At 39.1% G+C, this 243793-nt stretch overlaps 3 protein-coding genes across 3 annotated transcripts; 1 reads left to right on the forward strand and 2 right to left on the reverse strand.

The window, feature by feature from the left end:
* Positions 1 to 25342: 25342 nt before the first annotated feature.
* On the forward strand, positions 25343 to 75717 carry AGPS (alkylglycerone phosphate synthase; the record flags this gene model as incomplete). Its single annotated transcript, XM_079539416.1, has 20 exons — positions 25343 to 25536; positions 36973 to 37062; positions 39977 to 40067; positions 43132 to 43252; positions 43330 to 43404; positions 45016 to 45087; positions 46572 to 46651; positions 48077 to 48157; positions 53476 to 53601; positions 55610 to 55718; positions 56155 to 56282; positions 58786 to 58837; positions 61455 to 61531; positions 63068 to 63180; positions 64814 to 64883; positions 65901 to 65962; positions 67491 to 67580; positions 68041 to 68140; positions 68922 to 68979; positions 75596 to 75717. 20 exons carry the CDS (start codon positions 25343 to 25345, stop codon positions 75715 to 75717), a joined length of 1911 nt encoding a protein of 636 aa, XP_079395542.1.
* A 36995-nt stretch (positions 75718 to 112712) lies between these two features.
* LOC306949425 (intraflagellar transport protein 70B-like) lies at positions 112713 to 114707 on the reverse strand (the record flags this gene model as incomplete). The annotated part of the gene is made up of 1 exon (XM_079539298.1): positions 112713 to 114707. The coding sequence occupies one exon, from the start codon at positions 114705 to 114707 to the stop codon at positions 112713 to 112715; it is 1995 nt and encodes a 664-aa protein (XP_079395424.1).
* Positions 114708 to 121571: 6864 nt separating this feature from the next.
* On the reverse strand, positions 121572 to 243120 carry PDE11A (phosphodiesterase 11A; the record flags this gene model as incomplete). Its single annotated transcript, XM_079538828.1, has 20 exons — positions 121572 to 121733; positions 132956 to 133039; positions 134950 to 135024; positions 138042 to 138105; positions 139460 to 139537; positions 143688 to 143788; positions 146476 to 146566; positions 149253 to 149362; positions 154659 to 154766; positions 154872 to 155018; positions 173916 to 173966; positions 177037 to 177129; positions 177451 to 177518; positions 178948 to 179023; positions 180303 to 180438; positions 185071 to 185135; positions 187442 to 187582; positions 190177 to 190266; positions 227206 to 227364; positions 242359 to 243120. 20 exons carry the CDS (start codon positions 243118 to 243120, stop codon positions 121572 to 121574), a joined length of 2661 nt encoding a protein of 886 aa, XP_079394954.1.
* Between the last annotated feature and the right edge of the window lie 673 nt (positions 243121 to 243793).

Raw genomic sequence — 243793 nt, forward strand, 5'->3', positions numbered from 1 at the left:
CTCTGCCGGCACCGCCTGAGCTCTCGTTCCGACGCTGTTTGGAGACGGGGACGGCCCGGGTCGGGCCGAGCCAGCGGCGACCGCCGCGCTCCGCCCCGCCTCGGTGCAGCCACTCAGCGGTGCCCGCGGAGGCGGCTCCTTTCCCGGCGGCGGCGGAGGTGCTGGGAACGCGGCCCTCCCCCGACGCCGGGCCCGGGCGGCGGGATTTTGTGTGAGGAGAGCGCGCGGCGCTCCGGCCAGCCCCGTCCGTGCCTCAGCCCGGGCGCAGCGGCGGTGCGTTCCCCAGGTGTGTGGTTTCCCCTTCTTTTCTTGTTCTGCCTAACGAGCCCGTCCCAAACCACGGCTGCGAGCCGTGGGCAGTCTGCTACGTTGACAGACACCTTTCCGGACTGTTTCTGATCGTGCCCTCCGCACGTGCTTTCCTAATACGTCATGGTCTCATCCCAAAGTACTGTAATTCCCTGGTATCTGTGGTTTCTTGTACTGTAATCCCCGCTCATACTACGGGTGTTGAAATACCGTTGGCGTGCATGGCTCAGCCGGCTGACTTACAGACCCCAGTCTCCCACGTGATGCTTTCTAGAGAGATGCGGTGGAAATGCCCATCCTATCGGATGTCAGCGTTCCTCCGTCAGATGTTCCACTGGCCCGGCACCGGGTTAGAAGAAAACTCGATCCCTAGGGGCTTTCCAGCACTTAAAGCGAACTCAAAAGCATGAGAGGGACCGACCTTTAACATGATCTGATAGCGATAAAAACAAGAGGGAATGTCTTTAAATTAGGAAAGAAGAGATTTCGGTTAGCTGTTAGGAGGAAATTTCTTTACTCAGAAGGCAGTGAGGCATTGGCACAGCTGCCCAGGGAGCTGTAGGTGCCCTCTCCCCTGGAGGCATTCACTGCCAGGTTGGATGGGGCCCTGGGCCCTGATCTGGTGGTTGGCAACCCAACCCATGGCAGGGGGTTGGAGCAGGGTGATTTGGAAGAAACTTTCCAACCTAAGGCATTATATGGCTGCATGATTCTCTTCAGTCTTACATTCCCTGGTTCTTGCCTGTGATTTAGCACAGCTGCCTATCTGAATATCATCCAGATGTATTTCATGCAGTGTTTGCTGGGTGTCATCTACATCTAGTCAAACAATGAATTCAGCCCTGACACAAAAAAAGATGGAAATCACAAGAAAACCGTGTGGAATCTGGACACAACATACTGTACAGACATTTAGTGGTGTGGAGATGTATCACAAATAGCAGGAAGGTGGAACAACACTGTCACAGCATTACAGACCTGTGTGTTTGTCAGCTTTCTTCTTCAGGACAGAGGAACACCATTGTATGGGAACTGCTGAACTCTGATTGATCACCTGAGGCGAGCCGTGAGTCAGCCAGAGGAGCACAGGTGAAGGCGATTCACCTGTGCTGCCGGAAGGGGTGGAGCCTGGCTGCACCCTTCCTACACCTATTTAAGAGCTGGCTACGAGTGGGGAAGGATCTTGTCTGGAGATCTTCTGGTTTTTTTTTTGTTGGTGATCCTAGCATAGGGGTAAGCCTTCCATTTATTCTCTCGTATTATCTTAGTCTACTTTGCCTAACTCTCTTGTTCTTTTTGTGATTATAACATCTTAATATCCATTGGTTATGCATCTTTAATATCCATTGATTGTACAAGTCATTACCTGAAACACTGATTGATCATCTGGGGAAAGGACCCAGTCAGCTCTGGGAGCACAGGTGAAGGCGATTCAGCTGTGTGACCAGAAGGTTGGAGCCTGGCTGCACCTCTCTGAGATCTCATTTAAGGGCTGACTGCTATTAGGGAAGGATGTTTTTCTGGAGATTTTTCCTTGGTGATGCTTTTCTTTGTAAACCTAGAATCTTCTGAAATGGGTGAGCAATCTTTTTCTTTATAGCTCCTTTCTATCGTGTTGATTCATCCATCAGTGTGCTTTTGTTGTAACACTTTCATATTGTATTGATCTGTTTCTTTATTGTAGCTGTGTAAGTGACCAATGTTTCAAAATAGGTGAGGAGCTTGATGCGCACAAATTGTTTTGGATATAGTTCTTTAGGCTTTGTCTGTTCAGTGATGTCTTGATAATACCCCTGCTAAATAAGTAATGACAAAGATTTGATTTTATAGCTGTTTAGTATGCGCTTAATAATATATTGTGTTCCTTAGGAGTAACAGCTAACACATAACACACTGAGAAGTTGGACAGTGCTTTCAGAGCTGATGGGCCAAAGGCCTATATTCCTGCTATGTCACAGTTATCAAATTATTGTAATGTCTTAATTCACTTATAGTTATTCAATAAATTACTTGTATCAGAAAGTAAACTGGGTTCCACTTGCAATTCAAGTAGCAGAAAAATATTTGATCACTTCAGTGTGCTGAATATAGGTCTGAAAAGATATTGCTGCTGTCATTCTGTCTATAAGCTGCCTGGCAGTGTGTTTCAGCCACAGAATGGTTGAAGTGGGAAGGACCTCTGGAGGTTATCTGAGCCAACCCCTTGCTCAGGTAGGGACATCCTGAGCCGATTGCCTAGGGGGTATTTTCTAAGGAAGCATTAACGTGGGAGTGATGTGATAAGTATTAGGAATTCTTCGTTCTAAAAGTGTTTTTTGGAATGAAGCATGTTCTTAATAAAGTTTCACACTTCAAAGTTTTGATTGATCCTTTGGTTACCCTTTGTGCCCGTTTTTAAAGCTCGTTTTTAAAGCTCCTTTGTAATATAACCAAGTAATGTGAGGTTAAGACACTTATTGTTTGAAGTTTTCCATTGTAGGCAATTGTTTAGCTCGTGTGGTTTGAGGCTGAGGTGTTGCTGTAGATTCTCTCCAGAGTGATGTAGTATGCCTGCATGGAGTGTTCACAGTGCTTGTGCTGTGCTAGTTCAACTTGCCAATGTACAGCAGTGGTTGTTTTGCTTTTCACAATTGCCTCACAAGGTGCAAGGCCATGACTGATTTATTTGCATCCACCTGTTGCAAGTGGGTGTCTACCCAAAAATGTAGAATGTGCTTGCTTTAGTTATGTGAAATCCATTTGAAGAAAGAACCTGTAATCTAAGTAGGCTTATAATATGCATGTTTAGTAACCCTATGAGGTATGGTGAAAGCACTTGCAGTGGAAGTTAAAATGCATCCATGGAGCCACTAAATATACTGAGGGCATCTAAGCAGAACACATACTGCATGTGTGAATGAACAAGCTGTTTTGAAGTAGCTCTCACAATACCATGTCTGCAGTTCAAGGGAGGGGTAACACAAGGTGATGATTAACAATCTCCAGTGGAAAACCAGAGTCAAAGCTGTATTTTGGTGTGCTTTGTAGTACTTCAGTTGTATCTTGCGGTCTCTGGAGGATCTGAGCTATACAGCAGAAATTGGTGTCACAGTTTAAAACTCTCTTGAGTAGAGCTGCTCCCAGCTCAAGACCCCATGCTAGTGATGTTTTTTTGATTTATTTTTTTCTTCAATACTATAAAAGAAATAGAAAGCGAAAGATAGAACACATTAGCACAAAATGAGTAATGCACAATGTCAGTCCCTGAAAAATTGCCCTGAAACTATGAAGGTGTATTTTCTTTATGTTTTATTTAATAGAAAGGAAAATAAAAGCACACGGGAATCTTAGGTATTGGTGTAGATTGTATCACAGAGCAGAAATTCTGTGTAAAGCTAACCAGCTTGATTAGAGCCTGGGGTGAAAAAAGAAAAAGGACACTTTCTGGCCAGGCTAGATAAAGAGTGTTGACTGTATATTTCATTTGTGTTCCTTACTTAATTTCTTTTCTCCTTATCTTCACACCTTGAGCTCAGGCAGACCAGTGTTTTTATGCTCCTTTTGAAATGATAGGGAAAAGGAGAGATTAGGCTATGTTTTTAGTTAATGGTCTATTAACATTTTGATGAAGTTATTTCTAATGTCTCTGCATAACATTTTATATTATCTTGCATTAGAATAATTATGAAGCCAGAAACTTCACAGTGCCACCTACTGCTGAAAATATGTATTTTAAGACCTGACTAATTGGAGCAACAAAGAAAAATAGTGTTGGCACGTAATGTTTCAAACATCTGAAAAATGTTGGAAATGCATCCTGATTTGCTGAGTGAATTTAAGTAACGCTGAACTTCTAAGTTTAGAATCAACTCATCTGTTTTTACTGAGGTTATAATGAGAAGTGACTCTCAGGATCTGGGGTTTTGTGCTATATAGAACTTTTGTTTGTGTTATGTTTTTTAACAAAGCCTTATTTTAAAATGAGTCCCTCTGATAATATTAGAAAACACTGATGAAAGATTCAATGAAACAGAATTCATTTTTAACTTAATAACAAGGAAATGTCCTCTGTTTTACAGAGAGGCCTTAAGGAGATATAAATGAAGAGCCCTGGAATCAGCATATGTGGCACACACTCCATTCCCTTCTTACTTTGTGAAGCTGTATGATGGACCACGGATTGCCGCTTGGTTGTTGGAGAAGTTGGTATGTCCTCAGCCATGGTGGCTGGAATTCATCTTCCCTAACTCTTACAATATAAATGTTAGATGAAGTTAATGTACAGCTTAAAGTGCTGTAGTTGGCTCTTTCTTCACTTCTTAAAGAAAATCCTATCTCAATAATACTGCTGGAATAGCATCCAAATACCTTTTACATTTTTCTGTGTCCCAATCTTTAAGTATTGATTACGATCTCATTCCCTGGAACTATGGTAATAAGAGAAGTGATAGGATTTTGTTCATAAATATGAATAACTAGGGTGTAGACCTTTATTTGTTCTTCCTGAGGAAAGCTCAACATTAAATTTGGCTCCAAGGAGTCAGAAATGTTTAACTTCTACTGGTACTTGTCTCAGCCTGTAGAATAAACTGATGCTTTGAATGCGTGATTGTCAGAGTTTGTCCTATTGTATAGCATGAACAATTAAACATTCTTAAATGTAGAAACTAATTTCCTTTCAAGTTGAGAAATTCTTGAAAACAATGTGTTTAAAACAGGTAAAAGAGCTTGTAAAGACAATTTAGCCACTTTGTGGTAGTATTTTGGAAGCCTTTAAGGGGAACTCTGTAGAACTCCTTTTTTCCTTTCACAGCAGAGATGGACTGCTTTTGTGATGGTATTAACCCACTGTGTAGGGTTATAGAATCATTAAGTTGTAGAAGACCACTAGTCCAAGTGTTGTACTTAGTTTTGCAGCAGTAGGCTGATCTAATCATCAGATAAAAATTCAGAATTTTTTGTAACACTGATGAACATGTAGTTCTGAGTGCCCACTTCACTGATGTTTGACAGTAACTAAGTTAGCTTGGTTTTTGTTGTTGTTGTTTTTTTTTGTTTTTTTTTGTTTTTTTTTAAGAAAAAGAACATTTTGTAGTTGTTGAACTTGTCATGCCTTTCATGCACTTAATACGCTGACTTTTTGGAAAGATCAATTAAACAATTTTTTTTCTAGTGTACTTTCTATGATAATTCTGTATTCCTTGTCAGGCTGAAAGTTGTTTAGTTGTCTGTGCTAACAACTGTCTTACATTGCAAAGTCCCCTGCAGACTGGGGAAAATTCAGAGCCACATGGCCTTCTTAATCTGGAACGGAACATTGTATTATTAAGGGAAGAAAAACAAAGTATTGATGATATCCTACAAGGTCCAGTGTGGCAGAGTGCATAGTCTGTGGCCCTTCTTTCTATAACCTTTCAAAACTGTGTCTTTCCAAAAGAAGTAACAAGCAGCAAACAGGGTCGTTCCTCTGAATGGAGTAGGGGAGCTCAATCATGATACTAAAGCTTTGTGTTGTCTTCCTCAAATTCCTGTTTTCTTGAAATGCTGTTGGTGCCCACTCCTCTTCCTTGGTCAATTATAATTCATCTGGTTCTTCTTGCTTGGTTCTCTCACTGTGGACTCTGAACTTCTAGTGTTTATTTGTGTCAGTCTAAATAATTAGAAGCAATAGGGTATCTCAGAAACTTGGAAAGGTTGAAAACGTTCTGCTTCTTTCCCGAAGAAAGGTATAGACTCAAATCATGGAGCAGTTGTTTTTTCTTTTAGCTTTTGTTTAATTTAAGTTGCGTATTTTTGTCTTGTTCAAAACATACCATTATGTACACAGTGTGCCCACCCATGAGCCTCATTCCTAATCTTGCCTGTTAGTGTGCCGTATGGTGAGTGTAACAAATGGATCTGGGTATGAATGAAGGATGTTTTGGTAACTAATACTGAGTAGTCAGTGTGGTCCTCAGCAGTTCGCGCGTGTGTGTGTGCATCCCTACCTTTTACTTAAGTATATGGTAGAGATAGGGAGGTTAACATTTAAAAGAGTTTCTGAGGAAATGAGAACCAAGCTTGACTCTTAGAATGTAAATGCAACTCTTACTTTAATGCGTTATTTTGGGATTTGTTACAAGGGTGATTTGGTGGCTGCAGAAGGATCTCTGGTAGCCTGTGACCTGCTGTTTTTTTTTTTTCCCACTTGCAATAAGTATTCTCTTCCAGAAGTTGTCCATTATGAGTGCCCCTTAATCACCCTTAAGGTTTGAACAAGTTAAATGTGTGTATTTCTGAATAAATGTGGCCCTCCAGCCACTGATTATTTTCCTGGATTTTTTCAGAACTTTCTCATTTATCTTTGTCTTTTTGATAGTGCTGTGGGTGGAAATGAATATTTAAGGCTGAAATCATAAAGCAAATGACTTAACCTCCTGCTGTTCCAGATTCTTGTACAGAACTCAAAATTACACTGTTCTTTTGCTTTGCCATATCCTGTGCAAACTCATTTCTAGTGGCTGGGGAGAGGTAGGAGAGTTTCCCATCACTTTATTTTCCAATTACTGCAGGCTGTCTCTCTCACTGAAAAGCTACTTGTATTACTCATGCAATCTTTATCAATTTGCTTGATTCTAGATCAAAACCACTACTTTTGGGGTGCTTCACTTTTTTATACATCTTTAATTCTCTCTTCACTGCTATTAGAAGGTTTTTGCAAAGTACAATTGTACATGTCAGGAGTATGCTGAAGTTTACTTATTTTCCCAATGAATACATTAAAAATGAGTCTGAACAACTATACCTATACCTGTCGTACCCTAAACATCTATCATATCCTCACAGTTCAATGTGTGACATGTCTTTGCAACACAGCATTGATATTCCCAATATATGACAATGTACAGTGAGCCATGTTCTGGAGAACCCTATAGGAGAACAGGAGCAGCAGTTTGGTAGTTGGCAGGATGAGGCAGCTGGCCTGTGAGCAGCCTGGGAGCTTCACAGGCAAATAGCTTGCTGCTGGCAGGATGTCATTAGCGGCAGCAGGATGACATAAGGAGGCAGGAGACGCAACAAAACTGCATATGTGACTGGCAGAAGAGTAGTGTCTAAGAGTCCCAAGGCCCACTTGATTCCATCATAATCCTCATTTGAGTTTCAGCTGCAGGGCTGGTGACTTTGACACTGTTAAGAGTTAATTGTGGTTAATTGCACTTAAGGGAGTTGCCCTACTTGTTCCCAGAAAGCCATAAAGCGGTCGCACTACTTTTGCAGCCCCTATGTGTTAAACGAGGACACCCTGCTAACAGAAGCCTGTGGAGTCTCATGTTTGGCACTGCTGGCTGAGAGAGGTGGCTGCCTGCATTCAGGGGACAGGTGGTCCATAAAGCAAGAGAAGTTATGGCTTGCTTATCAAAGCCAGTCTGAGTTTTTAGGTAAGATTTTCATGAAAAATGGAACATGTAAAAAGAAAATCTACTTCATGATTACATCTGCTGTTTCTCTTCAGCCATTCCTTTTCACAATTTGTCTGAACAGATCACTCAAGTTTGCACAGCATAAGCAGTCAAAATATTTGTTGCTTGTGGTCCTGAATCTTCCAGATGCTGAGTGGTTGCTATGCAAATCTCTAGTATTATTCACTCGGAACAGAAATCATACTTAAGAGAGATTGATGCCACAGATATGCTTTGTTTTTTCTTTTGAAAGCTGGCAAGGTGCTTTTTTAACAAATGTTCCTGAGTTCTGCGCATGTCATCACACATCTTGTGATGATAATTTGTGCTATAATTACAATAAGTGTATCAACATAATTCTTAAAAACTATGGCAGAATGCAACCATTACTCCTTGACCCTGCATTGATCGTAGATGATTTCTTGTATTCATTTATAGATATTCAATCCAACCATTTTCAGTCAAATGACTTGTTTTCAAGCTCGCAAAGGCTGTTTCTGAAAGAATATAGTGTGTGTGTTATATTAGTTTTCACACAGCTTATAAGTGCAACAAGAGAGCTGGAGAGGCATTGTCAGATGAAAACAAGTCAATAGGAACATGGATGATTTTCTTAGGTGAGCCAAATAAAGCAGAAAATTCAGGCATGCACTGGACTAAGTATTATAACTTGTGATGTTTAGGAGCTCTGCAAGTCTTTGTCACTTTGCAGATTTAACAAGAATAAGAGCTTTTCTGAAAGCGAGATTTTTACTGTTGCTCACGCACAGAACTTTTTCTCTTCTAATATAGCCAACTTACTGGCTATATGAGCTGGCTAGCATTTCAGCAAACTAAATTCCTGGTGCTCTGCCTGATTTCCTTGGAAAAACTGAAGCTGCTTTTAAGGAGGTTCTGTGAGAAAACACAGTGGAAGAATTAGTTTTGCTAACTTTAGCCTGCTTATATGGGGAAGACTTGCAGATGCCCTCAGGCATGAACTTGGTTACATAAAGAGTAAGAAATACAAAATAAATCATATTCTTTAATTCTAAATTGCATTATTTGATGTAATAAGAACTTCCAGACCAGATCAAATCTAAATTAGTTGCCTGACAGTGGTAATTCCCAGATGTCTCTGAGGAAATTGCCCTATTCTTCAACCTCCTTTCCCACCTCCACCAGTATAATGGATAATTATATAACAACCTGACTACAGGGGAAGTTATTTTTTACCCTCAGGCTGGTGGCTGATTTATGCCCTGAACTGAGAACATTTATATCCATTATGAATTTTTATTGGGTCCAATCTAATTCCCCACATAAATGTATGAATATGTATGTATAACCTTTTACTAAATCCTGCTAAGCGCTTGGCATCAATGATACCATTTGCAGCATATTTCATGTGCAGTGAACTTATGCCAATTTTAAATATATTGCTTTTTTACTCTTATTACTGCAGTCAGTGCTTGCTTGGGGAATGTTTGGATGCCAACAAGAGTGGCATCTCCTTCTGCACTTGTCCTGCTTTGAGAGCTGCAGAGAGCAGTGAGATCACACCTTGGCCTCCTCCAGACTGGACAACTCAAGTAACCTCAGCCTCTCCTTTTGCTAGCTTTGCTGCCCTCCTCTGGACACTTTCATGGACCTTAATATCCTTTCTATATTGTGGAGATTGGAACTGCGTGCAACTGTATGAACTGTATTCAAGCTGAGATCACCCCAAAATTAGATATAGAGGGAGACTCGCCTCTTTTGACTATGTCTGTGTCTAATGCATCCCAAAATGCCTTTTGCCTCTTGACTGCGAGGGCAGGCTGCTGGCTCATGTTGAGCCTGCTGTTACCAGCACACCCAGGTCACTTTCCGCAGAGATGTTCTCCTGACACTCATCTCTATCTCTGCCTGTATTAGGCATTGCTCTGTCCCCGGTGCAGCACTCAGCATTTTCCTTTTTTGAACCTCATGCTGTGGATGATTGCCCAATGCAATAATCACAGAAAGTAGACAGGTTTTGACTAGAAGTGAAGGAAGATGGGACAGTCTGTAGGGAAGACTGTTGTATATTCACAATACTGTAGATCGTAGGAAAGAAACAACATAAATTGCTTTACTTTATTCTAGCAAAAGTGAGTGTTACCAACAGTATCTACAATTATAGTAACCTGAAAGGTGAGGTTGACAATAGAAAGGTGTACCCTTGAAAATCAAACCTTGAATTAGTACCTGAAATGAAAAGGGGCCATGAGACAGGCTCAAGTAGTCAATGTATGAAAATCCTTAAGTTTGTGTGTCTTCATAACATCAAGTCAGTGATGAAATGGCATTAAGCTGAATGGGGATGTACTCAGAGCCAACAGACATTCAGAGTGATTGTGTCAGACGGCAGGATCTGAGAGGCAATACTAATGTAAAAGAACTTCTGTGAGTAGGATATCCGCGGATAAAGCCACAAAGTTAAAATCTGAATGTAAATGTTTTAGTTTGGGAGTGCTGAGAAATCGTCTTCTGTTGGTTCACTTAACTAATATAATGACCAGTTGTTACATTTTTATCCAGTTTAAAATTTCCCTGCAGCTCAAGGTAATTTAGATCTGAGATTTTGGCTCAACTCCATTCCTAGCCTGTACTCAGTATAAATTATTGCCCTGAAACCATGACATGTTCAATTTATCCTCCACTTTAAATGGCTGAAGAGTACATGCATAATTCTGTGCATGCCCCACTTTCTGTAATCTACTGTGACAAACAGACCAAGTGACTGAAACTACTAGGTAAGACACTTTATTTTAGTCATGAGCCCACACCCAGCTGAAGTTTAAATACCAAGTAAAAATGACTTTTGAATTATTTGACTTGAATTAATGCCAAATTCAATCTTATGCGGTCTCAGAGAGGGGAAAAAAAAAAAAATTGGAATAAAACCAGTGATTTATGTGTAGGAATATAAGCAGCAATTGAAATAACAGTTGTGGATCACAATGAAAAATATGACAGGTGTTTGGTTTTTTTTTTTTGTGCTATTGTGATTGTGGGATTGGGAACTTGGTGATGATTTGATACAGAGTTGAGGACCTTCATTCCCAGTTCCATCTATTATCAAAAATTCTGGCCAGGCTCTGTGTGCCATGCTCCACTACATTGTTCTCTATTGTCCAGTAAAATATAAGATGACAAATATTCTCATTCTGGAGAGAAAAGTCTGAAGTAATTATATCACACGTGTCTGAAAGAAATCATACATTTTCTAACTCAAAATAACTGTGCTAAGAAATGTATCCAGAAATGCTGCACTTTTGTGTTGAGTTTTGATCTTCTGGCTCAGTTTCAGTTTTGTCCATTAGTGCCATGAGTTCAGATGTAGGAAAGTTAACTTGGCAGAAATCTGGGCTGCCTAGAATTTAACCAGTGTTATTCATCCCACAGGGGTAACGTTTTCTAGGATGATTTTGTGTTCTGAAATACTACTCTTTTTCTTAGAGTTTTTGTTACTATGTAGCAAGCCCTGCTAATAAAGTCATGTTCGTTTGCCATTTGCTAGTTCAGAACATCAGCAAGACAGCTTTTTAGCTCTACCTACTCACTCCAACATTCAACTCAAGCTAGAAGAAGTGGCTCAGGAGTAGTTACTTAAAAAGCTTGGTTTTGTTGTTCTGTTTGGCTGCTTGTACCAAGGGAGATTTTGAATACTGAAGTCATAGACAGGTCTGACTCCTTGTATCTGTTTATGTAATTTTGTCCTCAGCCAGAGACCTATTCTCTAATTTGATATTTCTCAGTGGATTTTTTTTTCTGAATTACCATGCCAAATGGTTGTCCACTTTAGTTTTTTCATAGGAAGGCTCCTGTTCAATTTCAGATACTTTTCAGTCTGTTCCACTTCAGTGGTCTGCACTCCTCCTCAGAGAGCCTTGAGCCTTCTTCATATTTGAGGTTGCCAGCTCTCTCTTTTTTTCTTTTTCCAAACAGCCAATTTTGTTCTGAAGCTCTTATGACTGAGCCAACTTTCATTCCTTTCATAAAGGGATACTCTCTTGTTATTGCAATTGAGGAATTCTGTAAGAGGCTTTTCACGTCTCCAGGGAGTTATGTACATTAAAAGCTTGCATTAGGCTCTAACTAACATTTGTTCATGCAGTATTCATTTATTGGCAAATTGCATTTGTTTCCGCTATTGATATGTACTTGTAAGTTTATTTCTAATGCTGCAGTTACATGATAATACATGACTGAATAAGATATATGCTCTGTTTGAGTAACAGAAGCAGCTAGATGCCTGAATTCAGTGCAATGTACACTGCCATCTTGTGTTCTGAAGTTCTAGTGAATATAAAAATGTGCAGTGTACACTGTAGCCTTTCACAAAATAGGTACTGGCTATATTAGTGGAATATGCAAGATATTTGTTGTTGTCTTTCTAGTAAAATATAAATATCACTGATAACTCTGAACTTGTCAGTTTGAAGGATCCATTTCTTTTAATTAATGACTTATGGGCATCTTGGACAAAACAGAAAAAAAAAAAAAAAAAAAAAACAAACAAACAAACAAAAAACCCTGCAGTTGAAAATTTTGCTGCAGCCAAGCCATTCTGCATTCTCCTTTCCAGCAATGAGGTTCAACATGGGCTCCAAGGAATAGGTCTGTTGTAAGGCAACCTCTGAACTGGTGTAGTGTTCCCAGACTAGCTGTCTGCCAAATGCTTCTCTTCTGCAGAAGGGGTGTGTGATAGAAAAGAGGGTAGACTTGTATTCTTAGCTGGAATATCTGTTTCTCTTTGGAGCAGTTGTCTTCAGAATGTAACTGGATCATCCCTAAGGCAGTGCCAGTATGCACCAGAGTACTGGCTAATTAGCCTGAAGGAGGACCTACAGTGACACTTACTTAAAAAATGAAGAAAAAGAATCTTACATCTCTGCCCTGTAGTATTTATTCAAAACAGATTCAAAACAAAAAACAGTGACAGATCTTGGTGGATGAAATAAGTGCTGCTTGCTCTTCCAGTAAAAATAATTCTGTGCTAATCAGAGAAGTGGAGTTGTACGTGTGTACTTCCAATTGCTTTCACTGTAAACAAAAAAAAACCAAACACATATAATGTATATTTTGCTCTGCCTCATTTTTTTTATTAATTCCAGTTTCTTCATGTAGATGCTCATCAACAAAGGTTTTATAAAATCCAGATAATGTTGCCTGAAATGAACATAAGCAAAAAAAGTGGAGCTAAAAATCTTTAACTAAGCTTGGAGACTGGGGCAGTGCAAGGAATACTACAAGCATATCATAGCAGCAGATGTCATGGTAGAAAGGTAGAATGGCAGAAAACAGTGGCAGGAGGCCCAGCAGAGAACGACTCTTGGCCTTACTTGTGCATTAGTTCTGATTGGGTTTGCTGCTTTCCAGTTACCTTCTATTTCACCCATTTGGCATTCCTTAGCTCTTAGTTTATGCATACTTTTATTTAACATCCAATATGACTTTCCACTTCTGAAAGGCAAATGGTTATGGCACCTGATATGACTTGTGCATGCAGTTCTCTCTCTCCTAAGGTTTATTTTTATGGCTTAAATGTGTAATAACTGAATTTAAACAACTTCTGTCTCTTGTGAAAGGAGCAGTTAGAATGTTTCTAAAGAGCTTTTGCGCCTGTGACAATACTTTCATCATACTTTACTTCCTTTTGTGCTTGCCTTCAAAAGTTAGCATGTGGTTGTGATTGCATAATCCCATTTCAGTAAGTTTGGAGTTAAAGCTTTTTGTACACTGCAGTACCACCTCTGGGCTTTATCCAGAAACTATATTTCAGAGAAAACGTCTCCAGTGTAGACTTCCACGATCCCTTTTACGAACACCCTGTGACTTCAAGTCACAGTCATTGTACAGAACTGCAAATGCCAAATGCAGCTGTGACTATCCGAATTTTCAGTGCTCTGAAAATTTCAGAATGGTTAGAGAAAGAACGAGGTCAGAGAACAGTAGATGGAGTTTCACTAAGCAAAACTTCAGGCATTTATTTGTGTTTTTTCTCCTGTAATTAAGCTTAACGTTTCTAAGTTTTTCCAGTGGCACAAAGCCAATTTTACTATTGAGGAAAAAGTTGGAGAGATCTGTGACAGAGCACAACATAATTAGGCCTTGAATTTAAAGTTACCATTTTTTTTATTTACTGACAAAACTGCCTTTCCTTTAAAGTGTCCATCTGTAGGACTGTAAATGTCAGTGGAAAAGCCTCTGCTTAGCTTGTATTTTGTGTTACCAAGAGCAGCTGGCCATTTGCTGGGTGAAAGGAAAGTTGTGCTTTGTTGTATTTGGAAGCAAAGGTTAGGAATACCACACCCGAGTCCTTGTGAATGATACATTTGGGTTGTGTCTGCCCAAACAGTGTCTTGTTAACCCTCCTTGCTTGGTTTACCAGCTCTCCTCAGGTCAGAATCCAGTATTACGCAGTTTCAGATGTTGTTCATGTGGATATATTGTCTATTTTGCTGTCCCCAGTTGTGGTCAGAGATGAGATCTTGGGATCCAGCTTCAGGCTTGATGGCAGCACAGGAAACAAGGATGCCACGCTACCTGGAGTTCCCAGATCCTGGGCTGGGACTGCTCACAAAGCCTCCAGTAGATAGAAGCTTGCTGCTAGTGCATGTGGCTGCCAGCACATCAGCAGGCACTTCTGCAGATAAACCTCTGTCCTCAGAGAGTGCTCTGGTACTGGGTTTGAAGGCAGCAGAACCACTAAACCTGCTGCAGGGATTGATAGAGCTGTGGAGAGGGATGACAAGTTCACAGCAGAGGCATTGATTCAAACAAGCTCAGTGCTCCATAAATCTGGAGATGTTTGTGCTCAGGAAGGCTTAGGAATTGTGGGATATGTAGTATCACCAGGAAGAGAAATCTGAGGCTCATAATTTTCCTCTTTACATTTTTTTACAGTGTTAGAAACTGGTTAGAAGCTGTGATACAATATATTTACACAATATAACAGAAGTGTTTTAAAATTCTTTCTTAATAAACAAATGTGCACTTCAGCTAACTTAACTAACATATAATTGCTAGAAGTCTTTATGGAATATATGTGCTATGTCTCTGTGTTCTCTGTGACCAGAGAGCTCTTCATTGACAATGCAATGCTTGCAGCACTGATCCTTTTGTTAGAGAGTTTGAATGACATATTGAGCAGTACATAAGGAAATGTAAGCATCTCATTGGAGGAATAATGCAGAAATGGTCCCTTGCCTTTTAAAGAAAAAAAACAAGCACAAGAAAAATTCAGATTAGTGACTCAAAAATAGGCATATCAGCAGTGTCTTGATCTCCTGTGTATCAGAAGCATTACCCTCTACATGGCAGTAAAAATTTGGTATTTAAATAGGAGTAGGGCAGTCTTGGCCTGAGCTGCTTTGTACCATGATGTCCATGGCAAGTGCTACTGTTGTCACAGCAAGACAACATCTTGATAAATGTCTCAATTTTGTCTCTCCCTCTGCTAAATTTATTGTAGTGATTTATTCTTCCTTCAGTTACAAGGTTGTACTATTATCCTTAGCTGCCCTTCTCAGACTAATCCATACGTTGGCCAGGAGGGAGTGCTCTAGCAGGGCTGCCAACGCTATTATCCCTGAGTCTTAACCGGCCCTGTTCCAGCAAGCTTGGGAATGATTGCCCTGAGGTTTCTCATCAAGCTGCTTCCAGCTCACAAGAACACGAGAAGTCACTCAGTGATTTTTATGCCTAGTCATTTGGTATTTAGTCATTTACAGTATTACTTTCTTCCTCGAAGTTTGGCACTGCTTTCTTTTCCCCCACTTTCTGTTTGCAATTGTTTCCCTGCTCCTAAACTTCCCGTGCTGCAGTGCTGAGGAGCCATGCATACAAGGGCAGTTTGTTTTTTAACTTCTCAACATACAAAGCATGTTGTGTTAAAGAGAAAATAAATTCTGTTTTTCTCTCACACATTTGAAAATATCTACCTTCTTCAGTGATATCATTGCATGTAATGGAGCAGTAAGCTGGTCCCCTATCACACAAAGAAAGCTGTAGAGATTAATTATCTCACAAATATTTTGGAGAATCAAGCAGTTCACCCATTTGTGCTGCTCCATTTCCCATGTTTTCAGCTGAAAGAACATGCTGCTGTCTAAATTGATGGCATCCTTTTCAGCTGAGACCAGCTTAATCTATTTTCTGTTCTTCAGAAAAGGAGCTGCCTTTGTTATCCCTTGTATGCACCACATTTCTCTATTGAAACAAAGCACTGGTGAACAGCACTGGCTTGACAGTGCCTGAAACTGGAGTCCTCAGGTCTGGTGCAGCACAGCAGTAAGACCATTTAGGGTGCAAATTCAGCAGTATGAGCTTTAATTTTATATACTTAATTAAACTTCCACACTATGCAGAAGAATTCAAATCACATCATTGTAAGGAAGGAAGCAAAATTTTAAAAGGGTAAAACCCACAAATGACCAATAATTTCAAAAGTGAAAGGAAGGCAGCCTTACAGACTGCCTTAGCCACTCATGGTTTGTCTGCTTTAGCAGTGCTTGCTTACTTATATCTAATGATGCTTTTTAATAGCTCCTACCTATGGCTGTCCACCCTGCCCTTCTCCAAAAAGGCCTTGTTTAATAGTTTATTTATGGCCTCGAATATTCAGGGAAATTACCACTCATTCCTTTTCATTCCTTGTAATTTGCAAAATTCTGTAAATCACCCCCTTTCAGTAGCGTCTCTCATGTTAAAACTGTGTTTTAATAACTGTAACTTATCTGCATCTGAGCAGAAATGTTGCTGTCACTCATACAAATACTCAGTTCAGCTGCCCTTCGCTCTTGGCCTAATCTATAATTGAATCGATGTTTGTTTTGTTTCACAGAAGGAACTTATTTACTTCTTGATCTCATTAGTGCTGCTTTACATTGTCTCCTACTTCTTGTTCTTGTTTCTCAGAGCAAAGCTAAAGAGCTTAGACCCAAGTGTTGAAAAAGGAGGATGAACTAAGGTGTGGTAGTTGCATACTTCAGCCCAAAACAAAAGGCAAATGTTACAGTGATGTGCAGTGTAATTATAATGTACGCAGGCCTGGTGTAATGATAATGACGCTGATGGCAAACCAGGAAATCCCATCTCTGCTGTGGTTAGCCACGTGCATGCAGCACCATGTGGTGTGCTCCACTAACCAGACATGGCTCCCTGTTCATAGTTCCGTGCCTCTGCTTCCTTCTGATCCACTCTTGAGACAGCAGATCAAGAGAGAGCATTAGATGCTCAGTTCCCCCACCTGTTTCTGTCTACACACTTCTTGACTTGCTTAATCTATTCTCATCAACTTTCCATTAGTAATTACCTTTATAGGATAATTGTGCTACCGTGTGGGAGGTAATTATGGGGTAATATAAGAGCATATAAGAGAATGATATAGATATTATTGAGAAAACGTTGTCAGTTTTTTCTTATTCTAAGCTGCAGATGCTTAATTCTTCTTTGATATCTATTTCCATAAAGATAATGAAAAAAACTTGGGTTTTAAGCAAAGGGAAAAAATGCCAGTTGTCACAAATAAGAAGAGGAAAATGACAAAAGCAATGGAATTATGTGACAGAAGCCTCAATAAAATCCAACGCTTAATTCAAATACAGCTCACATTTAAAGTGTGGTTTTTGTTTTTTTTTTTTTCATTTTAAAGAATCACAGGATTACTCAATTTGAGAGCAGTTTTTGTATGGTATATTCAAACACTCCCCTTGTCCCAGATATGGTGTTTACACAATTGCTTAATTGTGTGTCTGATGTTGCATACCTTGGTATTCCCTAGAGCACACTCAGGTAATTGTCTTAAAATGTAATAGACACTAGGAGATAAAGTTCCTTCTCATTAAATGCTGAGTTTGGATTTGTTTGTTAAGCTGCCTTGCTATCTGATCCAGGAAGCTTTTTTTGTTGCTTTTGTTGTTGCTGTTTGTTTGAGTGGGTCTTTTTGTTGTTGTTTGTTTGTTTTCTTTTGAGCTAGCTACAATAATCAAGTGCTCTACCTTTAAGTGAAATGTTAAACTTGGTTATCTGGTAGATGTCCATTTTCCACATTAAAGAATTCTGTAATAAGATTCAGTTGAGAACTGCACAGATACACTAAGCTTTTCAATACCTTTTTCATATTTTAATTACACAAGTGAAAATCCAACAGACTTAAATTGCATTCCATCACCTTTAGTCCTCTCCATTCCATTGTATTTCTCCTCTTTCTGAGATGTTATTTCTCATCCTGACAATGCAGAGCTCTTGTCACTCCTACAGGCTTCTCAAGAAGATGCGAGAGATAGAACCATAGAATCCTTGGAGTTGGAAGTGACCTTTAAAGGCCATCTAGCTAAACTCCCCTGCAATACAACAGGGATATCTACAGCTCGATCAGGTTGCCTAGGGTCTGATCCAGCCTTGCCTTGGAAGTCCGGAGGGATGGGGCATTCACCACATCTCTGGGCAGTCTGTGCCAGTGCCTCACCACCCTCACTGTAAAAGACCTTTTCCTTATATCTACCCTCTTTAAGCTTGAAACAATTTCCCCTTGTTCTGTTGCCCCAGACCCTGCAAAGAGTTTGTCCTCTTCTCTATAGCTCCCCTTTGGATATTGAAAGGACTTGAGTTTTTGAAAGTTTTTGAAAAATCTTTCAACTTTATTGGAAGATTTGGGTTTCTAACTAAAATACAAGCAACATTCTTTTCCGCAATACAGAAGAGATACGACAAGAGTTATTTACTCCAATACTATGTACAGGGACATAAGTAAGGGAAATACATAATTAAGCATGTGCTTTCATTGGTAATTCTTTGAAATGCTGGAAATTGTGGCAGATTGGGAGAATTTTAGTGCATCAAACTGCATACTTAGATTATTTAACAAAGTGCTATAATTCAGTCTTGCTTCCAGTGTTTCCCCTGATGATGTGATGTGATATATGTTGAGATCCTAGTTGTATCCTGAGTTGATCTCAAAATTCATACACATTGGAACACAGGTGACAGGAGAGTGCCAGGATATAGCACTGTCAGAGGAAATTGTTGAACATGATTAGTGTTTACTACAACCAGATTCTTTTGAATCAATTATACATGGAACTCTTCTCTGTTGTCTGCTGACTACCAAAGCAATACATCTCGGGAAAGAAGGCATCTTTCCTTTCCAAACACACATAACCTACACAAATGAAGAAAGAATCATCATTTTATGAATTAAATGTCTCAAAAAGAAACTACCAACTCTAGTCAGGATGAACTCATAAACTGAACTGAAAGTGGTCATTCTCCAAAGTGGATTTTCACTGTTGCAATGCTTCTCATCAGACTCTTCCAAAGAAGGGCATAAAACTGGAATGAAAAATGAAAGTTCTCGAAGTAAATGAAGAGAACTGAGCATCTCTGACTTACGAGATTAAGTCATCAAGATAAAATGCAGGTGCACAGGAGCTACAGCAGGCAAGAAAGCATACAGGAGGCAAATAGTTTCCATAGAGGCTCCCTTGTCATGCTGGGCAATTGTATTTCACTTTAATTGACAGCTCTGTTAAAGAAGGGGAAGGAGAGAAATTCTTGGGGCAATAAACAGGAGTGTGGAAACCACACTTGAGCTCCTTTGGGTAACACCTTGAGAGCTAACTGTCTGTAAATGTCAAATTATGCTTACTTCCACCAACAAAGCCACAGGAAGCCATATGTGGTAAGTTTATTCGGTTTTACTGAATTGCCTCGGTAAACAAATGCAGAAACTGTATCTCTTGACAGGCTTTTGACATACATTGTGGAAGGGTTGAAAGATGGCAGGGATGTACACCTCCTCACAGTGCTTTCTTCCTTTCATCTGGATGCAACAGGACCGTTGTTAGAATAGATTAAAGAAAGTAAAATAAGAATTCATTGAGACCTTGCAAAGCACATATACTATAAACTTATCTGCCACTCTTGTTACCAGTGATGGAGTTTAAATGGATTTACTACCAGAAGTAAACAGAATAAACAAATAGAAATTTGTCTTATTCAGTTTGCAAAGATCTGCTTTGAATTGATAGATATAGAAACACACCCACACATATATCTAACTATTTATCAGATACATTTCTTGCAAGCAAAAGATGGAGTAGGTAAAATAGGTCTGACATGGATAATAGTAGTATACTACTTCTAACTGCCCTGGGACACCAGTGGAAGGCATAGAGAAGTTGTAACCATTTTGCAGTGGAGTCAATATACATTTTTTTAATGTGTCATTGACAAGGGTTCAGCACTTGCTTCTCAAGCGATCAGCTCTTGTTCAGCTCTTGTTCAGGTATAGACATCTAGGCTGTTCTGACCATCTTGTTGATTGAAAGCTGAAATAGTTGGAAATGTAACGAGAGAGAGCTAACTGCTGTGTACAAAAAAGTCTGCATTTTTTACATGTTAAAGAGATAACATACTGCCCACTAACCTTTTCCATATAGGAAAGTCAGCTACTAGTTGGAGATCTCTAGATAAGAGATTTCATTCATGGTCCAAGCTCTGTAGATTTTTATCTGTTTTATCCTAGTTTCAGTTCTTCCTGTCCTTGTGTAAACTTTCCATATCCTGACCTTTGCCAATGGCTTGAAGTCCTGCAGGCTTCTCCCTAGCTGTGACCTTTGAGACCTGGGCCTTTCTCAGACTGTAGTATTGAATCCTGTATCTTAAGTCTCCTATTGCCATAAGCTGGTAGTTGATGGGTGGATGGATGCGTTGCCTTTCCCTCAGGGTCTCTGCTTACTCTATAAAAATGACACAAAGGCTAAGTAGAAGAAATTGTTTCAGGAAAACTTACTGATCTATTCAAATAATAACGGAACTCCTCCCAGTGAATCAATTAGTTGGTGTTGAATGATGGATTCATCAAAGGGTGTAAGCTTTCCACACTGGTGATCAAAGTGAGTAATACATAGGTGAGCTTGAGGGCTTATGTCCTTTTTGCCCATCTGTTGCCCCATAAGTTTCTTCTGAGCTCATGATTCAGCTGTGGATGTCCCACACCCATCCTGTTCTTAAGAGAGCCAAAACCCCACCTCTTCTGTAGGTGGTGGCTTTTTTTGCAGGGTTACAGAAGTGCAGAACAAAAAGGTGTTCATAGTACATTAGTGTCAATCACATCTGAATTGGACTGCAAGGAAGCAAGATCTGAAATACACTTCATTCAAGCAGCATTTCCTTCTGTTTTAACTTTGCAAGTAGTTCAATGAAAGGAAGACTCTTGAAAAAAAAATAGTTCTTTTGCCCTGCTCATATTCTGCTCATCTGTTTTAAAGAAATCCTTTCCTTTTGCTGAGGAAATACATTTTAATTAAGATATAGTTTTCCCAAATTACAGAAAAAGGTAGCTGTGCTCCTTTGGAAGCTGTTTCACAATGGTATTTTTCAGGTAGCGTATCTAGGATAAAAAAAAGTCTTTTACTGACGCATGAATTGTTTAAGCTAACATTTAAAAATCTCTGTCAGGATTAAAGACCAAAGAATCCCCATGCTGCTTCAGACCAACAATGATCCTGCAGAGTGTTCTGTCTGTGGTGCAGGCTACAATCATGAGCTCAAGTGTATCTCAAACAGACGTCTGGAAGAATCAGAACCAATAAAGCATATGTGATATTTCCCCCTAATATTCTGCCATTCTCCAACCGTTTTCAGTTTAGAGATTTTCCTAAAATCGCTACAGTAAGGTGAGACTGATCAGGGCCAGTGAGGTGAGCTAGCGCCTCCTGGGCCCTGGTGACATTCCTTGTACTCACATAACTATTTTCTTGTGTGAGGAAGTTGCACTATAATAAACATTATCAACATTTCTCTTAGTTGTTCAAGTTTTTAGAATTAAAGTTTACCCATTTGTAAACTGAACTATTTTTCTGTTTCTGTTGGAAGCTACACTGTCTGCTTGCCATAGTTACTGCTACTGAGAGAATATATAACACCTAACATGTGAAAAAACTTTACTTCGGGAAGAACAGTTCAGCGTAAGGTGCAGGAGATTGGAGGTTACTGTTATACAGAATATAGTAGATAATACCTGAAAATATATGTGTCACTTTTTGCAGCCATTTTTGAACTGAATTGAGTCCTACCAAAGGACTCAATGTTTTTGTTGCTCCATGCTTTTTGCACATCATCTGCTAAAATCTTGGCAATTTAGAGTTAAAGCTCAGCATATTTTACTTAACTCTTCTGCCTCTGATTTTTTTTTTTTTTTTTTTTTACCAGTGTAGGAAAAAATGTTTTTATCGAAAGCCAACTTTTCCTTGTATAAAGCAGAGGATTTTGATTTTCTCACTGTTTACTATTACGATAATGTTATTGTGCTCAGAAGCAGTCAGATGAATTAAGACTAATAAATCTAGTCTGCTATCTAGTCCATAAAGAAACACACAGGTTTCTACTATGGCAGTAGCAGTTCCTGTTAGTTTCAAGAGGCCAGGAACTTTCAGGGATTTCAATAATTTATTTGAAATTTTTCAAAATTCCTTTTGCATTTTTGGTTCAATATACTCCTCTGCCTTCTCTTCAAGATGTGTGTGCAGCTGCTGTTTCAGCATCTTACTTGAGGTTAGATGTGTATCCTATCAATTAGCTCAATTAGCTTTCCTTATCTAATACTTAAGTCTCTTACTTTTTATACAGCCATGTAGTGACAGGACAAGGAGAAATGGCTTTAAACTGGAAGAGAATAGATTTAGACTAGATATTAGGAAGAAATTCTTTACTGTGAGGGAGGTAAGACATTAGAACAGTTTGCCCACTGAGGCTGTGAATGCCCCCTCCCTGGAAGCATTCAGGGCTAGACTGGATGGGTTTTGAACAACCTGGTCTAGAGGGAGGTGTCCCTGCCTATAGCCAGGAGTTGGAACTAGGAGATCTTAAAGGTGCCTTCCAACCCAAACCATTCTGTGACTTTGTGATCTCAAGCAAATGCTGCTGCTTTGGCTTGGCAACTGTTAGCCTGCTTTAAACTACCACTTTGCAGATCTGCTGGAATTTCTGCTGAAATTGTACTTCCCTTTCTTGTCACAATTACATTACTTTCAAAATTGTTGTGTTTGCTAAATTTTCTTTTTAACCCTTCTATTTATCAGTTAGATTTTACGTGAATTGATTAGACATTTAAAAAAAATATGTCAGTGGTTCACAGTGTCAGGCAAATGATGAGAAATAGCAACTTCACAATCTGCCAGTCCATTATGTTCCTACTCTCATTCATGAATATTGCCATCCTTCCAAAGGAGCTGAGGAACACATTCAGAGTGCTGCCACAGAAAGGACTGAGGTTTCCATAAGCAGCACTTCCATTCCCTGTAAGATAAAGGTTCACACTCATTTAAGTACCACCATGCTCTACCACCCCCAGTTAAATCTTTAGATGCACTCTCTTGAAAAGTAATTGGGAACTTTTTAAACAGTTAAGTTCTGAGGTAGTGATAAATGTTGCTCGTCAGATATTGTTAGATTCTATTTTTAACTTGGACCCTTAGAATCAAATAAATGAGCCCATTACAAATTACTGTTCCTTACTAGTAAGTATAGTGCAGAGAAACATTCTGGCAAAATCTGAAGCCTACAATGAACCTGTTATCTCTCCCCAAACCTTCAGCTGTGTGGAATGGTTTAGGTAACAGTGACTTAAAAACCTTCCAACTATATCCAGTACTTCAGTAAACAATGTGAATGGAGAACTCAGTCAAAAGACCTGTGTTTGTTCCCTAAAGACTGCCTCCCCAGCAGCAGATAGTTAAATGCAGATATACATGAGTTAATCCAGAAAGTAGCATACAAATTACTCACGGGGGGGGGAGAAAGGTGGAATTTAACTCAATAACCAAACCCAGGAAAATTGTAGAGTATTTTGTAGTCAAAGTACATTCAGGGCATCAGATTAATCATGGTGAGAATCAAAGCAAAACAGACAGCAGTAGTACCTGGCTTTTATGCACTGCTTTCAACCAGTAGTCTTAAAATGTTTGATCCAATATTGTCATACAGTCCTCAGGGTATTTCTCTTCCAACCAGTCTCTGCAGGGAGATCCTGTTATCCCTGCTTCTATATGAGGAGCTATAACTCAAAGAGGCATCAGTATTACATGTGAAGTAGGGAACTGAACCAAAGTCTCTCTGCTTGTCCTCTACATACTGCTCCCTGGAGAACTTCCTGCTAGTTGGTGCTCCCTAGAGAACTTTCTGCTAGTTGCTTAACTAATGGGAAGGTATCACACTGAAGTATCATGGGAGAAATAGGTCCTTGAAAGGGATTTGAAAGAGGATGAGGCAAGAGTTTTATGAATTTTCAAGTAATTTCCTTTTATATATAAGACAGAATAAGCATAGGGTGAATGAGGATGGAATGGACATAGAAATTAGCAGTGATAGGTAAAATATCATTATGAAAGTGTTAATAATCACAGATACTTGCACTCCTCTTCAAGATTTCCATAAAGCTGTCTGGTGCCATCAAACTGCAAAAGGTAATCACAAAGTAGGTTCTGCCTGATAACAGACTGGACTTTATCTGTGTGAGGCAATTCAGTTTATAGAGAAATGTTGGCATTTATCTGAGGAGTTTGTCTATATCATCATCTAGCTCTGAGCAGAACTAGTTTTACTGATAGATGGTGTGCAGTCCGTTCTTGAAGATAATGGAGGTGACTTCATTCTGTTCTTAGGCAGACAACAGTTTCTCATTTTCACTGCCGCTGAAAAGTAGCCTGGTATAAATACTGAAGTTGCATCTTGAAATTTGCGCTCATTATTTCTTGCTGACAGCACGGACAGGAAGAGCAGATTGACTGCTGCCTTTTACTTCAATAGCAATCTTTTACATATTTGAAGATCTCTGAGCAGGTGTCAGAGGTGTGAGTATTGTCAGAGAGACTGAACCAGAGGCATGAGTGAGAGGTAGAGTTGTGTCAAGCTTGGACGTAAGCAAGGCACGTTGGTATTATCAAGGGTTGTGTGCATGGGGCCAGCAAGTTGGTGCTGGGTGTGTGATTGTGGGGTCTGAGGTGCTCAGGTGCTCACACGTAGAACGGCTCTGTTGGATGGATTTTTTTGAACTACAAATCTGCCACAGCGCTGAGACCTGCAGGCTCATTACTACTGTTGTATTCATTCACTGCAGGTAAATGTGATCAGTACTACAGTACAGGTTACCTCTGTATTTCAGCAAAAGTGCCTGGAGCAGTAGCAGCCTCTGCTCTCACATTAGGACACCGCTGCACTTATCAACACTCATGATAACATCTGTAACACCTGTAAGCCACTGTGTCACCTCACCAACCTATTTCTTAAATGTGTCACCCACGCTAATGCCATTAATGAGCGTTTCATAATTAACTTAGGCAACCCTCAGCTTTATAGAAGCATCTCTCTCTCAGATAGGCTCTCGACAATCAAAGCCCAAGCGACGAAACGTCTCCCGTGAGGCCCGTGCTTTTCCGGCTGCTCACAGCCCCCAGCGGCGGCGGCTACCGCCGGGAAGGGCCCGCTGTCCGCCGCCGGCCGCCCGCAGGGCAGGCCCCGGGCAGAGCTCGGGCAGCGCGGGGCCGCGCCTTCCGCCCGCCTGACCCCTCACCCGGCAGCGCTCCGCGGCACAACACGGAAGTGCCATGGCGGCGGCGGCGGAGGAGGCGGCGGGAAGCGGCGGCGGGTCCCCGGCCTCCGCCCGGCGGCGGCTGCGCATCATCTCCGGGCACCTGCGGGGCTCGCCGCGTGCTGCGGGGCGGGAGGCGCTCTCCCCGAGCCCCTGCAAGGCGCGGAGCGGCTCCGCCGGGCCGGTCGCCGGCTCCATCCCCAAGAAGCGGTGGGTGCGGGCGGGGGCCCCGCGGGGAGCCGGCCTCAGCGGGACGGGGCGGGCGGCCGGGAGTGGGCTGCGGGCCCGGCGGGGCCGGGAGGCGCCGTGGAAGTCCAGGGAGAGCGGTCCTTGGCTTCTGGGATTGAGCGGTGTGTTAGCGTGGGGAGCCGCTCGCTGTCCTCCTCGGAGCTGGAGGAGAAGCTTGGTGATGAAAAGAGCAGCTCGTAAAGAGGGGAGGTTGTGTGCAGGCTTTCTGTGCTCCTGGGCTCACGGATATGTGAGGCCTTGTGGGTGCTACTAAAATGCACTTGTAAGTTGGGCTGTCTTGAATTTATTGGAGGTGAGTGGATGGAAGTATATCTTATGCTCTTTCTGTAAGCGAGGCATCTCTTTTCACGTGAGACCAAGGGAAGACAAACAGTAGAATTACCTAGCAATAAATTGGCTCACCAGCTCTTGGATTTATTTATCTGGTGGATTAAATGCTATAGTTACAGTACGTAGGTATGATTTCAAGTAACTTATTGCTGTCAGGTTCACTTTCTGGAGGAATGGACTCGCATGTATGTTGTGATGCCCCATCCCTGGAGGTGTTCAAAGCCAGATTGGATGGGGTCCTGGGCAGCCTGGTAAAGTATTAAATGGGGAGTTTGGTGGCCCTGCATGTGGCAGGGGGATTGGAGATTCATGGTCTGTGGGGTCCCTTCCAACCCTGGCCATTCTGTGATTCTGTGTGATGTCCCCATTTTCTGATGCCAATTTGCTGTGTGCACATTGCCTTGCTGTCCTGTAAGAGCATCTTATGGCTTAGGTTATGGACAACCCACCACTCTCCATAGAGCAGTGCCAGGCACTGGTGTGATATTTGGCTATATGGTGGCAGCCAAGAAGCTGGCAGGACAAGCAGCAGGTGTGACTCATTGCTCCTGTGTGGAAAACCCATTCAGCTGGTGGCTTGCTCTCAATGTTTTCTCAGACAGCCATGTGAGATAAAAGGAACGGTCTGAGTTACTCTAAGAGACTATTTGTGGCTTGAGCTGAGTTTGACTGCTTTGAGGGGACTGGGATGTTGTAGACGTAAAGCCAAATGTTACAAACTGAGAGCATTTAGCCCTTAGTGAGGGGATGTAACAAGCAGCGCTACTCACTGACAGAAGTGGGTTTTCCCAGAAGTGTTGGCTTCCATACTGAGTTTTTCTTGTATTTGAGTTCAGGAAGAAATCATTGTTTCTGAAAAATACTGACTTAGCTGCTTGTCATGCATTTACTTGACATTGATTTTTATGTAATTTCTGGAGCAGGTTCCCATTGAAGAGCAGCAGAAACATAGTTATATGAAGGTGCATATCGACCTGAGGGTAGCCACTTCTACTGTAGAAACCATGGGCGTGGTGAACTTAACACTTGCTGTTCAATGGGTTAATAACATTGTTCTGCACTATTAGTATTCACTATAGGAGCATAATTGCTATTATTTTGATTAACTTGTTCTGCATGAAGAGTAAATTACATTGCTTCAGGGATCTTAAGGCCAAAGTGATACAACTATGGGACATTATTCTGTGGTAGTGTAAGGGAGCTACTGGAATGTGTTTCACATCATTGGTACAGCTGTCTTGGTGTACTTAGAGCTCAATATTTCTGTGTGTATGGAAATAAAAGCTCTGTTAACAATTGTGATTTACAACTTGCAAATAATAAATGCCTGAGTTCTGTTCTAGTGACTTCCAGCTAATTCGGAGCTGGCTGACCCTTTCATAAGATTTAAAAAGCGTTGGGCAGAAAGATTCATGCCACCATAGGTGAGTCCGAGTGGCTGAGATTACTTAGTGAATGTGGAGGAGGTCAACCCCAGGAATACCACAGCTGTAGAGGTTGTTGCCTTCTGTGAGGCAAATAAAGAAAAGTTCAAGAGTAGTAGAGAAGTCTAGAGAGAATTTAGGAGAGTTAGATTAAGATTTTGAGATGAAGAGAAAATTTAACTATATTGGGGAAAGAAAAAGGCGTTTTAAAGCGAACAACTTCGGATATTATTAGATTTTATCAAAGGTGCTTTTGCTTGAATGAGAAGGGAAAGAGGTTCTTGAGATGAATTTGAAGAATGCTGCACAGTGACTGTAACAGTTATCTGAGGCTTGCCAAAAACAAAGAGTTTTGGGAAGTCGACTTCTTAACTTTGCAGCTAGGTTCACATGGGTGATAGGTTTAATGCTGGATACTCAGCATTTAGTTAAACTTACTTTCGTTCGTCTGCGTGGCAGTTTTGCTTGGGTAGTACAAAGACACTTGTGTAAGGCTAAGAATGCAATGGACATTTTAATAGAGTTCTTTGCTTTAGGCGTGACCGGAATTCTTAGGCAGTTGTGTAATTAAAAGTCACTGTTTAAATATGTGCTTTCCTTCATTTGGTAAGCCCCTAAGCAAAACCAAACACCATTGTCCGTGGTCATATATTGGGTGTAAGAGGCTGAGTCTAGAATTCCTGCAAGGATTTTGAGGCAATAATCAGTTATAAGGAAACTTCAGGTATCTAAAAGAGCTTATTCAAGTGTTTCAAGGTTGTAGTAAATGTATTAGATGTAAAAAATAATAGCTGAACTTGCATTTCAGACTGTGATTACTGAGCAATGCAGCATACAGGAGATGAGCTGGTTAAATACAATAGGTTTTTAAAGTGTAAAAGTGAGTCTAAGGAGGTTTGGTTCTTTGCTTAGTAACTCAGCTGGTTAAATATCTTTTGCTGACAGAGGATTATTCCATGTTGAGTACTTGACCTACTCTGGCAATGCTTCTTTATTTCAGTTTAAGGGTGTCTGACCCCAGTAAAGCTGAGCAATCGAAGAGTGGAAGACGCTGGAGTACTTTCAACTTAGATCTTGGAGTAGGTTACAAGGTCTTGAAACTGCTTAAAATAAAACTTGTGTTTCTGGTAACTTCTTTTATCTGTATAGATATTCACACTTCCCATTGTAACAAGCTCTGTGCTTGAAACGAATCAATCTGTACTAAATTTTGTGTTAATAGCAAGTTAAATTGTTTAGTCTATCCAATTTGGTAGTGCTTTCCCACATATCTTTGTGTAACTGCATCTTGAGAGATGAAGTACTAGACTTGGCAGCCATTTTTCCTGCTTACCAAGGAAAGAGGAGCGTGGATTTTGAAAGCTAATGTGACTTTCTATTTTGGGAAGATCACGAAGATCGTGTTTTTATATATTGCTAACCAGTTTGATTTAAAAAAAAAAAAAAATATATATATATATATATATATATATATATAGTGAGAATAACTGATTTATAGATTATACAATGATACTGTGTGTTTTTTCCATCAATATTAGAACAGTTAAACCCAAATGGCTTCCTTCTTTCAGTCTCCTATTAAATCTGTTTATGACGATTCAGCTTTTCTGCCTCTTTTGAGTTATTAATTTAATTTTTTGCTGGCAAAGCTGTAGCTCAGGTACTTTATTCAAAAATTTCTGTCTTTGTTAGGCCTCTTGCATCTTTCCTGTAGTGTCTGAAATAGTCAAAGCATCTGACAGGCAATTCTACCACTTCTAGCTGCATTCTTTGTGTAGTATTTCTTCTGCAAAGTAGGTGATTTGTTGTGACCAAAAAAATGTCTTAATGCTTATGTAGTAGTCACTGGACATTGACCTGCAGAAATGCTGCTTTCTTGTTGACAGACCACACTAGTAATGATCTTATCCAGCCGTTTTTCGTCATCAGTGAGGAGAGGAAGGGGAATATGTAAAATGTACAGAGCTCCTTGGGTATTCATCAAGCTGTCCCCATTTCAGAATTTCTCTGAAGGCTAGCCAATATATTTGCATGTGGATGTGTTTAAAGATTGCAGTGGGATTCCTGGTTTTTCTTCTTTTGATAAGTCATTTTCAGGAAAAAAAAAAAAAAAGAGGAAATGCTTATCAGAAAAGATAAGTTATCTTGTGCTTAGGGCAGCATTCTCTTTAGGGGAGGATGCACTGTAAGAGTGTACTTTATGAGTGGTGAGTTGTATGTACTGTAAGAGTAGAGAGGCATTACTTATGGGCACAACATTTCTGTTTTGGTTTGTAGGTTTTAATTCAGTGCTGAAGTGAAAGATGGAGGTCATAGTTATAGAACCATCTGTGTCTTCAAGCCTTAAAAAAATGACGTGCCTCCTGGAAAACTTACTAAAAGCTTGAATTGGAAAGTAATTCTTCCTTGCAAGTGTTTTTTCAAAACTTAATGTTTTTCTGTTGGCTTTTGGTGGCTGGTTATTATTAAACTCATTTTACTGGTGGGGCTTAAGATAAAAACTTTACATACAGTTGTTCTGAAGATTAACTATACGAAGTGTACAACTTGTACTATATCACTTTGAAAACAGTAAAGTGCTGCAATTCTTCAGGACACAGTTATTCTGGAATCACTTCTATGTATGCCAGAAAATAGGAGTGCCTCAGAGATTGAGCACTAGAATGAATCTAGCTGTAGTAGATTGTGTTATAACTAACTTAACAAGGACCAAAGTTCTTCAGTGTTTAAAAGGGAGTGTTGATTGAATGTAATAAAATGTTCATCTATCATCTGATAAGCTTCTCTTTTTGTGTCCTGGAGCAAAGAAAAAGCAGAGTACAGTTCCTCACTTTCCTGTCTTTTTGTGGGGAAGTTTTTTTCTTTTTTTCCCTATTGGATGAAAAGATGTTTGTGGCTTTCTTCTAGTTATTATGGGCACAGTGTTATCCAGTGTAAGCCACAGGATGAGTGCATAGCCAGTCCCCGACTCTTTAGCAAGTTCAAACCCAGGTTGCTCAAGGTAACTTGTTAACTCCAGGTCAAGCAAAGCGTGAGTTGGTGCCTAGAGATGCTACTTGAACGTAACAGATAAAGTCAAAGGCATCCTATCATACCACTAATTTAAAAACGCTTCATTGCAGTAAAGATTTATATCATGTAAATTTAAGTGATGGCTATGCCTCTATGCTTGCTTGATTACTTTAAAACCTTTGGTATTTTAAAGACTTTTGGTATTACTCTTTGTTCTCAAGTGAATTCAGGATCTGTTTAGGTTGGAGACTGGTAACACTGAAGCTTAAGGTAAGCACCAGAGGATGAAGAAGGTCTGGAGAGCACAGGGAGTGTTTTTCAGAGTTAAATCCATAGAATCACAAAGGCTGGAGAAGACCTCCAAGATCATGAAGCCCAGCCATCACCCCACACCCACCATGCCCGCTAACCACGTTGCTTGCAACCATGTTGCAAGAAACTGTGCTCAGAAGTTAGCTTTTCTTTTGTATATATCTTGATGTTTCTCACTGAACTTAGAACTTGGAAAGGTTAGATTCCATATATGGCTTGTCAAGTGTTTGATGGCACTAACTCTTTAAACAATGATGTTTTCAAGTAAAAGTTGATGCTGAACTAAATCCTGACATAGCTGACTTCTGAGCTTAAGGTAGTGGAAACATTGGGCGTAGAAGGAAAGAATCTTAACAAATCACAAGAGCAAGAGCATGTTGCATTGAGGAAGGTGTGGCAGTTCACAGGAGGCTTTTATGATTGCATCAAAGCAGATAATTGTTTGTCAAGGTTATTTCTTGACGTATACAAGCAGATAAGATTCTCACATGTAAATAGTAATGTGATAAAAGAAAGTGCCATAATTTGAAGGCAAATGTGACTTCATTTGCAACAGCAATTCATATCTATTACCACACTGTAAGTAGTTAACTCATCAGTCAGATGGCATGGAAGAAATGTCAGAGTTGAATTCATTTAAATAAACATGAATTTCCTGTTAGGTCTTTTCATGTTGAGTACACCAAGGTGAATAAGGTGAATATATCCATTGGTTACATTTTATTAGAAAAAAAAAATTAAACCTGGATACAAGTTAAACTATGCTTAACATGTGAATTACAATATAGACTACTACATGAAAAGTAGTTAATGTGAAAAACTGAATTTTTAGATCAGTTCCTTGATATCTGCTAGGATCTGAACTCTTACACACAAGAAATTGAATGTATTCGTATTTATTTATTTAAACTTAAGATTTACTGAAGTTGAATAGAACAATCTTTGCTAATGCAAAAAACTACAATAATTACTTTTACTCCAGGCCAGAATGGCTTCCGGGAAGTCAACCACAAACATCTGTAGTGTGTGTAACATCCAAAAGTAGCTGTTGTGTACAAGCTTTCTGTGTTGATAGTAGAAGCCACAAGATGTTCTTCAGTAATTATCTGATGTATTTGCTTTGGAAAGTCCTCAGTGCAATAGGTAAAGATCTTGTCCAGAAGCTGAGCATATTTTGCTTGAGAAAATACACTGATTCCTACTACTGATCCCTTTGTTAAATGGGATTTTTGAAGACAGTGAAGCAGACTTCCTGACTTTGCAAGCTTCCAAGAAATATTTCTAACGTGATTGATCTCTAGTGCTTGAAAAGTGTTGAGTGCCTGTTCCCCTGACTGCCTGGAAGTAGCCACATGCATGCATTTTTGCAGCAGAGCTGTCACTTCAAAGATAGAAACTGATACCAGTGGAAGTAGTAGATGGAATAGAAATAGCTTTTTGTTAAGTAGTCCCTTGCATGAGAATCATCTGGCCAATAGCATCAGAAGTGGAGGTATAGTATCTTGGCTTTCCTTATATAGTGTTTCATCTTTAATTCACTTAATCTGCCAAATTACTCAAGCTTTCTACAAGAGAACACTGGAGAAGCACCGATTTCCTTGTTCCTTGGGGCTTTATTATTAAAATGTAATGAAGTAGTCAATGTTGGTATTATGTAAGAAGAGTTAATGTTTGTTTTTTAAACTGTTCTGATAAAAACAAAAGCAAACCAAACAAAAAAGAGCCACGCCACACTCTGCTCTGGTCCCGTCAAGTCTTCCATGCCTTAAATTTTGTCTATGCTTGCAGCTTTCTGTGGGTTTAAACTGTAAATATGAACCAAGGTTCATGTTGCTGTAGCAGATACTTGGCAAACAGAACAACAGCTGTAGTAGATGTGTGTGCAGCTGCAGAGGTTTATGGAAAACACAGGCTGCAGAACTGGAATGTGTCTAAGTTTCCTAAAACAGGCCTCTTATTGGCCTTCAGAAGCTATTGCGCTCAGGTTTGGTTTGCTGCAGGGAAGGCTCCCTGCGAGAGAAGACGTGAGAGTGACAAACATAGCAGATATTCCCTGCCTGCAGTATGTCATTCTCCAGATAAATTATGCTTTCACAAAGCAGTTCTTGAAGGGATTCTTTGGGCTATGTTCCTTTTCCTAATTTCCAGGGACCTAATTCTAATTTACTGCTGGCTCCAGAAGCTTTCTTAACTGGTGCTGGAATGACGGGACTGTGTAGCCCATGCAGGGACTGCTGCAGCACAGGAATGGAGTGGCCAGAAGTCCAGTTAGAGTGGGCTTTGAGGAGTTACTGTATAGATGATAACCTGGTGCAAATCCTTAGCACCATAATGCTACCTGAATCTTACTGCGTGCCTGCTCCAGGTCTTGGAAGAACTTCACAGCCTGTAAGAGTTGTGTGCATTGCTCCATTAGATAAACAGTGGTGGCTTGCCAATGTGCTAGCTATTGAAACTGCCACTTATATGTCATTTCCAAGAATGTGCTGTTCTTGTGTGGCAGAACAGGAGTGTCTGTTTATTTTGTGTGTGTGATGTTTGCAGGCTAAGCACCAGCTGATGATTGAATTGAAAGCACTGGTGGTTATTGTGAGAACACTGCCGTGAGCATTTTGGCTCTGCTATAGCTGGATCCCGTTGGTGCAGTTGGTTGAATGGCACAGACTTGGGGCTGCTTCTCTGAAGAAAATGCAGGAAATGGCCATTGCCCATTTAGTGAAGTAGCTTGTTTGCTTCCGTTCGTATGATGTGCTACATTTCAAGTGGTTTTATAGAAGTGAGGGAGAAGTTGTGTTGAGATCGTTGTGCTTGGATGGGTGTCCCTGTAATGATGCAAGTAATTATTGCTACTGAGCTACAATTCATTCATCAACTTGGTTTCTATATTTCTCTGAACGTGGTCTTGTAACTTTATTGGAAGTGAAAAAACGGTGTGCTTCTGATTTTGTAATATCAATCTGCCCTGGAAGATAAAAGGCTGTGACTGCTGGAGAAAATTTTCTTTTAAAAAAATCTCTTTTTACCTGGCAGTTCTATGTGATGTGTGTGATGATTTGGTGTATAACTGTGCCATTCATTTTAAACTACTGGAAAATAGCATGCGTGATGTAATTCCTATGGGGATTGAACTTCTGGATGTTCAACTCCAATACCTGCAGAAGGGCCTGTGCTGCTGCTTGGGTTTTCTAGGGAAAGGAAAGCAGTTGGCAGCCTGTCACAGAGCCATGGGCTGTGGGAGTGCAGGCAGTGTCTGGGTGCTGGGAGGTCTGCCTGTCCCCTCGTGGGCTGCCCTGCCATCCTAAATACCTTCACTAGAGGCTTCAGCATGCTTATTTTAGGTCTGTTATCTATCTTGTACTGTGATCTGTGCAGCTTCCTTTAGCCAGCTCTTCAGAAAAGCGAAGAGAATTTGTTCAAGAGTTTTTACTGTAAAAATAGAGTAATTCTTGTTGCATCAAGTGAAACTAAGTGTTTCAGCACAGGGCATTGTAAGGAGAGGTTTGAATTCGATTAACCTTAGCACACTATTTTCACAACACTTGCTCCTATTGTCAGTGTTTCCATGGTAACTTGCTTTCTTGCAGGTTTTTCCCTTCAGGCAATATCGTTACTTATTTTACATGCATATGGTGTGTATATGTATGTATGTAATATATATAAAAAAAAAAAGTAAAGCAAAGCTTGCTTTTAACATTTTTACATTTATCATTTCATTTCAGTACTGATTTTCTGGCTTTAAAGTTAGGAAGCAAGGAAGAACTGATCAATTGCTAATATTTAATACGAAGGTAGGGCTAATGAGCTTGATATTCTGTTTGGGTCACTGTACCCGAATAGAAAAGCCATCATCTTTAAATGAGGTAGCATAGATACAACACAAAACTTAGCAGCTTTGAGCTCAAAACAAGTAAAACAGCAAATGTTGGTGGCCTTGTCACTCAGAGCTAGATAATCTGTCATTTTATTTTATATTCTGGATGTTTTTAGGCTGCTTGTTAGGAAGCCGTGTGCAGTATTTCCTCCAACTTGCTACTGTGTAGGCGAGAAGTGCTAGGAGCCACTGTAAGTAAATCAGATAGCAGTCCCAAAGCTGGCAGTACTCCCTGCTGTGGTGGAACAAAGGAAAGAATAAATGTCAGTGGCTCCTTACAAAACAGCCCTTTCTGTCTCCAAACAGAAACCTCAGAATTGCTTGGGGTAGCTTTGAATATAGAAATTAGATGTTTATAGTTAACTTCTTGTTGTGTCTGCATGTCACAAGTCACAAAACCATCTTTTAGGCAAAGGGTGATTTGCCTGACTTTCTGTTATGCAGTAGTTGAGATGTTTCAGAACCTGCTGTTCTGCAAACATGAACTGTTGTATTGGCATTTAAATTAATTACTCTCACCTCAGCAGTAATAAGAGCTGTGTTATCTTTCAGAGCGAACCATAATCATTACTTACTTATTTCATTCAGAAATAGTTAATCCTGAAAGCTCTTAGGAAATTTGGCTTCTTCCCCTCTGTTTAGTGTTTTAAAGCCTGAAGAAAGCACCAGCCTAGGAAAGCAGGCCTGCAGGAAGGGCCAGGAACTGGTAGTGCAGGTGGCTTAGCAGAAGGAGCCCCTTGCTGGGTCTCCACTCATTGCCTTCACTGTGCCCCTCTGGGCTTTGGAGGTCTCATCTATCCGAGTGGACATCAGGGTGGTTGAGTGTCCCAGAGTTGCACTCGCTTGGTTACCCAGAATCATTGGCTCCTTTGGAGCCTGCCCCTTTGTGTCCCATTCAGGCTGATCTTCTCCAGCCTCGCTGCTGCTTTCTCTGCCCTGTTCCACACATCGCACTTAGCAGTATTTTTTGATACTGCCTTGAAAAGAGGACCTGCTTAAGCCTTCCTCAAATTTGGTTGATTAATATCAAGTCTGTTCTGACTTCACATGATTAGACAAACTGAGACTGAATGTACAGGAGTACTCCATGTAGTTAGCCTTGAGGAGAACTGCAATCTTAGACAATTGTTCAGGAAACAGCTTAAGTTGGTGGCAGTGTTACAGTCAGTTCTTCAGTGTGCAGAAGCATCACAAATGCATCAGTTGCTAAATGCTTGAAGTTCCTATAAAGCTTGCCTAGGAAATGCTAAGCTTATCAAAGGCTTGTTGAAATGACTGTGTCAAACATTTGTAGTAGAAGTCACCATTTTTTCCATTCAATTACTTGAAGCCTTGTGGACAGGCAGTTGGAAGAAACTGAAATTTGACTGAGTACAGCAGTGGTGGTATCTCAGGAGCTCGCTTCTGTTTTCTCTGTTAGAAAGGCCTTTGGTAGTCCAGCAGCACCCAGCTACCTTGCATGTACTGCTGGAGTTACAACTGCTTTCAGGCAGTGACTTCAAGCTGTGAAACCTTCTCAAAATGATCACTGATCCTTGTCTTGCTCTTCTAAGATACAGTCAAAGAGCAAGATCTATGTTTACTGTGTGTAGCAGAGTGAGATGTATCATCTGTTCTTCTTTAAGATGCATTTTTGTTATTTCAATGTTTACATTAGCACTTCATTTCTAATTTAAACGAATAGTTTTTTTTTTAAAGCAAAATTGAATTGATATGTAATTACTCTTTTTTTCTCTTGTTTCTCTGCATCTTCAATGTGTTTACACTGATACACTGCTGATGTTTTTTATTGTGGTTGTTTTGGAGTGGTTGTGTTTAGACACTTCAGTATTTTGGATAATATTTTGACAATTGTGTTTTTTTCATATTACCTTTCTTATGGTCTCATTACATTGAGATAATTCACACTGTTCGGTATGTTATTCCCTCTGCTATGTTTTTTCAGCTTTTCAAAGTATATTTTTAATGGGAATGTCTCTCAGTGCCTCACTGAATGAACGCGGGGAATGTAATGGGGTTGCAGTAAAGATGTCAGGTTTAACTGAAGTTTAATGCATTTCTTGATTCTAGAGCTACTGCATTTTTTTCATTCTTCAGCTGCTACTACCTGTTTGTAGTGCTGCTACTTCTAGTAGTGATGTAGAGGTTTGAAGATGAACATCTTTCAAATGGAGTCTTTGCTGATTCAAAAATATTTGTTGTACAGTTTATATTGACTTCAGCTGGTGGTTCACAAAGCATCTTGTCCTTCAAACCTTAGGATGCAGTCTGAAGGAATAATGGTTATGATTGCAAATGATTTTTACGTGTATTACGTTCTGTACTTTTGATATATATTTGCCTTCTTAAGTTGCTATGTTTTCAAGGCTATGAAATCATAAATCATACAAACATTTTGGCCTTACAGTGTGCTAACATTTTCAATCGTGTATGTTTTCCCCTTTCTAGACAAGAAATTCTGAAGTGGAATGGATGGGGATATAATGACTCTAAATTCATATTCAATAAGAAGGGTCAAGCAGAATTCACAGGAAAGAGGTAAGCTGGCAAATCATGCTACTGAAGTAAAGTATTTTATTAGTAATTTATTGTAAAAGAGTTTTAAAACTGGAGTGTTCAGCTAAGCTGAAAGCAGCAGAAAGCTCCTATATCTCCTAGAGCAGGTCATTAGTTCTGTGTGGGTTTACTGAATTCTGTATGTAGTAGTGAAACTTCCCCTGGAGTGTAGAATGAGAATCTGTACATTCTTCTAAACCTTAGAAAACATGGAGGAGTTCCATGGAGTGGTTCCAGTTTTGAAAATCTTGTGAGCATCAGCAAGTTGCTTTACTCAACTCATTGAGTCATTGAAATTTTGTTTTAGGTTTCTTAACTGTTATACTTGGAGTTTCTGTATGTTCTTAGCTTAAAAATCAAAATGAATGAACAGTTGTATGTTTTGTGGCAACATACAGCTCTGATCTGTTGTCTTCTAGCCCTTTACACAGCAAATTTGTTTTTCTGAAAAATGTATCCATAGTTTTTCAGCAAATACAAGTTTAATTCTTCTTCAGGATCTCTTTTCTTTCTTCAGTGAATTTCAAGCCTGTCATTCGATATTTTACTGCTCCTTTATACCTGAAATAAAAAGTCTTACAGTCTTCTTAGTTTTAAAAATAATATCCTTTTGTTAAGAGAAAAATAATGATAATAATAGGAAAGAGAAATGAATTTGTTGGGACACTGTACTGAAGAAGAACTCATTGTTCTTTGAGTTTCTGCACAGCTGCCATGAGCTAGTTTGAGTCAAATCTGCAGAAAAAGTCTCTCTCAAGTACTGAACACAAATCATTTAATCTTTTAATTTCCAGTCCCAGGTTAAAATGCAAAGCACTGTCTTAGGCTTATGAATTTATTGTATACTATGTAGGGAGATCTTGGTGATCTTTCCTTTTGCTATGATTCCAACCCTTGTTGCTTTGTCACTCATTTTTTCATCTGTTACCTTTATCTGCATAAGGAATTTGTACAGGGTACTTTGAAAGAGGCAAAAGCATAGTACTTTTTTTTTTCCCCTGGAGGAAGCACTGAGGCTGCTGTTGAACTGATGAGTACTATTCCCTGTTCTAGAAGAGATGGGAATGATGTTTTATCATTTACCTGATTGGAGAGTCCACTGTTAAGTCCAGATTGCTGATGAAGACTTTATGTAAAACTGGACCCAGTAGCAATGTGGCAGTTTGCACTCCTGTTTTGGACAGACTTATTTTTCTTATCTTTAAGCCTCGAGAAGAACCTTCCCATCAATACTGTAGCAACATATTTTCTTTAATGGCTGCTAAGGTAGAACCTCTGTGGAAATAGAGAGGGACGTAGAATATAATGTTCACTGCAGTCTCCTTGTTTACTTTATTTTCACACTCTCATAGAACTCCAAGGGATAGTGAAACAGGAATTCTCTTTATGGAAGTTGCACTGACTGTCCCAACAGACTGTGCTTTTCTACTTGTCAAATTATCTTTTTTTCATTACCAACTATACCATCACACCAGAAGTAGAAGATACTTGCTTGAGTGAGCAAATAAACCTATTTTTCCAGGGAGAACAGTTCTTATTTTATTTTTTTTCAGGGACTTCTTCTACCGTCATCATAGGTACAAAGCTTACCCTTGAGTAACTGGTCGTAGTTGCATTCTGTGCTGTACACTCACCAATTTCCTCTCTGTTGGGACTTTTGTTTGCCCCGAGTTAGTTGTTAGATTTCTGTTGGCTTTACTTTGAGAAAGCCGTAGCAATAGGTGGGCAGTACCAAAAGGTGTGTCTGGAGAGGAAAAAGCACCAAGCTGAACCAAGATATTCTGCACCTTTGCAGATTCCTAATTTACGTTAGACTTGTACCTTAAACTTTTGTTGCTTTTTGTACTTGCCTTTCTACAGAACTCCTTCTGTTCTGTATGAATATACTTAATACAATAATAGCTGTCACAGAAGGGATCACTGAACATAGCCTTTCTAGCTGAGTTGCAGTGTGTTTGTACCCTTTTGTCTCTAGGATTTTCATTGTTTTATCAGTGAGAGAACTAGAAGGTAGTTAAGATAAGGAAACAAAATGAATTGCATAGTAGGTGCCTTAATGGTAGCTGTGAAGCACAGGGTCATGGTTAGGTATAATAATTAAATTGTCATAGAAGAAAGATTTGTGGGGCCTAATGTATCAATCTACATACGAGCTATAAGATTTATTTTCAACTGCTGAAAGCTCTTTTTTGTTTTCGTCTCGGAGAATGCTTGTGCATATATTGTAAACGTGTATGAAGTGTGTAAATGTACGCAATTTACAAGTTTCCACCTCATTAATGTTTAAGCGTTGCCCTGCCTCGCTTGTGGTGCATGCCACATGCCAGAACCATGACCAGCTTCTTTGCCACTTGCTTTGCAACTTCCATCTGTCACAGCTCTTGCCAACAGGTTTGTGATAATCACATTGCTTGATGGGTTTGAATGCACCCTGAGGATGAGAGGAACCTTTAGCTCTGGTTTTCTTGAGACTGTGATGTGTGTTGAGCTGGGTTTGTGTGTTTGAGACTGCTTTAGTTTACAGTGCAGTGTGTCTGTACATACATGCTCTCCTTCTGTAATTAGCATGTAAACTATGACACTGCTTTCTGCGTCACTTAAAAATGAAAGTGGGGGGTGGGATATCTGAAAATCCTTATGCCTCAGTTCCCAACAGTCATAAAGAAAAATAACATCTGAGGTACTGACATCTGCTTTGTTTTTGTGTTAAGTACAGAATACTTAAATGCAATGAAACTGTGTAGTTTCATGAAAACTGAATGGGCAGAACTTTGCAGCCTTTTAGGTGAGAACTGAATTTAAAACTTACTATTGGTACTTATGCAGAATCAAAAGAAGTGTATCTGACATATATTCTTTTAATTTAAAATGACACTGTGTAATATTGACTTTTCAGGTACAGATTAGGTGGTATGGTATTACCAACTTTTAAAGAATGGATAGAAAAAACCTTTGGAGCAAGTCTGGAGCACAAAACTACCTCTAGAGTAAGTAAATAGCCAAACCAGTTCCTTTAAATGTTAGTCTTGGTGATGATCAAGACTGGATTTTTAAAGGTGATTCAGCTGTTCTGAAGGTCACCTTGCATGTAATTGGTTTAACCATAGTGTATTAACACCTGAGAGTTTATATCTGGTGTAGAACTACTGTATAAAACTTCCAGTGACTTAGCACAACTTGTAGTTCTAGGTCAATTGGTAGTGCATTAATTGGATTAAGTATTTCCCACAAAGGGAAATTTTAGTCCTTGTTTGTAGGCTGTTTTTCAAGATTGTGGAAACTGCTAGCCTACAGAGAATTATTATTCATGAAACTGCAACGATTGTTTGTGAAGATAAGGTGACACTAAATTGTGTTGTGTTTTCAGTGTATTTCATGTTATCCAAGTTCTAATTTGACAGCAATATTTTTCACATTTGACTGCTGAAAACTGGCTATCAGAATACTCAAGATTGTGCTGAATGTTTTCAGGAAAAAAAAAACAAGCATGTTCAGAATGTTCTGGTTTCGTGAAACGTACATATTTTGCTTTTCAAGCAGAATATCTCAAGATTGACCCACCTCATTTAAGAAGAATTCATTTGAGGTTCCTGACTAGATAGCTAGCAAAGCAGAGCTGGAAGAAGGTTGTTCTTGTACAGTTACTGTAGTGACACTGTTTTGGTTAACAGTTTTATTTACCCATTTCCTCAGTGAGTTCAACATTGTGTTTTCTCTGAAGCAGGTAATCTCATTGGGCTTGAAAAACTCAAGCACTTCAGTCTTATACTAGTCAGTTCATTCTTTCATCTGCTGACTTAGTTTCTCCATGTGTCAGTATGTATTTTTCCTTATATGCTTTCCTTTGTCATAACTGGCAGCTGCTCACAGCAAAATTGCTTTAATTCATCATGACCAGTAGTGTTGTATGTATAGAATATAGAGAATAAAACAGAATTGAAGGACAAGGGCAGATTATCAAATGGCACTTTGATTTCACAGCGTGTCCTGAAGAGCTAGGTGCAAAATATCTGCCAGCGGTGTTGGTTTTTTGTTATGTTGTACACCTCTTTTGTTATGGTCTGAACCATGCTGACTTTCTAGACGCAGAATAGGGCTCTTTGGAGTTTCCAGTGTGTTTCTGTACTTTTCATAGTTACCAGAGGTTCTCTGTTTTCACGTTTATCTTACAGTTCCTGATTTAGATTGCAGGTTTTCACACTGTATTGGTTTTCGCTGTCTGTTATCATCAGAGCGTGAAGGAACTCAAACATAGGAACAACAGTACGGAAAGAATGTCTTGGTCTATTTGTCTTTATCTCTTCTTGCTTTTGTTCTATAGGACTGAAGGGTTCTCTGTCATCTGCAGCCTTTCTGTTGTAACTTAGCACAGTAAATGTACCCACTTTTCTGCTGCTTGAGGCCTGATGACTTTTTTCCGTTTTCAGTCTAGACTTAGAAAAGACAGCAGTTTAAACCTAATTCATGTATGTTTCCTGTCCAACCTTCCAGTGTACAACTTCTAAAATATCTCAGTCCCATAAGAAAAAGATATTTTTGTATGGCATGCTACATAAGACTTATATAGAGGAATGTGCACTTTATTTTTCATCTTCAAAATGTAAATAAATTCTTGCAGAACACAAAAATCCCCAATATAGTTATCTGAAAGGAATCCTTATAGTTCTAGGTAGTTTGTCTTCATCTTATAGAGAACCAAGATCATCAGGCATTTGGTGTCCAGTTTGAAATGAACCAAAATGCATTTATCTACAAAAATCCATGAAGAAACAAGTTTGAAATAGAAAATATGAGGCGAGCTAACAGGAATTGTCTTTGAACAGAGATCTTTAACTACTTGGTTACTTCGTATATTTGTTTTTCCTCACGTTTTCCAGGTTTGAGTTCTGCTCTTGAGTTAATCCAAATACATTCTATGAATGTATGTTAATAGCAGACTAGCAAGAGCTAAGAGCAGTAGCACTCAGCTTATTATGACTGGCCTCTAAAATCAGGATCTCTTAGTAGCACTATGCCTCTTGCCTGATCTCACCTTAATCTCCAGTTTCTATGTCTGTAGGTGACAGTGTGAATACACTGGAGGGAAAAACCTTTTTCTCCAGTGTCTAACACCTTATTTCAAATATGGCATCATCCCTAAAAAACAAGTCCAAGTAGCACGTGTTTTTTCAGAAGTAAATCATTATTAAAACAGTATTTTCATAAGGTTGAATGTCTTATATGAAAAGAAAAAGCAAATAATTAGCTATTCTCTTGAGCCTCTGAGTTTTTGTGAGCTATCGGCTATGAACCTACGTAAAGCAAATATTCTTTACTAAATTATCCTGTAAGTCCTGTTCATTTCTATGTAACCTCATGTAGTTTCTTCGAAGTATGCCATAGATCTTGGTAATCACCTGAATACTTTCTTGTTGAAGATGAACTCTTCCCTTCTTCTTCCAGGCTGGATGTGACTCTGGGCAGCATGGTCTGGTGGTTGGTGACCCTGTCCACAGCAGGGGGGGTTGGAAATAGATGATCTTTGAGGTCCTTTTCAACCCACAGCATTTTATGATTCTTCAGATCTTACCATTCAACATTCAAAGTAATTACAAGCATTACACTTATGTCCACAAAGTGAACTAAATGGCATAAGTATGTGTTTCTTGTATTGTATGAAAAATTTTGAACTTTACCTACTTAGAGTCTTTACCTACTACTGAGAGTCTTCAGTAGTGTTCAGGCAATTCTTTCTCTTAAATCTTGAATTCCTTAAGACAAGTATTTTACCTAGTATGCATTTATAAGCTTGTTCACTTTTCCAGATTTGTCAGGGAAAAAGAATCAAAATGTGCTATGGAATAAAACTGTATGTGCATCTAGTCAGATGGGTACTAGGCAAGGCAAATGGATCAATGGCTGAAGATAAGACAAATAAGGTCTGTGTTTCTAATCTTAAATAGCTGTGTTTTGGTATTAAGCTAATGGTAAACTTTTTTTTTTTTTTTTAACTGTAAAGAAAGGCTGTAAGAGGGAGCTTATCTTTAATGGAAATATTTTCTTGTATTGTAGGCATCTTTAAATGTTAATGATGTACCTCCATCTATTGTAAATGAAGAATTTCTTCAGGATCTTAGAGCCACTAAAATCTCATATTCACAGGATGCAGAAGATAGGGTTTTCAGAGCTCATGGTAAGACAAGTTCATTTATATAACTGTACTTCAGATGCTTCCTCTTTGAACTTGATTACTTATCATTTGTTTTTCAGGTCACTGCCTACATGAGATATTTGTACTCAGGGAAGGAATGTTTAAGCGAATTCCTGATATAGTTGTATGGCCTGGTAAGCTTGATGTTTTACTCCTGCTTCCTTCTGATCTGTTTACTAAATTCCTGTGTTCTCTTGTTATTGTGAAGCTGTCTGGCCAACCTCGCTCTTCTTTAGAGACCCTAACGGATTTTTGGAGGGTGTGGTAATCATGATTTTGTAACATGAAGTCCCATTACTTAATAGGGAAGTAAAATTTATTATTAAATGCAAGTGAAATTTCAGATGACAGCTGAATTTGTGACTTCAGTAAGCCCAGTATAATGTGAACATGTATATGCACCATGAATAGCTGCCTAAATGGCAGACTAAATCTTGCTTTTTTTTTTTTTTTTTTAAACAAGTATGAGATGGTAGAAAGGTGATTAAATGTTTGCATTAAAAAATTTGGTCTTATGACATACTGTACTGAAATAATATTTTAAAGGCGTAACGCCTGTTAACTCCAATCAAAGCACCTTATGAAGGGTGATTGACTTGAAGAAATGGTGGTGCAGGATAGACCCATTTGAGGTAGAATAATCACTAATGTTGTAGTTCAAAATGTAGCAGAAAATAATGCTTGTTTTTATCAAGTAGAAGAGTATGAAAACTTTAACTGGTAAAACTTCATCTGCTCATCTGTGTGAATTTTCTAATTGAGTTGGGTTTCCCAGGTCACTAGGATCTACTTTCCATGTGCTGTTCTTCAATAGATGAATAGTGAAAAAAATAATCTTGCACCGAGGTTGTATGAATCCAACTGTTTTTATAACTTTCTGATGCTTTGAATAGCTATGCTGTATTAGAAACCCCAAGATTACTCTCAGCTCTGTTTTCTTACTTCATCTGGGGAAAAAAATCACGTGGGTAGCCTAACAAGACAGTGTAAGATGCATCTGAATATGTGAAGGCAGTTACTGACACGACAGCTGTGGTGGTCATGGACAGGACTTAATCACCACTTCCTGTGCAGCTCTGAGAGCAACTGAAGTAAAATGGTTGACTACATTGATCTAAAGCTGCTCTCTATTGCAAGAGCAAAATAGCCAGAGTTTGTAAGCCTATCTTTTTTCATTCCTGTTCATTCTCTGTTTGCACAAACTCAGGTACAAGTATATGTGGTCTTTACAGGGTGGTACTTTTCCTTGCCAGTGCACAAGCATTTCTGATTCATCTTTGACCGGATTCATAGTGCATTCTAAAAAAGTAAATTTGACCAGCAGCCCTTCTTCTGATGCTGAATGTCATCCGGGAAGATAAAAATTGTTTTTCAACTGTCAGAAGAGATTAATTCAGCTTGAAATGGATTTGAAAATCTGTTTTCAATAAAGATTTAATCTTCATTTGTTCTCCTGGATACCTAGCTCAATTCTAACCCATTTGTTAGTCCATCTTACCCTGAGAATTCCCAGTGAGTCTCAATCTGTGAGCAGGAGACCAAGGCTATATACTAAGTTCTTTAAAAGTGGAATTGTTTTGTACCTAAAATGTACCTTGGAATTCTTTTTTACTATGAGTCCAGCTCTTTAGTGCCTAACTCTTTGCAGCGTCTTCCTTGCTGGTGTCAGAAAAGGAGCTGCTGAGTATTCAGACTGTGATATTTAAACAACAGTTACAAGCTCCAATCCTGTTTAACTTTTTCAGTTTGCCACGAAGATGTAGTTAAAATTGTGGAATTAGCCTGCAAACATAATCTGTGCATAATACCATTTGGAGGTAAGTAGTGTTAAATATCAAATTTGTTTAACATTTCTAGTGAAAAATTATTCTGCATGAATTTAAGTCTGTGGTTTTAGTAATACAGTAGGAGGCATTACTTTTGGAGTGACCCTTGAATTTTAAATACTGTCTATTTTCTGTGATCTTGGAATACTGAAAGTTGCTGTACTCAGCTGAGCAAAAGTCAGCATATGTAAAAACGGTTTGGATATTGGGAGTGCAAGAGAAGCGTGTATGTGAAGTTGAAATCTACCTATTTGCCTTTGAACTCTTGTAGGTTTTGAGTCCTTCTTAGCCTGGAGAACTTTAAGAGGCTTCAGGTTATTAAATCTACATACTTTTGCTCTTAATCTTGTAAGGTGAAGTATCTGTTTTTGACTTCAACATCAGGTGACGTGAGATATTGACTTTCATAAGCTTATTTCTGTGATAAGTGTTTTGTCAGGAACTCTTAATTCTGTGCAGTAAGGTGATGCCTGGGTAATCGTGCTGCAAGCATGTAGCCCCTGTAGGAAGGATGTTTACTGTTGATAATATAAACATGTCCCTTAAACACTGTATCAAACTAACAAAGTTTGTTTCTCTCAAAAGTGCTTCCCAGATGCAGTATGACTGTAGAGAAGAGCAGTATGGATTAGTTCTTATTCATTGACTGCAATACAAGATCTTTAGATTTTCTTCAAGCCTGTTATATTAAACTATGGGTCAACTCTTTAAGTTGTTTTAAGAGTTAATATTAAATGAAAATGCCTCCTTTCCTATCACTGGAAACAAAAGTGGCAGGTGTTCTGCTCTTGAAGAGCATTGGTGTTTTGCTAGCTGGCACTGGCACTGTACATGTAGCTTGGTGAGAATTTCTGTAGCATTCTAGTCTTCTTCTTTTCTTCCTATGGCTTTTGTTGTCTTTGAGAAGCCAAAAACTTCTTGGAGACTGTTATCTAACATGCTATAAAGATACACTAGCAACCTCCAGAGAAGTTTGATATTTGTTTTTATTCATCCATTTTTATAGTTATACCTTTTTCAGTTTCTTACTTGCTTTCAGGTAAGTATTGCATTCCTGTATTATGTAGATCTCTTCAGCCCATTTGCTAGGTAGAAGTGTAGCGTCCTTTCTAGTGCTCTCAGTAGAGTATATAGAAACCACAGCTGTCTCTGTTTCTTGAATGACTTGATTTCTTATCCTTTCCCATTTTGAAGTTACATTCCAGGCTTTATGATGGCAGATGAGATGGTCAGAATTTCATGATTTGTTATCAAGTGCTGTTAAAGCCTTTTGTCTGTTCCATTGTTATCCTGATTGTGTGCAACTCCCAATCTGGGAGCAGGGACAGTCTAAGAATGCTAACCATTAGCTTCGAAAAGTGATCTTTAATAAGTTCAGTATTCAAAAGGAGAGAGAGAGAGAAGGATCTGTATGTGGAAAGTGGGGGAGAACTCGCCTGAGAATTTTAGTCACAATAGTTATCCCTTATTTTCAGGAGGAACAAGTGTCTCTAGTGCCCTTGAATGCCCTGAAGAAGAGAAAAGAACAATTGTCTCTCTGGATACATCACAAATGGTATGTATTTTTTCTAGGAAAAAAATATGTTGAAATTTAGATTGTCTTATGTTACTTTAGAGAAAGGAATCACTGGAGAATTACATTTCCTTCTTTGTTATAAAAACAAGAAAAGATGGAAGTATTAAATTGTACTATAATAATTAAATTAGTACTTCAGTTCAAATGATATTTTTGTTGAAGTTAGTCCTGTACTAAATATGACCTATGTACTTAGAAAAAAAAATCCTAATGCTGAGTCTTTGTACAGTTTTACATAAGAGAAAATCAGAGGAAGTTACTATTCTTGTATATAGGAATTGTCTGAGTTAAGTGAAAGGCCAGTAGGGAGTCTTGTTCTTGTAAATTTTATTATGTTTTGCAGACTTTAAAATAATAGTAATAATAATAATAAATTATATCTATCAGCCTTCACTGAAGAAATAAAAGATTTCTATATAAAACAGTACATCTCTTAACTCCTTCAGATAGCGATTCTCGTTGAAAATGAATGATACTACCTTATTTAGGGAAGACAGAACTTGGCACATGAATCACAGAAATGTAAATAGTGTCATATTAAGCAATGTAAATACTGCTTTTTGCACTGTTGTCTTTGTTCCAGAACTTGGAAAGTAAAGGGTTTTGCATGTTGCCTTTTCTACTGATGAATCTAAATAGTCTTCATCATGCTGTTTTTGGATGTTTTTGTTTTTTTTTCTGAACTATCAATCCCAGTAAATAACTCTATGATCACTTATCAGGGACCAACTGAAGTTGAAGCCTCTGTGGAATTTTCTCTATAAACAGAGCTAAACCCAGATTTGTTAGTTTCTTCTTCATGGATTGTCCTTGTTAATAATTATGCTTAGTGCTTCCTTTCCTGTTTCATAGAATATCCTGATGGGTCGGTGAGTTTCCCATCCGGTGAAAAGGTGTAATCCTTCCCAGTACCTTAAATTTCTTAAGTACTTCCATACTTTGACATCTTATACCATATTTTACTTCTAATTTAGTATGTCAAAATCCCAGAGCTGAGCTGGGGTACTTCAGTGCCATCTGTTCAACCTAGGGAGTTTATTCAAGAGTACTTTTCTTGGAGTATGCCTTATGTCCAGTTATTCAGACTCCAGCACCTTAAATTGCACTCATTTTGAAAAATACTGTATTTTAATTTCTGTAGTACTTTTGTCTTAATTTTTTCTGTTCTTTCTGCTTTGCTTCTTTGAATGTTTCCAGTATGAGCTGATTAATAATGTTACTTACGGCAGAGGCTGTATAAACTACAACCTGTTGTCTAACTGTTGGAGTGGGGAAGCTCAGCTTCCCCTGCTGTAATAACTTGAGTTGTGTTAATGTTAACTTGTATGTCCAGATATTGTTGACCGTATAGCATTAGAGAAGGAAATAAACACTGATTATTAGTTTTGATTCACTTCTTAACAGAATCGGATTCTCTGGATAGATGAGAAGAATTTAACAGCATGTGTGGAAGCTGGCATTATTGGACAAGATTTGGAAAAACAGGTATTTTTTGTTCTGAGATATCTAGTATTTCTCCATGTTATTCCATGCTGTTCCTCATGTCTTGTCTAGGCCACTGAATTCTAGTTCTTGTGTTTTCATGCAGACTGTGGTTATTTTATTCTTGGTTATGAATCACATCACATGGGAAGCTGTATTTGATGCACATTTTTAAATTACTTTTTCTTTTAGCTGTAGATCCAAAATGCTTGTACACCAGTAAGTTAATAATTTGTAGGATGTAACACTGTGCTTTCTATTTCAGGCCTCAGATATGCTGTTGTGTTTGTAAGATGTGACACTTGGTACAAAATACCAACAGAAGTTTTTAGATTCATTCTGTTGAGCGTGGTGTAGTTATTTGGGACAGAGGTAGTTACTTCAGAAGGGTTAAAGCTTATAACAGACTTGCTACTGTTGCTGCTGCTTAAGACTGGCTATGAAAAAGTAGCATAAAGGAAGGAGAATGGACTAAAATAAAGGTCCAGTGAAAAATTACATCACCTTTACTTCTGAGTGATCTCTAGTGACCTCCAACTGCAGTCTGTCAGATGAGTCAGAGCACCCTCTCAGGGTCTTTCTCAGTGCTCCTTGATAATCAGGGAGGTTGTAGGTGTTTATTGACTATTCTTCGGGATGTGCAATTGTGCTTACTTAACTTCCAACACTCGAGTATTTTGATAGCTACTTGCTGTCTAAACTTAGTACCTAAGGGCACTTTACAAGTATGCAGAGATTTGAAGGCTGTTTTTAATTTGAACAACTTTTTTCTAGGTGATTTTTGGGAAAAAAAAAAAAAAAAAAATTGTTTAAATTGTAGAGCAGTTTATTATGAGAAAGATGATTTTTCCTAACTCTTGTTGTTGTTGTTGTTTTTTGTTCCTTTATATCATTTAATGTAATATTTTAAGCTTTCCAGTTCTTTTACTACTTAAGCTTGAACTAAAATGAAAATCGAGTATGTTCTCTCTGTAAAAGATCTTTTTATTTGTTTTTGTAGAGTGGTAGTTTGTGATATTTTGTTACTATTCTGTCCTTTAAATGCTACTAATTTTGTCTTTGCTCAGAGTAAAGAACAGTATTCCCCTTGTATGGGTTATAATACTGCTATTGTAGTTCTCTTTGAATCCTTTTGATCAGAAAGCTTAGAATCTTTCATTTGGGTTCTGGACTATGAAAAGAGTACTGATTGTTCATTGGTTCTGCACTGGAAAATGGACTAGTGTTCTTTCAAAAGTTACAATGTGTGGAACAACTATTAATACATTCAGAATTTCAGTGCAACTCTCAGTGAGCAAAGAATATCAAATCAGATCACCTACTTTGTGTGTGTGTGTGTGTGTATGTGTGTTTATATTTTAAAGACTCTTATTTTACCAACTGGAAGTAAAGAACTACTCAGTGGAATGTGATTAAAATGAAGACTCCAGGTTAAGCTCAAATTAGGCTACCTAAAACAAGCACAATTGTGATTAATGTCAATGCAAGCGTCCACTGAAATACAGATAGAATGCAGTTGTACAAGAGTTGCTCTGATAGTAATGTTTTCTATTTTGTTATGTTGGCCCATAATGGCAGAGGCAGATGGTGGTGGTACAGCAGTAGAAGTTGAACCTTCTTATCACTGTTGTTACCCTTTGGTGCCGTGTGTCAGATGGCAGCAGAGGGGCAGTCTGATAAAGTGGTGTCTGAGTTGGAAGTGCATGTGAAGCAAAGATGTGTCACTGAATTCTTCTGTGCAGACTGAATTGCACCCACTGAAATTGACTGGCGCTTGCTGAACACTTATGGAAACCAAGCAGTGGACATGAGCACAGTGGGATGTTGAGTTGTGCGTGTCAACAGTGGTGACAGATGTGAAAAACAGGCCATATTCCAGACAGCCATGCAGATTTTTATGAGCATGACTTGCAGACTTTTGTTCATTGCTAGTGCAAATGCATAGCGGTGGCAGTGACTGTTGAAAAATAGTGTTCTGTAGCTGAGAATCTTCTCTATTAGTGTTGTTGTGCTCTTTGTATCTGTTGTAGTTTCCATGGAAATAAATAGGAGGCGTTATTATCGGTGTGACCTACGTATTTTTGGACAGTGCAGCAAAGGGAATTGCTTTGAAAGACTGCTGGGTTTGCAGCTTGCTAGTATTAAGCTTTGGATTGAAGGATCTCGGGAGCGTGGAGGGATTTTTGTATTGCAGCACCATGTGCAAAATGGAGATGAGCAGGGTGGAAAAGAAGCCCTCAAAATCTGGAGTAAAGGTGAATACTGTGCACATGTGGCAAGTACAGCTAAATGAAATGGGCAGGGCTTGAAGGGAGGAAATTGAGTGATGGTGGGGGGGTGGAATATGTAATTGACCAGAGTCCCTGCTGGAGTGGCCGTAAAAGCTAGAGTGGAAAAGGCTTTTTTTCTCAGAGAAACTATGTTGCTGCAGCAGTAATCAGGAAGTGCAAGAGTAAAATGAATTTTACTTGAAGGCTGGACTGCATTAGCAGTAGAAGTAAAGGATTTTATATTCTGTTCCTGCAAACATGCTAGGAGGTAGTGCTGACATGGATTTTCTTTCTCCTTGGATGTTCACAGGAGTTTCAAAGGAGTTTGACTTTACCAGCATTATCTAGAAACTGTGAAAAGGTGTGATGCCTCTTACTCTGTCTGATTTTTTTGAGTGCTGACCTTACTTAGAAGTTTAGCACGCTCACAGTTATTGTGAACTTTACAACTGTAGCTAACATCAAGTGCTGAATTCTAAATAAGTAAAAGATTTAGAAGACCAAATATTGTACAAAAAAGGTGTTTTTGAATGGCACAATAAAAATAAATATTAATTTCACAAGTATGTGTGATTGTAGCTTAATTAAGACACTTTTCTGTAAGAAGAGAAGATATATTCATAGATTCATGTGTTATAGTGTGCTCTATAGAAGAGCCTCAAGTTGCTTGCTTTTATCAGGAAAGAATGTGGATTAATAGTCAACAGAAGTGAATCAGAAGTGAGGAAGAGTTATGAAGCTGGAACAGTTTTTTTTGTTAGGTTTTTTTTTTTTTTTTTTTTTACTAATTTTACTATTATCAAGCAAATTGTGATTTTTTTGTAGAAAAGCCAGTACATATTCCTGTTTTGGATGAGAAGGCCATGCTGGCCATCCCATCTGGAAAGTACATAGCACAGTCTCTTTTTCCCCTACTCTGTAAGTATCCTTAGCACATACCATTTATGCAGTGGTGTTCAAAGAGTTTGAATCTGCTGCTTTGTGCATGCCCAGTCACTTACAAGTATTCAAAAGCACTGTCCTTTGCTGTGCTTGTGTTTATGTGCATTGTAGAAGTAGGTAAGCTGTGACTGAACCAAACTTCTTGTTCTCTTGCAGAATAAGGAGAGTTCAGGAACCCTTCCCTGGTGTGATCAGTAAACTTCTAAAGCCACAAGTTCTTCCAGTAAGAGAAAGGACCATGGGCTCAATAAATCACTGTTAGTGTTACGCAGAAATAACTTTCAATCACTGAAGTTAGAATCACTTTGTAATACAGAATGTAGTTAATGACCCACATTAAATGTTGTGCTTACAACAGTCTAGTTGGACGTAGATTTTTCAGTTGCCCAGTGCAAATTGACAGTCTCAAACACTAACACAGTTATCAGTGTGAGTTCTGGGTCTTTAATTCTTTCTGCCTGACAGCTTTGGTGTTGCAATTCTAAGGGCATCCAATCAACCTCAGGTGCTGTGCAGATGGCAAAGCCAAGCTAATACAGAAAAATGAGAAACAAGTGACTACTTAATGTACAGGAATGCATGATCTGCATCACAAGTAGTTGACAGCTTTGCGTACAGGAAGCCCAACCAGATGGCTGTATATTAAAACACATCATTCCTTGAGAGAATTAAGTACAGGCAATTTGCTCACATTTTCTGCAGACCTGCTGCATATCACATTAGAATGGAAAGAACAAGAGATTAAATGCCTTATTTATTGGCAGCATTTGTGCAAAGTTGGCAGTTACTTAGTTATAATTTTTTTCCATATGTATTTGAATTCTCACCTTCTTACAAACAACAGAGGTCTTAGTTTTAAAGTATGGAGGAGGAGTATTACAGGTTGATGTGTAGCACAGCCCATGCACAGTAGGAGCAGAATTAATTTGCATTTCATTTATGTATCAAAGACAAAATTTGTGCCTGAATAATTGAGTGAATCATCAGGATATTCCATTTCTAAGATTGTCAAGTCCAGCTGTTGAAGCATCACCATCCCTGCTGCAACTTAAGGCCTTTACCTCTCTTTACGACGTAAAGGCCTTAAGTTGCAGCAGGGAAGGTGATGCTTCAACAGTTACACTACACTACTTAGATGGGAGAAGAGACTGACTCCCCCACTGTGCCACAACCTCTTTTCAGGTCATTGTAGAGAGTGACAAAATCTTCTCTGAACCCTCCCTTCTCCAGGCTAAACAATCCCAGTTCCCTCAGCTGTTCCTCGTAAGACCTGTAATCCAGACCCTTCACCTGCTGCATTGCCCTCCTCTGGACATTCTCCAGGAATTTGATGTCTTTCATGTTGTGAGGAGCCCGAAAACTAAACACAGTACTCAATATGTGGCTTTGCCAGAGCTGAGTATGAAGGGATGGTCACCTCCCTAGTCCTGCTGATTGTGCTGTTTCTGATACAAGCCAGGATGCTGTTGGCCTTCTTGGATACTTGGGCACACTACTGTTCAGCTGGCTGTTGACTAATGCTCCTAGATCTTTTTCCTTCATGCAGCATTCCAGCTGTTCTGCGCCAGGTCTGTAGCATTGCGTGGGGTCATTGTGATCAAAGGGCAGAAACCAGCACTTTGTCTTGTTAAAGTTCACATAATTAACCTCATCGTTCCAACTTGTCCAGATCCCTCTGTAGAGCCTTCCTACGCTCAAACAGTTTAGCACTTCCTCCCACCTTGGTGTTATCTTCAAACTTACTGAGGGTGCACACAATCCCCTCCTCCAAATTATCAATGAAGATATTAAACAAGAAGGGTCCCAATACTGACCCATGGGGAACACCACTTGTGACTGGTTGCCAGCTGGATTTAACTTCATTCACCACCACTCTCTGGTCCTGACTGTCCAGCCAATTTTTTATCCAGCTAAGAGGTCTAAGCTGTGTGCTACCAGCTACTTCAAGAAAATACTGTGGGGAACAGGCAGATCTGGAGGTCAGGCTGACAGCCTGTACTTACCCAGACTTCCAGCCCTACTTTTTAAAACGAGCAAACCTAAAATACTGAGATTTTGAAATGCTAAGCAAGTGCAGAGTGTGTAAAATGTGTTTTTTTTTTTCTTTAGCTTTCTGAAAGTGGCTTCTGTACAGGACATGAACCAGACTCCATGGAGTTCAGCTCACTAGGAGGATGGGTAGCAACACGAGCATCAGGCATGAAGAAAAACATCTATGGAAACATTGAAGATCTGGTAAATATCTCTAATATTTGTTCTAATTAATTATTCTTCTGATAGGAGGCTTAACTCTTGTAATGACTTGTGAGAGGGAGTAGGGAGAGGAAACTGCAGTTCTGTTAATCAGTGATACAGTTTTGGCATCAAATTTTGACTGAGATTTGTTGTTTGCTTGTTTTTGGTATTATTACTAGTAAATATTACTGTTAATCTGAAAGTTTCAGTTTAATATTTACTAGATAGCTTAAGGAATTGTGTTGATTTATCTTACCCTGTTGCTTTCTTCCACTGTTCACACTCTCTGCTAATCTCAGTGTAATAATCCTGTTAAATTTGTAGGGTTTTTGCATGCTGTTTCCTACTATGCTTACTTGTCCACTGAAATCAATTCACACTGACAGCCAATGATTAGTTCTTTCTACCATCTCACTTCCCTAATCTAAGTAGGCTTTTTTCAAATCAGTAGACTAGCCTAATTGACCCTGTGTGCAAACTAGAGTGAACTGTAATCCTATTGCATGGTATATCAGAGCAGTGAGGCAATGAGGAAGGAAGCAAGGGATCAGGAATGGCAGTATTATACTCTTAATTGTTTGAAGCATTAAAATGGCTCATCTCTATATTAATTGTAATAAATTTTATTTCTAAAACATTTTTTAAATCTACTTTTTCTGTTACAGTGAATATATTGAAATGAAATCATCACTGTTCAGATTTTTCTGCTTCTTTGATTTGAACTTTTTCCTCATAGTAGCCCTTTTTTACTTGTTTTTTTTCCCTTCTTTTTTCTTGCAACAAACATTTTGTAGTGTATCCCCTATCACCTGAGGCTTTTTCATCACATCATATTCAGAAACACTTTTGTTCTGTGGACTGACATGACACTTTACTATCAGTGAATTAACTTGGCAGAAAATATAGTTTTTATTCAGTATGTCTTGTTGAAACTGCTAGCACTAACGAAGTATCATCTGTACCCTACTGCCTGAAGCATTACAGTGTGGTATAGTTCTGCTTGTGCAGAAAGATATGAAGTACAGAAGGCTTTTCTGTCATGGGAGCAAAACTTAAGGCTAAAATACAACTTCCGAAATTTTCATTAGGAGAAAACTGGTTTCAAAGCTGATTCAGAGCAGTTTATGAGCTTCCTGATGTAACAGTGAGAAAGTTTCTGGGCAAGTGTTTACCATCTGAGAAATTTTTAGATCTAGAAACAATGTTAGGTATGCTCCCTAAAATCCACTTGTTGCAGAATCAACAGTTTATAAAATGTGTATAATGCAGTTCTCAAACAGAATGAAAATGACTCCGTTACCTGAATGTTTTAAAGGCAGTAGTTGGAATCCCACTGATTTGTCTATATTTGAAAGGTTCACTTACACCAAGGAAGGATTTTTGTTGCTTTTTTTTTTAAAGAAAGAATTGAATAGTATGGGGGGGAAATAGCTTACATATGTATCATTCTTATGGAAGACATAATATTGACAGTGTGTTTCACAAAGATTTTCTTCCTTAGAAGTATATAAATACTTAGAAGTATTTCTGTCACAGCTGATTTCTGAATTAGATTAGCTTCATCAAGTAGCAGTTCTAATGGAAAACTTAAGCAAGAAAGAACATTCTTCTGCTGCAAGCCCTTTTTTTTTTTTCTTTTTCCTTCTGAAGTATCACATGTTCTGAATTTAAATGCCGGTGTTCAAGGAGAGCACTGTCCATGCTGAGGAAAAAAAAAAAAAAAAAAGCAGTTTTAGTTGGTACTGTCTGCTTGCGGCCAACAATTGATTTGATTTGGCATAGAATTTGGAGCAATCTGTTGTGTGGGCAAACCATGCTGTATTAACAACAACTGTTGGTAATGGTCCTCAGGTTATCCCAAAAGTTTCTGGGACTGCCTACAGAATGTATAAAGTATGCAGAGCTGAACTGCATCAAGCATAACATGCATCTTGAAGAAAATAAATGTCATACAAAAAGATCTATGTTTAATGCTGGTATGTGTAGTCATTGTTTATTGTTTAAACAGGTGATTCATATAAAAATGGTAACTCCCAGAGGAATAGTTGAAAAAAACTGTCAAGTACCTCGCATGTCAACAGGACCTGATATCCATCACTTTATTATGGGATCTGAAGGTAATTTCATGTAACTGCGCTTAATTCAGCTTCTGTAATGTCTTGCTCATTTGAGCATCTTTTAATGCTGTGGCTTCCAGTGTGTCTATGGGTGGTGTTCTGCAGGCATTATTTTTTTGTGTGTGTGTTGGGAATTAGTGAGGCTTTTTTTTTTTTTTTTTTTTTAGGACTGAAGTTATGCAACTGAACAGTGCTTAAAACAGAACTGTGGAGTGATTATATGCATCTAGTAACAAACATCATGACTTAAAAGCTGCTTGTAGGAATTCACTGTGTAAATTATCAGAAATAAGTTTCTCTTTTACTGCAATACTGAATTTTTGGCACTTGTAACTTGTGTTAACTGAGAACATCCTGCTAACCAGTTGTTGGGTGATTTGCAAGAATTGCATCTTGTATTACTTTACAACTGAGCTTTTCTTTTTTTTTCCTGAAGGAACTCTGGGAGTGGTTACTGAAGTTACGGTAAAGATTCGGCCTCTTCCTGAATACCAGAAATATGGCTCTGTGGTCTTCCCCAACTTTGAACGAGGGGTGGCCTGCCTAAGGGAAGTGGCAAAGCAGGTAAGGAGAAGCTTCGAGTTGAATCCATGCAAGTATACTAGTTCTAACCTTGTCCAGGGCTTAGGACTAGGAGTGTGCTGATGCTCTAATCTTGATTATTGATTACTGGAAAGGAGTTGAGATAATATGAATGATTTGAATATATATGGCCTCTGAGGCTTTTGGCAATGATGCGGTAAAGGATTGGCTTTTTATCTCCTTCAGTGGAGAGCTTTATCTGGAGATTTATTGACAAGTATGTAAAAGCGACCAGTATTTAAAGAAATTAAGTTGCAGCAGACAAGTCAAGAGCAGTTGATTTCTGATTCCAAACTGATAAAGTAACAACAGTCATGCAGTGAAAGGATGTGGCTGTGTATGCAGGGTGCAGAGAATGCTTCTTGAAGTGCAGCACTGTGTTCAAGTGAGCTGGATATTCTGAGGCAGAACTGTACTTAGACTTGAGCGTTTAAGGAGAGCCTTCTGAACAGCATGGTCAGACAATAGAGAAGTGGGTTTCAGATAGCAAAACTTGGACATTGGTATCCAAATTATGTAATGCTTTTCTCAACACCTGTGCTTCCAGGCAAGTCTTGCACTGGCTAGCCTCTTTTTACGATTCCAGACTAACTTTCCTTGGCACTGTGCAAAATGTACTAAATCACTTCAGTGAATGGAGGAATATATATCCTGAATTTTGGAAGTAATATCAGAAATGTTTTAGGTAATGCCAAACTAAATACAGCTTTATGTATTTCCAGTGATGGGTCAAAATTAATGACTTAATGTTCCAAGCCAGTTGTTCAAACTGGTATGTGACTGACATGTATATGCTAGTTATCAGCACAGTTCTGTCACATGCTTTTACTGCTGGTGCTTGTTCTTTCTATTACAGGCATCTAAGCAACCTAGGAATGCTTAATTGTACAATCGATCAACATTTTAAGTCAATAAAGAAGCCTAGCATTTTTTCTCTCAAGAAAGGGGTTAGAAATAAAAAAAAAACAAAACAGTGTTAGCCACTTAGGTTGCTCAGTTACTAAGCTTTTGTTGCTGCTACTGTTTTACTGCTTATTTAAGCCTGAACTACTTACTCCTTTCTTGTGGCGTCTTCTTGTAGCAATTACAATGATGTCCTACTGAAAAACTGGTTTTTGTTTTTTTTTTTTTTCTTTGTTAGTTTTTAACATAAGAATAACCAACCTGCAGGTTGTAGGCTAGGTGGGGGTCAATAAAACCTCTCATCCAGCCTTTTTTTTTTTTTATCAGCCTGCCAAGTAAGATTTTTTTATTTCTTCCTTCTGCCCTCTTTTGCAGTTGTGTGACAAAGTATGCTTGAACAATATGATACAGAGTGAACATATCAAATTAAGTGATAGGGGAATACTTTTATATCCACGTGATTAGATGAAGGCTAGCCTAAAATTCAGACTTTGTTGTATTTCTATGGCCACATACTGCATGATTGGACACTGCCATCTCAGGTTACAGGCTGTGAACATATACATATCATGCAGAAGGATGTTAGTTGAAGGCAACTACTCTTACTGGTCTCCAGATTTTTGTGCAGTGCAGTCCAGACTTTAATTGTTATCTGTTCACAGAACATTAGTGTAGTGGGGTTGGATGAAGTTTTTTCCTCATAGCAGCCCATATGGTGATATTCTTTGGGTTTGTGACCAAAACAGTGTTGATGACACACTGATGTTTTGGCTGTTGTTAAACAGTGCTTATGCATTGACAAGGCTCATTTCTCGTGCTATTCTCCAAGTAGTTTGTAGGTGAGCAAAAAATTTGGAGGGAACACAATTGAAACAGTTGACCCAAACCAAAGGAACAGCTATTCCATACCACGTAACATCAAGGTCAGCAATATAACTGGTGGGAAGTTTTTCAGGGGTTACTGTTGCTTGGAGAATGTCTGGTCACTGATTGACTGGTGGTGAGCAATTGCTTTTTCATCACTTGTTTTCCTTTCTTGTTTGGGGTGGTTTGTTTGGTTTTCTTTCCCCCCTTTTACTTTATCTCAACCCACACATTTTCTTGCTTCTATCTTTTTGGAGGAAAGCGAGTGAGCATCTGTGTTATTTAGCCATCTACAGGAGTTAACTAGGAACAATTAAACACTTTTCAGTGATGTGTAATGACACGTATTTATGATTGCATAGCACTATCAGCTTGATACTCTAATCAAATATGATATTTTAGTGCATTATGGCAATATAGAAATGCACTCTATGCATCACAGTCAAAGATCTTGGGACTATGTCCGTGTTGGTTTGACATTAAACTGAATATTCTCAATGCATTATATCAAAACATTCCTAATAGAAATTGCTTCTCAAATGAAAACGAGTTTATCATCACCAGTTTTTATAGCGATGATAATGGCCACGGACCTCTGATACCAAATTTATTTCTTGTATGCTGTTTTTAAATGAAAATGTCACTGTCATGAGTTTCAGTACATCTGTTCATAGACTATTTATCCTTTATTTTTCTTCTTTCCCCAACTGCCCCCAAGAGATGTGCTCCTGCATCAATTCGCCTTGTTGACAATGCACAGTTTCAATTTGGTAAGTAGATTTTCTCAGATGAATATCTTTTCCAAGGGCTTTGATTTTTTTTTTTTTTTTTTTCTTTTTATAGAGAAGTTTAAAAAGTCCATCTTATTTGGGAATTCATTTCCTCAAAGCTAGACAAAGAAGGTGATGATCTCTACATTGAAATTCCTAATGTTATAACTTGTACTTTCAGAAATGGAAGTCTGTCTGTCTCTGGAAAAATGCTGCTGACAATAATAGAAAGCCATGCTGCATATATAGATGCATAAGATTTTTTGCAATCCTTCCATTAAAAATGCATAGCCTACTGAGAAGGTTAAAATTCTGGAGATACTGTTTCTATTTTACTCTAAAGGAGTAGAATTGATAGTTTTGTAGTATACTGCTTGAAACATTTTGTTGTGAAGAATATAAATGACAGGTCAGGTATCAGAGTAGGGTGAGATTCAGAAGGCAGGCATCTTATTTTGTAGTTAAGTTAGTTGGTTGAAATAGGTTGGTCTACATTTCCTAATAGCATCACTGGCTGTGTTCCTGAGAAGTAGTGGTTTATTTTGAAAATTCTCCAATATGGCAATGGTTGTTTGAAGGGGAGTTGAAGGGGAGGAGGAGCAATGGAACTTGTCAAAAATGAGGGCTTATTTTGGTGGTGGTGGGTTTTTTTTGTGTTTAGATGTGTGCAAACAGAACTAAGCTATAGGGTTGTACAATTAATGAATATACAGATATTATGGTATAGCAGAGAGCTTGGCTACGTAGTTGTTATGATAAAGCAGGAGACAAATGATAGGTACACTCACCCGTACCCTGGGCTCACATGGAAAACTCCAGCAGAGTGGATCTCTAGAAGAGATCTTTTCTCACTGGTAATGAGCTTTTAAATGGGTCTAGGAGAGGTGCAGCCAGGCTCCACCCCTTCTGGCAGCACAGCTGAATTGCCTTCACCCATGCTCCCGTGGCTACTCATGGCTCGCCTCAGGTGGTCAGTCAGAGGTTCAGGCTGTGATTCAGCAGTTCCCATACAAGGTTAAAGTCAGTGAAGCTACTAGAATATTACAAAATCCAGAGAAATAATTGGGACAAGGTCAGACATGCAGAGCAGTCATTTTTGAGCCCTTCTTAAGGGAAACTGTCATTTTCAACAGTAGAAGCTTCATTAAAAGATATCTTCTGGTTGAAGACACTGTTGAGAACCTGAAGTTCTACTACCCAGAAAGCTACTGGTAATGGAACTTGAAGCACTTGCTGAGGCCATACGATTTTGATTGTGCACAGATTACAATGTGGAGCATGACCTTAAAATCTTCTGTTAATATTACTAAAACAAGACAGAGTTTCTGAAATCTGTTTCGGACAGAATCCTCTGTAACAAATATTGACTTTAACTGGCATTAATCTGATGATGAGAAAGCTGAACTTTGTTTCAAATGGAAATAGACATATCTGTAAACCTGAGAGCCTAGTAAGCACTGCTGCTTGATTTGGTCATCTTTTTCTGTTGTACTCATTCTCACAAACATTTATAATAGAAAGTGGATGCCTTTTTTTCAATTGGGAAAACGTTTGACCAGTTATAAGCTTCAAATCCAACACTGGATTTGGCTTTGGCCTGAGGTTGCAATTTTTGCAGTAAAAGATGCCCAAGGTGCCTCTAAATTTTTCTTGTGGTTTTATTAGGTAGAATTATCATCAGTTTTTATGGATTGTGGTTTAATAAATTAACGCCCTTTTCTTATCTGCTGCTTTTTTGTGTCTTCACTTTAGTGTGCTTAGAGGCATACTTCTTGGGCTTCACTCTTATCTTCAGTGAGAGCTCTCTTTACTGAAGAGGAAAGGAGACTAATGAAGTACTGAAGTTCATGCTTTATTCAGGGGGAAATACTTTGTGAAGTATTTTAGAAGGAAGTATCATGTAAATGGTGCATAACTTTTTTTATGAATTGGGCTCACAGCGTGTAGACCAGATGCGAGACTGTTAAAATGAAGCAGTAATGGGAGTTCAGAAGTTGCTTCTGACTGAAAACAATGGAACAAACAGTAAAAGGCTTTCATCTCAATTTAACTTAGTCCTGAGGCAGAGATGTTAATTTAACAGACTCCAAGACACCATTTATGTACCCTGGTAATTTTAGTTCTCCATATGTGATTAAGGAAGTAATTACTAACTTTATGTAGAAAATTTTGCACAAGTGACATAACCATTAAGGAAAAAATTGCTTAACTCCCAACTTGTACCCTTTTTTTTGCAATTGGTTTCAATGGTTTTGGCATAACTTTAAGAAAAAGGTCAGTGGTTTTGCTTAGTTTTATAGCATGAAACTAATGAAGTGCTCTTTCTAAATTTTCCATATGCAGAATACTTGTGAAGATCTAAACTAGGACAGCTTTAATTAAGTGTCAAATAGAATATTTGTGCACAGTTGCATGTATGCCTCTTAAAAAATTAATAAAAACCTTTTCTTAAAGTTGTCCTAAATTAGTTGTGAAAGGTTCCTTTGATTATGATAATCAAAGTGCTCCAAATGATTCTTACAACTTTATGTTCCAAGCTATTTTTTTGCCCTTTTGAAGTAACAATTTTAAAGAATATGGAGTGCTTTAACATGCTTTTTTCTGCTTTTTTCCAAAGGTCACGCTCTTAAACCACAAGTTGCTTCCATTTTTACATCATTTTTGGATGGACTGAAAAAGTTCTACATCACAAAGGTAACTATTTTAGGGTTTAATATTGCTTAGAACTTTGCATGCTATCCATAGAATTTGAGACTGCAGTATACTCTCAAATGCAGCTCTGAGTTTCTGTAATGATGTAGAATCAGCTAGAGAATCTCAAGTAGTTTAATCCAAAATGAGATGATCTGCTTGAGGAGTTACTCCATGAGAGATGTTCTCACAGATGTTTTCAGCAATTGTATCCCTAAATTAAAGTGTCTTCTCTAACAGTGAACAGGTGACAGAGCAAGGACTAAATGATCATCAGTTTGTCCTGATGGATTGAGGCTAGTATTTTAATTTCTTCTCAGATTTTTTTGAAGGTGTGATCTGCTTAATTATCATGCTAGACTAGAATTTTGGAAGAGCCCCACAGTATTTGAACTGCCATACAAATATGGTTCCCGTCTTCCTGAAATTCATCCCAATGAATGCCACTTTTTAGTCCAGAATGATTTTACCTAAAATTTCTTGTTATTTTTTTCAAAATCAACTAGGGAGTTCCTGCAAATATGCATATTCAAATGGTGTTGTCTTGGATTTAACTAACTTTCAGGTAGAGAGAGGAGGTGTATATTGAATTCTGACCTGATAATATTGAATGTTTTCAAGCAGTGGCCTTTCTTGAAAGCCAGTGGCTTGTATTGATGATCTTGAGCAATTTCTGCTCCTTTTTCTTGTACTGCTGAAGTAAAGAATGCCACGAATCTTTTGGTGAATTCCTTTTGCAAAGGATTATCTATTGTTTTTAGACATAACCTCAAAATTATTTTGCATCTCCTCCCTAAGCTTCTGTAGTGCAGGTATAAAGGTTTTGGCAATAGAATTGCTGTCAGTTTGAAACAGTCATAGTCAAACCTACTTCTTTGTTGGCAACAAGCACCACTGCTTACCAAGGGATTTCTGTGTCAATTCCAATCCTTCCAGCTCTGCAAGAGGGAAGGAACGCTTTGAGAAAAGAAACAAACTCAAGCTCTGTTGTTAACACATCTGGAGTAGAGAAAACAGTGTTAATGATCTTGAGTTCATATTATATTTACTTATAGAATCATAGACTTGTTTGAGTTGGAATGAACCTGTGAAGTTCATCTAGTCCAGCTCCCCTGCAATGAGCAGGGACATCTAGAGCTAGATAAGGTTGCTCAGAGCTTTGTCCAGCCTGACCCTGAATGTCCCTGTTCATTTCCTTTCCTTCTGAAACCTGCTCAGTAGTGGTAGTTTACTGGAGCTAATTAATAATCAACATGTGTATAGAAATTTATTTATTTATTTAGGACAGGAGTAAAAAAGGTGATACACCAACTCTGTCATTTCAGTAGCTGTAACTGTTTGTCCTGTCAAGAAAAAAGCTTACTTTCTTTTTGGGATAAATTTTTTGAAAAGTGTGTCTTCCTGATATTTTCTCTTATTTGCAACAGTAAACAGTGCTTACAGACCAGAGGGAATTCTGTGTACATGAAAAGCAAAAAACTTGTTGCTTGTGTTCTACCACACAGGCGATGACATAATGCAAGGATTTTCTCTCTGCAGTTCAAAGGATTTGATCCCAACATCCTATGTGTAGCTACCTTGCTCTTTGAGGGTGACAGAGAGAAGGTTCTTCAGCATGAAAAACAAGTCTATGACATTGCCACCAAGTTTGGGTATGTGATTTCAAAAAACTTTTCGTATGGAACTATCCAAGATGCAACAAGGTTACTGTATTTACGTTGCAATTTTCGTGTAAATCCCTTCTCAATTTAAGTTTGAAGTGGGAACAATCAGCTACTGAGTGTTCCCTTTGAAAAACATGACTTGTGCTAGTTCTTAAAAGGTAGCTTTATGAAAAAACTTCAGCTGTCTGTACACTGCACCAAGACAAGTATTTGACTTAGAACTGATGTTGTTAGAATGGAAACTAGCCCTTGTAATTATTTACAGGCCTGGAAGCTGCTTGCTTTGCAATACTGAATTATAGATTCTGAATAAAGAAGAGAAACAAAATTGCAAGGGTTAATATTCTTTGCAGAATTGATATAAGCAAATAAAGATAGAAAGCTTATTTAAAAGAGAAGTTTGTGTAGTTTGAAGAATGTGCTGAATCTCTCTGTCCTACAGACTTTTTATCTTTACAATGAAATGGGAAATACTTCACTACAGTGGTAGGCTGAGTAATGATCATGTAGTTCTATTTTGATTATAACAGTGATGAAAACTAGAAGTTTCATTTGTAAGAATATACTTTTTAAAGAAAATTTTTTGCCAGTATTAGTTTCAACTATTAACATATACAAGATGTTTTATATTTCAAGGTCATCGTTTCTGAAACTTGTTCTTTCATTCTACCACTTCAAATGATTTACAAAAATGGGATTTCACATGAGCAGCTTGCTACCTTTCAGTGATAAGAATTACGTTTATCTTTATGAGTGTTACAGCTTAATGTTGTATGCAGCAAAAGGTCTCATCTGCAGGTCCTCTCTATTTCTGGACGGTGTGAATATGGGGGATGGAGGGAGGGAAGTGGTCTGTGTTAGTAGCCTGTTAGGAAGCGCTGTCTGTGCTACTCAGTTCAGGCTATATTAGCTATCTGTTTAATGTTTTAACTTTCTGGTTTCATGTCTGGAAGGTAACCAGGTTATCTTTTTTTTTTTTCCACCCATATAACCTGCTCAGATTTAGAGTATCATCTAGGAAGACAAGCTAAAGATATACTGCCCTTGTTCTCAGATTGTTGATGCAGTTTTCATCAGACCACCGTTTAGCACTCCTTGAGAAAGTTTTGTTCTTATGTATGTGATCTTACTGTATCTGCAGTAAATGTACTGAACTGTGAGCTGTTAATGTTTTTTAGGTCATGAAATTAACAAAAGCAAAGGTCAAACAACAGTGCTTTTCCATTTGTTTGGAAACAGTGCTCTTTTCTCTGCTGCTAAGCTAGTGCTTAGTGCAGTTACAAACAAAACAGGAAAAGTCTTGCTTTCAGATATCTCATGAAGGAATAGTGTGAAGCATGTTGATTATGATAACTACACTACAAAGTTAGTCTTACAAAAATTGACTGCTTTGCCTGATCATTTTTTTTTCTTTCTTGTACCCAACTTCCTTCTCTCTGAGCATTTCAAAGGACAGAAAATGTACCTGTGTTTACAAAGAGTCAATTTGCAGCTAATGTGATACAGCTTAGAGACAGATAAACTTGCACAAATGTTTCAGAATCAAAATGTTGTTTTTCTGGTTATTTTTTGAAACTTCTGAATACTATGCTGGAAAGTTAATTAAATTCCTTAATTGCAGTGGCTTGGCAGCTGGAGAAGATAATGGACAGAGAGGATATATGCTGACATTTGTCATTGCTTACCTTCGGGTAGGTTACCTCTTGTCTCCGACTGAAACTTCTGTTAATTAATAAAACAAAACCGAAAGATATCTTTGAAGATGCTTCCTGAATTCAAAATGCAGGTTGCCTTGGATGTTGTCTTAATTAAACTTCTCCTTAGAGGATTTTATCTATTCCAGCTCTAATTCTGTAGTGTTTACTCCTGGAACTTTTCTGCAAAATACCTTATAAACATAAATTTGTGCATTTAAACAACAAAAAAAGTTACCTATAAGAAGTAACTTGGAGGATTTACTGACAGTTGCTAAATAAACCAGATCAGACTTATCAATCCACAGGTTGAAATCAGTCTGAGCTGGGAGAATACTCAAAATTTATATGTGATCGCTCAGCTCTTACTCTGAACATCCACTTATAGCCATAGTTTGAATGAGAATTCCAGAATTTCAGGGTGAATAAATTTCAGTCTGACCTGGTGCAGCTGCTTTTTTCTGAATCTTATGGGTTGAAGTGATTTTTTTATTTTTTTATTTTTTATTATTATTATTTTTTTAATGAATATTATGGGTGTCCTTAGCACTACATTTTGTTTGGCCCCTCTAGTTTGGGGCTGAATTTCATTTTATTTCAGCAGGCTGTAGGTAAAATGGGCTGAATGTTTCTTGTCTTTACGCTTCCTATGTAGAACTTAAATCCTGGATTGAACTTCAGTTTCAAATAACTAACTCTATTAGATATGGTGCTGATTAGAACAGTGGAGCTTTTGGATTGGTGCTAGCGGTACAAATATTTGTTAGTGGTGGCATACAGACACTCTGGCAAGCTGTTTTTTAGCTGTGACATGAAAATGTCAACTGTTTCAAAAGAGCTGTACCACTTCTATAACTAGTAACTAGTGTCACTGGGACAGATGGCTGTTTTTGCAAAATAGACTTTCTTTCTTAAGCAATCCAAAGTTGCTCAGCTGCTAGCTGTGTATCCTACACTGGAATCCCAGATGTTGGTGCTCAGTGTTACTGATAATTTCCTTTCTCTGTTTATTAGGATCTGGGTCTGGATTACTATGTAATAGGAGAGTCGTTTGAGACATCTGTTCCTTGGGATAGGTAAACTGATTATTCTTCAGTATTGCTTAAAACCTTGTACCTGATTTCATTGAAATTATTCCTAACTTGTGCTTGCTCAAGAGGAAACTTAATTTAATTTAAGCCTTATGTGTATGGGAGGCTCCCTGATGTGCCTCAAATCTTACAGCTGTGTTCTTGCTCAAGTTGCTGGTAAATTATGTTTCAGGATTTTCTAAATGCAGTGTAGGCAAGTATTCAGTAATATTTCTGTTCAGGTTAACATTCCATTTGGTAAGCCAGAAACCTCTTAAAGCAAAATCTAAACTGATTTTAATGCAACCTTGTCATTAATGCGAAGAGGAGACTATGGAAACCGTGATGTGAGCTGGTAACCTTGTATCTTTGCTACTAAATTTAGTGGTAGTGGTAAAATCTGGCCTCTGCTTTGAAGATCGGGAGAGTCTAAATGACTGGGAGAAACTTGAGAAGGGTGATTTTTAAAGCAAAACTGTTGTTTATTTTACTTCAACTTTATAGGTCTTGAAGTACACTCACTTGTTAGCCGTGAGTTTGTTTTTGTTCTACCTGAAAGAATGAGTTGTTGTGTAAGAATTTCAAATATTTTTCTTAAGTTGTGCTTACCAAGTTGAATGCTTTCAAGACCTTTTTATACTTTGACTAATAAGAGCTATGCAGTTTTTTTCACAAATCAGGTACCTGTACCTGACTGAATATATTTGAAAAGGATACTTTATTGCTAATCCATTGAATGGATTATTTTCTCTCGTGTATAACTTCTGTCAGAAAGCAGAGTAGCTTTATGTCTGTATAAAGTGCTTTAAAAAAATCAAGTTACACAGCATGGATGGTGCTGCACACCTTAGAGGGAAAATATATAATTAAAGAAATGATAATTTGAAAAATATGTTCTTGAATTTTTTTTTACTGCTTCGAATGTGCCTGAGTCTGCTGAGGTGGGTGTGAAGGGAAGATGAATTTCTAAAAGTGAATTAAGTGCGGCTTATGGCAAGATTTAATAACTCACTGCCATATTAAACTGATAACATTTCAAGCTGGCAGAGTAGTACAGAGGTGCAGTCTCTAGTTCTTGCCTTGCAACTTATCAAAGGTATGCCAGAATGTACAAGGCCTTGCACTTCTCTAGCTTTCTGTGAGTTGTCTTTGTGAGCTACAGTTAAGGCTCTTTTGCTGAGGATACTAAGTTTAGACAGAGAAGTGGTAAGCTCTGTTTCCTGTTGAATTCTTTTGACTTCTATTCCGTATGGAAAAGAGCTTTCATTCTGTGCTCTAATTCAGGGTAAATTTACTATTCAGGAGATGTACGAAAAGAGCAATGCTGGTTGAGTCTTAATGGAGGGCTGTTTTATTCTCAGAATAAAATCTAAAGTGGTTGAAATTGGTTTTAGAAGGCAGTCATCTTGGATTATATATGTTACCAAAAAAAAAAGGTTTTGAAGATTCAGTTACATGTTTGTGGTTGTTTTTTTCTATAAAATGGTATAAAATCTTATTAAGACTTGATATTTCAATACGTTTTCTGTTACAGGGTTTTAGACCTCTGTAGGAATGTGAAGGAAAGGATAGTGAGAGAATGCAAAGAAAAGGGTGTTCAATTTGCTCCCTTTTCCACCTGCAGGTAAGCCATGGAATGACTCAAATGCTTCCATTTCTAGAATCTGTTATTAGTAATCCAACTAAGAGGTCCCTACACTTGCTACCTAGTAGACAGTCATCTATTAATGATAGAACGAACACTACTCATCTTGACTTTTCTCTTTAACCAAGTAGGTTACATGTAATAGTAATTATTTCAAGGGATTAGTGGCACATTACTAGTCTTGGTGCTTGTCTTTGACTCTCTGGTGCATACTAGCAAAATAAGGCTAATTTCAGAACCTTAGCTCTCTGGAAATCATTTACACTGATTCACTCTTATGAAGTACGTGCACAACCAAACCTTTTTTTTTTTTTTTTTTTTTTTTTTTTTAAGTTACCCTTTAAAAATGAAGTGAGTAACTTTGAGTTGTGTAGCATGATATAATAGCTGATTTTACCATACCATAAAGCTCTGTTTGTAATGCAGTTTTCTTCTGCAGGGTGACACAAACTTACGATGCAGGTGCATGTGTCTATTTCTACTTTGCCTTTAACTACAGAGGGATTAGTGATCCTATTCATGTCTATGAAGAAATTGAGGTAAAGTATATAAGTGTGTCAGTTAAGGAAGTTAATATTCTGTAATGTATGCCAAACTTGTTGGCCAAGCTAACTGAGTTTTGTAGGAAAAATCGTAATAATCTACTTATAAAACTTTGATATTAGGAGAAGTAGACCTTAAACAGGGTACCAAGGAGTGCAAAGTGAGTATTTTAGCGTGAAAGTGTTCAAATATTTCTGCATCAACATAGAAAAAAAAATTATTTTTATATATATATATATATAGTATATAAAATATATGGTGTATATATATATATATTTTATATATATATATATATATTTTTTTTTTTCCCACAAGCTTCATGCGCAAAAGAGTAGTCATTTCTAAAGTATCTTACTTTGTCATCCAGAATCTTGAAAAATCTGAATCTAAATTCCTTTCTGAATGAGTAACTTCAGTCACTCTGGGGAATTTGTTTCCTTTTCTGTAGGCATTTATCCATCCTGTAGATGAGCTCCCCAGCCCGATAGACTAATTTAGTTTTGGCAAGTGGAAAGTGATCCAGAATATTCTGTTCTGGAACAATAGTTTTGTTGTAACAGATGTGCTTTGAAATATCTTGGCTTTTATAGGGTTCATTTGGAGAATTCCTACTTAAATTCATCTGCAGACTTGAGATGAAATGTTCACTTTTATTGTGTACCCTACATGTTTCTGACTTTTTTCATACACCTGTTAAAATGCTTACTATAGCAAGCATTTGACTAAAACCAAACATCTTGTGCATTTAATGTCTAACGTCTTATCTTTCCCATCTAGAGGGCTGCTCGAGAAGAAATACTTGCCAATGGAGGAAGTCTGTCACATCACCATGGAGGTATTATTCTCATATATGTTAATCTTTTTTAAACTAGTAAGTATACATGAATACATCAAATAGTTTTAAACAGAACATTTCATTTAATGCATTCAAAATATTTTTAAATTACTCCAAATATATTTTGTCAGTCTCTCAAGAAACTTTACACCCTTTTAGCAAATGTTCAGCAGAAGCATCGCTAGTCCCGGTCTGTTTGCACAGCATGATGTATTTATGAATAGCAGCCTCAAAACATTCCTTTGGTAGGAGATCTACAGGCTATCTGAAAAGCTGAAAAGGTAGTTTGTAAGTTTGTTATAAGCAGCTTCTGCTGAACCTTGTGTAGGGGCGTATTCATTTACATAGACAAGTTTCACAGATCTAAGAAGAGCAACTTAAAGTCCCTTGCAGTTAGGCAAATGCTGCTTACCCCTGATTCCAAACCACCTAGTGATAATATCTGCATAAAATTGCTTGACAATTTAGCTGAACTATGCATGTTAACTGTATTTCTGTCTGCTAACATCTGATTATTCGGTCTCCTCTCTTGTGGTTTGAAAATAATTTTTAATGTGTTACTAGCTTCTTTGCAAGCTGTATCTGTGCTTTAATAGTACGGTTTAGAATCAGTTAAATGTTTAATATTACCCTGATAACTTACATATGCTTTTCCCACGTATTCAGGTAGCCTGATTAATTTGCTATTCCTACCATGTAATGCTGTAAACTCAAATGTCAGGAAGATTTGTTCTGAATTCCTTTTGATTTGTGTAGCTAACTTCTCTAAACTGATTTAAAATAAATTTCTTCTCTACTCTTTTGGAGCATTGCCCAGCAACAGAAATAAGAGCAAAGAGTAAGAAATCTAATGGTTTAAAATAAAATAAAAATTATATAATTCTAAGAAAGCGCCCTGGGGGGAAAAACTGAAGTGTAGAAGCAGTGTTTTAAAACACATTGGTGAATTCCAGGGCTTGAAACTTATATCTAGGGCTGTTTCAGGCATGCATCTTTGTGATGGAAATTGCAATATCAGAATATTGAAAGGTGTGTAAATATTGAAAACATAAGTGAAAACAGTTTCAGTATTTTTAATATGCATGTATTGTTTTCTGATTAATTTTTGCTATAGTATTATAGTGGGCCAGTCAGTTCTCAAAACATGGATGTGAAATTACCCTCTTGATCTGCTACTGTGCTCTCTCCTGCTGTGGCAACTGTATTTTACTGTGACTAGCATTTCATCCATTAACTGGAATGCAGCTGTAGCTTGTCATGATTGAATGCATTTGCCCTCACCATCTGAAATTTTGCTTACAGCATCATGGGCAAGAAAAAATTACTTGTATACCATTTTGATACCCTTGCATACTTGAGCTTTCTGACTTAATAGATTTAGAAAACTTGATCTCTGTTAGACTTCTCTTGTTCCTAAATCTTTTCTGCTTTAAGTCTTTTTGTGTCTGGCAAGATAAGATTTTTTTTTTTTTTTTCTGTTCATAGTAGGTGTGCTGCTGAAAATTCGTGTAATAATATCAATTTTATTTACTGACCTTCAGGCCCTGTCATTCCTAGCTCTGCTAAAATCAGTCTGTTGGGGGTGGGGGTGGTAAAAGAAAATACTGGTGCAGTTTATTTTAGTATTTGTCTTGTAATTGTGATTAATAACAGTTGTTTTCACTATCTGGGAGCAGACAGGCTGGTTTGTCTGCCTACAATCATGCTGTGATAAATGGAGCTATTTTAACTCTGGTTTTGTGTATCAAAGAAAACAGATGTAGTCTGGGACTTGAGGCTATAGGAAATACAAAGCTTGCTTAAGTCAATCTTCATCCACTCTGAGTGAAGAAGTGGTCATATATGGCAGTTTGAGATGTGTAAAGCTCTAAATTACTTTACAGCTGGAAAAATACTAACTGCAGGTCTGCCCATAGCTACCATGCACAAGGAGAACTAAAATCGTAACACTCCTTATTTTATATTAAGACTAATTTCAGAAAGACTTAAGTTCAGATTCTTTTTAATCCCAATATCTATTCTCTCTTTTCTCAAACTAATGAAAATATTCTAACTTTCAGTCAGTTAGCAGTGCTGCAAGAGTATTTCCTGATCCTATGGCAGTTTTTGAGATTTAAACCTTAAAAGAAGCATAACTTTTTTTGTTGATGGGTTACAGCTCACAGCCTTGCTATACAAGTACAGGAACTTTCCAGTAAAGGAATTGCAGAAGTGTATCAATACCAGCCTCTCAGAGCAAGCATCTCATGGACACAAGAAGCTGTAGGAATGTCAGACATATACATCAGTGTGATGAACTTTCAGTATAACAGTGACTTGTATTTTGGAGTGGAATATCTGGACTTGTTTTTCTTGAATTCCTATTTGATAAAATGTATGCTTTTATGTACACATAAAATAACATTCGCTTAGGAAATATCACTGATTAAAACTCCTCAGTGTTAAAACTCCTCAGTATTTTTGCTTTAGAGTACAGCATGAGAAGGGAGCGGGCTGGATTTGGCCTTGATCCCTTCTGTATTGTCAAATTATGCACCAATGCAGAACTAAAAATAGATTCTTTCCATTGCAGGTGATATTCTAACTAACAACTTGTTACTTAAGAAAGTAATTATCAGCATGTGAGTTTTAGCAGAATACATTCATTTAGGCACATAACGTCATAGAAAGCAGAAGAAAATTAGTTCTAGACAAATTGACTAAATAAAGATTAGTTTAACCCAGGCTCTGTAAAAATGTGAGTTATTGTATCAGTTTCCTGGCAATCTATGTAGAAAAGCTCAGTAGAAAGAGAAAGGGATGAGCAAAACTGATGTGCAGTCAGTTTCATGTTCGGCACTGCAATTCTGTGGTATCATTAGGAAGCCATGTCTTAAGATGCACTTTGCAGTAATCCAAGCAGACTACCATATCTAGAATTATTTCCTTAGGGGAGTGGTAGAGTTAGAATTGCACATGGAACTTTTCATTATACAAGAAAAGTATCCTCTTATCTTCAAGTTAAGGACTGGAGACTGACCATGCTTAATTTTATAAGTTAAGATCTTACTTGTTAATTAGAATGAGAAATTTAAACTCTGACAGTTTTCAGACATGAGGAAACCCTAATTATGTGAAATAATCACTCAGTCGTATTTTTCTTCCTTAGTCTATTGATGATGAAAACAGAAGTGCCATCTTTGGTGTCTTTTTTCACCGAATAAATACGAAAGACTTTCTGAGTCCTCAACTTCTATTGAAGTATTAGATTAATGCACTGACCTTTCTCAGTGTATTTCAGAACTCTCTCTGGAAGAGTAATTTCTGGAAAGCAATTTCTAAGAGAGCAACATCACTTCCTTTAAGAGACTACCAGCTACAAGAAGAGCATTCTGCAGCTGGAAGAGCCCCATCCTTCTTATGACCCATGTTACTGTTTCTCCTTCTGCAGAGCTATTGCTTCCCAGAAATTACTAGAGCTATTGCTCTGCAGTAATTGCCTCTTTTCGTTGAAAGGACTGAAGCAGAGGAAGTCTAGGGCCATGTGTAGTGCCACTGGAGCCTATTTCCCCTGGGACCACACACTGCTGTAAATCTATTCTGTGCTGGGGGTAGAGCTATTCCTGGGATCCATCAGCTACACTAACTTCCCTTACAAGCCTGTTCATGTGTGCTCAAGTACTTGATTTTCCTAAGTGAGAAAACTGATTGCTGCCTGCTGTTCGCTAGCTCCATTCATAGCTAGATTCTTAGCAGCCATCCATCTGTATCCTCAAAGATGAGCAAACATAGCCTTTGTGACTATGGACTAGAATGTATCAGAAATGCAAAAAAGCATTTTTTCCAGCTTATGTGTTTCCTTAACACATGGTCTATAATGGTAATAAAACCAAAAAATGATAATGAAATCAGCTTTTGGACTGTCTTTTTGAGTTGCTACTGCACAACCTCGTTGGCTTTCTGGTTTGAGGTATGTGATTTTTTTGAAGCAGACTCTTTGCCATGCTGGGGTGTTTGTACTATGTGTAGTAAGCAGGGCTTCAAATTGAATTTGACTAGTCTTGAGTGCTGGGTCATGCTTGGCAAACATTCTGGCTTCCTAGCAGTGAATGTTTATGGTCCTAGCATGTGTCAGGAGTAGAGCAATTGCTTCTTTTAAAAATTGAATACTTATTCTCATCATTCGTTTTCAAGAATTAAAGATGCAAGATTAGGTGTCTTTAGAGGAAAAAGATGAAAGAATGAGAAGTTGTATTTGTTACTAGCTGATTCCACAGGGACTGGGGTTATAATGGTGTGGATAGTACTTATATGACCAATTTGTGGTGGTCGACAGTGTTGTGCTGAGTAAATAATTAATCTTTATTAATGAAGTTGTTATGTAGCATATAAAATGAGATTAACTTGATCTCCTGTCAGTTTTAAATAAATTACATCCTCCTGGCTTTAAAGGTAAATGGCCTACCTTCCATAGGCTAGAAACTGAAAGGTTGTTTTCTGTATTCCGTGGTAGGATCAGGCTCAACTGAGACCTTTTAGTGGTTAGGACTTCCTTTAGCCCAAAGCTGCTCTCTGGCCAGGCTTAACAGAATTAAGTAACTTTGCTACTTGTAGTCATTTTACATCCATAGAAACATGTTTTAATGGTACTGTATTTTCTTCTTCCTTTTCTTGTTCTTGATATTGATTGTATTGCCCTACAAGAAGAGGAAGAAAGAATACTCAAAGGGCAGAACTAACCTGAAGTGAAACAAACTATATTGCTTTTCTGTGTAGTGATCTCATCTGCACAAAGCTTTTCATGGTCTATAGCTGAAAAACCCATGTATATCTTATTTTCATGAACTTTTTCATTGAATGTTTGTGAAGGACCACTGTAACTAGTACAGATTTTTTTTCCTTCACAGTTCACTGATCAAATGTATGTTAGATTTATTATTGCAAAAGTATAAACCATAGAAAATTTGACAAGATAGATGTGTAAATTATCACTTTGACAGAGCTAATGATGCACTCCAAGCACCTTCTGTTTTCCAGCACTTGGTGAGCGACTTCATTAAATATGCAATGACTGTTTGGTGCTGCTCAGACAGTAGTTCAGTTCCTTGTGGAATTGCATTATTACTGGAGGTGTAAAAGAGGCAGGCATGCTAGCTGTTGGGCATCCTGCTGTGATTCTAATGTGCTCCATCTTGTTGGAGCAGTTGTTTGCAGTCTTTTCAGGACAATTACATCCATAACCACAGGACACATTCACTGAAACTATATTACAGATAACAGTTGAGAATGGTAATGACTGTTCTTCAGCTGCTTGTATATGAGCCAGTGAGAGAGGCTTGAGGTGATGGACAAACCACATCCATGCCTCTTTCTTATTTTTTTGTGTGTGGTAGTATTAAAGTTCCCCCAGATAAAAGGCAGCTACATCAACTTGCTCAGTCAAATTGTAACAGTGGTATGTTTGCACCTGAGTGGTTGGTTGTGTTTTTTTGTTTTGGTTTTTTTTGAGCTCGGCTACCACAGTCCTACTGCATGAAAAATGTTTTTGTCCTTCAGTTACAATCTTTGCTCTTTACATGAATACTGGTAATAGTTGCTTTCTATTTCTGCAGATTTCCTTCTTTCTCACGTTTGCTTTTTCAGTTGGCTTTCTAACTAGCTCATTCCTTAAGGTATAAACAAATATACTCTGTTCTCCAGAGGTGTCTCTGTAATTTATTATTCTGATGACAGTTTGATGGTTACCCTGAGAACAGGGCACAAAAGGTGGCTTGAATTTAGGTTCAGATACTCTTAAAGCATCTGCCTCTCAAATCTTTACTATATCACATCATACTAACAGATGGGTTGTGACAAGGTAAGGCTGACAAGGTAAATGCTATGCTATGTTTAATGAAAGAATGGCCAATATTTTGCACGATCTGTTAAATCAGACTTGATGACTTGGTTAATTAGTGTATGAATACTTGGCCATTTAACAGAACCATTGTGAGAATTTAGTGAAAGGAGTTCTTAAATGGCTAGTGTTTCAGCTTTGCTTTGTGTTTGGTGTACGTTGTGACTATCCGTTTTAACATGGAAAATAAGCTTTTGTGTAATAGTGTCTGCAAGTGCCAGCCTGTGCAGAGCTTTTTAAATAAAACGAGATGTGCTGGTGACTGATAACTAGTCTTCAAGCTTTCTCTTTAGAAAATATTTTTTTGTTATTTAAACCAATACTGTTTTAAGTTTGCTTCTGATTCTTGAGTGCATTCTTTAAATCAGTCAAGAGGTGTGGAGTTCTACTTTTTAGTGATGTCTTATTTGGTTTTCTACTTAAAAAAACTATCAAATTCATCTTTTGAAAACTTACTGCCAAGCACTATTTCAGTAGAACGGGTGATTTCGGCCTAAGCTTCATCTAAATTTCATAGTTTCTAAAGAAAGTAGACAGTGTGGAACACAGTCTTCCTCTGGGAGTATGCAGAGCTTAATGAGCTTGATAGTCTGGTGGGCTCAATAAATCAAATAAAACAAAACATTTCTCATTTTTGAATAAAAGCATTTATCACACAGTGTTTATTCATTCATGGTCACAAGATTGATTGGCTCCTAGAATCCTGCCGTATATTGAAACTCTTTGTTTTTGTTTTTGCAGTAGGCAAATTGCGGAAGCGCTGGATGAAGGAGAGTATCTCTGATGTTGGCCTGGGAATGCTGAGATCTGTTAAGGAATATGTGGACCCCAATAACATCTTTGGAAACAAAAATCTTTTATAAAGCCCTTCACAACGTGGTGTACTGAAACTTCTTCAAAATTACTGTTGAAATTCTTCCATGTTCATTGTACTGATATCCCAGTAATCAAATATAGCATAGCCGAAACTTTAAAACTAGTATCTTACATTGATTTTTGCCATCCCCTGCTCCCCAATAAAGTTTAAACATTGCTGTTAACGTTTATGGATTTTTACTTATAATGCTCTTAAACAACCCACTGGGCATAAAGTACATTACCAGCCAGGAAATGCTAATTTGGTTTCCCAAGTTTGGCTAGGCAACACAGCTGACAATATTTTCAATGCTGGATACAGCCAGCTGTTTCTTACTAAAGCATCCCCCTGCAAGGAGAACAAAGACTGACAACAGTGTTTTCTACAGAAGCAGCTGCTCAACCCAGCCTCTTGCTAAAGGAAAGCTGCTAGGAGACAGATGAGATTACACCAAGGAGTACTTCTCTGTGCTGAAGAATTAGGTATGTAACAGATTTGTAACCAGCGAATACTTAAAGCACAAATGTAGGCTTTAATCAAAAAAGACGATGCAAGCTAAACTGTTTCTAAGAAACTCAGTCTCCCACCTTAATAACAATTGTAAAATTGTAAACAATTGAGCTGTTCTGAGTTGTATTTGCATTGCTGGGATTATCTTAAATTAATCATAGGTCAGTCACTGTAAGTTTTGTACAATCGACATTTCTCACTGTATGTTAATAACAGGTTTGTAACAAAACTTTGCCTTCATCTGTACTGCAGTCCTAGTGTGTATGGTTTTGCTCTTGTTTTTGTTTATTTTGCAGAAATGCAAAATATCTTTTTCAGTAAAAGAAAAACAAATTTTGGCTATTCAAGTGAAACTGCCCAGCGCTGTCTTTTGAAACAGTCTCAATGGTTTAATAAAACTGAAGTGGACATACTATCATTCTGAAAGTGAGGTTTCCCTTTTTAGTTTTGTACAGTTTCCTATGGCCTTGATGAATCATTTATCTACTTCACTAGTAGCCGCAACTTTAATTATCCATTTAACTTTAAGAAAATGAAATATTTTCTTGATCAGCATGGTATGCGAGTAAGCATTTTTACATTGAAACTTGAATCTTGATCAGTAAAACAAACTAAAAGTATTTGTCAGTACTCATGACACAATTGTAGGGTGGTTATTTTCTTAAAGCATGTTATTAACCTTTTTGATAATTAATGTATATGATTGCATAAGAAGAAAAAAAACCCATGAACTGGCCTTTGAGGACACAGTCTCTCTAGCCAACTGCTTCACAATGCTGTAGTGTCAGTTTGGACACCTTTTTTTATTAGTATTGCCCTTAATGAGATGAAAAAAAAAAAAAGTATTGTTTTTAAACTATTTTAGAGTACTGTTTAATTAGCTCTTAGTTTTGGTAGTACAATGAAAAGAATAGAAAATGCTCAAGAAACTGCATATCAGACAAAACCTTGAACTTGTGTAAAAATTAATTTCAATTCTGTAGTTGAAATGATGAAAACCCAAAGAATAGTTAAAAATCGCTGCAAAATGCATGCTGTCGAAACACTAAAGGAAAACTTTTCATAATCTGCAGGACATGAAATAGGTGGTTAACACAATATTTGTAATGCAGCTAGGTTTATTTCTGGTGGTCTATTTCACGACAGTTTGATACAGTCTAGTCTTTTTTTTGTTCTTGGCCCAGAGTTTGTATTTCAGCAAACAAAATAACAGGTAGAGTTTGTTTTAGGAAACTGACTTTTCACAGTGTGGTTAAGTGTTCCTTCATTTATATGTACTCAATGATGTCTCAGCAAAGTGAATCTGTCCATGTTTATGCAGGGGAATTCCTCATCTCACATACTGCACAATAGTGGCTGCTTGACCACCGCTGGAATCTTGCCGGTGACTACTATCACTAACATAGACACCTTTCTAGGAGTTGGTAAATATGAAGGGTGTTTTCATCTGTCCCTCAGTGAAATTGTCTAGCTATGAATAATCAGTTTTGGAGGAAAGTGTGTGAAGCCTTTTTGTAAAATGATGGCACAAACATAGAACAAGTTTCATGATTCAGTAACACCTGTCTTAAGATTTTGACTTGAAGTACTACTCAGCCCTGCCTCTTTAACTTTCTGGCTATGGCTTTCGCAATCCTTGCTTTATTAAAGTTTCACAGGTAAAACTTACGTATGCTTTCTATTTCTAATCTTCAAGTAGCCACTGGCTGTTGAACTTATTTAAAATGCAGTAAAGATTTTTACTGTGTATCAGTTGTCCTATGGGAAGGTGAAATAACATGTTATAGGAGTCCCAAAGTTATACTGTTGCATAACACTGAGGAGAAGATGAACTACAACTATAATGGATGTTTTTGCTAATGACCACCTGATTGCTGTCTTCCTAAATATTTTTTCTATCTTAAAAACTGACTTGAACTCAGTGAAATTATGGTTAAAACAATATAGTACTGATGTCTTTAATTATTTCACATCTAAATTCCTAATGAAGATAGTGAAGCATTGTACAAGTTCAGGAGCCCATTTAAAAGAAATTTTCCCTTTTAGTATTATGTCTTCCACCACTCTTTTCCTTCTTTATTCTCTTACTTTTTTGAGAAAGACTTTCCACTAGCTGCAGCCTATTTGGAGAGGAAGCTTGATCCATTGTTGCATTGCCTCCTACAATCCATGTAGATCAAAAGTGTATCTTGGTATACCACATAACTTTTTTCAATTGGTTAACTATTTTGGCTATATGTAGGTTACAAACAGTTTTACTTAAGATTGTCATGACATACTGTTACACAGCTTTGGTTCTCTTGGAAGGAAGAAAGGTGCTGAGTGAGTATGGCATGACTGCGAGATCTATTTACATTGGGTTAGAGCTTTCTGAAAATTTGGAAGAGAATGTCATAAAAGAAAAAATGAAAATTGCCACAGGCTCTACATCTTATTTGAAGAAAAAAAAGTCTCTTCTTGACTTTACTCACAATACAGTAGTTACATTAAGATGTCATCTTTGCCTTACAGCTATGAACAAAGATCAGACCAAATAGTTCTTCCATAGCAATGTTAATTAACTTACACCAATTTCAAAGGCAGGGATACATTAGCACTGAAATCCAGAAAACACAAATCGACTTATTTCTCAAATCTTGGAAATGTGTGTTCATCAAAATTGTAATTCAACTTTTGCAAATAAAGCCAAACAGTGTTTGTCATTTTAGTGTGAGATTAACTGTAAAACTTTCAGTTGTAATGTTAAGAGATAATAGAACCTTATATTATTAATAAAAGCAAAATGGGTCTAAACCAGTATGTGTTTCTGTGCTGAAGCTAAGCAAATATATTCTCTAAACTTGTCATTTTTGATTGATTTTAGTTTGATGGCAAACTGACCCAAGGTATAGTCATAGGAAGGTTTGAGCACTAGTAAAGAGAAATAGGTTAAATTTGTGAATGTATGCTAATAGAAGTTCTGCTTTTTTCTCCCATGCAATGCAAAGCACTTGAAAACCTTAAGCCTACATAGCTCAGAAATTTCTCTTCCTCATTTTTCTGATTTGAACAACAAAGCCACCTTCTGCTCTGTCAATGTAATGCAGGAGCATATCTTGTCTTACCTTATCTTTTGTGCTTAAACTATTGTAGTAGATACCTTTCTGCTAATATGTGCACATCTGATTTAAAAGCTACTTGGTAGCAGTCTTAGAATATGATTGAAAGAACTGTATTTACGAAGCATATGTGAGCAGAAGATATGTTAGCTGCATAGTCGCTCTAATGCTTTTATGCCCTTTAAACTAGAATGACTGGAATTACATCTTGCTTGTCCAGATATGGTGCCCTCTGTGCAGGAGAGGCATGGACCTGTTGGAGCACATCCAGGGGAGTACCACAGAAATGATCTCAGGGATGGAACTCCTCTCCTAAGAAGTCAGACTGAGAGAGCTGGGGCTCTTCAGCCCGGAGAAGGCTCCAGGGTGACCTGAGAGCGACCTTTCAGTATCTAAAGAGGGACTGTAAGAAGGAATGGGACAGACTCTTTAGCAGGGCCTGCTGTGATAGCACAAGGGGAAATGGTTTCAAACTAAAGGAAGGGAGATTTTACAGTAAGGGTGGTGAGGCATTGGAACAGGTTGCCCAGAGAGGTGGTGATGTCCTGTCCCTGGAGACATTCAAGGACAGGCTGGATGGGGCCTCCGAGCAACCTGATGGAGCTGTAGGTGTTCCTGTTCATTGAAGGGGAATTGGACTAGATGGCCTTTAAGAGTCCCTAGCAACTCAAACGATTCTGTAATTTGTTGAGTTGTCTTGTACTAATGTAAATTCTTCAATGCATATTATTAAAAAAAGCCTGCAAGAGCCAAAGTATGCAGGGAACAAGAGTTTTAATTGCATGTTTCTCAATATTATACAAAATTTCATGTGTCTTTGCTCACAGGAAACATTTTATTTGAATGTTTCTCTACTATTAAAGGCATAAAAACACAGTAATTCCTACTTAGATCTAGATAGACTTAATATGAAGGAGGTCTTAGATAATGATATACTTGTCTCAGAATGATAGCCAGATCCTATTGGTGTTCTTTAAAATAAATAAATGGGTGTGTGGATATTAAAGGCTCACTGTTTATGGTTTTGCAGTCCCACTGCTGATTCTCAGTTTGTATTACCTTTAGGAAAAACCATTGGTTTCTGTTAGCTGCTTCCTGCAGAGAGGGATTGGCAGAAGATTGCCTTGTTCATATACAGCTTTAAGGTCTGACATGGTGCTCAAATATAGAGATAGTTGAAGATAATTTTCAAATGTTTGACATAGTGTATCTGAAAAACACCAGTGCTGTCAATGTGAAGTTAACGACTTGGTTTCAAAAATATTTGAGATACAGTTTTTTTAAAATCTTGTGGTAATCACCAGTGTTAGTTGCAATAATGCATACATCTACTGAAATGCTGTGAAATGTTTCTCTTATGAATTTGGGGGTTGGGGACTTTGGGAAAAACAAAGCAGGGAACTTTTCTATGGGAAACTTTATGTACGTTTCATTTGGATTCAGAATAAAACTAAATTTGTTTCAATTGACAGTTCAGAAACTCCAGTATGATATTCCTGTTTGAGGAGCATTCAGTCCATCTCTGCTTTCATGGTGAAAATGGGAGACATAACAGCTTCAAATGAATGCACTTAGTGTAGTGCCTTCTAAAGCATAAAATGGAAGAGCTGGTCACAGCAATGAGGGCATGTATAGCAAAGGAGATGACAGGCAAAACACTGTGCACCTAGTAATGTAAAGTACAATGTGCTGCTGTTTTTTGAGCTTCACATCAAATTAGACTTTTTTCTTAAAATTAGTTTAAAGTTAACATTTTTCCTAATGATACAGAATGCCAAATGACTTCCAAAACTTTGCAGTTTGGTTCGATATCACATCTCAACACTACAGAATAAAATATAAAATTGACAGTCTCACAACAAGGCCTTATTAAAAGTATTTTTGTTTCAGGCTACTAGAAGGGCTGGGCTCTGTTCCCATGCATAACACTAATGCTAAGCATATGGACATCTGGCATTGCTATTGCACCAATCAGTGCTAGTTCAGTAAAGTAAGTGTTCAAAGCTGAGTTTGATTGAATGGTATTGATGTTATGTGCTCAAGTGAAGGTCAGCAAATACTGAAAACATAAAAGGTTGATTTGGATAGATCTATGTGCAGGCAGGACAATTTGACTAATTTAATTACTCATAGATTGATTATTAATTGTGGCAATGATAAATGGTTGTACAGCAATCCTGATAGCCACAAGTCTGAGGGTATGGGAGTAATGAGAAGGTACAAATGCAGCAGTTGACCTTTTTTCCTTCCACCCAGTGGTAGCAGCCATCACTGTTTCCTGTTTCACTCTATTACTGCTGCTGAACAGGAAATCCTGACTGCCCAGAGGCAAGGGTTAAAAGCCCTTTTGAAACATGCTCACCTAGCAAATACATAGCAGCTGGGTAAATACATGTGGAGATGAGGCAATAAAACCCAGCCATTACAGGAAGTAAATCTGGCTAACGTTAGAAAGCAAATGTGAGGAAGACATGGGTGAGCTGAACACTGGAAAAAAAAATTGGATTTAGAATGTCTTCTGTTGACAAGACTTGGGTATGATACTGACCACGTTAGGCTTAGTGCATAGCCCTAGATATATAGAAAATTTTTCCTTGACTTTCTTGTGACAGAATTTTGCACTTGGTCAAGATTCCTTTAAAAAAAAGAAAAGAAAAGAAAAAGGAAATAGATCTCTTCACTGCTCATTTTGCTCATTTGTTCTCCTGTTGTTATCACCAAAGCTTTTGAGCTTCATGGAATTCTTCAGCAAAGCTTGAACAAGGTAGAAGTCTCAACAAATCAAGTTTCTACAGTTTTTGGTTAGTTGTTTGGGCTTTGTGTGTGTGTGTGTGTGTGTGTGTGTGTGTGAGAGAGAGAGAGAGAGAGAGAGAGAGAGAGAGAGAGAGAGAGAGAGAAATACCCTACCTTTTTGATAGCAAGAAAGAGAAAAGCTGAGATGCCAGATGGTTGGTGTGTTCTGCCTTGAAGTTCTTCTTGAACCTTTAAAAACTTTAATGAGTGGGTCAGCCACAAATCAAACAGATCTATTCAGTACTGCTGCTTCTGGAAATACAAGACAGCACTGTTCTACTAGTTAGGTTGTTTTGTTTGTTTGTTTTTTCTGTAACAAGATAATAAGTTGCCATTGGTTTTGCCATTCTTTGTTAATGTTTTTAACTTTGCTATGACCAAGACCTCATTTTCTGTTTAGCATATTTTATTACAGAAACACAAATAAAGAAAAGAAGCTGCTGGCTTCCTTGAGAGGACAGATCCTTTTAAAGCAGACTGCAGGGAACAAGAACAAGCTGTGAAAAAAAGTTGCAGAGAGAGAAAAGACACTGGAGAAGAGAGCAGTGAGCTGGATCTGTATGCATGTTAGTAAGAGTATGCATGTTAGCTGTTCTCCCAATGAAGAGTTGGTCTAACTTCAGAGGTGTGGAGTCCTTCCATGTTATTGCTGGCATGTAGTTAAGGAAGCAGGAATTATGGTTTTAGATTGAGGGGTTGAGTGACTGCTGCACCAGAGGAGGTAGAGAAAGAAAGGCTTTTTAGAGCTCTTGTGTGGTATGAAGGTTAGCATTGCAACCTGGAGCACTGGGGCTTTCAATCTGCAAAATTTCAGCAGACAGCACAATCCATCAGCACGTGTAATAAAAATTTCTTTGTATTGCTTTACCTATCTGTTGCATGACTTATTGCTAATGAAATAGTGACCAGGAAGCAAAGAGAATTACTAACGGAAAACAGAGCAAGGGCAGTGCAAGCCAGTGTCTTGTGTCTGTGTCTAAATTACCCTGAAATGAACATCTGGCAGCAGTAGCCAAGCAGAAGGGACTATGCTGCTGTGGAGCAACAATAAATTTAGGATGGTAACAAATCTGCTGATTTAGTTACAACATAGTACATTTTTGAGGCTGATGAGTTGAAATCACTGTCTCTTCATTCATATGGCTGTGCGCAGCTCTGCAGACATGCATAAAAATGTGACATTATTTCCTATTCTTTCTGGTAGCTCTTGTAAGTCTCTCTTACGTGTCTGGGTTTGTAGATCTCCCAGCTCAGCCATACTTTGCTGCTTTGGATCCTTCTAACCCATGGTTTTCCTTTGCTATGGCCAAAACTATCCTTGCAGCTGTTGCAGAAAGGGTAAGCTAATTTTTATCTGCTCCTTCAAAAGATAGAAGAGCAAAAGCTTTGGTTTATGTTGTTCTATGTTCTTCTGTTTCTTTTAAGGCTACATGCTGATAGGCTACATTTGCAGGCTGGGCAGCACGCAGCAAATGTGAAACAGTTCTGAGCAGTGGAGAACTTAGTGAGACATCTCACAGCTACTTTTATCTGTCCCCATAGTTTCAAATGACTGTCACTTCATTCCAGGTGTGCTCTTTGCTCAGAACGTGGGTTTTGGCTCTTCACCCCTCACAAGGCTTCCCGCCCTGCCGTCCCCACAGGGTGGGGGGAAGCCGCAGGCCTGGCCCTGCACACCTGTGCCACAGGGCCTCATCAGCGCCAGGTGCCAGGGCTGTGGGTGGGCTGGGCCCGAGCAGCTGCCCTCCAGAACCGTGCAGCCCAGCGAGGTGGGCAGAGGCTGGAGAGGTGAGCTCCTCAAGGTAAGAGACACAAGTTATTTTATCTTTCTGAAAATGTGCTGCTGTTAAGCCGAGGGTTTGGAGTGAGTGCCTAGCGGAGAGAAGGAGGCACAGGGAAGGACGTGTGTAATGGCTGCCATGGCGTCTTGAGGGGAGCGGGCTTGCAGGGGGCCAAGCAGCACCTGTTCCGGGCGGGTGGAAGCAGCTTTCCTCTCAAAGCAGGGAAAAAACGTGTGAGAAAAAAACATTTATTTAGGTACATGGGTTGTGCTTCCCAGCAGAAATTGCTGTTTGTGCTCTGAAGTTGTTTCATGATTTTTGGAAGTAGGGTCTAAGTTTTGCCTGGCCTGTTGAGACCTCAGAGAGCAGGAGGCTCCTGCCTGCCGTGCTCTGTTGTCTGTGTGTGACATACTTCTGGTTTGGTTTCAATATTTTTCTCTTTTGTGTCTCATTTTTCTCAATTTGGAAATAGGTGGTGGTGAAATATTGGTGCATGTGCTTAGCTTTTGGATCTGATGATCTGCTCCATTTCAGTCTTTGCTGCTTTGTGGAAATGATATGTGTGGAAGAGAAAAAACAACAACATGCACCAAACAAAAATTCTATATGGTGGAATTTTTTCATATTTTCGAATATTGCAATTGAATTTTTTCTTAACCACTGTATTGCTGTGACTTGGGTAGAACATGCCTGTAAAAATTCCCAGCTGCACACGTTCCTTTCCTGTCGGAAGGCTGGTTGTAGGATAGATTAAGAGTACAGAACTGAAACCAAGATGGGAAATTAAACTTTTATTAAAGTAAATCAGGTCCTGGATTTATTTTACAGAGTAAGGCAATAAAAGTGAATGTATAAAAAGAAATTGCAATTTAAAATAATGTACGTTCTTTTAAGTCATTTTTCTGTTTTCGGTTTTATTGGAACAACTGAATTGTATTTACTTAAGTTGCATACTTGTGCTTTTTCCAACTGCAAGAGTGGCTTGTGCGTTTGAAGCTCTTAGTTTTTGGGATGCTGAGAAACTAGGGGGAATAGAGTGGCAAAAGCAAGCTGCAGAGCTGGATACAGCTCCAAGGTTCACCAGTATCTGGTATCAGCACCATGTGGGGCTGCTCAGAGGTTTCCTTGTCCTACCGCAGGAGAGAAAGCTTTAGCCCTCAATGCACCAAAATGGATGCCACCCCCACAGCAAACCCCCCACCCCTGCTCTGTGGCCATATGGGTTCTCACACCTGTGGTGTGTTCTAATCAGCACCGGGCAGCTGGGGTGCAGGAGGAATAAGGGAGGAACCTGGATGAAGTTGCTGTCTGTAGGTGCTGGGGGGAATGGGCTTAATCCGTAGCTTTGGATTTGGGGCATTGGCCAGTCACTCTTGCAGACAGGGAAGGTGAAGAAGGGGTAATTTAGGAAGATTTTCCTCCCTAAATAATCTCAATTTTCTGAAGAAGAACATGAAAAACTAGGCAGGTTCAATGTCTAATGTTTAGTTTCTCTGTACTTCAGTAACAATGGTAGTAAGAGTGAAACTTATGGATCATATTGACATCAGTGTGCTGCTGATATCCTTGATGTGTATTGTTTGACTCCACTGAAAGTAGAATAAAAGTCTTCCATCTGGCTTCAGGGCTTAAGGGGGTGATGAGGGAGAACTGTATTTCTTTCAAACTTCTGAATGATTTTTCCTTGCATTGAAAAAGCAGAACATGCTGAAAGCACATTTTCCTGTGTGCTGTGTGAGGAAGGAGTGTGGGAGGCAGTGGAGGAACAGGTGTTTAAGCAAGTGATTTGCATCTTGTATCCAAAAGGGTTGTTGTGTTTGCCATGGATGCAAAAGGAAGAATTGTGTGGGTGGAGCAGAAACCTGACTTTAGAAAATGTACTTTGCTCTAATCCCATTGTTTGCTCGATCTTTCCATCCCATTTGCTTGCAGACCTGTGATTTCAGTCCTGCAGATCCTAATTTCGGTTGCCGTTGTCTTTCAAGATGTGCCAATTGTTATAAATCAAGCAAGGTCTCACTGTCAGTCCAAAATGCTGCCCTGCCTCCGTAGTAGTGCCACCTACAGGTGGATGAAAGAATTAGTCACTTTTACTCGTGCTGTAGTTGCTTTCAAGCACAGACGTAAAATGTTCACCTGTTTGCGTTGGTCTTGGACTGCAGATGCAGCACACCATAGGCATCAGGGTAGGCTTTGCACCACGTGGATACGATAGTGCATTCTTTTGAGTTACGTATGCAGGTTCTGCAAGTAGTAAAAAAAAAAAAAAAAAAAAAAAAAAAATTAAAAAAAAGTGCTTCTGCTTCTATTGTCAGCTCTCTTTTTGAACGATGGGGGCGTTAATTAGTTTGTGCTGGCAAAGGTGTGCAGAATTCCTCACACAGGACATTTTCCTCTATCGCTGCTCCTCTTGGGATCTGATTAATTTAAAGAAAATAATTCATCCACTTTGCCTAGTTTTCAAAGCTCAAGGGGAATGGTTATGATTATTTCAGCTGAATGGAAGATGATTTCTAATCGAATGCTCTGAGTCAGGTCTGTCCACTGTAGAGCACTCAGTTCATCAGCCAGAAAACAAATCTGTGGCAGATCTGTGCTTGTGTTTCCTGATTCTTCTGGGGTAGAATGTTCTCTCCTTAAATTCACAATGAGCTGCAAACTTGGTGGTTTTAATCCATATCAGTGTAGTCCGCAGCGAGAATTAATGGACTTTAGCTAGAGAAATGCAGTCATTTTTCCTGACTCATTCTCCATTTTAACATGCCTCTGTGTGGTTAAAATGCTAAATTAAATGTCCTGGAGCTATTGTTTCTCAAAAACTGCACGCTTGAGTAGTAGTCTGCAAAGCTGGTGTTTCCTTCTGGCATTTGGGCATGGATGGGATTGCTGTTCTGACAAGAGGGGGGAGGTCATTCCTGCCTGCCCCGTGCCATTCAGCTTTGAGGGGGGAGAGATGCAGGCAACGTATCCACTGCAGTGCTGAATGGAGTGGGTGAAACTGGTGGATTTGTTACCAGTATATTGCCATCTGGAAGTCACCAAGAGCCTGTTTAATTCACTTTTATTGCTGTATATTTTAAAGACTGTCAGAGAAGCTTGGGGCTTTGGGACAGGTCTTGGTTTTAGTTTAGTTTAAATCAAAATAAATAATAAAATCCTCATGAAGATGTACAGGCACCAAGCGATACTTATCCAAGCTGACACGATGAAAAAATAAACTAATGATGTTTTATAGGCTCATGAAAAAAGTATTTACTTACCTTATATGAATGTGCCAATAAAGTTTTAAACAGATTAAAAGTAGCGACAGATGCCAACATCCATACTAATCACTTTGCATAGGAAAAAAAAAAAAAAAACCAACAAAACAAAACAACAAAGGAAACACAATTATCCCAAATTTAAACTTGCCAAATCCAATTTAAGCTCATCAGTGTCTGTTGCAATATGTACTTATTTCTCTTTGAAGACCAGGCAGGGTTTGCTACAGACTTGGCAAACCCCAGCAATAGCTGAAGGAAAAATGGTGCAAATGTATATTAGATAGGAATTTGGATCGGAATATGCAGTTTAGGAATGCAACTAAGCTTGAAATTGGGCTATTTCTGTCTGTGCAGTTATGTTCCTAAAGATGGCTCTGATGTACCTGATACAGTAGCAGCTGTCAGAACAAGGTTTTGTTCGCCAAAACAACAGGGGCACTTGCAAACCAAGCATGTAAACCCAGGTGGATGTGAGTGTAGGTACACTTAGGTGTTTGAGCATTTAAAATGGCTATATCCAGGATGTATAAATGCCTAGAAATGTGTGTAGGGCAAATTCTCTGCCTAATACAGTATTTGCAGAGTCCATGCTGTTTGCCAGAAACAACCAGTTTTAGTTGCATGCATATATATTTCTTAGGCACAGATTAGTTTTGGATCAGAGCTCTGTCATAATTTTTGTTCTGCTAACACGATCCAGGCTGGTAGCTCTAGTACTGCAGAAATTTGGCACTGAGATTTACCACCCTTGGCGAACACCCAAGCCTCATCCCTACAGCACCTGCTGACCCACCAGTGCCTCTTTGGCCACCTGATGCTGAGCCCGGCCCAGTGAACACAGTGACAAGGCTGGTGAGGGTTTGAGGTGGCAAAGCAGGGCAGGATTCGGGGATATTGCACTAACACACTCACCTACGCATACGCACATTCATAAAACGAAGCACTTGGTGAGTGCTACCAAGGAAGAGCAGCTTTGTGTCAAGGTTGTAGTTCACAAGAAAAAGTTGTGTAGAATTGGCAAATTTTACACTAGGGTGTATTTGTGGTACTAATTGCCATACAGGCGTGTATCTTGCCTTGCAATGCATGACTGCCTTTTTCTCATAGACTATGCTAAATAGCTGATGAGTTTCCATATGGTAACAGATCTCAGTGGCTCTGAGAAAGGGCCCCTGGCGCTCTGCCCCATTGCTACAATGACTGGTGAAGTACTGAAGTTGGACAGCACTGGTTTTTCTATTTTTTGTTCCTCTAGATGACAAATTGATGGTACTTTAATATGCAGTTTAAATATGCTTTCTTTTTTCCATGAACTTGGTCTCCCACCCCAGCGAATCAGTGATGTGTAAATGTCTAAAATAAGAGAGAATGCTTCATCCTGAATGAGCCTGGAAAAGCTGCAGGAGTACTGGCTGGGATTCATGGTAAGAAAGCAGTCATCGTAGCACTGGGAAACATAAGATGTGCTGATCCAGAGCTGAACTTGTATGTGAAATGAGCTTTGCTCCTCTTAGCAGTGCACTCCTGAGGAGGTGTATCTCAGCTCCCCAGATCTTCTTCGCATTTTAGTTCTGATACCCCCACATCTGATTTATATCTGGGATGACTTTTTCATAAACCAACACAATTCTAAGAATAACAACCTTCCCCTTCCACCCACCTTGTTTATTTTAATTTAGACCTGCAAATAAGCTTGTAAAGCGATGTGCACAAATTGCCTAACATATTCCTGCCCATGGGATATCTGTAATTGACTTTTTTTAAATCAAATTTTAAAATGTATGCACAGCAATGAGTGTGATAAAGATTAACTGCTTTGCAAAATGACTGCTTTCTTTGAGGAGGGCAGATCAAAGCTCAGCAAGAAAAATGATGTGAACTCTGTTAGGTGATACAACTCTGTTGTGAAATGACTAGCAGTGCTTACGGTCTTATCTCTATTTTATTTTATTTAATTTTTTACCTCTTTCCTTCCCTTAAAACAAAGAAAGGGGGAAGAACAGACAGGAAAAAAGAAAAGAGATGCAACAAGACGTGGGCCTATGTTGAATCAAGACAGTAAGCAGTGGCTGCACCAGAGGTCAGCTTATAAATCAATGAATTGGCGTTCAGAGTAGCATATGAACCTCTTGGTCCCTTCTGCTTCGTGTGCCTGTATCGTTATTTTCTAATTGGCCACAGTGGTCTGAAGTGGATGTTTCTGGCCCCTTTTCCAGGCGTGTCTGTTACTCTAAGTGCTTCATGTGTCTGCAGGTTGGCCTGCGTCCATCCTGAGCCCTTTTCAGAAATACCTTTTTATAATTTGGAGCTACAGTGAGAGCTATCTATATGCTCACTGGCAGAGCAACCCCATTTCCCAGCATTTGGTCTGAGCCCTCACTGACAAATACAGCTGTCTCCCCTCAGCCATGCTGGACTGAGGTACAAGATAAAGAGGTCTCTGTCTCCTGTGCTCTGTAGCACTGGCCAAAAGTGGTCTGAGGATACAGTAAATCTTCATTTAACTCCGGCTGGAAGACCTTGAACGTTAACTCTCACTTTAAAGCTAGACAGTGAAAGTTTGAATGCTAAGATGATATCGAGGGAAGAAAAAAAAAAAAAGTATCTAGGATGATAGAGTATTTCCTCAGAGTTTCTGGACTTCTCTGTTCTTCAAATGTGTTTCCTATTGCCACCATGCAGCCGGGGACAGTCTGGTATTACCTCATTTCTGAGTTTAGACAGTGTGATTAAAGCCTTTGTTTTTCAGAGTTAACAAGATTCTTAAAATTTATTTTTAGAGTAAATGCCTTTCAAAGTTACAGCCCATTTGCTTGTGTGCTTTTTGACAGTCTGAACATTTCACAGGAAAAGCTGAGCAAACTGGTTGCTACTGCTGTCAATGCCTTCTAGAAAGGCAGTGGCTGGTTTGGCAAGCTCCTTCCGTTGATTCTTTTATAGTATCAGTTGTGATCTGGAGGATCCTTGATCAGAGAAGGAAGACTCCCAGTTCATTTAACCTGTGGGCTCTCTGGAAGCATAACAAGAAGGATATTTATTGATGCTGTTCATTTTTAATGGCCTTACTAAAGGCCAGCAACTCCTCAAATGTTTTGTGGGCCCCTAGCCCAGCCACGAGTAATGAACTGTCTGCGACAAACTCATGTGAATTCAGCCTGCACAGGGCAGTTTGCTATAAACCTGAATTCACCGGCTTCCTTTTTGACAGTTATCTTTCTCTCTCGTGGATCGAGTCAGGGTATCTGCTCCAAGGATTCCGGGCTGTGAGACATTTAAACCTCTGTACAGATAGTGCAGTTCAGGACTTGCTCTGCTCTGGGTAGAAGTTAGAGCTGCAATAATGAGATGTAAAACTGCAACATCAGAAAAGATCATTCTCATAGAAAACATTCAGGGAAAAAGCTTTTCTTCAGAAGATCAATCAGCATGTTACGTTGTTTCCCTGTCCCAGCTGAGGAAGATGTGACACTTCTTATGAGCCCTTGAGCTTCACTGTAGTTCCAGGTCTGCTCCCCTTGTCTCTCCCCTTACTGCAGTCCCACAGTCAACAAGGCATACAGGCCCAGGCAGATTTCCTCCTATGGGAAGTTGCCCTTCCTGTACACCAGCAGAGATCTAAGTTGAGTAGCCAGACTAATATTTAGCTCTGAAATACGGACTACCAAGCAGTTTTTCTGGATTGACCTCCTTTCTTTTTTTACTTTTTTCTTTCTTTATTTTTTTTAAAAAATTGAGTTTGATTTCTACTAGCTACTCTACTTTGCTTTTTGGTGGTTTGTTAAGCTTTGGTTGGTTTTTGTGTAGTTTTATATGAAAATTTAATTCTATCTGTGGGTGCTGCATTGCAGTTATGAGGTGCCAGTGGGCCCTGGCAGAACGCATAGACCTTTTTTTCATTCTCTCTGGACCACAACTTGAATATGTGTGTGTTTGCTATTTGACTTCTGTTCCATCATTTTCACTAGCTTTTGTTTCTATACTGCTTGGCCATGAAATCTAAGGGGATTTCTCCCTTGCTGAAAAATGGTCACATAGATCTCTGAAGCAGCATTTCTGGTAGTTTGCTGATAAACATTATGTTTCCCTGGGGAACGCGTGGGATCATTCTGCTCCTAACTTTGTTACGTATTTGAGTTTTTTAGTACTGGTGGATTTCACAGTTTCATTGTTCCTTCTCAGGCTGCTGCTTCTGTTCGTTATTATAAAGATTTGTTCAAAATTTAAAATGCTTGGGCTGTCCATAGACTCACAGTTTGTCCTGATCTGTATTGTGACTTTCTGTGATCTATGGTTCCAGGCACAAGGAGCTGGCAGGGAAGTGCCTGAAATTGCAGTTTGGCTGCAGATAGGTGGTTCAGAGTCCTGTCCCTCTATTAATCTGCATTACAGACAATAGGCCAGATCGTTGCAACTCCACTGAGCTTTGATTCAGCCCAGAATTTATACCAGCTGAGAATCCTGCCCAAGATCTTATTTATAACTGAGATGAAGTTTCCAGAGAGAGGCAATATCTTATTAGACATCTTAATTTATTTGAGGGTAAAAAGAAAAAAAAAAATAGGCTTTTGAATGTGCAAGACCTTTTATAGGGAAAGGTACCCTTATGAGAATGCCACAGGAGCTGGTATCACAGTGAAAATGCTTCTGGAAAAGATGTGCATGAAACAAGTATGAACATGGAGGTGCTGAGCTTTCTTTCCTGCTCCTCACAATTTTTGCTGTGCTAGGCCCTTCTGTTTTAACCGCCTTCATTGTTGAGAAGATCTTTAGTCATCTTCTTCTGGGTATAACAATCTCTCGGGAGCTGATCTTCTCCTGTGGATCAGTGTGAGACCTGGGGATGCTCCCTCTGGTCCCTTGCATGCAGGAGGCTCCATCTGCCCACAGATAGACATCCTGTCCCTGTCCCAGTGCTCCCCAGATGTCCTGACAGGGTTGAATGTGGCAACTGCATTTTGGTGTCTTCTTGGAGCTGGCAGAGAGTGTTATAGGTGAAATGAGAGATGGATCAGACTGTGAAATGTGGAGGGGATGGAGTGTAGCAGGAGGAATGAATTCTTGTCCTCTCCTTCCCAGCCAGATGTAGTGTAGGTCTGACAGACTAATGATTTTCTATGGAGAACAATGTATGTTAAAGTTTCCATTTCTCTAACCGTTAATCAAAAGGTATTTTGTATAAACACCACCATGCTAACTCTGGCCACATGGGTGGGCTGACAGACAGACCCTGCAGCTCACTGCAGTGCAGTAAGCCCCGCATATCCCACCTTGAGCTGGGAGCCCTGAGTACTGTGCCAGCACTTGGTTGGTAATGGCTGTGCCCGTGGAGTGGGGCTGCAGCCTGGAGATCACAAAATAGCCATGGAGGTACCTGAGGGGCTGCATGTCCAGAAGCCCAGAGCGCTCACAGCTGTCAGGAATGGTTACTGGTCTGCACCCATACCTGCACTAAGAGTTAAACATGGAAGATCTGGCTTTTGTTGGCTGTTCCTGCCAAATGAGGATGTTATTCATTGTCTCCTATTGTAAAAAATTTCTTTGAGACCTGTGTGTAAAATGTGCTGGCTGCTATACGGAGAGCTTGCAAGTGCCCAAAGCTGGTTAATGCATCAGCAGTCAGTAGTGGGGGTAGTGGTGCTTCAGAACAGACAAACCTGCTACACGTGTCTTTGTTGTCTTTGTTCAATTCCTGGCTGGCTTTTGTGGATTTCCAAAGAGCTACTGAGTACAAGTTCAGTCTTCTTGCAATCTTAAAAAGAGTGAAAATGAGCCAATGCAACAGGCCCCTGCATAACAGCTTCTTAATGCACTTAATCTTTGTGGCATCTGCTCATTCTGTTGGATTACAAAACTGATATTTCTTTTCATTGCAGCCAAAGAATTTGAAACTACAGGCAAGATGGCTTAGTGAACATTAGCGGATGACGTTTTGCCCACAGTCTAACAACCCAAAACTTGAAATGAGGAGAGTATTGTGCCTTGCTGCAGGGGCTGGCAGGGGGATGGAGCCGACGGCTGGGTGCATTTTTCAGGGATGTCAGGGCGCCTGGTGGCTGTGCAGTCCTTCTGTGGTCTTCTGAAACCAATACACAGGTCTCCATTGTACAGGAGCCTGCAGGAGAGGAACATCAGCACAGATGCTCAAGCATCTTTCGCCCTGAGGTCATGGAGACATCATGCACTGGAAGGGGTCAGTCCCACCAGGAGAAAAAGGGCTTGGACAGGTTGCAGGAAGCCTGCAGGAGGGGACAGGGAGAAACAGTGACAGTTCATGGCATCAGAGTTATTTCTCTAAAGGAAACCATTTTATTGTCCGGTTTTATGCTGCTATTTTGCACAGTGGTCATTTATCTCAAAGGACACTTTCCAGGCTGCTGGTGCCAGGTGATTTGAAACTGCAGCGTGGCCAGGACTCTGGTGCCAGGGTGATTCTGAATAGTGGCCAGCATGAACAAGAAGTGCTGGGAGGGGAATAAAATGCTGCTTCTGAAGGCACTTCCAGGGATTAGCAATCTATTTAAATTTTAAGAAATCTGACACTTTTATGAGGGTAATTTCTAAACCTCTGGGATGGATCCAACAATGAACAAGTGCTCTGAGTCTTCTCCCAGAAATTTTCTTTGAGAAATTTAAAATACCAGAATTATAGTGGGATTAGTGGGTATAGTGGGACAGATGGCATCAGAAATGAACATCCCTGTTACGGTGACAAACATCATGCATCTTTGTTATTGCTGTCTTCAAGTACTGGGAAGGTTCCCATCAACCACGGGCTATCTCCATATCTTTATAGTTACCACAAGCCCATTAGGAGCAAACAAGGCTAATGTGATGTGAGTAATATGCTGCTGGGTCAGCAGTCCTCCTCCTCCCCAGTTCCAGCTGTTGTAAAAGGTTGGTGTGGTTTGGGAGCAGTGGTTCAGCTATATTAATTTCCATAGGTATCATCATAAAAGCAGTGAACAGATATTGAATCTACACGGATTCAAATTTCTTCAACATATTGCCCTTGAAGGTTTTCTGCACATACTGGATGGCTTAAAAAGGTAACAGAAAACTTAAAACACACAGAGAGAGATCATCTCCAAGTAGCAATTTCAGACCTAAATCTTGACACCCACGAACCTGTGGATATTTTAGGTTTAGCCACTTCTATAAGCACATCCTTCCAAACTTCTTCTGGAGCCAGACGTGCTTTCTTCACTATTTCAGAATTTAGGGCTGGTGACTTCATGTCTCCATGCTGGAGAAAGCAGATTGATGTTTTGGTTGTCTTGAACTGATTGATTTGTGGAAAATCAGATGATAGAATTTGCCATAACAGATTGTTGGATCGATGATCAAACACAGGTATATTGTTACTGACAACAGGAGATGATTCAAAAGCGACAAACATGTTTTGCTGTGCCATCTCTTAGGGGAGTAATTTCTTTCTGACACTTCTAGTGATCATCTTACACCATGAAGCGTGAGATTTGATTACTGATACTTTAGCATGCATAACTACAAAGGTTGTTATTTTTAATGGAGTGGACAGCATGTCTCATGAGAGTTATAAACACATCGTGTGCATTTGAAATGTGATTGTTGTGATTTGGCTGATTCTAATACAGAAGGCTTTGCATAATTAGATTAGCTGATGGAAGCACAGTGTTGCTCAGCAAATCAGCAGGACTCATAGTTAATATTATTCATGAAGTCTATATATGAAGGCATTATTTTCTCCTCAGTAACATATCTATCTTGAGCAGCAATTTCTGCTGAGAATGCCAGGCTTGGGAACAGCAATATGGAGTTAGACGTAATAGAAACATCAGGTATCACAGAATTATAGGGGTTGGAAGGGACCTCTGGAGATCATCTAGTCCCTAGCCCTCTGCTAAAGCAGGTTCTCTACAGTAGATTACACAGGAAAGTGTCCAGGCAGTTTTGAATATCTCCAAAGAAGGAGATCCACAGCCTCTCTGGGCAGTCAGTTCCAATGGTCTGTTACCCTCAAAGTAGAGAATTTTTTCTTCATATTCATATGGAAATTCCTGTGTTCTATTCTGTGTCCATTTCTCCTTGTTTTGTTGCTGGACACCATCCACTTGATTGCCATGCTTTAGGTATTTATAGAATCTTTTGAATTGGCAGAGACTCATAAAGGAAAGGCCATCTAATCCAGCTCCCTTCAGTGAACAGGGACACCTACAGCCCCATCAGGTTGCTCAGAGCCTCATCCAGCCAGGCCTTGAAAGTCTCCAGGGATGGGGCATTCACATCCTCTCTGGGCAACCTGTGCCTGTGCCTCACCACCATTATTGTAAAAAGTTCTCCCTTATATCCAGCCTAAATCTCCCCTCCTGTAGTTTGAAACCATTTCCCCACTGTGCTATCACAGCAGACCCTGCCCCCTTCTTTCTTGCAGTCCTCCTTTAGATACTGAAAGGCTGCTCTCAGGTCACCAGGAGCCTTCTCTTCTCCAGGCTGAAGAGCCCCAGCTCTCTCAGACTGTCTTAAGCAAAGAGTTCCATTCCTTGGGTCATTTCTGTGGTACTCCTCTGGATGTGCTTCAGCAAGTCCATGTCTCTCCTTTACTGAGGATACCACATCTGGATGCAGTACTCCAGATGAGGTCTCATCGGTGCAGGCAGAAGAGCAAGATCGCTTCCTTCGACTTGCTGGCCGTGTTTCTTTTGATGCAGCCCAGGATATGGTTGGCTTTCTGGGCTGTGAGGGCACATTGCTGGCTCGTGTCCAGCTTCCCATCTGCTAGTACCCCTCTTTTTTGACAGGCACTGGCAAGATTCTCCGCTCAGTCTTTTCTCCATGCTGAACAGTCTCAGGTCACTCAGCCTTTCCTCATAAGGCAGTTTCTCTCCATTTCCTTTGAGATGGCTTTCTCATTTAGTGCTTTTGGATCCACTTCCTGTATTTGTGCATCTCAGGGAAGTATTGTACCTGTGTGCCTGCCTACCTACCCCACCTTTTGATTCGTACAAAGACCTGTAGCAGAGACTGCATTTACAGTGTAGCAAAACAGAATTTTAAGACAAATTGAATCACACCTTGTGGCCACCACAACTCACTCCAAATGCTGTAAGAATGAGGACTGAAGTTATTATGCAGAAACTTTTTTTTTTTTTTTTTTCAAATGTGCAGACCAAATGTTTTCTGTTTGTTTCACCTTTTCTTCATTTCACCTTATTTGAAATTAGAGTGACAATGGATATACAGCATGCCTGTCTGCCTGTGTCTGGCAGGATCTCGTTCATCTACAAATTTGCTTTTTTAATGTTGTTGGTAAGTGGTAGCTTTAGTTCTAAAATAAATGTAGGGGATACAGAGGATGCATTAGACTTTATGCGCAGTGACTGAGCTCTCTGTGTTAAGAATTCACCAGTTAACAAGAGTTGCCAAGATGTATGTAGACACTTAAGGAAAAAAAACAAAAGGTGTAACAAGGTATGTTCTTTGGACTGAGTGTTGAGACCAGGTATTTATTTGTTAAAGTAGGAGAGAAGAAAGGTGGTGTTAAGACATGGCTTGCAGTGATGTTCTGACACGTTTTTAGTGGATGCAGTGGGTGGCCCATTGAAGAATTCTGTGCTTCGTTCTTGTAAGTAGACTTCTGCCTTCTGGACCACCAATGCAATATTGGATAGCAATTATTCTCTCTTGGTGAGAAGTGCTATCGAGAGAGTGCTAACGTGAATCATCTCCCCACCATGTTATCACTCACACCTCTCCAGTTCACACCAATAAACGCACTCATACTTACAACAGCAGCTCTATCCACCACAGGGGAAAGCTGAGCTGTTTGTGTCTGAGCTCAGCTTTACAAACAACGTGCTTTTCCACCTGTGCCCGGCTGCTTTAGCTTTCAGGCTGTTTCATTAAGCACCCCTTTGCCAGCTTCTCAGCTTTAATAACAAGTAAGTCTGCAGCTGCAGTGGGTGCCTCTGAAATTCTGCCTGATGCTGGGGGATCACATAGCACCTATGCTGGATCCCTGCTATGAAATCCTTACAGTCCCTGGTATACGAGCTGATTTGCTACAAGGATTTCTAGTTATTTGTTTTTATGTCTTTCATTATTGGCTGTTCATAATCACTCTCAGCCCTCCTAACTTGCATGCTCTGACATTTTATTTGTCCTCGTTCATATTCCCTTTCAATTTGCCTTTGGTTGGGCAATTTTTCTTTTTTTTTTTTTCTTTTTTTTTTTTTTTTTCCGAAGGCACCTGTTCGGCTTGAACAATATCTTGCCATTTTACCTTTTTATGGTCTTCCCCCCATACTTTCCTGCCTCTCCTTGCCCCCCTCCTCTGCACACCTCTTTTTTTGTACTTCCATGATTATATTAAAGTTTCTTAAATAGCTTCCATGCTGAGCCTAAAGATTTTAATTTCCTTACTTTTGAATTTAAAGACTTTTTAATAGCTACAAGGCTTAACCATGAAGTTTCTTTTTCCTGCTGCCCTGTGATGGGATGAGCTCTTTCCAAGGATGCCAGGTCCACCACTCAGCTACCTCAGCCATTTCACCCCAGCTCCCACTCAGAGAGCAGGCCCATGAACCTGGTAGATAGAAAACTATGCCATGGAGAAAACCAAAGGGAATCTTCAGCAGTACCACAGTGGAAGATAGAAACGTCTGCTGAGCTCCAGGACCAGCTCAGCTGTAGGATTTGAGGTAGCTCAGGGAGACTGGGTTTTGCATCAGGTCCCTCTGTGTGTGCATGGTGCCAAAATATGGATGAGAGATGTGGGACTGTCTGACGTACTTAGGAGCAGGGTGAAGTCTTCTTATCAAAACCTTTATTCCTCTTTAAGAGCAGCAATCTGACTGTTGGTTAGAAGAAAGCTGGAAGGTCTTCTGATATGAGATCATGTGAAAAACTACAAACTGGCACAGGCAGCTTCATGCTTGTCTTCAGGGATCCTGCTGCTAATTACCTGTGATATGCCCAGACCATACTGCTCTTTTATTGGGGCACAGTGAGCCAGTTGTGAGGACAGCTCTGACTAATAAAAGCATAAGGGCTCTCAGTAGATTTGCAGGCAGTCTAATTGGGTTCAGAAGACCTTAAAACATCAGCAAGTTGTGACTTGTGCTGGCTTTTTGTTTTTTATTTCCCTTCTCTATCAGTTTTGTCTAATTTTTGTTGCTAAGGAAAAGCTGGGTGTGCATTTTAAATCTTCTTTAATATTAGTGTTACACTTGAAGCTGTTTGTTGGGTGTTTCTTTTTCTTTGGATCAAGATTATGCTCTCATTCAGCTGAAATTAAGTCTCTCTAAATCAAACCTACGCTGGGTACTGGGCAGTTTGCACCAATTTAATAGATTCTTGAAAGCTGATTTCACAGAGTTAGTTGATACCATGGAAGCATGCCATGCTAGTGCTTACCAGGCTTGTTGCCACACCATGTGACCATAGGCAGCTGTCTCTGGCTCCAATTTGTCCTGGCATATGAGTTACTGGGAGCAAGAGATGCAAGTTTTCCTTATCCTGAGTGCCGTCTCCCTTCACATGCATCACTTGTGGGAACAAAAAATAGTAGAGGCTGTCCCCTATCACTTATCTAGCAGCTCAAAGACTTGTGCACTGATATTTGGGTAAACAGAGATACCTGCCTTATTGCTTAGGAGTAGGAGTTTTGTCATCAGGCTTGGTGACTCCATTAAGCCCCATTTCAGGAAAGGGATGAAAGTGAGAAGTGCATAACTAGTGCCAATAGCAAATACTTTGGAGGGAAAAGCTGTGGATGGTTTTTGTAGTTATCTAGGATTAGCTTTCCTCATGCTCCAGAAAGGCAGATAGGTAATAAACCAGGGATTACTGATGTCTGTTGAGCTTTTGGCATGCTGCAGGCTTTGGCTGGTCTTCACAAGCATCAAAACAGTCAGCAGACTATGAAAAGCCACTTTGGAGCACGTATACCCAGGTGGAAGAATTCTAGGCTGTTCCTTTCCTTTTTGCTGCTGTTTAGTACACTGCTGATGTTTAGTGAACAGTAAGAACTGGCACATTGAGGCAGACGATGTGAGTGTAACATGCTGGAAGGAAAGTGCTGGCTTCTACCTGGAACACCCAGTGCCTTTCTGTGGAAAGGGGAAGACAATCTTGAATGTCAGTGGCATAACTCAGAAATTAGAAAACCCATAAACTTGGGAGAGCGGTTGTAAAATCAAAACAAGTACAAATTGTTTAAGACAGGATGTAAGACAGTTCTTTTTCTAGAGTTCAAGTCTTTCCTATTGACTACTGAATGAAGAGACAAATCTCTGAGCTTTGCAGAACTGAGTGAGTTCTGGCATTCCAGTTTGGCACTGGCTTCCTTCTTTCTGCCTTGTTACCTTGAAACTGGAAGTTTCAGCTGCAAAGAAATTTTTATAACCAAGTTCCAAAACCCTGGAACAAATTATTTTATTGAATGTGGTTAGGCCTTGAAGCAGAGCTGTGCTAGCAGGAGCTGCACTAATGCAGAACAGCATGATGGGTGTTGCACTCCATTCCTACCCTAAGAAAATCCGGGTTGTAGAGAAAGAGACTTCACCATGTGAAGTTCCCCATGGCCAATAGGACTGTGATTGTTAGAGGGGTCCCTTGACCTTTCTAATGAGGTAAGGCACAAAAAACAAATTACAGTTATTTGTCATGATTCCTTATCAGTGCAGCAGAACCATGTCCAGTCAGGACTGGGAAAGAGTTTAGGTTACTCCCTAGTTTTGTTACTCCTATGCTTGGAGAGTTTATTTAAACAAAACACTACGTATTTATTAACAAACTTTCCAGGCTTTGATGTAATACCAGGCAGCACTCAGATGGAGGAGTGCTGGGAGCAAAAAAAACAGCTTTAATGGTTTCAGATCCCTACGTGCTGCCCCTGCTGTTCCTCCACTGCTGTCTCTCCAGAGGTGTCTCTGGGTCAGAGTTGAACTGAAAAGTCATTTCACGTGAGTGCTTTAATGTTCCTCAGTCCCACAGGCAGTGGACATGGTAGCAGACTTGCCAGGCTTTAAGAACAGCTTGAGGATGGTGTGCCATAGTAAGGTCGCAGCTGGCTGCAGTCATAGCCTGTATGCTTTTCTTCACCAACACTGCTGCACTTTCAATGAGAACAGGCACTGTCTTCCAGATTTCTCCCCATAAAGGCACACAAATGGGGCCAAACTCTTCCTTTGGTCATGCTGAAGTAAATCAGAAATAATTCCGCTGACAGCCATGAAGGTTGCAGTGACGTTACACCAGCAGAAGGTGGGCTGCTATGTCTGCATGCGTGTGTAACAGTGAAACCGCTTGCCAAGCTGGAACACTCATTTACTGCGGCACATGGATAGCATTATTGCTGCCTGAGACTTTGAGTAGAAGTCAGTGGTTAAACACCTGAAATCTCAGTAGACAAAAGAGAGCACCATAAAGTTTTACGGCCACAGGGTAGGAGATTGCAACATGTAGGTTCCATTAAAAGAAAATCAGAAACTATGTTATATTGCATACTTCAGGGGTTCTGTCACTGAGTTGATTAGTATGGCTTAGTTATTAGCTGTTACTAGAAGCTTTCTACTGAGAAATGGAATTAGAAATACCTGTTGCTGTATTTTTATTCACAGTCTTGTTGAATTTGTCTTGGTCTTGCAGATGGACTGAGAACCAGTTCAAAAGCTGTTTTATATGTTTAAGTATTTGCCTATTCTTTCCTTGTGGGAAAAAAAAAGTGCAATCTGTGGAGACAAAAAACAATGTTTTGTAGCAGTTGGGCCTCAGATGCACAGACAGGGCAGAAAGGGCAGAGGGCTGTCAGCCACATTTGTACTCATGCAGCTGTAATTCTGGTGACCAGGATGGTTATTTTCCCAGCATTTGTACCCTTGTGTTCAACTCTCTCCAGCATCCCCTGACCCTCTCACATCCCTCCTGCCTGAGCAATGGGAGCTGCTCTGACCTCTGGAAAAAGCCAAGGCATTCAGAGAAAAGCATTTATAAACGACTCTGATTTTGTCCCACATCCACCAGAACCTACACGTAGACAAAACGTTGTTTATTCCTGAAATATATTTAGTGCATGGTGTTCCTTCATCCAGTCCCATACAACAAGCAGATAAGAGATCTAGCTTCTACTTGAACCAAGTGCCACTACGTAAAGTTCACTGACAATGGTAATTAAAGGCAAGAAAAGTTTGTGTTAAAGCACAGGCATGGGAGAGGACAATTTAAGAACTAAACCAAGCTTTTGACTGTGCAGCAGACCCCAGTGAACCTGAGTGCTATGCTGACTGCAATGAGCAAGTCCTGATGTTCCTCCAGCCTCTCTAACAGCAGGCAGACAAAACAAATGGGCCAGTTGTGGTGTGTTGTCCCCAGCTATCACAGCACTGTGTTTGCAAGCCCTTCCTTCTGACCTGATCACCAGATACCTTGATTAGAACATAAACCACTGGTAATGTGCATAGCTTTCATGTTTGTAGCTGGGCTTGGTGTCCCCAGGGGAGATATGGGGGTGTTCGGGAATCAGAAGGTAATTTTATATTACCCATTTTTATTGCTGGTTGAAAAATATAGCATGGAGGATGCTTTGCTTTTTCTTTTTTTCCTTTTTTTCCCTTTTTTTTTTTTTTTTTTTTTTCCCTCATTGTGTTTTTGCTATTGGAGAAAACCAAAGAAAAGAAACTGCTTTTGGCACAAGAAATACATGATGTTGTATTTTATTTCATAAGGAGCACATTTTATTGTGCGCCAAACCAATTAATAAACGTGATCTCTGTAACTCACAGTTTTAATTACAAGGTGAAAAACTGAATTAGTTCATTAATGCTGTGAAAGGGAGCGGTGACCTACCTGCCAAGTGGCAAGGTGGAAATAATTAATCTGGTCAATTAAAAAGAAACTGATAAATTAAAATGCAAAGCCTTCCATGTGGTGAATTAAATTAGGGAGCTATGATTTCCAGAACGTGTGGTTATTGTCAGATGGGATCCCTCTTTCTCCTGCGTGCTTCAGCACTGAGCTTGGCAAGTTCTGCTAGCAAGTGGTCTGGTGTTCAGGACTGCAATGCATACTCAAACTCCCCAGCACGATTTGCAAAAGAGAGGCGGCTCCAGCTCTTCATGAAATGCAGCTGATAAAACGTGCGTGCCTTGCTTCTCTCATCATATTACAAACCCGCTCCTTCCCCCTGCTTGGCTTTCCTTGCTTTCCCAACGTTAAATGTCACTTGCTTTCCTTGGGCTGTGAACTGCTCATTCACCGTGCTGAATTGCCGGGGTCATCTCCATCTATTTATGACCTTAAAAATCTGATCCACGCGGAAACTACCGAGCTGCTGGAGCTGAACCCTAAAGTATACAGCGTATGTGCTCCACAGAACTGGAAATAGTAAAACAGTTTCTTTTCTATAAATACCAGTAACTCCTCTTGACATTTACAAGTGCATAGTATTTTTTTTACACACTGCATGATCTCAGAAGTGCTTAACAGATCAGTGAACTGTGCATCTGCTCAGCAAGGCAATGGCAAAGCCATTATGCGCCCTGCACCATCCCTCACAAAAGCTCAGGACATTTACATTAGTTCCTGTCCATCTCAAGGCCATAAATCGAAATAAGAAATACGGGCTACTTGCTGAATGGTTGACCAGTGCTCCAGTGCAGCCTGCAGGAGAATATGAATGTTAGTGTTTACTTTAACTAGGGCATATATCATACCGAGCCAAGGTCTTCTTTGTTAAGGCGAGAAATCTCATCAGGAATTCTTACTGTACGTCCTGTTGCTAGGAAAAAAATCGTTTGGAAATGCAAAAGCTAAACAGAGGACAGTCTGAATGTTTTCAATCTGAGGTGTGAGAATTGGCAAGCACTAAAAATACAGAGAGTGAAGTCAGGCATTCCCATGATGTGCGAAAAATGAGCGGTGTGCGGTGCACCTCAGGAGGCGTGGGCTGTGTTGTGAGGAGGGCAGGACCGAGATGGGAGAAACAGCTGCAGCCAGAAATCATATTCCTGGCAGCTCAACAGCTCTGCTTCTCCTGCTTCCAAACGACAAATCACCACTGGGATTCCCCTTACCCCAGTTCCTGCTGTAAAATCAGCAGGCAGCCCCTGCAACGTGGCTTCATCTCCTGAATACTCACATGTGTTGGTGGATCTCCTTGCTAACTCCTCAGGACAGCATGATGCAGAGGTGAAGCCATGTTTCTTGCCCCAAGCAGCAAATCCATGCCAGGTTCCAGCTGAGAGTTTTCTCTCTAGGAGGACATGCAAGCATCTCCCAATGGGGGATGCGGTAATGAGTGCAGTTTCAAAGTGAATGTCACAGGAAAGAGATGGGTGGGGGAAAACAAATTTATTTACTGTAAATGAGCACAGAATATATATAACCTGTCCCAGGGTAAGAAACTTGTAAAATGCTGCTAAAACCATCAGGTTTCCCAACACCTCTCTGTCAGCCTCTGCTGTAACACCCTCATAAAATCTGAGTCATTTCTGAGCAATGACAGCTATCCCAATTTAGGAGATAAGCCTTCCAAAAGCAGTTAGAATGTTGCTGAGGCCAGATTCACGTGGGAGCCTCTCCTGACATAGCAAGCTATGCAGCATTGCCAGTCAGGGGAAATCCCAGCACCCTGGCAGCTGCTAGGAGCAGCTGCAATCGGTTTTAGATCTTGTCCCTTTGGCAAGCCGTGCTCTCCCCTCATCCCAGATTACCAGGGGATCTCATTCTCAAGACCCCAGACAGAAGGTGAGGCCTCGCTGCTGGGAGGTGAGGGGTTCTGCCCTCTGGCCCTAGGAGCAGAGCCTGGCTTGTCCTCATCCCAGCTGGGCTGAGAGCCTTGCAGCAGTGTGCTCCAGCACAGGTATGCGCCTTCAGGTGGTGTCTCAGCACGTCGTGTTCCAAGGCACAGATTTCCAAAGATATCTGTGAGCCTCTTGCTTACATGGAGAGGACGAGGTGCCTGCATGCCATGAAGCCCTCAGCCTGCAGGCTGCCTTGCTTCACCTGCAGTTGCCTCAGTGCCATCCTTATGCCTGTAAGCAAGCCGATGGGCCACAGTGTGTTTTATGTCCCTATTAACTCCTCTCCAATGCCGGAGTGAAAATACACAATGTCTGGGTTTCCCTGCAGTCAAACTTAATATCCTGATAAATGGGGAATTGTTCTGAATAGCTGCAATGTGGGTAGGGGGGGGTTGAGCAGCAATACTTCCTGCACGGCAGTGGGCGTGAGATGGCATCTGACTCAGAGATGTTCCCTTTGTGTCTGTGTGTTTGGTTGGTTTGGTTTATCAGAGTAAGGTAAATGTACTTTGTGTAATTCTGACATGGTGTGGCTTAAATTAGTGGGAGGTTGTGATGGGAACTCAAGATGTATAAATACGAATGATTCTATAGCTTTAAAAAAAAAAAGGATGGTGAAAACTGACTGAATTTCATAAAAAGGGTACTCAACCCTCTGAGAGCTATGCAAAAATACAAGAAATAAATGAAAGAAATAATCAGGAGTACATAAAATGCGCGCTGTTTCTTAGCTGCTATAAATATTCATTGTTTCAGAGGAGTCAGGCTGTACGACCTCAGCTGGGGTGTTGGCTATGTGTCACTGACATATTTCTCTCTGCATGGAGAAGAAAGGAGGTGGCTGCAGCAGCCCTTTGTTTGCAGAGCTGAAGCCAGAGAGGCACCTGGCTCGGACAGGAGAGGCAGAGTGCCCGTCTCTGACAGTCATTTAAGCACATACTCATCAGCAGGCCACTGACACGCAGCCATATGAGTGTGTGGTGACCCGTGAGCATGGGCGTGCTTTGCAGGAGCACTGCCAGGCTTACCACTCTGCTAGGGCTAAAAGTGCAGCTGGCTGAAATCAAGCCCAAGTCCTCACCAAACACAGATGTGGGTGTTGTCAATGCTATGGCAGCACCCAGGAAGGCTGCTCCGGTACTGGCTCAGATTGCAGGGGCACAAAGGTAGGAGGAAAAGAGAATGACAGTCATGAAAATCTCAGTGAATCCATCTTTGTTCGGCATCAGAAAACCAGTGCCAGCTTCCCAAGACATGGGACGTGTGACTGGCTGCCAAATGCAAAGAGCTCAGGAGTTCACGGGAATAATTATAACGGTGAAATATTTTCCTGACATGACCTTGGGCCATGTACCAAATGGAAAGAAGTAAATTTGGCGCTAGAAATGCAAACTGAGCCACAGAAACTTATACCTGCAGAGGCTTCACCCTTACAGAGCCTGCTCCTCAGGGCCAGATTCTGCCGTCACTTCACCACTGTAAATCAGAGCGCGTTCTGCTGAATTGCATGGAGGGCCTGACGTGGGTAACAGCAAACGTAATTTAGTGGCTGCTGAGGAGCGCTATCTGGTGCAGAGGAGAGGTCATCACTACAGATGTGGTCTGTGGGGGTAATCTGGCATGACACAGACCCGACCTGAGTCTTATCACTGCTAAATAGTGGATTTCCTCTGTCTGGTACTTCTGGATATTTCTAATGTATTTATTACTGATCTGGTCATGCTCCTTTGTTTCCTGCATCTGACCCCTCCTTAAGACCAGATAAAGAAGTGGTTATTTTTACAGGAATTAGGCCAACTTACATTTCTATCAGATAAAGAGAAAATATATCAGATTGGAAAAGGATTTAAGGAAGGGAAATAAAACATTACAATCTGATTTTTTGTTTATTTTTCTGCTGTAGCTACATGGCAGAAATATTAAGCGCAAATGCTGTCATATTGATTGCCTTCCTCATCATCCTGAGCACAAAGCTGATCTCTTAGCTTAAAACTCCAAATGCAAGCAGCAGTTGTTTAACGTTTTTGTACAAATTTATGTCTGTTCGGCAAACAGAAATTAGAGGAATAAATTACACAAGACTTGGTACAGTCTTAAATTATGGGAGGTTAATGCAAATCCTTGGTGTTCTCAAATGCAAAAATAGGAGGTATCTGTTTAATGTGTCTCCTTGGGGAGATATTACCTGCTTTCTAACATGAGAACACACCAGAGCCGAGGCAGAGGCCTGCTGTTCCTCCATCATGGAAGAACATGTTCCTTTGAAATCTCATCAGCTAGCAAATCAACGAGTAGGGTTTCAGATTTCATAGAGGAATTTTACTGTGGTTTTTTTTTTAGGTCCAAATGATAAAAATGCTATAAATTCTATCTTAGACTCTGCAAGTGAAAGGTTTAAGAGATTATGTGAGTAAATCACTCATCCCTTCTGAATATCCTGCTGACAAAAGGGATCCCCTGATGTGATATGTACTGTCAGGTCTGAATTTGAAGCAGAGAATTTCTCTCAAGTTCCCTTTAGGGAATCCGCACGTTTTACACGGAATATTAGGATCACCTCTCCAGGCATGGGGAGGGAGCCAGAATGAGACCCTAAAGCCATAGAGAAATTATCAGAAAGAGATAAACTGGTTTCCTTTTTTATTAAATTCTTCTATAACCAGCTTTATAACCTAGCGAGTCACAAAGATGTCACAGCACATTACACACGCTCACTCGCGGGCATGTCACTGCATCAGGGAGGTGTCGCAGAGTTTCTGCTCTGGAGCGAGCACAAAGGCTGAGGGCAGGGCTCTGCACCTCCGTTCCCAGGGACTCCAACCCTTCTCTAACAGCTTTGTATTTTCTCTCTTTGCTATTAACTCTTACTGGCATTTCAAGTTATGATTTGATTCTTGGACAGCAGCAGGCCAAGTGCAGGACAAAAGAAGCTGCCACGCAATGTGCCAGGAAAGGCTGCTTCCATTCCCTGTCTCTCTGTGCTCTCATATGGATGTGCGTGCCCATTAGAGCTGCTGGGGAGGTGCTCTCATGCCTGCAAACAAACGGCTCCCCATGGTATGAGCAGCACGAGCCCTCTGAATATAAGGAGAGCAGCACAGAGGATGCCTGTGCTCTGAGAAGCTGCCCTCAGACCAGATGGGAAAGCAACCCTCTGGCCACATGTGGGAGCTGTGGTGATAAATACCATTGACACCGCAAGAAAATCAGATACGCCATGTCGGGGATCCTGCATTTCTGTCTGTGTGCTGGTAGGGCAGCCATGAATCAACGAGTGTGGGCACAAAGAGCCCTGCGAGGCACCCAATAGATGTGCTTCAGAAAAAACTAAGCTGTGTTGCTTTTAATTCGGAAGACGACCGTTGGAGGACAGTTCAACCCAAAGGGATCTGAGTGTTAGCCAACTCCTTTGCCCTCTCCCACGGGAAAGAGGGCTATAAAATAAAACCGGCTCATAAAATGTTGTTAGTCAACCTGTTCCTCTCTTGTGACACAGGATGGCAAAGGTCCTAGAGGCAGAGCTGGAGGGGGAGAGGTAAGGTGAGCAGTTAAAAAAAAAAGATGAAATTCAGTGAAGAGGATGATTGTGTGCAATAGAAGACAAAAACACCCTGGAGAAGCTCAGCCCACTCAAAGCCAGTGCATAAATTCACTCCTGAAAGTTTAAAAGTTCACAATGCCAGGCGACAATTCCCATGTGTTGAAGGAGAAATTTGGAGTGCATGCTCTGATGGCAGCTGGGGAGATCCCACACCATAGCAGTCCCACACCGGGCAGCAGGACCTCTGCAGGCCTGCACCCCGCATTTTGCAACAGCCACGTTTTGCCAATGTGGAGCAGCCACACCATGAGAAATGCGGGGTGTGCAGTTTTCTAAGCTGTGCTTTAAGTGGGTGGAAATGAGCTTTTTTTCACTGAGCTTGGCCAGGATTCTAACATTTCAGCACCAGGCACTCACTGCTCTTGGATGGCCTGGATAGCAGTCTGTGAAAATGGGCATTTTCTCAGGTGTCAATTTAATTTGACTGAAGTCAAAGGGAACTTGTTGGCTTCGCTGGGTTTTGGTTTGGGCTATGAGCTCAACTGAATTTAAAGAGCCCCAGAATAGAAATGTACTGGACTGAAGCTGTTGGATTTGGCAATGTCTGCTTGAAGATGGGGCAATGTTGCTTAAATTCAGGCACGTTGTAGGAAAGTGTTGCTAATTGAGGTTCTTTGTGAAATGAGTCCAAATGTCTCAATTTCTATGCTTAATGGAAAAGTGTCAGCCAAAAAAGGAATTCTTTCAGTGAGAATAAATCCCCGAAGTTTGTCAGGACCCAGTGCCTCTTTTACTTTATTTAGGTCTGCTTTTCTGGGAGCTTCAGCTATGTCACGCTGCCCAAACAAGAGGCAGAGGACTGAAAACAGTTGTTCATTGAAGCAGCTCAGTCTTGATATTTTTCTGCAGTAGAATGCATGCACACTTGGTACTCCTTCCATTACCAACTAGCAACAGCTTGCCCAAAGTGGGGAGAATTTCAGCCCTTTCTGCAAATCCCACAACAGCCAGACTCCTCTGAGACTAACCAGGCTGCGGCATCTTCACTGTGCTGTGAAGGTGTGCTCTGTCCCAAGGGTAGCTGCTCCTTACTGTATTGAGACAGAAGATTTAGCAGAGGCCTTTAGAGAAGGTTTTATCTGCTGAAAGGCCAAAGGGAGATGAAGGAAGTGAAGCATGAAGGGACAGGTGAAGATAGATCATTCAGTGCTTATCTTTCAGCCCACACAACCACATTGTCACACTGTGCCCAGATCTGCAAACCATCAGTTAGGGCTGAACTCTGCTGTCTTTGCTGGAGGACGCAGCTTTGAACTCAGGTGCCTAGGATAGGATGTGGTAAGATGCTGTGAAACCCAGATCAGTTTTTATTCTTGTGTGTAATATGTAAAATGTAATAGCATTCCTCTCCTCATCCACCTACTAATAGGGCTTGTTTACCCTACAGAAATACCCGTATCTCCTCTGAAGAAGTTTCTAGTCATGCTCCTTCACAACTATACATTAAGAAGAATCTTTTGTTTCATCTTCTATGTCTTCTTGTAAAGTTAGCCATCCCTTCATTCCCAATATTTTTTCTCTGACTGCAGAGCTGACCACAAGTGGCCCCAGTACCCTCTGTCTCTGCTCTGCTCAGCTCTAGTAGCTCGTTCTGGGTTGTGGTTTTTCTTTGCAGTCTTTTAAACAGAATTAATGATTTTTGGTTAGGGACAAAAGAACCATGCTAGCACAGGGTGTTAATTTAGACATGCATTACTTTATTTCTAAGGGGCATAAACCATTATTTGGTGTCCTTCCTTCCTTCCAAATAAAACTGTATGTGCCTTCCTTTGTAAATGTATTTTGTGTCTAAGTCATATAGGGAAATATTAAATGCAGTATAAAGATAGTAATAAAACTGGTTGTAATGTTTATAAGCTTTTCATGACCAAGTGCTTTGTAGCTAGAAGTGCCATAACCGCACACTTTGCACAGCAAGCAGTGAGGCACTGTGGAAGCAGCACACCAGCAGGAACCAGCGCTCTGGTACAGGGGTGGGCAGCTCCCAGGGACAGCAGACAGCATGAGGTTGGGCATCTCTCCTAGGCATGGAGGGGCTGGGTGCCTGCTGTTGAGAAGCTGGCTTTGTGCTCAGAGTGGAAATGCTGCAGGGTAGAGGAGATCCAGCACATGCGTTGCATGAAGTCCCAATGTAGCAGTAGAGGAGGAATTGTGTCCCAGATCCTCTCCTGGCATGTCTCAGTTCTGCCTCTTCCCTCTCTCATTTTGGCACCAGAGGCCTCCTGACATTTGGGTTCATTACATTCAGCATCACTGAATTCACTACGAAGTCATGGGTTAGGTACAGGCCAGTCCTGGCAGCACACCACACCTTGAGAGGAAAAGCAGATAAAAATGTGACGTAAGGGAAGAATGGCGGAAATATTGCTGCTGACATTTTTCTCAGGGTTTTCCGGTGTTTGTGTTGGTCTGCCTGATTTGTTGCAATAGGACAGAGCGCATTCTGGAGATGTGGAGTGCCCTCTAGCCACACTTTCTGAAACACTCGCATCCTGCACAACAGAGGAGCTCCATTTCCATTTCCTTGCCTGTGTGTGGGGGGGGTTCTTTTTTCTTTTTTTTTTTTTTTTCCTAAGTACGGAAAGCAGTTCATTATTCAATAAATCCTAAGCTGATTTTGGCTCTAGAAAGCTTCCTATAGGCAGAGCTTTCCAGCTGCTGCATCGGTTTGTTTCTGTGTTGTAGCTGAGCATGTTGCTTTTGTGGACCGCAGACAACGCGTTTCACAAGCACTGCCATCACTAGGTGTGTGTTAGAGCCACTTGCCTGAGCTGCATCCCCTTCCAGGGGAGGAGACATTGCTTTGTAGACTGCACTGCTGCAGGTGTAGGGGTGTTGGTCCCTTACAATTGGGTGGAACAGGAAAGGCAGACACAGTGCAGGGAACACGGCTCCCTTTGTCCCTGTGGCTGAGGATCCTGTGCCAGCAGCTGATGGGAATAGGAGAGGTGCACCAGAACTCGCCATGGATACATGTCTAACTTGCTTTCCATCCTGTCTGAATGTTCAGTGTTCATGCTGATACCAGTCAGCAATGTGATTTTTTTTTTTCCTAAATGTCCAATGACTTTTAAGGAATACATGCAACGAGTATTAGACAAAGCTCTGGCGTTCTCTCAGCCAGGGCCCACAGCTTGTACTTCGTACTCTGTTACGAGGTGTGACTCCTGAAGACCTCTTTTTAAAGGTCATGCTGTTTGTGCTGCATAATATAAAGTACAGTTCCACTGTAAATTAAAAACATACTTTACAGCTTGCTGCTGTGTTTCATGAAGGTGAACAAGATTTGAAATCACAGGTCTCCTCGGTTGTGGAAAATATTTAATATCATCCTAATAGGGCCTGGATGGCTTTATGGACCGGTAATAAGCTACAGAGGCCGTTTCAGGGCACCTTGCTACATACTGCTGCCTACTTTTTCATCTGCCCCCAGCAGAACATTTTCTCATTGTTGACACTGAAGACAGCTGTGCTAGATTTGATTTTACTTTGTTATGGGAATTTTGGAATGAACTGTAACACTGACTAACCCACAGCCATCTCTCTTAGATATAGGGGATATGTTCAGCCATGTTGAGTTTCTCTCTCGGAGTGAAGGAGATTTGCTATGTTGCAATGGTTCACAGGTGTGCTCAATCTCCATTTACACCCTGCAAGGATTAAGTATCCAATTACTTGCCAGGAGGGCAACTTTCAAGAACATTGTCCTTTCTTTGCAGGTAAACCATGGTATGGAAAATGGATTCAGAGAGACCTGCAGTTTGATTCTGAAATTCACCCACAACAACTTCTCAGGGAGCCTGGATCAAAGGTAAGCAAATGTGTTAAAGCCACGGATATTTGACTGCTATTTAAAAAACAAAAGTGAAAGGTGTTTTGATTAGAATGTGTTTGCTCAGTTTGTGTAGGAAATGTATTGTGTGTGAAATAGGTATTGGAACACAGGATAAAATAAATTGTTTGATAATAGGATGTGATGGAGTTGATAAGGAATAAATAGGATTTCGGAGAGATATTAGAGAAGCAGGAATTGTAAGTAATACAAAGAGGAAACTGAAGAGTGGATTTCTTTCATCTAATACAAGATGTGTTTCACATGAAAGGTGAGAGAGATATGATGTGTGGAAGAGATATATTTCACATGAAATCATATGCTTTTTGAGAACTATGGAAACCATAATTGCACATTTGTAGGGTCTTCTATCAGATGCTGTGTACTTTAAGAGTGGTGTTTGGATCAAAGGGGCAGCCTAGGCTTCAAAGGAAGGGCTGCTTATTGAGTTAGCACGTGCTGCCAAACAGATCTGCAGGGCAATAGCTGCTACTTGGCAGGCCCTGGCACAGGGGCGTGAGGCTTTGCAGTAGAGGAGGGGGAGACAAGGGTGCCTGTCTTAAGGCTTGATACTTACCCTCTAGTTTACTTTCGGAGGTGTAGGAATGTAGTTATCCTGCTAACATAGCATGCAATTAGAGTGCTCTCCACCAGCAGTCTCTTGCAGCTTTTGTGGGAGAAAGAAAGGGCTATGTTTTCTGTAAAACTCAGCTCCATCTTCCTAATCCTACCATATCCTCCTCCAAACATATTCTTAGTCCTTGTATTACATCTTCAACTTGCATGAATACTCACATACGATTACTGAGTTAGGAAAAGATATTTCTTGCAGCATTTTTTTTTTTTTTTTTTAATTACAAAGCCATTTTTTAATGTTTGAGTATACAATCAACATAATGTGCAACATATTAAGAATACCTCAGAAAAAGCAGAAGAGAAACTTTTCACACACTGGCACAAACTAGAGAACTTTGTTTCTTCAGTATCTGTGCTAGAAGAGATAGACTGCAAATTATTTTAAACTGCCAATTAACATAAAGAAACTTGGTCAAACTGTCACGGGGATAGAGTTTTCACCTATAAAATGTTCTATGATATTTCTGTAGTGAAATTCTTGATCAGCACATCTTAAGGTGTATTTGACATAATTGAGAATGCCTCCAATTACTTCGTACATGTTCAATTTGAGCATATATTTAATGTTACACTGAATATTGTTGAAATACAGGATACAAATCTTTAAATATAAGCAATCAAGAAAACTATACCAGGGTGAACATCATCTCACAAGCTTAAGGAAAAAACAGACACAAGGTTCTTTTTTTTGTACTGTACAGGAACATTGTTTATGCAGTCCATCCCACAATTTTATACATCAGTGCCCTCAAATGCCTGGCTTCGTATGTAATGGTATTTTTCCCACTGTGCATCCTGTTCTCCTCGAGGGGCTGCTCAATGACAACTGGGATGTTTCTTCCATACAGTTCACATTGCTTCAGAAATTGGACACACTCTTGAATGACACTGTCACGTAACATGATCATGTGCTTGGACATGTTCTCTAGCAAGGACAGAAAACATCTTTTGGCATAATACCATGTATCAGTGCTTAGTTTTTTGTTATATGGCTCCAGGCTTTTAATGACCCTCGAAATACCAAAGTCGTAGTTTCCTTTCACACAATAAAGAGTACCAATGACTAGATTGACAATACAAAGATGGTAGATATTTCTATCAGGATCATCATAGGACAGTTGCTCTTCCCCCTTCTCAATCTTCCTCATCAGCTCCTCTGCGTCTTCGTTCTGGCTTGTCAGGATGTAGGAAACACAGAGATTAGCCAACACGATGGCACTAACATTAAGAATGTTATCATAGTGCTTTTTAACTATTGGCTCATAGAAGCTAATAGCCTCTTTGTACTTGTTTTCTTGCATGAAAAGTACGTGAGCCACGTTGAGCTTCCATACCTTGTGTTCGTTACAGAACTCCACTGATTTGCGGAAAATCTTTTCTACCATTGTGTAGTTCTTCATGTCCCAATAAATTTTAGCCTGGACCATCAACACAGGTATATATTTATCCAAAGTCTCATCATACTCATTAACAGCCTTTTTTACAGCTTCATCATCCCAGTTTTGCCTAGCTTCCTGTATTTGCTTTGTGAGTTTCCTCAGCTGCTCGGTCAGCATCCCTGCTGCGTCATCCAGCTTGTGGAAAGCCTCCTCAGGGGCAGTCTGACAAGTAATAACAGCATCCAAGAAGTTGTACAAGTAAGGTGTGAGCAGTTTGTAGGTTAGATGGGCGTTCTCTGCCAGCACGTCAGCTGCCAAGTCATAGTACTGATGCTTGCAGTAGAGGAGCAGCAAGTTTCCGAAGGTTTCTGGTGGGCAGGGGTTCTGCAGCAAAAGAAACTGCAGTTTCTCAAAGCCCTCTGTGGGCTGGATGTCCATGTTTATTAGCGCTTGGTTGTGGAGCGTGACCGGGTCCAGCTCCTCCTCGGCTCTCGGCGGCATATCGGTGAGCGCCTCCTGGGCCGCCTTCAGGTTGTGCAGCTGGTACTCGATGGCAGCCTTCAGGTTGAAGGCCTCCACCAGGGCCGTGCGGTGCAGGAGCAGGGTGTTGCCCACACTGCGCACGTCGATGCCCTCGGTGGTCATGCCCACGCTGAGCTCGGGGTGCTGGTGGATGCCGCGCTCGATTATATCGGAGATGTGCTTGAGGGCAGGGGCGTACTGCTTGGTGGCGTAGCAGCAGAGCGCCATGTTGTAGGACAGCTCCGGGCAGTAGCCCAGCACCTGCATGGCACCTGCGAACTTCCCGCCGGCCTCTTCGTGCCGCCCCTGCCGGTACAGCAGACAGCCCAGGTTGATCTCGGCGTCTGCCCGCTCCGAGGGGTCCTCGGCCGTCCCGAGGCCGCTGTCTGCGGCCAGCGCCTCTTCCACCAGGCTCTTGGCTGCCGCCAGGTCGCCCTGCCCGTAGTGGACGGCGGCCTGGAGGCGCAGGGCCCGGCCCTGGTAGGCGGGCCGGTCCAGCAGCGGGCTGGCGGCCCGCAGCGCTTCGGCGTACAGCCCGGCCTTGTAGAGGGCCTGCGCCAGGTACAGGCGGTACGCGTCGAGCTCGGGGTGCAGGGCCGCCAGCTGCTCGTAGCACTCGGCCGCCGCGGCGAAGTCCTGCAGCTGGTAGTAGCAGTAGCCCAGCAGCGAGAGGCCGCCCCGCGAGCGGCTGCTCCTCTGCAGCTCGCAGCTCAGCAGCGCTGTCGCCTCCCCGCAGCGTCCGGCACGGATCAGCCCGTACACCGCGGCCGTGTACTGCCCGTCGGGCACCGGCGCGGCCTCCATAGCTGCCGCGCCGGAAGCAGGCGATGGGCGAAGCCGTGCGGCGCCCCTCGCTGCCGTGGCAACGGCCTCCGCGCCGGAAGTACTCCCGCGCCGGAAGCGGGGTATAGGCTCGGCGCGGGGCGCGCTGGGAATTGTAGTGCGGCGCGCCGAGGCAGGAGTCGGCCCGGGCCGTTTCACGTGGGCTGTGGGGCTCCACGCTGCGCCGGTACCTCCTGCGGGGACGGCCTGTAGGCTGGGCCACCCTTCCGCCCAGCGCCCGCAGGCCGTGAATTGCCACACAATTCTAATCAAGACAGACCTAAGCCACTAAAAGGCTTTCTGTACCCCCAAGCGCAGCTCGTGCTTCCGTGCAAACCGCTGTAGGGGCTGAATTCAGCTGCTAAACAAACGTACGCCATCTCTGGCCTCTGTACTTAGCGGCACGGATCTGATCACCGACTTGGAGCAGCTGCCTCCAGTCACCGAGAATCGCCATCATCTCTCACTCTGGGGAAAACGGCTTCCTCTGCTCACCCTGCTCAGCTCTCTGGAAAGGCCGAAGCACCAGGGCAGCGATGTGCTACCCTCACTGGCCTCGTCTGCGCTCTAGCAGCAGGGAATGGAAGAGATGTGTAGCTACGGTTAGGACAGGGCTGCACCAAGGTGGAGGCACTGGTAAATGCAGCTGTGTCTGCCCCTCAGGCACACCGGGCAGCATGGGATGGGGAGAAGTGGATCTGAGTGAATCAGGACTTGCTGCTGTGGGAGTGCTGAGCCTCGATGCTGCTGTTTGACTGTGCTGGTGAGGGGGCTGTGGGCTGCTGTGCTCTGTGCAGCACCAGATGCATACGAGTGCCGGATGCCTGTGACTGCATGCTCTTATGTCCCCTCTGCCTTCCCAGCATTTCTTCTTCTTTTCCTCTCATTGTTTATTACAGTGCTTTCAAGCCTCTGCTGTGTGCTAATTACTGGTAGCAGTGCAAAGTAGGTTCTCAGTGCCAGAACGAGATGGGTTTGCCATGGCTGCATCCTTGTTTTTCTAGCAGCTGTGACGCAAATGAGACCTTATGCCAGATAAAGAAATTGTATTATCTATATTTGCCTGCTTTCTGTTTTCCCCCTTGTGCTTTATCTTTTAAGCAGTAAACTGAAATGTTTAATAATAATATCCACATCAGCTAGAATAGATCTCTTGTCCTTAAAATACTACCTAGAGCTGAATATTTTCCTCAGTTCAGTATTTCCTGAAGCTGAGAAGAACTAAAAGTAAAATTAAATAAATTTACTGATATACATTTTTTCCAAATCTTTTTTTTTTTTTTTTTTTTTTTTAATAAATCTTCAGTAATAGCCTTAAGTATTTCTGAGCAGTTACACTGTAAGAGAAAGCCTTAAGTTAAACATGTAACCTTGGGACACAAGATGGGAAGTACTTTATTGATGCACTGTACTCTGTGAATATGGACTTTCCCTTTTACAATACATTAAGAGCTCAAATTTGTGAAAGCTGATGGAAGGATGTTTGTATCTTAATAGAATATGACAGCTCTCCTACTTCAAAGGAGTAGATCAAATATTTTCTTACTTTTCTGAAATTGCTTATTTCAGCAGTAATTTTTCCTTGGAGGGAAGTAGATATGGTGTTTCTATTGAGTAGTGCTACATCTGGTGTCACTGACTTGTACTAATGTATATGATTTCTATACAAGTAAATAGTTCTGTTGAGGTCTTTGGCCTGATCTGGTTTCTGGTCGTTCCCTAATAGTGCCAAGCGCAGCGGGTGAAGTTAGGTTTCTTCCCAGGAACGACTGCTGCAAGGTCATGTTTCAAAAGTTATATTTGAGCTGTTTGGTTCCATGTGTTTTCATTGTTCTTCTATTTGTGTGATTCACAAATCAATATATACAGCTCTGATTCATCCTGACGAGTCACTTTCAATGAAACAAACAAAAGTCAAAATCACAGGAACAATTAAGTGATTTATTTAATTATTTATTTTTAGAGAGAGCAATAAAACCAAATTGTTAATTTCAAAAACATGCTTTAAAAAGCTGAATCAGCGTTGTTTGATCTACTAAAGCAAAACAATGAGGGAAATGATCTTAAAATGCAGAAGGGAAAAAGGGGGCAAGGATATTTATTGTGCATTTTCAAAAGTAAGTAGGATGCACTTTCATTAGAAAGTGCACACACTGTTTGTGTGCATGTGTCTGTTGTTGCCCATACATGAAGGTTCAAAGCTCACAGTGGTACTCTCCATTCTACTGTAAGATGCAGTTTCCAACACGCTTATAAATTGGTAATTAAATATGAGATATTCTAAGAAAGAAAAGATATAGATCAATACACAGTACAGATTTCAATACTGTCACATTCAGATAATGAAAATCTCTCACTTCACCTGCTATTTACCTCAAATTCTGTTTTCTTAGAAACCATTCACACCATTTTACTATTGAAATAATCAGTTTCTTTGACAAAGCCAATGAAAAAAAGAAGTCTTACTCTTACATTTTCTTTCCCAGATCTTTCTAAGCATTGGAAGTGTCTACTAATATTTTACATGGCCTTAAAATAAACCTGTCTTAAAATTGCACTCAATGCGTAAACTGTCTGTAACTCCGATTGCTTAACTGTACGAAGGGAAAAATAAATATTTGGCCTGTAGACTGAAACACTCCCATTTTTCTATTAGGATCAATTAGTCTAAATATTACAAATTATCTTAGGCACTGCTGGTTGCAGTTTTCAAAAGCAGTTTGTGAATACTAGTACTGGCTTTTGCTGATAACTACAGGCACATTATGAAATAGCAGTGCACTATAAGGAGGAGCAATTAGCAAGGACACCAGTCCCAAGAATGCAGCTGCTATACCAAGGACATCATCTGAATGAATACCTGAGCTAAAAAGAAACGCACTCATCTACGCTCTAGTTATTTTCAGCAGGGTACTAAACATACTAATGACCTTCTCAGCAAGATCCCTGGTCTGGCAAAGGAGAGCAAGCTGGCTAAGACAGAGCTGCATGGGGAGTTACATGTCTGATTGCCACATTAGGCATCCAGATTAAACTTTCATGAGGTACTGTTGCCTAACCTTGTATGTGACACCAAACTGTCCTGCCAGAAGCAGCTGTCTAGGTCTTGATCGAGTTAGGAAGTTTTATTTTGCTTGTGGGTCCTAGGCTGGAAGGAAGGCCTGATCAGAGTTTTGGGGCAAACTGTCTTTTATGGCTAGTACCTCTTGGTTGTCTCATTCTCAGGAGGTGGGAAATCCTTCTGTCTGCTCCATAGGAGAGTCTCCAGTTCAAGTTCTCTGAGCCTTGAGCAGTACTTGGTTTCCTGGTGGGGTCGCAGAGTTGTACTGCTGGGCTCTTCTTTAACCTAGGAGGATGCACACTGGAGCCCCTCCTGAGCTCTTCTACCAATGCTTTTTTGCCTTGTGCAGCTCCCCAGGCATGAAGCAGGAACCATACAGCTGATTGTCCCATCTCCTCGATAAGCATGAGTAAAGGGCTTCAGCAGGAGGGCAGAAACAGGCTGCCCTTGTGCCTCCTCCTGGGGAGCAAGGTGCACCTGTAGTTTGAAGCTCGCTCTGAATCAAACAGGATCTGAATGCCAGGTATCTTACTGGTTGTCCTAGGTGATGCTATAGCGTTTAGATCTTTTCTTCCTTCTTGAGGAAGGGTTCATTTTGGTAAGCAGTCTCACAAGTGGGAATCCTGAGTGGAAATGCTGCCTGGCCTGAACTATTTTTGAAGACTGCATTAGAACTAAACTGAATCAGAGCACCTTTGAGGAGAATGCAGCTCCTATGGATGCACCTTGTGCTAACTCCACTTTAGCACTGTAGTTGCAAATTCTTGAGTCCCCGTTGCAGGCAAAATTGCCACTGACAGCAGGGGCAGAGAAGTTGAGGACTCCTCTGTCACTGAGCCATTGCATGTGGTGGGTATCTGCAGGGGGAGGCCAAGCAGCAATCTACCAGCACTGGCCTAGGTAACAGTGGGATCTCGGTCCTGCTTGCCTTTGTCCTCACCCTGCTGGCCCTGTGCTTTATATGCAACCATGGAGCCTATCTCATGCGTTGTGATCTTGTGCATTGGGCAGGGAAAGGAGGGGGAAAAAAAAAAAAAAGAATTCAGACTTCATAACCCCCAGTCATCTCATCTGTGCTGTATGTGTCTCAGGACAGTGTCAAAACTGACCAAATTGCTGGAAGAATGTTTTGGAGTCAGAGAGAATGAAAAGCAGATACAGTGTCTGCCTATAAAGCTTGTAAGCACTCATTAATAACTGTTTTCTATCCTTTTTAATATGAGAAACTTGGAATTTGATTCTTTTTTGCTTCCATGAAGAGTTTTTCTTTTCTCTCCAAAATGTGGATCTTTTGCTGATTCCTAAGCTGTATATATATTAAAAAAAAGCTTTTATAAAATTGATAATACTGAACTGTATAACTTTCAGACACCAAATTCTGCTCTGTGATATGCTGCTGTGACCCCCCTGATTTCAGCAGGGCTGCCTCATTTTGCCTGAGAACAATTTGATAAAGATCTAACTGTGCTCTCTCATTTTCTTCCTTGTGATGGAGGAACAGAACCATAACATTAGTCAGCACTTTCTGGATTTTGACCCACAATAGCCAAGCTACCCAAAGACAGGAGAAATAGATGGAGGCAATTACAAACAGTCACTTGATTGATGGTTGACATTGTTAGAGCTTCAGCTGGATGTCAGGTGGTGCGGTGCTGAATTCCCATCACTGCCGTGGGAGTTGCCATGGGCAACAGCGCATTGAAGCCAATAAAAAGGAGAGGAAACGAGGGGAAACTCAACCTTGGGGGAAGCTTCAGGATATGTGCTGTAAATTATGTTACACGTAGCAATATGCGATATCAAAATTCAGGAAAGCTCTGTGTACCAGCCAGCAGTACTGTGTCAGTTCCTGGTGTCTGCTTCCCCTATAAAGTATGCATTACAAGTTATACATGTCTTGCTGTTTACTATCCTGCATCTATCTTTATTCAGGAAAGAAAAAAACCTGGTAAAATAATAGCAGAAGCATTTCCATTTGATGTGTACATTCACTGCTGTGCATTCTGTATTTCTGCTCCTACGCAGCTTCACTGGATAGAGAAGGTGATGTGGTTCAGTTGCGTGGTAACAGGTTGGTTTGTAAGGCTACTGAAACTTCCACCTATTCCCCTGTACACGTGATTGGTAGCACAGAGGACTTTGGTTTTGTTTTGGGCTGTGTTTTTACTTAAGGGAGCGCTCAGCAGATTTGTTGTTTCTGTTTGACTGTCAGAGAGATGTCAGCTTTTCAAAGGTGCTAAGGACTCCTTTTCACAGGGAAGCAGGGAGGCTCTTTTTGGCATTCACTTGGTTGAGCCAGGTTCTGGCTTCTGTGAAGCTGGTGCCAGTTCAAGGTTATTCAATGAAGCAAACGAACACCATCACAGGTGTAAAATGTAGCCAAATTCAGCTTTAATTTTGGTTGCCAGACAAGCCTATATTCACTATGGCATTTTCAATGAGTACAAAGGCTTTTCTTCTCCCATGAATGGGAACTCTTAAGCACTGCAACATGACTCCTCTTGGGTCCCATCACGCAGCAGAGAAGGCATCCTCAGTTCAGATGCCATAGCTTTGCTGCACTAGTGATCTGTGCACTAATGGAAGCAGACCAACTTTCACATAGTATCAGTGTCATCACACAGAGCTGAACGCATTTGGTTTTGTGACCTATTGGTTTTGATTGAACTTTAAAGAACCCCTCTACCACAGATGTTTACGTGTGAGCCTAGCGCTGTGCTAGCTGTAATAACATCATCTTGAAGTGTACTGAGAGTACTGCAAGAAAAGTAAGAGGTAGTCAGTTCAGTATGATAATATTCTTTGACTTTACCATTTTAAAATATTCATTTCCACTGCAAATTATACTGGAGAGGTTCATCCATGGTCCAGTTTTCAATTTAATATAAACCTGAAGCATAAGGCAGCAGATTTCCTTTTTATTCTATATTCATTGAAGCCCATTACTTTTTCCCTTAGGGTACACTGTAAATTTAAAAAAAAAAAGTGCTAAAGGTGTATTTAAAAAAAAAAAAAACAAAAAACAAAAAAAACAAAACCCAACCTCTAAAATTAGCATGCAGTATTTTGTTTTAATGCAAGCTTCCCCTTGCTGAGAAATTTACTGCATTGTTAATATGAATTTCTCAGGGAAGCAGGGACAGATTGGTATTTTTAAAGATAATAAAGTTTGTTTTTAAATGTAGCAAAGGTAGGCAATTCTAAAGGCCCTGATCAATCACTAAGAAGCGTTGTTGTAAAAAAATACTTCTTTAGAATACAAAGCAGGCTTCTCAGAACATCTAGGCATAAAAGAGGAAGGAAGAGAGGAACATCACAAAAGCAGGCATAATGGATTCATAACTGTACTGAAGAGATGCAAAACAACAATGCAATTACATACTATTGTGTTTTCCTGCAGCTCCTTGCATATGAATTGACCACCTCATATTGCAGTTCTGCTCTGTATTATTAATTTTATTAAGTTGTGAGTTCTTATATTTCAGTCTGTTGTCAGTTTTACAGATTTTTTTATGGTAGCAGCTGAAACGTAGCAGAGCTGAATGAATGTTTCTTGTGCTAAGTCGTTCTTGTCGCTTTGGAAACCAGTGTAATCTCGCTGCAGGCCTTCCCTTCAGAAGGGAAGTAATAGCAAACCAGGCTGCCATCAAGATACCATCCGATCAATTAAGCATATCTGTGAAAATGTTTCTTTAAAAAATAAATAAATAAATAAATGGTGTGCCAAAGCTTTTGAAATCCTTTCAGACGGCTTTTATCATAAATAGACACTGACATTTGCAGGCTTAATTTATGTCTTTGAGAGACATGGTAAAGGTAGAGGAAAAGGAGGATGAGGATGCTGCCTGAGAAGGAAGTCTTTGTTGGTGCAACTCCTCCCATTTACCTCTATTTACTGCCACAGAGTCCAGCATAGGCTTCAGTTTCACATTCAGCTTCACAAGACACTGGATAAAAATAGAGAGGAAAAAAGTTAGTATTTCCAGTCTGCTGATGGATGGTCCAGGGAGTTACATGATAAAAGGAACCTGATCTGCACTGTGCCCTCACCCTTCTCACCTCCAGTTGTAAATTCTTTGTAGGTAAAGTTTTTCATTTCGTTTGGGATTTCTTTATCTTATACTCATTTGACCCGAGGCTTTAAGTAATCCACCAAAAATGTCAAAAAAACAAACAAAAAGAACACCACATATAGTGGCAAAACTGCTGTTCAACTACTTTGGCTTTCTTGTAGGCCTTGAAGATGGTCCTTCTGAAGCATCCCCAGTGTCTGGGGCTTCCTGCTTGCTGCCTATGAACTAGTGAGAAGGCAAGGAGTTTTGTTGTTGGTTTTTTTTTTTTTTTTCTCTGCTTTAAATAGCAGGTTTAACAACAGCTAGTTTAAATGGCCCCCAGAGCCCACACACCACTAAGAACTGAATGTTTTATTGCTAGCTTGCAAACCGTGTAGTTTGGCTAGCTATTGAAGTAAGTCTTGGTAAATTTTTAATTGAGCTATTATATGATAATTAAGGGTTAATGGTCTGATCTTAAGATGTGCTGAAAAAGTGCAATTTCAGTTGACTTCAGTAGGAAATATGAATGCTCAGCACTTCTATAAAATCATGCTGTGAGTAAGTAGCTGATTTGTGTGGAAGTTAAAGCAAATTTAATTAAAATTATTTGCTGAGAGTGTGGTGAGGACCTATGCAACCTTGGGCCTGGAGTAAGAGGCAAAGCTGACAGTGGTCTCTGCCACGGACAGTACTGCTCTCTGGTGGCATTCATGCTATTTTTGGGATGGCTGTGCGTGAGTAACACTCCTATCACCAGACCTCACGGTTCCCTCTTTTGAGCACCATATTCCAGACTGTTATGTATTCCCCAAACCTGGTTTAATTGAATCAAAAATGGAGGGGAGTAATGCATGCTAGACCTCTCTAAGGATCTCACTGCTGTTGTCCTTGATGCCTGCACTGCCTCTGCCAACACTGCAGGCATTCTCATTTTGATGGCAACTTAGCAGATCCTTTCTGTGCGTGTGCAAAGCTAGCATCCATCTCCTAAGCTTGCTGGTAGGAGACGACAAGCCTCCGCTGTGCATGTCTGCATCTCGCCCCACAACCAAGGGTGCCAGGAGGACTGTGGGTGCCTGAGATGCTGAAGCCAACTGGCTATGCACTGCCTGCAGCCATAGACACCCAAAGCCCTAGGAGACCAGAAGCAGTATATCTCTCTACAGCTACCTGAAAGAAGATTGTGGAGAGCTGTGAGTTGTTCTCTCCTCCGGCATAACTAGTGATAAGATGAAAGGGAATAGCCTCAAGTTGTGCCACAGGAGGTTCAGGCTGGATATTAGGAAAAATGTCTTCTCTGAAAGAGTGGTGAGGTATTGGAACACGCTGCCCAGGCAGGTGATTGAGTCGCCTTCCCTGGAGGTGCTCAAGAAATGTTTAGATGTTGTACTAAAGGACATGGTTTAGTGGTGGAAATACTGCTGATTGGTGGATGGATGGACTGGATGATCTTGGAGGTGTTTTCCAACCTTGATGATTCTATGATTCTAAGCAGCTGCACCCCATAATCACTGAATCTTATGAGCTGTAAAGTCCGAAAATAAATTGTTTGTTAGAAATGTATGCATAACCAGATAAATAACCAGAATGGTTAACTAATAACATTAACTGTGATGAAAATAAGTCAAGAGGAATATTTTAGAAGGAATAAACCATGTCTTTGATATTCGGTTTTACCACAGTACAAGCAATTAATTCTATGGAATGCTGACAAAATATATAGTGTAATTTTAAAAAACTTTATTTTGTTCTACACTAATTTAGATTAGGGCTACTCAAAAGTGCAGATTTTGCACTTACTCCATGAAATATCTTTATTCAGACATTGATTTGATGTTCAAACCACTGCTTCTGGATTTAGTATCCTTTCACTTCAAGACTCTTTCATTCTGATCTAGTCTTTTAATTAAACCAACTACTATAATTCCTATGGAAATTAGCTTTTATTTTTCTTCCAGTTACCAAAGCATTTCAGTAGGACTTTTCTGGTACAAAGTACACAAATTGGATTTTACTTCTGCTTGAGATGTAATTAAAAACTCATTTGATTGCTATATTTCTGGCTCTGTTTTAATTATTAAACGCCAGTAATCAATTTTCTTTTATGAAGCTTTTGGGAAATTATCTCAAAAGCAACACATTTCTCTCCCTTCTGGCAGGTTCTTGACCATTTACTGAATTACATTCAGAGCACCTGCTCCTGATCTGGATTAAATCACCAATTTATTCCTAAAGCTATTTAGGTTTATTTGGCTGTAACCTAGTCAGGGTTTTCTGCCTCCTGGCTGCACTTTTTACTTTCGATTTTATTGCACAAAAGCCTCTTGATGTACTGCTCTTCCATGCCTCTATTTTTGATGCATGCCTTGTACAAACTGCTTTGCTAGTGATCTGTCTAATTTGCTACTCAGCTTCTTAGGCCCAATTTATTCTTCACTTCAATATGAAGAGGTTTGGTCTTCAACAGCTGTCTGACATAGGATACTTCCAAATAATGCTGAAGCTTTGGAAATGGCCCTTTTCCTCAATTCTCTGTGGTGCAGCAGGTGGGCTGCGGGACAAATCCAGAGTCCCTGTCCCCTGCCTGCAGGCATTCCTTCCTGTGCAGTGCAGCTGCCTTGCTACACAGAGATCGGTGTGGGATTGGAAACCTTCCCATTTCACCCCCTTTCCTGTAATAGCTGCTCATTATCACAGGTTGATAAAGCATGCTGGGAGAGCAGTCCCACCAGTGGCTCCCATTCCAGCACTAGGAAAAGCTAAATAGATTTGCAGTCCTCTTCTGTAGGCATGCATTACCTCAGGTATGTAACTAAGCTGTTTCTCAGAAAGTTATTGTATAGCACTGACTTTTTCTACCACCTTCAGTGATATAGGCAACTTTTGTGACTATGTACTGCTTGTAGATCATCTGGCTCCAGGGTGGTGGGGACAGAGGACTGCATCAGCATCTGCTTCATCTCTGGAAAACACATTGTTTGAACTAGCCAGGATGCAGCATAGATGTGGCTGAAAGCTAACTATTGCTTACACAAATACAACACTGTTGTGCTCTTTGAGTCATATGGCATCATTTTAAGGGGGAACATAGCATGCCCCAGCTTACAAACACTGCAGTACCTCCAGAGTATTGTTTTATTTATTTATTTAGGTTCTCGCCCAAATATTGACCAGTTGTTTAACTTGCGCGCTTTGACAAGATTATGACTCGTGGAAGTATGGCTGTGGGTCTAATATTTGTAAAGTGAGTTTATGGAATAAGACCATATAAATTCAGTTTTATGACTGAGCACATATCAAAAAGTTATAGGTCGCAGCGTTCACTCTGCTTTGGAACCCAGTGGTTTCTAATGAATCACTTTTATTATGTAGGCAGTTTCTGAGTTGGAAGGGAGGACTAGTGACCGAGGAGCCACAGGGATAAATTCAGACCTCGTGTATAAGCACATGAAGCATTGCTGAAGTCAAGAGAGTAGTGACCAGTTACAGCAAAGCTGAATTGGACTCCTGAGTTTTGCTGAAGTGGCTTTCATGTAAGAATATGTAGGCCAAAGGTGAGCCATCTATCTGAAAATCCTTGAACTTCAGAATAGTTCAGATAAAAGGGAACCTGCACTGCAGTCATCCAAAGATTTGATCCTTATGATATACTTGATGGAAGATGTTTTGAAAAACCAAAAGCATTTCTGCACACAAGCCTGTGTACTGAAATCAAAGAAGACAGATAAAATTCTACCTTCTGTAGGCAGCATGTAGAAGATACAATATAAAGAAGCATCAGAGATTAAGTTCTGTGAACCTTTTGATGTTGTGTGTGTGACTTAATTATTTGCCCCACTGATTCAGTCATACGTTTTCATTGGGTTCCAGATGAAATAGATGACAGTACTGTATTTGAGAGGAGGTTTAATTGATTGTCCAGTGGTGTGATGTGCAGCGTACTTCAGGGAGGGAAATAGATACAGAGTTCTTCAGGTAGCAAACTGTACTCTGACTACTATCAATACTTTGCTGTCAAAGGGGAGAGTAATATTGAGGGACTGGGTACCTACTGAAGTAGCTTGACAGATGTGTTGCTATAGTTGCAAATGATTCACATGTTCATAATAATTTGAGGTTTTACTCAGAAGAGTTACAGTTCCGTAAATAACTTGTTTGGCTCTGCTCTTTAAGGTTTTGGTTCTGCATCTGAAGCATGCAAAATACAAAATGTTTCTACCCCTTCTCCTTTCAACATTTTAACCAAGCAGCCAATCAGTGCCTTCTGCCTTACTATCAAATGGATTTTGAAAAACTTTTCAAACCGTATCAATCTCATATCCTCATTTAGTTCTTTGAATTTGCCCTCAGCTGGGAATTCTGCAGGCAACTGTGATTCTGTTGTGTTAAACACTTACTTGAAGTGTCTCATCCATCATCATTTCTAGTCCTTTTCTGATGCAATGTAGTTTGTGCTTCATCTTTCTTGAAAACTGAATGGCTGTTAAATTATCCATTTATCTTCTTTCAGATTTGCTGTACAATTTGAGTTCCCTCTATCTGCTGTCTCTTCTACCTTATCTGCCAACATTTTGGTTTACTTCCTCAAATCTGTATGTGCATTTCCATACGTGACTGCCTGTCCTTCGCAAAACATTGGGCAGATAATCCTAAGTAAAACAGCAACACAAACTGCAGTGTTATGAATTACTCAATTTTCTCACAGATCGTGGTGAAAGCCTTTCATGAAGCCTAGTTTCACTGAAGCCGATGGCAAATACTCATTCTTCTGTATCTCTCAAATGCTCAGTTGATGATTTGCTCTTTCAGTTGAGGTATTTTGGTATCAGATGACTTAGAAGTAATTTGAGGTGCTTTCTGAAGAGAAATATGTTTTCTCTCTTTCTTCTTCCAAGCAATTTGGGAAAAATTATAAATTCCTGAAGTTGCCAACAGCAATTAATTACTGGAAGTTGTTATATAGTCAGAGTACCTGAGTTTTCTGAAAAGTCCAAGTGCCTTCATTTCAGGTGGCCTCACTTAGGTTCATTATTAGCAAACAAGCAGTAGGGCAACAAATGTGCTGAACCCAACCAAGCTGCTATTTCCGGACTACAGAGAGTAAGAAAGTCTCCTTTCCCTGGGACAAACCCTTATCCCTGAAACAATCCTTAGCTACCAGCTCCTGCCAGCACTGGCGTTTGGCACAATTTGCCTGATTAAATTTCCTCTGAAGCAGATTTCTCACAAACATAGCAGAATATGCTGCACCTGCTCTTTCTTGGATAATCTTACCCCCTGGATTGCAACAGAGAGAGGCTAATTTAATCTGCCAATGTCTGTGCAGCCTCAGTCCATAGCATATCACAGTCTGCATCCTAAGCCTACCTACTTTACAAATTCTTGTCAGCCAGGGAGTCCCAGGAAGCAGGGATGCATTATTCTCACTCTGTGTCCAAGTCAAGCATCAGATGTTAGCCCGGCTGGAAGTGTGCATTTTCATGCACAAATTCATCAAATTTCTTTCTGTTAACACGCTTTTCTCAGCAGCTTAGACCTAATTTCCTAAACCCACTCTTTCTGTTGTTGTTGTTACAATAGTTCTCAGTAACTAGGGTACACGTTTTGGTGAATGCCTGTCTATTGCTCCTAGTGAACAGCTTCCTACCACTGCTACCATTTCCTCACGACTAAATGCAAACAAATAGAACAATGGCACTCTGAATTTTGTGCCAACAGCTTCAGTTTGAGGTGAGTGCCAGGTACAGCAAGCCATTACCAAAATGTTCCTACAGATAAGATCTTCCCTGTTTTATATTTATATATATATATATATATATTATATATAATATATATATAATAATAATATATTATATATATATTATTTATATATATATATAAAAATTATATATCTGTGTTTGTGTATATATATTTTTTATATAAATATATATACACACAGATATACACAGATATATATACACACAGATAATTTTTAAAAAAAATGTCTTAGTTGTGACTATGCAGAGAGGACATTGGAACTGAAACAGCTTTGGCTACATCCAGAGACTCTTGCCTGAGTAAGGTCTAAGTCATACCATACAATCCATCCTGGACTTCTAGAGGAATGGTCCAAACCTTGAATTTCTTATGATATTTCCTTATGTAAAATTTTCATTGAGAGTCTGAGGGAAAAATACAGTCTTAGTAAATGAGGAAGGGCTGTATCAGGACATGGCAGTATAAGAGTGATTCCTAAAGCATATCTTTCCTTCTCTTCTGCAAAAGAATATTGAAATATTAATCTCTTGCCTGCTAGTTGTAAGTAGAGTATAAACTTTTGGGGAAAAAAAAAAAAATCAATTTTTTGAACTGGAGAAATTAAAGCATGGACATTGGAGACTTCTGTACTTTTTTTTTTTTTTTTTGCAGAAGCTCTACTGATACTACCCTGTGCCTTTAATGTCTGCTAATGAGTAGAATAAATGTTTCTTGCAGTTACATCACCATTGGGGAATTACCCAAAAGATGGATTTAATTACAAGGCCAGACTGTAGGAAGATAGGCATATCCACTGTGTGTGCCGTTGTAAAGTTGTAGACAAAGCAATTAGACTTCTTGCCGAGTGCATCAGTGTGATAAGGGTAGGCTTTGTCCTTCCACATGAAGTCTAGTACATTTAAAGTACTTGCTAAAATAAATAAATATTTCTGCTCTTTCTTGATTTTTCCCTAGAATCTAGAATGAAGTAATGCAAATTTAATTTTGTATATGCTATTATGTGTTAAAAGCTCTCCTTACCCAAGAAAATCTTGAATAGCACTAAAAATAGCACTGAAATGGAGCAGCTCAACTGAGCAGGGAGGTAGAGGTGAGCAGGGCAACCTCAGGCACGCATAAGTTGTATAAGCCATGAGCTTCTTTATCTTCCACAAAGACATCTCCCTTAAATTTAAATAGCTGCTGTCATCGTCACTGACTACCTGACTATGTATTTATCTGCCTAGAAGCAGAGTGCATGGCCTTTGGCCCTGCTATTCATAGCATTACTGTCTCTGCCTAACAATGCTGTGAACAGAGCCGGGCTGCTCTTAGTGTCTTTTCTTTGAAGTGAATCACTAATGCTTTGATGTTGTTTGTGAGGAAAAATAATGATTAAAAAGAGTAAGATCGTCACTATCCTGCTCCATCTGTTCCCCACAGAGAAATCTAATCTGAGTCAGAAAAAATCTGCAACTGGTCCTGCATTAGGTGTGCACAAGCCATAGAGTTGAGGGCAGGAATCTGTTGGTGTTGAAACTCTTAGTATCTTTACAAGAGGTTCAGGGAAGTAATTTGTCTTAATGATTGAAATGCTGTACATCTTACAAGAACGTTTATGTCCAAATAGGTACAGAGTGCTTTCTCAGTACAGTGAATGCAGCTGTCAGTGTAACCACAGTGTTTTATTTTCAGTGGGATATCTTAGATTTTCTGCTTGAGTTGCATGTGATTCCCCTTTATACCGTGTTCTGTGGGAAAAAAGGGGATGATTACTTCATATTGAAGCTACATTAGTGTATTTGAAATGCTCTACAGATCATAGAAATGTATTGTTCCTTACAAATGATTATTCTAATATGCTTGTTTCTCATCTGTCTACTGACAATGCTTTCTTTGCTAACATTTTTGAATGAAGAGCAAATGTGATGCAGTAAAGCATAACTAAAGCCCCTAAAATCAGAACTTCAGAGTAAACGTGTGGCAGTTCTGCTATTCAAGGCAAAAACTTTACTGTCAAATAAAAATACTCTGATCACTGCGGTAGCAAAAAAGTAAATTCAATAAAATTATAATGTCCCAAGTGTAATAAAAAGCAATGAACAAAAAATTGGGAAGCTTTTATCTTCACAGTCCTTTGATACACAGTATAGAGGAAACAGATTTTATTACTGTGGCACTTTGATACTGGAGGTGGCCTAATTCCCAAGTCAAGCAGCATTTGTGGGGCAGTGAGGGAGCAGAGCCACAGCTTACCTTGTGCCAAGAGCAGAGTCATGCTTACAGAGCAAACACAAAAAGGTTTTGATTTAGACGCTCTGATATGGGAAATCTGTATATAATTTTTTTTAATATCCCAGTTATTATGTATCTACATATATTCATCTTCAAGCTCCACATTAACTTATAAAGCACATTTTGTAGACCTTTTCATGATGGCTAGCAGAAGGTTCACAGATCTTGAGGAATTGCTAGTTGCTTTTAAAACTTCTTACCAAAAAAATACCCCAAAAATCAGAATAGTTCCAGCCAGGTGAGCAAAGGTATAAATCTCCTTGTGTGTGTATGCACTGCTGTGACACCCATCTCCCTGTTGAAGGAGGCTTAATCATCCTTCTCTTGGGAGAAAAACTGCACCTCAAAGTTGAGAGCTGTTGTGAGGAAAGGCAGAAAAGCGAGTAGATGCATACAGAGGAGGCTGATAGTGCCAAATCTCCCCAGAAGACTGATAAAGTCCCAAAGAATCTTTCAAGAAAGGAGGAGAAAAGCATAAGGCGGGGGGAGGCCACAACTCTCTATAAAGCTCTATAAAGTATACTAAAGGTTGTAATTATCAAATGTTCTCTGTAGGCACTCTGGTATATGACTAAACTCATAAGCCTGGACTGTGGACAAGGTGCAGTTTGTTGCAGCACAGCCAATGCCATCAGAGTGCTCATGTAAGTCTGGGTAATGAAGTTCCTTCTATATTGCATGCTTCAAAAATCCAGAGCTGCCAAGAATAGTTTACTCTTAGGACTACGTTAGGGGCCTCCACTGATCTTGTCAAAGCAAAAAACTCCAATCTGACTTCAGTGGGAGTTCCCAGCATTTGCAGACAGTTGAGACCACTTTTGCTATCTGAGTGTCAAGTAAAATGGAGCACAGCATTAGTCCTGCCTTAGCAGCTGTATGAGCTGTATGAGCTGTATGAGCTGTATGAGCTGTATGAGCTGTATGAGCTGTATGAGCTGTATGAGCTGTATGAGCTGTATGAGCTGTATGAGCTGTATGAGCTGTATGAGCTGTATGAGCTGTATGAGCTGTATGAGCTGTATGAGCTGTATGAGCTGTATGAGCTGTATGAGCTGTATGAGCTGTATGAGCTGTATGCATGCGTTTCCCTGCAGAGCTCTCTTTAGGCCTCTGGACACCAGGATGTGTCCAGATAGATCCAGGACTTCATCACTTGCATGAAGTAATTATATGCAAAAGCCTTGAGTTTGTTCTTTATGGCTTAATGTTGTAATTTTGGTATCAAAACAAGTGTCAAATGTTTTGCTTATAAAAGCTTTGTGCTAGTGAGCTATATGTACTGCTAAGTACTGCTAAGATTTTACTAATTTGTCAGCTGCCACTCTGCCTCTTTATGTTGCACTTGTAATGATGTAACCCATTCTGTCCCCACATGCAGTCCCAACAACAGATTATAGAGGCTAGGATTTTAAAAAACATGTTTAGAAAGGAAAAAATAAATTAGAATCTAGGACTTTGTCATAGTTAGAGTGTGCTCAGGCAGCCCTAACCAGAAGATTTAGAATGCCTGACTACACTGCTGATGTGATGTATATTGAGGTTTGATTAAGCTGGCTATGAAAATTAAAATTTGACTACACGTTCAAGAGAGAATCTCCTGCAGTGTGATACTGTGACATCAAGTTTTCTGTTTACCCCTAAGGCTGGTGCTGCAATGACTTCCAGGTTTGATGGTGTCTCCTTTTTAAGTTGTTGAGCAGCAGGCTAATAGCTGCACAGCATGATACGAAGACAGCAGAAAACAGGGAAATCAGTTGTGAATATATTCTCCAGAGATCTCCTGCTAAGATGGAGCTAACTAACCAGAGCATTAGCACTCAGATCTAGTCTTCTCATGCAGAGGATGGTCTGATGATCAGTTTTTCCTCCTTTATTGTACTTTTTCAGATCATGAATTATGAATTCTGATATAATATGCATTCTAGTGTAATATGAACTATTATATTGAAGGGAACATTGTTTTTAAAGAGTTTTTCTCCAGTGTCAGTTCTCCCTACCTGTTGGTGTCAAAGACAAGGTTAGTATTTAAAAAAATATAACTTTCTATGGGTCTCCTGTGCTTGCCTTCTCTTAATTGGTTGAAACCTATGGATTTACAGTTTATTTTATACTGATAAAGACTGACATGAGAAAGAAACAGGATTTCCTGTCAAAGTATTAGCCCACCTCACATTCTTGCTGTCACACAACTGGGGTTGCCTTTGCTACTGGCCAGCCCCTTCTTTAGTGGCAATCTCAAATGCCATGAGGTAGAGTGGGTAGGAAGCGCATCATCTTTCTTAATAAAATGGAAGGTGGTCTCTGTGGTTTCAGCATGTAGGAAAATTCTGGCTGACACAGTTATTGATGGTTAAGTTTCTATAGTGTCATTTTCCATTTATCATTCTGCCTGTGTAGCTCTGCTTTCTGTGCAGATAAGAGAGAATAAGTTGAAATGGTGAAGTTCATGTTACACACAAGTTAAATTCCAAAGCTAGTTTAATCCGATGAGAGAAACATTATTCAGAGCCCAACCAAGTAGTACTTGAGCATTTATACCATATACCAAACATCCAAGCAACCTGTACAGAAACATTTAAAAGATTAAGCTCCCAGTTAAACAGCACATAGGTTAAACTACAAATCACTTGTCATTGACCTTAAAGGCTTGGCCTAGGGAGTCCTTCAACAATTTGAAAAGGAACCAGAAGGGAGTGCGAAGGCTCAGCCCTGAGTATCGCCTGGATCACCTGCATTTGGATGTGTTCCCAGGCACAGGGCTGACAGCAGCACATGGTGAGTCCATCCCATCAGCACCACCCTGCTGAGCACTACACACCTTGCCACAACAAGAATCAGTTTGTCTCAAACAAAATGAACAGTTACCTTAACAGCTTTCATAACTCAGAGAGAAATTATATTTACAGATAAAACTGTCTTCAGGGAAACTGAAGATTTCTGCATAGAGTTCAGTCTCTTGTTAAACGCAAAGAGAGATAAAGCATTCCTGGGGCCTTCAAGGCTGCACAGTAAGCAAACTCTTTTCCTTAGAGAGGCAAGAACAATCTTCTCTGGGCTCTACAGGAGCAGTAAGTAAAAATTACCTCATACAATGGCATGCAGATGCTATCAATCCACTCGAGCTGCAACCTGGGTAGTTCATCTTTCCTGTTCCGATCAAAAATGGCCTGAATCGAGAAGGGAACAAAACTGTCATGGTTTATTACACCAGAGTATTTTACAGGCATATCATCCAGTGCTTCAGAGCCATGATCAAATTGTTACAACCAGAACATTTTGTAAACCATAGTCAGTCTTTGCAATCTTTCTTATTGCTTTGTCTGGCATGAAAAACAAACTGTTTATTTTGATTTCTGTTTCTAAATTTGTAGGGTGAATGTATTTGACTTTTATAAGTCTATAACGTAAAATAAATGTTCTGCGGTTGGTGTTGAGATGGAAAGAAACCTCCTGTAGAGATGTAAAGTGGATACCTTTGAGCAGATTTTTTTTCTTTTCTCACATGAGGTCTGAGCTGGCTCCCTCCCAACTACAGACTCTTTTTGGAAAACCAGCCATGGCCATGAAGCCAAAGCACGGGGAGTCAACAGACCAGTCTGGGGAATAGTTATTAATTTATTCTTCTGGAAACATCCTAATTCAGTGACCTTCTACACTCCATAGAGAGTAAGTTAGAGAGACCTAAGCTGATGTTTAAGAGGCACAATTATTGGTTGTACTGCTCTATGAAAGGAAATGGAAGAAAATGAATTCTCAAGGGTTTGAATGTGAGTTTCCTCTGTACCCTGTTGGAGATCACTTAGTCCAGCAGCTTTTCCTTCTACAGAATCTTAATCCTCCTTCTAGTGGCTCATCCATACCATTCACTGAATTTCTTCTTTTATTCTCTGAAAATCCCAAATTTGAAATCTTTCTGGTGTTTCATTAGAAAGTCTGTTCTTATTCTAGGCTCATCTGCCCCCAGCTTGATGTCTCCTCAGAAAACTTAGTTTCCTTCTTTCCCTTCACACCATCTCTAGGCTATACATATGAAGTACTTGGCTGACTTCTAGCTGTGTCCTTCTCTTTCTGACATACAGTTATCACACAGAATATCTAAGTAAGACATGGAGCTAAGATTTGAGGATTTAGTCTTAATTGAGAATCTTGTGTGTGATCTTTGAAAACTCTATTTCCTGTTAAAATCATTTGGAATAATACTGCCCTTTTCAGATCTTTCCAAGGGCAATGCAATAAAAAGACCCTTGAGATACAAGAGAAGATAAGATCATATTATCTTGCTGACTAAAACTTCTCCATCTGAACATTTTCTGCAAGCTTTTTAACCTTTATTTCATTACATCACCACAGGTAGTATGCTCATGTGCCAGTTATCAAACAGAGAACAAATCTGAGACACCAGAATGAGTATTTTTAGAAGCAACAGCACCTGGCTTGTAAGTTAGATTCTTTTCAAGACTTCCTTGTTTCCTTCAGATAATGGCTTGTAAATGGTTTGAAGTAAAGTTTTTTGTTTCCTTCAGATAATGGCTTGTAAATGGTTTGAAGTATTTAACCTGAATAATGCTCTCTCTTCAATTCACTCACTGAACATTTCAACGATCTTTTTTTCTTCTTCATTCTTGTTTGACACTTATACCCATCTGCCTATATTCCAGTTAATGTAACCTTTCAATCCGTGTTGTATTTGGTTACTTAGCCACAGAAATGCTTTTCCGTATTTAATATATCAAATAACGCATAGCAGACAGCAGCAGCTTAATTTCCATAAGCATATCGTCATTTTATTTGAATTCATCTATTAAAAATAATACCTGTTGCCTAAAAAATTGAATGACAGAATAAACCTGCGAGAAGGTAAAGAAAATGGAGATGGGTTCAAAGGAAAAGTGACTCTGTTGCCTATACTGCTTTTTATGTGTGGCTTTCAGTGCACCTCCTTATTGGAGAGAGCTTTTGTTTTATACAAAGATATTTATTTCCATACCAAAATGCAGTCGTTGTTGTTTTTTCCAAGAATCCAATTTTATTTTCTTATCCTATTTAAATAAATATTTCAGAAGTGATAAATACTTACTGAAGGAATGAGTTTCAGTTCAGATCTTTCTCTATCTCCTTGTTCAAAAAACTCACTGGTTACCAGCTCAGCTGCCTAAAATACAAATCACAATAAACTTTAGAGGACTCGTAACATAACTTTTAGGGTACTAAGTTTCTGCTTATACCATGACTTCAGCCTGTGCTTTGCTGTAAAGAAGTTAATAGCCCTAGTTGCATGACTGGTGTCAGGCACATGTTTGTATACTTTTCGGAGTGGGGCACAGAAGTGGATATAAATAGCCAAAACCAGAAAGAGTCATGTTTATCACTTTTGAAAAAGGAATCAACTGGGGAAAGACACTGCAGTGTGGAGGCAGCACTCTGTAGTTGTGTGCAATTTAGTCAAGTATTGAGAACAGAATAGAAAATGATAGCTTCTTGTTGGCACACATAATTATGTCTGTAAAAGTGCTTTGTAAAATATGTAAGAGCTCTTGGGGTATTTACAGGCTGTTGCCCTGTATAAAGAACTTCACTTGTCAAACAAACCTAATTAACCAGTAACCTCTGTTGTCGTAATTTAATATAAAATCATTAAGTTTTTTTCCCCACTAGACTTATTCTTTTTTTTCTTTTTCCCCCCACAACTGTCATCACTACAGTACATATGAGCTCAGACTACGATTACCATATTGAATCCAAAGCAACACATGGCAGGTTGAAGTTGGAATGTGCCTTTCTGATTTTTGTGAACGAAGATTGTTATTCTACTCAGCATAGAATATTCAGCATAGAATCTCAGAAGTACATGAAATTTAATAACAAAATTAATAGGAATTTTAAGAAACCAAACACTGAACAATTTTGATATAACAGCCCTTTCTGAACGCAAGGCTTAGAAAGTCAGCACAAGTGACACATGAGATACTGAAGAAAAAAAAAGGAAACTTACTGAAATCAGAATTCAGTTCCTAAAATTCCTGTCATGCCTGCTTATAGTTTTCAAGTGATTTTGAGGTAAGACATGATTTCATAACACCACAGCATAACAAGGTGAACGAAGAGAACCTGCGCTTTATAAGTCCCAACATTTCTTGATCTAGCAATTGCACAGTATCTAACATACACAAATCCTGAGCTTGCTAAACTTGAAATAGGGAGTACCAAAATAAATTGCAAATAGGTGAAGTGGTGTTATAAAGAACTCTTAAATCTTGAGCCAGGCTATCACGCAGTTTGGAACTTTATAACGTATGTAATCCCAGTACACTAATAAAATTTTGGATCAATGCTCCAGACAGAGGAATAATTTAACAACTTAACAGCAATTAAGTGTTTGCCAAGTGCACTGCATAAAAATAATCAAGATGTAGTCTCATCCCTGTCTCACTGCTATTCTGATCACATTTCTCCTTGTGTCCCTTTCCCTCTTCTATCTGTTCTCTCTTCCTAATATTTTTCTTCATACATTTCATCTTTATTTGTTTATGCATATACTTCAGTTTCTTTCTCCCTTGCTTTTCATATTTTTTTCCTTTACGTACACTTGAGGTCCAACTATTGCTTCTACTTTTCTTCTGTGCACTGATTAGCTTCTCTGCTCAACCAGCTAATATTTCACTCAGGGTTTTTCAATACTAAGTAAACCTGTACACCAGGCTTCAGGGGAATTTTCAAGTGCAAACCTCAAAAATGATAAAAATAAAGAACACAGTGCCAGAACGTTGAACACCATAACACAAAGATTCACAGCATGGGAAACAGACCCTCCCTGATATTTTGGCTGTCAAGGAGAATTGAGAAGCTCACAGGGGTAAAGAGGAAAAGTGAGGAGAATTTGCACAAATTACAGCAGTGGCTAAGTGGCACTTTCAGGGCTTGTGACTTATTTTCCTACTGCAGAATAAGAGCAAATTCCCTGATTTCTTGTGGTGGTCACATTCTGGACAAGAAGAGATAATAGTCTTAAATTGTTCTAGTCTGCTTATAAAAGCAAAAAAGAAAGACTCATTAGACAAAACTGCAAACTGAGCTGAAGCCCTCACTTCATTAACGCTTCTTTACTGGGTTAACGTGTGCATGTTATTTTGGTACTGCTGTAGAGGAGCACAAGTCCCTTCCCTTTCATCTCCCGTTACATTCTGTGTCCCTATTCAAGAAATCTGGCTGCTCCTACCTTGATAGCTAGCTCACTTGTCCAGCTTCTCATCTTCAGCTCATCTTTTTAGCTGTCACTTTCACATTAAGCCTGTCAAATTCACTGCAGCTGCTCACCTACACCCGGTTGTGCTGATATATTTCCTATCTGCTTCATTATGTCGCATATTCCTCCAAAACCCTATCTCACTACCCAACCTGCTGCTAACTTGTTCTGGACTTCAACGAGGGACAGAGAATTACTAGTATGGGAAAGAAGAAATATTAATGAAGGGGGCAAATTATGAGATGTCTAGAAGAGGGAAAATTGTACGGTAAAGGACAAGACCATTAGAACAAGCATTTGTTTAGTAAGCCAGACACTTGCTTACGTGTGTTATAATTATTAGCTGTAGTCAGCATTTGGACCTGAGTTTTATGTATATATTTCTACTGGGCCTACTCAGCAGCAAAAGCCTGAATCTTTCTTTGTCTCTAAGTACAGAATGCTAAAAACATTGCCATGCTACACTTGTAGGTTTTTTCCCCTCCCAAAGTTGATAAAAATAAACATATTCTCTTAAACAGAAAAATCTGATGTTAATCAAAGTTTGCAGATCATCTCCTGATTTAGAGAAGATGCTGCCATGGCCAAGGAAAGCCTTAGGACAAACCAAGGAAGTGCAGCTACATGTAGCTCGTGGTTTTCATTGTTGTTGTTTAATCCATCCTTTTATTGATATGGATTTAAAAGGTTAATAAGAGGAGAGGTTGTAAAACCAGATCTCCTCAGGTACCAACGTGCTGCTCACCAGCATGCATACATGGAAAGATTAAGCAGTAAAGTATTTCTTACAGAACCCCCTGCTATTTTTTATAGCATTAATACTGCTGTAAATTGATTCCAGTTTCGGTCCCTTGTAAGCCAGGGCCCTGGGAATATCGTCCCGCCAGTCCCGCCTCCTCCCAGCCCTGCTATTAATCATGGCTTGCCTGTCTTGAAATCTCCCACGGTTTGGTCACAGCTCCAAGGTCACAGGCTGTCATTAGCATTGATCTGAAAAACAGAAATGAACAATACAAGCTGAATCAACCTTTGTTGGATTTCTGAACAACTCTGCTCTGGATGCATAAATAAATAATATATATATGTATAAAATGTCAGCCCTGTTACCTTTTCCTCCAGAAAAGAATGACACGTTTGAAACCCCAGCGATCAGCATGGCTTTCACATCACAATTGTGCCCGGGAAGCATAATTGTATTTCAAGTCATCAGACAATGAATTTTTGGTATTGTGAACCGCATACTAGAAAAGTAATGGCACTGCAAGGGAATAACACTAATTTTGCAGTACCCCTGATACTATTTATATAAATATATATACCATATAAATATAAATACCAGAAAGCACGTACTTCACATGATATAAGCAAGGGTATTATTATATACTAATACCTGCAAACTGGATTAATTTATACGCCTATTTGTAAGTGGCTGCTGTTGCAAGAGAACCTATAATCACAGGAGGCAACCCAGACACTGTTTAAGCAGTTTCTACTGCTCATCTACAATAAAAATTTAAGATTTACTATGAGCTATACTGTTCCACTGTAGTTTAATACCTAGCTACAACCATGTTTTATATGCATTAGAAGAAAGAAACCATTCAGCTGTAGAAAGCGTTTATGTACAGTACATGATGCAGATAAAAGTCTAGGAAAGTTTAAATGAAGAACAAGGGCACTGAAAATGAAGCATCAAATATATTGCCTGAATCTGAAATTAGGAGTGGATGAAATGATATGGAAAACAGAAGATGGCTAATTTTCTTGGTTTAAAATAATTTCCAGAAGGAAACAGTATTTTAACAAAATTGAGATGTATTAAGACACACATATACAAATATGCACATACATGTCTCAAGTTTGGGGTACACTCCCACCATTTAAATAGGGTGCATGCTCAGGTCATTGTTGAGTGTTAGAAGAGTATTGTGTATCTGCAAATTCCCAGTTACAGACAACAAGAATGAGAGAAACGTAGCCTGTGACAGAAAGCAGCTGAGAGGAGGAGAGAAAAGGAAGCAGAAAAGGAAGATCTTCGGGTCCTAAGGCAGAGTACCAGCAGTTTTTTGAGAAAGAGAAGAAAGGCTGAGCAGTAACTGGTGAGGCTGGGAGAAAGGGAAAAATACATGACAGAGGCAGAAATAGGAACGGAGAAGGTGAAGTTTATACCTCTGCTAAAGTTTAGTAACATTTAGAAATCGTATCATGTGTTTCATATCACAGATCGCATTTTTAAAGCGAGCTATCTTCTCATTGTAGTCTTTCCTCCGTGACATAAGAATCTCCTTTAACAAATATGGTTACATGTTGAAATAACCAGAAAGCAAGAAATGGTAGTGCTCACCGAAATATTTCTCGATGGTTTTTAGCATTCCAATCATAACCACCTTTACTGACAAGTTCAAAGAATTCCGTCCTTCTCCTGCAACAAAAAATGGTTGTCAGAAAGGGAAACAGACATTTTCTGGGTGGCACTGCAGCAGAAATGTGGTTCTCTGAATGATACAATATCATCACAGCTCATTTATTACTGTTAAAGACGTTACACTGACAGTCCATTTAAGCGAAACATACTAATTTCCGAACATGTTCTATAAATGTCTGTTACCAATGTCAGAGCTGCCTAGTAAAAGCAATACTGTATTTATAGCCTCTGCAGATAAGGAAATAAATGATACCATGGAAGCATGAAATGTCTGACTACAGAAGTGGACAGACAGACAATAGAAATACCCCTGAATTATGCACACGCTTCACTTTACTTGTCCTTGCAAAATGCTTTTTAACTCTTGGATTCCAGAGGGTTTTTCAGAGCCCTGTAATTACCGTTATTTCCAACAGATGGAACACAAAGACTGTGGGCATCTTTAATGTGTAGTTCTCACTGACTTTAAATTAAGTATCCCTGCTGGACTTCATGCTTTGTCTTCCAGAAGATCTTGCCAGTCTCTGCGAATAGGGACATGTTAAAGCTTGCTTGTTTGTTGACTATTGAGTACCAACATTTGGACTTGTAATTTTATCACAGCTCACACTTGGCCTTCAAGGGACTCTTACTGCACACAGTACGACCACACACACAGTACGCAGCAGATCCTACCCCAGTATGACAGAAGGTACAGAAATACAGAGCAACTTCCCTAGAGTGACACAACATATCAGCATCAAGTCTGGAAACCGAATACCTATGTTTTGGATGACCAGTCCAGTGTCTTGTCTTATGGGAGATTCCTAACTGGAAGAAGTTTACAGAGTTTTATATTTTTCACACTTACTTCAGATGGGCTGAAATTTTCCACAGTAATTACTGAAAGCATAATCTGGATGGCATAGACTACAATTTTTATACTCAAAGGGATGCACGCTTTTGGGAACATTGACCCCAGTGAAAGGACAGAACTGTACAGGGGCTCTCACATAACAGATTTCACAATGGCAGTGAGAACACAGATACAGAGACAATATGATATCCTATCCCTTATGTTTCTTGAAATAAAATACTAAGAATTTCTAATGGAATTGATGAAGAATTGATGAGTACAAATTATTTCATTTTGAAGTATTGATTATTCTGGGCAATTCATATGTTACTGGAAACAAAAAGTCAACAATTTTTAAAGCTGAAAGGTCAAGAACATGAGATCCTAAAAACCTCACACATTCAAATTTAAAGTATATGGGTTCATAAAAGCAGGAACAGAAAATGTTAAGAGTCTTGCTTTGACATCCTCAGGAATGGATGTAGAAGCTTAAATCTAACACCACAGACGATTTCTAGTATGAGAGTCAACCTGAGGAAAGCATCCATGTATAAGGAAATAATTCAGTGCTTCCTGCTGGTTCCTTAGACACAATGTCCAACAGGAAGAGTTTTAATGCTATTAAGCATCATAGCATGCCAGAATTTAAGAAATTCTGCAATGTTTTTGAGTAACATCAACTCTTGTATATAGTCTGAAAGGGAAAGCTAATTTGCTGTACAACAAAACAGCTGCTTTACAGTCCAATGGCTCAAGACATCATTTCAGTTGATTTCCATAAACATCATTTTCACTTATTCAGATTCAGATTCAGTTATTTTTCTTGTTGTATTATCTGTGAGCAACATTTAAAATTATCCACTAAAATTAAGTACATTTTCCATTTTGAAATTCAGCTGGTGACCTCTTTGGACATTATTTCTCTGCATTAAAAATAGAAACACCACTTGACCATGTAGTTTTTCAGCCTAAGGCAGGCAGCAAAAAAAAAAACCAACTCCACTGTGTCTGGTTTCCCTTTCAAGGTGCTGCTGCAGATTCTCCCCAGGGTTAGGCTTTCTGGCTCTTCCACAAGCTGCATGGTCTCAGACAGGGCAGTGCATGGTGCCACGCAGGGCAGATGTGCTCTAAGTCCTTTCTACTCATCCTCTCCCTGACAGCACAAACCCATTGTGCACTCCTGTCATTTGCAGTTAGACAGGAGAATCTGTACTTAAACATCCCCATGGCCCTTGTATCCCACTTAAAACTGTCAGCAAGTTCCACTGCCATACCAGACCTCCAGATCCTAGCAAGCCTAACAGACTGCTTCAAAAATTGTGTGCCTAAAAGTATTTGTCTTCCTGAGCATCTTCATATCTACAAATGTGGGCTAATTTTATAAGTTATTTACAGTAAAACTATTCATAAAAACCTTAAGTACAATTTCTTTGAGAATACACTTGCAGAAAACAAAGAACATCAATGTCTCTACTGCCAGTATTGTTCAGAAACAGCTCTTTACATAATAACCCAATATTGGCAAACATGGCAGCATCCCAGTTAGTATTTTTACAATTAACAGTTTAAAGATGCATTGCTGAACAGTTAGAATTTCTGAAGTTTTCTGGAAGATTCATGTGGGAACTAACCAACTATCAGTACACATAATTGAGGAATCTTTGTACACCCCTCTCAAAGCAGAGGGATACGTTACCAAATGCTACCCAATAATGTATGAGATAGGATGCTAATGGACATCCAACAAAAATTCCTAAGGATGAAGCCTTGCCAAGGCTAGGAAAAATCATAGAATCATAGAATCACAAGGTTGGAAACAACCTGCAAGATCATCTAGTCCAACTGTCCTACCATTACCACTGCTACCACAAGCAATAAACCATATCACACAGCTCCTCATCCAGACACCTCTTGAACACTGCCAGGGATAGCAACTCCACCACCTCCCTGGGCAGCCATTCCAGTTCCTGACCACTCTCTGAGAGAAAAGGTTCTTACTTATGTCTAACCTAAACCTCCTCTGGTACAACTTGCAGCCATTTTCTCAAGTCCTGTTTGTTGCCTCAGAGAAGAGGCCAAACCCCTCCTCACCACAACCTCCCTTCAGGAAGTTGTGGATTGCAATGAGGTCTCCCCTGAGCCTCCTCTTCTCCAGACTGAACAATCCCAGCTCCCTCAGCCATTCCTCATAAGACTTGCGCTCCAGACCCCTCACCAGTTTTGTTGCCCTTCTCTGGACATACTCAAGGGCCTCAAAAATCTTTTTTGTAGTGATACAATACTCGAGGTGCGGCCTCACCAGTGTTGAGTACAGGGGAAGATCACCTCCCTGCTCCTGCTGGCCACACTATTTCTAATGCAGGCCAGGATGCCATTGGCCCTCTTAGCCACCTGGGCACACTGTCAGCTCATGTTCAGCCGAGCATCAACCAACACCCCCAGGTCCCTTTCCTCTTCACAGTTAACCAGCCACTCATCCCCAAGCCTGTAGCACTGCATGGAGTTACTGTGGCCAATGTGCAGGACCTGGCACTTGGCCTTGTTGAACCTCATCCCATTCACCTTAGCCCAGTGATCCAAGGTTTCGTAGGCAGCACCCCAAAGCTGTACACCTGATGGTGCTCTCCCTGCAAGTCAGCCAGGTACATGCCAGAGAGCAGGTTCCAGCCACATCACATGGTGGCGACATCATGACTCCTCCAGCCACATACACACTGCAGTCTTACTGCAAATATAGCTTGGTAATAACAGCACTTGAAAACATACCATAGCATCAACTTAAAGACTACTTAAGAGATCTGACTTGCAGATGAGAAAAACGGAGAGTTAAACTTTCCACAACATATTTCTCTTCCGATACAATTTATCTTCAAAAAGCAAAATGTATGTGTTCATTACCTCATTACTCATCTTTTTTATTAAATACAATATTTTTAGTATAGATTGTTGGAAACTCTAAGATGGTGGAAAAGAATTCTGAAATGCCATTGATCTTCTACATGTCTGAAGAAATATCGCATAAGGGACAGAAGAATTATGGCAGCAAACTGTAGCTGATTCCTGGGATTGCTTTGAAGTATGAGCCCAGGACTTTTCCCTTGTCTTTTGTTGATGTAGACATTACGCCTTAAAGCAAAACTTAGACACTTGAGATATTTCTATTAGCCTAAAATACACAGTATTAGACTAAATCTTTTCAACCATAGCTAAATATTAATTGTTCATATTATATATCCTTATTAGTATTTAATAGGCTGTTAGATACATGCTTCGAATTTTTGTTTCTCACATATAAGAAATGCCAATACTTACTCAAAATACAGAGTGAGGTCTGTTGCCAATATCGATTGCTTTAGAAGCTGCATAAGGTCACTGTAGTCCTTAGAGGACAAGTTAGCAAAGATGTTGTGACCCTATAATGAAAGAGATAAAGAAGGTAAAGGACTAGCAATCAATATCGGTTTTTAAAAGGTTTTCTAACTCTTTCTAACAGTCTACTGTTTCTCTCTAGCAGAGGCCTTTTCTGATTCATGGCAAATCTATGACAAAATAATAATGTTAACACTGTGGAGATTACATCGGGGTGTAAGATTTGACAATTGTAATCAAGTATCTGGGATGTTTTACTAAACTCTGCTGAAATTATAGCCTCTTGAGGAAAGATTTACTCTTTACTCCTACCCTGCACAGACTCAGTTTATGGAGGAAAACTATGGATACATCTCAATCTTTCCTCTTATTAAATGTTTCTGGGAGCTGGGCATTTCAGCTTTTGAGTTGTGCTCCTAATAGATTTATCTGTGCTGCTGCTTGCAGGCACACAAACTGCTGTTAGAGCAGTCAAAGACACTAAATCAGTTTTTCATTCAAAACAGCCTGTTTGCTCTCTCTGACCCATTACTGCATTCTTACCACATACACAAGCCTTCCCTGCACAGGCTAAAGAGCCACAACTTTCTGTGGTTTGAAGGTCTGATAGGATATTCTACAGGGGTAATGGGCTTAAGAATTTGAAAAGTGCTCCATAGCCAGAATGAAGGGATATGAACTAGTTGGATATTGCTATTCAAGAGCAGAGAGGTATTTTGTAACTGAAATTCTGAAAACTAATTGGGACAGAGATCCTACAATTTCTCTATGAAATCACCCATAAAATCAGTGTTGTTCTGGTAAACAGTCTTATTTTGGTGGCATTTAGCAGTGTAATGCAAACATTTAGTATGTACTGCCATATACTGCTAAGGAATAATAAAATGCACTTAAAAGCAAGAATTTTCTGGAGATAGGATTGTTACAGCCATGAATGTCTGAGGACAGACAAGGCAAGGTTTGGAGGGAGAGTTGGTTCTTATTTATTTATTTAATAAGTTAGCTCATTGTTGGTCTAAAAAATAGAACTGCCATGCATAAAACATGGCCTTTGTGACAATGAAATGAGTTTTTATCTTTAGTTAAGCATTGAAAAGGATTTGAAAATGTAAAATTTGAGAAGAACAAATTTAACATAAATTTAAAAAAAGCAAAGCAAGGTGTATGAGGAAAACAGCGGCTATTACAACAGGAGCAATTTACCAAGTTGTCAATCTGTAATTTTTTTATTTTTTACATTTCTGATCTGTTTCATCATGTGTAAAACCATGCCAGCACAAAGCTCAAAATCACTTATATTGAGGTTAGCATGACAGAAGTAGAGAATAAATAGCTCCTCTTTCCAGCATGATAAAAATTCAAAGTAATCATGCACTATTCTATGTTTAATTTTAGATAGCCAAACCAGTCTAGGATATCAACATTAGTGCATAAGATATCATCTAATTTTAGCATATTTGAGGCAAGAAACAAACTGCTCAGCTTGCACAAGTTGATATGCCTATTTAAGTAGTTCGGAGGATCCAAATCTGTATTTATTTCAAAAGAAGTGGTGTTGTAATCTAGTCTGACATGAGCTATAAACTTGCACAGAGTTGTCCATGTCTTAAGCATGTCTTCAGAAGGGCATTCAGTCAGTCCTGAAGACTTGAAGAGCTAAGAAGTCTTCTTTGAACAGACAGTCTCATTGGTTTAAAGAAAACAAGCAAACAAACAAAAAAGGAAAGAAAAGAAAAGAAAAAAACCACTACTTTCCTTTTCCTTACTCCCTGTGAACTGGTCTATTTAGCCTTCAAATGCTGCTTTTTGTTGTCTTTCTCTGCTAGCTAAAGAGCCATTTACTAGGGGATCATCTTAACTGAGCAGATTGAATTGTTTAAATCTCATGCCAGGGCTCTCCTTTACCATGTCTATGTTGTAAATATTATGTTAAAAAACTGGACACTAAAACCCAGAGGTCAGTCTTAGACCACTGATTGTGGACACTGCATACAGAGTCAAGGCATTACCCAGTTCCCTTTTCCCTTTTGCCTATAATCATGGACAATCCCACGCCCTTCAAAAGTTAGTGCACATCAGAATGGTCTCTAATAGTGCTGCACGAATAAGACTTTTTATATATACTGAACACCTTTTGTAACAAGCTATCTGTAAATTAACAAAATACATCCATTTTCTTCATAAAGATTATGTGTCTATCTCTCGACTCCCTCTTATAACACCTCTAGGGCAGTGTAACCTGCATATTGTTGAGCAGAAGGTGTTCTAGGCAGGAACTATGTATTTATAGGAATCTGCACAGCAGCTAGTGTATTTTGGACAGTGCAATATTGAGATGTTAATTAAAAAAACCCACAAACATTTAGTAAAATAACGCAGAACCAGTAAAGGATGACTCAGATAGACTGAGTGCAACACAACACTTGTGGGGAAAGGTAAGAGCATTTTACCTAACTATAAGGCCCTGAGCAGGATCTGTGTAAGACCGAGAAACTGATAATATGATTAAGATATATTCTCCTTGCCCCTAGCTGATTGAGACAGATATAATCTCTGGGATCTACGATCAGCATTTGTAATTGTTTAATTTTGTGCTAGTTGTGACCTTTGAGGTATCCAATAAATAATTCCTCAAGGAGAGGGCATTAAGAAGGTACTGTATGTGGTATTTCCTTTCCCTGGCTGAAACTGCCCAACAGCTTATAGTGAGATTAATAGTAATGCTTTGTACCTCACTTTGGAGAATCATGACAGCATGATTGAAATGGTGGTGCTCCAAGGTAGCAGAGGTGCCGTAGAGCTGAGCTAAGGCTGATCCGCTCCTGAAACAGAATGCAGGGAGTCAACAAATGCTGCTCAGTTGCTTACAAAGCAGATTTCAGACAGAATTTAGTAATGAAAGCATGCAGTCATACTTGCCCTTATCCATGTCAGCAACCACACTTGAGAGTTGGCCAGATCAAAATAGTCATTTATAGCCAAATACATGGCATTTATGTTTATGCTAAATACCATCAGCTGACTAAAGATAGTTCCTGGAACAAAGTTATGGAATGCAGCTTCCAAGGAGCCTTAGCAGTGCTGCAGCACAGCACTGTGCAGTAAAAACAGACTGTATCAGCCTTGAGCAGGGGTCAAGAGATTGACTCTTCTGTTACTTTTAATTTTCAGTTATTAGTAGATATTAACAAAAAAAGGCTTACAAAAAGTTGATTACATATCTTTAAAAACAAACAAAAAACCAAGTTCAAATGCAGTAAGGTTCCGTCTATATCTAAAAGCACACACTTAAAAAAAATACTAATGTAACCAAAAAACAGCACTGAGAGTAGTAAATGTAAAAGTAAAGTTTGCCATCTGTCTAGAATGTATTTTTTTATCATGTTTATTATCTAAAACAAAATCAAGCTTCAAAAGGCACAGAGCAGTTGGGTTTCCCAAGTTTAAAGAACAAAAACCTATGAAATACAGTTATTAAATTGAGAATTGTTGGGAGGTGCAGAGAATTGAACTGGATTGTCAGAATAGTTACTGTTTGTCATTACTTCACTTCTGGGACCCAGCCTAGAGTGACAAGATGGGTTTTCTTTCCAAAGAAATGAGAACAAGAGATTATGCTAGAGACAAACAGAAAGAGTCTCCTAGGAAAATAAACTATAAAACTGCACCATACTGCTATTTAATTATCAGAAGCAGCTATATTAGAGAGAAAGATGTCCAGGAAACATCATCCCTAGAGAATGTGGTGTTGAGATATATAACAGAGACATTTCAGACAGCTGTGATATTGCCTTCATTGTATACCTCTTGAACTTTCAGAACACAGAACAGTAGCGCTGAACACAAAATAAGAAAACGTGCTTAAATTTGTAAGCCAAGTTAGAGAAATAAATCATAGCTGCTGTTATGAAAACTACAGCTTCCATTTTCAGGGATATTTTGTATGTGTGGGAATCTTTGTCTTTTGTTAAATGTCTTCAGCAATTTCTTTATGGAGTCATAAAATGGCAGTCTCCTCTTCGTAGTCAGTTGTCAAGGAAGTTTAAGTGATAGCAGTTTGATGCTGAAATCTCTGCCTTTAAGTCAGCCATCTCTCTGCACAAGAGATGTGTCTGTGCAAAGTTACAGTAGAGAAGTGGTTAACTTAATCAGAGCCTAAAATGGCCTGGATGTAAATCTTAGGTTTCATTTTGGTAAATTAGGAACATAAACATCAATCAGCTGAGCTTCCCATTTGTCTCATCTTTTTTGATTCTCCTCCAGACTCAGCTGCGAACAGGCATCTAGCGGTGCTTGGTAACCTTTGCACCACGAGCTCTGTCTTTTGAGCACCGCAATTGATTTTCCTTGCTATAGTGATTGAAGATACAGACAGTGTCATTGTTACATTGAGATCGTATAGCAGCACCAATAGCTTAGGAAATGGCAGCTTAGCAAACATCAGAAACATCAATATGAGTGATGTTCACTAAGGATACTCAGCCCCAGAAACACAGCAGCCAGTGCATATTACACACTGCAGCAAACAGGCAATTCCTACTGTCTTTCAAAACCAGATTTTGGAAACAATCTGATCTTGGTAAACAGAATTATCACCCTACAACGTACCCTCAAACTTTCCATTAGCCTGCTGCTATTTCAGCAACACATCTAAGGGTAGCAGCTTGGATGGTAAAAACAAACATGAGTCAGGGCTGCTGGATCAGGTCTTAAGCAATTTGAATAGAATGACATTCACTTTTGGAATTGAAAATGGTCTGGAGAGCAAGATTTCACTTAGGTAATGTAAGAATCTGCCTGTGAGATCCAGCCTTGTGCTGTAGTGGGTACTGACCATGTCAAGGAGCAGCCAGCCCAACCCTGCCTGTGGCAGCAGGACTCCAAGCATATGGAACTCTGAGAACTGGCATATGGAGCAGGCAAGGAGGTGGCATTTCTACAAACCAGGAGCAGCCCACCTACTGCAGACGATATGCAGCAGAGCTCCAGCATGATGGTAGCAGTTTCATACTCCGTATGCCAGGAATTATATGCTGTGCTTGCCTAAACCATTTTGAAAATTGTTGGGAAAGCAGGATTTCATTTTAACCTCTTTTTTTTTTTTTTTTTTTTTTTTTTTTTAAATTGCTTAGCTAGGTTATGCTTAACTTAATGCATTCCAGACAGTGAGAAACCCAGATAGATTGTCTCAGTATTTTCTGAGTTGAATACCAGAATTAATAATAACAGAGCAAGAGAGGAACATCAAGTTTTGGCACCACATTTCAATATTCGGTGTCAGCTCACAAAGATTAACCCAATCAACAGCCTGATACAAAGGACAAGGCAGCAATTACCCCAAAGAACAGAGAATTATAAAGATGGATAGTCCCTCACTATGTACAGGAATAAGAATACTTGGCCTTGGCCTGGGAGGCCTGAAATTAATGCTTCATTCTTTATCCTGCTCACCTTTTGCTCTTCTGTGGAAGAAAAACAAATTAAAGTAATAAGAATTAGAAAACTTACTTGGCTTGGAAGGCATTGTTGGTTCCCCTGTGGTCAAGGTCGTGACACAAGCATCCCACAATCAAAGCTAAAATTTCAATTTCAGTCAGAATCTCTTGAAATCCTGCTGTCTGAGAAAAGGAAAAAAATAGCAGCTGTAACTATCAGTAGCAAAAGGGATAAGTAATGTTAGTCCATCAAGCAACAGCCAACTTTGTTTTGATAGCATGAACATATCAGTAAAGAGAAGATAAATGCTTTACTGTCATATTATGTTCCCCGCTGCATGTTAGATGGTTAGCAGAACAGATACGTCCTTAGAGTGATGTGTTATCATCTCTCCATTGCATTTCCAGCATGGCATTCCCCCACTACCCAGAAAGCAGCAATGGCAAAAAGAGCTGAAAACAAACACCAGTAACTACACAATAAGACAGGAACCGGAATCTCTTACCAGAGAAATACAAACCAAAATTGATTTCATTTTGAAATTATTGTTCAGTAAGTACTTTAACATGGATTTCTTCAATTCTGAGGTGGCCATTTTAGTTAATCCCTACTGTCACAGATATCTAATTTGTTAAATCAAAAGACCTATAAAAGATGCCAGCTGAAATATACTCTATGGAACTGGTATGAACAGTTAAGAGATTTGTTATCTGAGACATGTGAAATGAAGTGACATGATTTAGGAGGAAATATCTCAAAAGGCATAATTCTGCTGCAGATGCCCACTTGAATTTGATATAAAGTTTTGAAATTTGATGTACTGAAATCCCCCACAGCCAATTCAGACCAGATATGCCAGTGTGAATCCCTACAAATATTTTTTGCCCCTATACCTGTTCTTGTACAGAAGATGTGCAATAGCCTGAACTGCCTCATGCCAGAGAAGCACCACCGCTACTGCTAACCTCAAGCACCCTGAACAGCTCATGTCTGAGGAGGTGCTGAAAGCTGTTTGGGACACAGTAGGGACTGGTGCACCTTATCCACAACAGAAACAACATAGTTCTTCAACTCTTCAGAAGATTCAGGGCATATTGCCTGCAACAATGACTGAAATGGAAAACTGTTAATCCTTTTCTGTCCCATGACATCAGGCTTGAACCACATTCTCCAACTAGCCACATGATCCAGTTAGCAAGAGAGGAAAATGTATAAAAGAAACAATTTATTTTGGAAGACAAAACCTAACTTGAACAGTATGTAAGAAATTCTGCTGATTTTGAGTGGAGCATAATTTCACTCTCTGGCAAGAAGAGCATTAAATGATACAAAGACAGTGAGTAACAGTGGGATTTGATGTCCTTGCACTTCCACAGGAACATACAGCTCACTCAGAGATGCCAGTCATTGTTGCAATACCAAGTGAGAACTTTGCTATTCACTTGGAAGACCATAAATTCTACTTAAATAAATATATATTTAAATGCAAATATTCTCTGTTTTCACAGTTTAAAATGTGGCTGCAGTTAATTCTTAAGCAGTACAGGGAATCAACCCTGCTCCAGGTTGCTCAAAAGTACATTTTAGCATGAATGATGGAAGTGCAGGACTTGCTACAAATGCTTTATAACTGTGCAAAGTTTATACATCTAAAAAGATAACTAAATATGAGGAAAAAAGATTCCATTCATGTAATATCCACTGGTGTACAGATTAACCTGACTATTACGAAAGGGCTTCTCCTGATTCTTCTTAAAATTCCAGTACTAGACACTCAGGCAGAGGAAGTTATCTAAAAAATAGTGTTTGCTGGTTTTACTCTTTAAATATTGCTCTTGTATAACAAAAATAATAAAGGTCTATTTAGGGAAAAAAAAATTGAAAAGAGGATTGTAACTGACAACATATCATTGTGTCAGCTTTCAGTCTAGAGAAAGCATTCATGCTGAGTTAAAGCAACTTAAAATAGAGGTTTCATAATAGAATGTTGATACTGTAATAAATAGCCTTCAGCATAACAGAAGCTTTGATTAAACTCAAAGATTCAACCTGTATCATAAATGCAGGGAGACTGATTAAGGAATTTATTAACAGTAGCAATATCTTGAAAATAAATTCAACATTTAATCAAAAATATTGTCATAGAGTATATGAGAGAAATATAGCATATCTTATTTAATAAGAACGTTCAATTTAAAACAACATCATTGTAAGAGGATCTTTTTTTTTCTTTTCGCATTATGTTCAGAGCAGAGAATCACATTTCCTCATTTTTTGAATTTACAGAGAGAAAAAAAAAATACACAGCTGTATACGATGGCACAGTAAAATTTATTTTCACCAGAAAAAAAATGACCCATAACTCACGAGTGGCAGAGTCTCCAGTGAGTTATGGAGGTCATTCTCTCATGTGAGGAAATGAATTGCATTCGTTATACCTTGCTCCACATTATATGTTTTGTTAGTAGCACACCAGATGTGATTTTAATTTTATATTACTGACGTTTTCATTTTTACTTCTTGAGCAAAGTATTAATATGATTATCAAAGCTGGGCTTCATCCTGTGGTTTACTCTCACGCAACATTCCTAACTCGGAGGAGCAGCCTTGCTTCAGTGCTCGTCTTCAGAATATTTGGGTGAGCCTGAAGCATGGCTCACAGGACTGGGTTTATAATTCTCCAGTGTCTTGAAAAGAACAAAATCTATATTTAGACATACAGGAATATATGGTACACATACAGAAGGCTGACACACCTGGTTTAAGCATTGCAGGATTTCTGTTGGCTTGTTTAGCCCAGCCGGATTTTGCTTCTGTTTTCAATGAGAGTGTGGTGAGGCCATCAGAGGCGAATCTTGTTAGCATGTAATGTAGTAATGTCTAATCTGTTAGGCTAACCCTTCATGAAAACTCCCTAAAATAGACCTATTTATTTATATTTGTGGTGCAGATAACATTATTGATTTTCATGGAAAAACCAGAAAAAGACTACAACAACTTTAGGAAAGGGTCTTGCTTATTGACATATTCATATACACAAACCCTGCAACAGAGTACCGGGCACAAATCAGTATCTCTACGAGGCAGAGAATTTTCCCTTCTTGCAGATGAAAAGCAAACAATGAGGCATACTAAGCAGGATGGCTCTCCCAAGAAAAATGCAATACGTGCAAACCTTGTGCTATTACTAGTCTCATGACTATCGCTTTTATGTCTCTTTTCACAAAATCAGTCTTCCTGTCTCTGAAAGCGAGGCAGCCAAGGCAGGTCCCAGATTGCCTGGCTTGCTTTTGTTCTGCACCAAAGCCACAGCAAAGCAGGACAAGACGTGGCACAGTCAAAAGACTGGTGCATGTGCCGCCCGCCTGGAACTGCCTGCTCATCTCACTAGAAGCCCATGTACTGAAATGAGCTGAGCTTGAAAATCTTAGATCGCCTCCCACAGATATGTGTGCTCCCACACTGCTTGCTTAAACGCATCCTGAAATTAAGCTTTGAATGCGGTCGCAGAGTTCAGCCTCGCTGGCCTGCTGTTGGCTGTTGAAGAAATCGCGATCTTCCTCCTCCCTGCTGGCTGCGGATTTGCGATTTGGCCGCCTCCAGCTGAGATGGAGGTACCCGGTAGGAAAGGGCTCCTCTACCCAAAACAAAACCTGCCTCAAAGCCGGCCTCGGAGCTCCATCTAGAGGACGCTTTCCCCTCGCAGAGGAGCTGTGTGGAGACGGGGGCTGCGGCTACCTCGCTCCCGGCAGCGTTCGGCAGCAATCCCCAGACGTTGTCTGACTTGACTCTTACTGCTCAGAGTGAAAACCCTTCTATCTTTAAATAACTTAACAACAGGCTTGCCACGCTCATAACACTTTCAGAAACTACCAGTGCCCACGTTTTCATTTAAGACCAACAGAACGTGTCCATAGGAAGATGTGGCTGGTTCCACCCAGCTGCACAATCTCCACTCCCAAGAGAAGGGATGACTTCTCTCACTCTCATCAGAGGTCTCTGTCTGCTTTGCCTCACAGCTTATTACACTCCCTAACTGCTCACAGAACCTAACCCACACAACTTGCAGGACAGACCTAGCACATCGCCGATGTCATTTACCTGCCTGAGGACCTCATGCTCTGCTTTTTCTTTAAGGTACTGGTTGTGCTGCCCAACCAGGAACAACAGCTGGAAATCCAAGCCAACTGTGCCCTATGTAGAGTTAACATGTTACAGCCCATCTAAAGGCTGTGTAACACAGTGGAAATATTTCAGTGGCAGCAGACCAATCTGGTGTTTTTAATCACTGTATGATTAGCACAGGCAGCGCAGGCTCCACTGATAACACACACAGACTGATAGCATGCAAACGCTGGCCATGCTGGCATCTCAGCAGCAACAAGAATGTAAAAATTCAGTAATTAAGTCAGAAGATTGTTCCTCTGTCCATAGGAAATGTTCTTGTATTTGAAAATGCAGCCTTTGCTTTGGGGATCCTCCTTTTGTTGGTTCCTCATGAAAATATTCTAAGATGCTTTTTAGTGATAAATGCTCCTCTAATTATATAACATAAGCTTATGCATCAACCATCTTGTTGAAGTATCACCTTATGAACATCACAGTTTTACTAGAGCCTAAAATATTCATTTCATTTGAAATTTTATCTGGAGATATGGAAAAAAAATTAAAAAGCACAATGAAAAGTGTTGTATGCACAGAGACACATTGCTTCTCTGTTGCCATATTAAGCAGAATCTTAAACAATCAGAACCACGGTCTTTTTACAGATACGTTTGCAAGAATTAACTAATTAAATATGCATTAGTTATATAATATATATATATAATGGTATATTTATATATAATATACAGTGGCAAGGTTGATGTGGGGTAGGAAGAGAGAGTATAAAAGCACTGGTATTTTGAAAAGAATTAACTTGTAGCTGAGAGAAGATATAGCTACTGATGGTGATAGAAGTAAACAAAACGCACCAGTATTACAGTGTCCAGTGAAGACAAAAGATTCACATAGATCACTATGGAGGAAGATGATCTTAATGTTTTTAGGCAGTATTTTTCACAACAGCTTGGATGAAATGGGAGAAGAAAATATTAAATATCAACAAAATAAATAATTCTTCTAAATCTTCCATGTTTTTTATATCTCGATTTAACAGTCCAAAATAAATGTCAAATTAAAGAGTTCCAAAAGGAAAGCGTTATTGTAAGATGAAGATCCATAATAACAAGCTTAATCCAAGACTTCCATCTGTTTTCAGTCACTTTAATATGCCTGTGATATCCCTGTCACTGAAACACTATAAGGTTTCGCCAAACACATGCCATCTTAAGTTGAATAACCTAGTTCTGTGTGCATATCTACTGCAAACGAATGAATATCATAACAACCAGAAAAACACATTGGAAAACATTTAGACAGGTAAGGAATGCAGCACTAAAAGATCTTATGGGATTGTGTCTGTAGCGGGATACTTACAGTTAACATGGCAAACATTAGTTGGCACACATTGAAAGCATGTCTCCAGTTGTGATACAAAACCATTCGATAATTCTTCCTAACTGTCAAAAGCCACCTACACAGCGTCTGAAATGAAAAGTACAAATTTTATCAGGGCTACTAAACGCGTGCAAATGGACAGAGCAGTGCCAACATGGAAGCAGCAGATATCTCTGCAGAACAGATGGTTACCTCGTAGTCAATTTTAAATTTCTGAACCATTCCAAGTTCCATGAACATCCGCAGGGCTGCAGTAATCATGGCATCCACATCGAGTGAGAAGTCATCAAAATGGATGTCATCAATGCCAAGCTCTGACACCAGAGGGATGTTTGCAGTCTGAAAATGCCAAAGGGAAAGGGAAAGTTCTGATTCAAAGCTAGGTCCTTTTTTCCTGTCTCTCTTAAAAGAAACCACCCGTACGTCTGCTCTGATCTGCCAATATGTCCCCTGCTGTATGTGAATTCCAAGCAACAAAGCCTTCATCTGAGAAATACAGACTGGTCAGGCTAACTAAGGTAGGGAACGGGGGGAAGGAGAACCAGACGCAAGTGGAAAATACATCCCGACTGTATGTGGAGCTCACATACAGCAGTTAGGGATGGAAGAGCTGACCACTTAACAGCTACTGCAGTAACACAATATATTCCAATGCAAATTACAATGCTGTAATGTGAGAAACATCTGGACAGCCAGCAGCTGTGAATTTTAATTGCTACCATTCAGAAATGCAAAGTAAATATACTGCTCTGCAGAATTTCCTCATCCAAATGTCCTCAAGTTTATAAGCACACAAGAACTGTTGGCTTTATATTGTTCACATAGAACCAAGAGTAATACAAGAAACACATAGCAAAAATAGCTTTCAGAAGAACAAAAAAAAAAGTCAATAAGCTATAGCAAAAGCCTTATATCTTCTTTCTTCCATTTGATAGCAGATTCACATTCCATTTGTAATAGAGGAATGATCTTTTTGTGCAGACAAAAATGAATGAGGGAGTGTGTGGGACTGGCTCATGAATACTGTCATGCACATGGTCATGCTTTGGGTGGCCTGGTGGCAGCATCTGCAGAAGCCAGGTGGGGGGGCCAGCAGCCCCAAAGGATTTGCTTGCCCTTCCTTATGCCCCTCCAGAGCTTCTATTCATCTCCCCAGAGAAGGCAGGTGGAGGAGTCTGCCTCTGCTGAAGAAGCATCTGTTTGCTCTCTTCAGCAGCAAGAAGGTGATAGGTCAGGTAGAAACCTCACAGAGGGGCCGGGTCTGCCTTACAGGCCAAGAGCTGGACCGTACTGAATTTGTTAAACTTGCCTGGAGTCAGCTAGCATGGCATATCCAGCTCATTATGTGCATGTAAAAATACCCATTTGTTCATGCCATTCTAAGTTCACCTTCAGAATTACAGCTTGTACACGATCACTTAACAGCTTCCTTTTGAAAACTTGAACTTTGAAATATTGCACCGTAACTATGACAAGTCATTAAAAAGAAAAAAAAGTTTTTCTAGACAAAAGAAAACTGTCACCTCAATTATTTCTTTACATGAAGATAAAGCTGGTTCGGCCATACCTTATAAGAGCTGAGAGTGCAAATCTGCCGTTCAACAGCAGTGACACTGAAGTACCAACCTAGCTGCTAGCTAGAGAAAGCTCTCTGTTCAGTTCAGCGCCCATACCACAAAAAGTCACGATCTTACACCACTGAGGTTAACTGATGTGGGAAATGAAACAAACCCATCAAGCCAAAGACACAGCTGAACAACTTCAGGAGCATGCAGGAGAGAAGCAAGCTTGGTTAACTGCATACGTACTTTGCCTGCTTTGTCAGCCTGCTGATCAGGATTGAACCAACTCAACATCTTTTTTGGAACAGTTGTTGAAAAATTTAAAATAGTTATTAATGACACTGACAGGATTTATGACTTAATATTCCTTAATACCTGTCTGAAAAGCTACGCATTCAATTCCAATGTCAAGAATGAATGAAGATGCTGTTAGATGTGAAACAGGAGTGCTGCTCCAAACTACGTCCTCCTAGACCTTCATTGGTCAGCAAAAACTGTGGCTTCTTATCCCCTGGTTATTATTCAGAGTTTGGAGGATACTCAGGTTGCCTACTAATCTTTACCCTACAGATACACTCACTGTGTAGCAAATGTACTCTATTCAAAATATCTACAATGGAAGAAAAACATTTGTCCATTTTATTTATTTCTTAGAAAAGTTTAAAGAGGAAAAATGCTGAAACAGAACAACTTCACTGTAACCAGCCCTGCTTGGAATTGCTTTACTGAAACCATCCTTACAAACATACTGCTGCATTTTCACTAGCCATGAAGTGGGCTCTGATTAAAGTTTTAACTTTCTTTTTGTTGTTGTTCTCTCAAAGGAAAACAGATATTTCCCTTGCAATTTTCCACTTGAACAAAAATCGTGTTTACCGACCTGTTACAATTCAAGTGCGAACACTTGAAGCAGTTGCTCAACTGTGACTATTTTTCCTTTTCTCAAACAATAGAGAAATAACAATATATTCCAAATCTATTACAAATTGAACAACAGGATATTAACAAAGCAAGTCAAAAACAATTTCTTCCCACGTCAGTCTGAAACTTTTAAATATTTATGAGATTTTACATTCCTAAATTTAACAGGAGTGCCATAATCCAAAATAACAGCTGAATTAATAGCCAGGAGATAACATTTGTATAAAAGAACCATTTGCTTTACAACAGCAATAAAGGAAACAACAGAATTATGAGTGTTGAGACTAATTTGAATAATGTTAAAAAAAAAAAATAATGCTGTGGGGCTGCAGCAATATTCCAGCTGCACCTGGCGTTGTCTGTCCTGAGCTTCTTATATTGCAAATGCAACAGTCCAGGGTTTATAAGAGAGCAGTCATTAAAACTTCATTTCTTTAATTACAAAGATATAAAAAATATTCATAATACAGCATATTAAAGCATATCCAGCCCTGACATTTTGCTGCACTGCAGGAGAAATTCCAGTGAATTCCTTAAAATAGACAGCAACAATAATGTTCTCTTCCAGGAAAACAGAGGGGATGAAAGTACCACGACAATAAGAGGAAGGGACAGACAATTAAAAATTCAACTTACACTGAAATTATTTTCTAAAGCACCCCAGTGATTTAGGATCACTTAAAAGGCTTGCTTCCTTTGGAATGTTTTGATGTTCAATTTCCTCTTTCTAAAAACAATTAAGAATATTACACACTGAAGTCTTCTTACCCTGTGGACCAAGCAATTTCAGGGCTCTTCATTCTTGAGAAATATTCATGCGACTTCTAAGAGCTTACTGTAAATTAAAGCTGGATGAGACTCCTCTGGTCACATCCCTGCTTTAATTCCAAGAAGTGATAATATTCATCTTGAAAGGAGCCATGAACACAAGCTGGAGTTAGCTCAATGGACGTGACTGATCTTGCCCAAAGTAGTACAAATTTAGTACCTTACCACTGGTAGACAGCTTGAGAAAGAGAAGCATCATACTCCCATAAGAAAGCATGGGGCAAAAGACTGTAGCTACCCCGTACTTGGATGTGCACAGACTGGGATGGATAGGGAAAAGGGAGAACACATATGTCTTTATACTCAATTCAGAATAAAAGGCAGGTTCTCCTTTCCTCATTACTCTGCTATCATGGAAATTGCTTCATAGACTTATTAGTACATGTGAATGGCAGGGAGGGAAATAAGAGACTGATCAAATCTTAAACAAAGCTACATCAACAATATTCAGCCCTTTAGTGGCCACTGATGACCATTGAAATTCCAAATACATGGAATAACTATTAACTACAGAATCCCAATCCTGGCGGCTATCAAAGACAGCCTGTGGTTCTCATTCAGTAATACTAAGCCTCTGTGCTGCTGTGGAGAAACAAAAAGCTAAGAAAGAAAGAAAACTTTAGGAAACTAAGGAGTCAAAGTCTTAGGGAAACACTGAGAGCTAAAATTCTTCGAATAAAAGCTGTTATCTGGTGCTCACACCTTAGTGCTGCTGAACACAAGTATTTCACAGTTTTGGAAGCTTACAGCATATACTGTATAATTGCTTTATGTTGTTAGCACAGAACTAGACAAGAATGAAGTATTCATTCCTAGTCTTTCATTCTTGAGACAGTACATATCTGTGTGTATACGTATGTCAGAAAAACGCAATATAATACACACACACACACGGAGCATTTTACAGTGTTCTCGCTGTAAGGGCTGAACAAGGCACTTGCAAGCAGCAGAAATCAATCAAGACAAGCAAAAGGGGAAAATTCTGCCGCTCTTACAGAGCCTGTTTCCTGAATGAGATATAGGCATTATATTCAGCTTGGTTAATGTTACTGCAAATTGCTTTCCTTTTAATCCTGCTTTCAACTTCTGTCATGTACCACCCTAGTACCTTCCTAATGGCCAACGCTGCTGTTGAGAAAGTATACGCAAAGCACACCATTAAATGACCGCTTGTATTCATTAATGCCACTAAGAAAAATGAATTAACTTTAAATCAATTTGTAGTTATAAATAATACAAGAACAATCACTTGAAATGGGTAAAAGGAAAAGCAGTGAAGTTCCCTCTTCTCATTCCAGCTACTCAGACCAGCAGTCCAGTCACGCTTTGCCATCACGAAAAATGCACAGTGGGAGACACCTCTTTGTAGAGAAATAACTATATAACCTTAGGGACAAATACAAAATGGCAATTTGGATAATTAGCAATCTTCTGTAGAAAACTTGATTATGAGACAAGTCTGGATGAGTGATGGAGAGAGGGCAATTTGTAGTTTGATTATCAGAGGTCATCACAGACCAACTGGCAACTTGAGAAGTTTCTCACACAGAAGATACCTGAAGGATATAATTGTAGAAAATTCATTCAGCATTACATATAATATACAAAAAGCCAGATTTTGATCCCATTCAGCACTGAGAACACAGGACAAAATAAGATTTGCACAATGGATGATTTTGTACTAATTCTTTTAACAGCATATTCTTAGCAATCATATATTCCATATTTGATAATGTGATGAAGTCAGACTTGAGGCCCTTTTAAGTATCGCTGCAGTGTGACACTCAAAGATCAGAAACTGAAAAAAGCTTTAAGTTGAATCATCAAAAACTATGCAGAAAGCATGCAAGTGGAGTCTTCTTCATCTCTCACTTTATCTTCTATGAAGCCATAGTGAAGACAGTAATTTCAATGGCACAGATTTTTATTTCCAAAGGGTTCTTTTCACGTATAAAGGCCCCTGAAAATACTTGCTTATATTTATATCTGCAGGCTTTTTTAAAAGAATGTACCTTTATTGTCAGCTATTAGCAGTAATGGACAAATCCTGAAAATATTCACATCCATGGAGGACCAAAGCCTGTCATGCTCCAGTCTGACACATTTCTTACTCTCTCCAAAGGGCAAGAATCAAATGCTTCAGCTCAGCAATGTTTGAATGCCCAGAGCAATACAGATTTAAAGGCCTCCATCTGTTACTGCAGGCTGCAACTGGCTGCCCTTCACGGTGCTGAATCAGCATTTCTTGTCCAATAACCAGCCCAGCAGGAGCAGGACAGCAGCATTTAAATGGGAGTTTATAATATTTACAGTAAAGGGAAGTGGGTGCGGAACAGATTTAAAGCACGTGTCTACATTTTTCTGTGGACTTCAATGTTAATGACTTTTTTTAATATGACTATCACTGCTACCTTCTGCAGTAAGACCACATGGAGTCACAGAGCCACTTTTGTTGGAGAATATTTCTTAAGACCAGTCAGTCTAGCTCCATACTCAAGCAGGGTCAAAAAAGTAATACTTCACCTGCTCTTCAAAAACTTTCATCAGATTTTGATTCCCTGAATGAGGGCACTGTAGGAAGCAATACTTGAGTGGATGAAACCAGAGACAAGAGAAACAGTAGTAGCATTTTGGCCCCACCTGAAGGCAGGTGGATGAAAGCATGATATAAGGAAAAGCTGTGCTCCTATACACACATTTTGCCATCACCAGATCTACAGGACTCCCATCTTTTGTGCACTGGTTGCTGCGAACGTTTCATCCAACAACTGCTCAGATGTGAAAGGCATCACAAGTCCCTCAAACGGCATTTACAGATTTTAAGATCTTTCAGAGTAACCCACCAGATAAGCAGTGGATTGCAATAGTGAAAGCAAACACTCAAGCTCAGCCCCAGATCCCAGAGCGGGTATCCGAGCCCTTTACTTGAAAAGGTCATTGTGTTATGCCAAAATCTCACATCTGTAAACTGAGAATAATGCTATTCTTGCATCCAGCTTTAAAATCTGCAGATGAAGCATAGATATGTGGTATACACTGCTTCTTTTTCAACTGGCAAATTAACGGGGCAGCATGCAATTTAAACAAATTGTGGAACCAAGAAAGCTGCATTCGGTCTTGTTTCAAATGTTATGTTTTGTAAGTGGTCAAATCATATGTAACTACTTCTGAGCGTGAATATTGCTATTTGCTTTAATTAGAAGAGAAACCTCTTGGCATTAAGAAAGCTATTAATTCTGCTCCTACTAGAACAAGGAAAGTAGCCATTAAATAACATCACTAACAAATATAGCACTTGGCAAATGCTTTCATTATCACACATTGTGGTCATGGCAAAAATATGCTATTTACTTCTTGGTTTTGGCATAATGGCACATGTGCCTGAAAGGAGGCCGTCTTGTACTTTCAGTTTTAAAAAGGCAAATGAAGAAATGTCATCACAACATTTCACTTGCTGTTTTGAAAGACAAACCCAGAACTACATCTGAAAACCTGGAAGTATTTTTAGTGTTCAGTTAATCCTGCCTGAACGTGCCACTTTCTGAAACCTAGACCCTTCAAAAGGAATAAAAAGTTTCACGAAGATAAAAATACTACGTTTAAAGTTCTGTTAAAAATTGTAATGGAAAAGATACAAAATACGTTATTTATTTTGCTAAAAATCAATCCACGGCATTAAAGTTGTTGTTTAGTACAGAGAAACAAAATATATAGCAGTCTATAAAAGCAACAAGAAAATTCTATTTTAAAAGATCAGAGACATAAAATAGAAACAATTAATGGTCTGAGTATCTATTATTCTTAAGGCCAAAGTACATAACCACAGCAGCCCAGGACTGGAGTTTTACAGGGCATGCACATTGTACACAATGATCTCCCGAGGCGCACAGGGGAGCGTTCACGTCCTTTTGGTGTATGGTGATTAGGAAATAGCCAGTGAGTCACATACTACAGGCTAGCAACTGTCTACTTTTTATGACCACTGGTGCAGATGAGAAGCTCGTACAAAAGAGACCATTCAGTCTCAGTCCCAGAATCTTAAACAAATGCAAGCAGCAAACCTAGGGCAAATATTTCTCTGTGATACAGAATAAGTGTCAGGCATGCAAGGCTGCCATTTCCCACAACAGCCCCATTTGGTTTGGATAGGCAGAGTCAGCTTTGTTGCTCGCATGGAGAGCAGAATGGGTAATGAGGACTGATCTCCTCATGGCTATGAATTTGGGAGAGCGAGGAAAAAAGGGTCTGAAAGGCAGTCTTCTTCACAAGAAGACCTAGGAAGGGGAAGGAAGGCTCTGGCTTCTTCCTTGAAAGCTCAGAAGAGGAACAACCTGATTAGAAGTGAAAGGAACAGGGTCAGGGTTCTCCTCACAGAGTAATGTGAAGAAGCAGGGAGGAACCAGCTCTTCTGGTGGCAAACAGCCCAAATTGTGCAATTCCAAGAAGGACTCTTAGAGCTCTCAAGAGAGGAAGAAGTGAAGGCATTGTCCAGAAGAGAGAGGAAAAAAAAAACAAACCAAAAACCCACCAATAAAGAAACAAACTCCTTCCTGTTACCACAATAGCAAATGAACTGGTGTTTCACTGTTTTTCCTGTCCCACTGTACTCTGGCAGCACTCACCACTCCCTGACACAACCTGCAGGAGCTCTGCTCGCAGGCCATTGCCATGGGGCCACGGGAGTGCTGCCTGAGCACTCAGCAGTGACACAGGATGGTGTTCCTGCTGGCCACTGAAGTTCTCTTTGTAAGCACCTGTGACAAATCAGGCTGGCAGACCAGTGACTGGTGGAAAAAGTTATGCAAAATATATGAGAGGGCTACTACATTGCTGGGGAGAAAGTCCTATTTCAGGCTGCTAGAGTGACAGCTATAGCACACTATTGCTAGGCAGACAATAAATAATGCTGAAAATACCAACAAATTTACAACATACATTTACAGAGAAATCTATTGAGAACCCTACGGCGATTGTTCTTAAAATATGTTTTATCTTTTTCTCCTTAGTTTTCATCAAGCTTTGATTGCAAGTTAAAAAAAAATAAATAAATCCACCTTTCCTACTCTGCATCCATAAGTCACTCTGTAGGCACGCTCAGGACTGCTCAGAAGTCCTCAGCAGGGTCAGTCTGGTTCCCACTCTTTGAGCCAACATACATTCCCCCCACACCCATCCTGCGGAGCAGCAGCTTTGCACATGACCCACCACCTCACCACATTATTACTGAGAAAATACAAAATTTATAGATCCTGTTTTTTCAACAAAAATAAATAATTAGAGCTTAAATCTTGTATTTAGGTCCTTATTTACTACCTAGATCTTGCTAACTTTATAAATTTTCTTTAACAGTTGACCTTCACTCACTGCTATTTTGAGATGGAAGGCTGCAAGACAGCTTTAAAAACTTGTTTTGAGTTGTTCATAGAGTTCGTATTGAAGGTCTTACAAATACAATTAATCAGCCCCTAACATGGTAGTAAGATATTTGATGGCTATTACCGCTCCTGTTCTCCTAGGTACCTTAGATCTGCCAAATTAAGGTTTTGAATATGCTCACAGTGCGTGCTTAGAAAGGAAGGGCTGTAGCAGCAGCCACCAGGGGAGTGAACCCTGGTGACAAGGTCTGTCTGTGGGACTATCAGGGATACTGAGGACTGTAGAAAGCTGTAGAGTGCACCTAATACCTGAGCCATCACTGACTCAGAAAATCTGTTAGGGTGCAGACAAGTGAGAAGTGATCCAGGCAAGGAGGTGGATGCGGGCCCCTATGGGGCCGCTTTGCTGCTCTGCATCAGAGTCTCATCCAAAAAGGATGCTGTATGTGCAGGCAGAACAAAAATGTGCTGGATAACACTGATACCTGATGTTTTCAGCTGCTTTGCATGCATTCAGTCCTGGGTACAGCTTGTAGCAAAGCAAAAGACTGAGCACTTCATAGAAATGGCCTTATAAAAAATTCAGTTTCCTGCTTTTGCCTGGGGTGCAATCTGCACATTTTCCATACAGTTGGACCAGGAAAAAGAAGTACGAGAGTCTATTTCTCATCCATTAAAAGTGTTTACACTTTTAACAAAATAGGCTAAAAATGTAGAGCTACCAACATCAATTTCTGTGGAAGAAAGCGCATGTACTCCGTCTGAGATTTTGCCCAGACTAAAACATGAGACATCTGAGACTGAACCAATTCAGGAATCCCTCAGACAGATATTGGAACAATTTAATAACACCAACAAGGTTGTAGTCTCCTGTAACTGCTTCACTTAATATATACTAAGCATAGTTTTTGGTGGATGACACACGCCCATATACCCCAAATATAAACCTATTTAGAAAGCAACTGTGTATCCACACAGTTTTTTTTCCTTTCCAAAATCCCAGCACTTTATTTAATACAGCACAGGAGCAGAGCTGTTTGCACACTCCCATACAAGAGCAGGTCTCCCAGCAGTGCCTCATCCTGCACCAGCTCATGCAGGAAGGCGCAATAAAAGCTCTAGGTAGGAGGCTGTGAAAATAACATGGCTGAGCCCATCACGATACTTCTGCCAAGTCTCTCTGTGACCGTGCAAAAAGGACATGCTGCCCATTCTGCTAACATATTCCAGTACGCCCACACGCTCAAAGGTTACGATATTGTGAAATTGCACTGGGATTACCTTTTTCAGGATTGTACCAGCTAACAGAAACACTGCTAAGTGCTCAGCCTTAAAGTGGAGCAAGGATGGCACCCAGTGGCCAAACAGATTCATCTCAGAAAAACGTTTCCAGCTATTTTCCATTCCTCACTTGTTTGGGCTTTAATTATGAAAAAGGTTATACCTCTACTGTGAGCTGTTTGACAGGGTGAAAGGGCCTTTTAAGGCCTTAGCTCCTTTCTTTAAGGGATATTTATGTTTCCTTTTGTAGTTTTTTTTTTTTTTTTTTTTTAAACCTATAGAGGTGCTACCATTAATAATTTAAAATCAATGCCAGCGAATGTTTATGACAAACAGCTGTTTGCAGCCAGAACCTGGTATATAGAAATAAACAAAGAAAAGTATTTTGTCCCATGTAGAATGCATACTGGGGGACAAAAGGAAAGATTTCTTCCTGATTTTAGAATTAATATTGCTATTAAGGAACTTGTTTAAAATTAAAGCTGATAATATTAATGACAGACATAAAATTTCCACCCAAATGGTGAAAAGCAACTTGATTTTTTAATCAGAGAATTCCCACCTATATATTAAAGTCTCCTGGGTCTATAGAACAAATTCCAGCTGGTTAAATCATGCTTTTGATTATAAAACATTGTTCTGTTTTCCTTTGTTTCTTTGACGTGGGATGTGACTGACAGGGAAAGAATTACAACAAACCCATAGTGAAGACCTCTGAAAGTACCGTCTTTCAACAGTACTTCCAATTTTTCTAATACAGATTATATATGAATCTTTGATTGATACTCCTCCTGGTTGAAATATAATATAAATATAATTTCCCAAGGCTACCATGGACTCATGCATACTATTTTATTACAAGTGTTGATTTAAAAAAAAATCATTCTTCAAACACTCCTTACACTCCTCAGCCTTGCATACTTTAAACGTATTCTACGCCTCATCACCTCTTGCATGCTTGTTGGCTAAATACTGGAGCAATGTTGAATTGTACTTATTTGTCAAAAGTTTTCCTGTTGAGGTTTTTGTAGAGTATGATGGCTGATCAGCAGTCCTTCTGACTGACAGCAGTTCTGTTACATAATGAATCATTTCACCTTCAGCTGGGAAAATGCTATGTCACCAACAATCTCTTTTTCTTTCTTTCTCCTTTTTTTTTTTTTTTTGTAGTTTTGGATGTGAAAACAGAAGCAACAAATTAGAAACTTCCCGTGTGCATAACAAGCATACTAGTTGAGCAAAGGAGTAGCTTTCTTTTTCTTTCTCTCTCTCTCTCTTTTTTTTTTTTTAAGTATGGGTAAATTAACTGTTTTATTACTCACTCTTCTGTTAAAATTTTCTGTTGAAGTACCATTGTATTAGTGTGTGTAATTACTAAGAAACTGAAAAACAGCTGCTATTAAAGGCAGTAAGTATTATTTTAATATACTCTGAATGACTTTTAATACTGTAGGAGAATATTAGAAAACAGCAGAAATTCCTGGAGCTCTATTATAATCTAAACCACTTGAAATATATTTCAGGGTTTTTTTGTTTGTTTTGGTTTTTTTTTTTAAGCTACATAATAAAAGGACCAGTTTAATCATGCATGTATTTTTTTTCTTTCAGTGATAGAGTTTTATTATTTGTCAAAGCCTTTAGCAAGGGTACTTAAGCTGTAGCACCACTGTGAGGAAGCTGACCTCAGAAGTACTCGTTACATGCATTTCTAATTACTGTGTCTTTACTCTGCAGTCAGAACATCAACATTGATTTTTCACATTTGTTTTCAATCCTAGCCTTTAAACCTCTCTCTCTTTAACCCGCAATTTAAAACATGCATAAATTGTTCTGTACAGGACACAATTTAAGAATTAAAAAAAATAATCGTTTACACAGTCAAATAATATTTCTACAGTTTCTTACTGGCATCTGTCTGACTTCCTTTGCCCTGACTTAATCCACAGACCAGAACCTATTCTTTGCTAAAGGAAGACTGTTACTTCTTAAGTTCATTCAGTGACTCAAACTAAACATGATGTAATGTGTTGGAATGGGTATATGATTAAATCGTGGGCTTCATCTAGGCTCCAGGCCATAGATTTTTCACTTTTGCCTCAACTCTCTGAAATTTCATGGTGGCTTTTCTCTTGAGAAAACTTTTTAAAACCAGGATTTACTGATTTCCTGTGCTCAACAGTAAACCAGCTTTGCACAGGCTCATAATAGAAATGCAATACAATTATTTCTAATCATAAGGCAGAAGTGCTGAAATATTTAAATAGAGGTGTTTTTGTATTTCGTATCTCTCGTGGAACATATTAAAAATAGCTCAGGTTTTTCCTCAATAAACTGTAAGATTGTTCTTTTCTATGCTTTATCTTCATTAAACCCTATCGTAATGGACCAGGTTTCATTCTGGGAGGAACTGTTGCATTGTAAGAAATGCACTTGAGAGCCACAGGTCCTGGCATTGTAGAGAGCTGAAGAGCAGCTTCATAGAGCAATTGGGAAACACTTCCAGACACAGGAAGGGAACACTCCTTACTTAAAAAACAACAACAAAACAACACAGTAATTCAGCAAACTCAGGGTTTCCATCAGACTATACCTTAGGTTTCAGAGATTCCTCTGCAGCATAAACATAGAGGGCAACATCTCTTCTGGGTAACATAGTTATGTAAAAAAAGCAGAGTTTTTTCTTTTCCCTCTTCAAACAACATTGATGGAAGGCACTGGTTAATAACGTAACAAGGGCAGTGTCAGACTAACATTCCTTCTAAGGCCTGCTCCTTAACTCAGAGTGATGGACATAGGGTGCTCCTCCCAGCTTCAGCAAGATGCACCTCAGAGATTGCCTGAGCCAGAGGCATCTGCCTTCATACATCAGCCCTCATTTGCCTTTTCCTTATGTTATCTTTTTTAAAAAACAACAAAACAACAAAATATTAAGATCTATGGTTATAGGTCCCAATTTAACCATGTTTTAGAAAGATTGAAATCTATACCCCAAGAATTTCATTAATGCTCTTTAACCTAAACACTGCATGAGAAAAGATGACAAGCAGCCTTTCACTACTTCTCTTTACCATGCCTTTCCATTTCCTCTCTTCACTCAAATTTAAAACCATTTTCCAATTTTACGTATCCCTGAATGACAGAGCATTCGCTCTATGTCAACAGATGAGAGCCTCACATTTCAGAAACTAGAATTAAAAAGCAGTATTTTATTTTTAACCATTATTTATTTGTAATAATTTTCAGTGCATTTCTGCCTTCTTGTTTCCATGACAACTAAAGACATAGGCACGTGTGTTAGGGTACAAAATCATGTAATACAATAAAGATCTCAGTTTCATGAATTATAAAGCTCTCAACACTATGCTCTAGGTCTTGTCTTACATCAGCTGTACATGTGGAAAAGCAGGAAAAAATCATCAGCGCTTTACATCTTGCACACGTGCATTTCCCAAAGAGGAAGGTACACAGCTCGATGGTAACACTTCAGCCCTGCTGCCCCCCAGCCTTCTCCTTGTTTTACCTTTTGCTGCTATGCAGAACGGGGACCTGAGCCACTAGAAAAGCAATGGGGAAGAGCTCTGTGCCAGTCCCATCCCTCCTGCCACACCCAAGAGTAGTCCAAGTCTGTTTGACTAGCCTTGGTGAGCAACCTTAAAAATACTTCAATATGTGAATAATTTCACACACTTACAGAGTGGTGTGGGGCTCTGAACAACTCCATGTGCTTCACCATATTCACAGCTGAGACCATGGCTTGCTACACCTCTTCTGCAGACATTACAAGTCTGTGACCTGTTGTTGAATCCACGTTACTGGGCAGATCCAAAGTGTTACCTACACAGCCAAGTGTGGAAAACCTCATCTTCCAGCTACACATTTACACATGGAGTAGTTTGTAACTGGTCCAAAACAAAAGGCAGCTTGTCTTTCATTTGCCAAGCAAGAATAATGTAATTTTCATAAAATATTACAAACGATTTAATTACCATGATATAAAAGTAATTAGCATAGTTCTAAGTCGAAAGATGATGACACAGCAGAAAATAGTATAGCTTAGGAAAGCATTCCCCATCCTTACAGAGTTTGGAGATAAAATAGATATATAAAATTATATTTTCCATTGTGCTGCCACTGTTCCATTTTTAAGTTGGGTATAAAAATTGTAACAGCACATGACATGAATACCAAATTCACTTTATCTCATACATTTAGTGCATCTCCCAGTACCAAACTTATGGAAACCAGACATTTTTCATTCATTCAGGTGTTTACAATATCATAAAAAACAGCAGTCCTAAAAGTTGTTTCCCATTTCGGTTCAACTCTCTTCATTTTTTACTCTATTAATACCTGTTTTTGAGACACACACAAAAACCTCCCTTTGTGAAGGTAAGTCTTAGCTAGCTACACCTCAGGCTACAGAGTTGAGAAACACAGAGATTGTTATTAATGCTGCATTTTGAATGGAAGCCTCTATAAAGCAGGTGATACATTATTTTCTGTTGTGCAGATCTCCCATGTGCTGTTTGACCTAAAAAAGGGAATCTCTCACAGGGCTATAAATAATGCATCATAGTCATTAAATATTGATTTGGCTTATACCATTCACAGCTGCATAATTAGGTTAGCTTTTTAAAAATAGCTTCTTGTATATTACCCATAATAGGACAGTGTTTACATATTCTCTTTGGAAACTATATTAAATTTAAAAGTGATTTGTCTGTGAGACAGCTTGCTGTCTAAGTCACAGGAGTTGTTCATTTCTGTCTCAGGAGGCAGTAACTCCTGCTATAAATATCCTGCCCTGGACACAACTCTGCATTCGTTACTCACGTATCTTGGCTTTCTATATTTGCCTAAAAGGTGACTATTTTTAGGCTCAGAGAGCCCGCATTTCAAATGAGAAGAAACCTGGCACTGAAGAACACTGCTATAGGATATCATCAATCTTAGATTAATCAGGCCTCATTAATCTTAGATTTTCTATTCCAATATTACAAGTGCTTTTATTTAAACACTAACACTAGAACATAATGAAAATAACATCTTTTTTCAAGTTTAAAATATAAGATCTTCAGCTGCCACAGGTTTTAAAATTATACATATATCTAACTTCTGAAAGAATAAAAAGTAATGTTGATATAGTTATGATGCACTGGTGTTTTACTTGAATTTATCCCACCAAAACTCATTTTTAATTTAGTGCTGTTATGCTGATAGTACTGATGAGACGTATAGATACAAATCAGGCTTAAGACTTCATTCTTCTCAGATGTGCAGTGTGCCCAAAAGTACTGCCTCCTATTTTATTTTGTTCGCCTCCAACATCAGAGGCAGGTGTGGGGGATATGGCAGTAGAGGTTGAACCTTCCTATTAATTGTTATTATTGTTTTGTTACCTTGGAACAGATGGCAGCAGAAGGACAGTCTGACAAAATGGTGTCTGATATGGAAACAAGGATTCAGTAAAGGTGTGTCACTGAACTCCTCCCTGCAGAAAAAATGGCACCCACTGACCATCAGTACTTGCTGAACATTTATGGAGACCAAACAGTGGATGTGAGTACAGAGAGGGGTGGGTGGTGCATTTCAGTGGTAGCAAGTGGGTCACCTCTGCTGGTGCAGATTTTTCAAAGCACAGCATGCAGCTCCTTGTTCATCTCTGGTGAAAACACAGAGCTAATGGTGGTGACTATGTTGAAAAATAGTGATTTGCATCTAAGAATTTGCTCTATCAAATAGTGCTCTTGTGCACTTTGTATCTGTTGTAGTTTCTGTGGAGATAAATAGGAGGCATTACTCCCACAGCAGCCTACATACATTTTGACTTCTTTTAATTCATACACCTCAAAATGCACATCCTCTTTCATATAACCTGGTAGTACAGTGTATATCCCACGTACAGGTCCAATGGTAGGCATGCTGCAATTAATTCTGATTAATAATTAATTCTGATTCAATAGTTTTTTTTTTTTTTTGAAACTCTATCCATTAAGTTTTTCTTGGTTTTTTTTTGTCATTTTAAAAACTTAACTATTTTCAGGAAAACACACCGATTTTATCTTGCATATCTACTCAAAGTTTTATTTAAAATTCATTTTAATTGGGCATGAAAAAAAGGACTGAAGCTTAACTTTTAACTTTTTTTTTGCCAGAGACCTTGTTCTATCAGAAAACACAGGGCAAAAGACTGACTATCATGAATAAATGGATAGAGAGTGGGAAGACCACTATGCAGCTTTACAGATGCCAAACTTAGCTGAAAGCAGCAGTATCTTCAGTCTGCTGAAATCAATGGCAAACTTCCCTAGGGTCAGACCATCACCTACAGAAACTAAAGGCTTGCTCAGACTCTGAACCTAGATCTAAGAAGCAGCGTTTGCATCTGTCTTGAGGGCTAAGACCCCCCTCTCATCACTGAAAGGAGCTCACCAGATGATGAGTGTGCTCCTTCCATCCCACTCACCCTAGGCACTGGCAGCAGAACCCGCAGGCGTCCCCTCGAGGTCAGCAGAGCTGCACCACACTGCCTCCGAGCTGCACATCCGCTCTGTGCCTCCTGAATATCGCGTGCCTGCTAGCGTCAGTGCTAACAAATCCCAAAAGCTTTAATGCAAATACTGAAAAGGACTGATGACATGAATTTTTAGAATAATGATTCACATAATTAAGTATTCTTCTGAGAAAAATACCTCCATTCACTAATGGAACATTTTCTACTCATACAAGCATTTTTGAACTCTGCTTTCAGATTTTTACAATTAAACCTACACTTTAGTAACATCAGAATTGGAATCCCTTCAAAAATGTGCAAAAACAGTTTGGTATGAATTGATGCTGCCACTTTTGCTTTCAGACAGCTGTTGACACCTGATATGAAGCAATCCAATTGCATTTCACGGTCAGTTATCTTACCCTCATTTTTCATCATCCCAAACTTCTCCCTGTATTGTCCAGCTCCACAACCAATGGTATTCCACATATTTTCCCATTCAAACTGCTGAAGAAAGGTGCTTCTGAAAAGCCAGAAGTGATCTACTGGCATTATTCTCATTTAGATGTTTCTATCAAGGGTGTTGCTCCTGTTCTGATTGAACAGGAACATCAAGTAAATCATAACAGACATTTTCACTGACATCTGCCAATAAATCAGTGAAAGGAACAGAGACACTTAAGCTCCAAACATTTCCAAAGGGAGGAATTGTTTACTAGCTAGTAAAGTCTGCAGGATGACCCTCAAATAACAAAGGGCTTACACAAAATATAACAATATCACAAACAATGATAAAGAACAGATTTCTAGGTAGGTAGGATGCCCCAGGAGACCTTGGCAGGAAGATCAGCTGCCAGAACTCTGCAAGAGGGAAGACAGGAGCAATTTTATCCCATAGATGGATGGCTCTCTCTGGGGATAAGCTCTTTGTTGAGAACCCATAAGGCAAGCTGGTCATTTCTCTCTCACTCTAAGATCATTGGTGCAAGACACTACAAATGCTACCCAGCACTCATATTTTGGGGGAATAGAAAGCAAGACAAATAGATATAGGAGAGAAATATTCTTCTGAAAAAAACGTCATCTTACTTTAAGCATTACTCTAGTATGGTCCTTATCTTCTTATCTCTATCATTTATTCAAAAATATAGCTATTGTGCTTTCTAATAAACACTTTCCACTTCTTTTATCTTACCATTTGCAGTTAAATGAATAGTTTTATGTCTTCAAGGTAAATAGATAATGACAACATATTCCTTATTTGGAAACTAGCAAATCTATTAATGAGGACACCTCCTCACACTAACATCTAAGTTAGAAAAAAAAAAAAAATTAACAGTGAGCCTTTATTTCAGCTACATATATCAGAATGGAGAACTGTTGACAATCAAGAAGACTCTCTGGAATTCAGCAAGCTATTTGCTGAATCTTGGCAAAAGCTATATTACATGTTTTTATTCTAAGGTAAATTAAATACCAAAAATACAATGAAACATTCATGGTCCTTCATCTTTTTCTCTCACTTGTTTCTTGCGCAGTGCTTGGTGTTCTGTAAATCCAAATACAACTTACTAAGCACACTGAAATACTTTCTGATGGCAGTAGTGATCTTCAAGTAACTTGCTTCCAGTAATCTAAATTTCATCTAAGAAAGGTGTGGGCAACTGCACTAAAATGTACGATATTATATAAAGATCATTTTACCTTGTCACCAGCTACTGTTGCAGTATTAAGACATAGCTTTCATTTGGGCTGTAAAAGACGATTAATGAACTATCAAGTGCTGCTTTTCACAGCCCAGGTAACTCACTAGTACCTGTTCTGCTAAGTCACTCACAGCTTTCATCATGGCTGCCTCCACAGTACAGAGAAGCTGTGACTAGCAAGACAAGCTGTAAAGCAGCCATGAAGCACTGGTCAGACAGACACCAGGAAGTCACACCAGGAGATGCGATCATCTTTTGCAACTGCCCAGACCTTGCCACAGCCTCCAGATGTACACTGTGTACAGGAGACTAATGCTGATATCCACCACAGGAGTTTCTCAGAGAGCACTGGTAAACTCTCTACATCATAGACCTAGACTTGCTGCAGACAAAGAAAGGCCACCAAGTTTCCTTAGGTTATCTTGAGCAGAAAAGGGCAAAGCACATCACAAAAACAGCTCTGGAGTGCCGGCAGCATTGAAAGAGCAAGGCCACAATTTCCCCTACCCTTTACTCCTTGGCAAGGCAGAATTTGGCATGAATGCATAATTATTGATTCCTAGCAATGCTAATTTCAGCATGCACTGCTTTACACTTTTGCCCAGGGCATTTCAAGAAGTTGGAAGAGGATTTCTTACCTTTATATCCATCCCTCTGAGACTATTCACTATCTTGATTGTGAATCCTCTACTTCATCAGTAAACACAAAAAAGCTTCCACACTACAAGCAAAGCCTGATGTTTTCCCCATTTGCTCTAGCTTCTTCCTTAGCTGTCACTGTGGTATGACTTCCCCGTGGTTGCTCTTGCTAAGGAGGCCACCAAACCAATACTGATGTGTAGTTCCAGCAGCCAGGGATGGCACCATGATATTTTGCTTCTGTGCACCTATCACTGCATCTCTTCATCACGTTTAAGATTTTATTTTCCACTTTCTCTGTCTGACAGCCTAACACATAATACATCCTGCTGATTATTATTTCTACTTTTTATATAAAATAAAACTTTAATCTGCATGCATTTTAATTCACCGTTATATTTTCAGAAATAATTAAAAGTTTAAATCCTTACCTTAAATTTATCAACTTCTGCCTTTGAACATGTTGCATGATAAGATAAAACCTGCCTCAGAAAAAAAGATAAAAAACACTTTTGTAGAATCAACAAGAAATAATAGGGCTCTTTCCTGCAGTCTAATCAATGACTTTAAAAACAAATTTAATTAATACGTATGCCTGATAATTCAGTTCTGAATATCAACATACAATTATTAATTGCAGGTTATCATGTGACATTTATATTTTAGGTAATTTTGTAATGAAACATGGATAGTAAGTAATTTTATAAGTGCTCCTACATTGTTATCCTGCAGTTCTGCAATTAAAACAGAAAGAATTTAATGTAAAAATAACTGTAGATTTATAGACATTAAATAATGCCTTTTGCTACATAGTAGAGCTTTAATGCCTCTGCTAATGGCACATCATTGCATGCAAATTAGCACCTCTATGCTACTCCTGACATTCTTTTCATTTCTGTTGCGTAGAAGAAAGCATCAAATATAATGCATAAAGTACTGTGTATCTAGTGTAACAACCTAAAAGTATGCATACATGGCATACGTTATATACTTATATGAAGATACTAGCATTGAACAATCAACTCCACAGGGCACAAAAGCCATCCTGTGCTGGATGGTAGGAAGCAATAGTCCACAGGAGAGCCTGGAAAGCCAGAGTACTTCTACCAAGAATCTCCTCACCCCACAGCAACAACTAGTCTGCTCATGTACTTAAGCTATGATATAGACTCCTAATTTTAAAATTGCTTTCATATACGAATGTTCCTGCTACTCATACAAATAACCAAACACTCTTACAAATGCCCTTGGCTTGCAATACCTTGTGGCAATAAACCCAAAAAGTATTTACTCATGTTAGTTTTAAAGGCGTTGACTTCTACAGTAACAGAAAATCCTTGTACTACGAAAGATTAAATTACAAATGCCAACGTACTTGTTCTGTCCCATGTTTTACTTTCCACAACTATAATCTATCCTTCCTCAGAAAGTATCTATGTCCTGCCCTAGCGCAGTTTCTCTCGGAAATCTATAAAATTAGGAAAAGCAAGTCTTCTGCTTATGACAGATTACGCTTAATACAAAAAAGCTTCTCCTTTATCTGCATTCATATCTCTGTAGATTTTTACTGTCCTCTCTAATATTTATTATTCTTTTTTTTTCAATCATACACAATTTTTGAATCCTTAAAGTCAATCTTTCCCCAGCATTTATTTACTTCTTGGTTTTCTATTTATTAGTCAGTCTTACAAGAATTGTATCTCTGTGCTTGGGTAAGAATATTTAAATAATATAAATCAAATTGATTGTATATGATAACAATGTCATCATGAAATGTCACTCATCATCACCCTAGCTAAATGCATACATATTAATAAACTATTCTCTTACTGAGAAATTAATTCACAGTCCTTCAACATATACCTTTCTTTTGTACAGTATTTTTCTGCTATATCTTATGAGTTGCCATTCATTTACAGAGGGAATTACTCTGTCATGAGGCATAGTGGCCATTTATCAAATCTATTATGTATATTCAAGTTATATGACTATGAGTCCTTTTTAGATCTGAGAAAGAAGTTGTATTATAAAGCAAGAAATTCAAAATTTCAGTAGTAAATAAATTTCTATGTTTTATATCTATATATTTAAGTGTGATGCCTGCAACTGCTTTTTTCTTGCTAGGAAGAGTATTCAATCTAAGCTGTTATATTGCACAAATTACTGCAGTTGTGAGAATTTGTAGTAATTAATGACTGTGACATGTATAGAAGGAATCTTTGCAGCAGGCCAGAGCAGCAAAGATTTCCACTTTCCCTCCAAAAGGAACACATAAATAAGAATAATCAAAATGCTACTAATGCTTAGAATGTTTTCTAAAAGACTTAATGTGTTTACATGCTTTATAGGATTGATTTCTGATACATAAGACAAATATTGTCAATATCTTCAGGAAAGGAGGAGAAAAAAAAATGCTATCTTCTTAGCTATCCAGTTTGGTTTGATTTTTGTTTTAAGTTAGAAAACTTTCTGTCATTCAGAATAAAGCTGGTGTTTTGGTTCTTATCACAGCGGTGAGCACAGTGGAAATTTGAAGGAGCTCCACAGTTACAAGCATGTGCGCATCAGGGATGTCTAGATAATTTTATTGTTACAAGATTTGAAATTTATTATAATACTCAAATCATACAAATCTACTCTTTTCATTGAAGGAATCTCATAAAAATTATGAGTCTAGCATAATGCTTCAAAAAGAAATTAAATTTCGTTCAAACCTTGCTCAGTTATTGATTCAGTTAAGAATAATGTAAATCTGTAAAGCTATTCTCAAAGTTCAAAGCTTTATCCTTGTGATTTTTTCCCCACTATCTTATGTTTAGAATTTCTAGAATATAATATAGAACTTCATTGTTGAATCAGCTTATAGAAGCTATTGTTTTTTGAAAGTTCTGCATTCTAGTGTCTGTTTTACTGGAGCAGATAAGTTTTGCTCTTCATGAATGGGGGAAAAACACAGGAAAAGAAATTCTTTCAAAGTTAGTGGAGGAAGACAGACATCAGTTTCTTTTAACTGCTCTGAATGTTGTGTAGACAGGCATTGTGCTGGAAGACCATTGTGCGTTTGCTCTGATACACAATAGCAGAGTTTCTACTGATCACTTTTTTCCTGTTCACACTACCTCTCATTCACAACACTAGAAAAGAAAGACAACAGGCTATGTAAAAACAGTAAGTTTTAACAAATGTCAGTTAATGATGGAGAAGACAAAGACTCATTCCAGCACCTGTATCTGCAATGAACTAGCTTGGCATCACTGTCCCCTCTTACAGGAAAAACAAACAACAAATCACAACCCCCTCCCCCAAAAAAACAAAACAACTAAAGAACAATCAGGGACATCAGATGGGATTTCAAAATTATGTAAAGCTGTGCATGAGCTCCACAGCTAAGTGTATTTTGAAGTTTCCCTTCAGGACTTCTGTAAAACAGTGCTCTAAGGTGCAGAAAAGTAGATTAAAAAATGATGCTAAGTACAATAAATTCAGGAGCAGTAGCTTTCTGTACTTGTAATTTATGAATCACAAAGAATTTTCATTAAGAAGTACACATACATCAAGAGCCACAGACTGTTTTGCCCAGGATTTCTTCACTTGGTCATACATAATTGTGTTGTTGATGCCCAGACCACAGAAAATAACAAAGGCCTAAAATGAGAGAAAGGTGGGAGGAAGAAGAGAGAAAAGAAAATCAATTATCATTTTGTTATAATATAAACATAAAGATGAATGCTGGGTTAGCAACTGAAAAGAAATCACTAGCAGTGTTAGGAATGTTTATATAAGTTACCTTGAGAATGAATGTAAGTCACTGGCCTTAATTAGATGAGAATGACCAGACGCAAGAGCTATTTCAGACAGGATGCAGCCTTACTGAGTAGATAACATATCCTTCCCACCTCCCTTAAGTAGGCTGAACGAGCATTACCCAGAAATATCAAATCCTGCTACAAGATTGAAGTCTCTTACCTCAAACAATCGCTGGTCAGCATCATCAAAGGGCTTCCCATCGAGTCTGTTCAACACTTGAGCTACCCCTTTAGAAAGAGTTAATATAAATTATAATCTTTATTCACCAAATTAATAATTCAGAACACTTTATTCAATAGTAACATTTAAAATATATTTGTAAAACTGGAAAGCAAAATTGCAAATATTTATCAAGAAAAACAATAAGCAGACATCAATATGTGGAGGTCTGTCTGTTTTGATACCAGGACTGCTTAGTTCTTTCAGCTGTTAGTCTTTGTTCTGTAAGTATAACATTGGGGAGCCAAACAAAATGACTCCCAGTGCTTTTCAAAAAAGGTTCAACATCCCTTTCAGAAAGGATTTCACAAACAGAGTAAAGTTAGTTGTCCTAGCAATTTGAAGTTACATAATTGACCAACACTGACCTTCATTCCTAAGTATCAGCTAATTTAACAACATCTGGGCATGTAAGACCCTTTTTTTTTGTCCTTCTCATTACTGGTCCACAGATGTATTGAACAATGAAAAAAATAGTTTTCTTAAACCACCTGGAAGCACTCCAAGTCTTGGCTCTAGCTGAACAGAGTTCTACTGCAACAAACCATTCCTACTTCATTTAGCTGAACTTACCCTTAGACAAACAATACGAACTATCAGCTTCTGAGCATTGAGTTTCTCTTCTACTTTTCTCAAGTAATATGCAATTCACAACAAAGAATGAGCCGTATATATAAAAGGCTCACTTCCCACAACATCTCTACTGATTAGGCTCAAAGGTTCTGCGTGGCACTGAGTACCTTCAAAGCAATCCCGATTCCAGCTCTCACCAACTGCCACAGCATACAGGGATGCAAATATTACAAGTCTAAACTGATTCAGCTTTGACTTGAAATCTTCTGGGGAAAGCTGAGAAGGAAACCGGTACTAATTTATAAATACTATTTCTTTTTTCAGCCAAAAGCCAATAAGAATGCAGGTGTATCGTTGTTGGGAAGCATCCTATCAAACAGACAATAAAACCCTGTCACATCCTAATCCAGCACACACTGCTGCCTCAGGCAACCCTGACAGCTGCCTCAGTCTCTCCGGTAAGTCATCCCTAGCTGTGCGTTTCATCGTTAAAGAGGGAAACTGTCTGGCAGGACTGCAGAAACAGTTACATGAGTTATACACAAAAGGTCAGACCCACAAAAAAAAGCGTTGAAGCACAACAAACTTTTTTCACTAATAGTGTTAGCATTTCAGTTTTCATCATGTTTGTTTTCAAATTTCAATACCATGTATAACTTAACAATGACACAATGGGAAAGCTGAAAAAGTCCATACAGTATCCAAGTCAAAACATCCCTTCTTGGATACTTAGCATGCATCCTAGGTACCGTAACTTCTTAACAATATTCAGCTGGGAAAAAGAAGAAAAGGAACACAGAATTAAAAAGACAGAATTCAATTTACATTAGCACAAAAATGGTGTGGCTATGAGGAAGTTCTTACCGATTATTTGGTGGTTGCTATTCCATATAGGAACACAGAGAACAGATCTTATGTGAAAGCCAGAGATCTGGTCAGCCTAAAATGTAGAAATGAGAGCTTCCATTATGCTCCTCTTTTACTATACTTGACTATCCAGAGAAATAATCCATTGCAACAGTTAAATTTAAGAATAAAATTTTCACATGAACCCACCAACAGAAAAATAATAGCTGCCCTTTGTATCAAAAGATTTTTTTTCTATATATAAATTGGGCAGCACTTCAAATGGACTAACTGTAAACCAAATACAAGACAAATGAATTATTCAGGACATAACATACTGGAAGTACAACTGCAAACATAGCAAGGATTGGCATGCTTTATTTCAGCACATCTCTTTGGCAAGAAATAGACCCCAGGCATTAATTGTATTTCTAGAAATTCTGAATAAATTAGCATTAACACAGGTTTTTTTGACCCATTTTTACAGTTGACTCCTTTTAGTTTTCTTTTTTTTTTTTTTTTTTGACAAAGTCTTCTGATGTGGGCACTACTATCTATAGTGACATAAGCAATGAAACTGAAGCCAAGGAAACTCTTGCATGAAATACTTCTAAGCACATTTACTGTAGTGTTATGATTTGGTAAGCTTGCTGACCGAGACTATCCACTGATTCACGTGCAGCCAAACTGCTGGCCACATCTCCCATAGCAATAAGGTTCTACTGGACAGAATGCAGTGAAGACTTCATCTTTCCCTATGCCTTTAACATTTATTCAGGTTCTATATGTATACATATGTACACGCGTTTTTATCTTCCTAGCTGTGACTGGAACTAATACCTTGGGATTCATACAAAACATCTACTAGGAGCATTATTCATCTCGGAGAAATAACTAGTCCAACACGTACATTTGTTTTGTGCAAAATACCAGATTAAGAGGGTAGTTGGCCAAGTAAGACCACAGACAACATTTGTCTCTTTAGATGTTGGTTGTTTACACTCCATGTGCACAATCCGAGTCACTCTGACAGCTAGCAATGACACTGCTAACATCAACAGCAGAATTTTCAGCAACGAAAATCAATTTGTGTAAATCTCAAAGTACTTGATAGTGGAAAGTATTGCTTAAATATTAACTAAAAAAGAATCACCAAGAGGCCAGTAACTGCCTGTAGTCATACGCTAATTCAGTGACGTGTTAGCTATATAAAGTCACATCAATAGCATCAGGCCTGAACAAGGACATACTGGAAAGAAAATAATTCAAAACTGATACACTCAATTTTACAGTACCTTGTAACTGTAAAACTGCATTGTATTAGTTTCAATGCCAAAAATACAACGTTACGTTCACATTTCTAAAAATCTTACTTCAGCATCAAAGCGAGGATCCTGATAGGCATCACTGATATTCACCGGGAGACCCGTGGAAGCTACAAGTTCAGCAATGCTGTTATTTATTAGCCAGTCAGAGTAAGATGGTGATTTCTCCACACCTTCTTTGAAACTAGCAGAAGATATAGCAAGAGAAGGAAAGAGTACATTCAATGTTGCTTCAAAGTGCAGCACATTTTACAGGCATTCTCACAGGAACTGCAGAACTGTTCACAGTTACTAATGGTTACTAAGCATTATCTTTGGAGCAGTAATTTGGTATTTATTGAAAGAGGATATAAAAGAAATTCTTCTTTATGCAACTCCTTTGATTGAAAATATCATTGATCTCCCACGGTACTTACACATTTAATAATGAAATCCACTGACACATGAATCAATAACAGGATCATGTTCACATCTCTGTGGGAGATAAGCCTGAAACCAGTACTAAAAATTTTCTGTAAAGCTACCTGAAAGCACAGAATTTCAGATTTTAATTTTTCCAATTAGGCTTACAACTTGGTCGTTTTAATCCATACTTCCAATGATTCTTTGTCTTTGTGAAATGTTTTTTCATCTGCAGTGCTAGATCAGAGTGGCAGTAGAAGGGATTGTGAAATGAGTCTTGAAATCAATACTGTGTATTACAGCAGGTGGATACTGCTAAGTATATAATGCATGAATATTTCCTCCTTGACTGACCTTCTGCCACAACTACTAAAGGACTACAGAGCATAAGATACAAGAACTGTGAGCTCAATACACCAGCATCACCTCAGCTTGTGCTGAAAACTCAGTGTCTACATAGACCTTGAAAATCCTCACCCATTCCCCTGTCTACTCAGCAGGAAAATGCTCACTGACTTATTGCAAACAGGTTTTTATGATTGGCAAGCAGAAGCTATTTGTGTGAACACCTGTATGCATACTATCTTAGCTTTGAGAATAAAACTGGTCAACACCTGAGACATTACCTAGGAGAAAGTGATTGAACAGCTGTGGAGAAGACCACAATGGCTTGAAACTTCAAAATAATGGATAAGATGAAGACATATGCACAGTAAAATGCTCAGAAGACTCAATCAAAATGAAAGGATTGATTTTTGTTGGCCACATTAATTTTCTGAAAGCTAATTCAACTCAAGTCATTCCTTTGAAAGAAAACTCAATATTCCTAAAAGGCTATAAATAAAGATAATAATAATGATTTACACAAAGAAATCCAAGTGTATCAGCTTTAATTTGGGATAAGAATTTTGAGTGACTGTAATAAATGTTGCACATGCACTTTGACAGGAGCCTTCACTGAAAGAGATTATTTTTGAGCTAGGTAAGAAAATATATCTTTATGATGTAAGATTTATTTGAGGACATCAATATACTTGAGAAGTGGAGGAAAAAGATCTTTCAGGATAAGAATCTAATTTCAAATGCACAGATCCCCACTTCATGTCTTAAAAATCTGGATACTTTCATTATAATCTAAGACACTTTAAATCGGGTTTAGAGTATAACTGTTCAGCATTTTAAACTGTAAATGATATCAAGTCAGGAAGAAGTTTTAGCAGTATGTTCTGCATCATTCCCAATCTTTGCAAGTGCTTTACAACCACACTCTGAAGAGATGCACTTGACTTTCACCAGAGGAATTATCAGTGTTAAATTCTGATGTGAATCTCAGCCAGCTGGCTCCCTCTCTATTCTCAGCAGCTCAGAACAATCAGAATTGCCTCTAAAAATCACAAGCAACAATATACCATGGAAAGCTTGTGAGCTGGACTGCTGGACTAATGCAGGCAGCTGCATGCCACTGCCTCCCGTTTTGCCTACACACAGGCAGAAGTATCATGTGCCAGACAGGAAAGAATGCTCTGCTTTAAGAGCACTGAGTGGTGCTGCAGGCTTCCCTCACACAATTGCGTTCTTGTGATCTTCCTGAAAGCGATATTCTCTGACAGGGGCAGCCAGAAGCACAGCTACCTTTAATTCACTCTAAATTAACGTAAACCCTTCCAACTCCTAGGACTAGAAGAGCAGGAATATGGCTTAAAAAACATAAAAAACACTGCAGGGAATGAGGCGGTGCAGGAGTCAGCATCACTCCTAGGGATGGCAGCAGTGAAACAGCAATAGCACAGATTTCTGCACTTTCTCTGTGCCTGCCTAGCTGGGAAGGAGCACAGATATTTTCTGTGCAGCTCATACAAGCCAAGGTTGTTCACCTTCTCACCGCCTCTGGTATTCAAGTTATTGAATAGGAATCTCATCTCAGCTACATCATCCACTAAGATGCCTTCTGTGCAGGAAAGACATGGTTCACAGCACCTGCCCCCCGCTCACCTCTGCCCAGAATACATCCAAACTGAACTCAAGGCTTCAAAGATTTAGGTAGCTTTCTTTCAAAGAGAGAAAAACTTGAAAACCTGTACTTCAAGAATAAAGTGATTGTCATAAAGGACTGTATCTTATGAATCAGAACTGAACTTGATCCTGGCATGTGCTGGAATCTGTCAAACAGATAAACTCAAGTGTGGTCTCACAAGGTATTTCTTCGTAACCAACAGCAAAGAAAAAAAGACGTGAATATTCATTATAATGTTCAAGGACTAAGCTGGTAAACTTTCACCATGCAGAGATGAAAAAGGCAAAAGATAAGCTAATTTATTCTAAAACCAAAGGAGGAAAAGTTAGAACCAAAACACTATGTTGTCCTTGGAGTTTCTCCCTCCTTCAAATTAAAACTTACAGGCTGAGAATGGCTTCAGTTATAACCTCTTTATATTTCCACTAAATTTTCAAAATAGTAATATTTATCTCCATTGGAGTCATGATGAAGAAACTCATCTTGCCATTTATTTTCCTACACGACACTGCATTAGTTAGGTCCATGGAATGTGAAATGAAAAGGGCAAAACTCACTAGAAGAAATGCTCAAATGCCAAGGGCTCCTGGCATTGTTCTGTATCCTAAATAACCTTTATTTTCCCACTATAGTGCCAACAACTCAAGCTGTGCCTGTGCTAGATCCAAATGCAACATCATATCTGCCAGTCCGAACTCAATCTTCGTAAAACCAGTTTCTCCCCCCACTGGATGGAAAAATAAAAGAAAAGCAGTCTTTACATTAAAATGCACAGAAATAGACCTTTATAAATCTTACTAATAGTTGGCATGTGTTTATTCATCTCTCTAACTAAAAGTTGAGCCAATCGACTACAGGCAGTGCAGGCTACTACAAATTGCTTTTTGGTAACATGCTAACATAACTATGGTAACAAGAAACAAGCCAGCTTGGTTATTTTCACACCAGTCTACACTGTCTTGACTAAGCTGGCTACTGATCAAGCATGATAAAAACAGGAATAACAACCACATCTCTTGATTCACACCTCTGACCCCTAACAAAAGTAATGTACAGTCACCCATTTAATTGACCTAGGAAAGAGCAGGTGCTACCCTGATGCTCTTTCTCAAAGGGACTAAATTACAGCTCCCAGATGGATAAACAGATTTATTCATGTTTAACCTATAAAGTGATATTTTTTTTTTTTTAAATCACTTGCTTTCCTTTCCTATTTTGTCTCAAGAATCCATCTCTTCAGTGGTTGGTAGAGTACAAGAGATCTAGTTTCTATCTGTCTTTCTGTGGACCTGGACTCTGCTGTCAGCTAGTAAATTTAGTAATTCCGTGACAACAATCTACGAAAAACCTTAAGAATTAGGACCTGTCATAATTTGGAGGACAATATGCACATTAACCTTAATGAAGTGGCAATTTCTTACCACACTGGAAGTAGATAAGAAAAGCACTAAAGGCAGGAAATTATCCATAAATATATTTCAAAGGCTGTTTGAAAAAAATGTGTGTGGCAAAGCACAAAGTCATCTTCAAGCCTGCTGTGTATTGCAAGATGGAGAGAAGGCTTACACCATTATGGCAACAATTTCACATGGAAAATTATAATCTAGAATTAGAATCATTTTATTTTGCATTCAATATATATGAGTTAATCATTGATTTAGGGTCTTAAAAGACGGGAGAAGCCTTCTCACAATATCCCTGAAACTTCATCCACTTATTTGATATTTAGGACCTTTTATGTGAACTTCTGTGTTCCAGTTATACTATCTTGTAAGCATTAGTACAATAATCCCATAAATAGTTATCTTACTACTTACAGCTAGCCCTTTGTCAATGTTTAAAAACAGATCCTATTAAGCAAAACATACATTTGTTTTGACTGGACTCCCACACCAGAATTACTCACAGGAATGCAATTTTTAGCATATGCATGTTCTGTGAGGTTTTTAGGTTTTACAGCTTCACAAGAACAGAAATCAAATCTTACTGGAAACCTTTCAATGCAACTGTAAGGAAGCATTTTGTATAAGATCAGCAAACAATTTAAAAAAAATTGTAATTTTTTACTTCAGCTCTTACCATGCAAAACAACATTTGTGTATTTTCCACAAGTTCAATAACAAAAATCATCATTAGTTTCCTGTCTTCTCTTTTGAGATATTGATATAACGTTATATCAGTGTGTATAGCAATATTAACATTTATTGTTAATATTGTTTTTCATTTTTTCATTGTTTTTCATTTGAAGCAAAAAGGAATCTTGTTTGAGTAAAAACAGTAGGCTGACACTCTTAAAGTAAATCTATCTAAAGATTCATAACAAAATAAAACCAAGATCAAGCAAATTTTAAACTGAAAAATATAAAGCAATCTATTACCATAGAAGACATGAGCACCAACCTGTTTTCAGTATCAGCACTGCATTTTGGAGATAGCAGCTCAAAGGATTTTGTAAATTTCACTACCTGTCACATAAGCAAAAGGAATTTAAAATTGTTGTTAAAATTACAAGTACATAAGTAAACACTAATGTAAAGTTACTGTATTTAAACCATATATTTCTCCAATGAACCTACAACAAAGAATTAAATCTGTATTTCCTCGGTGAAGAATTAATGTAAAAATGTACTACACACCATTCATAAAACAAACAATACCAAATCAAATGATAGCTTAATGAATTATGAAGAACAGAAATCATTTCTGCAACAGTATGCTTCCCTTCAGAGCTCTTTTGAACATGAACTACAGAGCTTTACCTAAATCTATTTTTTTTTTTTTTCCCCCCTCCTTGGGGGAGGTTGGAAGGGGGGGGAATAAACAGAAATATGCGTTTGCAGTAATTGCAATCTCTTTTCCTTGAACTTGTGTGTCAACAGTACACAAACAAAGCCTTTTAAGAGTAGCTGATGGAACACAGAACATAGATAATGGTTTTAGATGCTAAGGAACATTCACCTTCCATTTCAGTTCTGAATTGTAAATGTTTTTCATGCTGTATATGGATGATATTTTAGACATGGCTTAGCATTAAGTTAGTCTATGGAGATCCATTTTGATATAAAGGTTAACCCTTTGAAATAGGGAAATTGGGAAAATAATTGCTTTGTCACTTTATTAAAAATATATATGAATATATTTTTAATAATATATATAAATATATAAAAATAAATGAGCATTAAGATGCTGTTCTCCCATTGCAAATTAACCTCAGTTTTATGATTATTTAAAAAAACAGAAGGGTTTGTTGTTCTTTGGCTTATCTGAATACCTCAGCTGTCTGCATCTCAGGATTTGGTCTAGATGAATGAGTAGACTGTGTGTAGTTTGGAAAAAAAAAACACCTGCATGTTAAGTGGTAGAAGAAGTACTAAGAACAGAAAAAAAATGAAATGCCATCCACCGTCTGCTACAAACACAACATACTACTGCTCTACAAAAAATAAAAATGATATACTAGCAAACAGAAATGTAGTAGAACTACATCATGTAATTAAAAAAGAAATGTGGGGGGAGGTTAGTGTAAGAAAGACTAGAAACATTAAAATTACATAGCAGAACATACATGAAATCCAAAGCTCTGTCATGCTTTCATGAATGCTTGTGTAACTTAGGGCACACTCCATGGAAAGTACTTAATTATTATTAGTTTAAATGAAATGAGAATCATAGCTTTCCTCTGGGAAATAAATAGTTTTTCTGCCATATACACAATCTTGTGATTCTTTGATAATCATTTAGATTCTCACTGATGCACAGCAAATCAATTACAGAGTCAGTGAATCTGAAGAAACGTGGATAGAAAAGAATGCTTCAACTAATGCTTTAATCATCAGTAGGAACAAAGGAAGACTGTGCTCAAAACCCTGAATGGAGACACTAATTTAAACGTAGCCACTTACTTTACTCCTGATTACAACAATCATTACAATGTTTACATTCCTAAAAGAGGCTCTCATACCCTATGAATGGCAGTATTTAAAGCATCCTGGCAAAGGTTCATGCCAAAATGAAATCCAACTTTGGACAGATAGCTTCATATGGCTTACCTCTACCTGCTCAACTTAAGAGCTCTGCAATGAAGTAATTATTCCCTGATCAAATTGACAGAGCTATTGGAAAAAACAAGAATACTTCAGTAACGTTGAAAGTAATGTTTTCAATTCACCTGCTCAATGCAAATGCTTCCTTCTACCACAAGTACAGTTCTAAAACTGCTTGCAGGTGCCACCTGTTTGATAAGGTATTAGCCTGAAAACATCAAAAAGGTCTTAAGTTCCAGGTAAATGTGAACACAGCTACAGGCAGGATTTTTCCTTCCTCTGAGTGGCTATGGCATGAAAGAAAGAAGCCAAGCAAATAAATAATTGAGAACAAATCAGGTCCCTATTTTTTACCAACCAAATCGAAGAAGCACTTGCTTCCTAGCTGCTCTGCAGTAAGCACTAATTCCATCACAAATGCAAATGCAAAGGACAGCTAAACTGCTGGGTCATAACACTGATAGATTCTTCAGTAACTTACAGGCCTCACATTAAATGCCTTTCATGAACAGAAGGAATCAAAAATACATTTCAGTTTCCCTTCAAACAGGTACTGGATAAAGGTACCTGTATGCAACTTGCATTGAATAATTATATGCTGAAAGAATTCTTGCTATCCAATGCTTACATTCAATATGAAACAGCTTCTCCACAGTACAAAAAAAGCTGCTACACAACTCATATATTAATACCTTCATACCTTCAACAAGAGGTACAGGTACACTTACAGGGGATTCAATATCTTCCAGAAGTAATACTGAACACCGTTCACACTTGAGTAGAGTCTGGGCCCGATGCATTATTTTCTTGACAATCTTCTCTAAGTCAGTCTGTTCTTCAAAGAGGTCGTTCACTACTTCCAGTAAAGCCTGTATACAAGGATACAGAACTCTTATACTGGTTACAGAATACATGAATATATGGAGCATTGCAAGGAGTCAATCTCTGCAGTCTTGATTTTAGTATGAGTGGTAAGTGAAATCTTCATTCACAAAGATCTTAACGATTATGACAACAGTCAGTGGTGTGCGGTCAGAGGAGCATCTAGAAAAATAAGTAAGTACACATCTCTATACTCAAAACTGACCACAGTTCAACTCCTAGCAATAAAAAGAGAATCTTACGAACTTTCATTTTGGTCCAAAAATGAAACAATGGCTGGAATGCAACCCCCCAGGTATGCAGTATGGATTGAATTACTTGATTTGATACAGTGAATTTGCTAGTGCATTTATTTCCAACTTCATACATTCAAAATTTGAGAGAAAAGATTATATTAATACTTTTATATTCCAACAGAGCTCTGATCCCATTTTTACCACTAATAATTTATCTGCAAAATACAGTGACCTAAATTGAAGAGCTCCCCTTCTCATTTCATCACCTACAAAAACAATGGGTCACGTTCTTTCCTACAAGTTCAAAAAAGGTCCAAAGCTCTTTCCTTTATTCTGGCTAATGGCACTGAAACTGAAAACCTGCCTATTTAGGTAAGCATAAAAGCGTTAGTGGCCTTAGCTATCCCAATGCAGTGGTCATCAAAATGTTGATCACAGTTGCTAAAGTTGCCACTACTCATGTCCTCATTGATGGGGAGGCCAAAATATGGGTTTAACTATCACATTTTAATTGCCAACTATTTTCAATCATCAGCCAAAGCTGAAGACCATCAACAGGTCAGAAACATAAGTACAGATTACCATATACCTGTAAAATGGCAACAAGTATTTGTTATGCTTTCCACGGCTGAAGCACTAAGAAAAAATACCTGCATCTCCAACTGTATTTCCTAATGCACCCACTCACCAGAATTTACCATTTTCTGATGACAAATGTGAACATACAAAATATTCTTCTGCAGAAAGAATGTCTCTCAAAAGATTAAATGCTGCTTCCTCATTGTGTCCAGAACACTGGGAATCTGTAGCAAATTTTATATCTCTAAGCGCTCAAAAAATTTTGTTTCAACATCAAACAAAGAAAAACCATCACCGCCACAAACAGTGGCAGAAAAGCATTTTTTTCCAAGCCTCCTCCACACCTCCACACCCAAAATATAGAAGTCATTAGTTGGAGCTGGAAAAAAGACAAGCTCAAATATCTAACAATACTTACATCTACACATTATTAGAATGGGCTATTAGTTTTCAGCTGAGTGGGAATCACTAGCCTCCATACATGAAAAGCACTAAAATCCAAGCAATGAAAATGTTAGTGCTCGATACAAGGACCAACCCCACTGTAGTTTCCCCAGCTTTGTGAAGTAAGATTTGTTAGGCACTACAGATGGCATTTCAACTGAAAATTCAGTGTGAAAAATCAGGAAAAAACTTCCCGAATCACAATTTCATTTCTTAAAAAAATAAAAGTCACACCAAAAAGCCAAGGGCATGTGAGCTCACTGTTACTCTCACTTCTTTGAAGCCTTCTATCCCAACTCACATGTCATCAGCAACCATGAGTAACATACCTATGCTGATCCACATTGTTGAAATCTTTCACATACAAGTCTTTGCTTGTTTACTTTTATAAGGATGAATCTAAATTATTCACACACAAATTGAATATCACAAATCCAGCATGCTGAAGTTTTGATATTTCTGGAGTTTTACTAGAGTTTGAATCACTGCCAGTGTAACTCTTTCTACTGCATTGTCACCAGTACAATTGTCTCAGTACTCCAAAACAAGAAACTGACATCAGGAAACAACAGATACCACCAAGAGCTTTTCCTCCCACGTTCCCTGCTTGCTGCCTTAGTAAAGTTTGCTATCTGCTGGAAACGCATCCTTGGAAATAAAATGTAGTTAAGACAGTCTGCTTAGCAAAAAGTCTGAAATCTGGAATCTGAAAGAACAAAAGATGAAGATTTGATACTGGTCCAACACACGAGGACTGCTCAAAAAAGCACTGCCTCCTATTTTATTATGTTGGTCCACAACATCAGAGGTGGACATTGCTGGTATGGCAGTAGTTTCAACCTTCCTGCCAGTATTCCATTACATGTTGTTGCCGTGACAGATGGCAGTAGAGGGGCAGTCTGTTAAAATGGTGCCTGAAATGGAAGTGCATATGAAACAAAGGTATGCCATTGAATTCCTCCTTGCAGAAAAAGACCAGCACTGACACTCATTGATGCTTACTGAATTGTTTATGGAGACCAAACAACAGATGTGAATACACTGAAGCAGTGGGTGTTTCAGCAGTGGTCACAGCAACATGGAAGACAAGCCATGATCTTGTCAACTATATAGATTTTTAACAGCATAGCATGCAGGCTCTTTCTCATCACTGGCAAAAATGCATAGCTGATGGTGTTGTCTACGTTAAAAAATAGCATTTTGTATCTGACAATTTGCTCTATCAAATAGTGTTATTGTGCTCTTTGTATCTAAGATAGTTTCCATAGAAATAAATAGGAGGCATTACTTTTGGAGCAACTTACTTACATTTTGTTACTCACCCTGCTTCTGTCATATTCCTTCCTTGAGGCTGCAAATAGCTGGGCATTGGATATGGCAATCCCACAGAATGGGAGGTACATCTGCATCACCTAGTGCCGAAAGAAACGTCCCACTATTAAAAACAACTGCAGTTAGGCAGTTGTGTTATTAACAAAGAGACAAACATAAGTGGCATCTCTCAGGAAAGTCTCAAGACCACTCACTCTTCAATAGATAACTGAGTACAAGCAAAATCATCACAGACAAAGCGTTGAAAATTGATGGAACAAAGATCAAACTGCAAGGAAAGAAAAATGCATTTGAGTTCATAGCCCTCCTATGGCTTGACTGGAAAACTGTGATTTTTGAGTCTAGAAACTGTCTTCTGAAGGCAATATTAAAATATGTAGACACTGCAGCTTCTCCAGTAAAAGTATTGCTCTTATTTTTCTGGTCTGCCTTTGTTCTAATACCTAAAGAAAAAATGAGAACAGCAATCTTGAGTCACATTCCTGCTGATTTTTAGAGGACACAGATTTTGAAGAATACCAGCAGAGTATAACAAAACACATCCATCCCAAAACTCTTAGGTCATAGAGCTGATTGTCTTCTCAATGTGGGAAAGGAGGTTCAAGATACACTCAAGAAAATTCCAGAGAAGAGAGATCAAAGGCAAATTAAGTTGAAATGAACAGAAAAAAAAAAAAATCGCAAGGTGTAGGTCTGCAAGAAAATTCATATTTATTTAGTCCTCTGGGAGGACCAAGTTGGGGCTTAATGCATGATCATACATTAAGAAAGACTGCATAAGAGGGACTGGGAAATATTTTGAGATGCAAGCTGACCATACTTTAAAGTGTCTCTGAGTGACACAAACTATTCTACTCAAATGCCTGAACACCTGTAGAATTGGCACATTTCACACGGATGTCAATGCACAAAAGACTAATAATATTAACATACTGAAGCCACATAAAAATAACAAGCCTATAGCAGTCAGTGCAGAGCAGTTCAGAGTGTAGGAAGTAGCTTTTATAGCTGCTGACAGCCTTAACATTTGCCACGCCAATGGGAGTTGGAGCATTATGAACTTACAATAAGCCCCTCTGTGCACGTGAAGTGATGTGAAAGAAGAGATCACTGGGTGGTTAGCAGAATATAAGGAAGGACAGATACAAGGCTTCAATGGACCTTAATGCCTTTGGACAAAATGCTTGATAAGGCAAGCACTGAAATGGTATCATCACAAAGGAAGGCATATCCGTTTAATTTTTAAAACTATTATCATTTCCATAGCACCATCATCATCTTCACGTCGCATGTATGACCTCCTCCTTTTTGGTTATCAAATACATAAATAAATGAAATTTGTAAGCGGAAGATCCTTTCCAATTAAAAAATAATAATAATGTTACAGCAGCTAACCTTCTCACCAGTCTTTGTCAACTGAGAGACCAACTGCAAGCTGTACTCTCCCGTGAGAAGTTTTGGCATTGAAAAACTGGCATTTTGTCTTTGAAGCTTCATTTAATTAGGAAGTTATTGCTAACTCAGGGAAGCAGGCTATTAAGACTACTTAAGGCAAAAAAAAAAAAAAAAAAAAAGAAAACCAACAAAAAACAACATAGAGCTGTAATCACTCAGAAGAACCAAAACACTCTGCAGCAATTTCTGTTCTACTTCATCTTCCTTAAGCACTCTGTAGACTACGGGTCTACTAAATTTGTGTTTGCATAAATGTGAGTTTTCTAAGAGAATTTTCATATCCTCTAACTTCTGCACTTTCATAGCTGCCACTCTGTCAGAATATATGCAGTCTTCCTACTACAGACACCTATACTGCTAGTTTGCCAACACTTCAGTCTTTCTCCACCATGGTTCCCTCTAAAGAAGAGTTACATACTTAGATTTGACTAACCCTTATCTTTGTGGAAAGACAGCAATTAAACTGGTAATTAAAGGGTCAACTATCACAACAGGTCTGCAGGAAAGAGTACAAGAAATGAAAGAAATTCTGAAACAAAATCACCGAAGGGGTCATTTTCTTATAAGAACTCCTCTGGGATAATTTTGCCTATTCCAACTTAGATTTTACTTACAAAATGAAGTAAAAATTTACTATATTTTCTTGTAATCGTACTAAACACCACAGTCAAGTAAAAGATGACCAAGGAAGAGCTACAGAACAGAAAAAAAAATTAACTGAGAATAATTTGCCATAATTAATACATATCATAGTGAGACTCAATATATTCTTTTATTAAATAAAAGTAAAAATTAGTACTAATTGCCCACATGCTGGAACTTCTTATTCAATTATAATGTGATGTCGAGGTGATAGAAAGCATATGAGAAGTTTTAGTAAGATGAAAATACAATACTTGGAAAACACCACTTTCCAGAATTTAAATTCCAATTCCTATATGGAAAGCAACATCCATGAAATGCTGGTTCATGAAATGTCAAGATTTGGAAAGCTGCTGACTTATGTCATCCTTTTCATAACTCAAGCTAATTGCGTAAAGTTTATCACAACTAAAACTGACACCAAGTATCAAACTGTTAACTATAATCAGTAGAGGAAAATAAATGTATTAAAGAAAAGAATGTATAAAGAAAAAATGTATTAAAAAAATAAAATCAACTGTCAGAAAGAGAGGAACTACCCTGTAATAACAAGTAAATCAACTATCACTGTTTATTACTAGAGATCATGTGTCAAAACAAAAGCCTACTGTCATTCCTCTTTCCTACTTTCTGAACTGTAAAGGCAACTGCTGTCTAAAGAATCTTTGGCAAATTATAATACCATTCCAAATATAGACATTTCTAATGGTAACTGAATTTTAAAGAAGTTTTTTTTTAAAATCCAAAATTACAGAATAGAGTACAAAACATTTATCACATTTTGACTTTAAGTACTCAAGACTTTCTCATTCATGTTGCAATGTTTTAAGAGTAAGGAAGTCTTTGCAAGCATCTCAACCTATTGATGTTACAGCTGTTGACAATCCAAACAAATTAAGTAACAATACTGAACTCTTCTCTGCCTGGGCTGCACACTGTAATGAACTGTTATTGTTATACTAGATTCCCTTTGAGCATTTTCCCTCAGAAGGGAATGCACAAAAAGAACTGAGGAAATAGAAAGAGCAGAGGAAATGGCACATAACACCCTTTCTTCCTCCCTTCAAGTTACAGGTATGCTTTTAGAGACCTTTTGGTGCTCCAACATACTGCGTTACAGAATAGTAATGCACTGTAATCCTATTTCCCTTCCTGCTGATTATTGCTATGGCTCCTTAAACAGAAGCATTTTACTCATAATAACATAAAAGCACAATTCATATGCTTTGGTAATGTAGTATTGATTTTTGATAACAGCAAATAAATTAGGAAGACGACTAAATTGTACAGAAAAGACAGATTATAGCTGGCCAGGGATACACTGTTATGCAGCATGTCACAGCAATGGGCACAGATAACACACATGGTCATTTTAATTTGCTTCTGAGAGATGATCTTGTCAAGAAGGAGCTGTTTTCTTTTTCCCTGCGATTCTTCCCATAGAACTGGGCAGGCCACACAAGCTCTGCACAGGTTTCATCAAATTGTTTTATTATACAATAAGGCCTAGATGATGCTGGAACTTGTAAAGGTATCACTGACACCCAGACTAAAGCTGGAGTGTGCTGCATGTTTCAATTATACTAATGCAAAAACAACATTGTGTGGGATTTGTGGAAAAAAACAGTCCATATCCACTTTCATAAAATTATTTCCCCTTGCCTAAAGGAGATTAAAAATCATGTTTTGGAAGGAAAATGTAGTGTACCTGAAAGGAAATTTCCTTCCATATTTAACTTGAACTAATGAGAGGAAGAAAGCTTGCAGATTTATTAAACAAAGCAAATTGCTAAGAAAGCAAATAGACAGAATATAAAAACATCAGGAATATAGCTTCACCAGATATATCTTGTCCATTTATTCCAGCAAATAAGATTAGCTGTAATGACTCATCATGGTACCTTGCAGCACATTAACAAACAAATCAGTAAATTTATAATACTGTATTTTATTAAAATAATGTTCAATCCAAATAACAAGCTAATCTAATGAACCTACTGAGATGCTAGAAAAGACAGCTATTTGTTCTAGTGCCAAATAGAAGGCATTCAGATAACTGCAGATTAACAACATTATACTGTGAATTACTTAGGCATAGAGGGACCAGGTAACCTGACACATTTTTTCATACTTAACAGTGCAGCAAGCACAAAACCTTCAGCAACTACAGCTGCCTCAAGTTCACAATGATGTACAAAAGCTAAGAAGTTGCATTCATTCACAAAATGTTCAATATTTTATCAGGGCAAGAAACCCTCTACGGAAAGAAGGTAAAGCAATAGGCATTAATTCAATATCTCATCCTCTTCATTTCTAAATTTTACTAGTTTCTTATGGGACATCTTATACCAGGAATACAAAAACACAAATAGCAAGGGAACAAACAGCATAAGCACTGGAAGCTGCAATATTCTACTGTGCAACCAGCAACATTTTTAGCCAAGGTCCAAAGATGATGCATCCTTTCTGGAAAAATAAAATGGAGAGATCAAGTGGCTGCCCTGACACCTTTTACTTTTTCCTTCCTGCATATATTCTCATGGTTTTAGTATCTCCACATATTTGTCAACTATTATGCCCAAAGCTAGACCTGTAAATCAGCAAACAACTATTGAAGCAATAGCTTGATATTTGGAAGTCAAAGCATTACAAAATTCCCCTGTATTAACATCCAGGACAAGAAGACTGCAAATAAACGTGCACTTATTTCTTTTTTTCTTTTTTTTTTTTTATGGCATCAGATCTGAAATGCAGATAAAGCCTACCAGTTCTGCTTCAGAATTTCAGAATACAGTCTTTCACATGGTTCCTCTGTTCATAATCACAATTTTATAGACCAAAAGTTCTATATCTGGCTTCACAATTGTCAGTGTTGGGACAGCTATCCTAGTGCCTTGAGATGTAGCACTCATCATCTGGCTTTTCACTGGTGCCAACATACAGACAGAATTTAAGTTAATAGATACTTCGCAATGTTTCTCTTAACTGCTAAAATAAGGATTTTCTCTGGTGATCTGGTCTTGAGTGTCATAGTAACTTCATGCATGATATAAACCTTATTATCATAAGGAACAGACAGGACCAGGCTGAGCTCCTTCTGATAATGCCAGGGCTCAGAGCAACCAACTTATCCTTCAAACAGCCTGGGGAAGATGGTGCCTTACTGAACTGACAGTTCCTCTTTCTGCTGCCCCCAGAAAACTCTCTGCTAGCTCCCGCTTTCAAAATTTGAAATAAGGCTATTTTCTCATCGGGTGTCCTATGGGTAATAAAGTTTCAAAATTGTCTATTCATGAAAAGGTACAAAAAGCCTTTAGTTTCCTAACCTCGGTATTCAGTTTTCTCAGAGTACAAGCTTTACATCAACTACAAACCAGTCTGAAACATAATTTGTAGATCTCACTGTATCCTTTTATTTTTAATGACAGAGATGATAGAGATGAGAAAGCTGTATGCATGCAAACCTGCAATGCAGAAAGTTATTTGCTAATCATGAAGAACAGCCAGTGCTGCAATGGCAGCACACTGCAGAGGTAAAAATGCTAGCTTCATCTGCTGGCTGGAAAGCAGCCCTGAATTCAGCTTCAGTGAAATGCAATGACATTTACCTTGCCTCCCCCACAGGCTGTTTTGCCTGCACTAAGCATTCTCACAGAGCACCCAGTACCATAACTATTTGATGGATACAATCTAACTCAGGGATATCAACATGCTCCAAGCATCCTTCTGTCTGTGGTCACAAAAGATAGCAATTTGGGTATCTGATGGAGATAAGAAGCTTCTCAGTAAGGCTAGAGTACTCAATTTGACACAAACTATAGGTTAAACTCTCGGTGAACACTTGTCTGGTTTGACTTTCATCTTCAGGGATTGGAGGAGGCACTTTTTATACAGTTTATTTGGTGAGGCTGAGGAAGCAAGGAAATTGAGGCTTCCTAGAAAGAGAAAAATATCCCTGTGAAGTAAATATTTTTACATTAAAGTTGGAAATGTTTTATGAATATACATAAAAACAAGCCAGGGAAGCCAGCTGCCCCTTCAAACATTTCCTGAAATGCTAAAAATAGGTTCCTGAAATGAATGAAATATTTTACTGAATTCTGAAAATGTGAAATTAAAATTGATTGCAAAATGGTTGGTTAAGCACAAGTGCTCAGTCAAACTCCATTGCCTTCTGCCAACTGCGCAGTCCCTGGCTACCCATGCTCTGATAAAAACCTGATCACCACCTAGGTTTTCAGCTCCCAGAAATAGTTTTCAAAATTATTTTTCCATTCCAAGCATGGACTAAACCTCTGCTTGGTAGAGACATCCCATGAATTATAGGCATACAAGCTCAGCTCATAAGCTCACGCTCGCATCCATGGAACTACAGAGTCTCCTGAATCAATTTTCTACTGCCCCAGTGTTTTTTTTCCCCCTTTTTAAAAATTTTTGTTTGCGTGTGGCTATTTGTGCAGTGCCATAAGAATGCCCTAATGCTCACAAACAGATGGCACCATCTCAGTCTTGTAAAGCTGACCATCAAAACATGGAATTGGTGGCTGTAAACAGCCTGAAAAGGAGCGCAAGAGCATTTCTTCAGCACTATCTCTTTGCTTGGCTGCCTCAGATAATTACTGGCACACATTCAAACTAGATAACTGCGTCACTAGACAGATTACAACACACGTTGCCTGCAGGAACAGGTTTTAAAACTGCAATAAGTCTGACTTCTATGTAGGTCACCATTCTCATGAGCTGCGGCACTGGGAGACTACTGCACACAGAGCCAAGGGGCTGCGGAGGGCACGAGCACAGTGTGTACAGGTTCAGCCTCAGCCTTTCCAGCCTTCCTCACAGCCCTCCAGTTTCTACAGCACAAAATTCAGCTTCTCTCTCTTATGCAGGGCACCTCAGATGTGAGGTGAAGAAACAAATGAACACATCTACTTTGATTTACAGTGGACTCCTGTAAGATTATTTATAGTCAGAACTATACACATCTACTAATCCTATTTCATTTTTCTGACAGATATTTTTAGGCTTCTTGTCCCAGCCATTTTGCAGCTAAACGTTGTTCATACCTTCCATCGCCAGCAGGAGACAAAGCTCAAAAAATCTAAACAAGCCATACTGAATTTTCTGTCATACACACAAAAACATGGTCAGGGTCTATTAAAACTATTCTTAGAAATATATGACACAAATATATGACGCATTTAAACACTTTAACATTGCATTGAATAAGTAGTTGTTATAAAGTGGAAAAAAAACAATAAATTTCATTGTAAATTTCCACAGAATATCTCATACGAAATGCCGTTGCCCTAGATAAAACTGATCCATGAGAGCATTTCTGCTAGACTAGGACACCACCCAAAATTCAAACATACGCAAAATGGCTACTATTCTAGGATTGAATCTTGTGATCTCATATTCTCAGAGATCAATCTATTTTCATCAGAAGTTTTTCCCTGTATGACACATGCTACATCGGTGATGCCCAGTAATAATTTCTGTCCCAGCAAGCACTTTAAAGCTACCCTTCAGTTATTCAATATGTGACATTAAGACAGACTTTCAGCAGGAAAATCAGAGACAAGAGGATGATAAGAGTAAGACAAGGAAGAAGAGTGGTTCTATTAAAGCTAGATGTGCAGAAAATGAGGAAATGTAAGGGTGGCAGTCAAAGATAAAAGAGCATTGCCAGAAGGAGCATTGCAGTCACAGTATAAGCAACTGTAAGCTTCATGCCTGGCAAACAGCATTCAGTCCTAGAGCTTGGTAAAGGCACATCAAACTTGAAAGCTAGGAAAAAGACACCTTGTGAGCAACCCAAGTGAGAACTGCAAAGCTAACATAAAATGATCAAACAGGTGAACCTATACACACTTCTGTACTACAGAAGCCATGGAGACTCCTCACCGCAAGGGCTTGGGATGTCTCCCAAGACTGGATGGTGGGGGTGAACATATGACTACATACAGTCAGAATTTCATTAAATCAACACAGAAATTGTTTCCAGTGTTTCCATCCATTGGTTTTGAAAGGTGCCAGCGCATCGTTCTTTGTGGTACAGCCTGATAAGAGAAGCACTAGGCAGATTTTATTCGTTCCTCTGAAATGACATGAATGAACAGCATCATGGGACAGACACAAATGTCCTCAGAACTGCAGTACCTACTCAGCAATTAACTTTCTGTCCTTCAAAGACTGAACGTCAGTCATCTTTGATGCATTCAAATTATACCATCACCTTAATAAAAGTCAAGTCAATAGGGTTCACAGAGAACCTTTTACCTGTGTAATGTTTTCCAAAGAGACAAGAGGGGCTGTTAGTGCCTGGCTGCTCTTTGCTGTTGGAAGACGAGCCACCAGAGACTTGTCCCCAGGTGTGGGAGCCACAGCCATTGTGTAAGAGCATTGGCAGGCAGTTCTGCAGTGTTTTAAATCTCAGTATGTCAAAGCACTTTGGAAGACAAGCAGCAGCAATATCATGTCATAATTTTCTTCTGGAGACAGGAAAACTGAGCCAAAGAAAGACTAACTGATTTATCTATGGGGATGAAGAAGGTCACAAAGAAAGACTTTGTAAAAATTAGGGAAAAGCTCCTGGATCCCATTGTGACTGAATCACTGGACCCCACCTGCTCGAAGACATAGTTATAAAAGCTTTATAAATGTCACTGCATAAGAACTAAGATGATACTGTAGAATAAGAGCATAAGACTGATACTATCACTGATAAAAAAACAGAGCTCCAGATCAGAACTTTAAATCTGTATAGAAGGATTAATAGACATCACTCTGAAGCAGATTTTTCATTTAACACAATTGCAGATTTCTGTTTTGCCTCGCCAGATTGCTTCACTTGATCTGTGGTAGAGAACTATACCTAATAACCTATAATGATAATTAAATGGTATTGAAAAAATGAGTAAATTCCACATACACTCCTTGAGAATGTAATTTTCAGGTTCTACTTACAATTCAGTTACCAACTCCAAACTCTCATCAAAAATGAGAACAAGGTATACTTGTACACTTCTCGATGCAGTCTTAGTACTGAAGTATACGCACAGAAAACCATTTCTACAGACTGTTGGCTTTCATCAAGACTGAATAAAGATGTCTTTCATCTTTCTTACAAATTAAATTGTCTTTTGAGTCAGAGTGCAGGCATGCATTTTTGTGAGTTGTGAGCAAAACATAATCCTATTGTTGCATAAATACCATGTGCAATTTAGCCAAAAAAAGAACTTAGCTCGTCTATATATAGCAGCACTCACTGACATCATGGTGGTATTACTCTGTCTTTATTCTTCTCTCATATACTTCAAAAGGAGCCTTGTGATTTTGGAGAAAATTTACACAGTCATTTTTTTCATACTGAACTTTAACAGAGCTAATGTTTCTGTAAGAACTGACTGCAGAGGTCTGATTCTTTGCCACACTGAGTTCCTGCTTTAGGAACAGGCATTCTCAGTAGAAGTTCTCCCTTTCTAGCTGAACCCCTGAAGAGAATACCAAAGTCTGAGACTCATATAAAAACCAACCAGATTCCCTGGGTTAAATTTTAGCAGGTAGGAATTAAAGTTAGCTACTCTGACTGCCTATTGTTTGAAGCATTACTCCAAAGAGGGATAGAAAGGTTTGCTTCTGTTTTCACAGAGCATTTGAAGTTTTCTTATGCAAATGAGACAGATACTCAGTTAATAGCTTAAAAGACAGCAAAAGACTCACACTAACTGTATTTCCTTATGTGCTCCCTTACATTACTCCTGCCAACCAAAGCATTTCTATTATTTTATAGGCTACAAAAGCTTTACACCCAGATGGAAAAAGAAGAAATGGAAATAGTAAAAAGGTCAACATAACAGCATAAGGGACCCTTACTTTTACCACACCATCTCTCTTCCTGCTGAGATGCTTCTGTGTTTATTCACCTTGTTGAACTTTCATGATATATAGAAGCATGACTACTAAACAAAATTGCATCGTATTTTTGACATTTTATGTTATTTAGTTAAGTTTCTCCTGAAGATTGGGAAATTTGCCAGCGCTATTCTTCATTTGACTTTTTTCAGTTTGTGTGTATTTAATGATTAATCATCGCTACTGAATGTCATGGGACTTTATAATGGTGATGCTTGCCTGCTCTCCATGTACTTATTCAGAGAAAGCTGTTCCTGTTCTTATTTCCATTTCTTAAGATGAAAAATAATTTTAAGAAATATAATGCATTTTCAGTCTATTTTTTATTTTGTAAAAAAAAAAAAAAAAAAAAGCAATATATTTCTTCTTTATCATGAAGTAAAAGTACTGAAACTATCACACTGGGAGAATTGATTATGCAACTGGACAAATTCAACAATGTTGTGATCTCAATTTGACCAAGCTAACTCGATAATTTGAATTAGTTTATATTAGGGTATTTTTAGACCTAATTCCTTACAGTATGTAGTGTAATTTCTGCCTATCGCATTATGAGTGTTAACATTTCACGTGAAGTGGTGAAATAAAGCCTACAAACCTGTCTACAAAAAGCAGCTCACACTCCCTTCATGTTGAGTTCGTATATGAAAAGTGTACGTTCATAACATTTCTTTAGAACAGCTTCCATCCAAAGTAACAGAATGTTTGCTAGAAGGAAAGTATCTGTAAAATATAGACAGTATAACTCTTTGTAGTCTAAGGTTAGAATAATTTCTTAAATTACAAGGGGAAGAAAAGCCATTTCAAACAAAGGGAGCTTTTGAAAGACCATCACGAAGTATATAGATAAAAAAAGTATTTTAAAAATTAAACTACTTCAATGTGTTGAGCAATTATATTATCTACATTTTTTCATTGCAAGCATAGTTTAAAGGAACAGCAGAAAAGGATACTGCTCTCATTTATATCACTATGGGCCTGCAGTAGTATCTCTGACATTTTAACTTGGGTTTGAGCGGTTATAATTTACAGAATTTTGTCGTCTTTAAAGGTGTAGAAATGTAGTTGATGCCTGAAGGACATTTTCATCAGCTCAGGCAGTATCAATTTCATAGAAGGAAGACTAACATTAAAATATATTTCACCCTTTTCCAGACAGATGCCAGTTGGAAGAAGCTGAGCATAAATATTAACAGAACTTCTGTGAAGCCATGTAATCTGTTAGACAGCCTGATCATTTTGAAATTTTCTACTTTCTCTACCTGTTCTACATCTATCAGAACACCCAAGTCTCAACACCTTGCTCTTTTACCCATGCACAAGAATGTCCAACAAAAACAGGAAAGAAATAATCTCTGCATAGCACTTTGAATACTAATCATAATTTTAAAGACAACAAGCAAAGCAAATACATGCAGTATTTTGGTAAGATTTAGAGACACAAATGTAAAAGAAAGTGCTAGAAAAGAACGCATACAGGGAAAACAAGGATTATCCTGCAAATAGTAAAATGTGCAATTTAGGGAGATAAACAATGATTCAATTTGCAATATTGAAAACATACCCATTTCAGAATAAAACCTTGTTTTTATGTGAAAAATAATCCGCTTCTCCTTTTTCCTAGATTAAGGCAAACAAAACCCAACAACCTGAAGCCCTTTTGAATTCAATTGCCCAGAGTCCTCATTAGGCACAAGGTACCAGACCAGTTAGAGGTAAGTCAGATGTATTTCTGAATTAATCATCTCCTGTTTGCCCTTCTTTGGTGACATCTGGAATTCTCTTTAGTACCAGCACCTTATGATAAGTGCTTTTCTGGAACTTGCCAACTTCTTCCTTATAGACTCCATTAACTTTGCAGTCAGGGAGGTGAATACCATTAACTGATTCCACTATCAGCTAACGAACTTTTTAAAGTATAACAAAGTAATTGCTTGAGCAGTTCAGTAATTCTTTAGAACTTACAAGTGGATTAGTCTGGGGTTCCAGGCTAAAAAAGTTAAAATACTCACTTCTGTATTGCAAATTCAAAGAAACTGTGGCAACAATACTGATACTACAACCTCAATGCCTAATAGTATGAGTAAGATTCATTAAATTAAGTAAAATTAATTAAAAATAAAAATTAATAACTACCTTGCCAAATGATATAAGCTTGGACTGTAAATGCCTTCTTCCCACTAATTCAAAAGCATTTTTTTGTGTTTTTTAATCAGACACTGATAGCACTAAGAAATCCAAAGTCTTTGTTATTGAAAAAAATGCGACAAAGAATGCCATCTCTTATGTTAAAAGAAATAAAAATAATCAAGAATAGATATTTTGGTGAAGAAGGGATGTTCATCTATTCAGTTCAAATTGTGGCAATTAACTAAGACAATAATTTACTGTCTTCCAAAACTGCCTTTTGAGCACTGCTGGCTGACAGAGCATGAGGAAAAGCACTGTGTTGCCTATTACTGCACATTTGAGTTTTAGGACTGGGTAGGCTGTAGCAGACTGACTTGAAAAATTCAATTTTTGTCTGTGCTGCAGACTTCAAGGTGCTGATGAAAGCGTGTGGGTTGGTTTGGATGTGAGCCATGCTTATTCCACACATCATTGTGTCTCCTGCACTAATGACTCACACCTGCAAATGCTGCTATCTGATTTCCAGGCAAAGATATTTATAAACTGGGACTGTGGGACCAGATCTTGCTGGTATAACCAGATCACAGTGTACCTAAAGCACCTGCCTGTGAAGCATAGAGGATTTGGGGATTCCTTCAGGATGTCATGAAAACTGGGTTTTCTCTGCTGATAAAAAACCACACTGCAATATTATTTTGCAGACAGTAATCTATTTGATGTGATAAAGCACTACTTTTCACTTGGCTGCACAAGAAATATGGTCATTGATCCATGAGGTCCACTGGACACAGAAAAACATCCCACTATCTTCTCTCACAGAAAGTACAGGAATTATTTGCTGTAAAGGTTATTTATACCTAGAGATTTATCTGTTACAGGCTACTTCAGACAAAAGAATACTTAATTCAAGCAAAAACAGTGTCTCCTAAGCTTGTGATTACAGTCTTGCCTCAAGTATCTCACTCTCTGGTCCAGAGAAGCGTTCTAAGTCAATGCTCAGAGATTTCTCCTACTTAGGGCTGCAGAAGCATGCGCTTTTGGTAGCACCTACATAGCCTTTCCTCCTTTCTCTGCAACTGGCCTTGAGTAGTTTTACTACATCTTCAGGTGATGCCATTTTGTTCTCTCTTTGGTGAATTTAGTGAATGGCATAGAAAAAAAGAATAAATGAAAACACCGCCACATTTGAGAACAACTGTCTAAATGATCTCTGTGTGAGAACAGCTTTGTGAACCACACAGTGAGCAACATCCACTGAGAAATAAAGAAGTGATCTGCTGCAGTGTAAATTTTGAAAGATGTTGATCTTACACCTAAGTACACAGCATCCTGCACCCTAATGTTGAAAATCACATCGTTTTCTGAATCTGAGATGAAGGCAATTGTGTATCTAAATAAAGCTTTGTTTAAATGGAGGGGCAAAAAGGGGAAAACTGTATATACAAAACGGGTGCATAAGCAAGTCTGTATGAGTTATTTATACAGATACATTTTGCTTCCAGCAAAACAAAGGTTCTTCCAAACAAGTTCATGTATACTTCATCCTGTGCCTCAGAGGAAAAACAGTAAGGTATCAATATTGATATGGCTGTTGAACTGCAGACCAGAGGGCATTTGATTTAAGGTAGTTGAAATGTATTCAGAAATCATTATGCCACTGCCATCTTTGGTGTGAAATTACTGATGTTTTAAGGGCTTACTTCTGCCTATATTATAAACTATTCCACCCAGCTCTGTAAATGTTTAAAACAAAACAAGGCCTCTCTTCCAGTTGTAGCCTCTAAGTAGTCAAGGTAAAGCAGAATGCACCCTGATGCTCCCCAGTAAAAACTTCACAAACTGAAAAAGGATATCTGGTCTTTAAGCTGCAATACTAACAGAATAGAAACCTGTCCTGCCATTGTACAGGCTGTTCTTCCCTCTCAGATATTTTATGAAGAAAGGCAGAAAGACTATTGTTCTTTGATTTGATTAGGATTTGAGTAGGGCTGCTTTCCTTCTTTTTGTCTGTAAAATTTTGGACTGCAAAAGCTGTCATCAAACAAGCAAGATTAACAAACCGAGCTTGAACAATAAGGGATATGCCCTGCATTGTACACCTCTGTTTCATATAGCTGTGTGGCACTGCAGCAGAGGTGCAAAGATAAATCCAAATTTAGCTCGCTGCACATTTGCCCAACTTTGTTCTCCTGATTTTATTCCTTTTACGTATCATTTTAAACACATTCCCAATGCTCAGTATTTTTGTGTCACTTTATCTGCCTAAGAAACTACCCGTCTCAGCTTAGATTTCCATTTGACAGGCATTCAATCCTGTTGTCCTTACACTCACTTTCTAAGACTGTTTTATATTCTTTTCTCAGAATTCTTATTCCCAATTCCCTCTCTGCTTAAGGAACAACCAGTTTTCACTTAGCTATTGTTTCCTTTTTAAAAATATATATTTTTATTTTTTTAATGATAAAATATTCACTACTAAAAAAAAAAAAATAAAGATTTCCTATGCCTGGAACTAGAATATTCCAAGAAACAACGTATGAATTCCACATCCTACCCTATCAGTTGTCCAGAAACATGACGTAAGTAGGTAAATAAGATTTATTCCTAGTACTTTCCACTGTGAATGGCTATTTTCATTTATTTTATCAGTATCTGCGTGACTGTGGATTTCATGATGTTCAAGAGACTAAACTCAAAACACAAAGTGATTTCACTGAAAGAGACCAATAGATGGTGCCAGTACTATCAAATCCAGACTACTAAAAAGCTCCATATCCTTATACATTTTGCCTGAGGCATTTAAGTAAAGTGCTTACTGCTTTTTTTGTTTGTTTGTTTATGCTAGCTAAGGATTTCTTGAAAATAAATCATTTTCAATTAGCAACTACAAATCAGACTGCAGCTTCTAAAACAAAAACAACAAAAAAACCCATCAAACATCCTTTCCACGTCCCAAAAACACCATCTTTTCAACCTCATTTCTTAGAGCTGCTGGCTTAACGTAGAAACAACTAATTATTTTTAGTACGGGCATCACCACTCCTTCCTTCCCCTCTACCCACCTTTAGCCCCATGCAGATTTGCTGAAAGTCAGAGACTACATCCACCCTGAAGAAGAGCAGAAGCTCCATGGCACAGGGCTAGTTCTAACTTTTTACCTGCTGCCATGACCAGTCTGTGTTCGCGCTTTTATTTTTACTGAATCAATTTTGTATGAATCAGCTGGAGCACTTCTTCTATGAAGAAGATAGGTTGAGGAAATTGGGGTCATTCAGCCTTGAGGAGTCTCCAGGGAGACTTTATAGCAGCATTCCAGTACACAAAGGGGACTACAAAAAGCTGGAGAGAGACTCTATCAGAGAGTGTAGTTACAGGACAAGGAGTGATGGCTTTAAACTAAAAGAAGAGAGATTCAGATTAGATATTAAGCTGAAATTTTTCACTCAGAGGGTGATGAGGCATTGGAACAGGTTGCCCACAGAGGCTGTGGGTGCCTCATCCCTGGAGGTGTTCAAGGCCAGGTTGGATGGGACTCTAAGAAACCTAGTTTTGTGGGAGGTGTCGGCGTTTACAGCAAGGCAGTTGGAGCTAGATGTTTTCTTAAGGTCCCCTTCCATCTCAAGCCATTCTGTGAATTTATGATATATTCCCTACCATCTTTAATGTAGAAATACTTACATAAAAGAACCTGGGTAATCTTTTACACCTTCCTATTCTCAGCTTGCTAGCAAAAACGCTATAAACGAGCACCTCAGCTAAGTGTTCTCATTTTAAAAGAAATATAGATAACACGTTTTGCTTTAAAATAACTTGAAATAGGATCATATTTCAAGTCATATACTAAACCAATGCTAGGAAACATAACTGCCCCCCTCAGAAGTAAGATCACTATAGGCGCTTCAAGAGTATAAGTAATAACAAAAGAAATCTAGATTTCAGAGTTACAGACGCCCACAAAACATTACATACTGATACAGAATACCTTCTTACTGCCTACATACAAAATAATTATAAACGTAATATTTCCCTGATGACCACGTTCAATCACACTAGGTTCTACACTGGCCTTCTAAAGCTTTACTTAAGAAAATATCAAATTAAAGGATCTTTTATCTCACAAATGGCATTGCAGTGCCCAAAAGCCTTCTTATTTCAGCTCACAGCGAATAAAAGGCATTATAATGAAATACTCAGAGTTGTTGAGGTTAAGCATCTCACACCCAGCTTACTCTGCAAAACATAGCAGTGCGGTTGCATCAGAAACAAGCTGTACACTCAACGAGCACACAGGAGGTACTATGAGAAAAGTTATAAACGACGCACGTTTTCATGCTGTAACTGTGTTGTTAACACCTACATCACAGAGCAAAATATATATTAGAGTTATTATTTCAATAGTACTATACACCAAGGAGGAAAAAAGGGGAGATGTAAACATAAACAAAATTTTTAAATTTATACAGTGATCTATTTCGATGGAGTTCACAAATGAGTAGATGCAACATTTGCTGTTCTACGTTACCCAACTCTGTCCCACTTCATACCTTACAACATTAAGAAATCTTTCTTGTACTTTATTCTTGTCCTCTGCTTGATTTTACAGGTTTTTAGTGGCTTGCACTAAATCAATTCCAAGGGGCTGCCTAGGGCAAGCCACGCCTCAAGACTGCCTCTGCCATTAGAGTAGAGTACACCTGTCTCAAAGGGGCAAAAGTATTCTATTCCAGAAGTTGGCAGGGCTCATCAAGAGTGCTTTAAGCTAGATTTGAAAGGGGAAGGTGATAAAACCATGCTCCCTAGAGATGAGCTAAAGGGCAGCATGCCAAGGTTTGGAGTGAAAGCAATAGCTCAGCTGGCACACACCTACACTGCTGGTAATAAACTACTGGCAAGCACACTACAATCAGATGGGTTGTAAGTTAGTAAGATCCTCCAATCTACTCAGTGAGGTGCTGGGTACAACAGAGTACATCTGAAAAGATTCCACACCAATGTGCGTGATGAGGAACAAGCAAGAGCTAGAAACCTTGGCTCAGTCCCTAAGCCACAACATCACTGACAGAAGCAGAACCTAGTGGGAAGAGTCCCGTGACTGGTCTAGTGCAATGACACAGTGTACTCAGCCAGCCAGAAAGGTCAACCACATCCTGAGGTGCATCAAGCACTGCACTGCTAGCCAGCCAAGTGAAGTGATTGTTCCACTCTACACTGCACTGATGTGGCCTCACCTCAAATACTGCGTGCAGTTTTGGGGGCCGCAGTACAAAAGAGAACATAAGACTATTACAGTGTCCAAAAGAGGGCTACAAAGATGGTGAAGGGCCTTAGAGGGGAAGGCATATGAGGAGCAGCTGAAGTCCCTTGGTTTATTCAACCCAGAGAAGAGAAAACCAACTTCTTCAGGAGGAAGAGGAGAGGGGCAGCCATTCACCTCCTCTCTGGTGACCAGTGATAAAGTAACACGAAAAAGCCTGAGGTTGTAACAGTGGTGGTTCAGGTTGGCTATCAGGAAAAGGTTCTTCAAATGTGTGGTGGGATATGAGAACAGTTCCCCAAGGAAGTAGTCAGGGCACCAAGCTTGCTGGAATTCAAGAAGCGTCTGGACAACGCTCTTAGTCATATAGTACAATTTTTGAGTGCTCCTATGTGGAGCCAGGAGTTGGACTCAGAGATCCCTATGGACCCATTCCAACTTGAAGCACTCCAACTTTGAAGGAGAATTCTACAATTCCTCATTTTTTGAACATCTGAATTGAAATGAACTTTTTTCTGCACCTTATGGTAGTACTGTGTTTGAGAAAACTAGGTTGGTTGGCCCAAAAATAAGGTAATCTTGTAGACTCTTGAGCAGGACAAAGAGCAATACAGTGCATCATTTTAACACACATCTCCACATTTACCAGAGAATCACTGATAGCATTGGAAAGACTATCTCACTGCTGCAGTCGAAAACATTTTAAGTGAAGATACACTGATGTCATCTGCATTTTAAAATGAATACCCAAAATAATAAAATGTAAACAAGGGCAAGAGTGTCAAAAAAGTACAACTTCACACAGCATAAAGTTAAATCAAGAAATAACCATATCATCTTAAATACATTAGCATTCATACTTTAACAGCAGAAAGCATTATGTAGGCTGTACTAAAATGTCTGTCATATTGGTTGTATGATATTACAAGAAAATGTGTTTAAAAAATAACAAACATGAACTTGAGTGTTAGATGGCCCAAATCATTTGACAGCAATATGGACACATAGCAAGTAGTAACTAACTTGTTCTGGTGCTGTTTTACAACTTCAGCTTCCTAGGACCACTGCTTTCAAAGCTGATATTTATGGTTAAGTGACTATTTCAATTCAAGTGTCTGGTTGTTCATGTATACACAATCATAAAAGATAAAGAATGAAACAAGTATCACAGGCTGGCCTGGAATATGGCTGTACCAAATCAACTCTCTTGAGAGTATGTAAGGGCAAATTTGTACCTCACATAGCTCCTGTTCTGGGTTTTGAATGATTCCAAGTAAGAATGGAGCATTTCTTTTCACCCAATTTAACAGTTTGCTTAGCTCACGTGAGCTGTGCTTGTGCTGCAAAAGTTAGGAGGTCAACATTGTCAATATCACAATTATTTTCTCTTTTTACTAGAAGACAGGTTTAGTTCCAGTGGCTAGGACACAAAGAAGGCAACAGTTGTAGTTTCTTTCTCAGCTCTAACGCTGGCCTGGACAGTTACTGTGAGCCACTGCATCATTTTCAAGTTAAAGTACCACAGAATACAGAAAATGTGTTTTTTCCAGTCTTCACTGAAGAACATACTTTGCCTCTGTTCCCATGTATCTGAAGAACTTAAAAACTTTCACACTGATAAAGTCATCAGTAAGAATGCTGCAGTTTTTTGTTCTCCCAGTAAGCTATTTCTTTTCTTCTCCACTCATTCTGTACAGAGGAGCTGCCAAGTCACTAGACAAGCATTGCTTATTTTCTGCTAGTGACCTAGCAGGATTCACAGCCTGTGGATCACAGCCTCCAGCTTAGGAAGTGCTAGACCTTTTCTCCTTGCAGCTGAGAAGCAGCATTAGCATTTCCTTCCTCTGGGACTCTGAGTAGGAATGACAAATCTCTAAGGTTTCCTTGGTGGGGTGGGGACAACACATGCTATGTTCAGATGATAACAGCTGCTGGGTAAAGTGCCAGAAACTCAAAGGAAACAAACCAATGGTTTCCAAACCATAGCTCTGCTCAACATGTGGACACACGCATTGAAAACTGAAACTTTCAGTCATCCTCCAAGCATGCGTTTAAGACAAATCCTATCCTTCCCACCATAACTAAACAGCCACAGGAGTTATCTCTAGAGCTCGGAGACTAACTGCACTACACACAAACACCCATGAAGCTTCATTTTGAATATAAAAATCCATTTCCTACTGGCATATTCCAGCCTCCACTAATATTTTTTTGCCCCCAAAAGCATTACACTTACATTCATAAATCTTAGTTTCAAGAGAAATAAAATATTTCCCTTCCCACACTGTATAAAAACAGACATTAGGACCAGCGTTACATTAATACCAGTAGCAAGCCAATATTTAGGGAATGTGAAGTGTTCTGCATGACGTTTTGCATGAAGTGCAAAAGAAATGTGAAAGGGCAGCAACCAGTCAGCTCATTTTTGAATTTCTGAAGGTTAATATCAAATAACAAATGGCTACCACAGACACTTCTGCAGCTTCTAGCAACATGTTTGAATAGCTTTCTTTAAAGTGAGGAGTTGAGAGCAGACCTGTTTCCACTGAAAAGAGCTGTTTCTTGTCAGAAGAAAATTAAATACAGAGATAGCAGGTACAGATTTATTTTTACAGAAGTACTGATTTATTTATTCTTAAACACTCATGCCTTCCTTTTGGTCCATTTAGCCCAAGTGTGACTGCAATTTGGTTTCATCAGAAGTAGTAGATAGAGTAGGCACCGCTTTGAAGCAGTATTGTTTTATATAAGCAATACATTCATTCTCACACTTTAAACCAATTTTCCTCTGTGTTATCCTTCAGAAAAAAAAATCTTCTGTCTTGTCTTTCTCAGGGTCACATTACTTCTCATTAGTACATGCCCACAGAGCTTCTCAATGCAATCAGACATGTTCCATATGAACACCTCTGTTTTGCACTTTGACAAGCATGCGTCAGTTTGGGAACATCTGCTGACAGTCCCTTCTGTTCTGTAAAGGAACATAATAGCTTCAAAATGGCTATTAAAAAATGAAATGCCTAATGATTAAAGCTACTAATGTTAACAAGTCTAAGCCCAACACTTGACAACAGCACACTTATAGTGTGCATATTCCATTAACCAATGAAAAGTACTTTGCTTGTTTTAGATATGAATAAGAACAGTGTTGTGATCATCTCTGTGTTTCATGGTGTGAGTCATCTTGCATAAAAAGTCCCTTGATTTTACCTTCTGCAGAACACATTAATTTGCTTCCAGCTGTGTGGAAATCTGTAATCCAAGTGTCTGAGAGCTCTTTGGATGCAGGCTGCTGCCCATTCTGACAGCTGCTAATACAAGCAGCTAATATTATTGGACCCCACTGATTGTGTATATTACATAAAACAAAACAGAATTTGAGTTTTATTTCAACAGCATTAAAACTCACAAGTCATATTTCTTGGTAATGGAGTACTCCCTGCAAATTAAAAGATGGATTTTTAGTTAAGGGGACAGAATCTGACCTTTTCTCCCCAACTCTTAACTCAGAAAATCACTGACACCTTTTCCACAAGTCATAAGAAAAGAAACACCTATAGGTGAAAAGCAGAAATGCACACACACATTATCTGGTAGGACAGTAGTACAGAGCACAACGCAGTGATTGGAGCTGTTACAGACTGCAGAGACAGCCTAAAGAAGCTGCAAAAATTGGATTTGCCAAGTCTGACTGTTGTAATGTCCACTAAAGGTTGTGATTACCTCCAGATTAACAAGTAATCTTGAAAATTTAAAATAACTTCCAGGCTGAGCTATTCTTCGAATATTTCTGCCACATACAATGAATTCTCAGCTACGTGATGCAGATTTAAGCCAAACCCTACAGCTGGCACACTCTGAAGTAGATGGAAGCTTTAAGTAAATAGGCTACTTTTACAAGGTTTACAGCCACCCAAAAAAACACATTTTCCTCCGTAAGTCTGATGATTTTATAACCTTTGGTTCCATGATACCTCGAATATAGCTGTAATATTAGTTAATTACAGCTTCATTAACAATCTGACAGAGACATCACTATTCACTTCCTTCACTAACTTTATAAAAGTTCAGAGACACAACAAACTCCCACACCTCCACAGGAAAAAGATCTACATTAAGAAAACTTTTCTCCTCTATGCTTGAGCACACATTAGTACCTACAATTAATAAATAGATGGTACACCAACAACAGTGCAGAAACCTGTGTTCAAGTACCCAAACCAAATATACGAGCTGAGAACAAGAAATTACAGAACTTGCTACAGGAAAAAGGATTCCAAATAACTGACTTTAAGATAACTTCCTGAAAGCATTAACTGTGTAATACAGTAAATCCATCAAAACAATATAATATCCTTTTGATGCACTAAAATGTAAGGAACACACACAGTATGCTTTGATACATTTGACAAGGAAGTGTCAGACTTCTAGACTATTTTAATTATTAATACACAAAAGCTTCAATGAAAATACGTTGTCATTTTGTCCTTGCGGAGATAAGATCAACCTTGCAACCTTATGGTTCTACTTTGTGATTACATGAGCCAGCCTGATCTGCAGCCCTAGTCTAGTGCTGTTAAGTCAAGTTAGCCTACTTCTAAAGGTGAAGAGTTTGCCGCTTTTACAGTTTCTCACTTCTACATGACTTTTTAGTTCCCTTGACATTTGTTTGTGCAGCCTTCCTTCAGCTGAAAAACTTAAAAATTCAACTCCCACAAACTATACAAAAGGACTTCTGAAGCCTACTGAAAGGTCAGCAGACACATGTTTGTGACACCAAAGCTTTTTTTATTAAAAACAAAACAAAACAACACTACTCCCTCATCCTCTCTTTGGATAAGCAATTGCTTCCTGCTCACTGTTTGTACAGTGCTCATCACAACCATCAAAAAGCAAACAAATGAAAACAAGATACACTCTTTCAAAAAAGAGAATAAATTATGTACCTAGAAAAAGATGATCCTTCATCTCCATAAAACTTAAAATTTTCTCATTAGAATTGCCACTTCTGTTATTCTCCAAAGTGAATGTCATTATTTAAGTATGTCAATGTGATGACGTACATGTGATTACATACGACTTGCACAGGAGAAATCAAAACATTTAATAGTTTCTTTCAGACTACTGAAGAGTCATGCATGTTAATAATAAAGCACATCGTATCTTAATTTATGGGTTTGGCTTGGAACTTGCATCCAAGCAAACACTCAAGGAAGAGCTGCAATGGCTTCAAATGAAACCTTATCACCTCCAGTCTGAGTGTCACCACAGTTAAATCAATGCCAAGACTCAAACCCTGGACTCAGTGTTTTGCTTGGCTGGTGAATTTTGTCTAGCATACATTTTGCATGGAGCATTTTCCAGCATTCAAGAGCAGGCAGACTTCCCATATGAACATAGTGATTACACCCAAGCACAGTGTTACCTTCAGAACCTCCTTGTAGCAATCTTGTGCAAGAGGAAATAGAATGGGATTAATAGCAATAGACCAGAAGCTAAGAAATATAGAATAAACTACCACTCTTTCAATTTCTACCTGAAAAGCAAGTACATTATCAGTAGTATTTTGTAAACAGTATTACTTGTTTAAACATTTAAGACTTAAGAACACATTTTGGCTTTCATAACAAACCTATTGATGTTTATTTTGCTCCTTTACACTAATATATAACTTAGGAAAGCATCTCTGATTGCTGAACAATTTAATCATGCACAGATTTTGGTTTTTTTTTTCCCCTCTCTTTAAGTGTAATTTAGCCTAGTGCAGGTGGTAGTCTTATCTGAAAAAAAAGAAAAAAAAAAAAAAAAGACTCTGGAGAATGCATTAGCATTCTAGTAACCAAAGCTGACAGCCACATACAGAAAGACAAAATGAAAAGGCAGCTTCCTACAGAATTTCATGTACTTGCATGAAACATTTTTGCCACTTGTCTTGTTGCAGATAACTTGAGTAACGAGAGGTCAGAAACCAGAATGTGTTGGAAGTAAGTTTGCTAACACTCAGCTTCAGAGAATCAACGACCTTGAAGCATTTTTGCACTCAGCATCATAACAAAAGTATTTTCTGAAAGTGTTAGTGCCAACTAAAATACCGTTAAGAAAAAAGTGGTAAAGATACATTTGTATCCTAACCTCATTTCCAAGTATTTCCAAGACTGAAATTATCACCAGTGGAACCTCTCAAAACAGGTGTGAAGGCAAACATTGCTAAAGTCCCTATGCCTTTGCCTATGATTTCAAAGTTTTTTGATAATTTGTATTTCCCTAAGTACTGAAGTGAATTGACATCATTGCAAATCTCCCCACCCCCATTACACTCTTTCTCCCTGCATATTCTAGGAAATACAACCACACTGGCAAGAAGACAACCTGCCATGCTGTGCTGCCCACCTAACTAGAGATACAATTACACATACTCTTCACTACTGCTACTATAATCAAAGTTGTTTGCATCTTCTGGATCCTTTCCTATTTTTTGCTTTTAAACAGATGATCCATAATTCTCTTTATCTAACTTAAAGTACTCTGCTTTGTATTGGCAAAATATAAACACTACTTCCACATTTCCCACATACTCTTAGCTTTTCATTTTATTTTTTAAGCCGTGCCAGGTTGTGATAACCACCAGTAGCAGTTTTCATGGTCTGACATCTAATAGTTCTCTGAGCACACACAGACTTCTGTAACATCAAAAGATTTTATGGAATGACCTCACCAGCCACCAGCGTGTTTCAGCATCTGAGTGCAAAGTGATGCATGCTGAGCTTTAGCAAACAGCAAGTCTTTCAAGAACCCTACCCCTTTCACAAGGGCACACATCTGTGAAAAACATAGCAAAAACACAGACAGAAGCCAAATCATAGCAACAGGATAACAAAAAAGGTAAAGCACTGAGGGAAAACAGGCTTTATATGTAGTACAAAGTTAAGATACTGATCAAAAAAGGATAATATAGCTGTTGCAGGAGAAATTGAAAGAGATAGAGTGATACGTAAGCTAAAAAGCAGAATAGCAGAGTTCCTGAACACCCACAAAACCACAGAGAGCATCAGGCTACTCCCAATATCTGTGACATTCATGCATCCAGCCATGTATACCCCAACTCCCAGCAGGTTGATTAAAACTCTATCTGCTAAATATTTAAGAGTTAGATTTTTCTAACTTCAGCATCACAGGCCAGTGCAGGCATCTAACATCTAAATTAATTTTTTTTATATAAACAAAAATAAATCTTAGTGTGACTTGTCATATCTACTCTCATAAAATCCACAAAACTGACAGCAGAAGCAAAACAGGAAGCCATACAAATTAGAATAAATTAAATTACAATCAACAATCCAAGTTATTCATCTCAAGTTAAATTATCATTAGAAGAAAGTCTAGGTACATGATGAAACAATAATTGAAGTATTTTTTCTTAATACTCAGGATGTACTAATTCAGAATTACATCAGAGAAGTAGACAATCATTCAGTAATCTGAGTGGAAAAGCGTCTAATCGATTAATACACGCTGAGTTCTGCCTACTTCACAGTATACAGGCTTACAAAGCAAATTTCTTACTAACCTATTATTTTTTCCTCTAGAAACAGAACTTTTTTTTTTTTGGTAATGCAGAAACTGCAACAGCTTGAAAAAACCTACCAAATTAGTATTCATTCTTCAAAATGTAAGCATCAGTGCAGCAACATCAAACCTCTTGACAACTGAACACACAGAATGAGCTAGAGACCCTCTATTTCTACAGGTTGTGATAATTTATCAGGTGTTGTCACATCTCACATGAATGGCCTCTGCTCCTTGCTTACAGTCATTTCTCTTAACCTACTTCAGAAAAATAGAAGACTTATCCGTACATGAACAGCTCAGGCTGGCACCAACTACTGAGCTTATCACTTAGTGGCTAGGTTTTGTCAGATGTTCATGAGATCACAAAAACCAGAACATCTTTGTGCTTATAAAGGAAAAATAGTCTATATTGCATATTGTTCCAAATTTTCAGTTAGATGCAATATTCAATTCCTTGATTTGTTGGTGAGAAGCTTCTTGCAAGCCTGCCAGTTTAAATACTTCTGTGGGCAGACTTCAGCTGTTACAGACAAGTTTTCCAACTTTCTGAAGTTCAGAATTATTCAGCACTATTTCAGAGACCAGAGTTTACCATTTCTTGCAATAGCAATATAACTACAGCTATGTTTCAGCACTGTGCACATCCAATCAGAGCTGCTGTTGATACTGGAACCTTCTGGACATACAGGATTAAAAGTTCATGATTTTATGCCTTAAACTAAAGGAGAAGCCCTGCAACCCCTGGGTATTGCAGTTAACAAACCTTTGTGATTCAGGCACAAAAGCAAATACATAGCCCTCCTCATGTTTTCCACTGAGCATGACAAAAGGAAAACTCAGATCGTGTTTATGGTAACAAGCCTTGGTGATCTCTCATCTTTCAAAGCCTCTTCTTTTTAGTAGTAAGCAAGATCAACTCACAACAGCTCTGCTCTTTAGGACTGCTTCAATTCAGACTGCAATACATGGCCACTGTCTTACAGGACATCCCACTGACACTGAGAAATACACATTCACATGCTAATGAATATACATTCATCACACAAACCTTACTTATATCAAAAGGAATTTCCCACATAAAGACAATGTTATCACAGCACCAGCAAAGAGGGACAATTTCCATAGGCTCCACCACTTGTCTCTTCACCACCCTACTGCAATACAAATTCACCACAAATTTTAGACTGAGAAAATAGGACTAGGATGTCACTAGGACATCCTCAGGTCTCAGCCCTCCACAAGTCTGTCACCACTCCACGCTTGCCTTCATTTGGACCACACAGCCTTATGCATCACATCCTATCCTATGGCTCCAAGGCATTTCCACTCATCTTGGTGAGAAAACACACCATAACACCACTGAACTATTACCATGCCAAAGAGCTATTATCCTTTAATTTGCCTTGTAACTGTGACACCAGCATAGCAAGATTCAGCTGGTCCATTTTTACACAGCAAAACTTTTTTTTTTTTTTTTTAAAATGGGAAAGTAAAAATAACAAGATTTGGTTTTGTCCATTCCATGCTACAATACTGACAGGTAATTGCCAACAAATTAACAGAGGTTAATTTCATGCCAACTTCAGTCCTAAGACTATAGCCTTGAAGACTGCTAATATTGACATGGTTTTGCTAAAAACATGGTGATAAGTCATCTGAGTGGAAGGTCTCCCCCCCAGACCAGGTTGACAATTAAAGTACTTGCTCATAGCTTCCACAAAGCACTGTTTGAGTGTTCTTCCTAGCCCCCCAGCCACTATCACTATGCAGTTCACGGGAAATATTCTCATAAACAGTTTGCTTACCCTGATAGAGGCTACTTAAGTGTACTGCATAATTTTCCTACTGAAATTTGATCACCACTTCACAATTTTAAACAATATACATCAGTTGTCTCTGATAGCACCAATAATGGTTCTGACTGAAAAAAGAAACTATCGTAGCATGGATTAACTCTAGCATTCGCCAGCTGGGCAGGAAAGGTGAAATCAGTTCCACTCAGCAACAAGTAATCATCAACCTTGTTGACTAACTTTCACTGGTGGCCTGACATTTTTTATGCTTTGTTCTAAGGTTTTTTATTTCCAATATCCACCTTGATTCAGAAAGCCTTAGAACCTTTTTGCCAAAATTAACAGTCAAAGACAACCAATCAGATTTGATACCTAACAAAGCCTTTTATATTCCTGTGATGCAGTGGCATCAAAATGCTAATACACAGCAAATATCTACCCCAGCTCTCAAAACCTGACATACCTGACAGTTAATTTTACAACAGCAGGAAAAAAAAAAAAACATTTATCATTTTTCTTTATCTGTCTACAGCACACAGAGAAGTCAAAATAATTCCTGCTTCTCCAGATAGGGAAGTGCTGACTTGCCACAGCAATACCTGCCCACGACTTGGGAGTAGACATCACTCCTGCCAAATCAAACAGTTCACTGCCTGGAGGAGCTGCTCCAGGTGGCAACTTCACAGCTTTTCAAGACTAAAGATTCTTTAGAGAAAAACAACTGGCATGAAAATGAATAGGAAGAAGCTCTTTCCTATGTTAACTAAAAGCAAAGAAAGGAGGAATAACACAAATTTAATGCACATCAGATAGCGATTCTTCACTCAACACATAGGAAGTTTTTGAAAGCTAACAGTTCAGCTGAATCAACTCTTTAAAAGGGTTGACAACTGCAGGACAAGGGAAAATGGTTTTAAGTTGAAGGAGGGAAGATCTAGGTTGGATGTCAGGGGGAAGTTCTTTACAACCAGAACAATGAGATGCTGGAACAGGCTGCCCAGAAAGGTTGTGGATGCCCCATCCCTGGAGGTGTTCAAGGCCAGACTGGATGGGGCCCTGAGCAGCCTGGTCTAGTATTAAACGGGGAGCTTGATGGCCCTGGTTGTGACAGGGAGGTTGGAGATTCATGATCCTTGAGGTCCTTTCCAACCCTGACCATTCATCTTACTTCAATAAATGCCTGAAAAAATTCATAATTGGAAAGTCCTTGGGTTGGTAATGAAGTCAAGATACCACATCTGGTAAACCATGAAAAATAGGAGTACGCAAGAGGAATTTCACCTAAAGCTTGTCTTATCCAAGGCATTTTTCTCTGAACAGCTGACAGAAAGGTCACCGAGTTAGTCAATCTTTTCACATATCTTTTATGTTTCTATAGGAGAAGAGGACAAGGATTTTTCTCACTTTATGGCCACAGAGTTAATTTTCTAGATACAGAGACCACACATTCCTGTGTGCTCCACATTGTTGCTTACATACTCCAATTGCTGGATCTGCAAACTTCAGTTTCTCCAGCTAGCAGTAACAAAGACAGCGAGGAGGAGGATTGAGTTCTTCCTTTTGATATACAACCAGGAGTCCACCGATTTTAGACTCTCTATACTTTCACAAACCAATCAAGCACAATTTACATTGATATGTAAAGCTGAGCACATGTATTTTTTGCAATTTTGTGTTTTCTAACCAGATCTGTCCAGACTACAGCTGCTGCATGTAAGAAATGCAGCCAGCTAATTTTAAAAGCTGTGGCTGAGCTTAACAAGTGGGGGAAAAAAAAATGAAAAAAAAAAAAAAAACAATTCCTTTTTATTAGATGAGAATACTTAAAATGAAAAGTCTGATAAATATTGTGTGGAAACACCTAATACCATTTTTATAATTAGAGAGCCTACTATGCGATTTGCCCAAGAACATAACATGAGTCAGTGCCAGAATGACAGAATATTGTCCATAATTCTAAGGAAGCCTGTAGTAAGAAGAGAGGTAGACTTAATTTTTAGCAAAACGATTTGCTAAGCAGTTTTCAATATCTTATCATGTAATCTATAGTTACAGACAGGCTCAAGATCACTATTCTAACAGGAAATACTTTTGATGGCAAGAACTGCTGTACAAACATCTTCCCCAAAGCAGAGTGAAATAAGTAATTGTCAGGAGACGTGACATGCTATTTTCTAAAAGCACATAAATCCTTACAGTTATCATGAAGAACAGTTATGGAGAACTGAACAGACTGGCAGAAGATCAGAAAAAGCACTTCACTAGGGACAAGGCACTCCCATTCAGCCAACAGGGCACATCTCAATAATTGTTAGAATTGAGGTCTTCACTAGCTGTACACTAGAAAGGTTCTTTTACATGCTTCTACATGGAACCATGTTCCAATACAAGCTTCTCCCAATACAAGCTTTGCTTAAAGCAAACAAGGTTTGTCTAATGAGCTGCCACACATCCTTTCTACCAAGAGATGAACAAGGCAAAATTGACTCAGTTGCTTTGGCATTAGAAGCATTTTTTTAAACCAGTGAAAGTTATTAATATACTGTTCGCAAAGAAAGATTAAATTAATAGTTGGTGAATACAAAAACATCACACACAGTTCCTGAAGCATCTGAAGATAATGATCAAACCCACACAACTCTTAGCTTCTGGGTTTTCTGTTTGAAGTGTTAGGAAAGAAACATACCGGGTTCCTCTGTGCTCTCACCAGATTTGTTTCACAACAAGCAGCCAACAAATATTGGTTTCACTCTGTCTAATGGCTCTCTCTATAGGTCAATTTCCAGGACCAACTAACATTTCTACATCAGATCACACCCGTTCCCCCTGATGTTTTATCAGCTGTCTAGAGTCTGAAGTCACACCTAAATTAATTGAAAAACCCGTGAAGAACAATCTAACTTGAGAGATACTTAGGTTTTGTCAGAATTTGTTGTCTGACTCTAACGAATGTTCACAAAATTAAAGAAGCTATTTTTCCCCCATGTCTAGCAAATCAAGCGGCTTGTTTGATCAACAGCAGAAACTGCATTCAGCCTATTGGAGCCTTTTACACATCCAGTGGAAGGGAAAGATAAAGAAAATAACTGGTCCTCAGCTTATTTCATTGGTGCTCTCACTTAGATTAATTTAAGCTCCATAGAATAAGGATCTGCATTTAGTGAAATACTCCTAAACAGACAGAGGTTCAAAGTTTGTCTAAAAGCCCATGAAGTCAGCAGAGATTCTTCCATTTAGTTTATTGAGCTTTGGAGTTGGGCTCTAAATCAAACGCTACAAACACATTAACCAAATCACAGTCTAGGTTTACAGAAGAAAGCACTTATTTGTCCAAATCTCTCTGTATAAATTAAGACGACACAAGTAACACAGGAAGAACAAATGGATTCAGACTCCCACTGACAACTATGCATAGAATCCAGACACATTCCCCACACTCAATGAATACAACAAGCTCAGAACATCAGCCCCCATGAAGAAATAAAACAAATGAAACACTGAGCTGTTCAGTAAAAAAGTCGTTCCAGATGTCTGATCTAAAAGTTTGTTTCATGGCAGCATCTAAAAGCTTCAAACAGGTATCAAAGATTCAGTGTACTACATACTACAAACACAAAGTAGCCCCTAAACTTAAGATGCATATATTTGAGAGATAACTATTTCACTAAAATATCATTGTAACATCTTAAATTTGCCTCCGCTCCTCAGAGGTGAGACTAGCAGTTAATATTTGAATTACAAGTCTTCAAAACAGATACTGAGACATAAGTTAAAGCACATTTGATATTCTGTAATTGAAAACAATTTAAGCATCCTCCATAGCTTGAAGTTATGACTGAATGTCCACAAGACTGAAACAAGCCCACTGAACTATTTGTCACTGCAGTTGCTTGGCAGTGTTGTTTGCAAATCAGTGATGTGAGCATGTCCTGATAAAACCAATATTCTAGTGACAAATTGCTTTAAACTCACCCAGCAAGAGAACTCAGTTACCATGATTTATTTTAATTTACATTTGTGAAGCAAGTACTTTCAAGAATAGTGCCTAATAGACCATTAGTTTTCCAAGATAGTTGTAGTGCTTCAGCACCTTTATCCTTCAAGTGTCTTTGTTAGTTTCTGCCCTCTTTCAGCAAATTCATGTCTTGTATTTGGATGCAACGGCACACGGTCCCATGAGATATCTTTGAGAATTATGCCAATTTTAAATAATAGATTTTAGAGTCACACTGCTATGCAGATTTATCAGAGAAGCAAGGTAGAGGTTAGAAGGAGCATTCAAGGCCAACACTGTCACATAATGAAATATATAAAATATGCAATAAGATTATTTACCTAATTTGTTTCTCATGTTCCATTCTAGTGCATCCAAAGTAATTCTCAGATGACCTTCTCGCACATTCTTCAGATTCAGAGCTGGATGCATGATTTTCACAAGTCAGATGCCAGCACGCTCTGAATCACTCCTCCTGATACTTTTATTTACTGCTGATTATTTCCACAAGGTAACAAGGCAGTAATACCTGACTTAGAGATAACTGTCTCTCAGCATGACTCTAAGCCCATCATGCAAAAATTCACAGAAGGCAAATTAGCAGGTACAGCAAAATCTCTACAAATCATTCATCATTATAGTAATCCCAGTATAGAATGTATTTAGGCCTTAGCTGTTGAGAACCAGAAGAGCATATTAAATTGGGCCATTTAGAATCACTAGGGCTGTTATTAGAAATGCAAGAAATAGAAATGGTAGAACATGCAAGAGCCATATCTTAAGGTACTCCAAACCACAGAGTTCACTAGCTGAACCCCAGGGTCTGGCTATATTGCTCTTAATAGAACCATTCATAGAGCATAGACAACCAAATCCTTCCTGGTAGGGGCTGTAAAAATGGGATCTCACTGCATTCAAGATAGCCTCTCTCTAAATCGAGCAGAACTGAACTCTAGCTGATCCTGTGTAATATACCTACAGCTGATTCACTTCCTTCAGGCTAGGAGCATGCCAGAGAGAGGAAACGGACACCAGGAAAAGGGATGGTGAAGCTGATGATGCCACTTGTTAAGCCTCTGATGGAAGATTAGATTTGTTTTGACACCACATCTCAGGAGACCATGAAGTGCGTACAATAGTCTAGATCACAGACTGTCAGACTTCTGCTCGGTAGTTTCCTCACTTGTCCTGCAACACATGACTCACCAACAAACAAGTGGTGAGTCTCTCCAGGACTCGTGTCATGAAGAGACACTCGTGAAGTGTCTCGTGTCTCTCCAGGACAGCACTAGCAACACACAGGCTGCACCCTTCTTTTCAAGGCTTTGTTTGTTTTTAAGCCTTCCAGATGAACTGATGTCCACTGTTGGAAGAAAACTGATATTCTTCAGTGTATTTATTTTATTTTTAAAAGTTACCTAGTAATGACAGTGTAAGGCAATGACTGTTAAATTAAGCAATACTTTTGTAATTGTCTATACCAAAACAGAAATCTCTACATCACTCTGGCTGACCAAGCAATTGATGCTGAGGAGGTAAAACCTGTACAGCAATTTGTCAGGTCTAGTTTAGCTCAAAGCAATGAAATGGTTGGATCATCCTTTATATCAAAAGGAAACAGTTTGTTTAGCAATTGGAAGCAATCATTACATGCAAAAAAAACTTAGCAGTGATATTAACACCATGGCCAGAGACACAGAAGAAAAACCTGAAAGTCTGCCATGAAAAAGAATTGCAAAAGCTTGGAAATCTAATACTCTACTATTTTACATGTTGCAAAACAAACTTGGTTACAGCTTGGGAGCATTCAAAACTCCCCAAATCTTAAATATTTTATTTGCTCTAAATTTCAAAAAAATAACTAAAAATACATGAAGTGATGCCAGCATCTACTTAATTGTAATTGAAAACATTATTCTTTGTTTTCTATCAACTCAAGGCACTAGTGCCCCCAAGTGACATTTTATTATACAATAGTCTAGAAGCTTTGCAAAAAAAGATAGAATTAATTGCTTCACATAATTGTGAGTATAGAAAGACATTTCTAACAGAAGTCATACGTAGAGATATTGAGATTTGTTTGAAAGGGCCTGGAGGTAAGGTCAGTTTATTAGAGTCTCATTTTATAATTATTCTGAAGTTGCTACTTGTCAGAAATTGACATCAACATAAAATGGGGTTTGCTTGCAAGATTGTCATCAGACTTTACTGCACAAAGCACCATAATACCCAGGCAGATTTTCCTTTCATTGTTTCGAAAACATTTTCCAAGTCTCTTTTTTTGCCCCTAGTTTTCTCTTGCCCTTTGTCTCTTGCCTCCTCTGATATAGTCTTTAAAAAAGCATTCACCAATCCTGCAAGACATTCTCCTGGAAGTGCATTTCTTGGTTTCCCAGAGGTATATCATGTTTTCTAGGTTACCAGTGAGGGGAAAAAGCTTAAGAGCACAGAATCTTAAAAAAAAAAAAACAAAAAAAAAAACACACACCAAAACACCAAAAAAGACACCAACAAAAACCATAACCAAAAACAGCACACAGGCTGCCAAGCCACAACCAATCCTAGACTTGCTACAGACCACAGTAATTTTTACCTTCTCACTTATTTTTCCCTTAAAGACTACATTTGAGAACCCATTTAATATATTACTGAACAATTATTAGAAACATATTTGTTACTAACTGTAACAATAGTGTACATGACTAGAAAAAAAATAAAGATGGCAATTAAGTTACAAGAAACTTGCTGATTGTAAAAAATCTTTAGGAACCTCAGCATGGAAACAAAACACCACAACCTCAGTACTAACATGAAATATTATATTAACATGTTTATGCAATACTCAGTTGACATCAACACAGCAGTTTTGCCAGTTGAATGTATGATATTCGAATATTCTATCAAAGATGAAATGTATTATAAGATAAAGGCAGCACTTCAAACATGACATTTTACACAGGAACAAGGTATACTAAGCAAGTACAGAAACACCCGTTCAGGAAAAGGTCCAAGTTTACTACTTCAATCTGCATTTGACTACCCATTCTAGCATATTCTGTATGTACTGCACCATTCATTTTACAGATCTGTTGCAGAAATAATTTATTTTCATAGGAAAAAAAATTATTGCAAGAAAAAAAATTACCTTATTGTGGTACTAGAATAGTTGATGCTGATAAGCGATTTGTTTTCTTGTTGCTCAGCACATTAAATACACTGCAACGAATATTGTTCTAATAAATACCTTTTGAGTTTTAGAGAACTACTCATGTTTGTGTGAATGGTAGCCCCAGTTACTCAGCTTTAATACAAATAATATAAAGCTCACCTCAGAATAACTGAGTAGCTGACCCACCTGAATTGTCTGCCATACCATAGGCATTCATATCATTAACCTAATTTATGTTTCACTCCCTATCACCTGTTGAATGCACTTTCAATAAGAATATTACTATCCAGGCATAAGCCTAATCTTTCAACTCTGATCCAAACGGCTAGGTCAGTGACAATCTGCACTTCAACTAAGAGTTCACAATCAGCTCAAGAGCAGAACAAATCAGAACAAAATGTCGAAACAGATTTAGGAAAAGTATCCAAAGCATACAGCAGTACAGAGGAATAAAGCTGACTCTTCATGTGCAAGTGTGTACTGTTTAGAATAACTGCTTGAAGATCTCTACTCAACAGCAAGAGAGTGCTATGTTAAATCTAAAATATTTGCTCATAACTATTTCTATTAAAAACACCTGATAGCTAATAGAAGGCACAAGAATGATTAAATCTTCTTTATACTCTCAGATACTGTGTATTCACTTTGTTGTATTTCACTTGGCAAGGATTTTCCTACCTGGATGGCAAAACATTCCTTTGTGTAACAATATTTCACAGAAATTAATACAGACATTAGTCACGTAAAGATTCATATCCTCAAACCACTGTTTCAAAAAACTATGAAACGGCTCTCTACTATGACTTGAATGTATTGCCACACACACATAAGTAGTAAAAATAGCCATGTAGTAACAAATTAAAGGAATACATACATTCCTATGCTTTCTACAGAAAATGAGTTTGATTTGTGCAATGTTTCACAGCCTTGAAAAACCAAGGTTAGTTTAGCTTTAAGACATTTCATTTATGTCATACTGTCTTGATTCTAAACATTATTCCCATCTACTGCAATGAACCAATGAGGCAGGATTTTCTCTTTCCAACAGGTATTGCTTAACACCTCTTCTTTGTCATAGCACAGGAATGTCAACATGTAATAATGCACCAACAATGGCTTTCTGTCAAGTACTAAGTTCTTTTGAGTCAGCTTAAGTAAGTTTCAGAGGCAAAGTCCATCTCTACCTACGTTTTTACAAAAAATAGATTCAGTACTATACTAAAACAGAAGCATGCATTGTTTCATAGTACATTCTTGAAGGATACTCCATTTCTCTTTCCTGGATAGAGTTGCTATGCAGCTTGCTGACTCCACCCTCTTCTTTCCTGTCATTTTTTGGCTTCATTCACATTCTCCCTTCATACTCAGGTGTAGATATCCTGACTTTAATAGCACCATTTCCCATTTTCCCTAATTTTAATTCAAAAGCCCTCCTTGTTGCTACTTGAACTCCCATTACTCTCCAGATATATCTTAATGAAAAGGACAGAAAGGAGAAAATAAGTATTTATCCTTAGATAGGGATTTGAAAGTTTCCTATGCTTTATGATAGCATAAAGTGGTAAATGTAACATCCCCTAGAATAATGTTAGTGTATATGCCACAGGCATATATCCTATGGAGAGCATTCAGAGGAGTTGATGACTAAGGTGAGCAAGCTTAGGATTTTATAGGAAAACTATCACAGAAACTTATTACTACAGGTAATTTTTCTAAAAAAAAAAAAAAAAAAAAAAGAAAACCAAATACCAACATATGAACAAGAAATCCACAGCTAGTTTATCATCACACAATGTTTGTTAGAACAAATAAAGTTGTCTGTTTCTCCATTTTTTCTCCAAATACTTTGAGTGTTCATATTAAAAAAATAAGCTATTGTTTCAACAAAAATCAATAATTAATTCTTTGAAAGATTTTATTTAGAGGTTAACGCTGAAATCTTCCCATTAAAGTATCGCATGAAAAGTCTAACAAAATCTAAAAAAAAGAAGTGTTAAGCTGAAGTTTAATAGGCAAGGTCTCTTGCATTTACAGAACAGATGTTTTATGTTACAGCATACATTTTATATTAAGCACTTAAACACCATTAACACAAAAGGCTGCTCCCCATATCTTAGTGGTATTAAGCTCCCAAGTGCACCTGATCTTTATAAAAATAGTTACAGACTGACAAGTCATCTGAACCTAAAGCAACAGCTTCTACCAACTTAATTTCATCCTGAATCAGCTTCTAGCATCTCATTTATTGGTGATACAAATTCTTCATTATGTTTATTTTTAATTGAAATTACCTAACTTCAAACAAGCTACTCAAGCTATTATTCCTACAGTGGGGGAGGCATATGCATTAACATCTATAAAGAATACATCAGTACTGATGCTCTTAGTCTTTCCTTCAAAATGCAATTTGATATCTTAAGGTTTCTCTATGCTTCTCCACAATGATGGCAAAACCCCTAATTTCACAGCTTCTAAATTTACAAGAGAATAGGTTTCTGAAACCCTAGCTTCTGTACTGCAAGTTAAAATCTACAAAGAACTTAACCTATATGAAACAGACTATGTCATGAAGGGTTAATATATAAAGACACAAAAAAGGGTTTTCAAACATAAGTAACAGATTGCAGGCCAAATAAGGAAGCTAAAATTTTGAGGGCTAAAGAATTGGGGAAAAAAAAAAAAGCTGTGAGAAGAAAGCAATAATCGTGTATCAGTTGTAGGTTTCATGAAACAAGTATCAGCTTTTCTGCTTTACAGCTAATTTTCTAAGACATTAACTCAGTTTTTTTTTATAAAGCTAAGAAAGCATTAGGAAACAGATCAGTAGGAGTTTTTAGTATAACATGGAGTAATAAATTATCAAGATACGAACTGAACAAAGAACACCAGCTCTTCCCTCCACTCTGATAGGTAAAAAGAGGAAACAAATTGTACATAAAATACTGCAGCATTGTCATACCTGAGAAATTAACTATAACTTAATTACAAAGTCAATAATATTAAAGAATAAGTCTTCTATTCATAGTATCTGCAGTAGGTACTCTTAAGAAGAGTCTGTCAGGCTACATACAAGAAAACAGAAGAAGGCAGTCTTACTTTTTCATCATCATCAGAAAACGGGGCACCTCCAGGAGTCTTATTTATTGCTTGTGCCACACCAATAACCTCTCCATCACTGTTTCTTATGGGCATGCACAGAAGTGACTTCGTCTTGTATCCAGTAAGTTTGTCAATCTCATCATTAAAGCGACGATCCTTCAAGAGAAAACAAACAAATATTAACATGCATATCGTATATTTGAGCTTCCTTCAGGTAGCAGGGTACTTGACTATACAAGACACTGAGAAAAATAATATTACGTTGTCATCTGTGTTATTACCACATTTTCTATTAGATGTCTTTCCCCAATTAAGATGCTGAGGGAAACAATTGTCAAACTGCTGTACTCAAACCACACAAGCAGAAAACAAAGAAGGACTTTATGGATACCACTTAAAAAGATCAGCCACAATACCAAGACCCAACTGAATCATTGCACAACTTGCTGGGAGCATACAGGACAGTATTTGGGTAAACAAAGTTCCTAAAACATCGCATACATCAGAGTATTTTTAAGTTATTCCATAGTGCTCTAACAGGAAATTTAGCACCACCACTCTAAATAGTGTTAATGGGAACACAGCAACTAAATCGCCCCAATAGTGAGCAGCTACGCAGAGGGAGAATTGGTGTGATTCCACGTAGTATTCTTCATTCTTGAAATTTTTAAGACCAAGAACAGTATCATCATCAAACCAGGTTTTATTACTGTTACCCTGAATCAGATGAGGTTGTTTTAAATTATTTTGTTTCCACTTGCATCTAAGTATCAGAACTGTGGTAACGCAAAGTTCAAAAATCTTTTAATTATGTTAATTAATGCATATATTAAATCTCTTCAGCATGCTTAAGTACCTAGCATAATCTCACTGATCATAAAGCATCCACTTTCTTAAAAAATACAGAACACATACTATGAGCATGAGTCTGCTTACATTGCTTTCCATTCTAATCTCACAATCAAATAAGAATGGTGATAAAATGTTAAGGAGTAAACATATTTCAAAGACCAACTTATCAGTAAGATTAGCAAGTATTCCAAGTGCTTTGATACTTGCAAGAAATTTTAGAATGCACTAACTGTGAAAGAGGGACAATCCACCATCTTCACAAGCACGGAAATGGAAAAACATGTGTAGGGTGACAATACCACATCTTTAGACCAAATTACATTTGCTCACTTCAAAATAAGTTCCATTACTGGATAGAATGCTTACTGAATGACATTTTAAGACTGATATCTGGTGATAGTTACATAATCTTACATACACATACATCCTGCCATTTCACATCTATATTTTGCAGATGCCCATGATTTCTGGTAAACAGATGGAAACACTTGTTAGCTATACTTCTTTGCCTGCTGCACTTTAATTTTAGTAAGTCAAATATGCCTTGCTGTAAGGATTAGTATTACACCGCAGTACAAATGTTTTCAATACAGAAATTCAAGAAAACTTTGGTTCTTTCCAGAGAATTGATTATGAAAACATGTTGATTTAGAAAGACCCCCTCATGCTAGTATCTCTCAATGTATAGCTTCCTGAAGAGGAAACTGTACATTGTTTGGATGTGCAGTTTAAACTTCCACTGTAGAATCCACACAGCTGGTTACCACTGAAGAAAGATTACCATGTATACAAACAAAAGAGCTAAAAGATGTATAATTCATTTTTCATACAATTTTCTAAAGTACTTCATTAAGTACATTAACATTTGAAGTTAAAAAAGCTTTAAAGAGCATTATTCAAATCTTAGCTGAAAATGACATCCCATATAGATTGACCAAAGCTAAGGGAAACTGAACACAACTTTTTTTTGCATGGTGTTGTGCAGATAACTCTTCTGCCATGAAACAGTACTGCTGAAAGACGACTGCAAAGTCACTCTCCGTAGAGAATCATCTTCAGTAACTCTACCATCAAATGGAGAGGGAATTGGCAGCTCCATTCTTTCAGGACAAAGTTAGCATTTGGGTTGCAACCAGTTCTGGCACTCCCAACCTAAGGTAACTAAACTCTTCTACAAATAGAAGCAAGAGTTTTGATTTTAAAGGTTCAGACAGTATCAGCTGCAAAATAATACCTGCACATATTTAGGTCCTGTGATGAAAGAGCAATTGTTACATCCATACAATCCTTAAATTAAGATTAAATTTAACTACGATAAGAGAAATCATTAAATCTTTATCAATACTAAACATTGACACATTTTCCAGACTATCTTATTTCTACATTATCTGCAGATCACAACAGGGAAAAAAGAAGTAGGAGGATCATCACCACTTCAAAAAGAATGTGCTTTAAGTGACCTGCCTCAATCAACATTAAGATTTACATAAACATTTGGGTAATTTATCATGTTATGCAAATTTTCAGACCTCTTTACACCAATAATTAATAACAATAGTCATATTCACACGCAAGCTATAGCACTCTTCTGCCACAAAACACCAAACTCTTCAATCTGTTTATTATACCATTTTTTCCTATTTTAATTCTGAATTTGTTAGGGTTTGCTGTTCTTCCTTAGACCTATTTCTGTCTTTTCAGTGTATTAAAAACTTTTTGCTTTCAAGAGAAGACTTTCAAGAAGTGCAAATTACTTATATGCAGTCTCTGAGAAGACAGTGAGCTTCCTTTGAAATATTTGTGTTTAACAGTTTGCTTAGGAAAACCAGAACACCCATAATATACAATCAAAGCAACATCTGACCTGCAGTGGACAGCATCATGTAACACAGGGGCTTCTGAACCTGTCCAAAATGTTATCTCTATCAAACAAGCTGCCAGTACTGCAAACGGTTGTGACAAAGGTACAGGTTTTGTGTTCCTTAGTGGACTCTATGGAGAACAGCAGGCACAGAATGGACTAGCAATCTGGAATTAATTGCTGCTATATCACATTTCATGTGGATTTAGGAAGTTTCCTGTTTGTGCTCCTTGTTGTGATCTCTACAGGAGAAGAGAGGCACAGGGATCCTAGAGCAATCAAACAGCCTCAGTTCCAGATATGTAACAACTTGCTCAAGTTGTTTCATCATCTGATAGCAGATTACTAACTTCTTACCCTTCTGTGAAAGGTAGTTTATTCAAAACAGTGAATAAGAGGAATATAGAGAAACTTACGCATTTGTTTGGGAAAAGGAAGAGATTAAGGCAAGCCTAATTAAGAACTCAGTAAAAAAAAAAAATAAATAGAAGTAATCAAGATGCAAAGTGAAACTTTGTCTCTAACCTCTTGTTGAAGTGCAGGCAGGAATTTCCTTTCAGTGACATTTGCAAAAAGCAACGAAGGAGACATAAGCAATGAAATACTAGTTCTGCCAGCATTAACATGCAATACACGAGAAGGAAGTGACCAAATGACCTGCATTATATCCCAGACCTTCCCCTTTTCACACCTATCCCTCCCTCCTAGTTTTCTTTCATCATTTATTACATCTTCATAGGATGCACACAGTAGGATCTAGCTGAGGTTTAGCTGAATTTAACTGCATCAATAAAAACTCAACACCCAAGTGTGAACTATGAAGGCTGAGGAGCTTGTACAAAATTTACATCCACCTCTACTTACAAGATAGTGACCTTGAGCAAGAAGGCCTGTTTAGCAGCTGATAACAAAGCTGCTAAATCAGAGAGAAGAATTCTGTTAGACTGAAAGCATTTTATGATACAAACTATTACCCCATTTTTAAGAACAGCCTGTGGCATAACAAGCACCTGTGCTGGGCTCCTGGCTGTTAGGGAATATCAGTGTTGATGCTACAAATGCAGCATGCTCTTGTAGGTTTCTTTTTGTAAAGAAGAGTTATTCAGTAATTAGAGATAAAATTAGTATACTTTATATCTTGTCTGAGATAAACTTCACTATAATTGCAATTGTATCAGCAATATTTTCATGCAAGAACACTCAGGAATTACGAAGTCAAGACATCTGACTGTTAAAAACACTGCTAACACACAAAAAAAAAACCCAATTATTTTTAATGTCCTGCGTCTACATAATGAGGTTGCTAGATGCCAAAAACATTGCAAATGTAATGACTCAGGTACTCTGAACTTGAATTTTAACTGCCAACAAGGAGTGGTTATTTGGGAGGATAAACATCATCTTGTCTGAAGTTTCTTATTGATTGTAAGTTCTTCTTTGGGGAAATATTGCCCTGTAAAATGTGACAGTCAATCACAGGAAGAGAGCAAGATTGATTCATCAGTTCAAGTGCTGCTATTTCAACTGCTGGAGCAGTAACACTTAGTCTCTGTTCCTTTTGGATCTACTTAGATATTTGCAGTCAGCAAGAAAAATATTTTCATGCTTTTATACTACAAAGCTTTTATTCTATAAAAGGACAAATTGGGGCAGAGTTAAATCCTGTAATTCTAATGTTATCATGATTTCAACTTTCATTAATACATTTAATTTCTAGTTCCTGTAATTTTGAGAACAACATTAAAAGTGTGGACTACAATTTGAGAACTTAACTATCAGAAACATTAGAGTCTTGAATGGAAGTTGTGAGCAGCAAAAACATTTTCTAGCTGTTTCAGCTGAAAAGCTGACCACGCCCAGAAGCTGTATGTCAAGTCCTCTAATGACCTCTGCATTCATAAGATTAGTTTAATTCTGACTATGAAAGATATAAAGGTACTGGGCAAGGATTGAAAAAAGTTAATTAGGTGTTCTACTGATAGGGTTGGAAGTGGAAAATGAGAAGTCTTAGGGTTTAATTCTCCTGGAGACCAGCAGCAAATTAACCATGGATCCGTAGTCACTAAACAATCTGACCATTATGAAAATGGAACAGCTATACTTAAACAGGGGGAGGTCTACATTTCAGTGTGAATTTTGTTTTTAAAGAGGCAAAAAACATAATTAAAAGTTACAAATTTTATCACTTGCTGAAAGAATATAGACATTCCATAATGATTCCCAGCTTCAGGAAATCTTTTAAAAACATTAACAGGAAATCTTTCACAGAAGGTCACAGAGGACCTCCACAACTCCCATGAGATGCTCTTGTTCTCGTTTTTAATCTAACAAGATCGTCCCCTCATTCCCTAGACAATTAAAGAAATTAAATAGATTAGGGTAATAATGAAGTCAATTTCAGAACAACTAGAAATCAGGTTTGAATTTCATTTTAAGTAGATGGTTCACAAGTTGTTAGCAAAGGTACAGTTAGTCTAAACACAGCCCTCGGAACTTGAAAAAGAAAACTGTTTTTCTATATCCTTACCAAAGCTAGTACAATTAATGCTATACTATCAGAATGATTTGGAATGATTTATAAGAAAAGTATGCTCCTAAAACAATGTAGCTCAGAGTAAAATGACATAATGCAGGATGAAATATTTTTGAAAAGATCTTCAGCAATGAGAAGTCCATGGGACTTTGTTTTCACTATCCAGAGTCTGTTGATATAATGCCCAACTGTAATAAAGTGATCTAGATGACCCAACTGAAGTTGACAACTACAAGCAAAAGGTATCTCTTTTGACAATTTGAAAATACTGCTTGTTAATCATACAAAACAGAAGAATACAATAGGTACTCACAGCGGGACAGGACTGCTCACTAGTTTTCCCTTAAGAATGGCTCAAAAACAAGACACCTTGAAGCTCCTTGGAATACCCTGCATTTAAATTACTGATTCACAATTAGCTATTCAGCATCAAAATTAGTATAAGAGCAAGGATGTCAGATAACATTGTTTACCTAAGATGTATTGTACTACTGCACTGCACAGGATATAAAAATGTGATTTAAGGTTTTTTGTTTATTTCACTTTACGGGAAGTTGATATGCAGAAGCACTGACATTTGTAGAAATTGAATAACTGACATCAAAAGACTTGTTAGATTTCTTAATCATGCTTCCTATGAGTATAGAATAATACATAAGCTTTTATAAGAAAAGAGCAATCCAAAAGACAGCATATTGTCCAGAGCCAAAGCATAATATGAAAAAGCCAAAATACAAGTAAATGAAGGCATCTGTTCTGGATACTCCTGTTTGAAAGAAAAAAAGTTTAAAATGCCACAAACAGTGGCACAAACACAAGCACAAGTTACGTTGTGCATGAACAAGGAGCAGAAATAAAGCAATAAGACAACAATAGATATGGGCAAAACCTTGTAGAAAAACTTGCACACAAAGACCAACCAAGTAAACCAATCTCTTAAGGGTCTTCAACATAAGGATTTTTGCAGCCATTCCTGTCAACTTCTGCAAAGTCTCTAAAAGCCCCAGAGACAAAAGGCAGCAGGAGAACAAAGTAGCACCATTCCCCAGCATTTAAGACCCAATTCTTCCAATAAGCACAGTTATCTAGTGATAATCAGTGGCAGCAATATTTCTTATAAAACAAGTAAAACAGATAAAGCATAGAACATCTCAGCCAACTCCATTTCATCACTCCCATAACAATTCAGAAAAGTAGGGAACATTGACACTCAAAATCATTAACTTCCAGATTAAAAAAAAACAGTCTCTATATATTTTGAGCTAAAAGAAAAAAAAAATGACTTCAAGGGGAGAAAAGCGATAATCAAGTAATAATGTTTATGTTTTGGTTTTAAATGCATCAACAGTTTAGGGTTTTCTTTATTTAGTCAGGGTGTGTTATATTCTCTCTCCCATTTTAATCACTGTTACATTTCTTAGTTGAAGAACGGACAAAACAGCCCATGTTGTCTGCTTATGTAAGCAATGGAACAAAATAGAAATTCTTTCCCTAAAAAATTTCAAGCACTAACAAGTTTTTAGACATGAATATCAAGCTAATAATAATAATAATAATAAGATCTCATGCTTCACACTCAGAGCTGATCAACAGTGGGATTGAAATTCCTCTGCAGGACAACACTCCCCAGATCAGTACAAAATAGTTTTGCTGTTCCTCCTTCCAAACAAACTACCAGTAGAGTGCTGATATCAGTACAGTAAATTAAGTTGTAATCTAATTTATAGTACCTTATGTGCATTTCTACTCTGCTCATGTACTTATCAAAGAAAATAAGAGTTATTTTTTCCACTAATTTTAGTTATAAATATTTAGAGATAAAATCCACTACTGCCCCATCACAGTGGCCTTGGGCCCTTTGGTAGCGGACACACAGAAGCCCTGCTGAGAACCAGCCACAAATATCCTCCCATATTCCCATTTCACACAAAACTCACTTTCAACCACTTCTTCATGCTGTTCTCCTAAACTCAATGTTTTGGGTTTCTTTTTTTTTTGTTTTCTTTTGTTGTTGTTGTTTTCCTTAAGCCATGCAATACTTTATATAAAATTATATATATATACTTACATAAATATACTTATATTTGATACTTCCCTTAGAAAAACAACCCAGCAAAACTCCTGCGTCCCTCAGTAGAAGCTTATCTATAGGTTAGCCTAGCTCCTGCAAGTGATTGCATGGGAGCAACAGGTGGCTTCAAGTGTTACGGAAGTATAAAATCATTGAACAACAAATTTAAAATGTCATTGTGATAAACCAGTAGTTATTAACCTTAGCCATTCTCATTTTTTAAAAGTGCACTTTGGACACATTAAACCCAGTGTATAATCAATGAATATTAAGATGTTATCACACAAAATAAACAAGAGAGTTAGGCAAAGCAGATTACGATAACAAAAAGAGGATAGAAAGCTTACCCCTATCCTGGGCTCACTTACAAAGCCCCAGCAGAGCAGGTCTCCAGAAGAGATCCTTCCCCCCTGGCAGCCAGCTCTTAAATAGGTCTAGGAGCAGTGCAGCCAGGCTCCACCCCTTCCTGCAGCACAGGTGAATTGCCTTCACCTGTGCTCCTCTGGCTAACTCAGGTGATCAATCAGAGATTCAGGCCGTGATTCAGCAGTTCCCATACACCCAGATTGCATGCAGTTATTATTCTGCAAACACACTCTGCTGAATCATTAGCACAAGCTGTTTATTTCATAGTTACTCAATAGGATTGTTGTAGAAGAGTAAAACAAATTAACTTGTGTAATGATGTATGGGTACTTCTTTTTAATTGTACTATTCTATAGAAAAAGAATACAACATGAAACTGTAAATAAGTAAAAGTAACATCCAGTTGTTTCAAAAAATCTGAAACCATTCCAACAGACCAGCAAGATCCTTTACCAAGCAAATCCACAGCTTTATTTTGTCTTGTAATGGGATTTCTGCTAGAACTAGAACTGCAGGTTTAGGTACATCCATTCTCACAGTCACTGAAATACCCTAATCAAACATGTAATTGAACTATATTATGCTACACTGTGCATCATGCCATGTAAGTGGAAAATACTTCCCTTCTGTCCCTATAGTTTAGTATATTAAAAAAAAATCTAAATTATATCCCCTCCTAACACTCCCTGATATCGTCTTCCATACCATCTTTCTAGTAATGCTTGTACATAAAATGAGTAGAAAGACACATGAAAGACAAAGCCAAGCACCAAATGTACTTAGATGAGTGAATATCTGCTATAAGTATAGATTTACATAAGTGCAATGGAAGCCAGATCCATCTAACAGAGATTTTCAGTCGAGTCAGCTAAATCAGCATAAAGTATTGATTTCAATTCATCTTTCAGACTTAAAGCTTCCTATTGCTATCACTGGCCAAACTAGCAGAATTCTCATAAAGTGAGAAGCAATGATTTAAGAAATTTTTTTTGCACTTATCTTCTAAACTCACTTCTCATTAGATTATTTTCATTTATTTTACAAGTGTTTGCCATTTAATATTTAGTTTGTCTATATATTATTTGACTCCAGTTCTTCTACTGATCAGTTACCTTCTCATCCTGGACGTGGTCAAAAATACATTTTTTTCATGTTCAAGCAATTCCACAGCATAATAAGAACATGAAAATCATAGGACAAAAGGGAAAAAAAAAGTGTGTGGCATGCATAAGTGAACTATATTAACAGAAACAAAATTAAATCTACTTTTTCCTTTAGCTGATATTCATGCTCAGTAGTTCTAAAAAAAAAAAAAACCCACAAAAAAAAAATAACACACCAAAACAAACAACAAATAAGATAACCTGTGATGAAATAACCTAGACACAACATCAGAAAAGGGTGAAGACTTCAAAAATCTTTTATCTTTAAATATAATTTGAACTGGATCACATGTAACACCACAGCAAAAAGCTGAAGCTCTTAACTTCTTTAACTGCATTTCCACATACGCAAACAGTTGAGTATTAAAAAGTTAAGACTCCTACAATATCTACATAAGAGAATCCCAAATCCTCAAACTAAATAAAGGACAGCAGTTCTGAATTAGGCGATGGCAAACAGAGCCCCACCTGTGCCATTAGTTTCACCAGGGAGGGCAGGATGAATACTCCTCATCCTTTCACAAACCTGGATTTTTCCAGTTAAGCAGAGCCAGGTGAAGCTCACCAGCAGGAACATCAACCAGAGCTGGGGCAGACAAGCAGAAAAAAGTTAATTTGCCCCATGAGATACAAAATGGCAGCCCTTTCAAAAGTAGGGATTCCAGCAACACCTACTCTCCTACTCCTCAAAGGTTAATATCACTCCAGTAAAACAGAAAAGTAACAAACACAAAAAACCCCCTGCTGAAGAAATGCTGAACCTGCCTCTACTTGATGCTGTAAACTTCATCTAGACAAAACTAGAGACCATTGGAGAACAGGTGCAGATAGACACACGTAGAATAATCCATATTGAGACCCTTTCTGTATCTTATCAGCACTGCTACTTCACCACTTAGAAGAACTATATTGTTACCCACAAATGCTTTTGTAGCTATTGGTTTCCAGAACATACTCCTAAAAAAACCCTAAAGCAGTTTAACGAAGCCTGTACCACATCCCCATACAAGCTACCTAGGGGGAAGTAAAGCAAGATGCAAGCACTTCTACCCCTTTAAATCACCACAGACTCAGACAAGCTAAGAGGTGCAAGCAGGCATTGTTTTTTTCCCCCCCTTAAAGCTTTCCTAATTTCATTTTCCACCATAAAAACTGGTGAGGACAAAAATAAACCAGATCAAAAGGCTTTGGACTTCAAAGCATGCTACCATACTTCTCCAGCACCTAGGCAGTACCAGGGAACTCAGAGCCTCCTCTCTTCAGAGCAGCCTGGGGAGTTACTGGCCAGTGAGGGCCCTGCTTTCCCACCCACAGCTTCCATGAGGAAGTTCCAGAATGGGTGACAGGTTTAAAAAAAATTTTGAATTTTTTTGTTTCTTTAGACAGACAGGCTAACTAACTGATAAACCAAAGGCTGATAGCTTGCTAAAAGCAGACCTTACAAGGGAACAGGAAAACCAACCCAAGGGACTTATAGGAAAAAGCGATGAAAAGCCAACCCTGACTACCACAGCTTTTTCATAGCTAGTGGCTGGTATGCCGAGTAGCTACTCCATTAAAGCAATAGAGAAAACAGACCAAACATCTTTTGATAAGGAAAAAAAATCCAAACCTACCAATCTGCTGATGAAAGTCCTCCACTCTACACTCACTTTAGGAAGTCGCATTCATCACCTCACGTCAGCAACACAGCCCACTTCAGCACTGTCTATAAGTGCCACACCCCATTGCTGATAATTACTTACTAACAGCAAATTATCCCCAAAATGCTTACACCTGAGCAGGGATGGGCTTCAGACTTAGCTTTCCTGTGAACAGGACCCACCTAGGCACCCTTTTCCAGAAAACAGATCAGGCGCACTCAGCTGCTGGGCAGTCATGAGGTACTGGCCCTGATGTGGTAAACAGGTCAGCGTGTGGCCTGGCCCGGCCCGTGAGGTAGCCTAGCTTCTTCTCTTACAATATGCCTTCTATCAGTAATATGGTGTGTTGCACAGCCTAAGAAGGTCCCAAGATGCTTTACACTTCACTCAGGATCTGTTCTCTGAGAAGCAGTATCCTGGGCTGAGGCAGAAACAGAAGGTATAGGGGTACCAGTGCCCCATGCGGGCCATAACCCTGCCTTCCTATGTCCATGGCTACAGGTAGCATGAGGCTACTTTCCAGGGACTCATGACTTTAACTGTTTTGAAATGCTATATGACAGACTGGCGTGCTCTTTCCTGGAGAGCACACTGGACCAATTTAGTTCTTCACTGTTGCAATTATCTCTTGCGTTCCCCATGATGCTTCCTAGTCATGTTTAATGCATGGCAAAAGTTGTTCTCATTTTTTTCTGTGTTACATGGAACTTTTTCTTTTTTGTTAAATTATTGCTTATTCTGCTTGCCGTGTTTCATGCTATCAGAGGAGCAACCTCTGTTTGCATTGAGAGCCAGTACAGAGATGCATGCAGGAGTTGCTGGTGCTAGTAGCTGAAGGCAGCTCATAAATGCTTCCTACCCATAGGACTAGATCTCCCGGGACCGGGTGTTTTAATGCTGTAACTGCTCTTTAAAATGGAAACAGACACACTGTTAATAGTGATGGTAACAAGTAGTTATCCTGCATAATAAAACTTGCTTCTCATCTGTTCATTGCTGCCTACATCAAGAGCCCTTCCCCTGGAAGGAGAACCTTTTCCTCTGTGTCTGCAGTGGCTTAAATGTGACAAAGTCCAGAGCAAGGCGGTATTAAGGTCATTCGTTTTGTTTGATTTTAATTCCAGTAAGGTAGTTTTAATATTCTTTTCAAAGACTTGAGTTGTCCCCAAAAAAATCACTTCTAATCATCTTTTACTGCCCTTTCTCCAGCTTCCAAGAGCTCGTGTCTTAGCATAACTCCTTTTCATATTTCTTTCTCTTTCCTCCTTGCTTTATTAAAACATCAATCTGGGGAGCCATTTTATCTCTAAGGCGATTTTTTAACTTCCAAATTTAACATAAGATGTACAGAAAACTTTTTTTTTTCAGCTGACACTGGCAAATGGCCAAACATATTTTTTCAATACTTTCTGATATATACTTGCTATTCTGAAGAGCAAGATTTTTCAGTAGTCAGAAGGATGTGGGATGCTATTAAATTAAATCCAAACTTTTGCACATCTTAAAGTACAGCAGTAACCAAGCATTCCTTGTGTTTTAAAATTTTGTTATTTAAATGCTGCTCTAAAAGATGGAACAAAATAGAAATGACCAGGAATCTCAGCTGGATGTCGTAGAAGATCTGTAAGAAGAAGGGATTACTTGAAAAATCCATAGCTTTAAGTAGCGAGGAAAAAAAAGGGGAATTTCTAAACAACTCATAAGATCTCTGATAAAGAATACATATCACTTCTGTCTACTTACAATATATTTAGTATGTTTCATACTTGTGCAAAAATTACATCTATGCTTTGTTAAAGGGAGACTTAAAGGACACTTAAGTCCTTCCTCCCTTGCTAATAGGAACTGATTCTTCGAACACACATGCTCAAGACTTACTGGATTATTTGCATAAGGAGTCAATAAAGCTTCACAGAATTAATATAGGAAAAGGATCCAAGGCCATATCTTAAAATCTAAACTTACTAGGACTCCAACTTATCACTCAACAGGATTACTTCCAGGATAAAGTGTTTAAAACCAACTCCAAAATGCAAAGAAAGTATCTATCTCTATTCCTGCTTTGAAAAATTCTGTAGGACTCTTACAAATTAAATTACAAATTTTACAAATGTTTATACAGTTATAAAATCCCACCTTAATCACACAACAGTGTAGTCAATAAAACTTTTAATGTCATGAATGAATTTTGCACCTGTTGATTCAGTTATATAGCATTTACCTAAACCTTCACATAAATTAAATATTTCTCAAATTCTCTGATGCAGTGAACTTCCGAAGTGTTTGTTCAGTCACTTCATATCAAGTTTATAAATCAAGCTACAGTGAGATATCCATAGTTGTTTAATATTACAGTCATTTCAGCTCATATTTGATCAGGCTCTAAGAAAATAAAGGTGGTCGCATGATCATAAAATAAAATTCCCAATATTGGAAATGAGGTAAAAATGATGTGGAAGTATTTTTACCTCTGTATAAAAAAAAGTTTGCTAATTCAAAAAGCAAAAAGCCATTACATTACCCTAAAGGTGCTGCTCTGACCTAATACAATGAAAGGCCTTTCCTTACCAAATGAGTAGCATCACTGTAAACATTCCCTTCAATGGACAAAATGGTGCTGCTCTCTCACCTCTTTTTCTCCATCTTTGTCTGTCACCTTGACAAAGTTCCCTGATGGTGCTATTTTTTTTTTTTTAACCTGATGGTTGATTAAATGCTTCCATCATCAGTGGTAATGCTGACAAAAATCGTATTATTGCATTTGTTAATTTTTTAAGAGTGATATTGTGAGCACCACAATGACCTCAGATGGAACAGCTGTCACTTTGCGCACATGTATCTGGCCCTCCCTAGGGCTCTTTATCCGATTAAATTAGAAAGGTCTCCTTTTAATGATGCACCATGGGTATATACCTGCCAGGTAAAAGAGTGAACTGCATTAAGGTGGAAATGTAACAGACAGCAGATTCCTCTTTTATTATCAAGTAAAACGTTCATTAAAACTACAATGCCTAAAGTTTCTGTTTTGCTAGAATTAGTCAGAAGTAAATCCACAGAAAGCAGTGAAGTTGCAATTGATGTAATTACAGGATAAACTTGGCTCAGAACTTTCTCTTCTAAGGTACAATTAGCTGTTGAAAGTAGCTGGGCTTTTCCACAGGGAAGTAAATACAAAGAGAACAAACACTTGAGAAAAAATAAGTCTGTTATGACTAGGAAAACACCCACCTTTCCAGTGGCATTCTCACCTCCAAAAGAGGTGTCCAGGGCTATTTGGAGCTAAAAGATGGGACCAATCTATTTCCAGCTGAATTCAGATATTTTCAATCCGTTTATTCACTTGAGACTATTAAGAATATCTTCTGCTTGACCCCAAACAGCATACATTTTGGGAAGAGCACAGTTTTAGAAAGGCAAGTTATAAAAAATAATAATAATAATCAGATTGTAAGAGAAAGCAGATAATGGGCATAAAGGAAAGAAGAAAGGAAGAAAGCAAGCTTAGATTTTTACAAAGGTTATCCAATAAACAGCCATTTTAGGCTGAATATTGTAGTCTTTTTACCAAGCTCTGTTCTTTTCCCTCAAACTCTGTGGGCTGCAAACCTCTCTTAATGTGTACCTGTGAGGAGCTCGGTGTTTTTCGCTGGTTGACAAAAATATAAATATTCAGCCCCAAATACATTTAGCGTAGCTCTTCTGTATTTCAAACAAAAACTCCAATATAGTATTTTTCTAAGTTTATCCCTTGGATGGTTTGTTATAAAGCATCAGGCATCACTTTTTTTTTTTTTTTTTTCCCCTTCTTTTTTTCCCCATGCTGTTTTTTGTTATTATTCTAGAGAAGAATTAGACATTGGACAATGATTATTACCAGAATTCTATAAGACATACATCTCTCATCTTCCTAAAACTTTCCAAGATCTCTGTTTAGAAATGTGTATTTCTCTGGTTCTTAATTGTCTAAAGACTGACACTGCTGACAGTGCCTCATGCTCGTACATATCAGAATCAATCCCCAGGACTGCGGGAGAGGGTTGTAAACCCGGAGCCAGCAAAGTGAATACACTGTTTTGCATTTGCATGCTAGGAACTTCTGTCCATGCTGAAGCCTGAGCATTTTTGCCCCGAAGCCAGGACTACGTTACATTTAAACATAAGCTTCTATAAAACATGGGGAAACTCCTTCCAAGAGAATAACAGGGATGGATATATAACACTCCTAGGAAAGGGTCTGCAAACGCATGCCATGCGGTCTGAGCAAGCATAAGCAAAGGTGGAAATACACGCTTCTTTGAAGGCAGAGAGATTGTATCAGCAGCGGGCAGGCCGGGAACGCTACGTGCGACCGAGATTTGAGGAGATGATTACTGGGACCGTCACAAGCATCTCTTTAAACTTTTCTTCAGCGAATTCCAAAGCACCTTGGGAAACTCAGGGAACCACCCAGCACTCCCGAGAAAGCCGGCAGCACAGCTGTAGCGTTTCGCCGCTATCCGAGCCCCGCTGTCACACCCGGGGTGCCTTTCTCGAGACCCCCGTACCATCCCCGGGAGGCCCACCCGGGGGGCACCCAGAAGAAGGCAGGGCCGAGGGCGGGCGGCGGAGCCCAGCGCCGAGGGAGCCGGGGAACGGAACGCCGGGTCCCGCCCCGCTCCTACCTGGTAGGCGTCGGGGATGTTGACCGTCTCTCCGTGCTCCGCCACGTAGCCGATGATGCCCTTGCCCCAGGGCACCTGCACCTCGCTGCTATTCTCGGTGGAGCCGCAGGGCAGCAGCGGGGTGCCGGCATGTACGTCGAAGAACTTGGAGACCAGGCTCTTCTTGCCGGCGGCCGGCCCCTCCACCAGGAAGAGCGAGCCCCGGTCGGCGTCCACCATGAGGCAGACGAAGATGAGGATCTTGTAGCTGAGGCTGGTGAGGTCCAGGTCGTTGGAGATGTCCTTGACCAGCTCCAGGAAGAACTGCCGTTCGTTATGCTCCTTGAGGTAGCGCTTGTAGTCCAGGGCCGGGGGCGGGTATTGGGGCAGGCTGACGCGGGACTCCAGCAGGGCGCTGAGGATGTGCGCGGTGGTGGGGGGCAAGGAGCTGGCTTTCCGCAGCAGTGCCCGGCGCCGCACGCTGCTCAGCGGCTCCTGCGCCCGGGCGTGCACGTGCTCGTCGTAGGTGAGGTTGACGTGGATGGCCTTGGAGCGGGCGAAGCTCTTCCGCAGCTCTTTCTGGGAAGCTCTCCGCTGCAGCCCCCCGGCTCCGGGCCCGCCCGAGCCGCCCCAGCCGCCGCCGACCCGCCGCTCCTCCGACGGTCCGCCGGCGGGCGCCTTGGGAAGCGAGTTTCTCCTCTTCAGCCACCTCTCCACCAGTTCGGGGTGCCTGTCCAGGAAACTTTCCACCGCCGCCACGTCGAGGCCGCCGTCGGCCGCCATGGTACGGGGAGCGGGAGCGTTTCAGGCCATGCCCCGACGGGAGCCGCTGCTGTCCCGCGGTCGAGCCGGACCGGCTGTCTTCGTCCCCCCGCTGTTCCCGCGCCCTCCTTCTCCTGCCACCTTTTATTATTACTGTCCGCCTTATTCCAGGTATTCTTTCCGCTGCCCGCCTCCTGCTCCTCCTGTGCTCCTCGGTCCCGGGCTGCCGCCGCGCCTCTGGAGATGCTCGGGCAAACCCCTCCTGCCCGGCTCTGTCAGCGCTGGCGGCGGCGGCTGCGTAACCCAGGCGGCGGCCCACTGAGCGAGGGGGGAGGCGGGGAGGGAGGGGAGGGCGGCGGCAGGACGCGTGAGCCGCGCGGGGGGGCGGCGGGAGGAGGCAGCGCCGGAGAGCCCGGTTGCGGGGGAGAGGGGCGGGAAGGGGGCGTGCGGGGCCGAGAGGGCCCAGGGCGAGGGGAACGCGCGCAGCGCTCGGGGATTTTGGGGCGAGGAGGGGTCCTTTTGTCTGCCACGCGTGTGCGGGGAAGAGGCATCCCAGCGCTGCGGGGAGAGGTAGCGCGAGTGTTGCTGTCGGAGCGGGTTAATTGATAGCATCATCTGTCAGGCTCGAACAGGACGAACGGAACGAAAGGAGCTCGTTCAGACCTAGTGAATTCTTGGGTCCTCGAGCGGAGGT

The sequence above is a fragment of the Tetrao urogallus genome (assembly GCF_951394365.1).
Source record: "Tetrao urogallus genome assembly, chromosome: 8".
In the NCBI taxonomy this organism is placed as follows: Eukaryota; Metazoa; Chordata; class Aves; order Galliformes; family Phasianidae; genus Tetrao; species Tetrao urogallus.